This window comes from Amphibalanus amphitrite, unplaced genomic scaffold (genome assembly GCF_019059575.1).
Source record: "Amphibalanus amphitrite isolate SeventyFive unplaced genomic scaffold, NRLGWU_Aamphi_draft 000624F_arrow, whole genome shotgun sequence".
In the NCBI taxonomy this organism is placed as follows: Eukaryota; Metazoa; Arthropoda; class Thecostraca; order Balanomorpha; family Balanidae; genus Amphibalanus; species Amphibalanus amphitrite.
In genome coordinates this window covers 188476-412118 of record NW_024882118.1, presented here as the reverse complement: position 1 = coordinate 412118, position 223643 = coordinate 188476, and the positions used below count along the sequence as shown (strand labels likewise).

Sequence of the window (223643 nt, the reverse complement as noted above, 5' to 3'; positions counted from 1 at the left end):
GGTAAAGAAACCCATACGCCGGGATTAAGGTCAATGCTAAAAGTTTTCTTGTCGCTAAAAATTTGCAAAGTTGTGTATAGATATCTATACGGTGGTCGCTGGATTATATGTACAAATTCGAAAAATTATCGGTGCAGCGAAGAATAAAAGCTTCAAACGTTCTTCGCTCCGCGCTAACAATCTAATGCATATCATCATATTCACCCAGAGCAAGCTGTCGCCTAATCCCCAGGCACAGTTTGCAGCTCGACACGTCTGAATAATTGGCCACGCCTGTCTGACCAATCATAAAATCCTCACATTTGCACCGAGAAAGTGCCGGCATCTGGCAAGTTCATTTAAACGGTCCGGAGGCTTTCGTCGCGGCAAACTGCGGAGCTTTAAGGTCAACTTTAAAGGGACCCTCCCACCTTAACATTAGTTTTGAGTTGAGATAGCCAAGTTTGCGGCCAGGCTCAGAAACCACCATTTATCCTGGTCGCAACCCCCGCAGCTTTATGGTGTTCAAGAAATTTCTTCCCTTTACTTGCAGGGTGGGACCAGCGTGGTCCCTATCTCTTAACCATTACGGGAATCTGATGACGTCATCAGGCTTTCGAACGTCCGTTAAATGTTTGACTAAAACGTTTTGTAGCACGCGGTGGTATATGCTGCTTTGCGCGCAACAAATGCCGCACTTTCAAATAAAGTCGCTAGGAACAGCGGAGATCCCAAAAAGTAAACAAAAGTAAAAGTCTAATATCTTGAAAACCGATGAATATTTTTCGATGAAATTCGGTAGATATTCGTTTTTGCTCTTTCTGAACCGAGCGACATCACTTTCATGCCAATTCATTAACTTTTTTGAAGGTGGGAGGGTCCCTTTAAGCCGGGGCTTTGGGCGATTCCTGACGGGAAATACCGCTATACGGTGATTTACAGATATCCGGTCTTGGTGAAGACATGCAATGTGCTCGCCGGACTCACCGTGTGTGACCAGAGCCGCTCGCTGCAGAGCCGGGACAGTGTGGAGAGGTCGCTGTCGGGTTCCCCTTCCCCTCTCTCTCTCTCTCTCTCTCTCTCTCTCTCTCTCTCTCTCTCTCTCTCTCTCTGACTCTCTCTCTCTCTCTCTCTCTCTCTCTCTCTCTCTCTCTCTCTCTCTCCCGGAGATGGCTTCCCGTCAATACGTTCTTCCCTGCTAGAGCTGAGATTTGACAGCGGCGATATTTGATTGGATTGGAGGATGCGGTTTCCTCTCAGGTACGGAAGAACACTTGTATCTGGTATCCTTTTGTGTGATAGCAGTAGAATCTATGTTCAGTTACCTTCGCAGGATATTGGAATGGGCCGACGAATGCTTTGTACGTCGTCGATGCATATAGAAATCCATATATTTTACATTACCAAGTGTTTGTTCTTGCATGTCCCAGTCAAATTATGCAACAGGCTGAAACATTGTGTAAGGTGTAGTTAGTAATAGCTTCATATTTCTGTGTTAACTATGTTAGTTCAGCGAAAATGAAATGACAATGCGCTGGACGTGTAATCTGAGCTGTAAACCCGCCCGTTCAGCCCATTAACGTTCACCGCCAAGTACCAACTGAGAACTGCCATCTTTTCTGCGAGTTCCGCTGAGGCCAAGTAGGGACCGCGAGGCCTAAAACACTGCCGCCACGTCAGTCTAATTGGCTGCGCCGAGCCGGGAGGTCACAGAAAAATATCACACTTCAAAGGCGTCTCTCCGCTAATTTGAACCGGTAAGTGAGCAGGCGGCCACCCGGCACGGCATGAGCCCCCACCCCGCCCCCGTCCTCACGGGGGGGGGAGGGGGCAGGGACGGAAGCGGGCCGCATCCTCCGACCGCAGGCTCCCAGCGGACGGCCCGAGGCGGCGCCCGAGGCGCCAGCAGCCACCCACCCATCCGGCCCATGTATACGGTGGAGCGGGCGGGACGCACCGTGAGGTAGGCGCCGTATGAACCCCTCCCTCACCTTCTGGGTACACGATGTGGCAGTACGGCACACCAGTGATCATTGTTCGTGCGTCCTGCATGGAAGCCTATGCACGTTGGCTTTTTTATCATGTGTGAGTTATTTCTAAAGGACCGTAACAATCCACATTCAATGCTATTATTCACACATATTGTATCTCAGTCTATAAACGTCGTTCAAGCGTATGTCAGGTGTGTCCCTTACGGTCAACATTTGCCACTCCCCTTAGACACATTGGGCTGTTGTATGTACATACATACCTTGTTCAACCCACGTCACGGCCCATTCATGAGCTCACTATCTGACCGCCGTCATCGGCCAACTGATGTGATCTGCTGGTCAGGACGTTATGGGCCGCCGCCGGCGTCAGATCGAGTTCCTCGTCACACCCTCGGAGTCTACTTTACCACTGATCGTGTCACTGGTTGACTTAATTTCTCATTTTGATACGACCAATTTAGCCCGAAGACTTTTTTGCGCGCTGCTGCTGCTTACCTACGGATGAGATTTTTTCTTAGCTTCTTTCTGAAACATTTATAAATTTATGGGCAACCGCTGGATACCCCTTGAACATGTATATAGGTACCATTGAAGCTCTGATTGCTCTTTTTCTGATGGTTTATGATGCTTATAAGACCTCAAAAGCGGAACGGCGAAGAAGGCGGACACCTGAAGCGACGAAAAAAGATCGGTAGAACCCAACCTATGCTTTGCGCGGCTTCCTTCAAAATTGATTTACAGCGTTTAAGCTTTACGTTACAGATTCAGATTCAGATTCAGATATGTATTCATCGAGGGTCCACAGCAAAAAGTGGCTTTTCACCTGACACGTAAAGCAGATAAAACCGATAAAACATAGGGTAAGTAGACATGGTATGGCATCATCATAGCACACACAAATCACGCACACGACATTCACACCAATATCACCTCAGTGACGTCTGGTAAGAATCGCGTTTTTTGCCTCTCGACGGAACGATGGCAAACACGGATCCAAGTTCATGTCGTTGAACATCGAGAAATCCCAAGAAACGTCCCCGACAATTGAGCATGATTCTCCCGATCTTTTCTCTTCGCATCAGGTGTCCGGCTCGTTCGTTGTTCTGCTCAGCAGTCGTAAAACGCTCAAAATGACGCCGGATAACGATGCATTTGATTCATCTTACGACCGTTTGAAATCACTCAGGCGGCCAATTTTCCAACGAAAATTGGTCCGGCCATTGTTTACCGCGGAGCGCTGTGAGATAAAACCGGCGCAGATGCGGCGTTGGCGACGCAAATGACGCTGTACGCGCTGTAATGGTCGCAGTGCGCCGTATTTAGTCGGTGGCTGAGTGTCGGGCGGAGCGGGCCTGTCTCTGCCTACATTAATCACGTCATTATTACGTCACGCGGGTGTAACGGTCGGGCCCCCGACACCGGGTGTACCGGCCGACCGTGTCGTCACAGGACGCTGTCTGGCTCAGAGATGACTTCACTTCACAGTCCACAGTCACCAGGATCGCGTTAGACCGACTTACACAGAGCCCTATCAGACCCGGTCTGGGTCCCATCAGATCGGCTCGCAGCATACCAGACTGCCTTATAGGGGTCCCCTCAGGCCGACTTGGAGCCTAATAACGTAATAACTCTGAGCCCTATCACGGATCGATACTACAGTTCCATCACGGACAGCCCCTCTGTCGCCGACAAGTGCAGGGAAAGTGTCACGGCGTGCGGCGCATCGCCTTTGAACAGCTTTACGGCGCGTCAGGGTGACTGATATGGGCCGGCGAGGTCCTCAGTCTGGCCGGCCACGCGATCAAACCGATATCCGATGGCGGCGCTCAGCCCGACGCCGCGCCGACGTTAAGTATCTAAATTAGCCGGTGCAAATTTGCATAGTGTGCGATCATTGGCGCCCCGGCTCCGTGTCGTCGGCGACAGGAACCCGTGTCCGGGACGTCGGCCGTCGGCGGAGCGACACGTCGGCCGCCGGCGGAGCGACACGTCGGCCGAGCAGCCGCGGTCACCTCCGCCGCCCACGGCGACTGCCGGTGACATCAGGACACCGGTCCGCCAGCGCCGGCACCTCTGAGCAGCCACTGACGACCACGCTCGGACAAATTTACAACGGCAAACGGTCATAACATATGCTAATTTGGTTCGATACTTTTACGCCCAGGCAATAAAAAGTCGGTGGGCCGGTCGGCGCGTCGTCTCGAGCGGTATAACTGCCGCGCCAGGTAAAAAGGTGACGGCCCGGCCCAATGTCTCCGTGTTTGCAATCGCTTGGTGTAGGGTGGCGCCACAAAAACTCTCGCTGCTCTGCCACGGACAGCGCTGAGATGTGAGTGCACAGTGCAACTGCACGGCGTCGAGCACAGCCCTGTTTTCGGCCGTGCCGGTAGGGTGCCGAGACGGCCTGATGGCGTGCAGCGCGCACGTTCTCATGGAGCGGCGCCGGCCGCCGGGCCCGCAGAAGTCGGCACGGCCTGTCGGACGCACGGCACCGAACACAGCCTGGCCGGGGACAGCGGCGAAAGCAGGAACCGGCGGGCCCAGTTCCGTGTACGGCCCCACCGGCGGCTCCCGCACCGAGGCTCTAGGACATCAGTGGCACCGCCGGGCAGGCCACTAAAATGGAGCCGCTCACTGTGGCCGTCTGACATGGAAACTGTCGTGATCCAGGTGTAGTGAGCCGGAAAAGTTACTGCGAAATCCTAGCGGAGGCGTGAAGTTGTTTGTTGTCGGCAAGCTTAATCGATAAAACTATGCATTGTGACCACAAAAGGCAGTTGGAAAATGTGTGGACCACAAACGCAAGAGAAGGACGTCGCAAACCTGACAAAATCGCGCATCGTTTCACGCGACTTAATTTGCACCTTACCAGGCACTTCGTGAGAACGTCTGCGCCGCCGACTACCGCCTGTCCCTCGTGGGCTTCTCCCACGTCCGACAAATTTAATCCGGCCCCGTGCACCGCCTTCCGAAACTGTCTCGGCTGACTTTTTGTGGCGCCGTGCCTTAGTGTTTCCCAATCAGGTGGGTTATTGTGCCGGTACGCCGGCGGTTTTTCGGCCGTTTTTTTATGAGGCGCCTGTGACTGCCGTTGGCGGAGGAGGGTCGGCGGCGGCCGGCTGACGGACTGGGGCGCGGCTGCCCGACCGGTGAGGTGATGTATCATCATCGGAGCGGCGCTGACAGACCGCTGTGTGTTTTCTGAGCCGGCCGCTCCCGTTGCCAGAGCACCGCGCCAAAGCACCGACACCGACCGGGAAAACATTCCAATGTAAATCCGAGCAGTCGAGACGGTGGGAACCTCTTCAGTTTCACAGGGCTGGGTCCGCACCGATATCGGTCTTCGGCAGACGAGCCTCCCCGACAATACCACTGCGGTCTGAAGTGGTGTTCCGGGATGTAAGTGGTTGCTGGTTAGCGGTTATTTTGCGACCTGTTTTACGTTTTTATGTTAACTTTCACTACAGTATTTTAAACCTCAACATGTATGCATCACGTATTCGCTATTAACATTTTTCATTAAGGTTAAACCGGAACTGTTCAATTCCTTCCGCTTTATTCCTAAGTTGAAGTGAACGTTCGCCGGTGTCCGAGCTGTCCGTTTGTTCTCGCCTTACCGCGCGGCGCGGGCGCTCTTCCGGTGGTGTTGGGTTTCATTAGGGCGCCGCCACCGCTGCCTCGTGCAGCGGCGGGGCGGCGGTACCATGCGCCGCGCCATGAGCCGTCGGCAGTCGGTGGCACGCGCGCGGCCGGCGCTGAGTGACGGCCGACCCCGCCGGAGGAGGTCGGCAAACAGGCGCCCCGGGGGGCGGCCGGCCCGCCGCGCCCTCCGGGGCGCCCGCTGCAGGGGCGTCCGGCGCCCACCACCTCCGCGGGAGGCTAATGCATCGGAATGATAACGGGCTCTCTGGCCTGGCGCCGGCTATAGGCGGCACAGAAATCAATGCAACAGAGATCCCAGGATGACCCAGATTAGTCGTGTAGCGGCCATAAAACGGTATATGACTAGCGCAGCGCAAGACCATGAGTATTTCATTGCCTTGCGCGCATTGTATTGCGGGCGTTTGGTGTCCGAATTCAGCTCACATCGTCTATAAATTGTCAGCCGCTGCCGGTTATACCAGTCGCTCGGCCGGTCAGCAGCGACCGCCCATCCGGACACCCTTTTATTAGCCGGTGAAAAAGCGCATCAGTTTCAATTAATGCTCGAACGGCTGTGGGCGTCACCTCCCAAACGCCAGTGAGTAATATAGATTAGGTTTTGTTTTTGCTTCCAACTGTCATTCAGTTTGTTCAGCGCATCAAGGCAGCCAGGGCTCAGCGTGAAAAAAAAACAACAAATGAAGTCACTTGACCTACTCATTACCTATTGGCTCAGCTCAACGTTTGCTCTCCATAACTTCTATGGTCACTATATGCAATCATTTTAAAACTGCGACCAATATACCATAATGCTAAATGCGTTGAGCGTCTGCATCACTTGCATGATAGGATCGGACAAAGCAAGTGAAGTTAAGGGCTCACTGAAGCATATACAATGAGTTGCTTTTAACCGTCGTAGTTCATGCTTAATTAGCAGAATTGCATTCCGCTGATCAATTCAATTGAACTACTCAAATATTGATATCTATGAATATTGAGTACCTACTAGAGATGTCAATCGGATACCAACTTTTTGGTATACCGATACCAAACCGATACCAACTTGGTATTTGGTATTTCAATCGTAATGTGTTTGGTATTTTGTTGGTATCATAAACCCTCACTAGGGGAAAGTGGGGTAAGACGGGCACCTTAACTTTGGAGCCATTTTTCGGCCGGTTAGAAACATCATAGAAACGGGAAACTGGGTGAAAACCTTTTTCAGACATTTTACTTTCATTTGCCAGAAGATGAGACTTAGACCTGATTCAACAAATAAACTGCAGCTATTTTTGCAAAACCTTGCAAAAACCCGTCTTACCCCACCCCATGGGGTAAGACGGTCACATGGGTAGGGCAAGACGGCCAGCTTCTTTCACCGATCAGCGCAGCTCGCAACAAATGCCCGAGATTAGCCGCATTTATACAGTCGCTCGTTGGTCTCAAGTGCTTCGGAAATGGCAGTATACGAGATTCGTGCAGAAGGCGTATGCTCCTATATAGGCCCTAGTTCAGAAGCCATGTAGAACCGTTTTTCACATTCATTATTCGAGAATAAACTGTGCCGAAGGAATATTGCTAACATGTCTGTGAGTATCGGAATCGAACATATTCTTATTAGAAATGCTTCTTTTTTCCTACAGCAACAAAAATATTTTCACCATTACAGACCCATTGGGTTCATAGTTGCCCGTCTTACCCCAAACTCAATGTCAGAAGTTCAGCACGATTTTTCGCTGTGGACAATTTGATGCAGACAAAGCAAATCCGCCGTAAATGAACACTGTTGGCATATGAGTGTACCACAAGTGATTGCGAGTTTTTAACTCTATAGTGCTGTACACAAAAGCTTGCACAATACATTATGGATGTTTTCAATGAAATGAGTGTTTTAAAGAAATCAAAATAAAAGATTATCGACTGAACACAAATTCACCAGACTTGAATGGTGGTGTGTAGTGGGAAAGGCAATTCTGGTCCTAACTTTTCTTGCTCGTAGCGCTATTGGTTTGGTCTGCAGAAGGGGTGCCCGTCTTACCTACCCTGACCGTCTTACCCCACTTTCCCCTAATGTATAAGAGGCTAAGAAATCGGTAAAAATTTGGTATTTCCCTCATTTTCCCAAGTTGGTTTGGTTTCGGTATTTTCTCGTGGTTTTGGTTGGTATTTGGTTTGGTATCGGTATTCCGATTTTCCGTAATTGACATCACTAGTACCTACCTACATACCTACTTATAGGCATTAGATATGGCCCCATCAATCATCATGGATTTGCACTCACGCACTGCTGCACTACCGCGAACATAGGAATTTGATTTTACGGTAAATATATGCTTACCTATCCATGCAAAACTTTATGTGGGTACCTAATAATATATATAAATACTTTAAAGGTCAATTTTACTTACGTGCCTATGTTTTATTTTCTTTATACCTAGTTAAATTAACGCATCTCCTTTAGGACATGTCTCCTGAAGAATTGCTTGTTTATTTGATGGAAGCTAAGTTTAAATTTTGTTGTCGAGTTGTGATTTGGTTATGCACTACAAATCTTGCTACATATGTAGTTCCAACGTAACTACCTATTGCTCAGTCAATGGTCGCTCAGCTATTATAAGCTCTTCTTATAAGGTAGAATATTATTCGGACGGATCGCGAGAGACTGTGTTATCCGTGCTTGGAGGTAAACAAAGCATAATGTCTCAATGCTCATCTCGTAGTATTCGGAATCTCATTCACCACTCAGTAATCGATGCTACAGCCCAGTCCTAATTTAGCCGTGACCCAAATACGAGTCGTCCTATTGAAATTAGCGGCTCCTCCATAAGCGGTGGGTATAATTTTCAATCACCTGCCTGGGATAGTCGATGACCTTTTCATAGACCGGTTGCGTCACAGTTTCGGCGACTCCAACTAGGCTCGAGCCTCGATCGCCGGTGATCTAATGGCTCGTTAGTCCTCACCGTGGCCACGCCACACCGCACTGATCATGGCCAAATGTGAATATACCTACGTCAGTCTGAGATGACCACTGATGTCACAGAGTTTTGGGAAGATCTTAAAAGATATGGGACTCGGGATTGGCAAAAAAAACATATGTAAATTCAAAACACTGAAGGACCTGGGAATTTTGTGCTTCTGGTATGTCATGGCATGGGGATCTCAGATCTGACTTAATCGGTTTAAGTTGAGCCCAGATTTTGTATGCTTAGGTATGCTTCATGTCCGGGAGGAAAATATAAGATGAGCGAGAGAGAGAGAGAGGGGGGGAAGAGAGAAAGGGGAGAGGGAGAGCGACAGGAGAGAGTAGAGAAAGAGAGAAGAGGAGGCGCATCTGCGTTTGTATGTGTGTGTCCTACTAACCCGGAGGCGGTCGTTGGTTCGTGTTTCTCGCAGCGGGCCGTGGCCGGTATTAGAGAGGTCGGTTAACGAGCGAGCCGGAGGCCGACGGCCCGGCCCGACGGCGTCAATCGGCACTGATCTCCGACCGTTCCATCAGCGGCGCCGGACGGCAGCCTCCCGCCGCCACCGGCAGACAGAGCACTGCTCTGGAGCTGAAGACAGAGCCTGGAGACATTTACAGGAGACGGCAGCCTCCCACAGCCACCGGCAAACAGAGCACTGCTCTGGAGCTGAAGACAGAGCCTGGAGACATTTACAGGAGACGGCAGCCTCCCACAACCACCGGCAAACAGAGCACTGCTCTGGAGCTTGGAGACAGAGCTCCAGAACGATGTCCATGGAATGGTAGGTACTTACATGGTCCATGGAATGCTGGAGACGGAACGCTCTCCTGGAGCCAGGAGACAGAGCCGCCCGGGATGCCCGTGGAAGACGAAGCACTCCTACTCCTCTGGCGCCTGTAGAGAAAGAGCTTCCCGCAGGCTGCCACTGGACGACAGAACGCTACTCTGGAGCTCACTTTGTCTGGAATCTCGAGCAAGACAAAGCCTGGAGGCAGATGCTGGAGACGGATCTTACCGCCGCTATCGGAAGATGGAATACTTCTCTTGAGCTTCATTCTGAAGCCTGGAGCTGGAGGCATGCAACCAAATAGGTGCTCATTCCTTTCCTGCTGAACGCGAGGGCGCTTCCGCAATCACCGTCGTCCCCGGCTGGCGTCGTGTGAGGCTCATTCTGCAGTTCTGCACCCTTCACAATATCCCGAGAAATGAAGTACCGTTGAAAACCTCTTAGAGGCTTACAGGAACTAAATAGGATCACTTGGGATCTCGCATAATTAGGTGGGACCCATTATTACTTCCCGGGAGTAGGGGAGCATCAAAGACCTCATAAAACACCAGAATATTGTTGAGAATAGTCAGCATGAAGAGGTTATCTTACCAGCCATGCCACAGCACATCCTTGTCAAATAGTGCCTACTTCTACTGACCTGGTCGGTGACGGTGACTAGTGACCAGTCTGACAAGTGACAACACCCGTGCTGGAACGCCGTCACCCGCTCGGCGGCCGCTCTCCGTGGCTGGTCGGACGGCCGCCGAGTTGCCCACCACGCGGGCCGGGCCGGGCGGCGCAGGGGGCGCCACACGAGGGACGCCGCCGCCGGCCTGTCAGTCGGCCGCCAGAGTCGCCGCCGCCGCAGCGGCAGTCGCGCCGTGAGCCTTGTGACGGGTGGGTGCGAGCCCGGCGCTCTGCGGACCATGCACGGAGCGCGGTGATCGAGGAGGGATGATGCGCGTGTTGTGCGCGCTCGTGGTGCTGCTGACCGGCGCCGGTGCAGCGGCCGGAGTGTGCCGGGAGAGCGGTGATGACGGGCTGCGGTGTACGGTGGACAGACTGGACGGGGCGCGGGTCAACGCGACCCGGCCGGCCGCCGTGCGGACGTTGGAGCTCACGTGCAGTGATCGGCTCTACCTGCACCGGACGCTGGACCTGGAGTTTCTGCGCGGGTTCCGGGAGCTGAGCTCGCTCTCGATCGTGGGCTGTATACTGGAGAGTGTCGGCGTGGGCGCGTTCCGCCGGCTGCGGAGTCTGACGCGGCTGACGGTGAGGACGCTCAGCACCGACTGGACGGCCACCGAGCTGCGGCTCGAGCCGGGCTCGTTCAGCGGCGCCGAGCAGCTGGAGGCGCTCGACCTCTCCGACAACAACCTGCACTTCCTGGAGCGGGACGTGTTCGCGCGGCTGACCGAGCTGCGCAGTCTGAACCTCACCAACAACGGTCTGCGGGACGTATCGGACCTGCAGGTGGCCGGCATCACCGACGGCCTGCAGACGCTGGACGTCTCGGAGAACAGGCTGCTGGAGCTGCCGCCGGCCGCCCTCAGCTTCCTGCCCCAGCTGCGAGAGCTGCGGCTCCGCGCCAACGAGCTCTCCCTCATCCATGACGGCGCGCTGCGTGGTCTGCCGCAGCTCCGGCTGCTAGACGTGTCGGACAACCAGCTGGTGGCGCTGCCGGCCATGATGCTAAACGAAACGCGCGTGGTGAGTGACCTGCGCCTGCAGAACAACAGCATCCGCGTGCTGCCGCCGGGCCTGCTGGCCGACCTGCCGGAGCTGCTGGCCGTCAACCTGTCACTGAATGCCCTCAGCTCGCTGTGGGTGCGTGGCGACGCGTTCAGCGGCCTGCGCCGGCTGATCGTGCTCGACCTGGCCGGCAACCGGCTGGAGACGCTCAGCCGAGAAGTGTTCGCCGACCTCTCTAGCCTACAGGTGCTCGACCTGTCGCGCAACCAGCTGCAGTCGCTGCCTGGCGGCCTGTTCGGCGCGCTCAGCAACCTGCACTCGCTGGCGCTGGGCGGAAACATCATCGCCCGCCTGGAGCCCCGCTCGCTGGAGGGCCTGCACGTGCTCAGCCGGCTCGGACTCGGCGACAACCGTTTGACGCACGTGGACACGGCGGCGTTCGCCAACTCCAGCGGCCTACAGGAGCTGGAGCTGCAGGGGAACCAGCTGCTGGCCGTGCCCGAGGCGCTCGGTCGGCTGACGCTGCTGCGACGGCTCGACCTCGGCGACAACTTCCTGTCGGACGTGGCGCCGCAGTCGCTGGCCGAGCTGCGCCAGCTCAGCTACCTGCGGCTGGCCGGCAACCAGCTGCGCAACGTGTCCGCGCAGCTGCTGGCCGGCCAGGCGGCGCTCACCATGCTCGACCTGTCCCGGAACCAGATCGCCAGCATCGAGAGCGGCGCATTCGACGTGGCCAGCGGCCTGCGAGCCATCCGGCTGGACGCCAATCAGCTGCGGAACGTGAACGGGCTGCTGGCCAAGCTGCCCCAGCTGCTGTGGCTGAACGCCAGCGACAACCACATCGAGTTCTTCGACTACGCGCTGCTGCCGCTCGAGCTGCGCTGGCTCGACCTGCACCGCAATCATCTGAAGGAGATCGGCAACTTCTACAACATTGAGTCGAAAATAAAGCTGGAGACGCTTGATTTGAGCTTCAACCAGGTGACGCACATCAGCCGAGCATCGGTACCGGACAGTATCAAGTACTTCATTCTCGCCAGCAACCGGCTGACCACCGTCGAGCCGGGCACGTTCGAGTCAAAGCGGCAGCTGATTCGAGCCGACCTCTCCTCGAACCAGCTGGGTGAGCTGGATCTCAAGGCCGTGACACTGCCGGGCGGGGAGACTCCGTCACCAGTCGCCGAGGATGGGGAGCAGGAGGCCGAGCTGCTGCTCGCCGGCAACCCTTTCTTCTGCGACTGTGAGATGGACTGGCTCCACACCATCAACACAGTGCTGCCCCGGCGAAAGTATCCAAAGGTAAGGGCTGCTGCTGCGCCGACCTCCCGCTAATGAGATATTGTGCCCGGCGTCGGCCGTGACACAACACTATCGTCATCCGGCCCGCTGCTATGGGCGCCGCCAGATCGCACAGAGATGAAAACCTCCCACGTCACGCTCCTGCCATCCCGCGCCACAATGGCTTTCCTGACGAGCTTTGTCTTCAATTTGAAGCTGGTTATCGTGACTGCGCGGCGGTTGGGCGGCGGTAATGTCGCATTCAGGCCTGCCGGTTGCCGCAATATCCGGTTCTTGTGTCATCTCCCCCTAAGGCCTAAAGCTCCCCTTCCCTTGAGACTCTGTTGTCAAATTCCATTCTCGCTCTGAATCTCGAGTCTCGGAGACGGCGCTGAAAATTTCAGGATAGCTTCGGCTTTATTTTATTGCCCAACTAAAACAGAGATCTCATTCGTTATCCGACGATTCGAGATCTGAGAGCTTCAGTGGTGTAAGAGGTCGTGGATTTCACCAAACAATGAGCCCCTCGTGGCGCTCCAGTGCCCAATCTCCGTGGACTGTGGCCGGCGTCGCATCCTTTCGAAAGCTGGCAGTTATCGCGGTAGTGTTTATTTCCTAGCCTGATTTATTGTAATCAGCTCAAAATTACTGGCCAATGGCCGGCTTGTGAAACGGTACTTTAATAATCGGCCGCCATGCCGCTGTGGCTTTACAGAGCAGCTGACCGGCCGGCGCGGCGCTCCGGCCTGATGATAGCTGTAACGTTTCGGTGTGTTGGCATGCCTGTGGCCCCATGCTCCGAGAGCAGACCGGCCGGCCGACCGCGGCGCGCCGCTCGTTCGGCAGTGACCCAGAATTTCTCCGGTTCGCCTCGCGCATCCTCGCGGCTCCCAGGCTCGTTCAGCGCGCTATCGGCTGCCATTAATAACCGGCGATTAATAGCCGGAGATGAGGGCGTCCCGTCTCCTAACCTGTCGCGCCCGGCTGGGAGATGACGTGAGAGCCGCTCTCGTGCGTGGCCGCTCCGTTCCTGAGAAATTGCCCTATTACGACGGCTTTAACTGCACGCGCACAGTCGCCAGCGGCCTTCTGAAAGTACATCAAAATAATCTCCATCTATATATCTGGGCGCCACAGTCAGGCCAGAAGCTACGGTCATTCGCCGGCCATTCTCCTTTTTAACAGCCGTCGTTTCAAGGCTATGAGCTTGACAGCACCAAATTTCATGACGCAGAAATTACTGACCGTGGCTTATAGTCAGCCGGGGCCTTTAACCCTATTCCTGGCGGGGGGGGGCCTCAGGAGCCCCCCCCCCCTGAGGTTTTTTGGTTATTTCTCCCAAACGCGTTGAGCTAGGAAGCTGAAATTTTCTGACTTTTCCTAAAAGGCTTCTACGCAACTTGTCTGAAAATTTTGAGTTGATCTGACCTCAGGTCAGGTCACCAGAGGCGGTTTGGTGACCCTACCTCAGAAAAGTTTGCAATCACGCCAGAGCTAGAGTTTTTGACCGATCAATTTCTTCTCTTCAGGCTTTAGTTAGGGTACCAGTATGTGCAATTTGTATATCTCGGAATTTTGATATCGGTGACCTAAGGTCAGGTCAGTTTCGCGACCTCCCCATTATAAGTCAATGGGGGAAAAATCAACTCCCTGTTTTTACCACTAAAACGGGTCGGAATGGCCCCATATACCATACATGACTGCATATACGATCAACCTTCACTACCTTGAGGTCTGTTTTGCTGTTGGGCAGCTGTGAGGTCATGTGACGTCATCAAAGGTCACCAAAGGTTTTTGGCCAATAACTCCGTACAGGAACAAGATACAGACGCGTGGATGGTCTCATTGTGTTCAGCTCGTCAAGACGCATCGAATGATATACATGATGACCTCGAGGTCACGTGACCTGAGGTCAACCTTTGACCTTGACCTTGCGAGGTCAACATATATATCATTCGATGCGGATTGACGAGAGGATCACGATGATGCCCTTAGTTTGTTCCTATCTTGACTAATTCGAAAGTTATTCGAGAAAAACTCTCTCCATATCTAGCGCCGCCATTTTGACTTTTTCGACCCCTGTGACGTCATCTTTGACCTGACCTGAAAATGACCTTTGTAAAAAGTGTAGATCTTGACCGTGCGTATCCGATGCCGTTTACCGTTTGTCGCTATCTTGCTTCGTTCTCGAGATCTCAGGGGGGGGGGCCGAATCGGCCCCCCCCCCGCCAGTTTCTTGTCCCGGCGGAGCCCGCCAGGAATAGGGTTAACCCGCGCCCTGGTGGGGTCTGTTTATAACGCGACCTGGTGGGGGGGGGGCTATTTTTTGCCCCCCCCTCGTATCTCCGAAACTACTGGACGGATCCGCAAAATTCAAACGGCGTTCGAAAGGCCTGTCAAATTTGTAGAGGGAAACCAAATTTCATTGACCTCGGGGTCACCGATGACGTCACAGGTCAGGTCAAAGATGAAATGTTTCACCGTTCACGGGTCATCTAGGGAATGCGCTATAACACCGAAGAAAGCGCATTTTGTCGAGAATCAGCGATAGGGCGTCAGTTGCCTAGTACATATATTGCTATAAGAGGTCACTGACATTACCAGGTCACAGGTCAGGTCACCAAGGGTCACAGGTCAGGTCACATGAACCTAACTTTAGGTACTAAGGTTGTGCGATGCATGTTTTATGGCCAATTTTTCATTTCCAACTCAATGGTGTTGGTTATAAGACTATCAGGTACGGCTTAGGCCACTTTCTGGTGGAGGTCAGGTCAAGGTCAGGTCAAAAAAGGTCAAATTTCAAAGTTGATATTTTTGCATAAAATGGGTATTGATTCGATGCAGCTCGTCACGGGGAGTCTAATGGTGGTCTTTGTTTTGCGCTACGAGGTCTAGAATTGCAAAAAAATTGAGTTTGAAAATTTGACGTCATCAATTTTTGAACAGTTTTCTCGCTGTAACTTGGCCAAAAAAAAAGAGGTATCGATCTCAAATTTGGTATGTAGATAGAAGGCGGTAAGGAATATCACATATATTCCGGTTTTTTCGAAATTCAAAAAACTTTTTGGATTTTTCGGCTATTATAATCAAAAAATCTATTTTTTGATTTTTGGGGGTCAAAATCCAAAAATTTCAAAAATCCGAGATAGCAGTTTTGTAGCCCTGTCGATTCTACAGCTTTTATGTCTTTATCGTTTTTCTGTATTTGCAAAGCTATAGGCCTGACAGCTCTTCCCGCGAAACCCTTTTTTGGGTCGAAAACGGCAGAACATGACGTCACTCTGACGTCATTTCCGGCCAACCTATCATAGCCTTTGGATAAATTTTTGGTCACAATGTGTAAAATTGATGTCCGGGAGGGTACTGAAAGTTTGGTGACGATCGGCGCAGCGGTTCTGGAGATATATCGAAAAGTCTGGAGGGGGGGCAAAAAATAGCCCCCCCCCCCCCACCAGGGCGCGGGTTAAAGCGCTGTCGTTTCGGGCGCATTTTTTACCCTTTTGAATTCCATTTCAGCCGAGGTGGCTGACAAGGCTGACAGGTGCTATCTGAAGGAGGGCTTTTATTGGCAGAAATCGGAGTACGGACCGGCATTTTTGTGCTGTAAACCAGCTTCACTGACAGACGATAATTTAACGGCTATATTTTGTCTCCAACTCTATGTTTTACGGTTTTACGGCTAGAAATACTGCATTGAAATCAATCGAATCGCGATCCTTTGCTTCGCTTGGCACCAAGAAATAATAGCATGCTTACATCCGGTCGTACTTTTTATCTAAATAGAATAGAGATAAGTTAAGCCATTAATGTGCTTACATGCTCCTTTACATGATATTCGACTTAAAAGTGAAAAGGTATTTTCAGCGAAATGTGAAACAAATTAGGCATACCTAAAAATATGCAACACATGCTGACGATGCAGAAGTAGACAAATTTTCCCACCTATTTAGCCGAATCATTAGATATCATCGAACAGCTACGCTTTTAAACCCGCGTTGCTGTAAATAAACGTGCCTGCAATTCGGCGTGTTTGCTTGTGTTGATGATGCTTGTACGAGTGTACGTACTCTTGTACACTGCACGAGTGTATGCACTATGCATAAGGAATCAGTACCCAACCAATGCGCATCTGGTCACCTTGACTGACGTTGGGTCTCGCTCCGTTCGCAGGTTCTGGATTTGGACCGTGTCATGTGTCGTCTGTTGCACATGCCGAACAGCCTGACGCCGCTGCGGAACACCAAGCCGTCCGACTTCCTCTGCACCTACGAGCGCCACTGCTTCCCCATCTGCCACTGCTGCAACTACGTGGCCTGCGACTGCGAGATGAAGTGCCCCAGTGGGTGCACGTGCTACCACGACCACACGTGGAACACCAACATCGTGGACTGCAGTCGCAGGGAGCAGGTAACCATCTCCCGCGAGATCCCGATGGACGCCACGGCTGTCTTCGCTGACGGCAACAACATCCGCAGCCTCGACAGCCACACCTTCATCGGCAGAAAACGCATCAACGCTCTCTTCGTCAACGGATCCAACGTCGAAGAGATCCAGAACCGCAGCCTGAACGGCCTCTCTGCTCTTCAAGTCCTCCGTCTCGAAAACAACCTGATTTCCGAGCTTCACACGTATGAGTTTGAGAGTCTACATTCCCTGCGTGAGCTGTACCTTCACAACAACCGGCTGCGTACCATTCATCCAGCGGCGTTCTCCAAGCTGCGGTCCCTCGAGGTACTGACCCTGCGGGACAACCAGCTGGCGACCTTCGCCGTATGGCAGCTCGAGGCCAACCCCTACCTGGTGGAGCTCTCGCTGGCCGACAATCCGTGGTCGTGCGAGTGCACCTTCATGTCTCGGCTGAGCGCGTTTGTCAGCGACAACTCCGCCAAAGTGGAAGACGCCGATTCTGTGAGCTGCGCCGGCGACGACGCCAAGTCCGAATGCGCGCTCGAGCTGGCCACGGCGGCCGTGGCGCGCCGCGAGGGTCCTGAAGCGCTGCCGCTGGCGCTGTCGGTAGCTGGCGGGCTCGCGTTGGCCGCCCTGGCCGGCTGCCTCCTGCTGCGATATCGGGCCGTGCTTTGTGCCAGGAAGAGGGGCAGTGCCGAGTCGACTACGGGCGGCTCGTCGGCCTGCACAGAGACCACCGGTGTATCGGTGGTCACGCCCGAGGCAGACAAACTGTACGACGTGTTCGTCACGTACAGTGCTCAGGACACACGCTTCGTGAACGAGGTGCTGGCTCCGGTGCTGGAGCAGTCGACACCCTCGCTGCGGCTGTGTCTGCTGCGTCGTGACGCGCCCAACACCAGCTACCTGGGCGACGCTGTGCACCACTGTGTGCAAGCCTCACGCAAGACGCTGCTCGTCGTCTCGAGAAACTTCCTGGACAACGAGTGGTGTCGGTTCGACTTCAAGGCGTCGCACCTGGAGGCTCTGCGCGCGTGCCGCGGCGCTGTGGTCCTCCTCCACGGCGTGGATAGGAGCGCCGTCGAAGGAGAGCTGAAGACGCTGCTGAAGACAGCGCCCTCCGTCACCTATGGAGAACCGGACTTCTGGCGAGTCCTCCGGGGCCTACTGCCGGCCTGCCGCGGCTTCAAGAGCATCCCCCGAAGCGTTAGTGACCAATCCTACATGATGCGCGCCTTCTACGACAAGGGTCTGCTGCAGACGATGCTGCCGCGCGACTCGCCGACGCCCACATGCTCGACACTGGTCTCCGACTACCAGCACGGGACGGCGCCGGCGCACGTGCGGGCGGGCTCGGCGCGGGTGCTGGGCAGTGCCCCGGAGCGCGGCGCGCACAACACCAGCTACAGCAGTCTGCAGCCGAGCGAGCACACCTACATGACCATCGAGCAGTACGGCAGCTCGGCCAGCGGCCGGCTGGCCGGCTCCGGCGGCAGCGAGCTCTACTCCTCCCTGGAGCCGGAGCCGACGCCGCAGCTGCCGTCCGACTCGGCCCACCCAGCGAACCGAGACCGGCTGCGGGACCGGCGAGGTGAGCACCGCGACCGCGTCCAGGAGTACCGCGAGCGGCTCCAGGAGCACCGCGAGCGACTGCAGGAGCACCGGAACCGGGCTCAGGAGCACAGGGAACGGGCTCAGGAGCACAGAGACCGGGCTCAGGAGCACAGGGACCGGGCTCCGGAGAACAGAGACCGGCACCCGGACCACAGAGAAGTGCACCCGGACCAGAGAGAGGGGCACCGAGAGCACAGAGAGGGACAGAGAGCCCACAGAGAGGGGCACCGGGACCGTTTCTCGGAGCGGCGGTCGGAGCCGGACGGGCTACCGGACAGCCGGGACAATGGCGGGTTTGTGCCGGACGGCCGGGAGGAACAGCCGGACCAGGCCGAGCCCGGTGACCCGGCGGTCGAAGAACACTGCCATCAGAGGTCACTGTCACACTCACTCTGGGTGTAGCGGCAGTCACCGGCCGGTGTAGTGCAAAGGCTGTGCGTGTGTGTGAGGTGTAGAGCTCGGGGAGCTGGCAATAAGACAAACGGACGGTGTGGTGTATCGTGACCCGAGACCGTATGGTGCACTCTGGTGTGTTGTGAAATCCCGGAAGATGGTTCGTGACTCGGCTGGTTCTGGAGGTCGTAAAAGAAGCCGCGGGCGTTCACCATCACGGGCGGCGACGAGCCGTCACACAGACCGGCACGGCAAACGACGCACGCAGAAAAAGCCGCCGAGATCCAGGTTCGTATCTAATTCTGTGCTAGCAATCGTTTGCGTAGGGTTATGTTTAATAAATTATTGCGGCTATCGGCCTCGGATATTTTTTATATTGGTGTAGGTACTTAAAGCTGAATAAATTGCATTGGCCCTCAGCAGTGATTTTTCAAGCATTGTTGTGAAGTAAGGAATAAATGCGCGAACATTTCATGCATGGCCCTAAATTGTGTTTCAGAACTCGCTTTGGAGCCCTTCCTGCAGCTGTGTCGGTATAACGCCCGTGATGGCGTCATCTCATCACGCCATGCACTTCCGCCAATGACGAACACAGGTGAGCCCCAGTCGGGTCGGGTCGGCCATTGGTTCCGTCAACCGTTTGCCGTGCCGCTCCACTGCCTACCCCTCATTCCCCCTCCACTGTTCTCTCATTATGTTCCGTGCGCCGTGGCGGCCACGGTGTTAGCGGTAGACCGGTGTATGCGGCCTCACACCGCCGGCGGCCCCAGGCCGAGACTGAGAGGCCCGGGCTGTCGGCCGCCCCCGGCTACCGGGATACTGGTGTGGCCGGCACGCGGTCCGTCCGTGTAAGGGTGTGGTACGGTGGGGCATACCACAGGGACGCGCGGCAGACTCCGAGTCTGCTGCTGCCTGCTGCCGTGCCGTGCTGTGCCGTGTTGTGCCGTGTCTTGCCGTATCATGCCCATACAGGCCGTACCTACCTCCCGTGTTTTGCCGTTTCGTGTCGAAATATGGGCGCTCACATACCTTTCCGTACCATGAAGTCTCTGCTTATATCCACGTCGACTCGTGCCGTGTTCCGTGCCGTGCCGTGCCGTGCCGCCGGTGGGCTCTGTTCCTGGTGGCCGTAGGCTCGCCGCAACCCCTGTTCGGATCCGGTGGCTGTTCCCCGCAGTCCCTGTTCCGCCCGGTGGCTGTTCCCCGCAGCCCCTGTTCGGCCCGGTGGCTGTTTCCCGCAGTCCCTGTTCGGCCCGGTGGCTGTTCGCCGCAGCCCCTGTTCGGCCCGGTGGCTGTTCGCCGCAGTCCCTGTTCGGCCCGGTGGCTGTTTCCCGCAGCCCCTGTTCGGCCCGGTGGCTGTTTCCCGCAGCCCCTGTTCGGCCCGGTGGCTGTTTCCCGCAGTCCCTGTTCGGCCCGGTGGCTGTTCGCCGCAGCCCCTGTTCGGCCCGGTGGCTGTTCGCCGCAGTCCCTGTTCGGCCCGGTGGCTGTTCGCCGCAGTCCCTGTTCGGCCCGGTGGCTGTTCCCCGCATCGTCCCGGTGGCTGTTCCCCGCAGTCCCTGTTCGGCCCGGTGGCTGTTCCCCGCAGCCCCTGTTCGGCCCGGTGCTGTGCTGCCGTCCGTTACGAGAGGGGAGGGCCGCAGGTGCTGGCGGTGCGGGCCAGGAGGCCTTGGGCAGGGAGGGGAACGTCCGCACGCTACCGAACGAGCACCGACATGCTCCACAGTTCACAATGATTAATTTAATGGTTATTGACTCAAACACCGGAATAGATTAGACAGCTGTATTCAATTGCGTGCCGCTAAGGAGTGAGATCCGGTAAAGAAAACTCGACGGTACACAAAGTCATAGTTGAATATACCTATCCATAAATTTGTCATGATTTAGCGAGTTTAAACATGGTAGAACATGCTCGTATTTGTCATGCCCTTTCACTGTCTGATATTATTCAGCAGATTCGGCAACATACAATATTGATCCAATGTTCGTTGCTTTAGTCTGCAGATATCAGCAAGGTGTTTTCCTTTTCCAGACGGCCGGAGGTCCATCTGATCGGGAGGCCGCCTCCATCGCGGTGTCGTCGTCACCTTCCGGCAGACCCCGTCGGCCGTCCCCCGCCGGTGATGTTCCGTCGGCCGTCACACCGGCACGAGAAGGGCTCGGAGGCTGTACCTCTGCACACCGGGGTGACCGGGCCGCGTAGCAGTAAATTCGTCCATATCCTATCCAACGTGCACGTGTGATATATACTAATTACATCTGTGATGCTATTATAATCTAATAAATGTACAATGTCAATGTATCGGTCTCTGGCGGGGAAGTGACATTAGGTCTGATTTGAACAAGCAGGCAAAGTGACGCTCAATTAGATGTTACTGCTTTGTACAGAACATATGTATGTTTGTCGGCTACAGCACGGCGACAGAGCAGGACCTGTCCAACGTCCAACGCCACTCGATTTGAGGAAGATAAGGTGCATTATCGGTAGATAAGTAAAATCGTGATGAGGTCCAGTTTGAAGGAAATTAAAGTGGCAGGCTAAGTTTGAAATGTGTTAGTGAGCATTTCAATAGCGAGCCTAATTAAAATCTACTAACTTTTTTAAGCAGTATTATCCCACTAAACACGGAACACTCAGCGGCCATTTTTGTTTCATCACAACGCTCGTTCCCTTTATCAGCTTATCGGGAGGAAGGGTAGATAACGGTTGGCCGGCTCACAGTCTCTCGTCCCTGTCCCGTCTCCCCACCGGGGGTCGGCCCGGCGGGGGACCGGGGGTCTGATGACACGGTGGGCGGTGGCGGCTGATGACGGCGGCGGCGCCGGGCGGCTGACGCGACAGATTGTGATCGATGATGTGCTGGGAACACAGTCCCGCGCGACCCGAGCCGGCCCGGCCATTTGTACCGGACAAGGTGCGCCATGCGACGGCCGCCTAATGGAAATGTCGCGTACTGGCGCCGTATGGTCGTATGGTAATCGAGCAGGATGATTCCCGCTCAAACATACGTTCAAAAACACATCATTCGTCAGCATGTCAAAACCACTGTCGCCTTACCACCAAATTTAGCGAGTCACACCGGGCGGAAGCAGAGCAGTCAGCCCCGGATAACGAGACGAACTGCGACTGATATTGGGTGGTCTGCGTTTGGCCAGCTCCGCCTGCAGCGTATGCTGCGCCGCAGACATTCCTATGCTGGTGATACGCTTATAGCCGGCAGTGCAGTCGCTGAATATTCCAACAGCAGCGCTGGACGCGCACCGCGTGCCATGTCGCATCTGACGGAAGATGATGTGTGGTCCACCGCTGAATATTCAATGACGGGATTGACGGGGATTAGTATGAGTTCCTGAGAGGTTGAATCATACTTCCTGCATTCGTTACCCATATTTGATCCAGTCAAACGAGTAAGACAACGGGAGCACTTCCGTCGGCCGCTTATCGGTTCGGTTCCCGGATCCCACGTAGCCGGTAGTGATCGCTCTCTTGTCCCAGGAGACGCCGACTGCCACCGTGAACTCTTGACCATCCCCTTCCTCTATACTCACCTCGGACTTCATACAGTATGTCCACAGAGCGGTGTGTCAGAGGTGAGCCGCACCTTCGACTAGCTGACCGGTGCGGGCCTCTGACCGGTGACTGTGCGGCCCCACCCTGACTGGGGTCACCCGCAGCGTACCCCCGCCGGCGCCTGTCGGGGGACCCAGGCCGCCATCATGCAGTGTCATGTCAAACAGCACGCCAGCCCGTCTGACGCGGGCGACAGTAAAACCACGAGGCACGTAAAGCGGCGATTAAATGATCTGAGTCCGGAGATTGCTCGCATCACTGAACTGAGCGCATCAGACTAACTAGGCTGCTTAAATTTTACATCACAGTAACGGATTGAGGTAAGATGCTTGGTCTAAGGCAGCTTTAGGTATTTAGATATAAAGCCCTACTTAAAACTACATGCAAAACACCGAAAGTTAGCGGAACTCGAGTGTCGAAAATCAAATAGCTGCATCAAATCAAATAGTGTGAGAATGTAAACAATGTAAGCGACGAGCAACCTATTATTTTAGGTAAGTAACGCTGAAGTGGACATTTGACATGCAAATTCAATAAAGAATTACAAAAACGCAAATTACCATTATAGCTAAACCCGTCCGCGCACCACGTCTGAATATCCGTTAGGATATGCGTTAATGCATGCAAGCATAATTTTGCAAATGCTGTGCACACGGCGCAACCCGAGCGTCGACCGGTAAAAAGCCGTGGCTGAGTCTGAGTTGGCGTGCACCACCTGTCCCGCATGGAGCCAGCACGCGTCACCCATGGTCGGCCCACCAGAACCGGAGTGTCGAGACCGCTCCCTGGCACAGTGCGTCTGCCGAGCTGCGGCGTACCGTGGGAGTGGTGTACGGCGGGGAGCCGGACTGGTGTGTGGACTGTGAATGTAACGGTCTCACGGAGACTGGGGCGCCGATACGGGACACAATCGGAGACGGGTGGGGTGGGCGGAGACGCAAGGCAGGGACGGGATTGAACAGACGGAGACCCGACCGGGACGAGAGGATACAGGCAGAGACATGGCCGGAACGGCATGGGACAGGGAGAGACGTGGGCGGGCGCCGCTCCCGTCCGTCCCGACGCGACCCTCTGCCGTCCCTCCCTCCCTCCCTCCCTCCCGCCGCCAGATTGCCCTGCGTATCGGGTATCCAATCTCTGCGCCCCTCCCGGCGGCGGCGGCCGGCACGCTCGGCGCCCGGCAGCGACCGGCACGCTCCTCGCTGCGGGACGGGCGGCGGCGGGAGGGCCCTAATCCCGCCGCGCCGGTCCGGGCCGGTCCGGTCCGCCGCGGCTCACGGTCAGCAAATGGACCCGGCCGGTCCACCGTCCTTTATGATGCAAATGGCCCAGGTGAGCGGGAGGCCAGCGCGGCGTCTCGTACCGCCGGGAAGCCCGCCGGCCGCCCGGCTCAGGTCTAAAAGGTACAGCGGCCCTGTAGGTGGCCGCCAGAAAGCCGCCCGGATTATCCCGTCGAGCGGCCATTGAGCGGCGCGCCTGAACGAATCGTCACCTCCCACCAAGCACAGACCGAGTCAAAGGCGGCACATTGGCGGACACGACAACATGAGAGGCGGCTGGCGGCGGGCGGAGAGATACAAACAGTCGGCAGGTCGGAGCAGCTGTTTTCGAGCTCTGACGCCAGCACTCTGCACTAAGAACATGAGAACGGCGAGCATGCCCAAAGCCCATGCACCTATAACAAATTTTACTTCGATCTTCAAACAAATCTAATTGTTGCTTATAGTTACTGAGCAAATTTAATTGCTGATAGTCATTCAATGTGTCGGATGAAGGTGTCGTTGGCGGCATTACCCATGCATGACTGATGTCTTTTCGTCCAGGAACGGTTAGCAGGGCAAAAAAAAAATACAGCATGTCAAACGTGTCCTAGTAGCGGCATATGGTCGCAAACAGCGTAGCAAAGCCAGTCAGATGCGATCAGTGCAAACGAATCGACTGGAACTGATTGAATGAATTGACATTGCTGAGTGTTGACGTGTTTGTTCAGCCCCGCTGTTTGGGCCGTGACCCCGCCCCGTCAGTCCCCGGGCTCCTGTGACCCGACGGCGGGACTCCGGTAACGAATACGACCGCTAACCGTATTACAGCCGCGACCTTGGCCGACCCAGAAAAACACCTTTTTGCCGCGGGCTCCCAACCACAGGAGCCGACTGTAAGAACGCACATACCTCGGGTCAGGACGGGGCCTGACGGGGCCGCAGCTGTCGGAGAGGGGAGCCGGCCGCCCGGGGCTCGGCTCCCACTGAGTAGCAGGCAGTCCGTGTCGCGTGGCTCGGACGGCCCTGCCGTTTAATGACGTCATTAGGGGTACCGGACGGCTTCCGTCGGCGCCGCGGCAGAGGACGACCCGCCGCGCGGCGGCTGCTGCCCCGGGGAGGGCTGCCGCTCCACCCGTTGCAACACAGCTCACAGGGGAAAGTCGCCGCTTCCAGGCCCTGCCTGCCGATGATTTACAGCGCGGGGCAAGGCAAACAACGCCACTGCACGTAACGCGGGTAATGGTTATCGCCGTCCGTTACGGCACCGATCGGATAACGGCGCAATTAACGTCTCCGCGGCGTGCGGTAGCGTTCCATTCAATGGCCGGTAGTCAGCGCTTAGCAAGGGAGGCGGTGTTGTCTCGATAACGACCATATAGTAATTTGTACTTTTTAAAGCCTTTATCTAACTTACTTGACCCATATCTAGTAAACAGCACGTATGGGCTGAAATAATTGAACAGCTGCCGGTTATCAGTAAAATCGACTGCAGTCAATAGATGATCGAAGAGGCATGTTTAAATGTGGGGCTGCACGCCATGTGTCTTGCTAATGCTTTGCCCACTGATCGGTGATCACCATGTTGCATTCCTCGAGTGCTGCGTTCCGAGGTCAGCACAGTTCAGAAATGAATGCCGATGCATTGAATGGCACCGTTTCAGTCCTTCGGGTCAGTGCCATCTCCTTCCATCCTTTCCTTACTCCATTTCAGCCTTTCCTTTCATTTCTCCATTTCTTCCGCGTCCCGATCACCAAATCAACCAAGCTTTTTCCTAATATCCCTGCAGTCTATCCCTCCACCATCCCATCACCTACATCCCACTTTCCCCGCCACCACCAGCCCCGACCCGTGCCTCCCCTGCCTGGCCTCCCTCCCGATATCTCCATGTAATCACTAATGAATTGCCCGGCCGCGCGGCGCCTCCCCGCCAGCTCAGTGGATTATTGTATGGAAATCGAGCGCCCGTCCGACCCACAATCCGCCTAGCCGGAGCAGAAAACAATCAATAGATTACGGCGACCGGGAGCTGCTAGCACCCAGACAATAATGGCCAGGCCGATTCTTCCGTAAATTTATCGTTCTTCTCAGCAGAAACAGGTGCAAATTAATAGTGTTTCGCCTGAGGCGGGAGAAAACAAATGGTGTCGTGGCTCCTGGAGAGATGTTTTGACGTCTGGACATGTGTGCCGCTGTGGTGGCTTTGTTCTCCAGTCTTGGCTTGACGTTTGCGTTACGAACTAAAAACGCTTCCCGGCGGCGTCGAAAGTTGGTCTCGTGTGTCTCGTGTGTCCCCACGAGACGGACAGGCTGCCGAGCCATCATAACTTTTTAAGCTGAGATAAACTCCGAGGACTTACATAAAACCAGTTTGCAACAGTTTTTGACGTTGTGTCAAAATGGCTTGGAAGTCAGGCTCTTCAAGAATTATCCATCGAATCAATAATGAGGCACAAGTTAGAGGCGCAATACCTATACCTAGCAATAATATAGCACTTGCTGCGAATATATATTTGAATTTTGAGACAATATCTTACTGGTAATTAATCAGAGTTCTGTACCTCCGGCGGATCCAGGGGGAGGTATTTTGGGCAAATGTCCCCGCGGAGCCCGAGATCTTCAAAAATTTATTGTTTTTTTTTAGGATTAAAAGCAACTCTTATGCGGTAAAATTTGTTTTGAACTGCACAGCAGTGCGTGAGGAATCGAAGTCCGATGGGTTTTTGGATATTGGAGTAACTTTTTGGGGGTTAGGCATCCCCGCAGTGTCCAAGATCGCCTTTCTGGATCCGCCAGTAATCGCTGATGCTGTTTTATCTTCACAGGCTGACTGGTATTTGTTTTTATAAGCAAAATAGCTTAAAATGCATTTCAGGAAGAATAAGTAAGTGGCAGAACGATGAGCGATAGACTGGACACAGAAGACAAAAATAAATGTGAGCGTTGGTCTGCCTCGCTCCTTGTTGGTCATGGCAGTCAAACAAAGAGCCCTCGGCCCTATTTCGAACGCCGAGCAGGTACTAAAATCCATCAATTCTAGAGAGACGCGGTGGCAGCGTGGAATCCCTGATAGTGCGATAGTATTCACGGCCCTCCGGAGGCTGGGCGGTCAGCCCGGAGCCGGTCGGTGGGGTCGGACTGAGCGGACCAGCGCGGAGGCGACTGACGGCCGAGCTGACAGCAGCACCAAACAACACATCACACGGTAACCAATATAGGGCCGGAACGAGAGCAGACTCCTCGAACCAAATTACAATCTTTGTTGAAAACAATGCAGCGTGTTAGACGTTAGAAAGTCATACCGGGATCATTAATTTGCCAGCGACTTGGGCAAAAACAAAATGAGAATGGTTACGGATTGGGTTTCATGTGAAACCACGAGGTGGTCTATATAGTGAAATGGTGCTTGCTTGACCTCATTTATTAGGGCTGTCCGAGTCTCCTGTTTGACAAGCCTGATAGTTGATCTCGTTTTGAACAGCGTTTGAAGCATCATGGGTGCGACTCTTTTTAGGACTAACCGTGAGAATGTTTGCCGGTCTCATCTCATATCCTGCGTCGGTGTGAGGCAGCGTGGTGGTTTCAGATAAGTGCAGTCTCTGGACTTGTTTACATACAGCGCATTGTCAGGCGCCATTTGCAAATTGTGTGCGTTGGTGTGCGCTGCGCTTGGAGTTATATTGTTATAAGTAGAGACATTCTTTAGCCATATATAAAATATTGTGCATGATAACAGAGGAAACAACACACTTGCTCATCAGTCATGGTCAGAAATATTTTAATCTTTCGCTACAGTAAGGTTTCGTTGAAATCAAGATTGGAAGGGCAGATGTCATAGTGACTTCGGCTTCTGAAGAAGGTAACGATCTTCCCGACCTCTACAAATTGAAGAACCAAGAGACAGTGGCGGCCGAGGAATTTCGCTCTCTAGGAGAAGACGTTTCGCACAACCGCGCGTTCACCACGGTGTAGCGGCGGCCGGGGTGAGTGACGAGTGTTCTTTGGTTGGGGACTGCAGCGCGGCACGACGCGACTGCTTTCGCCGCGCCCATTGCTACTGCATGAACTAGCTTTGTGTTTGAGAGGGCTTGGGCCTTTTGTGACCGGGTCGGCAGCGCGTGGCACGACGGGACTGCCAATTGTCTCCGCATATATGCTACTGCACTGAAATTTGTGTTTGAGAGGGCCTGGGCCTGTGTTGACCGGGCCGGCAGCGCGCGGCACGACGCGACTAATACGAGACTAATACATTTTGAGAAGAAAACATGGTTGTATTTTGGGCGGCAATATGGCCGCGCGGCAGGGCGGGGCTGCGCGGCTACATTCGAGGGTCCAGAAAGAAGGCTCGTAACGAGAATGGCTTGAGTTCTTCTATGAGACCATTTTCTGGTCTAATCCAATGGTGGCTGATGTTGAGACAGTCCAGCGGTATTATCGTAAACCAGAACGTGATTTCATCCAGCTCAGAGTTTCAAAAGAGAACACACTTTGAGCATTTTGGAGACCAGTTTTGTTTCTCCGTGAGACCACTGAATGGTTTCGCGAGACCGGTTTCTAAGCTCTCTAAAAGGGTTTCAAAAAGACCGCGCAGAATGGCTCAAAAAGTGTGGTCTGATTTGAATAGGGGAAAAATGACCGCTTTCTGGTCTCTGAGACCAAAATTTGGCTGACTTTTTTTTCAGTGAATTGTTGGCTGTGACCACCTCACAAAGCACTGGTGGTCAGGCAGCAATCGCCGCTCAAAGCTGCCGACGATCGAACTGGTCATTAGACCTCAATTACACTAAACAACGTGCATACATGCATTGTTCTCCTGGTTATGTTATGCATTATTTTATTTGGCTTGAAGAAGAAAGGCACTGGTCCGTCCGTCACGTTGGTCAGTCTGTCCGTCGGTCCATCCACCCGTCTAACCGTGCATCGGTCGATCCGTCTGCCCGTCCACTCGTCCGTCCACCCTCCGTCCATTCATCTGTCCGTCCGTCCGTCCGTCCGTCTGTCTATCGGTCCGTCAGCCGTCCTCCCAGCAGCGGCCGACTGCCCTCCCCGTGCCGCGGCCGACAGCGCGGCAGTGCCCGCCCTCCGGGCCAGCAGCTGTTTACAGATGAACGACCCCGTGCACGCCGCACAATGTGCATTGTTGCACTGTGTGCAGTGCACCGCACACACCGACCCCCGGCGGCCTGGCCGCCGGCAGCCGCGCCAGCCGCCGCCGCTCGGCAGACGGAATGTTGACGCCTCGGCTCAGCCGCCAGTGGTCGGTGGCATTTTTCCTGCATGGAATTGCTGGCTGCAACAATGACAGCAGGAGAGCACTTCGACAGGCTCGCCTGCGGGTCCGCATGAAGTCGGCCCGCTGATAGACGTTAACTGCGCCGGTGCGGTCGTGCACGCCACAGTGCCGATCCTGGAGCACGCCGTGCCCTGCACGTGCACACTGCACTGTGCACATCCCGCGCTGTCCGTCCGCGGCGGAGGAGAGCTGGGGAAGCGAGGGTCCGAGTTTTTGTGGCGCCACCACACACCGGGTGATTGCAAACACGGAGACATCGGGCCGGGCCGTCACCTTTTTACCTGGCCCGGCAGTTATACCGCTCGAGACGACGCGCCGACCGGCCCACCGACTTTTTATTGCCTGGGCGTAAAAGTATCGAACCAAATTAGCATAAGATATGACCGTTTGACGCCGTAAATTTGTCCGAGCGCAGCTGACCGGGCCGATGGAGCATGCAGCTTACGGGACTTTGTTGGCCAGCCCCTGCCTCTGCAGCGCCTGAGTGCCAATTGCTCGCACGAAAAAAAAAACGTCCAGGAAATGCAGCAGCCCGTCACTTTACAAGTTATTTACGACCCATTGTGGGCTTGGCCAGGATTGTGGTTGACATATACACACCAATAACGGTTTTCGAGCTCCCGTAGATATGCGATCAATGACAGGGAGTGTGGGGACTGGAACGGCCTAAAATTTATCCGGTCTGTTCACTGCTGCTGCCTGTTGACTATGGTATTTGAACTGCAGATCCGGCAGCAGCCGTCACGAAACGAAAGTGTTCCCTCTTGTTAATGTTGCTAATTATTTAGTCCCATTGCATTGTTTTGCCCTACGTTTCACTGTTCTGTCTATCGAGTCATAGGTGTGTCTAGGTTGTCATTTTCCTAATCTGTATTTAACCTTTGGGCAATGGTCATGATGTGTTTAACTTCAATAATGTGTTTAATAAAACGTTGCAGTGAAAAGGAAAATCAAGCTCAAAAGGAAGACTCCTACCGGTATGTCAGACTCAAACAGTTCGCCAACAGGAAACATCCCAGGAAACGTTTACAAGACCGGTTGTAACTACTTCTCTGCCCTCGATGTCCTTTTCATTTGCATGTCCCCAATGATAGCACCAGTGAATAGACAATTACGTGGATTTATTGAGCGACAAAGATATTCCATATCTGTGACGAGGCGATGTAATAAACAACAAAATCACTTTATTGCCTTTTCGGCCGCCGCATGGGCCAATCGCTGCACGAAATCAGAATAAAGAGCGCGTGCACGGGTGCCGGCATTTCGAGGTCGCCGATAATGCAGTCGGTGCATCAGCGCCCGGCCGGGGGCTGAGTTACGGCCGCGCTCGGTTCTCACGGCTTCAGGTGAGCTCTCGCCATGCACCAAGCCGCCGGCCCGCTCCCCAGGGGCTCGGCGGGGATATAGGCAAGAGCAAACAATCCGCACCGAGCCCAACGACGCTTCTGGGAAAGCCAATACCGTCTTGCTCGGAAATGGCACATCAAAGTGCCGACAGTAATTGAAAGTCGTCGAATCATTAATAGAGTCGGTCGTCTCCGGTGGCGGTGGACGGGGGCGCCCCGACCCGACCCGACCCGGTGGTCCCTGCTACTCCGGGACGTCGGGGCCCGCGCCGCCCAGGGGGTGCCATTCACATGAAGCCATTATAACAACGGTGTGGGTTGGCGCTGAGTCGAAAACAAGTCACCCCTTTCGCCACTTGAGCTCACCTTAACGGAGAAAGGAAGGGTTTCACAAATATGTCGATTTATAAGTCAATCGAAAATATATCACCGCTTGTAAAAATGCATTGACAATTTTCATCTGTTATATAGGTATCAATAATTACACATGGACGCTGGTACAGGTTTTGTCAGTTTTATCTATATTTATAGTCGCTAAAACACAGTTTCCTTACAAGCAATCCAAACGTAAGGGAGCTGTTTTGTTGACTGTTCCTTTCCTTTACCGTATATTTATTGTTGTGAGGTCAGAGGTGTTGGTACCTATGCAAGTACATTGCAATTGCATGACACAGCTATAGAAGATTGGCGCTTCGACCTTTTACCTAAGAAAATAGGCGCTGTCGTTACAAATATACACTTCAATGCATGCATAGAGATAGGCAGGTATTGCTGAGCGGAGAGCGCCTGGTCAAGTCGAGCGCCTTTGACATCTTGTCAAGGGAAGCATACATCACTCTGTTCGGCGTGACCGTTTAATTTGACTGTGGACATAAATCCCGGGTTGACATTGATTAGAAAGCGGCATAAAGTTCTGTCCAGTTTACAGCTCTGTTCGTGCACTTTGCCTCAAAACATCTCGGAAATTCGTCTGCTTCCGACACATAGATTAAACTTTGTGACTGAGTGTGGCGAAGCTTGAAGCTTGCCAAGCCGCTGCCGGGCCGCTAGTGCTGTTCGTTCTGTCACTGCTGTCGCTGCTGCCACCTCGACCTCTATAATTTCTATGAGCGCTAGCCTAGCGCTTTCAAATGGTTATGAGGAATCAGTCTCCTTTCAGAAAAAGTAAGCATATCAAACCTTCATAAGCGATCAATTACCTCTTATAAAATACATGAACTTCTTTAACCCGCGCACCGACGCACTATGGTTGGAAACGGCCTCACGGATGGCCGTGGGCAATTTCGGAATATATGTATATTTGGGGTGTCATTCTGTTGGAAATTGATGAAATGTTTTGAATTGGGCAGAAAAAAATTATTTAGTTGCGCATTTAGTCTCCATTATTGTACGTGGAATCGGGAGTTTCTGATAGTGGCTTTTTTAGTGCGCCGTCAAAGGTTTTAACAACCGCGCTGGTGATAGCATGTGGAGTACCTCCATGACGTTGTAAAACTGGATTATTATATATCAAAATAATCCTTGTTATGTTGGCTATCGAGTGGAGTGACTCTTTTTCCCATGCGTGTTCAAAATCAGGAACGGCATTGCATTCTGTTTGCAGTGTCACCACAGCAATATTTGCAAAATTACGTTTATGTTTCATTGGACATACAAAAAGTTCTCCATCGACCTCCATTGAGCTTTTTGGCAGAATAAATCTCTGTTCAATTCTGCGTAAGGGGAACGTAAAAGCAGACTGCGCACTTGTGCGCAAAATCGTCCGTGAAGCTTCATCTCCCGAGGCGTACCTACCCGTCGCTTCGTTAGCACCAGGTCGGCTCGTCAGTCTTGCAATCGCTTATCCTTATAAATGATGGTAAGAAGCAGGGTTGCGGAGTCGTGGTGGCGCCAAATCCGACTACGACTACGACTCCGACTCCTGACTCGTTGCCATGACTCCGGCCGACTCTGTCTCCGACCCCGGACCCCTGCCAGTCTTTTGGAGTCGTGATGCGAGCTGTTCCGATTCGGACCGACTCCGACTTCCACTGCGGGCTCCTGACCGACCCCGACTCCGACTCCGACTCCTGGCTCGTTGCCACGACTCTGGGCGACTCTGACTGCGACTCCGACTCTGACTCCGACTCTGACTTCGACTCCGCACCCCTCGTAAGAAGTAACTGCTCGCCCCTGCACCTGGAGTATGGATATCGTGCAAACGTGTATGGATATCCTGGAATATGGATATGGATATCCACCGACAGAGCAGACATACAGACATGCTGTAAACGCCATTACACTGCCAATACCATGGCAAATCAAATGGCTATCTATGGTTTTTGATCATCGTTCTACATTTTCCAAAATCTTGAACTGAATGTTGGCAATTTCTCGTGACTACTTCACGACCATGATGCATGCATTTCTGAAATTGATCTTTTTCAACCAGCCACGTACTCGTATCATAAAATGAATGTCACCATCGTGTTCTACGCCCAAAAGTACCCATAAAATATGTGTCATGCATGGGCTGTGAATAGGTACCAGTTTTAATTTTCGTGGTTATGTGCTTACCTGATTGACTTGACTTTGACCCTGGCCAGTGGCCTATGTTTGACTGACCCCTACATTGATCTCACACTCTTTTAGCACTTATATGAAGGGTTGTGACAGTTGTGACAGTTGTGACAGATTGTTTAGGACCAACTGATGACTGAATTTATTTAGGACCAACTGATGACCTTATAATCGAAACGCGAAACGCGAGGCACCGATTGCGAGGTTCTAAAGTCCATGCTACTGAAAGCCCGATTTCAAGTGTTTGACCTGAACTTGACCCGACCTGTGACCTCGAAATTCAACCTTAAAGTATTCATGTGAATCGTCTCGTCGCGTTCTTCTTTCGTTTGCCGCGCCTCGTGCGTTTCGCTGCGCCTATTTGTTCGCGAGTTATCGGCTGGGGGCGTTGAACGCCCCCCCCCCCCCCGGCAAACGGCGGATGGGGAAATACCCTAGCAACTGCCGGGTTAATCTGACGCATGTTTTGTCATTTGATCGCCATTTTATTTCTTACTTTTTTGCCCAATCTAAAAAAAATCATAAATACTCTTTCTCCAAATTTTTGACCCTTTATGACCAATAGTAAGACACTGTGCGTCACTACGTTGATATTTCTCGCCCTAAAGCATAACAACAATATCCATTCAGTAATAGCAGTATTCAAAACATGTTCAAAATGCCTCGCGATATCGATAACATAACGAAAGACATAGGCGACTTATAAGATACTTGCAATGATGACGTCACACACGCGTGACGTGACGTGACCTCGTCATTTCTGAGTTACTGTATGATGCACGAAAGACACTGGTATACCTATGCAAAGTTTCATCGCAGTCGGTCTACGCATTAACAAGTTACGGGCAAAACATTTTTTCGCGTTGACCCCCGGCCATCCGTGAGGCCGTTTCCAACCATAGTGCGACGGGGGGGGCGGATATCCGCCCCCCCTGAGGTTTTTCGCGAATAGCGGGAAAACCGCGGCGCGTAGCGCCGCGAAATTTGGTATGACTATACCCTCATCAATTTTACACATGGTGTGCAAGTTTGAACCTCCTACCTTTTAAGGTCAGGTCACCAGGTCACTTTGAATGACCCAACCTCAAGTCACTTTTTTGCAACTTTGTCACCGTGCCAGAGCTACAGTAGATGTCGGAGACCTTTGAAAGTCGCAGGATGTTATTAGGTCATTAGTAGCTACAATTTGTATATCTCGGAATTTTGATATCGGTGACCTAAGGTCAGGTCAATTTCGCGACCTCCCCATTATAAGTCAATGGGGGAAAAATCAACTCCCTGTTTTTACCACTAAAACGGGTCGGAATGGCCCCATATACCATACATGACTTTATATACGATCAACCTTCACTACCTTGAGGTCTGTTTTGCTGTTGGGCAGCTGTGAGGTCATGTGACGTCATCAAAGGTCACCAAAGGTTTTTGGCCAATAACTCCGTACAGGAACAAGATACAGCCGCGTGGATGGTCTCATTGTGTTCAGCTCGTCAAGACGCATCGAATGATATACATGATGACCTCGAGGTCACGTGACCTGAGCTCAGGTAGGCATACTAAGTGGTAGGAGACAAAGAGAATCGTTGGATTCACACGAGTAAATGATGAAATTCGATATTGCATACCGTTACGCTGCACGCACAATATAAACGGTACCGATGCGTCAGAGTGCGGCGGTCGGCCTCGTATCGGCCTGCTGTAGCCCGACTCCTCGTTCTGTTTCCTTGCTGGCTGCTGCACCCTGCTCGTTGTGCGTGCGGCACCCCAGTGCAACGGCACCGTAGCAACCGATCGGGGTTCTATGGCACCACCACCATCGGTCGGCGACCGCGCTGAGAGGCCGGCGACAGGGCAGGCGCACCAGTCGTTAATCCCCGCGCCGCTCCATGGCCGCTGACGTTAACGGCCGCCCGTGTCAGCTGATTTACGCTCCGGGCACTATGGAGAGGTCACCGTCGGCGGGCGGGGAGGTCACCGGCTGACCCGACCGCGACCCCCGTCAGAACGACACTTCTGTAAGGGACTGTGGCTGAATAAATCACTCAGATTTACCAAAGAAGGCACAGGGACTGCTGGCAGACTAGTCTAGGCTAATCTATAAGCACTAAGCAGCTGAGTCAGGCTAGCCAAGTCAGTCTGTTATTCCATGACACAAGTCTGGCCGGTAACTCCATGATGACTCGTCTCACCGCCGACCCCGTCACAGACCGGTATATCGGCGGCAGATCCGTGACAGACCGGTATATCGGCGGCTGATCCGTGACAGACCAGTGTATCGGTGGCAGCTCCGTGATGCGACGATCGCGGGTCGGTGGCCGCGACAGGGCCGATTTCACGCCGTGCCGCGCGCCTCTGGCCGGAGCAGGGATCGGTAACTGCTCGTGCCGGCGGCCGGCTGACCGCGGCGCGCACGTGCTGACCGCTGCGCACGAGCGGCGGTTCGCGGTAACGATCAGCGGTACGGAGCGGTGATCACTGGGTCAGGCGGAGCCATGATACGGTGCCGGACGCTCCCAGTCATTGAGCATCTGGGCCACGGCGGGCTGCATTGTGCTGCAAATGCCTGCTGAAGAAAGGGACAAAAGAGTTCGTGTTATCCTGCTATCGCAGAGGTCATGCTTGATTATTTATCAGACGCAAAGACATGTTACCATGGCGAAAGCTGTTCCAGGCCATAAAAGCCAGAGATTTCAAACTTAGTATAAGAGAAACTATAGAGACAAGCATAAGCATTCGAGAGAGCAAGAGAGAGAGAGAGAGAGAGAGAGAGAGAGAGAGAGAGAGAGAGAGAGAGAGAGAGAGAGAGAGAGAGAGAGAGAGAGAGAGAGAGAGAGAGAGAGAGAGAGAGAGAGAGAGAGAGAGAGAGAGAGAGAGAGAGAGAGAGAGAGAGAGAGAGAGAGAGAGAGAGGCTCCTGAATATCCTTGAACTTATGCCATATTTCATTTAGTCCATGCTGTGAAGGCTTACAGAAGCAGCGGTTGAAGCAGCTGAAGCTGCTCCAGCGGTGGCGCACCGTGCCAGCCGCAGAAGCTGCTCCACTCTGGTCACAGCCCGGCCGGCTGCCTCAAAACAAGGCCGTGGTGCTGCTCTCCAACGGCCGCCGGCCTCCCTCCTCCCAGCAATTAGTGCAGAGGCCGACAGACGGCCGGTGCACCGGCACTGCCCGCGCTGCTGCTGCCGGGCCGGCCGGTCGGTCGGCTGCGCGTGCTGCATGGAACCCGGCACCGGCGGCGCCCCGGGCAGCGGCGGCAGGCGCAGCGCGCTCCGCGGAGCCGGGATGGAGGCGCCGGCGGCAGCGAGCGGCGATCGCGCCGGCACGGCGGTTATTTTCGCCGTATTACACCGCCAGAACGGCAGTGATTTGCTTATCGAGATGGCCGCGGGCCGGGCTTGTGTTCTCGGGTGTTTGGTGCGCCGGGCAGACGGGCTGGAACGGCCGGCCACGGGCCACCACGAGCGGGCCGCGGGCGGCGCCGGGCGCCGTTCCCGGAAAGACGCGGCGCTGACCCTTCCGTGGGTCAGTCAGCACTCAACAGTCAGCAGTCAGCACACCGCCCGGCGGGAGCGGCTGACCGGGCACGTGCTGTACGCGGTCGGCCCCGCCGCGGAAGTCGGACACCGCTGCCAGCAGGAGAGAACGCCGCCCGTCCGAGACGGAAAACAATTGAAAGCACTCGGCGTTCATGAATTCGGGTGAGCTTGAATGAATTCCCATAAGTTTAATCAGATTAGTGGAGTACTGGAACACGGACCAATATGTGAGTGCTCGTCAACAACGCTGCCAGTGCAGCTCCAATGAATATCTAAATGATAATCACCAGACATGTGCTTGGATCCGAGAGCTGGATCTATGATCTCAGTGGATCTCTCGACAAAATAGAGGGGTTGGATCTATGATCCGAGTGGATCTCTCGACAAAATTCAGGGGTTGGATCTATGATCTGAATGGATCTCTCGACAAAATTTAGGGGTCGGATCTATGATCTCTGTGGATCCAGCGGGCTAAAATTTGTGGAGGACCTATGATCTGTATGGATCTCACGACAACATGTAGCCAATGAAACCCTTATCCTACAGAATTGTACACCTTACAGTGCAATACAATTGAGAATTATCACTTGTGGACATGGTTATTGGTTAAGAGTTAAGACCACTTGTGATCATTAGGTATCATCATTAAATTTGAATTTAAATAAACAACATTTGTACTACATTTAAAATAAACCAAGGACATGCATATTGCTACTTTTTGTGACCAATTGTAACTTTTTCATGACAGCACTGATGACAATCTTATCAACAAGCTACAGCCACTTTAATTCAAAGAACAAACAGTACAGGCAGATGATGTGGCAGCAGGGCACTGCAGATTTTCATTTTGGTCCCATTCTTTCTGCAACGCCAGAAGGGCAAATGCTAAAATGCCAAACTCTATGGGGGGCACTGTACCCTGGTGCCACCCCCCCCCTGTTCTGCCGCCTATGGACAGATGTTAGGAAATCAAACCTGGAAGCCAAATAGGTCAATTTTGTTAAAAATAATCCAGCAATCCACTTCTGCCAGGTATGAAATCCCAATCCAGAATGTTCATATGAGAACACAATTTCGATTTAGTAAGAATAGCAACCAACCTCTAACACTTTCCTAATAAAATTACAAGTTCAAAAATGGCATCAACTTCTTCAGATTACCTACTTTTGGCCACTTTTGGCATCCTGCCAGCTGCCACGTGTGGTGCCATGCTGTGCTTTTGTTATGAGAAAGCCTCCCAAAAAAAGACAAACGAAATTCACAGCTCACGTTTTGGTAATATGGTTTTATTACGTCATTATCGTTTGACCAATGAAAAATCTTAATTTGACCAAGACCGTAATGATTCCAAAAGATTCCCCGTAATAGGCCCTCTAAACTAATGACGTAAGATATTGTTATTCTTTTGAAAAGTGAATAAAATTAAGATGCAAGGCGCACACCGCTCAGGGCCATATAATATCGTTTCAGCTTACGTTTACGTCATTAAATTCAACGCTACAAAGATGATATTCACAAACAATCGTATCGTAAAATCATGTGAGGCAGAAAAAATGAACATTCTTTAAAAAAAAAACTCCAGAATTTTGATTTTCCAGTTTGATTTTTCATTTATTTTCATTATACTCGAAGGTAGAACGCCTAGCTCATTTGTTATTTGAAATGACGTCACGAGTTCAATTTAGATACTGAATAACCATTTTACGGTAAATATCCAAAGCCATTTCAATTGATATTTCGCTTCCCATCGCTTCCGCAGGCTGTTGAATATTTTTATACTTTTGTTTATATCTCAGTTTATTTTATCAAATATTTCTTTCAATAGATTGAAATACCTTTACCTAACCAAGCCACATGTGTCATTATCATCTTTTATTGTTTATCAATCAATTGTGGTAGCTGGAAACTGGAAAGCCTCATGGTTGTCTAATGCAAGATCAATGAGATTGTCTTATCAATATCATTATGTAGATTCTAACATGAATTGTGATGTGGTAGGTACCTAGTTATGTATTGTTCATTAGTCATTACTTTGACTTACCTCTATGTTAATTGTTAATGCAAACTTTTCTGTTGGTATGTGAACTGTGAACAATCTTCATGTCACTCAATTCTCTCAAGTTGTGACCGTCATGAGCCTCCTTTATTTTGTATTCTGTATAATGTAACTGGATGCCTTTACTAATATGGTCTTTGTATAAGATTGTTTGTTTCTAACCATACTTTGGTATTCATAACTTCTTATGAAAGAAAGTTGTTAACATTTTGAGCAGTGAGCACCTATGTATGAGCTATGATCCCAATGGATCTCACGACAAAATTGGGGAGCCAGATCTATGATCCGAGTGGATCTAGCGACAAAATTGAAGGGTCAGATCTATGATCCCAGTAGATCTCTCGACAAAATTGAGGGGTTGGATCTATGATCTGAATGGATCTCGGATCGGGATCAATGGGATCGGATCTCAGATCCATTTTTCCGGATCCAAGCACATGTCTGATAATCACCATTCACCACTCAATGTGATACGCCTGTTAAATGCATCACGGTTGAGTTGATCGATGATCAATTCCCTAATTCATTGGATGCTGCCATCGTTTATCCTCGTTTTTAGAGTGTGTGTGTGTGTGTGAGAGAGAGAGAGAGAGAGAGAGAGAGAGAGAGAGAGAGAGAGAGAGAGAGAGAGAGAGAGAGAGGGTGAGAGAACCAGATGAAACATATTTCACATAGTAAAAAGGAATGCAGTACGAGAGCGAGGAACAGAAACAACAAAAAGTATAAACCTGCGGATATATTGCGATGGTGTTTGCAGGGGCGAGGAACAGCCTGAGCCAACGGGTGGAAGGACGGCTCTATACGGGTCGTAGCCGGCCTCCGGCGGTGCAGTATTGTGAACTCATCGCCGGCCCATTCGGGCCTGTGTTGATTAATTAACGGAGCGCCGGCTGCCGGCCGGCCGGTATCTTTCAATCGGGCCCGCGGCGGAGTCTGGTGCTCGCCCTGAGGGCGGAGTACGGACGGCTGACGGAGGTGCGCCACCCAGCAGCGCGAGCCAGTCCCTCCTGCACCGTACAGCTCTGCCCGCTCACACCACCCCATCAGCTGACCCGGCGCAGCCACTGCAGTTATAACAGAACCGGCGTTCACAACTATCCGGGACCCAGCCGAATGCAAGTGCAGAGAACAGCAGACAGAGCGGACACAGCGGACACATGACGCCAGAAGCGAGACTGTCGCCTGTAGGCCTGTCAGTAGCCGTATATCTGCTTTAGCTCTTGGATCTCTTGCAGCCATGTCGGATCTCTTACTTTACGTCCTTCAGCTGAAACCAGGCTCGAAACTCGGAACTCTCTGTTTTTGACATCACACCCGAAGCCCTGGGCACTTGGGCAGCTCATTTCCAGCGCTACCACCGCCGGGCTCGGAACGGAAGCCGCCCACTGCCCAGCCGATCGCCGTTTTTGTTCGTCTTTCTGACATTAATTAGGCGTGTTTGGGTGACCCCAGCACGCTGGCGAGTACAGCATGCAGTGCTCTCGCCATGGGACCGCCCAGGGACCAGCTGGAGCTGCGGGGAGGGACGGCGCCGTTCAAAGCAGGTCCGCGGAGAGGCCCGCCGCTCGCGTGCGTCCGACAGGCTCAGCGGCGGCCCCGTTTTTCATCTGTTTTTATGTGTCGGGGTGGGCCTTCGCATACAGAGCGGCGTCAGTCCCACAGAGTGACTAAATAAGTGTCATTTGCAGGCTGGTGCTGTTGATCTGGATGCAGCACGTCAGCTAAGGCTGAGTGCAGCGGCAAGAACAGGCGGGGAACAGCGCGGCATATAACGCCAACGCCAGCCAATATAGTCAGAGAGCGAGTCGCCGCGCGCGGACGGACAGTGGTGGTGCACTCACGCCGGTCAGCGATGTGAATTTGATACGCATCAGATCTCTACATACACTATATCGACTGCAACCTGCGGAGACGCAAATGGAAATGCTTTTGCATGCGATCGCATTGCAGCACTAAGTAAACATGAGCCGTCGCCGTATCCCAGGCAAAAATCTCAGATAACCGTCTTTGCTTTGTGTGGATATTTTCTGGTAAAAGTATTGCATTGTTTTGCTGTAAAAACAACCCGTTCATATAAATGACAAGATACTGAGCCCTTTCAGCATTAAAAATATAGCATTATTGCTTGTTATACAGCTATCCTGATCCACATATGGTGCAGTACATATGTCGTACATGTTGTTTTGCATACCAAAATACATTCTATTCGCTAAGCCTTGCGCTGTCACATACAAAAACAGGCCGTATTGTTTTCTGGAACGTCGGCATTCGTTCTTGATCGTTGTTTAAAAACCATATCACGGCTCCAGTCATGCGGCAGCGGCCGTCGTCCGACGCTTGCTACACCGAACAACACATTTGTGGAACGTATACGAGTATGATGGCTTCACTCCGCAGGATTCCTTGTATGGTGTACCTACGTTAGTTCCTACTTCGCGACTCGAGTATTTGTTAGCTGGGTTTCAAAGATTTGTATTGCCTTCTTTTTACGCACATACCTATGTGTGCGGGTCGTAAACATTTATGGTTAATGCAGAAAAGATGCCAATTGTCATCAACGTAAGTGTTACTTCTCTTGATCATAAGCCATACTTAAAAAAATATAAAACCAAGCAGTATTTAATATATGGACTATTCTGGTGGCGGTAGAACCGGAAGCTGCTGAAAGGAGAATTTATGACCTACTTTATGCAGCCCATAATGGCGTCCAAACCTGTAAATGTCCTGTCGCTCCAGCTACCGTCGCGTCACAGACGTTTGAACCCGTGTCAACAGCGCGGTCAGTGCTGCCTCACTGCTGGTCACTGATGGCCACTGTTGGACACTGCACAGTGGCCACTGAAAATTCATGAATCATGGCATGATCACTGATAGTCACTTCTGACCACTGGTGGTCACTGACGGTCACTTTTGGTCACTGACGTTCACTGGTGGGAAGGGTGACTGATGAATCACTGGAGCGAGCGATGCTCCCATCCCCCTCCCCCGATAGAGCTGCCCGGTCCCGGTCTCGGCTGACTCAGGTCGTCGTGTCAGGCCGATCACATGATCCTCCGCTGGTCAGGGGCCATTGTTGTAAGCTGCCGACTCCGCTGACGCGGCGGAGCAGGTCAGCCAGGCCACAGAGCACACGACTCATCGCCGTCCCAAAACTGATACCGCCGAGCAATGGCATTCCTCCGATACCCTCCGAAGCTGCAGTGTGAAGTCATCTGCTAGAAATACGGACCTGTCCTGATCCACAGCAACAAAGCATTAAGAAAATTTAGAGATGAGCAATGAGCGGCACTTCGACGGCACAACAATTTCTGCCAGAACCCTGCGAGATAATCAGTGCCAGCCTGAAAGGTGGAGATGCGTCATACGTAGACGTCATTAGCGGCAAACGTTAACGGTGTGGAAACCGATACAGTGGGCTTATCTTTCCCCACAATATTTCATATAAGTGAATGTCAGAGCAGCCACAATAATTGAACGATCGTGCATGGCTTCAATAACTAGTTTTGTCGTTGGTTCAGCTCAGCCGATTAGCGAAATATAGACGACTGCCTAACCGCCTATAGTCAACCCAGATTAGAGAGAGAGAGAGAGAGAGAGAGAGAGAGAGAGAGAGAGAGAGAGAGAGAGAGAGAGAGAGAGAGAGAGAGAGAGAGAGAGAGAGAGAGAAAGAGAGAGAGAGAAGACTAGAATGATGGGACCCTGAACTCCCATGGTGTCATGACCTGACCCAGACCGTGACCTGTCAGCGGGGAGCCGACCCAACCGTCCCAGCCTGATACTCTCATCGGTCAAGTGTCTGGCCGTGTGAATCCGTCAAATTGCATCATGTCGTCGTGAATCGCTACATGAGGTAGGCATGTGAGAGATCTTGAAATGGTCTTCTGGTGGAACAAAACGCTATAACAAAATCTCGTTTTAAGCTTCAGCAGCATGACATCAAGTACCTCCGGATGCTGAGGAAGCTTGTTACGTTAACACAGAATCACCATCGAATGCGAGCGGCTATTGCGAACACATCGAACCATGAAACCGACCGTGATAACAGCTATCTTCATATAAGTGGCGAGGACGATCCGTGGAAGAATGTCAGTTCTGGGCTCGCGGTGACGACACCGCGCGCGGCGGCGACTCGGCGATCACGGCATTTCCTAATTGACGGATCGCCTTTGGCTTGCCGCGGGCCGGTCGCGCTGTCAGCAAGGTCAGGGGAGTTGGGAAATGGACCGCGTGTCGCGCCCCGCCGGGATGAGCCAGAGCGTCTCACGGAGATGATGTGGGACAAACAGCCGGCGGCCGGTCCCCGGGCGACGGTCCGTGACACAATACCGAGACACTGACCTGATTAGCGGACGGGTCGGCTCCAATTACAGTGGTGCACCCATGCATCATGGACGCTCAGGAGGGCCAGCATGAGCCGTGAGCGCAGCACTCCACTCCACTTGAGAAGCAGTGCAGTTCTGTTTCGTAACTACTGCAGCCGGCTCACAGGAAGTCACTATTTGCGGTTGAAATTGCTGGTAATAATAGTGAGCTGTGGAGTCATGCATATACGATGTAACTGTTTGATGAGAGCATCTCGGCCCCCTTTATGGCTGAATGAACCATTTTTAGCACCGTTGTTCGTGGTTCTGGGGAAATGGCTACTGTCATCAAATAAGTGGATGATAAACGTAGTTGTACGCAAGTCCAAATATACCTCAATTTTCATCGTTCAATATTTTATTGCTGAAACTTATGAAATGGGTATTCAGTTTCATTAGGGATAATTGGTAAGAATTCAAAGGCACAGCTAACTTTAACGTTGTCATGAGTCGTAGGTACGTAGGTGATCAAAAATAGAAACATCTCGCTTTATAACCGACTCCTCACAGCAGCCATCGCGAATGTGGCTCATGTTATGGACGCGGCCCGAAACAGCGGCTGCAATTCACAGCTGTTGGTAAATGTCACATCGATCATCAAACACCCTTGCAATTCCTCGCCATTTATTCTACCGGGCTGATGTTTTGTTAACAGGGAAGTGATGGACGGTGTGAACCCGTCCAGAATTCTATTACACCGCAATGTTTACCATGGTAATCAGCGTCATACAAATCACGCGCTGTTCATTTCGCTCGACGTTTCGCGGCATGTTCTGAGAGAGTGGTGGCGGCACTTCGGCAGCCGCCGAACGACCGCTCCTATAAGCGCCCCTGCCGGCCCGCCATGGACCAAATGTTTAGGGTTGGCGGTGACGTAGAGCTACACCAGGTCTCTCTCTCTCTCTCTCTCTCTCTCTCTCTCTCTCTCTCTCTCTCTCTCTCTCTCTCTCTCTCTCTCTCTCTCTCTCTCTCTCTCTCTCTCTCTCTCTCTCTCTCTCTTCTCTCTCTCTCTTCTCTCTCTCTCTCTTCTCTCTCTCTCTCTTCTCTCTCTCTCTCTCAACGTCTGTCTTTCTCTCTTTCTTTCTATAAATTTCTTCCTCCCTCTCTCTCCCTCAATGCCACATACAGGCGAGCACACCTTTACTGAAGACTATCCACCTGTTCATTATGCGTAGATAGGCTGAGCACTTACAGGGTGGACCAAAAAGGATGGAAACATTTTGAACTCGCATAAAATATGTGTTATTGCATACAGGTGACTGAAAATGATACCAAACGAGAGAACATTTCGTGGAAATTCATAATGACATCTCTCTCATCTGCTTTCTCTCGTTTTCAGTCTCTAACAGCAAATGTTCGAAGAGGCCACCTTTGCGAGACAGGCAAAGAGCGTCAGCCTGCCGGCTGACGCGATAGCCCGATGACACATGTCCTCTGGTATGACTCGCACAGCCTTGGTGATCGCTCTCTTCAGTTCACAGAGGCCTACATAACCTTCCTTGTAGACCTGGCCCTTGAGATGACTCCACAGGAAAGGAATCCATAGGTCAGATGAGAAGACAGACAGACCAGTTCCACTTCGGTTCGAGGATGGGAGCGACAACACCGTGGCTGACGACCAAAAGCGCTACCAAGCGACGCTAAAGAAGTTGTTGAAGTGAGCCCAAACGAAGTATGGCAGTCTCATGGACCTCATGTGATTCCAGCCAGGCGGTGCGCCTCCTCACATCGCGAAAAAACGCTCAAGTGGAGCGAGAACCACTTTGGTGACCGGCTGATATCCCGCAGTGCGTGTCGGAACTGGCCTGTCTGATCACCTGACCTGACCCCGATGGATTTTTTCCTGTGGGGTCATCTCAAGGCCAGGTCTACAAGGAAGGTTCTAAAGGCATCTGTTACCTGAAGAGAGTGATCACCAAGGCTGTGCGAGCCAAACCAGCGGACATGTGTCATCGGGCTATCGCGTCAGCAGCCAGGCGGGCCGCTCTTTGCCTGTCTCGCAAAAGTGGCCTCTTCGAACATTTGCTGTGGGAGAATGAAAACGAGAGAAAGCAGATGAGAGGGATGTCATTATGAATTTCCACGAAATGTACTCTCGTTTGGTATCATTTTCAGTCACCTGCATGCAATAACACATATTTTATGCGAGTTCAAAATGTTTCCATCCTTTTTGGTCCACCCTGTAATTACAGTGGGGTGAGATCGCACAGTTGATTCGCTGTCTGAGCTGTCGTGACTGCGGCTAACCCCTCGCTGCTGACTGCGAGTGCTAATGTCTTCGAGACTGGAATCGGCTAGTTTCAGACCTTGACGTTCCAAGGAGGAAGGTGCACCATTGCAAACTTACCTGCGCGTTTAAAAATCAATTAAAATTGTTGTTCGATACCGTGCATCGATGGAATTTGTTTTCCACATTGCGTGTGAAATGACAAGGACAGCCTGAGCTGGCGGAAACAAGGACGAGAAGATGGTATGTCCCGTGCCGCCCGAGTCTGTAACAACATTGCCCGGTACGTCGCACGCACGCGGCGAATTCCTCCGGTCACCCGCTGGCCCTCTGTCTGCTGTGTGGCGCGTGCGACGCGCGTGACCAGGTCTCGGCGCACGCAGTGCCAGCGGGCAGCGCTCATTACCGAATTAACGGCACGGGACGGCTCGGTGCCTTCCTCCTCCGACAAACACCGAGCGGGTATAGCAGCCTCTGCCGCTCTCTGCCGCTGCTTAACTCATACCAATCCGTGCGGTTCAGCGCGCGGCAGCAGACGGCAGAACATGGCCTGGGGCCTGGGATACACGCCGGAGAGAAACTGGTCTGGAGGGGCAGCGTGCAGTTCAAACGGCCCAGATAGATGGGTTCGGCCCGTCTGCCGGCTTATTTCGACCGCAGGATTGTGCCTGGGAGGCGCTCTCCCGATATGAACTGGTGGAAGCGTGCAGCATTTCATGATGATCGGTTAGGAGAGCCTCAGATAGGTAAACACTGACTGTAAACAGCCAGCTACAAGGTTCCATTTCTGTCTGTGCCGCCGGCGTGGAGGCCGGTTAATGAATGCTGTGGACGCTCCACCGGCCTTGCTGCTCCGTACCAGTGTGCTAATTTGTCGGATAATGAGCAAATTAGCATGCGAAAACAGCGCCACGATGCCTCCGCTGATCAGCAGTTAACATGATTTAATGGTTGGGCTATATTGGATTCCTACACAAATGCAAATAAACCGACACGTGGGGGAAGTCGTCTTTCCACGCTGACGTGGATATAGTTATGAGTGGAGCATGTAACATTATTTATAACCCAACGCTCTTTTAGATACAGAGCACTACCTTGTGATACGGCTGGTTTTCATACATGTTGTAGAATGTCTCTAGTCTCTAGGTACCTACCATTATGACTTCAAAAGTTTTTGTATGAAAAATTCCTTTTTTTACTGCAAAGTTACGCCCTAAGGCTGGGGGGATCCATGTGATCGCAAGGCACCTCGCAGTTGCGATCAAACGTAAGTTGAATCGGAACAGATATTGGAGGGATCCATCACATCGTAGGCTAAGTAGATACGCAAGTTGTATCGCAAATGGTAAAGATACGAACTAACTTTACGAATCTTCTCGGTCGATCGGAAGGCCGATCGTAGCGAAGCTTTACCTCTTTCTCAAGAGAAAAATATAAGAAATTTTCAAAATTTTCACAAAACTGAAATATATGTTAAACAAATATGGTTGATGAACACGTGTGCAAAATTTGAAGTCGATTTCTTCAAAAATGGCTGCGCTAGAGCGTTTTAAATTTACACGTTGAAAACGGTCACTTTCACGTCATTTTTGTAATCACTTTTTCAATTTTGAAATTTAAAAAGTGTTTTGGGCAATTTTTCGCGTTAATTGCGAAAATCTGACCAAAACATGTATCGCACCATCAATGATCCGATACGCCATCAGAGGCCGCGCCGCGGACAGGTGGGCGCGGCGATACCTAGGCCGCGTGGGGGTTACACTGGTGTTCGGGAAGGGCTATGTCAACGCGAGGCAGGCCGCGGGGGAGCCGGTTGCGGCGCCGGTCCGTATTTGTCGGCGCCTAACAGTTCAGCGGTGCGTTTATGGCGGAGGGAGGGGAAGCGGTGTAGTGTCGGCAAGGCCGCACACAGGAGAGGGCACACGGGCCTCCCCCCATTCGAGTTGGGGCCCCTAATCTTTAGACCGCCGAAGACCATGTAAAATGAACTGAAATAATGATTGAAAAGACCGGGAGGGACCATCCCGTTCCCCAGCAGGCCCATACGAGTCCATAAATGCCCAGTAGCGCAGCCAGGGGTATTGTGGTGAAATTTCACTGGCCCTCAAAAGACCTCAAAGGGCCCACAGATGGGGTCACCGGGTCCTCAGATGGTCTGGAAGGGCCCTCGGTTAGCGTCAAATGGCCCTCATCTGGTGTCAAAGGGCCCTCAGATGGCCAAATGAAGGGCCACAAGATGGCCTCAAAGGGCCCTCAGATGGGTTCAAAGGGCTCTCAGCCAACGTTAAACCTACCTCAGAAGACCTTAAAGGGCGTCAAAGGGCCCTAAACCTGCGTCAGAGGGCCCTGAGCTCGCGTCAAACGACCCTCCGAAGGCCTTAAAGAGTCCTTAGCTTGTGTCAGAGGGCCCCCAGCTGGTGTCAGTGAGCCCTCCTCAGCTGGCGCCAAAAGTCCATCTGAAGGCCTCAAACGGTCGTCAGCTGGAGTACAACGGTCCTCAGATGCCGTCACGCGGCCCTCAAAAGCCTCAAGGAGCCCTTATAAGGTCTCAAAGGGCCCTCATTTGGCCTCAAAAGGCCCTCACCTAGCGTTAACCGGACTTCAGAAGGCCTTAAAGGGCCCTTATCTGGTGTCAGAGGGCCCCCAGCTAGTGTCAGAGGGCCCTCAGTTGGTGCAAAATGGCCATCAGAAGGCCTCAAACGGTCCGTAACTGGAGTCCAACCGCAACGGTCCTCAGGTGCCGTCAAGCGGCCCTCAAAAAGCTTCAAAGGCCGCTTAGAAGGCAGCAAAGGGCCCTCATATGACCCCAAAGGGTCCTCTGCTGGCGTCAAACGGACCTCAGAAGGTCTCAAAGGGCGTCAAAGGGCCCTGAGCTCGTGTCAAATATAAAAGCGCCCTTAGTTGGTGTCAGGAGGCCCCCAGTTGGTGTCAGCGTGCCCTCAGCTGGTGTCAGAGAGCCCTCAGTTGGCATCTACTGGCCATCAGAAGGCCCCAAACGGTCCTCAGATGGCGTCCAACGGTCCTCAGCTGACGTTAAGAGGCCCTCAAAAAGGCCTCAAAGACCCCTTGGCTGCTGAAGAGGCCCTTAGCCTCAAAGGAAACTCAAGAAACGTTAAACGGCCCTAAAAAGGCTTGAAAGGGCCCTCTGCTGGTGGCAAAGGGCTCGCATATGACATCAATAACAGCTTTGTCAAAAACGGACCTGAGAGACCTTGCCGGTCCCTGGTTATAAGGGACTCCTGTCTCTTGCAGTAACCTGAGTGGCCCACGTTTACTGAGGGGCCCCTGGTTATTGAAGGAGTCCCTGGTTATTGGAAGGACCCCTGGTTATCAGAGGGTTCCCTGGTCACCTGGTGGGTCCCTGATCAATTGAAACCTCCCGATCATCTGAGCGCCCCCTGATTGCCTTGGTCTTGGCGTTGGCGTACAGTTTAAAGTCGTCGGCACACTGCGGCCTCCTCTTTCTCAACAAGTCCCTGTATTTCTTCTGCAGCGAGGGCGATTTCGTCAAAATACTCCTCCATCGCGAAGCCTCGTGCGCAGACGCAGTCTTCGGGGCGCTCGCTGCGCCAACTCTCGACGACAACTGACGGGCTCCAAATGGAACAGATGGACTCCGAAACGAACGCGGGAATGCCGACACATGATCCCTCCAAATTTACAGAGGAGGAGATGTCCCTGACAGCCCCTTTGCAATAGGGGTCACTTTTACACTATAGACGTATGGGGAATTCGACCTTATCGACATGGTACTACGAGGTCAGCTGATCTGCTTGGCATTTAAATCGTAGTAAAACTGGCATTTAAACGCTGCGAAACAACTTACGTACAACGTAGCTCCGATTTGCCGCTCTTTCTTTTTCATCCCTCCGATTTTCTTCCGATCAAGAGAAGTTTCGTACCGAGAGAAGTTTCGCAGCCACGTCCGATATAACTTACGATAGCACGGATCCCCCCAGCCTAAGTTTCTTAGCTGCGATCGTCTTGAACAGAAATGTTGACCAGATGTTTTAATGAACGTCACCGAATCTTAACTGCACACTACCTGCATTTAAGTCACCAATAAGCAATAGAAGGTCAATAGAATAAAAAGTCATCGTTAATAGAATAATGAACTTCGAAGCAATAAGGAGAACATATGTGTTTGTGTGCCTACGAATATTACATGAAAACATTAAGGGGCGGAAAGGCATAACACTATCAATCGTCACAAAAATAGGTACCTATATCATAAGAGATCCTATATCTATGTAATGTAAAAGTAAGTATTCGTGTCAGAGGCTCAAATAACGTTCTGTCCGCCCGTCTCCAATTTCACTCGCTTCCGACCACAACGCGCGCTCGCCCCAACATCTGTTTCCGACCACGACAGTCATTAACCCGTCGCCGACCTTCGGCTTTAAACACCGCAGTCCCACGGGGCGTATCTCCGTGCGGGGGCGCCGGGGGCGCTCCACCCGTGCGGTACTGCGGACACGGGGCGCCGGGTGGGCGCCGCGGACCCGTCGGCGCCCCAGCGGCCGTGAGAGCAGACGCCGCCGTCGGTTCCGGCGGCCGATGACGCGCTTCCGGCGACTTCCGACGGCAGACGCGACCGGAAGGTGGCGGCGCTGCGCCGTTCCAGCCGAGAGCGCGACGACAGAGCAGCGAGGGACTGGGGCGGGGGTCACGGACAGCCGACAGGGGCGGGGGACGGAGGGACGGGAGGTATAAGGAATAAGGGACAGGGATCAGGAGCAATGTGCGAGACGCAGGCTCAGGGGTCGGAAAGCGAGGAGAGTGGGAATGTCAAAACTGCATGCAATGTACATGATAAATTGCGTAAGTAAAGCTACGTTTTCCCTACAGCACATGAACCAAACCGGCTTGCTCCCAAATTAGCTCTCATTTTCGACAATGGCGGCTATTTGCATGATTGTCGAGCCTGAAGTGAAATTGCCGGCCAGACTGTTGGACATCTGTAGCTGACAGAAGCCGTCGTAAATCAGCGGCCATTTATTCCGGCTAGCAGCGCACTGTACCGCGGCCGCGCTGCTGCAGTGCTGCAGGCCGCTGGTACTGTACGTATACGTACCTCAGAGACACCGCGCGTCACCCATCGGCACCGCGGACTGCGCGTCCGGCCCGTGTGCGCCCACCATCCATCTCCGTCCGTCCGCCGCGGTGGAGGCATCCACTGCTTATCCAGGTAGGCCCGATCATCGCTCAGTTGATCGGACGTCGCTGCCAGCTCGGCACGGATTAGCCGGTCAACAGTGCCGTGCAAGCCAACATTCCTAGAATACAAACGCGGAATGCCTGGGCTGTAGCGTGAGTGGAAGCGCCCAGAGCCCGCGGTCAGCTGCGTACAAAACTTAACGGGTAACTATGTATAGGCAATTCTGCAGCGTCCTACTCTGCTCATAATTGGGTCATGTGCATACACTTTTTGGCACTGGTGAGTGATGGATCGTGCCGACATGTGTTAAAAGGGTTATGAAAAAGATGCATCAAGGGGAAAATGTGTGAGAGACTTGCAATTTAAAAAGACACCTATCTATCTTGCGCTCATCTCACACTATTTTTCGACAATTATTTTGTGCTGTCTGACACGAGCCAATTATAGTTGGCCAACGAAAATTGCTTTTATACACCTAATTGCTCGCTATATGGCCAGCTCTGAAACGCACGGAGACATTGGTAATCTCACACCGAGACCAGAGAGGATTGCATAAGTTTGGAAACAAATGGCACTGGCTACATTAATGTGAATCATAGATCATATTTTAAACGTGGGGCCATCATAATTCCGCCATTTGTCAAACGGTAATCAGACCGGCTGGATTACATTGCGCCTGGGGCAGCTGCCGTGTAGCTGGCGCCCTGCACTGCACCGGCGCGGCCGAGCCGAGGCCGGGAAGGTCAGTTGGTGTGAACCTGTGGTATTCACCCTGCAGACTCAGACACAGGCATCGAAATCAGCAATAATTAAATCATTTTTTTTTTTTGACAGTAGCTTGGTATCGCTGAGGTGAACTAGTGCGTACCTACTATCCATGGTTACTGAATCCAGCTCACGGTAGTCTCTATAACTGAGTGGAGGAAATTGCTCTCACAACAGTAACAGTTCAGTTCTGTCTAGCTGTTTAGTAAAGTGCCTGTTGCTCAGCTCAACTAAATGTAGGTACACTCGGGGGCAGAATGATGTTCCACCACTCCCTACCCATCGGGCGATCCCATGGCTCAGCACTGGCTGCTGTCAGTGTTGCCTGCCCTCAGCACTGCTCAGCACTGCATGCCAGTGCCAGTGCTGCCAGTGCTGCCACTGGCAGCAGCCAGTGCTGAGCCATGGGAGCTCGATGGGTAGGGAGTCGTGGAACATCAATCTGCCCCCGAGTGTACCGTTCGTGAGCGCACTTTGCAGTCCGCGTCATGGAGATTGGACGGCGCCAAATATCAGTGGATAAATTCGACCAAAGGCAGTGTCATTGGCCTGTTGTCCAGCAATCAAATGGAAGCAAAAACCACTTAAAACTAATCAACCGTCTTTCCAATGAGACCTCCGTCCCAAACCGACAATCCAAATAGTCGCCATGTGAACAGGATTTATCCGCACGGCGGACGGTCGCGTATTTAATCTTGCAGCTGCAATTTTTCAATACTGCGTCGGGGCGGGCCGGCCCGGCAGTTGGCCGTAATTTATAGCCTTCTCTTCATTGGTCCCCGACTTTTACCCTGAAGCATTGGCCACTTTGGTAAAAATTGCGTCAACACGCTTAACGGTCTCTACCGGTCTTGAAATCCTGTTTTCAGGCAGGTATTTGGACGGTCAGAGTCGCTGCAATCGGCGGGAGCCAGGGAGCCTGCGTTAGAACTCCGTTTGGACGATATATGTTCTGTTTACATTTCCGAGAAGCCCGTACCTACTGGATAAAATCGCGCCTTATTTCCGGCAAATGTCCCTTGGGGTAGAGAACCAATAGATCGTGCTGTACGATCTGTCTCATGTGAAAGGGCGATAAAAAAAAAAAACATAGCGCCCATTGGTAGGTATTAATGCAATGCTGTTTCTCTTTAGTTCTCCTTGCAGCTTTGATGCTTCGATTCCTCATTGATGACCCAGTGCTGATCTTCAAATAAAATAGCGCGGTTCAGCGCAAAATAGATCTCATGATAGCACATTTAGGTATGTAGCTAATTAAGATAAGACGAGACCAAAGATTACATTTAATCTAACCATAATGACGGTATGCCTATTGCTTACTAGTTGCCCGCGTCTTATTCATTTGGCAGTATGCTCCTGTATGTACCTATGTCAAACATATTTTTGCCAAATAATTGCCGATTTGGTAGCATGGCTTCCAGCTAGTTGGCCCGCTTGCGTCGCACAATTTTACGATGATTCATCTCCCTACGTCCAACTCACATTCGCTCCGAGTCCTGAACGTTGATGCCCATCACGGCAGCACCTTCCTCGCGACACGGTCCTGCCCCATATCAGCTGACGGACACAGCCGTGCCCGGTGACCGGCGATAAATGCCGTCCTGCTCCGTATAGACGGTGAACGTTGGACACTGAACACAGCCCTGCCCTTGCCCTGCCCAGTGCCGGTGCCGTGCGCCGGCGGCCGGGCGTCGGTCTCACGCGGCGCGGCGGGGTCACTCATGCCGTCCGGCCCGCCGCGACTAGACTGCAACCACTAATCGGGTCAGGGTCCGGCTTAATTGGCCGCCATGCACCGAATGGGAGCTCGGTGCCTCCCAGATCCGGCACACCTCTCCCGCTCTGCACCGCGTGCCCGGCTCAAGGTCTGCTCTCCTCTCTCTCTCCCTCTATCCTCTTATCTTTCGCTCAGCTCGGCCCAGGGGCCGGTTTTAGCCGCGGTATATCCCGTCCATAGGGAATAAGGGCACGGTGGACCGTGATTGCGATTTTCCTGCCGCTATACCAAATCATGTGCCTCTTTGGTATTGCATTGGCCGAGTTATGCCTTGGAATGGCTACCGCGTGACGTGAACATGCTTCTTGAAATGTCACTTTCATCGGCAAACGGTTATCCCATTATGGGACTCCTGTTCAGGGTTCATCTGTGTTGTAACTAAAACCGTAGGCTTTATTTTTAACAGACAGTAAGGTAGTTGTTGCATAAAAGCATGGCACTCAGCTGACCCTCACTTCCACGTAAGTAAACATGCACAATGCACAATGCACATGCCCGATTAATTAACACCGAACACACCGTCAGGGGCAGGAATTTGCAGGAATGCAGAATTTAATGCCAATCTTTGAATGCATCCGTTATCAGTTTTTGTATTCATCCATCTTTTGCATGGATGATGGAGCCCTCATCATGAAGTGGCGATGCTCGCAAATCCTACATGAAGCTCTATTGCTAACTTCTGGCCATGTGAAGCCGAGCATATCCGCTTCGCTGCCAATCCCGCTGACCACGCGAGCTGAATCGCGTCACGATCCCGCCACGGTCATTTTCTGAGGGACTCAGCTCGGAAAATGAGGGTCGGGGATCATGACGGGTGGGCACTGGGCGGTATCGCACGGTATGAGTCGCAGATCGGAGCAGGAACAAATCATTGATGTCACCAAAATGGCCGGTGATGAAAAACGGTGTGATTTACAAATACGTTTCTAAATAGGTTAAATCTTAAGTCGCACATAAAAATGCATTCCGTTTGCAGTTAATAACTTTAGTTGCAGGTGTCCCCAATCCACAAGTGAAGCCTTTGGCCCGGGAATGTCACATCCATATAGCTCCCGGTACGTAGTAATTCACCGGAATCCATCGAGCCCATGGGTTTTATGCACAGGACATCTCGCTCGCTCATGCTCTTCTTTGTGGAATAAAGATTTACCAGCTTCTTAAAAGTCAGCTCACAGAACCGGTGGTTCCTACAGCTCATAAGCACTTGTCGCTTTTTATGGTCGAAAGTCGTATTCCTGGGTTATAGCCCTCAAAGAAAGTCATAGCCGTGCTCCATAACTGGGGGCCTTTGTCGGAGTCGTAGCTCCAGTTTTGCCGGTTCATGGGCCACAAACTGGGCTGCTGCGGCCGGCGGAGAGGTTAATTTCCGCCGGCTCTGGCGGTGGCCGCGCGCCGCCGCCGCCGCCGCGGTGGCGAGCTCTCTGCAGACGGAGGCCGACAGGGCATTCCGTCACGTCAGCGCGCGGCCTCCTCTCAATCCCATCGGCGGTTTGGCGGGATCCGACCGCCGCCACGAACCAACTCAGTCTCATGAACGGTATGTAAACAGTCCAGTGCCGGCCACTGCTCGGAAAACTGAGGCGACGTCAAGGACGGAACCACAAACTCCCCCAGCTCTGAACACGGATGCGGCGATCAGGCGCGAGCGGCCAGTTCAAAGCACGGGCCAATGGGTATCGTCACGGCGCATCAGGTGAGCCCTGGCCGTCGGCGGCGGCAGGGAGACAGGGCAGTCTGATGCAGTGAGCGGCCGGTCGCTCCGTGAACGGCGCCTAATCAATTTGCGGCCGGTGAGGCTATTAGTCGCCGGTGCTCGTTACCGCTCTCATAGCCGCGTAATGATTGCCTTTTGCCGCCCCGCGTGCATCAATTTGCATGCCATTATGTCTGCACGATCTGATATTCATGTGGTTTATTTTGCCGCTCGGCTGGACGATGCCCGAGGCGGTCGAGATTCGCGGCCATGTTTGTCTAGCTCGGCTACCGATTGGTTAATGGGTTCACCGATAATAGCCACCAACAGTGAAAACTAGTGTTCTGCCGAAGCAGTGCTATGATGCCCGACTTCATTGCAAGCATTCGTGCCTGAGGATTAGACAAAATACCTCGAGTGATTAGTGGTTGTCGGGCACGAGACAGCGAAATAATGCTGAACAAATACACATGTATGACTATGGTATGCACATTTGAAACTAAATACACACATTACTTCACCCTGCTGAAATATTACATGCTCCTACCCCTACCATATATGACGACCACTCATACACGCCAGGAATGTTACGGGTGAAATAAGTTGGTGTCCTATTCACGGCAGTAACAGCGAATGATGGGTTAATTATTTGGCCATTGTTAACCGAATACGTTCTACAAGGAGCCTCCATACAGGAGCGCGTCTCCGTTCCCTTCCCTTCAGGCGAGGGTTTGGCGCTGCTCTGGCCGTCTCAACTCGTGTAGGGGAGCTGGTGATGAAGCACACTCCACTTCCCGACGCAATATTCGCTCGATTTACGGTGACTCTAGCCGACCAAGGCCACCGCAGGCCCGATTAACAACGGTAAATCAACTGCTCAGCCCGCGGGTTCACCGTGGAAGGCGTGGCTGCAGTCGGCAGACAAGGAGATAAAGGGAAGAGGAGGAGACGCATCAGAGCAAAGAAGAAAAAGAGGGGCATGGAAGGCCTGATAGGGACGGGAAACGACGAGCGCGCAGGCAGAAGGTTCTCCTCCCGTCTCCCGATCGTCGACCCGTGGAGGCCTCCGACCAATGCCCCATGTCACGGAGGTGATCGTCCGACGCGATAGCACAATTGTGCCGACGATGGCGCTGCCTTCCGCCTCCAGCGAATACAGCTTCACTAGCCACGTCAAATCACGTCCAGAATGGGACGGCCCACTTAGCTTTTTGCCGGCTACCGCGCCGATTTCACAGAGTTTTTGTTACGAAATACAAAATCATTTTTGACTAATGGTCGGAGCCCTCAGATATGCCGCACCGCTTTGACCGGGAGTAAAACCACCTGCCCCGGCTGTGCGGCTGAATCCTAATTCGGCGTGGACAGGGTGTGTAGGCCACCGGATTTCTGAAAAAGCTGCGCCGGTATTCTGTCCAGTCACCGTGCGCCGAGGAGCAGCGGTCCGCCGGCGGACGGCCGACCATTTCACGGTGCGTGGCCGCCGCCGTGGCGACCCGTTTGCGGCCGTACGAGGCGTGCCCGCTCGGCCGCGCTCACCGCTGCGGTACGAACAGAGCGGAGCGGACAGACGCGACCAGCAGGCGTGGCCGCGCGCACGCACGTCAGCGGACTTTCTCGACGCTCTGCGACCGCGCTGGGCAGCCGAGCGAGCAGATCTCGGGCGGGGAAAACACCGCCCGGTCCCGACCTCTCATAGGGAGGTGATCAGCCGGCAAGCAGAGCTCAAATCTCATGGCCCAGACTGCACGCTGTGCCAGATTTGCCCCGTTTTGAGCGGCCCAGTCACGGAACACGGACACGAACTGTGGCGAGCCGTTACGGCGCCTATCGTGAGAAGGTTCTGCGGTCTGCGAGACGAGCGGTACGGTGGGAGCCGCCCACGGGCCCGTGCCCTCTCGGTGGAGCCTGCTGCTCAGTGGACCGGCCAAGAAAACGCTCACTGGGGCAATCCTGAGGAGTTCACCGGGCCAATCCGGTATTCACTGGGCCGGCTGGAACCGGAAGGAGTCGTTGGTGCATCACTATTCGCCGCGGTCACCGCCACCGCTCGCTGCCGCTGACTTTCACGGGACCGGCAGTGTCGTGCGTGGCTGTGTGAGCCGGCCAGGAAAGTCGGCTGATTTCTATGCATTACTGATTACGGGCCACCGTTGAGTTTCGGCCGGTCGACGGGGAGTGGGGGGGGGGGGAAGGGAGCTGGCGACCACGGTCGGGAAGCTGCGATGAACGCGGAGGACGGCCCGGCGGCTGCGGCGCGCCGGTGATATCCCTCTAACGAAGTGAAACCCCATTATTACCGGGCATAAATAGCCGTCGTCGTGCAGTCGGCGGACATGGGACCGGCCGACGGCCTGCACACCGGTCGTTAGCCCGCTGCAAATCAGCCACCTCCGAATCTATTAACCTCGCCGAGCTGTCCCATCGCTAGTTAGCAAACAATCATTTCCCGATCGAGCCGCGGGAGAGGCCGGCCGGCGACCGGCCGGCCCCGTGACCGTGACCTGCAGCCGCGCCGGTGTCGTGGCCATCGCGCTCGGGCCTCCAGTCGCACGGAGCCGGCGGCGGCGCCGCTGCCCAACTGCCTAATTATGTCACAATGACAGGCTGAGAAGGCGGCGTGATGTGCGGCGGCCGCCGGCCGCGCCGAAATTAGCGCCGCGTTATAGTGGCGCTCAACGAGCGGGGCCCACAGTTGGCGCGCATTATGCATACGGCCGCTCCGGCTGCATGAGAGCGTGCGCGTGTGGTGGCCGTAGCGCCGCGGACGCCGGGCCGGCTGCCGGCTGTCGGGGCTCCTCCGGGCACCGTCCTCCACAGCACCGGCCCGCTTCACAGCGTGGGAACACGGCGCTTATGTCGAGTTAGTGCAGCAATGAAAACCTGCTTAATTCATAACACTCGCATCCCCAGAAAAAAGCACCGGGTGACTCACTTTGAATTTTTAGATGAACATATCTGTTAGAATAATGCAAAAGTAAAGAACCTCCCTAGAAATAGCAAGTTAAGGCCTTCCCGGCTGGTTTTCCCTAACTAACTAAACTAGCAAGGAAACAAATCATGATGAGAAAAATAAGAATTGGCTTCCAGCTTCCATGAATGAAAAAAAAAATAACTGTGTAGTGTGCACTGCGCCTGTCTCACAGCAGTGTCCATTAGGAAATTTACTCATGCTTCCACAGTCAGGGACCTCCAGTAGCTTCCTGAGAGGTGCCGTTTCCGTCCCCGGAGGCTCGGCTGGTACGCGCCCGCCGCCCCTCCCAACCGTCCGACGGTGGCGGAGGCGGGCCATCACGGCACATTTGCCTGTCGGCGCCGGTCACCGGAACTGACGGATGGCACTGCTCGCTGACCGATCGCCCTGCGGACGGTGAGGAACCGTGGCGGAGCCCTGACGGGGACCGGAGGGACTCAGGGAGGATCCGTGGGTCCGGTGGAGGCGCCACACGGGCAGGTGGGAAGCGATCAAATATGCCCTTGACATCGCCACGGCACCAAATTCCTTTCGGTCAATTTACAAGCCACGCTTCATGAAAGGAATAATGCATGCCACAGTGCATATAGCATACTGCAAGTGCATGCCTCCAACCACCGAAAGGCCATACATCTCACGAGCAACTGGTTATCGAGAATGTAGCCCACTGATACCGGAACAAGGCCTCCGGAAAGTCGAGGCTCAAAGGCTCTTACATATCGCGGTCATGAGAACACTTCCGCAGTTCTCAGCTCTCGTCTATAAGTCACCGGACAATGCATATGTTTCAATCACGTTTGAGCCCATCGACTATTCATGTCGAGCTGGGAGTTCATGCAGCGCACTTCCGTGACATGCCTTTGCTGAGTGCATTGTTCGGCTATTGTCACGGGATAAACGTGCATGAAACTACGCAGAGTGTTGTAATAATATCGACCCTTGTTGAAAGGGTTGGCACAGGAACTACATACGAGTATAGGTATACCTAAGTGTATGTGTGGATTAAACGGCACGGCTACAAATGCATTCAGCCAATGTCAATGCCCGATCATAGACGTTAAGCACAATCACAGAAAATCATACGTCATTTGGTAGCAAACTCGCCTGTAATTCCTGGATTTTAAAGACATGATCGTATTTCTCTCCGGCCGGTTTCGACTACTGCAATGTCAGCCGAACAAGTCGACTCAAATCAGCTGCAAAACTACCGTAAATACAAAGTATTAGCCGGTTACTGACCTCATGTACCGACTTAGCAACGCGACTTTTGAGCAACGGGCACTGCCCAGTGGCACAAATACCTCGGCAGGGCACAGAGGGCACAGACGACACACGGCACGGCAGCCGCAGCTGCGCCTGTCGGCCACGGTAGGCCTGCGGTGTCGGCTGCCCGGCGAGGATAGAGCGGGCAGCATCAGTTGCGGTCGGTCAGTGTATCAAGTCAACACCGTGTGGAAGGAGCTGTCTGCAGCTGGGGCGGCCTGCAGGGTGAGACAGATTCTGCTTTCAGACCAAACAGCGCCCGTCGGCTGCTGGCAAAGAATTGTGTTGTGTTCCTGTCGAGTTGAAAATTGAGACGAGGAGCTATCGAGACATCGTTTGTTTGTAAATGTTCCAAACCAATAATAAATACGATCGGGGTCGTGTGCAAACAACTGTAACTAAATGCAATCAAATTAGTTTCGTGTCAACACCTGTAAATAAGCTAAACAGGAATTCAAACGACCCCGGCTTTCTGGCTGATCGACTGCAGCATAAACAGCGCTTTGTCCCGTCCGTCTGTCTGCCAGAGCTGTTGACTTGTTGAGGTATGGACATTGAAATGACCATAAACGGTGATTTAGTCCGTCCGTCTGTCAGAACTGGTTAAGTGTCGGGGGACCTCCAGTGGAGGACTCTGGCTCCTGCTGGGGGAGGGGCCACCGGGGACGGGTCCGGGAGCCCCAGGGGAGCTCCCGAGTAGAGGAGGGCTCTGATCAGCCGCCATCATCGACTGCTGGCCCGCCGCCACTGGGCGCTGTCAATCAATAGACGGACAGCGGTGGGGGGCGCGGACGGCAGAGCGGCGTCCGGCGCCACCGGACCGAGACCGACGGGGCGGGGCGGGGAGTTCCGCACACCCGCCACCAGTCGTGGGTGGTACCGGACGACCGACTGCTCCCCGTGCCACCGCACGGAGCCACCGCGACCTCACGGCCCAGCCCCGCCCGGCCCACCCCGGCCGCTAAGTGGTCGCCCCAGCACGGCTGCGGTCGTGCCGCCGGCCGCTGGGTACTGTGAGGTGGCGCGGAGCGTTACCGTTTGTCGCGGTCAGGTAATTGGCCCGGCGGTCTGGCGGCAGGTGGTTACACAGGATGGACCTCAGACAGGCGAGCCAACAGCGTTCGGGCTGCAGTGAGACGGGCAGGTGGGCGCAGCGGGCTTTTAACTGCGGTGACGGAGCGGGCGAAGCGCACCGCGTGCGTATTCTGATGGACGTTTCCATTTAGATTTGTGATATTTTGCGCGATATAATTCCATAGCTTTTGGCGAAATCTGCATAAGCAAATGAAGCTTTTGTCGATTTAACCGTTCCGTTCCACACCGCGCCGTTGAAAACAAGTCAACTAACGAAACTTTCGCAGAGACTTGTAGCTTATCAAGCATTTCTATTCGGTGCGTTCTTGAATCTCTATCAAACTTATTGTTTTAGCTATGGGAATTTATGATGCATGGCACAATGACCAGCCAGGTACAAGGATAGGTCGCATAGGTACCTAAATATGTTCATTCATAACAGTGTACCTACATATAGGCATCACTTACGCAAAACTGTTCGGGAAGTCAGGTAGGTATGCTTTCCAATAGCTAAACAAATTCTAAGAAATAGTTTTTAAACAGTACCGAACACAAAACCTTCGGTTACGTGCAGATGGCATCCAAAGGAATCTATCGAGCCGGAGCGTGCTCTCCAGAACGGTCTATAGTGTCATTGCCGCATAGGGCAAAACGTGCCAATTTAATTCAATTCCGCCTGACACCACTCTGTAACCCAGTCTTTTTGCTGTCGCTGGCCCAGTTCAGATCAGTAGACCCATTCTGTTGGTCGCCGCTCCTGCCGGGCGGGCGGCGGTGACCTGCGTCCATCTCCATTGGACCGGGCGGCCAGTCTGCAGGACGTAAATCAGCACGGCGAGCGGGCCGCGGCGCGGCCACGGCCAGTGGACACGGCCGTCCAATAGAGTCAGCACCGCCGCGTTCGGCACGATCGGCCGTAAATAATGGAAACGGAGCGTCTCGGCGGCGCAAACAAACACACGCCCGAACGGCGAACGGTGGCCCGCGGAAACGGAGAGATACCTACTGCACGACGGGACTGAAAATGAACGCCGCGCCCGCGGGTGGGCCCCATTTGCAGCGCAGAAACGGAAGTCGAACCGGAACAATTATGGTAATGGACACATTGTTGTAGGGTGAATAGGTCAAAAACGCCCCCATTAAGCGCGAAACCTTCTGACACTCAACCCAACCCAGATTACTCAAACCTTTGGGCACCATCATGTAGCTCATTCTTTTTACTACGCTTTGAGACCAAGAAAAGACACTTGCGTGTGTTATTTAACCCCCCAAAAAGGTTTCCGCATACCCTTACAAAAGGGCGTTTTGCCCCACACCCTGGGTAATACGCCCACACCCATGTGCAAAGCGCCCCCACCCCATCCATCAACAGAAAATGATGAACATGACAGAACTTGACGTCATTCTGACGTCATTTGTGGTCAACCTATCATAGCCTTTGGAATAAGATGTTGTTGCAATGTGTAAAATGGATGCCCGGAGCAGTCCTGAAAGTTTGGTGACGATATCTGCAGTCGTTTAGGATATATCAGCAAAAAAGGATAGGGAGAGGCCTTTTCGGCCCCGACCTACACGGCGCTACCCTGCACTCTCACCACCGTGCAAAACGCCCCCCTTTCAGAAAACTGGGGGCGTCTTGCCCCATGCATCGAGTAGGCGTCTTTCCCCATCCACTCCATTTCCCGTCAACAAAATATTGACAAAAAACGCGCCACTAACGCCGCAGCATAATAAATTCAACAGAATGACAATAAAACGCAGTTTTGAGTGATGTGCACAATAGCAAGTTTTGTGATATAAAGAGGGCATCAAAAGCTTAGGGATCTTCTGTAAAAACAACAAAAACAGCACCCAAAACCAACATCAGCACCTACCCACGCTGCTACTCAAGACGCAGAACCGGAAATAGAGAACTACGTAAACAAGCAGCTGACTGTTCTGAAAGCCAGGATAAAACACCTATCCGTCGATAAGATCGACGATTTTTTTAGGGGAGGCGTTTAACCCAGGGGTGCGTTTTCCCCACAGTTACCCTAAGTTCAAATGGCTCCCAGTGTTAGGGGGATTGTATCGCGGCGTTTAAACAGTGCCGCGGCTGATTGTGGAGGTCAGCGTGAATGCACGGTATATGTATAGTAGACCTAATTACCCACATTGTAATGGCACGGGCCACGGCTGTCAGGCACTGCCGCCACAAGGTCGGCCCGTGTGACATGCCACCTATACGAGTACTGCCACTGTTGAGTACCCGTGACTGTCGTTCATTGTGCCACTGTCGCTGCTGAGTGCTAAGTGTCGAGGAACGGAGTAGCCTCACAGCACTGTGGGCCAGTTGCTCATGGAAGAGCTGTTCCCCCAGCCGCCCCTCCAGCGGGCCACCCGGCCTTTGTTTCGGCGGGACGCCTCACCACCCCGCACCCTCCCCGACGTCGATAATTTAGCTGTTTTCCGCAGAAACAACTGTTGTTTCAGAAAAATATCGGATAATTGCGATAAGTGGTTGTTCGGCGCGGCTACCTCGCGTCGGTAGCCAGACAGGAGCCGAATGGCCAGTACGGCGAAACAGCTGAATTAGATGTTGTGTTGTCGACACGGCAGGCACGGTCACGACTTCATGACACTATTTTGGACAATGCCATTATTCGCTTATGCAATGCGTGCAATGTTGACGCTTTCGGAGATAATAATTTCCTTATTGATCTCGCACCCATTCCGTGCATTCGCAAGTAAGTACGAAGCTCACCGACGCAAGACGGTCCACGTTTTCTATGGCAGATCACTGATCAGGGACGAAGGGCCCTCGGGTCTTAGCGGCGCCGCCTGTCCCCCACTTCCCACCCGGACTTCTCGACTGCACGGTCCCACGGTGAACCCTCTGAAGACTCGCCGACGCTGATCGCCATCAGGTCATCATGTGCCGTCGGACCGTCTCATAACCGTCTCCAGACCGTCTCAGGACCGTCTTCGTACCGTCTCGCCAGTGTCTGTCTGAGGGCCCACTCGGCTGCCGGCGGCGCCGCGGACCTCCCAGAGGCTCTCGGCACCCGGGCGCCCACGGCCCGACTCCGACGGCGCCCGGGCGCAGGACGGCAGCGGCGCCCGAGTGTTTTCGTCCCTGGCCCTGGACGGCTCCCGGTAAACACCTCTCAGGAGAACGATAATGACGCCCACCGGGTCGCCTGTTGACCTGAAGAGGACCTGTCGTCTCGTCGTAAGTTATACGTAATACGCTGGGAGTGGCGGCAGTGGCGCCATGGCTCAACTGTTCCGCTACCAACGTGTGGAGTTTATGGTCGGCATGGCGGCTCTGACGAACCGAACTGGTTATAATTGAATGCATATATAAAACGTTCGTAAATGCATGAACGGTGATGACTGGCGCGCTTCCTATGACCGTGCTCTATTTGGTATTACATAGGTAAATAAATCCAGCCCATTGTTAATTGTACATATATGTCTTCATTCGTTCATGTTTTCTAATTTTCATCTTCCACAAAGGAAGTAGGTATAGGATAGAAGAAGGAACATAAGTAAAAGTGGAGTACCTGTAAAAATAAAGTGCCCAAATATATCTTTGATAAAGATGTAACACAAGAAAAATATGCAATCAAATGGTTAACTAAAATAAATGTGGTATAATAAACGGCTCCATTCCATAATAAGCGGAGCAGCCGTTCCGGTTCCTAAAGCAGTCTTGCATCAATAAGCATGTGGAGCCACAAGTAGCTGAGTTGTTAACTGGGAACAATGAATGGCGGCATTCCGGAGATGAAATGATTTATGACATAAGTTATGCTCTTTTAATTTCCAATATTTCATTCTGGATGCATGTTTATTGAAGTTTTGACGGCAGTCGTATAAAGACTGGCAAGTGCCGAAAAGTTCGGCGCTTTACTGCTCCATCTGGGTCGGTTGAGGACCAGAGACGGCTACTGGCCAGGTCGTATATCCTTGTTCCACTTGTCTTGAGGTCGGGCCGGCGGTGGTGCGCCGTCGTTCGGCGCTGCCGGCAGCGGCGATGGCGCCGGAAGCGGCGGTGCTACGGCCACTGGGGACCGGTCATGCTCTGTTACGACGTCGACTTATGTGGCGTTACTCTGGGCCGTAAAATCCGCCGACCGGGCCATCTCTGTTGTCAGAGAGCGCTGACGGCTCCGAGCGTCTCCGTGCCTGACAGCTGCTGCGCTTGCCACTGTTTCTTGGTTTTTGCGTCCCCTTCTGTCATCGTGGTCGCCTCCGCGGAGCCGTTTAGCTGCACTTCACGGTCACGCCTGCATGACTTCATTTTCGACTCAGACGAAGTGCTCCTCCCCTAACCGACCCACTCACTCCAGTCCCGCCTGCGTGCAATGTCTCCAGACACTAGTGCCTCCAAACGAGAGCCGGCCGGTCCACCTCGTTCTGCCTCCGTCATCGGCGCCCATTGAGACCCTGTCAGCTCCACGCCCAGCCAAATGTGAGGTCGGGGCGGGCCGTCACGGTACGGTGTGCCCCGGGACACGACCGGGCGCTAACAGAGCAGTCTCCGAACTCCCGCTGTCACGCCGCCTTCAGGACAGCTGTCTGTGCACAGTGCAAACAGCGGCAGACGTGCACACGCGCCGCTCTGCACCGACCGGAGAAGAGGGAGGAATGGCACGGCCGTGCAGGCGCGCGATAATCGAACAAAGAGGGAGGCATTCCAGTGCCGTGGGCGGGGATGCACTTGCCGAGTTCATTGTCACATTCCGGCCGAGCTTCCCTCGGGCTACCGTCTGTCCTCTGCGGCACGCTGAGCTTCGGCCTCGCTCGGCTCCATGAGATCAGAGATGCACGCTATTTGACTGAGACGTCATCACACAACCATGTCCGGTCAACCTCAGTGCACCGCACGAGAGGACGGTGGGTCACCTGGGCCGGCAGTCTCCGATGGAAAATGTAAGGTCTCAGCGTTGTCTCCATGAGGTCACGATGTATGTAACTCCTGATGACATCTGATTCTCAGGTCACAGTGTGTCACTTCATCAGGTGTCACGGCGTCGGTATCCTCAAAGGTCAATATAAAGTCGGTGTCGTCTGAGGTTATGGTGTTGGTGTCCTCTAAAGGTCACGGTGTCGGTATCGTCTGAGGTCACAATACTGGTATCCTCCGATATCGCGACGAGATGCCATTCCATCGGCACCTTCCCCGCTGCACGCTGCCTGTCAACATCGGCTGGGAGGGGACCGGGGACCGGCAGGAAGGGGTGCGAAGGTCGCCATCTGGTGCAGATCGGCGGAACGGACAGCGTGCTGACGGCGGGACGCGGCGCCGGCGGGTCCGCACGTCACCGGTCACCGCACGCCACGTCAGGGTGCAGCATACCGTGGAACAGCTGGAAACGGGGCGGAGACGGCGGCGATGAACAGGGAAACGAGACGGAGTCGGTTCAGCGGAGCAGGGAAGCATCATCCTTATTTACAACCTGTCCTACAAATGTTCCCAGCACTCAGCAGGCATATCTTACCAAACACATACTATGGACGTCAAAGGCCCCTTGAGACCCCACTTTTTTGCGATAATTTTTAAATGCGTCAACTCTCGTTGACAATATTCTGGCAATGTGTGTTTCGGAACCTGCCGAAACTTTTATTACTAAGGTATTTTGACGCCAAACGATTATTAAAGGTACTTCTCATTCACTCGTAATGTTAAATTTCACGGAACGAATCTGCTGTTTGGGTAGAGGCTACGCGCTCATGGGGCGGAGCCACGTAATAACGTCAGCGCTAAGCTCCGCCCTACCCCTCCGGCGCTCCTTCCCGGCGACCGGTCACTCGCGTCTCTCGCTCCATTCAGGCTTGATGGTGGGCGGTAACTGGTAGCGGTAGCGGGCGCTGGTAGATGGCATTTAGAGCAGATGGCGCTGGTGGCGGGGCTCGAGTGTGCACAGTGATGCAAATGGGGTTCACGAGTGGCCATAAATACCGAAAATTCAAGTTTACCAAATTGAGTTAATTGCGATATGGCCGAGTAGACAAATGTTTGGGGCATCTGAAATCACATGGTTTTCATGTTTTTGTCAAAACTGGCCTCCCGCCTCGTGTATAATCGTCAGAAGTCGTGACATTTTCTAGGTCGTAAAATGACGGTCAGACACTCGCAAGTTCAAACGCCGCTGGTTTGCGTTCATTTCGTACAAATTGAAAAAATTATGCATGAGAATGATCCCCAAAGCCTTCTGCTTCTAATGTCGGGTCAAAGAAAGCCGTATCTCATTCGCTTTGGCGGCAATCTGACTATTTATCATCATGTTGCAATCGCAGTTTTTTACTAAGAAAAAAAAAATGCTTTCGTTTCACCTACAGCACTTAACACAGTGTGTGCCCGTTAGTCCACCATACCATAGCCTTCCCTAATCATTTCTGAGTCGCATCGTGAAAGAATTAAGGCGCTAGCACAGGGCTGACCGGCGCTACAGAGGTTTTTGTCCGGGCGGTCGGGTGCCGCAGTGGGCGCGCAGTGGGCGGGTGGGTGCCGCCGCGCGGCGTCCGGGCGGCGCGGCGGCGCGGCGGCGCGGCCGCCCGGGCCGCCCGCTGCGCCGCGGAACCCGACCGTGCCGGACGAAAACTTCTGTAGCGCCGGTCAGCCCTGTGCTAGCGCCTTAATTCTTTCACGATGCGACTCAGAAATGATTAGGGAATGCTATGATATGGTGCACTAAGGGGCACACACTGTGTGAAGTGCTGTAGGTGAATTGAAAGCAAATATTTTTGGTAAAAAACTGCGGTTGCAACATGATTACAAATAGTTAGCTCACCGCCAAACCAAAATAGATACGGCTTTTTATGACGTGGCATTAGATGCAGCAGGTTTCGGGGATCATTTTCATGTATAATTTTTGCAGTTTGCATGGCATGCACGCACGCTAGCGGCACTTGAATTTCAAGTACCTGACAGTCATTTTTACGACATCGAAAATGTCTCGACTTCTGACAATCCTACACGAGGCCGGTTTTGACAAAAACATTAAAATCATACTTTTTCAGACACCCCAAACATTTGCCTGACTGACCATATTACGATTTATTCGATTAAGTGAACTTGAATTTTGGGCCTTTTTCGTATTTATGGCCACTCGTGAGCCCCATTTGCATCACTGTGGTGTGGCCGAGCGCAAGCCTCTGCCCGGGCCTGAATTGACCTTAACATTACGAGTGAATGAGAAGTACCTTCCATAATCGTTTGGCGTCAAAATACCTTAGTAATAAAAGTTTCGGCAGGTTCTGAAACATACATTGCCAGAATATTGTCAACGAAAGTTGACGCATTTAAAAATTATCGCAAAAAAGTGGAGTCTCAAGGGGTTTGACGTTCATAGTAGGATCGTTTATCCCATGCACTCTGATAAATACGCTACAAATGCGAATATTTTCAAAAAAGGGATAAATATCACCGACCGTGCATTTTTACTGCGAAAAACGAGCGCTGCTGATTCCGAGTTTCGACTGCCACACCTTGCGACAGTCGTCACGCGCGCCCCAAGGGGCACATTCCTTCCATTGTCGACACATCAACCGAGCAGACCGAAACGATTCTCCCAGATCCAGGGACCAAGGCTGGGTGACACCTCGGGTGATCCATGCGGCTCGACTGTCACCTTTTTAAGGAGATGTACCGAGCCATGACCGATGGCTGTGAGCGACACGGCGACGACCCCCGCTGAGAGTGAGGGTGTGTCCGCCGAGTGTCGGCCCGCCCGGAGCGACCGGCGTGACCTCTGGGGTGTGACAGGTCACCGAGTCGTTAGCCGCTCCGGTCACACAGAGGGTGGCTGTCGAACGGCGCCGGGGAGTTCAGGGACAGGAAGGTCACTCGAGTTCGGTCGTATACGCAGGGTGGTATCTGCTTTGAATGGGGTGGGGAGGTGTGCGGAAGAGAGAAAGAGAGAGAGAGAGAGAGAGAGAGAGAGAGAGAGAGAGAGAGAGAGAGAGAGAGAGAGAGAGAGAGAGAGAGAGGAGAAAGGGAGAGACTCCTTCCTGTCATCTACCGGCACCATAATTCACGTCTTGAAGTCTAAGAAGAGGAATGCCACGAAGTGCGACTGCACCAGAAATACCAGCCGTCAGTTGTCCCGTTCACAGGGCTCGGGCGCCGAGAGGTCTGTTCGTTCCAGCTGACTGCAGTTGGAGATCAAACAGCCTGCAGCATCTGACCACAGAGCTGTGCACACAAGAGACAGAGAGCGCACGGCACGACCAGGCAGCGCCGAACTGAGACAGCTCTGCAGACAGGCCGGCAGACAGACAGCCTGGGGAGACAGGCCGGCAGGCAGCCCGGGAGATATAGGCTGGCAGTCAGTGGAGTGGCAAACAGCGGAAAACAGACAGCGGACCGACAGATGCCGAAGCAGAGAGTGTACTGTCAGAAAGCCTTCAGTGTGACAGTCATTAGATACACCATGTCAACAATGGCGAGTCCTCGCAACGGCCCAAACTTGTGATCGGCAGCCAGATCAGCACGGTAAACGGCCGTCTATGATACCTATTACCTATCCTGGCTAACGAGGACGCAGGGCCACGTGTCGCTGGAAGGTCAGCGGGGGAGGGGAGGGGGGGCAGGGGGAGGGGCAAGGTGACGCTGGCGGTGACTTGGCAGAATGCAGACCTTGAACGCTAAATTCAGTTGATCTTGTCTTAGGCTTGGCGGCATTAGCAATTAGCTGCTAATTGTTAATGGATTTCTTCAAGCTTATCTTCTCCTTCACCTTGGGTAAACCTCCCACGTTATCTGATACAATTAACGATGTTTGAAGTCGGCCTTAACATGCATGTAGTTACAACCTATATTGTCTACCGAGGGCAATGAGAGATTTGCTCGTCACTATCACCAAATTACCGGGCTACACAAACATGATGGCAAATTTTCGCTGCCGTCGGTGGGACGGACGACGGTGAACGGAGCCAGGGGTAAATAAGAACTAAGACGGAGACATCGGATCGATGTAGCAGCTGCCAGTCGCCGAGGCTGAGCTCACCTCAGGCATATTTGGGCATGTCGGGTGACTGGTGGAAGCACATGTGCTGTCCCCCGCGCCGTCATCCGATCTGCGACGATGCCGGTGTACACACCATCAGTCACAGCAAGTTGTGCAACACTGCTCTCACGGCTCCGGTCATACCGTCCACTGGCGGCTCATGCTCCAACAAAATCAATCGGCAACTTGTGGCAGTCTGTCGCCCGTCCGCCCACCCAGCAGGCTGTCGGCGGCACCGCGACACTCCATGGCGCTAATTCGCCACTTTTTACCGCCCCCTCCCACCGCAGCTCGCAGCCATTAGATGTCCGGTCCGCTGGTAAAAACGCGTCCGGCCCGCCGCCGAGCTCGACAAACATGTGCTCGTCGCCCGCAGAGTGTCGAGGTGCGCCGCGTCCGTCACCGTACGCCGCATCTGTCGACACCTGGCTAATTCCGCGGGCGGAAGAGAGGAAGCCCAGGAAGGCGGATGCAACACCGATTCAGCTCCCGTTACTTGCGGAAGGATACACCTCCAGCTGTGGGCGGGAGTAGGTAGTTGACTGCCCGGCCCGTTCGCAGTCTCCCCCAGCAACATTCCGACCCGTGCCGAGACCCGGCGCACCGCCCTAGGGTCGGTGGCCGCGCCGGGCGGTTTTTGCTCCACTGCGCTGATGCCGTCAGCGTGCAGGCCAGCTCTCAGGTGGTTTCGGCGCCTCGCTCTGCCTCTGCTCTGCTCCTCTCTGGGTCAGACGACCCGGGGACGCAGACAGCCGTCGATCACTGGACTGTCCCGTGAGGTCACTACGAGGTCAGACAGTGTCCTAGCAGCACAACGGCTGGCTTGGAAGGTCACCAGTCACAGCGTTTTGACAGCTATTTTTAGCACATATTTCACGCAAGGCGGCAGCTAGTACAACCTAGGCGGTGGGCCTCAGGTTTTAAAGAGTAGAGGGTTCCCACTTCCCAGTGGAATATGTTCGGCGTAAAACGATTTATGACAAAAACTAGACCTGCTTGAGTCACAACGTAGCCACGTGGCTGGAACGGTTGCGCTGAATGCTGATGCTGGCCATTTGACGGAAGACTGAGGGATAATTAAATTATACCCTACTCGATCAGTACAAAAAAAGTCTGCGATGTAGTGCAAAAGTTATATGCGGAGGCAGCGAAGCGCTCAGAAGGTTTAGCACTATGATTATTAACACAAGACATTGTAATAAAACGGAGCTGAAAAATAATAAAAATCCCCCCGTAAGCCCCGGGTTGAAGAGCTCAAAATAGTAGCGCAGTTTGACCCTAGATGGCGTGCGACCTACAAAAAAAAAGACGAAGATGGCGCTACAGCGTCACTGAAATTGTTTATTTCACTGAAATCTGAGAAAGTAACTTAATCGTAGTTAAGAAGCGGTCACCGCTCAAAAAGAAAAGGAAGTAGATACTTAAGTGTATTCGTGAGCAAAATCTGCAAACTGGAACATTTCTCAGCATGGAGACATAACTAAATGGGAAGTGAGCGGGCTAGAAACGAATTCATAATTTCCAGCAGTAAATTGTGTACTGCTAATAAACGCAAAAACGGACTTCTGTGAAAGATAGGACTTGTACGAATATGTAAAACTACTGATTTGCACATAAGCGTGCAATGCAAATGACATGGAAAATATACAAGGAAACAGCAAAGCTGTAAATATGAATACGGAATAGGTACAATGTTAAAACTTTCTCAAGAGAACAATGGGCAGATCAGGTTCACTTTGAGATCATGGTCCCATGCATTATTGCTCCACAAGTTAGCATTATTGATGGAAAATACCTAAAACGCAAGCTCCTACCGCAACTACTTTGCATATCGTAAGGCAAGGTTAGGCAAGTTTACAAGCACCACCAATTTAATGTGACAAGCATTTATCAGCATCACAAAATTACCCGTTGAGCTACGAAACGGTGCATATTAGCGGCAGTGGCTTGGTGGCGATCGCTCGGCCCCGGAGCTGGCAGGCCGGGTGAGCGCTGACCGACCGGCCGCATGGTTAGGCACCTCTCACTGTTCAGGTCGGCGGCGGCCGGGCAGATCCTCTCAGTAGGCCGGACGGGACCTCTCGTCAGGCCACACTCGGTGGCTAGATGGCCAGCGCGGCCGTCAGTCGGCTCAGCTCCGACACCAGTTTGTGGCTGTCCCCGGCGGACAGCGGCGGTGCCGCGCTCACGGCCGCCGTCTGCGCATCGGCCACGGCGGCGGCGTGCTGCGCCACGCGCTCCGTCTGTCGGTACAGCTCCTCCGACTGGGCCAGAAGCTGACCGAGCCGGCCGTGCGGCGGCGGAGGCGCCGGGGCCGCCTCCAACCGCGGCCGCACGCCGTCCAGCTGCAGCCGCGTTTGCCGCAGCAGGCAGCACGTGCGGTCGCAGAGCTCGCGCAGCGCCGCCAGCTGCCGGTCGTCGGCGCGCGGCCGGTCCGCCTGCAGCCGCGACAGACGCTGGTTCAGCTCGTCGAGCTCGGTGGCGGCGCCGGCCGCCTGGCGCGCCAGCTGTGTCCGGTCGGCGGGCGGCTCCGTCTCGGCGCTGAGGTCCTGTCGGATGTCGGCGGCGATCAGGTCCGGCTGGGACCGCAGCGCCTCCTGGGTCTGCTCGGCGCAGCACAACTCCGAGAGCAGCGCCTGCTCGTCGGCCGGCGCCACCGTCACTGGGTGCTCGCGCTCCTCACGCAGCACGGCCGCCACGTTCAGCAGCGGCAACCAGAAGGCGGCCGCGCCGCCGGCCGTCTGCGGCTCGCTCAGCTCGGGTCCGCCGGCCGTGCGCAGGAAGCCGAGGCCGGCCAGCGCGCTGCGGACGGCCGCTGCATCAGCCGGGTCCGGGAGTCGGCCGGCCAGAGCCGGCTCAATCTGCAGACAGCACCAGTGCAGCAGGGAGGTGCGGTGCTCGCTGGGCTGCAGCAGCACCTGCCGCAGCCATGGCTCTGCTGCATCCTCCAGCAGCGGACACTGGAGTGAGCGCAGTGTGCGGCACACAGCCACCAGCGGATCAGCGGCTGCACACATCTGCCAGAAACAGTATTTCATTAGCTAATGGGTGACACTCGGAAAACACAGTTCTATGTTGATTGCCAAGATGCTTATTCAAAATTACCTTGCTGAACAGTGGCATCTCAATCTGAATCTGCTTCTTCTAGTGCACTAACATCTTCCTGCAAGAGCAGAAACCTAGGCATATGTGTAGATGAAGTATGAATGGTAGGTCTTAACCCTCGCCGGCCGAGGGGGGGGGGCGGGTGCCCCCCCCCCCATAGGGTTTTTTCGCGATAGCTCCGAACACGCTGGCGATAGAGAGCTGAAGCTTGGCATACCTGACCTTTGATCCAAGCCGGATCTTTTGACACCAACCGCATTTTTGGGTCAGGTCAGGTCACTGACCTATGACGTCATAAGTGAACCTCTGCACGGTCTTCAGATGTCGCAACTTCGCAACGCCCTCACTGCCAGAGGAGATGTCACAGGGAAATGAAACTTGCAGGATCTAGTATCCATTATGAGTCCCACAACTTGTATATCTCTGATTTTTCCTAAAGGTCATATGAGGTCAGGTCATTTTCATGACCTCACCATTTTAAGTCAATGGGGAAAAATGAAAACTGCTATTCTGGCGCCGGGAACGATCTCCAACTATCTCAAGCATACAGAATCGTGATTTGATGCACTCCTTGCAAGGTTAGATGCGTCACTTTTGCAATGTTGACCTTGCGTGACGTCATTTATGACGTCATCAAGGTCATATTAGTTTTTCGTCAATAACTCTTGATCAAATTGAGCTAGCGAGTCGGGAAAGCCACCAATGGACTCAGGAAGACCTGCCGAATCGAATGATATGCGACATGACCTCTTTTGACCAACTTCGTGACCTGGGGGGTGCTGACCTGACCTTGACCTGAGGTCAACACCCCAAGTTGACCTGACCCGGACAAAAAGTATATCATTCGACGCGCCTGAGCGAGACGATCACGATGCTGCCAAAATCGGCGCTCTGCGGCCGTTTTTTGCGAAGTTATTCACCAAAAACTGAACCGTACCTTGGGGCACTTGACCTGACCTCAGAGGTCACCGGTTGACCTAGGACCTTAAAATCGGGTGCCAATCTCTGCGTCTCGTAACGGCGCACACGCTCGTTTTTTCCGCGACGCGCTAGCTCCACCACGGGCGAAACGGCGAGGGGGGTCGTACCCGCCCCCCTCAGCCGGCGCGTATGTAGAAAACCGGGTAAATGTCAAGTTTAAGTCCTAAGAAGATTTCATTGATAAATTTTTCATATTTTCACATTATTTGACATCCTGAATCCAAAAATGATACTCATATGTCTCGCAAATAAAAGGAAAAAACATAATCAAACCTGACCTAACCTTACCTACTTACCTATAACCACTTTGAAACAAATCATGCTTCCAGATCCCATGACGGCTTCCAAATTAAAGGATTTTTCAGAGGTATTGCGATGCGAATATATACATACTATGTTGGAAGGTGGGAAAGATAAATCGTTTTGCTAAGGGCTACGGTATGTAAATATTTTCGATCTATGTGGTATTCACTTCTTTTTACCCGAAAACATGTGCGCCAGTGAGAAAATATTCATGGGTCACCTAACACCATATGATGTTTCATTCAAGTATTTTGGGGGGGGGGGGCCAAAAGCTATGTTGGCCCCCCCTCTCAGGCTTTTGGGGGGGGCCATGGCCCCCGTGGCCCCCCCTGGATCCGCCAGTGATAACCTACCAACCTACAACCTACAAACCTACCCTAACCTAACCTAACCTACAAACCTACCTACCTACAACCTAAAACCTACAAACCTACAACCTAACCTAACCTAAAACCTAAAATTTTTGCTGTTTCATATTTGTATCAACAGCGTCACAATTGTAGTTAGGACCTAAACTTGACATATACCGAAAACCAATAGGTCCGGCGAGGGTTAAGGTTGTAGGACTTGTAGCTTGGTAGGTTGTAGGTTGTAGATTTCAGGCTGGAAAGCTGTAAGTTGGTAGGTTGAAAGTTATATGAATGTTAGTAGGTAAGGCGCGTCAGGTTAGATTGCTTTTTTATCTTCGCTGTACTTCATCTACACTTTTACCAAAACCTACAATGCATATTTATAATTTGACAAGCATAAAAATGAAAGTGGTGATGCATAAACTGTGAAACAATTCGTGAATAATCTTCCGAATTCACAGGTGTTTAACCCTGATAAGATCAAGCTCAAGCTCAAAATGAAATCCAACATCAAGACCGCATTTGTTACAGATCACTACTCACACTTGCTGATTAACTATCGATGCGAATTGAAATTGTGGGAAGTATTTTCTATAAAACGAGGGATATCAACGCCTAAAACAATAAATTCACCTCCTATTTGAGCGCTGGGGCGTTGCCGTCTGTTACCGCCGAACGGCGAGGACGAGCATTCGTAAGCTATACCTCTGTTCGTACAACTCTACGCTTGCAGTATTAGCAAATGCTGTTGCATATCACATGCATATCACCGAAAATAATAGCTTTCAAACACAGTATTTATTTTTTATAAAATGTTAAGAAATAGAAACTCAAAGTAATAGAACCATCAATTTATTGAAAATCTTAAGAAATCATGTAAGCTTGGTGACAAAAGCGAGCCACCCACTTTGAGTGAACAGCAAAGTTGTTTGCGACATTTATACCGCACCTGCTACTATCAGGCATGCCAAAGTTTTGCTGGGTGCTGGACGTGCTGGAGTTCAATTTGGGTTGAATTGATTTGCATTTAATTACATTAAAATAACTACAAATAAAGCCTGAATCATCTGTATCGTTTACCCCTATTTACTGTTTGATGAAATAAATCAAAGTTTCGCGTAATGGCATCGTTGTGGCTGCCACGCGTAAGCAGGGCATGCAGTGCATTTTGCAGCAATAGTAAGTATATACCTACCTTGCTGTTTTTCTGAAATATTTGTCTAGGGATATTTAGCGCTGATTAGGAAACAGCATCCTGGGTGCCTGATTTGCATGCGATCACAATTTACATCATTGTAATATAATGCTATCATCATGGAAGAGAATTGCAAATTCCTGCTGCATTGGCATGTCAATGTGTCTTCAAAGACACATGTGTAATCGTAAACCCACTCATGGCTATGCCTCAACCTAACTTAAGATGTTCATTAGTGTAGCTTTGTAGCCCAACTTTCTTCTGAGATGGGCTTAGATGTGGCAGTTAATTAAATGTTGGCTGCGTCAGCCCCATTCATTCCATTCATTCCTTTGGCTGAGGTTCTCTTGCAGTTTGTAATGGCCTTATTTGACTGAATCAATATCAAATGCTTTATTTTTAGATATCCATTATGCTTGCAAATGCTTGAAATGCTTTATTTTTTCAACTGTTTGTCTAGGAAAATGAACAGTATAAAGAAAAGCTATTAAGAATGACAATGTCATTCAGAATTTGTCAGAGCTTATTGCTTTAACTGTATGGTTCAAATGATGAGTAAGTGGTGTATTTGTGGCCCTACTTCCAGCTTCTGTTCGCCTGCTGGCCTCCTCTGCCCTGGATGGAGCGGCATCACCAGCAGCACCAGCAGCAGCACAGACCAGTGATCAGGCCACTGCTGCGCCCGAGTCCAAGCAGGACCAGCGCACCTCCTCTCTACCAGAGTATAGGTACAAAGAGATATAAGCATTGTGTCCTTTGTTGTGTCTATATACCTACCCTACCTTACCAGAAGTATAAAAGCTATAAATATTTTTTTGCTGCAGGAAGATGATAAATGTGCCCAACTTTGATAAGCATTTTTCAAGTTTTTTATTACTCCATGCCAGACCCTGTAGGCTGTAGCATCAATGTCTTATGTAGCTGTGAAGGAGCTGCGAGTACAGTGGATGCGTTAGACCCGACGCCCTTCTGTGAGTGTATTCTGCTCCCCAGGTTTGTTTACCCCGAGTTTCTGCCGAACCCTGACCTGCGGCTGCGCCACCGGCTGGCCGAGCGCCTGGAGCGCGCCGACATGCTGCGCCGTCGGACACGCATCGAGATCCCCGAGTTTTACGTCGGTACGTTGGGCTCACGATCGCCGCGCATTGTCCTCTGAGTATCGTGCGTTGCGAATGACCATACGATGTCTATCATCACAGTGTTTCTTTATCACCCAAGTTTTTACTTTCTTGAACGATAAATGACCGTGTTGGGCTGTTGGAGAGCCGGTGGGAAGCCTTTCGCAATCGTTGGTCTGCCTTTTCTTGTTAACAACGGGCTCCGGCTGTCTTTCGCGGAACAATTCTGACTTGTCCGTGACCTCTGACCTGACGATCCGCTCTGACCCTCGGACAGGCAGTGTCCTGGCGGTGACAGTGTCGGACCCGCAGGCGCCCGGCAAGACGAGCCGCTTCGTCGGCATCTGCATCCTGCGTGAGGGCCACGGCCTGCGCGCTACCATGACGCTGAGGAACGCCATCGACCAGCAGGGTGAGCTGAGCGCCGCCCGACCGATCCCTGTATCGGCCCCCGCTGGGACGAAAGTAATAGAATGTATCATCCCGACGTGATGCGCTGATTCGGTTACCCCTGTTCTCACATTACAGATGATATGAAACTTCAGTATAAAATATCATTTGATAGGTACCCGGACGATTCGAGACATGATGCATGTATACTGGCCCCTGTCGTCTTTTTTCTGCATGGCCGGAGCCCTGACGCCTTCCCCTTCCTCACGGCAGGCGTGGAGATCTGCTACCCGCTGTACAACCCGACGCTGCAGAAGATCGAGGTTCTGCGGCTGGAGAAGCGGCTGGACGAGGACCTGCGCTACCTGCGCGACTGTCCGCTCGAGTACAGCACGTTCGCCTTCGACATGGAGCCCGAGCACGCCGCCGACTCCGGAGAAGTACCCGTCAATCCCGTCAAAGTGAGCGAGTCACAGCGCAGGGGGCGTCTGGAGGAACGGCCAAAGACCCTACAATGCCTAAAAATATTATACCACTACTTACTTATTCTGTAGATCACACAGCATTCGCTGATCAGCAGCGGCGTATCGCGTTTCAGCCAATTTAATTCAGTGTCTGCTGAGTTGTGCCCTGCCAGTGCAGTCTGGTTTGCGCCGACGAATCGTTTGTGCCGACTGCCGAGCCGATGTTTCATTCCAGCCAGTCAGCGTTGTTGCCCTATCCTGCTCCGTTGTGTTACGTTTTCCCCTCCCGGCAGGTGCCGCTGCGGCCGCGGCCCTGGACCTGGCGATGGGAACGCGCTGGTATGAAGGGTCTCATCGTGCCGGAGCTGCGCGAGGACTTCTATGAGCGCGCCAAGAAGGTGTCTGAACCGTGGCACAAGTACGACCTGATGCGCGAGTACCGGCGCTCCGTGCCCGTCGAGGACCAGCGCGAGATCTACGCCGAGGTGCACGAGCACGTGCAGTCGCTGGAGACGGACCAGCGCCGCGTGCGACGGCGGCGCGTGTTCGTCGCGCCCAAGAAGACCTCGTAGGGGGGGCTGAGAAGAGGCCAGAGTGTGACAGGGACTATAGGAGTGTGGTGAGCGATTGTAGATTGTGTTGTATCGTGAGAACGGCAGTGTAAGGTGGATGCAGATTCGATCAGGTGCCTGAAATATACAATTGAAGTTGACAATTTCGCAAGGTTCTCATTTATTTTTTTTTCGCAATGAGTGTTCCGATGTTCATTGACGGTGTCGACTGAACACCTTGAACCGATCATACATGTATTTTCACATCTGTGGTAACAAGTGAGCTCTGAATCACAGTCATTCCAACGAGCGGTAGGCACTGAACGATAACACCGCTCGTTGGGAAAGGGGCAGCTAACAACTGACCAGTGCAAACACCCCTACCAAACAAAACTAATGCGGTAGCTAAATCACTCAATCACATCACATTGATCCAAAACTAGATCATTACTGGCGTGCAATTAACAATCACCTGTGCCACATCGTTGATTATGCATCGAATGGCCGCCTAATGACCCCACAGAATACTCCCAGATTTAAAATTTATCTTATCGAGCCCAGTAATTGGTAGCCTCAATTCCGACCCTATTCACTAAGCGGCATATTCAAACAACACAATGGCACGAGTAATATTCGCAATAGTTGACACACAATATCAGATTCAGCAAGGCACATTCCAACAATAAAAACTATATTGCCCCAACAAATATCACTTGACTAAGACCCGCTCGACACATTCACGCAAACCACGCATCCAATGAGATATGGTGACTTCGTGCGTAGCTATATGTTTGGTTCAGAATTGTATCTGGCCGTGGAAAAGTGCCAACTGATATATTTTCGCAGTGGATGTGCTGTAACAGAAGAGCGTAGGGTAAGGGAAAGGCGAACCGTTCCCCGATACAGCGTCACTGCCTGCATTATCAGCCTTCGTGACGCCAGAGTCGCAGTAAATGGGAGTCCTGCCGGAGTCCTGCAGAGCCTTGCAGTGTGTGTGTGTGGGGGGGGGGGGGGGGCGAGTGCAGTCTGCGGTTCAATTTCCACCGGTACGTCGATGCAGGTCGCCATCGCGTCGAATCGATCGCTCACCGTGCGTACCGCCACCCATCGGGCCGTGGTGGGCGGTTTTGAGTCGCGCCAGGCCCTGGGTCAGCTCCTTGATGGAGGTGAGCGCCGGCTCCAGCTCGGCGGGGTGCAGCTGACGCGGCGGGTAGCCAGTCTTCATCAAAGTCACCTTGGCGGCCCGGTCGGCCGGCGGCGGCGGCGGGGGCGGCCGGGAGCGGCGGCAGGCGGCGCGGAGCGCGCGCAGCAGCTGCTCCAGCAGCAGGGCGGCGGCTGACACCAGCAGGCCAATCAGCAGCAGCAGGAACGCGCCGCGCATCTCTGTCAGTGAGAGGCCCGTCTGGCCGGCCGGCATCAGCCGCGCCTGGCCGCCCGGCTCCGGCAGACACTGGCTGGCGTTCGGCATAAACTGGCGCAGCCAGGCCTGGATGAGGCCAGACTCCCGCATCAGACGCAGGCTGCAGACACAGATACAATACAGCTGGGTCAGACAATACTGGGACAGCCAGGCCTGGACGAGGCCCGACTCCCGCATCAGACGCAGACTGCAAACACAGAAGACACAATACAACAGTGTGTCAGAGACCCGCGGACCAGACCACAAGGACCGAAAGACGGATCAACGCAGACCACAACAGCCGCTGGCTCAGGAGTCAACCGCTTAACAAAATATGGGGACATGTAAAATGTATCATGATGCCGCTCCAGTAGTGTGAGCTAGTCTGTTTCCCAATAACGCCCAAAATGCCAACAGCAAGAACATTTGCGGTAACGACCCTTACTCCAGCCACGGTTCGTACTCACTACTTGTCGAAGGCGGTCTTGTAGGGGCTGCGTTTCTGCAGTCCGAACACCACAGTGATCTCCATGAGGTGTACGGGAATTATGTCCAGCTGGCACGGGTCGCTGGCGTTGGGGTTCTGCGACAGCTCGCGGCGCATATCCTCGTCTGGAGGCAATCGGGTCATAAAGCAGGCCACACTCCAGCATGTCCTGTCTTGAGTCAAAGGTTAATGCAAGAAATATCGATACAACATCCGGCATATCTCCTCGTTTGGGATTAAGGGTCACAGATTCAGTTCACAATACACCCAATCTTCTCCCCTCCAATCTCGACAGGAACAGCGCCACCTACCGACGATGAAGCGGACGTCGAGCGAAGAGGCGATGTCCACCCAGCCGCCTCCTTTGACCTTGGCGAGGGCGTCCCCGACGTTAGCGTAGAACTGCCCGCGGCCCTCGCGGAACATCCGCTCCAGACCCTGGCTCACCACCGACACAGGGTTCTGAGGAAGCGGAAATAATCAGCGGATTATTAGAACGAAATATGTTAAAACAGGGTAAGGGGTACATTTGACAGGAGATATAAAATGCAGGCAAGTGCGCGCAAATTGGCAATTACACAACCAAACGGTTTTAGCGCTTCATTATCACCGTATTTTCGCCTTTCCTTACCACTCCAAAATAGAACTGCAGCCGAAGCTTAAGTTTTCCTTTCCCAGCGAAGTTAAAGTTTCCTTTCTCTAACATTAACTGCCACCGGTTGCTCAGTGCTCACCCGCCAAACCATCATACACAGCACCATCATACACAGCCCGCGTCCACGTCCATGCCACCCCACTGACCACTATGGCCTGCTGCAGGTCGGTGCCGGCCATGGTGAGCCAGCCCGTGTCGGCGCCAGAGATGAGATCGTCCACGTCTCGCACCACGGGCGCCACGCGCGGCACGGTCAGTGTGGCGATCAAGTTGCCCGAGTAGGTGGCCACGCAGATGAGCGTGAACAGCCAGTAGAAGCCGACCAGCAGCCGGCCGGAGAGCGCCGTGGGTAGGTGCTCACCGCCTGATGACGGAGACCATGTCAGACGAGTTAGAGCGCGGGCCGCACACAGACCAACGGCGAGCGGAGATTCAGTCAGAGTGACGGCTAGATACATCTGGCAGCGACTTAAATGCCCGAATCATCACGGATGACATTTACGACTCATTCAGCGTACTGCAGCTGCTCTCTATGAGAGTGACAATAAGTTTGCCGTTTGGATGTCGACATCCTAGACAAGATGTTAACAAAACTCAAGGAAAGTTGACTTAGCTGTTTGCCTGAAGGAGCACGGCATATAACATTATGATCAATTATGAGTTGCAGTAGTCCAAGCATGTGTCAGGTACCGATTTCATGAGCACTTAGCCAGTAAATCCCGCAATTTCCCGCACACAAACACAGCACCTCACCCACCCACTAGGTCCCAGTTCTGACTTCTGAGTCACATCCACATCCTCACCCTGGTTGATGGTGGCGCCGTACATGTACCAGAGACAGTTGGTGAAGCGGAACAGACCCTGGCGGCGGGCGCCGGCCGGCTGCGGTCCGTAGTGCGGCGAGGCGCGAGTCATGAGGTACAGCAGTAGCGACGTCACCACCATCGTCACAAAGATGCCCAGCCACACCTGCGCACAGGTGGAGACGCGCGACGAGTGAGAGGTCAGCTGGTAACAATTAACTGTAACTAAGTCACTCATGGTTACTGCAGGCAACACGGCACCTTCGCGTGGCTAACACTAGTGAATAAATATACGACGCAGAAAGCGATGATCGCTTGAATCTAGGTGTGCGTTTATATTGCGAACCCTATCAAAACAGCTACAAAAAAAAAAACACCCACCTTCAGCCAGTATCCCACTATCCCTCAAAGCCCGTTTTAATATGTTACCTCGTCAGTGAACGGGTCTTTGTAGATGAACAGTCCGTGGTCCAGTCTAGCCTTGGGCGCCAGCAGGTCATAGTAGTCGGTGTAGAACGACTGCGTGTTATCGATGACCGTCTGCCTGACGGGGTTCAGTGCCAGCGCGCCGGCCACGTCTGCCCGGCCGTCTATCAGCATCCGTACCAGGCCCGTCCACGAGCCGTTGGGCAGCCGCAGGCCCCACTGGCCGTCCGGCGGCTCCACGACAGTGTACCTGAGAGGGGGCAAATAGGGTTAAGCAGTGATTCATACAGACATGACCCAAAACAAGGGGAACTGTCACCACAGAGTAGACTTTCATACCGGCCCGTCCGACGGTTCCATTACGGGATGTGTCGTACAAGACATCAATGTCACGCATATGACAGCGTGACCGACCTCCTTCGTCAATAGCTAATCCACACCAGTAATATACAAAACTGAACATAATACGATCGGCAAACCGACCCATCCTCTCCATACGTCAGGCCTAGCTCCCATCCAGCACTCACAGCGGCCTTATCACTCACGTGAAGCCGAGCTCCTCGGCCAGTGTGTCCATGATGCGGAACCCCAGTCCGGTGCGGTTAACTAGTGCGCCGCTCCTCGGGTCCACGTCGTAGTCCATCATTCCGTGCCAGGGCAGCGTACACACTGCCAGTACGGGAAGCAATTATCGAGCTCAGCTCCAGCGCGGCACTAAATTCATTCACGAGCTGACGTAAAGAGCCCGACTCTGGATGCATCCAGCCCGACACAACATAGTATTGCAATCAAATAACCTAAAAATGCGCGACCTCCTAACTTTGTACTCGTTAGTCCACTGTTCAACGACCTCTGTTAGACACAGACAGAACAAAATTCAGTGGCTTATTAGACTGCTGCAATGAAACGCCTCACTTGAACATTCACCAAACAATAAGTATCAGCTATGCTCGTCTCCCGCTGTACCCAGAGGCCGCCCCGTCACTCACTGATGAGGTGCGCGTCTTTGAACAGGTCCGGAAAGGTGAAGTCCAGTCCCCAGGTGACGTTCCACAGTCCGGCCCGCAGCAGGCCGACGGCCACGCCGCTCTCCGGGCCGGCCTCGGTCGGCGCCGGACGGCCGTACTTGCTCGCCAGCAGCTCAAACTCGAGACAGGTGAGACAGACGCCCCAGTCGGTCAGACGGGCCTGCGGGGCGGAGGGACGGCATGGGGGTCAGACGGGTCAGACGGGCCGGCGGAGCTGAGGAAATGGTCAGAGCGGCGGAGGTATGGGAGAGGGAGTTGCGACCGTGAGACTGGTCGCTCGGATGAGTGTATGCGTTCAGACCCCTACTAGGGCGCTTGTTCATCCGACCCTGTCCGTGTGCGGTTTGACCCCGCCCGGCCCAATCCTGATTCTCTGACTCGTTGGGTCATTCCTGCGCCGGACCGCTCACCCGTATGGCGTTATTCAGCGCCGGCGCGGCGGCGGCTCGGGTCGGTGCCACTCTGCAGTCACTGTCCACAGCCGCACCCGTCTCAGGCAGCCAGCCGTCCGTCCAGCCGGCCTGCAGTGCCTCGGCCACGGCCAGCACAGCAGAGACAGCAAACGTCTCCTCAGAGTCCAGCTGTAAATGTAGAGACACAGCGCTGAGGCCGGTTCCCGAGTATACGCTCTGATCTGAAGCCATTCTCTATTGCAACGAACAGCGGCATGACTATCAATTCTGTCACCGTTTGAATCACAAGGTTTCAATTGCACAAATGAATCCACAGAACAACATCAGAACCTTCATATATTGATTCGAAAGACGTAAGCCGCTGCTATGCCAGAGCTCACAGTCACGTCTACACAGTTTGTAGATCAAAATAATGAATTCAGCAACACAATACCGGCGAAATATCTGTCGCCCCACCCCATCCGATCAGTGAGCTGCTTCACTCACCGCCTGTCGGCCCATCCGTCGAGCGATGGCGGCCAGCGGCGCCGTCAGCCGCCGGCCCAGCAGACGCCGCGCCACGGTGACGTTGGCGTCAGCGGGCAGCGTCAGTCGGGTGACGCCGCCGTCAGTCCAGCCGTCAGCCAGCACCAGCCAGGGCGAGGCGGCCGTCATCAGACCGGCCGCGTCCACCTGCAGAGAGTGAGGGGGATAGAGTGTTAGACCACCAAACATGGTGAGGCGGCCGTCATCAGACCGGCCGCGTCCACCTGCAGAGAGAGTTTACGTGAAGTGAGCGATGTGAAAATGGACAGAGGCGACTCAGCTCATGTGTACACAACTTAGCTAAACCTCGGCTACACGACTTCGCCACACCTTAATCAGGAACTGATGCAGATGAGCAGCCAAATCGACAAATGAATGAAAGTTGCTACACAGTCTTCCTCTCCCATCTAAAACACTTCGAACACCCCGCACTCACGAACTCTCACCTCGCCCAGGATCTGCGCCAGTCGCGGCGGCTCCGTCAGCAGCACAAACGCCCACATGGCTGGCAGAAAGTCAGCGTCCGGGCGGGGGGTGTTGAGTAGCCGCAGTAGCAGTCGGCGCACCTCACCGGCCGCCGGGCCGGGTCGGACCATCTCCTGGGACAGGTGCGAGAGACGCGCCGATAGCAGGAACGCGCGGTCCGGAGCTGCGGGGGGGGGACGTTGGTCAGGGTACCTATAAGAATCTTGGGTCAGGGTATGAAGCAGCGAATTGTTACGCTGGTTTGATGAAGGTGATGATATGGTCAAGATGAAACGTCAATAAGGTGGAGCATCCCAATTAATATGTTCGAGATTATCTATGTTTAAATGATCTTCACAAGAATAGCGAGCTGAGACTAAAAGCAGAAGGCACAAGAAAGTGCAGGTGAATGTGCAATACCCTTAGTCGATGTGAAATCGATAATCTTCCAACTGAGCACCGAATGATATTTATCATCTGAAGCCATTGATCCCCAGACTGTCCCACTGCCTGTGCGCGTGCACCTCCCACCGGTGACGTACGCTGTTCCCGGGTGGTGACGGCGGTGACGCCCTGTTTGTTCGTGGTCGTCATCCACTCGGTGACCAGGGACACCAGGTCCAGGTGCTCGGCCTTGGAGAGGAACACGCCATCGCCGTCGGCCGACGGCGGCAGACAGTAGAACCTGGCCGGTAGAGGCGGTGTTAGAGGAACAGTGAGAGACGACGGAGGACGGGGAGTGAGCAAATGTAAGCTCTGGGAGAGCCAAAAGGCAATAAACAAGAGTGAACACTGAACAGTAGCGAGCGAAGATACGTCATACGCCAGACATCCTGTTGGTTAATTGACATCCCTTGATCCGATTTTGCATCTCAAAACGGAGTGTGAGTGAGGTCAACTGCTGAACTTTGGTGCTCACCTGTTGACCACAAAGAAGGGCACGGCCAGCTCGCTCGTCAGGCGGCGCAGCTGCTGCACCACGCTGCACGAGTTGTCCAGAGAGATGAGAGCCACCACCGGGCCGCGCAGGAACCGGCATACTGGCGACAACAAAAGGTGACACAATGTTAGAGGCAGGCCCACACTGTCAGGAACCACTACGCCGTCGCAGACAAAAGAGAAACAGTTCACCAGCACACTGTCAGGGAGACACGTGGAACAGCCATGAACTGTTTTAGTAATACACGGAGACAAATGATTAAGGACAGTCAAGCACGTTACACTTCACAATATGAGGTCGATGTAAAAACTCACGGGCGCTACTCGGCCTTTACTTCTACATGACACAATAAGAAAAACCAGCCGCTAAAACCAAGGTCTAGCACAGCGCCGGCTCATTAAGAGCGTCTACCTACACTGATGCCGTAGAGTGGGCTGGCTGGCGGTGAGGTAGTCGAGCACGAGCCGCGTCTCCGGCAGCTGGCGGCCCTCTGCGTTCAGCCAGGAAACGGTCTGCTGGAGAGCGGCCTCGGCAGCACCGCCCGTCCGCTCCGGCAGCACCACACCTGGTGGGACAGACAGACGAGTACTGGGGCGTACTGCTCTGATACGCACAGGATGGCACAGGTATACCATGAATTAAAACACATCAGCATACGCAGTGTGACGCCAAATACAGGGTGTCCGGAAATTATTTGCCCCTCCCTCAACTCGCCGCCATAATTAATAAACAAAGAGCCCCCGGGTCATGGTTTATTTACCGATTTATCCCCTGACCTGCCCCACCCATTCCTTCATCCGCTTTGGCATTTCATAGATCAAGATGGCCAGTGTATCCGCGCTGATGTTCAGCCACACCCTTTACAGGTTCCTCTATAGTCCGTTTTCTGTGGGAGCTGGCTCAATCTTGCTAAGCTCCTCCTTCATGATTTCCCCATAGGTTTTCGATTGGCATTAGGACAGAAGATTCGATTTGACTTCCTACTTCATTCCAGTCTTCAACATAACTTCAGGCGCGATGACGCTTTGTCAAAGAGTTTCTTTTGTCAAAGTAGACACCACGTTCAGGTGCTAGTTACGCCTGCCAAACACTGGCCCTGGCGCCTCGCAATTGTCAAGGTCAGGTGACCGGGTTAGGTCATCTGGCTAACCGACATCTGTGGATAACCTGTGGCACGTTCTTAGCAAATTTTCAACAGTTCTTAAAGCGCATGGTGGGATTTAGCTGAATGAACAGGGGGCAAATAATTTCCGGACACCCTGTAATGTAACTACATAGGATGCAATATCGCTCTTTTGCGTGATTTTCATTTTGGCACGCTCGATCTCGTTCATTTAGGCCTGTTGTTATGGCATCGCATCTTGGACAAAATACTTTCGCATCTTAGGGCAATACAGCCAAATATTTATAAAATGCATACTCCGGCGCGACAACCGCGGTCCATCAGTCCACAAAGACGCCGTGTACCTCACAAGCCCTCAGTGACGTCACGCGCCTCAATAGCGCGGTAATGTCCAACGGTCATTCAGCCGCCAACAATAGCATGGTGTGACTAGGGGGCGTATCAGCACCTCGGGTACCCCTCCCCACCGTAACGATATGCGTGCCACGCGGGGGTTCCACGCTGTTCGTCGTGTCAGCCCTGGATGCCATGTCAGAGTGCCGCTGCCGATTCAGGCCCGGGTGTGTGTAAGCCCGATATAGCCTGGATAGGATGATAAAGCTTGTCGTACAAAGCCCCGGAGGTGGCAGCTAGGTCGATATGAGATACAAACTACGGACGGCAAATTGGAACATACCCTCCACGGACACTCCGCGGACCACGGACACTGTGCAAACCGTACCCACTTTCAAAGTGTCAGGGCTAAGTGAAAGCGTGCCACAAACAGCAACTCTGGGTAGTAACTGGCTTCCAAAACAAACACAATACCTATGTGACAGCCTTATTTTGTAAAAAAAAAAATCAACGACGAGAAAATACGGCGACAACGAGGATTCTGACAATTAATCGTTGTAGGAGTTTTTAGGCTTATTGTAAAAACTTTCAAGTAAAGAAGTTCGTAAGTCGCAGTGGAAGGGGGGGGGGGCGGATTTCGCCCACCCCTCCTGTTTTTCGCCAATAACTCGCGCCGCAAGCATAATATCAATGTGAAATTTCGGCTACCTGTCCAGAATTGAACTGCGGATCTTCTCGTGCAAGAAGTAAGAAAATCGGTTCACAACTTTTCTAGTAATAGCGGTGTAAAGTCAAACATCCTGCCGCCGCGGCGGCGCGGCGGCGCGGCGGCCGGCGCTAGCCGTTACGCGCCGCCTGAATTGTAGACTGTGCCGGGGCGGGACGGTTCCGTCTTTACATCGCGCTCCTTACCGCTGATTATATTAGATTCGCGTCAAATTCGGTGAGAAGACTGAGAAATGTACAGGCAATCATATGGTCAAAGAATTTTGAAAATCGGCCGGTAACAACTTGAGTTATGAGTGTGTAAACACAAAATTGTGATTGCCGCGTTTCCCGCGTCGGCCGATGCCGCTTCAGCCGGCGACATCTTACCCTTCGCAGGCTTCTAACTGCCATATTTATTGTTGGATTATCTAGAAATTCACCATACATACTCACAAATGTTTGCTCTTTCGTATAGTGAAAGATTTTAAAAAATCGGCCGGTAACTTTTTGAGTTATCGGCGTGTAAACGCAAAAAGTCGCTAATATGGCAAATTTGACCACATTTGACCTCATTTGACCTTGAAGATATTGACCTAGGGTCATGAAATTCACACACAACAGAGTTCCCCATGGCCCCCACCTACCCTCCAAATTTCGTCTTTCTAGCTCCAGTGGGAGCTGAGATCTTAGGGGGGGGGCGACATCCGCCCCCCCCCCCCTCCACTGGGCGTAGTACTCGCAACCCTTCCACTGCGCGTGTTAAGGCATTTCGAGTTCCGACCATATCGCTATCGGCCTAAAATGACAAAACAAAATCGCAGTCTTGTAAGTCAAATAACCAACGAGATAATTTTGGGAAAACTTTTTTCAATGCACATCTGAAAAAGTCTGAAAAAAGTCTTCAAAGGCATGTTCGTTCAATGGTCTTAAAAAAGCACTTCAGATTACTATCGAAAAGCCTATCAGATCTATGAAAATCATTCTATTTGGTGATCCACATCATTTGTAAAATTTAAGATTTGCGATTCATCTGCCAGAAACTATCACTTAAAAACGGCCACCAGACATTCAATAATAAAACTAATGATCTTCCCATGTGCTAACATTTGTTGACGAGTTATGTGATGCTGGGTGACTGGCCCGGCGCAGACTGCAGAGTCGTTAGTCCCAGAGAGCACAGCAGAGTTCAATGAGGCCGCGGGCAACACACCGCTTACACCCGATTGTCCCTGAGTGGGTTTATAGGATGATGAGCCACCAGTAAACTGGTATGTCATCAGTAAAATGGAACCCAGGACATGAGCTGCACTGATATGGCGACACAATGTGCCTGTGTCAACGATCGGGTACTTTCGCTCTACAGTGGATGAGTGCAAACGAAACAAGGCTGGATGCCACAGCAACGCGGGCGATAAACGCATCGAGTAAAATCAAAGTCCCCTATTGCAACTGGCCGACCAATAATACAAACTATCCCGCTTCTGAAGCTAATGCATGTGCGAACTCCAGATGTACCTAGGCACTTGCATGAGCTTATCAACCTTGCCTGTGTATAAAATGTAGAGAAATATGGATATGTTCGCTAGCTTTCTCTGCGTCCGCAGTCCGATTGCAAAGCAAAACTGAATGAAGATACAAAAGTAAAAAACGCATCAAGTTCGAAAGCCGAACTTCACTAATTAAGCCGAACCCTCTAATTAAGCCGAAAGCCGAACCCTCCACCCTCACTAGTTAGTGTGAAAGTCACGGAAGTCAGCGACTGCTTACCAATTGTGACGGAGTTTGGCGCCGCCTCTGAAGTCGGTATGATAATGATGGAAATGATGAGCACATTCACACGCTGACACACACCGCGTAGAGCCGGCATGGCGCGCCTGAAATAACGAGAAAGGGTCAGAACGGGCGGCCGCGCAAAACCAAGAGAGCTATCAATATAGGTCGCCGAAATGGCCTCAAAGAGTGTTGTGAGCCAGACGGTGTTGCGAGACGAAACAAATGGACGCTGGGAGAGAATCAGGAGAACGGACGGAGCGTGCCGCAAGTAAAAACGGGACCAGTCAGAGAGGGGCACAAAGTGGGCAGCGGGACCAGGGCCGACCACGGTAACTGGCACCGCGACAGTTATAGGAGGAAGCGGCCGATATCTGCTGCAATACTGAACCTGCTGAACCTACTGCACGCTGGGTAGCCTCGTGGTGTCAGCCTGGCACACCGCGTCCTACCCACGTCTGCTGTCCTACCATAGGTTCGGACTTCCCTTGTTCCGAAATTCCGAGGCATCCGGTTACCCACACACCCAGCCGGATTGGTTAGATCTAGGGATCCGTATGGCTATTGGTCAAGCTGTTTCAATATCACCATCACAATACACCTCGCACCGACGGGTGTCACTTACTATTGATTGTAATTAGGACAAACAACTGACGATGTTCACATGACGGGAATAAATTGGCTACCTCTTTAGCCGGGTGATACGAAGTGTGTCACCTGCAAAACTGAGCACAATGGTTGCCATAACGACAAGTACACAGGCCAAAACCAACAGACAAGAGAAGACGCCGGACATTGACATTTAATTAGCCAGAGTGGCGTAAAGACTCGCGGTAAACGGAAACCCGAGAAGAGGAGACACTACCACATGGCGAACGCGTGGTAAATGCTTCGGCAATTCGGCTATAGAAGCATCCGTCGGCGCTGTCCAACTGAGTTTGTGAACCTGCAAAGCGCATTAATTGCGCATGGTTAACTGCAATTGTTGTGGAATGGATATTTATGGATAAACGAAGCAATATATTTTAATGTCAATATTAGGCTAATGAAATACTTTCATTTTGTTGTGAAAATTGCATCTCATCAGTTAGGCGATCCAGCCAGGCCAGGTTACTCTCGGAAGTTTGGTACCACTCTCGCGAGATTAAGCGGTAGGTTTTGCACTTTTACATTTCCAGTTATATCTCAGAAACTAATCGATCTACGATGAAGTCATTTTACACGATCATGGCCGGCTTGTTGCCCAACAAGTTGATCGCATCTTCAACACTTAAAACGACGAAAATATAGCCTGAAGTACACTAATTTTTCTAGGTGCAAAACCTACCACTAAAACCGGCGAGACCTGTACGTTCAATTTCTTTTGAACGTTGTATAACTGTGCATTCTGCCTGAAATTCAGAAACATAAACTATCTACTGTGCGTCCATTTTTCTTAACGCTTTTAGCCTGCATCGACCAGGCCCTTTCACTAACGCTCACCTCATTCGGTGCTCACGCGAGCGAGGCAGGCCCGTTTGTCCTCATGGAGACAACACAACAACTCGTACTCAACCTCCGGTCGCCATTACACACACACACACACACACACACAACTCACACCTCCCCGGCAGGCACTATTCCCCGCTCCCGGTGTCCACAGCGGACCCAACGGTCACAAAACGGTCAGAGAACGGTCAGAGCTGACCGGCGCGGCGGCGGACCGGACCGACCGCCGCTACCCAACGGTCAGAGACGACTGAACCACCGAACGACGGCGGAACGACCGAAGGTCACTGACGGAGTGACCAGTGAGCAGCAACCTCCGACCGACTTGGCAATGGAGCGATGGCAGCAATGGCAGCGCCTGGTCACCCCAAACGCTGACCGAGGGGAGAGGAGGCGTAGGGGAACGGCGAGGGAGCGTAAGACTAACTTTATATATATCCAGTTCAAATTATGTGTGTACATTTCCGAACTCGTGGAAACATCGGTTCAATGAAAAACAAAACAGTAACATTAGGACCGAACAGAAGCCAGGCAGCGAAGTTCTAGCGTATGTGCGTACCTGGCTATCCGAACCAGTGGCTGCCCATACACTCCCGGGTCCACTCTGTCTGACACATCCAGCACCAGTGGAAGCCGCACTGCGTCCGCGGGCAGATCATGTGCATACAGCCGCCTGCAACAGGGACACAACGGTCAGTCACACCTCACATAGCCGCACTGTGTCCGCGGACAGATCATGTGCATACAGCCGCCTGTAATGAAAGGAACACACAGGTTGGCGCACTACTCAGTCGCACCCAACAATCGCACTGTGTCCGCGGACAGAGCATGTGCATACAGCCGCCTGTAACAGGAACACAACGGTCAGTCACACCTCACACAGCCGCCTGGAACGGAGGGGACACAAGGGTCAGCTGGTCACATCTGACCCATCCGGGACACATCATCATCTGTCGCCGGTCAGCAGCCGAAAATTAGAAGCCTCCGTGTGTTGTTAGTATTCCAATGAGATTAACCAGCGACCACCGAAAATGTCGACTTAGGTTCGGGATACTACGATGACTACTGTCAATAATGTCAAAGAGTCAATCAGCTAGTTTTAACCGCCATCGAGCGTCAACGGGTGACCATCTCCCTTCAGTTTAAGGCATTAAAAGGGTCATCAGCGGTCAGCGCACTGCTAGTTGCAGAGCTGCTGTAATGGGTTTCCATCCGGTGCCAAACAGTCACCGAGTCTACACCAAACCAAACTCATTCATCGGGTGGTCACAAGTCCGGGGCCAGGAGACGGATCGATGTAAGCAAAGGCCACCGGCCGATACATCATAACGGTAAATTAACACACCGGCAACTGGAAAACTTCGCTAGTGACCAGCTGAATAACAAACTTTTCCTTTAATTAATTCCGTCTATCTTATTCCCGGTGGGCGAGAGCGTCCGTTTGTTGCCATTACCGAATCCCTTGTGGTAGGTGACGGGTTACCAATAGTTCACACAGGAGGAGACCGGCGGTTACCAGTGGACCCCGCTGACAGTCATTGAGGCACAACTCCGCCGGTACAACACACCACGGCCGGCGTTCGGCCTTTACCGTGTAGCTCGACATACAAACCAGTTTGTCGCAACGATAGCAAAAACAGCGAGCAATTAACGTCGAACAACGAAGTCATAAACCTCTTGCCTAATCTCGGGCTATAATAAGTCAAACCCAACAGCAGAATGTCAACATCGGACCGATGCGGTCCTCGCGACCACCACCCTGCTCGCGCCCGTCCCACCGTGGCCAAGCACGGCGGTTGTAATACCCCGTGAGCGGTTCACAGCGCGCGCCGGGACGGGGTCACGGGTAAGCACCCATAAGCATCGCCGTTACAGAGTATGGCGCCGGCTCGAATCGATAGCGCTCGTCAGCGGGCTTTCAGTGGCAGGGCCGCATGGACCGCCCAGACTGAGTGGTAAACGGTCGGCGGCGAGTGGTGGCGGACGGCGTAGTCTTAGAGATTCGAGAACCATTTATAACAAGGGTTTTCAGTAGAACTTCTGGCTAGCACCATTCGACCTAGTGCTTTATATTGTCAAAGCTTTAGGATTTCCTCTTAATCAATGCCAGTTAGCGGAAATATTGATTAAGTTGAGCACAATGGCTGTCAAAACAAGAGGCTAAGAGGAGTCAACACTCGGCAAAACGGCACAAAGAGCGCGGACGGTGGAACAATAGTGACAAATGGAGCTTGCGACGAGTGACAGCCGAAGGTCGGAAAAACGGGCCGTAGTGTGTCCACTATCCATCCACGTCATGTGGGTGAAGGTGGTGCCTTACCAATACATATTTGTGACGTTCCACCGACGCCGAAATGCGAGTCAAATACTTCCCATTCAGCCACCACACAACGAAGGTTATCTTACAGAATTACTATAGTGCCTCTTTAGCTTCAAAATACGAAAACACGTTTTATTTACATAAAACTGCGCGATTCATCCGATCCAAAAATATCCCTGCAAGTGCAACACTCGATTGCGATTACCGAATCGAGTGTCTCTCGAATGAACTATGCGATCCCCGCGTGTGATTAGCACTTACGTTTTCGTTATCCTGCCGCCCTGGGACAGTTCGGCCATTTGTTTGTATTCAGCTCTGATACCTGTGCGACTAACTAATGTCCGTGTTCGGGCACACGTGTTGTGCGATCACCTGCCTGCTACCGGTGGTAGTTGGCGCTGGGTGGTGCTGTGAGCTATAACGGCGGGACGCATGAGTTCAATGCGACATTATTTGAAGGGTCATCAGTTGTGTTACTTTCCATTGCATGCATGTTTCGACGTAACGCAGATGCAGTGTCTACAGAAAACACTTACTTCTTTAATCAACGAAGAAAAAATAGCTAAAAATAATAACGCAACCTCTCAATTAACATTTAAAATACCAGAATAAAAACGTTCTGACCCGTCCCCGGCCTCCCCTCCTCCACAGTCCACAGTTGCTTACCGTCTCGTTCTGTGGGTGTGCGGCACTTGGGGCACGGCTTAGTGATGACCTGGATGGTGGAACGCGTGGCCTCCTCCCAGCGCGCCTGTGCCACCTCGTCCACACCGAACGCACGACCGCCACCTGGCGGACACGGGACGAACGTCAGCGGCGTCAGAAGAACATCAGAGGCGCAGAAACTTAGCGGCGCAGCGTCGGCAAGGAACTGTGAGAAACTACGCTGGTATGGAAACGCTGAGACGTCGAACGAAGAACGGTGCTTAAATTCGTGAGCAGCAGCTTTGAAAGTGATCAATGCCGTTTTAGGTGGATTGTTGCAACTTGCATTAAGTCTCTACATGACAATCCAGAAACGACATAGGGTGAAGTCGTATAAGAGTAAGCACTTAGTGGATTTCTTGCTCTCATTTGTTTGATATTTGAAAGAAAGAAATCGCAAATATGGAATATCAAAGGTCATTGAATTAGCCATCAACCCCTGAGGCAACGATCCTTCAGCGTAAATGGAAGTGGTCTAAAACTGACGTTTTCTGAACCGCTGCTGTTGCGTACTCTTACCACACGGGGTGTGTAAGAGTACGCACACCAGGCGGGCGGAGTACGCAAGCATATGAACACACACACCTATGCAGCTTGTACTGACCAAATGCTTAACATCAAACTCAGAAGACATTTAATTTAATTCTAGTATCCAAAAGAAAAACAAAATAAATCATGCAAATCTATAAATCAAGAAATAATCTTGTCATGTGGTTCTAAAAATGTACAATCAAAAGGGAGAATAACTCGTATTTAGAGGAATTTCGGGTACGCATCTGCCACACAGTGCTCCATTGATGATATACCTACAAAACAAACGTCATTGAGCAATATATAAATAATTTCATATTTCTGTATATTCGATATAATGTATAATTCTGCGTACTCTTACCCTCATGAACAGTGTGTCCTCTTACCCTACATGCGATTCGCGCACAAAACAACCCCGAAACATTGTGCAAAACTTCACAAACAGAATATTACACTGCACAGTGTTTCCCCAGAATGCCTCACAAGTTTCCCACAACAATCACGAAAATGTACCTTATCTCAACTGCAAAGTATCAAAATTATTGTACCATATCAAAATAATATCATAACGCTCGAAAATAATATTCATCGCCTTAAACTCAACAGCGTCGCCACACAACGCCCCAGGACATATTTTAAGGCACTTACTGCGTCCCATTTTGGGACACAGCCCCCTCGCCTTGGGTCGTAGCCCCTGCTGATTTGACCGACTGCGTCCCTGCCCTGTGCCCTGTCCGGTTCCCTGACCTGTGCCCTGCTCTCTGCCCTAACCTGTGCCCCGCTCTCTGTCCTGCCCTGTCCCCTACCCTGTGCCCTACTCTCTGCTCTCTGCCATGTACCCTTCCCTCTAAAATGTCCTGTGCCATGCCCTGTACCATGCCGTGTCCTGCTCTCTGCCCTCCTCAGCTCAGTGCCTTACCCTGTTCCTTGCCCTGTGCCCTTAGTCGTAACACGTGCCCTCTGCTCAACTTTGGGACGCAGTAAAAAATTGTTAAAATATGCCCTGCAACGCCCACGTTCCGTTGGTGACAAACACGCATTGGCGGCTTCATGTCACTTCATGAACTTCACAAACCCGCGTTGCTAAGCAGCCGAAACAGCTGATGCGTACTCTTATCGCCCGCGTCTTCTTACCCGCCCTTACCCTTCGTCACTGTTGACGGTACAGGGCATCACAAGACTTTGACACAGCAGCTAACTGTCTCTGCCAACCGTTGGAGACAAGCCATGACCAGAATACATCGAGTCATGATCGAAGGTTTCTGGGTGACTTTGAAAGAATCTCATATAGAGGGTCATGAACTGACCTGCAGTCGGGGCGCCGACACCGCCTCCCGGGTCACACTCGCCCAGGTGGTATCCCTGAAGACAATCCCGGCAGAACACGTACTGAAAAAAAGACGGATAATGGTAGTGAACTTCATATTACATGCAGACCGCAAGACACACCATTTAGTGAATGCGAGATTGAATCGGTGAATCGGTGAATTGATTACCAAAGCATCATTCAGACTTCAATCTTTCATAGACAATAGAAAGATAGGTACCTAGCACGAGCACTGAATTATCGAGCAACGAACTTATACATAACAAGTATCAATACCTACCGTCCACACTTGAACTTCAATGTACCTCTACGTCCGACCATCCGTCCGTGCGCTTGAGTGCTGCCTACCTCACAGCCCTGCTGGCACTGGACACGGCGACACTCGGGGTCGGGGATGAGGCCCATCCCGCAGCCGGGTCGGGGACAGAGCACACCTCCCGCCGCCAGCACACACTCCTCGGCGGCGAAGCGCTGGTAACGCTCATACTGTGAGAAGGGAGGGGAGGTTAGAAAATAGCCACTGGTAACCCTCATACTGCCAGACAGAGGAGGGTGGGGGGGGGGGGGAGCTCAGAGTATAGTCAGTAGTCACTGGTAACCTATAACTGTCAAAGGGAACGGACGTGGTGGTGCCATAATAACTGTTAAGTTACCGGTAGGGAGGACAGTAGATCGTGTTATTGGTGCAGCCATATGTTCCAGCGTTGACTTCACAATTTTCCGAGGGAATTTTAGGTCAGTGATGCCCTTCTTGCAACGCAATATGAATTGCTTGCACAACAAGAATATCAGACCGGTCAAACCTAACCGATCTCCCTAAGAGCAAAACAATCTTCCACAACATATTCTATGCCCAACCAAACGAAAACCCCCACCTCCGTCCATCCTCGGGCGCCGATCCACCTACGTCCCTCTCGCGAGCATCCACTTCTCCTCGTCCACCACCCACCTGTTCGTCTCCCATCAGCCGGAAGTGGTGCACCTCTCTGATGACCGACTGCGGACACCCGGCCGGACAGCCCAGCGTGAAGCCCACCTCGGGGTCGTTGAGCAGCTGGCGCTCGTCCAGCCGGCTGCGACAGTAGGTGACGAAACACTCCAGACAGGTGACGTGGCCGGCCGCGCACGGGTACGCCACCACCCGGTCACTGACGGACCAGTGGAACAGTCAGAATTACCGGAGGGACAGCACTGCAGAAGAGTACACTCGGCCGCGCACGGGTACGCCACCACCCGGTCACTGGCGGGCCAGTGGAACAGTCAGAATTACCGGAGCGTCGGATGGAGACAGTCTCCAAAGTCAAACCGGCAGTGACAACCGGATATTTAGTACGGGAGCTACCCTTCATTGGAGCTTTCATTTTATCAGCAAGATCGATTGGATTCCATGCCAAGGATATCATGTATCGACGAAAAAGCATAAGAGCAAACCCCTCGCTTCTCCACAAAAGCAAAGAGGTCAGTAGTGACTAGTGAGCCGTAAAATCAGCAGCAAATCCATCAAGCAACAACGGAACCTCGCCAACCCCATGACTTCAATCGACATCTTACATCAACTCCTTGCCAAAGCACACAGCATCTGTGGGTCCAGCGATGCAGACCACCTGGACTCAGTGTGGACTCACCAGACGTCGGTGCAGGCCAGACACGGTATGTGCCTCAGGTTGTTCCGTACTAGGTCCAGAGGCACCGCCTCGTCACCCTCGCCGAGACTGGCGTGCTCCGCGCACTTGAAGAAAAACTCGGCGAACTCTCCATCGCAGTCGGATGTGTCACAGGTACCTGGTCAAGCACATAGAGAGAAGGCGCATGATACAGGTGACACAAACAGCATCCCACTGTGGACTGGTCCAGGATCCTCAACACTCACAGTTTATACAGGATATTACAATTTATGAGGATAATTATAAGCCCTCCCGACTATTTAGCAAGGAACAAAGCCCCGCGCCGTCGTCCCCGCGTTGTCGATCACTCACCCGGCACCCGCCGCGGCCGCAATACGTCCTCCCAGGAGCACGGGTCGCGGCGCACCGTGAACGCCCCCTGGCGGCATGTGGCGCAGCGCACGCGCAGCTTGCCGCGCCGCAGCTCGCCGCACGGCTGCGAGCAGAACACGTAGAAGCTGGACTGGGTGGCTGATCCGCCATCTGCGCTGGCATCGCCTCCGCCGCCGCCACCCTCGGCACCTGAGGCAGAGAGTGTTTGTCACGAAAGAATAGCTAACCTGATCAGTCCGGGGAGGCTGGGGGAATGGGAGGGATAAGAGCCAGGGGGATCGGTTAGAGTTGAGAGGACAACCAGGGGCCAGAGAGAATTATGTCTGCCTTATGGGCACCTGGTCCATGACTAATGGTTAGAGATGGTGACACCTCACTTTGGGGCAGTTTAGGGAAAGTCTGTAGGGAGACAGGAAAATGTGAATAAGGCCATTTTCAGGGACTGGTACTGATAAGCCACTGAGGGTTTAGACTTTATTTAGAGTTGGTGCTGTTTTTATGTCCCATTTTAGCAAAAGAAACTACAAGCTGGCCCACCAGACCAGAGAGGTGCTCACCTGTGGCTGGCTCAGGCTCCTGACCATCCAGAATCTTGGTGATGGTCTTGTTGAGAGGCTCACTCTCTGAGGCTGTCCGCTCTGCTGGACCTCCAGAAACACGATGAACCAGCTGGACAGCATGCAGGACACTCTGCTGTCCCAGGTCACATTCCTGCAAACCACAATGTCACACGATCACATGAAGTCTTTCATTGGTATGACAATTTGGATTTATTATAGCTTATCCAGGTTTTTTCTCAAATGTATTTCAATTTATAGCCATTCAATCACCCTTTCAGGCTTAGAATCTAAAAATACAGCCATCAACTTTGCATTAAAAGCTTGCAATCATGTTCAATCAAGAAAATAGCCATGTAACTAAAACAACAATAATATGTTAATATACTACCTTGACTTGAATGTCATTTCTCAGCTCGTGGCCTGCAAAAATAATCTTCAAATCTTCTGCATTGACATTCAGCTTCTCCGCAATGGTCTCCTTGACTTTCTTGATTGACCACTCTGGCTGAACATTGATTGCTACATTATTGGCAGTCTTTGGTCCAACACCTTGTCGAGACACCATTTTAACAAATATCTTAAGTCCATTTCCATTGGTGTCTTCAATGCGACTCAAACCAAACAGCTCAGCGATGGCCAGCATGACAGATTTGATTAAATCAAAGAGGAAAAATCCCATTTAAGGGCAGGCTTTTTACTTCCTTTCCCTTAAATTCGTTTCAGGTGTTTTGATCCTGTAAAGTGTAACATAGGACATACCGTTGGAAAATCGTTAGCTTCAATTCAAGGCAGTATATGTTAGGTTCAGGTAAAACAAGCAAAGCCGAGCCGACAGGACTGGGACTCATTGTTCTACAACTAACAACTGCAAGCGATAAAGATTCCCTCACAAGATTAAAATCGAATAGACACATTAATATGCACATTATGCACATCACCTTCTTAAAATCCAAGGCACAAAATCAAGGGGCACCTATTAATAAGGTAATCTTGAGGGCACCAACGCACATTGATAATGCGGCCGATAGCCATATAAGGAGTGCGCTAGAAATGAAACAGATGCGCATATTTTTTAGCCATTTTCTGAAGAGATGAGACCACTATATAAAGCTGGACTATATTGAGCGATAAATACTCGCAAGATATTCGGCGCTACGCGCCCTAAACCACAACAACAGTTATATGAAGATATACAATGTAGCTCCAAAGCTCGGCAAAGTCGCGAACCGTGGTGCAACCAAGGCCTGACACAGTGAAGGCACGCAATGTCGAAAATGCTTAGCATTACAAGTTACAACTGATTCTTATCTCTGGCAGGCGATGAGCCTAATTGCCAGATAATTGCATATTGCAGACCGGTAATTGGCATTTGGGGCTCTGATGAACCATAATTTTTCGCAATTCTCCCAACATAACATCAAGCATGGCCATGCCTTAGCCGCACAAGTCCGATCAATAAATATATTAAAAATATGCAGAGCCACTCTGAAATTATTGACAGAAGTGTCGTGAGCAATGATAATTCAAACTTATAGTCTTCTAGTCTCATTCCATGAACGCGTTGGAATGCCTGTTTGGAACCACCGACTTACGTCCGAATTCGACCACCGCGCAGTACGTAACATCCGCATGTCAAAACATACTGTCGCATACATGAGAAAATATATTATCCCCAATATCACAAGAATGTCCTCTTGCACTCCATGCTTTGGATATATGATCATAGGCTCTATCATAAATACACACTATATACACGATGAATGCGGTCCCCGTACCGCCAGAATGACCGCTTGTTCTGTGGGCCCGCTCCGTCCCGACCTGCCGCCGTCAGTTCACAGTCAGAGGCCGTGCGACAAACAGCATAAGGACCCAACTCAGGACGGCGCACAGCCCGCGCAGCAGCAGCGAACGTGGAGAAGCAGTCACAGACTGCAGCATACGTAACATCACCGATATACGTCAGATACTACCGGGCGAGACCTGGCCTCGTGAAACTACACAAACGTAACGTGGCGGAAACCTCTCGGCAACAACAACAAGCGTGGAGGCCTGGTGCGACTAGAGTAACTACGCAGCATCAGCAGCGACCAGCTGCTATGATGAAACACCAAACAGGGGCCAACAAGGGCACGGCAGCGTACCCCGCCGCCGCGTCCGGAATCGGATACATCTGCTGGACAAACCATGCCCGCCGGACAAACCGTGCCCAAACTACAACCAGCCCCATATCACAATCACAATAGCAAGAAACCTTTGATATATGTATGTTAGCCCAGCAAACCCCGTTAGCACAAATAACAAACATTTAGACTGGCGACTAAGTACAACCGAGATTAAACAACAACGGAACATATTTTCTACTAGCGTACTTTGCATAAATCCCGCATCAATACGATTTTACCGATAAAGGTAGCACGCCTCCCGGTTTGGCCAAGAGCTGTCGAGCCCGACATGAAAATAGTCGCACAGAATACTTCTCGCGGTACAATTCCTCGTCATAAGATGTCATGTTGCCTTTGGCGACGACCCATTACACCATTCATTTCCCATGGTCAGAAAATAAGCACCCTGGAAGCTGGAGGCGCTCATAGCGCGGATGATCATGCATAGCATCACTGGGACTCGGCGAGCACACTGGAATGGCCGCCCGCCCGCTGCGGGCGCTGTGACTGGGCTGCGACACACAGCAGCTCAGAGAAGGACGGCTCCGAAACCCGACACAGGTACGGGAGCGGCAGGAGCGCCCACTCCACTGACTAGAGCGGCCAGCGGCTCAGGCTGTACCGATACAGACGACCGGACACACAGTCACACTCGGACCCGTCAGGACACACCCTCAGACACACTAGGACGCCAAGGCACAGACACACCAGAACGCCCAGGCACAGACACAGCAGACACAGCATCGAGGCATCCGCAAGCATACCCGGTGGGGGACAGGGCAGCCAACGGAGACAGGCAGAGGTCAGCACCTACTCGACCCCGGATGTCGCAACGATAAAACGAAGCCCTTTGGGCCTCACAAGCCATTGATTCTGGCAAGTGGGCAGTCATCACACATCGGGACATATTCGGAAGGATTAGGAGCGCATCTCACACATTCTAAACCCAGCTATCTACGGCACAGCTCAAACGGCCGCGGCGGATGTCGGGATATGACGGTGGTCCGGCAACCACCCAACTAACTACAACTACAATAGAAAATAAATATTATTGTACATCACGCGAAAATGAAATAAGGCGTGGAATTGGCTCAGCGTTCCCCAACGCTTCTCCAGTGATAGCGTTCTCCGAACGGAGACTTCTGATTGTCCCTTCGAGACTGAAGTACTCAGTGTTGCGGCTTGACAACGTTGCATACACGTCATTCTCTCCATCGTTCCCCTCATCATGCCACTCTCAACTACAATCTAACTCACGCTCATCAGTACCCTCTGGCAAGAGACGTGTGTCGGAGACCCCTCAGGGCGGCGGGTGTCCCATTGGCAGCTGCCCACCGTACAGGCCTGTCACAGCCGCTACCGCTGCTCTCCCAGAGGCTCCAGGAAGTCTCTGGCCAGGACAGCCTCCACGGCGGCCACAGTCTCCTGTTCGGCGGACGGCCGCGGCCCGCGGTCGGCCGGTGTCGCCGGCCTGGGGTCGCTGGAGCGCGGCCGGCCGCCGCCCAGAGCCACAAAGAACGGGTAGAGGTCGGCCGGCTGCCGGACCGAGGTGACGTGTAGCAGCGGCTGGTGCGGCGCGGCGCGTAGCGGCTCCGGCGGGGAGCCGCGGCACTGCCGGGCAGATGGACGGGGACAGACGGTCAGACAGGGAGTCCACCATCGCATATGAATCGTACAGGCGAGGAACGTTCGTGGCATTACACAAAGACCGCACAGAAAGGACGGGAAATGTCGTCAGACTGATCCAACGAGAGGTAGTAGCCAAATGTGATCAGAGGAAGGACAAAAACAAACCGGTGCACCAAATCACATTTAAACTGGTCGACCCACTTGATGCGAAATAAACGCTATTATTATTTATATTATTAAACTGACCAGTTGGAGGACCAGCTGCGTCAGCCGGGTGACGTGGGGCACAAAGTCGCGCGGCTGCAGCTGCTGTCCGCCGGCTGAGGTGTCCGGGACGGCGGCCGGTGACGACTCCTGGTCCCCGGAGCCGACAAACGCCCACCGGTACCTGACAACGGGGCAGCGGCGAGTGGGTTAGCAGAGAGCGAGATCGTGGCAGCAGGCCACAGTGCGGGTGGCATAGCAAAAGGTCAGCGGAGGAGCAGCAGCAGTTAAGGGAGAACGGGACAAAGGGAGCACAAAATTCAGGTATAATGAGGGAACAAGCATTATGCCACGAGAAAGGCGCCCTATCCTTCATTCCCCACCAAACGTTATGTAGTTACAGTTGACAAGGCTGTGACTCACATCTGGAACTGTGGCAGCCGGTGTGCGGGCAGCGTGAGGCACAGGTCGAGCAGTTTGCAGGCCTCCAGGTGGAGCTGCAGGGCTCCCGGGTGGCCGGTGGCCGACAGACCGTTACTGGAGCCCGACCACGAGCCGTCCAGCGCCGACAGCTTCTTCAGCTGCTGACTGTGGGAGGGAGTGAGATAGGGAGGTGTCAGAGCGGGGCCTGAGGAGGCCGGTACAACGACAGCTGGGACTCAGCGAAGCAAGGTAAAACATGATAGTAATGAAATATTTTATGCAAAGTTCTGGCAAAAACAAAGTTTACACTTGAAGGGATCTGCACCTGAATGATATGCATCATCTGGTAATGTGTGTAACCGGATAGCACAATGCGATCTCGTTTAATGCCGTCATCTTACAGTGCGGGTCATAAAGTCGTAGTCGTGACAGGTGATGTTCAAATCAATTAGGCACAGGAAATCTAAAATTGGATGACAAAAGAAGAGAATTAGGAGTGAATCATTAGGTGCTGGTTACGATATGGAAAGCAAAGCGTAGAGCAAAGATTGGCTACCTAAGTACCTACCTCTCCGTTCTGTTCGGGTTGCCGTAGTAAAAATAAACATAAGACGTGAACATTAATTATTTGGCCATATGTGCTCTATGAAATGGACATGAATCAGCTCCACATTGTAATATTGTGATATAACAGCGCTTATTTGGATCAAAACATTGTTGTCTTGATCACCAGACACCCAAATACATACAAACACTACCTTACCTTCACCATCTCTAACCACCGTGCCCATCGTGCCCCCCTCCCCCACCCACCCCTACCCGTCACCCTCTGTCCACCCACCTGAACTCGTCGCTCTGCATGCTGAGCTGGTGCTCCATCTGCAGCAGCACCTGAACCAGCTCGGTGATGATGGAGGGCCACAGGGATACCACGTGCCGGGACGACATGCGCAGCAGCAGCACTCGGAAACAGAGCAGCACGGCAGACTGGATGGACGGGGCCACCTGCGGCAGCCGCAGCGACTCGGCCAGCTTCTCTGAGGGACGGAGAGGCAGGGAAGGGTCACGGCCCGGACGGTATACACTATCGGGAAAGGAAGGTTAAAAACAATAAATCGTGAAAATAAGTACGAGAAATGCCATTCAGTTCATGGCTGATCTAAGAAAAACTTCATTTGAGCAAATGACGCCGCATGCAATCAATAAAATCAAATAAAACGGAAATGTCAAATACGTAGAAGTCTCATACTGAGATAGAATAGCACACAACTTCCACCTACTTCCACCTCAGCAATAAGTCGCAATGTACCCTTTTGTGGCATCATAGCCACCCACCCCACTCCGTCTCTCACCCTGGATCTCGGGCAGGTGCGGCTGGTACTGGTCCTCGTCCGAGCAGAACACCACAAACGCCAGCCGTTTGAGCAGCTGGGCGCGCAGCTCGTACTCAGCCTCCCGCGAGGAGAACAGGTTCAGCGTGCCCGGCTGCGAGACCACCACGCGCGCCAGCAGCTCCTTGAAGGTCGTCTTGTCGTGTGTCATCAGGTTGTCGATGGTAGTGCGCCAGAAAGGCAGACACTGCTCCTGCATGCTGAAGAAGGCCGGCTCGAGCAGCAGGTCGAACGCCTCGCGCCGCCACGCGCGCCGCGAGTACTGGTACTCGGAGAGCGAGGCCAGCAGCTGAGAGCACGCCAGGAACGAGGCCGTGTTCGCCGGACTGACGGACACAGAAAATAGCCAATGTCAGGGCGCGCCGATAGCGAGCAAATATGTGCTGAAAACAAAATATATCCACCGGTACAAGTGACAGTGATCATACTGGTCAGTGGTCACAAGCGATCATATTTCATTATCATGATGGTGGCTACAGAAACCCTCGAAAAGCCAAGTGACAACTGGCAATCGACTCACCTGTGCTCCTTCAGGTAGGGTGTGACGTGGCACATGACACCGGTAAGCAGCGGCAGCACTCGGTCCTTCTCGTCTGACTGGTACAGCACGTCCAGCAGCGGCGCCAGCAGCTCGGCCAGGATGCGCAGCGCCTGAACACTCCACTGGGCCGCCTCCGGGCTGTGGCCTGTCGACACGGAACAAGAGAGTGGGAGGGAGGGTTGGACGGTTATGAGGGGCTGATAGATAAAGCTGCAGTCAAGAGAACGGTTAGCGTCAGGTGGTGGATAGGATCAACTGATATACAAGAATTATCTGATACACGCGTGCCTAAAACCTTGACAAGCATTTACATCAGGTATTTATAGCTGAATATACCAGCATGGGCATTTCGATAATGAATTACATCAGGAATCAGCTGAATATCCCAACAGGAGCATTTTGATGATGAATCGGCAAAAGAATATCTGCCTGTAAAAGAAGTTAAAGATGAGGATCACAGGCTGGTATCCAAGGCGCCCGTCCAATAATCGCACTGACCGTTGCTGGTCGGCTTTCCCGGCTCGGGACTGGCCGTTTGGTCTCGCTCGGATGACCCGCCAGGCACCGCGCGCACTGCCAGGTTCCTCCGGAGCCAGGTGGTCTGCTCCAGACAGGCGCCGGCCACCGCGCTGCACGCCTCTACCAGCTGCACACGAGGGACAGGGTGACGGGGACGGTCAGTGAGCTGCACACAATGGCTGGTGAATGTAGAGGGGAGCGCACAGTGAACCCACGGCTTTAGGTAACTGGTAACCCGAGGGACTTTGGGAAACCGAAACGTAGATGTTCCATTAAATTAATCGAACCAAAGCTCTATCCCACTCTCTAGTCTCTACCTTCCTTTCCCTCGGCTCGATTCCTCACCTTGGCAGCCACATCCTGCAGGTCCCGCTGGTCCTTGCGCTCTGGCAGCGGCGGCGCGCGCTGCACGTACTCATTGAGCACTGCCAGCAGCAGAAACTGGGCCGGCGGCGTCAGCTGGCCAGCGTCGCGCAGCAGCACCAGCAGCGACGACCAGCACTCGGCCAGCGCCGGCGCCGGCACAGAGCGCAGGTGGCACAGCAGGAACTGCAGCGCCGCGCACGGCAGCTGGGAACGCTGGGCGTGGGGACAGAAAGGTTAGCGATAAGCTTGCGACATTCTGGACAACATCCATCGCAAACGAAACAGTAGCTGCAGGGATAAGGAGAGAGATGATCTTTTCTCGTCGTTTATTCTCATGATTCTCAATAGAACAGTCTCGGCGTCCTGCAACAACCCTTCCAATGACTGCCGTCCGATCCATCCAGCTCATTGACTAACTAGTCCCGGCGTTCTGAGAAGATCTGCATTCCCCACTCACGTTCAGGCCAATGTTGGGCGGCTGTTTCACCACGGAGCGGACCGTCTGTACCAGGTTATCGATGGGGATGACTCGGATAGACGAGACGAGATCCACCAGCACCAGCTGGTCGGCGCAAAACTCCGGGATGCTCTGCAATGCGGACAAACGGCGATATCATAAAGGAACTGAGATCACCAAGACGGAAACAAAACGGACCGTAACCGGCAGATTTATGGCAGCTACATTTCATGGTCCTAGTGAAGGAAGAGTTCAGTTGCACGACAAAACTAGCGTGTTTCTACGACATTAAATGATAAAATAATGCCAAATTTATTACGGCCAAATTATTGTATTTGACGCGGTATACACCATTGGCAAATGAAGTAACTAGGTGAAACAAAATCAGCGTTCCGTCTAAATCGGCCACTGTCAGTATGCACGCAATACCAACAGCAACACAGGACCCAATGATTCCACCGCCACCATCCGCACCTGTTTGGGCTGTCCGCGCAGGCGGCGCTCGTGCCAGGCGGCGGCCACGGCGGCCACAAAGTTGGCCGGGTGGTGGTGCGATATGGGCGACAGCAGCTCCAGCACCTGCTGCTTCACCATGCGCGGCACGCCCAGGATCCACGACGGAGACTCGCTGCAAAGTGGGGCGCAGATGGAAGGGAACCCGTCAACATATTGTGTAACTACAAGAAGATCATGGTTGGACGAGGCGAAACCAGGTTGGATACTCAAACAAGTAAGTGCAATGACAACTGGGTACATTGAAACATATCGACTACTGCAATGACAACGACAAGACACACATTACATCAAACGTTTTATCATCATTATTGCAATTCGCCATCCCGAATTCGTCCTTTCCCAGCGGAAAAACACACCATATTACCATTGTCGAGTATCGACTGACCTGGCGGTGCGCGCGGTGATGGCCTGCCAGAGAGCGGCCAGACCGACCACAATACGCGGCAGACTGTTGAGCAGCAGGCGGCGAGCGTTCAGCAGCGACTCAGTGCTCGCGTCTCGGCCACCGTCGTCCTGGATAACACAACACAGGCAGGCACACAGACTCAGACACAGACAGACACATAGCATCAGGGAGACCAAAAAAATTACCTGTCTGGCCATACAAATAACACAAATAAGCTAGTATATTGTGATCAGACCTTTGCGCTTTTTCTTACTCAAGCCCTAAAATTAACTGGCGCATAACATAAATCATGTTTCGTCCCAACAACGTCCAAGCCCAATTATGCTCCCAGTCAACCATGCCATCCAGTCATCAACCTTGCAGCTCCCGCCTCACGCTAGCTTCCTCCCTCCCTCCGGCAATTTCCGCTTTATCCCTCTGTCCCCGCCCCGCCCCCGCGATACCTTGAGCGGCGCCGCCGTGGTGAGGACGTGCAGCAGGTTACTGAGCACCTGTGGCGCTGACGAGCCCGGCGCGTATGTCTGCAGCAGCTCCGCAGACGACGACGACTGAACGCCAGAGCCCTGACGCGAGCGGTAGCAAAGCCCCAGGGAGGGACGGATCTGGGTCAAAGCGGGATCCGAGCGTGCAAAGACAGGGGTGGCTCGCGGCATGCAAGACAGCAGCTCGAGGTGATGATACTAAATTGATCTGATGTCCCGTTTTGGTTAGTTCGCAAACGCTTCCTCTGGTTCGATGGTGACAGAATCACTTCAACACCATCGACAGCGCTATAACTGTTCAATAACAGTATGCAGGTTGTGTTATTCGGCAGCACATGACAAAGCTCATTGAATCGCAACCTTCTTCAGCTTGGCCAAACGTTATTCCCCGCATCTTAAAAACATTATCATGACGGACACAATGTTTGGTTAGATGTAAAAGCAGCATGTCCAGCAGACAGCGGCGCAGCGAGCGTTCGTTCCCGCTGAAAGCCCCCGTCAGAGCGGTGACAGCTCGTACCTGCTGGCTGGAGTCGATCATACAGAAGTGGCAGATGACGGTCAGCGATTCCACCAGGTACACCATGTGGTCGGGCGGCACGCACGCGTCCTCGGCCAGCCTGAAAACGGAATACAGACGCACGCGTGAGTCATCTGAAGGACTCAGGTACACCATGTGGTCGGGCGGCACGCACGCGTCCTCGGCCCGCCTGACAGCACATCGATATACCCGTGAGGACTCTGAACAGTGCCAAGAAGCGAATCCTCTGACCCCGCACCCCGTCCTCTGACCTGCTCTCGGTGCCACGGTACATGGCCGCAAGCTGCTTGATGCTGTGGCAAACCCCGTGAACCGGCGCCCTGTCCTCTCTAGCTCGGTCCCATGTCTCCCTGTCCCTCTGACCCCTCTGACCTGCTCTCGGAGCGGTACATGGCGGCCAGCTGTTCGATGTTGTGACCGTGACCCCTGACCTGTACCTCTGACCCGGCACCCTCTCCCTCTGACCCTACTGACCTGCTCTCGGAGCGGTACATGGCGGCCAGCTGTTCGATGTTGTGACAGTGACCCCTGACCTGGTCCCTCTCCCTCTGACCACACTGACCTGCTCTCGGAGCGGTACATGGCGGCCAGCTGTTCGATGTTGTGCACTAGCTGTCTGTGTGACCCCCTCTTACCTGCTCTCGGAGCGGTACATGGCGGCCAGCTGTTCGATGTTGTGACAGTGACCCCTGACCTGTCCCTCTGACCCCTCTGACCTGCTCTCGGAGCGGTACATGGCGGCCAGCTGTTCGATGTTGTGACAGTGACCCCTGACCTGGTCCCCTGCCTCCACTGACCTGCTCTCGGAGCGGTACATGGCGGCCAGCTGCTCTATGTTGTGCACCAGCTGCGTCACCACTGACGTCACTATGTGCGGCAGCGGCCGGCGGATGAACGGCAGCGATGACGTCACCAGCGACAGCCAGTGGTGGTGCAGGTGACGACGGTGACTCTGGGGGGAGGGGGGGGGAGGCGCAGCTCAGTCAACAGTCACGGCAGTCGAGCACCAAACTGATAGATAAGGAACCAGGCACGGCGCAACAGGCAAGTAATACAAAATTAAACTGAACACTTATACATCATTGAATGTTGAAGTGGATAGTGTTAGTTATGCCTTCTCCAAAATGGCTTATTATTTCACCCCGAGGAGCACATTTGGAAAACAACCCCTGCCGTCTCGCCCAAGACCCCACCACTGCACCGGCGCCACTCCTTCCGTTCCCGCGCTCCGGACTGCCCTTTACCGGCACCTGAACCGGGTTTCCTCCACAGGCGTCGAACTGACCTGTTTGAGTGCACCAGTGATGGCGTTGAGCAGCATGGGCTGCGCCGGCACCGGGTGTCCCGGGTAGAACTTGGCCGCCTCGGAGGCGGAGGGCGTGCCGACGCGGCCGCCGGCGGAGGGAGCGCCGTCCATGTCCGACTTGAGCTGGTCCGTCTGGTCCTCCAGAATCAGCAGCGACAGCACCAGCCTGGGGTACGGAGAAAGGGATGTCACTTCGGCACCAGTGCGTGTGACATCTCCACCAGGTGCGTTGAACGGAGCGGAACGAAGCTGGTCAGTACCGGATCGCGGAGAAAGAAGGATAAGTCGATAACAGCGCCCATCGCGGAAACGAATTGGAATAAAACACTGTCGCGTCTTGATGCAGCAAGTTTAACCAGAAATTGTCCAAATCGTCCCCAAATCTTAATTCCTAGCAATCCATTGATGCAGCGATACTGCTGGTGCGTCATTGGTGACACAGGCAAGCCCCGTACCGCCATCATATTCATCACATCCGCCGCCGTACCGGCCGTATCCAATACCCACCGCTCACCTGATCAGCTGAATCTGCAGCGTCTCTGTGAAGCTGAGCAGGGGTGTGTGCGCCGAGCCGGCCACTCCTCCGCCGCCGCCGGCCGGGCCCGGCGGACACACCTCGTTAAACTCGATGATGTCCTCGGTGAGGGTAGTGTCAGTCCGAGGTCCGGCCCGCAGCGAGTGTACCGTGGACAGCAGGCAGTTCAGCAGCGTCTTCTGCACCTGTGGATACGAAGAAATGATCGCTAGGTTAGATGACTGCCAAATTATGGCACTGAGACAGGTAGCATGTCGTAGAGCTATCGGTAGTGGTACCAGAAACATTCCTGCGTATCCGGGTGGCTAATTATTCAACCACCAGGAGCTAGGTCCCAGCGAGTCGCATAGCGAATTCGGATACAGCTATGCTTTTCAACGATGTTTTGACCAGAGCCGTGTGGAAATTTTTCATACCCATCGAAATTCGCCGAAACGTCGAATTCGCGTGCTGTCAGTGTATAAAACAGCGTCGGCTGTCGATCAATGTTCGCGGTCGGTCGGATTGCTTACCCTGCATCTCTGCAGCACGTCAGCCAGGTAGGTTGCGAACCCGCGGCCGCTGGAGCGAACCACAGTCACCAGCTCCGAGAACATGGACGTCAGGATCTCGGCAGACACTATCTGGACCTGGCGGGAGAGCAGCGAATGTCAGACCAGCTGCAAAGAGTCTATCGCCACTGGGCGATCAATGAAACATTTAATGACTTATCAAATTTTACCGTTAACAAAAAACGTCACAGATCTTTTCGATCAGTCACGTTTTGTGTTTGAGTTCAAAGTATAGTTTCATTTCATACACAGACATTGCCTGGCCTCGTTTAATATTTGCAGTCTGTCCTGTGAACACCTCAGATGCTTCGTGTTTACCGTAAATGGGCATCATTAGCCCGTTATCTGTACCTGCCTCCAGTGTTTTAGCCCGCTCGTTGTTAGCGTTCCGTACCTGTCTGTTGGCGCGCAGCTGTTCGGCGGTGACCGAGGCCGGCTCCAGGGTCGGGTAGTAGCTGCGGATGAACTGGACGCACTGTGACAGCACCACCTCCAGCAGCATGGCGCTGCGGTAGGCGGTCAGCGCCTCGGCCTGCTGCTCGCCGCCGAACCGCCGGCCCTGCATCGACTGACGGTGGCACGCCAGCAGCACCTGGATCTGAGGAGAGCACAGGTAAAGGGCGGTCATTCACGCCGGTTAAAGAGACTGCAGCCGCAACATTCGACTGACAACAGGCAGCGGACAGTCGGCATTCGGCACATCGAAAAATAGTTCGCATGACATGGAAGGGGTAATGACAGTGAAGGGCTAATCTGATCAGACGGGAGGTGATCAGAATTCAGATCGAACGGACGGGATATCGTATGGGAGGAGCGAGAGATGATCAGACGGATACCGGCGTCCTGCCTAAGAATCTTGGTCTTGCAAGCCGGCGGTAGGACGTGGGTGACTGACCTGTTGACTTCGGTTTCCCAGTGACTGACCTGTTGACTCCGGTTTCCCGGCGACTGTCCGGAGGTGGAACAGACGCTGGTGGTGGCCATACTGCACAGGGTCAGACGGCAGTCGGTCTCCAACACAGCGCGGAGCGTCTGCAGCGCGTACAGGATCCGGCCAGAGTCGCACACCTGCAGAACAAACAGATATACCTACAGATATGGACGGATACAATAAGCAGACCGTGATAAACTGCGCCATGATTGGACATTGAATGATCAGTGTAAAGATTAAAGGCTAAAATAAAGTTATCGGATGAAACACTGCAGTGGGATTAATCAATAAAGCTCACCTGGCAGTAGAGCAGCATAAAGCTATGTAGCGGATGGATCAGCTTCTCTTGGCTCTGTTCAGGTTCCTTCTTGTCGACCCATTTTGATTCTTTGAGATTACATTTGTCGAGAGCCAAATCAACGATCTGAAAACAAAGTAGGAGAGAGTGGGGTAATTTGGCCGCTTTTTTTAGAAAACGATATAACTTAAAATTGACGACACATTTCTGCATTTTCTCAACGCTGGCAGGTGTCGCATTCATTTTACTTTACTGGACAGTGAACTTGAAATGATAGAGTAATTACTTATATTGTAATTGTGACGTATTACAAAGGTCTGCAAGGCGGCCAAATTGCCCCACTAGCAGAGTTATTTGGCCGGGGGTGTGGGGCAATTTGGCCGGTGCTAGTTTGCGGTCGGGATTTTCTGTTATATTGCGAGTCAGCTTCAGATTCAGCAATGACGTGTGTCCTATGACGCATTTGCCGCATTTTGGAGGTTGACTCAGGGGTCACAGGGGTCAAAATAGCCAAATTAGCGGCTCTAGATGCGATCACAGTTTTTTTTACGAATAACTTTTGAAGTAATCAAGCTAGGCTAAAACTTCGAGTACCATCGTAATTCTCTCGTCAGTCCGCATCGAAAGATATATGTGTTGACCTTGAAAAGTCAAGGTCAAAGGTTGACCTCAGGTCACGTTGCATCAGGTCGCTTGACCTCAAGGTTACGTGATTTCAAGGTCATCATGCATATCATTCGATGCGCCTTGGCGAGCTGAACAGAATGAGACCATTTGTGCGGCTGTACCATTTTTATGTAAGGATTTATTAGCAAAAAACGTTTGGTAACCTTTGATGACGTCACATGCTCTTACAGCTGACCAATCGAAAGTAAGGCATCGAAGTAGTCAAAGTTGGTCATGAATCATGTCATTTAAGGTACAATTGACCATGAAAACTCGGCCGTCCCAGCATAGTGACCATGAGCGCACCGGCCAAGTTGCCCCGCTAGTCCCGGCCAAATTACCCCATATTGCCATTCTGAAAATTTTTGTCTATAAAGTCATCACGGCTATACGGAATTAGATAAAATTGCTCTTGGAACCGCTGAACACCCCCAAGAATGGCGCTATAATGTCTGAATTCGTTTTTAGCCCAAACACTACATGTTATACAACTTTCTAAACAGAAGTAAAAGTTGCCATTTTCTAATGAAATTAACGTTTTATTAATTTTGAATAAAACTACGAGGGGCAAAGTTTTGACATTTGTCCTCCAGTTATTTTTACCCATGACAAAGGAATAGAGACTAGAGTTATTTCATTCACTTTTATCAGACATCGTACAGGTGGGGGCGGCCAATTTACACCACCGGCCAAATTACCCCACTCTCCCCTAGCACAGGGGATTTGTCCCATCAACGGTGCGAAGCGGCACAGCAATGACAAAACATTTGTAAAATAACCAGTACTTGCAGTAAGACGTGAACCCTCGTCGTTCCCTTCATCCCTGCTAGCTATCCAACCAGACAAACTGTCCTTCCCATTGCCATCACTCTATCCCTAACCTAACACTCCATCTGTCTTCTTCCCGTCCACCGCCCACCACGCTGATGATACTGGTGGCCAGTGTCATGCTCATTTGTCGTTCCCTCAGCGCCTTACCTCATTAACTATGCTGGTGGCCAGTGAGACGCTCTCCTCCGCGCCGTCAAACAGCCGCGACAGGCCGTCGAACGGAGTCTGCGAGCCGGCCCTCTCGGCGCCGTCTGTTGCTGTTCGGCCCGCCGCCGGCTGGTCGGGACTGAACCGGCGCACACCGGACAGGTCCAGGCGACGCGCGCCGAGAGAGACCGGAGGGTCGGCGTCCGACTCATCCGCGTCCACGGCGCCCACTGCGTGCAGATATACATACATATCTCATACGAGTATAGGTATGTGTTGAATAGATAAATTACTCAGATCATGACTGATAAGAAAAATAAGCTTAGCATAAAAATACAAAATGCCAGCGTTGACTAAGCAAGTTAATAGAGCGAGAAGTTTGTGCAAGAAAAGCAATACAAAGGTTTGATAAACTTAAACGATCCAATGGATCTAAAAGATTTAAGATTGGTGAATACTGGACACTGTCTCGACTCTACCTGGACTCTCCGTCAATAACCGGGGGAGCAGCTGGGACGGAGCGTCTCACCAGTGATGGGGTTGACGAACACAGAGATGGGCTGCAGCAGCGCCGAGCTGAGCTGGTGCGGCCCCGGCAGACGGACAGTGCCGGCGCGGGTCTGCGGCGCCCCACCCGGACCGGCTACCGACGTCAGAGTCATCAGCTTCCGGGCGGCCGAGGCGCGGCGCGCGGCCGCCGCCGGCGCGCCAGCCTCCTCCGACACGTGGTAGATGACGTTACCTGTCCGCACACAGCGGTAGATGAGAGGTGGGTGAGACGGGAGCGACGCGGCGGGAGACGGGGCGGGATTATCGGGGGCTATGGGTGTCGAGTGATGAGCGCATACTCATTTGTGCATGGGACGGATTATATAGGTACCTACTTTGGGTTATACCTTTTGAATTCCATGACCTCAGTATTACCGCAAGTTACTTGCTCTTTCAAGTTTCAACTTCTGTGCAAAAGGCTGTTAAATTAAACAACCCGAGTACACAGCCATGACATAACGGGATGTCAACAGCACATTGAATTAGCACTGCATTCTGACCGTGGTGTAAAACCAAGACCACTTGACCACAAAGCACACACCAACGCCCATCGCCCATCGCCTACGGTGGCAACGGTAAACAGCAGGGCAGCAGGTTGTTATGCAAACAGGAAACAATGACGGCACGGCGGCTACTTGAATGTGAAGCCGACCAATGTATGGATCGATGGCCATGCAGTGAAACTAACGAGAGCGATATGGAAGCGGGCACGAAGCTTCTCACACTACAGTGCAGCCCATCCCACCTGACCCGCACGTCCCAGTGCTAGGCAGGCTGTTATGCTCATTCCACCCATCCATCCTGTCCAGTCCTTGCCACCTGTCCCAACCGGCTCGGTTCCGTACCTTCCACAAAGCTGATAGCGTAAACCCGACCCAGCTCGTCGCACCCAGCCCAACTGACATACAGATTACACTTGACCCGTCCATCACCAGTCCCTGCCCGTACCTTCCACAGAGCTGATGGCGTACACCCGTCCCAGCTCGTCCCACCCAGCTCAGCTGTCACAGCCACCCAGTCCACCAGACTGGCACATACCTTCCACAGCGCTGATGGCGTACACCCGTCCCAGCTCGTCGCACCCATCCCAGCTGTCACAGGCTCACAGCTAGCCCGTCCCACTGCCGTCTCAGTTCCGTACCTTCCACAGAGCTGATGGCGTACACCCGTCCCAGCTCGTCGCTCTCTTTGGCGTCAGATTCGGTGGCGCGCACGTTGATGTGCTGTACGCTGACCCGCGCCGTGCTCGGTGTCAGCAGGAGTAGCAGTAGCGGCTCCATGATCCTGATGAAATGAGAGCGGAGTCACACGACCGACAGGGTCGCGGGGAAAGCTTCGTGCCGCAGTGTACGTTCACGCATTCACTAACTACCTATTAGAAGGAGTGTTCCCCCCCCCCCCCAGACCTAGTATCCCATGGCTGACACAAGCACACGACAGGAATGCTTCCACCCAAATGTCTTTCCTAACAAGGGTTTGAAAATGTGTCTTCATGTCCAACACATCGAAAGTAACGCCATCGACAGACGCGCCTCCGTCACAACCCGGACAGTCAATAACCCCCTCTCCACTGACTCCAACCAGTCGACCTGATTATCCTCACGCACCTGGTAACGTCACCCCGCTGCAGTGTGTGCGTCAGCCAGGTGCGGGCCACGGCGTGTAGCGGTCCGCTGGGGTCGCGCAGACAGTCGAGCATCAGGAGTAAACACCGGTCGAACGAGCGGCTGATGTGGCGGCGCGCCGAGACCTCGCGACTCAAGTGCCACAACACGGCGAACCGGCTGAACGCCTCCGTCCTGCGCAGCATAGAGGGATGATAGTGTTACACTTACAACCATCGTGATTAATACAGTCATTACTCAGTGCAACGCCTAGCACGGCGAATACGCACATATAACTTTAAGGTCTATGCCACAACAATCCAAAAAAGTGTCGCCCATGGCCCAAACATTTGGCGTTACGCTCCACTGCAGATGTGGCTACCGATCGGGATACAGCTGAACAAATATTTTCCATTAGTCTAGCCACACCCTATTAAACCCTGTCCCTTCAGTACACATCCCCGGCCCCGTCGCGACGGGGCCGACGCGTCGTCTCCACCGGGAGCTCACCTGACGGCCAGGTCGGGGTGCGTCATGTCCGCCGCCAGCTGGTTCTCCACCAGCTGCGGCGGCATCAGGCTCAGCATCAGCTGCAGCAGGTCCACGCAGGGCAGGTGGAGGGCCGCCCGCTCCGGCGACAGCAGCCGCCACAGGCGCCGCGTCAGCAGCTGAGGATCAGGGAGCACACAGGGTCAGGTCACCAGCTGATAGGAGAGAAAGTGCTACAAAAGTGAAGATAAATTAGCGTTCATGCCATCCGGTTCCATAACAATACATTTGACATATAGTCCACATACCAGCCTGGTTAACAGCACCCACACTAGTTTCACATCACTCTTCGCCCTAATCTGACCTAACAACATACACAAACTCTAGCCCGAAACACAAATCCGCTCCGTTAGGAGTGCAGTCCGCCCTGCACACCGCCCTTCCCACCACTGACCTGAGTGACCACCGTGTCGTCCACGATGGCGCGGTGCTGGTCGGGCGTCAGCAGCGGCTGAACGGCCGCCCGCTGACTGCCCGCCGCGCCCACCGAGGTCACCAGAGCCACCAGGTCCAGGAGAGTGGAGACAGCAGAGAACGGGAGTCCGGTCGGCCCGCCGGCCGTCAGTGGCGCGAAACACGCCACTGTTAGCAGCGCAGACAGCCACGGAGGCAGGTCCAGCGCGCCAGGAACCGCTGGTGGAGGGGAGGGGAGGGTCAGCGGGGAGCAGCAGACAACAACGGAGGCAGGTCCAGCGCGCCAGGTCCAGCTGGTGAAGAAGAAGATAGTGTCAGTGGAAGAGGAATGGAGAAAACCGAGTCGTCTGCGTCCGGTTAACCAGTATACGTGTAATTCGTTCGTTCGTTCATTGGGGTTTACGGGCGCGTCGACGTGTAAATCTAGGGCGAAAGTTTGACGTACCGCAGCAGTCTGGTAACAACACCCGGGAAGGTGGGGTATCATAGGATCCTCTCTCGCCTGGTGCCAACCGGCTCAATACAACTACGCAGACCACGCAGCTTACTACGTTTCAGTCTCAAACATCCCCTACCGTTTTACGAGACAAGTGTCTTCTTCACGGTGTGACACGGTGTGACTTCACGGTGTCGGTAACGATGTCGGTTTCGGTATTTGACACCTACCTGACGGCGGCGGTGACTCCTCCCGGTCCTCGGTGGCGGGGAACGAGGAGAGTACCACCAGCAGCTGGCACGCGCTGCGGAACGCCTCGGCGTACTGTCCGGCCTCCGGCGAGAGCGGGACATGGTGCGCCTCGGCGACACGCAGCGCCGCTTCCACCTGCTCCTGTAGGGGAGGGGGGTTCGTCCAACAGTGATATTACGAGCTTAGTGCATTTCGGACGTGTTACGGATATAATCCTCCAAGCACATGCCTAACAGCACGCTTGGAATCTGTTATGATGGTAAAATAAGGAATATCTGTGAGCTAATCGGCAAATGTGTCACATTTTCCAATTCCAGAAAACACATCAAGCAGTAAGTGTACATTTAGGTGACCAGTGGGATACATTTCCCTAGCTCTTCGCTCCCCAGTCTAGCCCCGCTATACGCACCTGTCTGGAGGCGGCGGGAGGCGGCTGCGGCGCCGGCCGGCCCGGCCCGCCGCTGGCCTCCACCCGCTGTAGCAGCAGCTGCCGCAGGCCGGCGTCCCGCTCCTCGGCCCTGGAGCGGCCGCCCAGCGCCAGCCGCCGGCAGCTGTCGGCTACATGGACACCGTGCGCCAGCAGCCGCGCCTCCACCAGACTGGCGAACAGCGCCGCGAACAGTCGGCTGGCGTCGCGTACCGAGCCGGGCGGCGGCGCCGGCGGCGCGGCCGGCGGGCTGCGCGAGCGCCGCGTGCCCGGCTGCGCCTTGTTCAGCACGGTGCGGCAGATGTCGAGCGAGCAGCACAGGTCGGCGGGCCGCAGCCGGCCGACGCCCTCTGTGAGCGTGACGCCCAGACTCTGCAGCACGCCGCACACCAGGTCGGGAAGGTGCTCCGTCTGCACCTCAACACTCGTCTCGGTCGAGATCACGTCCAGCAGGAAGACGATGAGCGCGCAGCACTCGGCCACGTCCGGGTCGCCACCGCCGACCGGCTGCACGGCTGCGTGTGGCTCCGGGTCGGCCGCCGGCCCCGACGGGTCGCAGGCCGACACCACGCGGCGACACGCCTCTCCGTACTTCACCTGTGGGGAGAGACGAATTCAGTGAGGGTACGTCCGCGGTACAACCATCACCTGCTGCTGTCTACAGGCCGCACAACTATCGAATTGAGTTGCGAACTTTTCACTGGAGTTACTTTTCTGGCATCGAGCTTACTGATGTTCATGTAAAGTCAGTCGGTGCTAATAGCGATCGATGAACCGTAAGGAGTCTCGGGGAGAAGCCTCTGTTTCATTAGCCCAGCCTGTCCCGGTTTCACAAAGAGGGTGGGGTGAAGGTATGTTGTTTCCGGCCGCCAGTAGCATGACGAAAATCAAACTCGAAGCTTTGTTCATCGAAACTGACCAGCCGAGGGCGTGGGCTCTAACTACTTCAAGAATCTACCCACCGCACAGCATTTGGCGGTGCTATTGACATAATTGCACCGTCGTGAGGTAATGGAGGCGAGGACACCCTACGGGGCTGAAACGAGGCGCGGGCCAGAGGAGCGTTCTCTCAACCTGTGTGCCCAATCAATCCCCGGAACCGACAGGGCGCCGCCCGGCCCCGGCACGCCTACCACCTCTCGCCGGAACTGTAATTGCGGCGCCCCAGCTCGCCTCTTTGGACGCCAGGAGAGCGACCATCCATGACATCACAACACAGCCGCCGGCTGTGAGACGCTGCTGAATGCAGAATGAGCGCTACCACAGGACGTAGTGTCAACACGCAGAGACCGGTCTTGGTGGCGACTATGAGCGGCGCTACTCCCCAGCCCCCCGATCAACGCTGGCTGCGGTTCTGTGCCACCTTTGCTGCCGCCGACCGCCGCTCGGCGATAAAAAGGGCGTCAAAGGGTGACCACCGACCGCAGCCTCGTCAACAAAGCACCCGCAGTAGTTACGCTCAGCTAACCTAATGACGCTTTGATGGTCACGTCCCATTAAGTCGCACTAGCAGAGGTAGCACCAAGGTGTGGAAGATTTATGGTGAAGTCACGCCTCCAACCCAAATATAACGATAAAGCGCAGTTCTCAGTTTCAATATCAGACGCAGAGTTCATCGTAGTAGAAAATCGAAGATTCTAGAGAATGCACAACTGAACAATAAAATGATACAGAGCTGAAAGATGTAAGCGGTGAACAAGAAATAATAAAATTTGACCAACGGATCAACCTTGATCTAAATTGGCATAGGTATCGGGACCTGCCACTGACTTTGCCATTGGCAATGACCCTCCATGACCTTCATGACCTTCTGACTACTGACCTTCATGTATTCCCAGACGTAGTGCGGTTCGAGCGCTCCGAACAGCAGGTTGGCAGTCTTGACGAGGTCCTGCTGCTGCTTGGTGCCGTCCGTGGCGCCGGTGGAGTTTTGTCGCGAGGGTCGCCGGTCGGAGGGGGAGGTCGCCGCGCCGCCTCCCGCCGACTGGTAGTTCTGGTACAGCGCCCTGGGGGAACGAGGAGGATTGGGTGTTAGGGCGAGACGGCAGTGACAGGACAGGCGCGGGCCTCCCGGCGGCTGCTAGTTCTAGCACAGTGCCCTGTACACAAATGGTAAAGACGCGATGTTCGAGCAAGACGTTGGTGGACAGAGAGTAGAATTGGGTACAACGTTTGGCGGTGACAAGTGTGGAGCTGGAAGGGGCGAAAGCTGGAAGATGGCGAAAATGAGTTGGGTCGCAGTTACTGATGATGCAGCGGCGAGACTGTGAGATAGAATACGGTGGTGGGACGAAAAAAAAAACCTTCCTGGGAATTCGGCGGAATGTCGGCACGTTTGACGGTGGGTCTTCCATGCAAAGTTCTCCCTTCTCCCGATCACTCCCACTGCCGGCAGGGAGAGACGGTTAGGCGGGCCCCTGAACGGGTGCAGTGTTTGCACACGGTAACCTAAAGACAAACACGCCAACTGACGAATAGCCAGAGTGAACGGACCATGAGTCATTAGCTGTGAAATGTGATAAAAGGCGTCCAGTCAAGGAGGGTGTAACCCGAGAAGCACTGGCTTTAAGAAATTTCTACTGAAGAGCAATGCTCTCACAAAACACGTCTCATTCATACGCCACCTTCGCTGTACGAGAGAAGATGACCGCCGGTGCCGCGCGTTCCAAGGTTACTACTACAACTGCCACCCTCCCTCCCCCAGGGACGCGTCCGTGAGTGGCCCGGGAGCGCAGACAGCCGGTCTACGAGTCACGTCGAGTCGCGGTGTGAGTCACGGCGTACCGTGACACGCGCCGGCCGTGCCGAGGCGGCCGTCACGGAGCTCCCGTCACGGCCGGTTCGATGGACGGCAGAGGTTACGAGACATCACTGGGTAACACCGACCGTCCCCGTGGAGTCACGAGAGCTCAGCGCACGTGCGATTATGACATGAGTCAGATGGTTTGGATGCCGGAATAAGTAACCAGTTTACTAGGCTGAGTTTCCACATTTAATAAATACCAGATATCATTGCCGGTCACGATTCTTTGCAGCATGACTCAGCAAATAAAGTGATAATAGTCAGATAAGCCACTAGCCAAGTATAAGTGTTGAAAAGCTTCACATTTTGTAGGTAGGTATTACCTACCGAACAATGATTACACCAACACGTGACTCACATTGATTCAGGGTAATTCTAAACCACTCTAGCCAAGGGCAACTAGGTTCAAATGAACACTTAAATGCTGATGTCAATATTGGTTCCAATACTGCTCTCCCATGTTTCACACATGTAACGGATAAAATCATACGCGCTGATAAAAAACTCGTCATATTTGCCCACGCTTGACTGATAAGCCCTTAGCCGAAAATCATTACTTTGGAGGAATTCCTTTACGCCTCATTATCGCATAATCTCCATAACGAAAAATTTAAACGGTCGCATGAGGAGAAGATGAAAAAAGCTCATCAATTCTTGCCGTTGGCTTCCCCTGCTCAATTTGGCGATGACAAATTAAAAGAAATCATGTCTAAAACAAAAAGGCCATTTTCATTGCCCGTAAAACAGATCTATGAAAAACAAGTAAAGAAGATCAGTCTGAGTTTGTAGATCAAAGAAGGAAAAAAGACAAGATTAGCATGCCGTTGACATTGGACAGTTAAATAAATTATTTGACATATGTAATACACATTCCGATCATTATCGAGCCAGTCCGTTCCTTTAAATGGAGAAGCCAATTTTAAATGGCTCCATTTAAATGGAAATGGAACATTTCATTTTTATCCATACAAGAAAGCAGGGTTGTGCTTGACTCATGAGTCGAGTCAGAAATTTGACTCAACTCTGACTCAAATGAGTCAGATTTGAGTCGAGTCGGATAAAATTTTGAGCTGTTGAGTTGAGTCAGAGTTGAGTCGCACAAAAATAATGAGGCATTGAGTTGAGTCAGAGTTGAGTCAGTAAAATAACTTTTGACATTAAGTTGAGTCAAACAATTAGGAACATGAGTCAGCTGGCTCAACTTTCTAGAAACAAGCTTTTCATCCCCCCCCCCCGCTTAACAGCTTCGCCCTGGCCCTGCTGCCGGATTTTTTTTTTCACCTCCACCCCCGCTCAACAACTTTTTTATCTGAGTCAATTTTGAGTCAACTCACTTGACTCAGTAAAAAATTGAGTCAAGTTTGAGTCGACTCATATTTTCATTGAGCCGCTTGAGTCATGAGTCGAGTCAAGGGGAAAAATCAGCTTCTTGTTTGAGTCAGAGTTGAGTCAGGGCTTTCTGAAGTTGAATAATGAGTCGAGTCGGCAAATTTTTTTGAGTCGAGCACAACCCTGCAAGAAAGGAAGTCAAATTGATTCAACGATACGGGATGATTACGGAGCGAGCGAAGCGAGCGTAGTCTTTCCTTAGATTAACAGAAATTTCTGAGTATGAGCGGCCGGCCGGCCGGCCGGCCGGCCGTGCGGACGCTTTTGCGAGGCTTATATCTCAGCAACCACTTGACCGATTTACATGCGGTAATTTTTGTAGGGTAGCTTCATTCCTTCTACCAAGTATTGGACTATTCCCGATGCATTTGGGTGACCCCTTATGCACGTGCCACGTGCAAAACGAAGAGGTGTCAGTTTTGTAATTGTTGCAATATTTCGGTAACTACTGGGCCGATTGCGCTGAAAGTTGGCATGTAGGTAGGCACCCACTAGGCACTGCATATCCATGTGCCAGAGTTGGGGTGCTGCTGCACGTGCGCACATGCAGGGGTCGTTTCCCAGATCTTGAGAACGGCTCGACCGATTGCGCTCAAATTTGGTACACAGCTGGGGACCGGTTAGTAGGGTGCCGTGCACAAGTCAGTTGGGACCCATTTTGCACGTGCGCACGTGCAGGGTGCCGCTTCCAGATCTCGAAAACGGCTGGGCCGATTGTGCCCAAATTTGGCACATCACTAGAGACCGGTTAGTAGGGTGCCGTGCACAAGTCAGTTGGAGGTACACCCTCGCAATTTCGCACGTGCAAGGCCCACCCTCTCGCTCGCTCCGTTAGTCGCCCCAAAAGGCGTTATACTGGTAGTTAACCCGCGCCCCACTGGGGGGGGCTATTTATAGCCCCCCCTCCCGTTTTTCTGCAATAACTTCCAAACCGCTTGACGGATCGATGCCAAACTTTCAGTACCTTTGGCTGCATCAATTTGACACCTTGTGTCAAAATTTGAACTTCGTAGCTACCATAGGTCGGCCGGAAATGACGTCAGAGTGACGTCATGTTCGTCCGATTTCGACGCAAAACATTGAACCACGGCAATCGCTCCCAAGAGCTCAGTTTTTAAGCTAGATCCAATTTCTTTGCATGAAAGGACTCAGAATTGACCGCGCTATCAAACTGCTATCTCGGATTTTCAAAATTATGAAAATTTCGAAAATTTTATATAATAATAATCAAAATTTATATTTTTATATTTTTTTCAAAAAGTTTTTGACTTTTCGAAAAAACCGGAATATATGTGACAGAACGCATGATTTTGACTAACTCTAGCAAGTTTTAGCTAAATATCTTCAAAAATGGCCAAGTTATACGCATTATTGCAAAAAATTCACAATTATTAATTTTTCAAATCAATTTTTCAGTACGTATTTGACATCGTACACCAATATAAATGGCACCATCGTGTTCCTGAGCTCAAACTGCATCCCATAGACACCTTTTTTGTTGAAAAATGTAAACTTCAAAATTTGACCTTTTTTGACCTGAAAGTGACCTGACCTAAGCTAAATTCGACTCCAAATGACCTCGAATGACACAGACGACATCAAATTCGAAATCTATGGCCTAAATGGACCATAAAATATGTGTCACGTGACCGACGGATGATATAATATTTTCGTGACCTGTGATGACCTGACCCTGACCTGATAATCAAAGTACAAGTTTGGTACCCTCAAAGTATCTAGAGCATCTGTTCACGAGTGTGTAAACCAAAAATGAGCCTGATCTGACTTGTAAGTCGGCGGCCAGAGCCCAAAATGTGAACAAGCCAAAATGCTAATAATTTTTACTTTGACCTGACCTGTGACGTCATCGGTGACCTCGAGGTCAATGAAATTAGGTTTCGCTCGACAGTTTTTCCGGGGCTATCAGACACCGTTTGAATTTTGACGATCGGCCCAGTAGTTTCGGAGTTAGGAGGGGGGCTATGAATAGCCCCCCCCCCCCCCCCCCAGTAGGGCGTGTTATACACAGACCCCAGTGGGGCGCGGGTTAAAGCGAAAAGAGAGGGGAGAGGCATCGCTACATTCCGCTATGCCTATTTTAAGTACATTACGGTTCGGTGTACACCTCATTCGGCTATATGGCGATGACGCGCCCATCTAACAATGTGTGAAGTGAGAACCAACACCAATAGTCAACCCTAATCAAGCATATCCGATTGCTGCCGTGATGAAAACGGAAGCCCGCACCCGTCGGAGGCGGCGGCCGGCCCAGTTCAATCGGAATGCGCCGGTGGTTTCCCGGAGGCTGGCCGAGCTGCTATAACGACGGCCGCCGGCCGCTGCGCAGCACACCTCTCCGCCTGTTGACGCTGGAGGCAGCTGAGCCGACCGCGGGCGGCGGCGGGAGCAGCGGCGGGCCACAGTCACTCCACCAGAGGCCGGCGGGGAGCTATGACGGCCGCCCGCTCTGGGTACGACCTGCCCGTGTACGGCCTGGACAGCGGCGCGTTCCCCTACATCCACGCGGCGGCGCTGAGCTGCATCACGTGCAGTCTGTTGTGCGCGCTGGCCACTATCGGCTGGTCGTGGCGCGCCAACCGCGGCCGATTCGCCGACTGGTCGCCCGGCGACCGGATGGTCGTCTACCTGGCGCTCTGCGACCTGCTCTTCAACGTATCGCACTCGCTGGACCACGCGCAGTACGCGGCCACCGGCGACCATGTGCGGCCGCCGCTGCTCTGCGCCGTCTACGGGTTCAGCCTGGCCGAGTTTATTGCCGCGCAGAACCTGCTGGTGACGGCCGTGGCCGTGAACGCGTGTCTGCTGGTGTACCGCGGCCGGCCGGTGCCGTTCGGCCGCGGCGACTGGCGCCTGCTGCTCGTCACCTTCGGAGTGCCGTTCGTCTTCTGCACGGCCGTGTTCTCACGCGGCGGCTTCGGGCCCAACGGCGTGTTCTGCTACTTCGACGGCGTCAACGGCCAGGTGGCCAAGGTGTTTTTCACCACGGCTCCGCTGGTGGGCGCCATCGTGTTCAACGGCGCGCTGTACGCGCTCACGTGGCGCCGGCTGCGCCGCCAGGCCGGCCGCAACTGCCGCGTGCTGGGCCGGTCGCGGCTGACACGGGCCGCCGCGCGCACGGCGCGCACCAGCCTGCTGTTTGTGGCGGCGTTTTTCGTGCAGTGGTGGGCGATGGCTGTGTTCGGCGTGTGGGACCTGATCGCAGCGCCGCCCGAGTGGTTCTTCCAGGCGGTGACCACGTTCTCCAACCTGGGCGGCGTGCTCAACGGCTGCGTGTTCGTCATCATCCGGCGGCGGCGCGCCGGCGCGCTCAGCCTCAGCGTCAGCTCGCGCACCCTGCCCGGCAGCGTGCAGAGCGTGGCCGGAGCGCTGGCCGAGCGGGACAGGGAGAGCGGCGGCCCGCGCCGCCCGCCGCCGCCCAGAGGGGTCTGATCGCCGTCCAACAGGGGAACGGTGGAGAGGACGGTACGTCGGGACGGAGACCGACGGCGGCGGGCGGAGGAACGGACACGCTGCGGCGGACCGAACTCAGAGTGAGCGACGCCTCTGGCACCAGGTGGGACCGGAGCCGAGCCCCACCGATAGGGGCTGGCCCTCTGAGCACGACGTCTCCCCATAGGCCGCACAGTGTGAGAACTGTGATAGGCGGCCCGAAACCTCGCTTCCATCGGTGATTAGTATCCCGCAAGCGAGCGGAACAGAGTCTCTTCAGACCTGGGAGCTAGTATATAATGACGGGTTGTGATGAATGGCGTTCTTGTGATATAAGCGACAAGGTCAGTTACGTACCGCATTCACAATGAATGACCCGTGTTCCAAGAACATTATTTCGCTTTCGATTGTTCATATTGCATGCATATGTATTTATTTCAACAATACATCTATCACAAGCAAAGGAACACCATGAACACGTATAAAAAGCATGTGCACAGCATGTCTATGATGCATGTTTTCGTAGACGTGCCAGCTGAGGAGGCCTCCACACCCATAGCAGCGTGCCTAAACAATGTAAACAATGATTTTGGTGCAGCATAGCATAGCATAGGGACAATTTCAATGCCAATTTGGATGCTTTATTTCAATGCTCCCTTATCTGTCTGTTACAGACATGAATTTCGACCAAACCTTCTTCTATCGACACGGTTGATTTTTTTCTATAGGCTCTGCCTAACCAATTTAAGCCAGGAAAGGCTAAATGAGAAGACCAAACTTCGGGCTAATTGTGTTGGAAAAAGAAAACAGCTGACATCTATCGCATGACTTGATACGCTGAGCTAACAGCAAACACAATTCCGCACGTTTCAATGGTTAATTTTTTTAGTGTGTGGAACTTCATGTAGCGATTCTTTTAACTTTTTGTTCGAGGCTTCTATCTGTTTGGAAAGAGTGGTCGCAGCATGTCGCACGGTAGCCTACCGCCCAGTGTGACACGGTCCTTAGTCTTACACATTGTAATTGTTTACAGCTGATTTCGCAAATGAATGCAACAGTGCATTCAAATCAATCCAATATTGCTCCAACAAATCTCATATCATGATGACCTGCACCATTTGGGGCGTTTCTCCTCCACCGGTATTCCAAATGACTCAGACACACCTAAACCCGAACGTGACTGGGCTGACCGCGGCACGGAGAGCTGACCATTCTGGATTACCGCGATGTTACACAGCCACGACTCGATGGTCCTCCACGGTCTCTGAAAGTCCGGCCCGGGCAGTGGCGGAGCCGGGGCCTTCCCCGGCAGTCCCCAGCTCCCTAGTGGTCGTCTGGTCACCGGCTCTCTTTGGGTGCCGCTCCAGCCCACACCTTTACAGCTGGCAGCCTTTAGCCGCTCGCACAGATACAGGCACTGTCACAGCAGTGCTAAACCGCTCAGATTCACGACGGAACGCCACATGCCTGTGTACTTGAGTGAGCTCGCGTAACACGTCAAAAGACGGCTAATCCCCCTGATAAGAAAACTCGCCTTTTCCCGACCACAAACAGCAGAGTTCAACTCTGAATGAAGCATCACCTGTGGCACGATTCAGCCCTGTAAGCCTATCACCTAGCTCTCTCAGTGCGTCTTATGCCGCCTAGTGCTACTCGCGGCCCAATAAATCGGTTCACTCAGCCAACAGGACGAGCAAGGTCGCCTGGAACGAGGTCGGCGGAAATGTCACGAGCCGTGGCCACTATACGTGAAGGCCACTATACGTGTAAACGGAATACGAGGTGACTCGGCAGTGGCCGGACCAGTTTTCAAACAGGGGGAGTCGGTACGATGAACACACGATGCTGTGGCTTAGTGGTATGATGTGAGAGAAAGGTTAAGTGACTTCGCTGTATCATCCCCCAGTGCGGTTTTAGCATGGTTTGGTCACGAGACTGGCGTAGCACCACGTCACCCTGCCCGCGGCACTGGATATTGAGTCTGGTGCTGGTCGAGACGATAGAGTGACTAGGTAGATCGTAAGGGAACAAACCACCATTCACCGGCTGGTGACTCAACCGCCAGATTTGTATTTGTATTTGTATTTGACAATAGCAGACACTCTACAGCAACGCGTAGCTTTTACGTGTCCTTAGTCAGAGATGAATAAAAGAGCAAGGCAATGATGTCGCATAAACACACACACAATGACACACACGCACACACAGTACACACAGTCACGCATACAAGTCATCGCCGAGTAAAAATACGTTTCACAGCTCGTTTAAATGCCGCGGGGTCTAGATTTCTCGCGTCTCCCGGCATGGAGTTGAGGAGACTAGCAGCGCGGTACTGAAAACAGCGCTGCCCCGTCGCTGTGCGCACGGCTGAGAGGCGCAAACAGTTGTCCTGTCTAGTCGAACGCTCATCATTCCTAGTGTCAGCATGGGTATGTAAAAGCATGGCAAGCTCGGCGGGTTCTTGATATAAAATGGCTTTGTGAGCAGCAATCGCTGTCTGCATATCACACATTTGCCGAGGCGTGTGCAAGTGCAGGTCATCCCGCGCGCGAGACACATGGTCGAACTTCTTTAGCCCCGTTACCACTCTCGCGGCAAAATTGACTACTTTAAGCAGTCTAGTATCGTTTTTAGACGAGCCGTTGCCATACACCGAGATACAATATCTCACGCGCGAGATGACCAGCCCCTGCACAATGGTTAACATCACATGCCGCGGGAGGAAGTGTCTCAGGTGGCGGAGACCTATCAGGAGGCCGACGCACTTTTGAACCACGTCACTGACGTGAACGTCCCAGCTGAGGTGACGGTCAAACGTCACACCGAGGTTTTTAACGCTAGGGCTCTCTTGAATGGTCTCGCCACCGACCCGTACGCTGACAGGTGGTAGGTTACGGGTGTTCTGGCGGGTGCCAAGGAGAAGGATTTCCGTTTTGGATTCGTTGAGCTTAAGGCCGTGGGCATGGAACCACGATGCTAAAGAAGACAGGGTGGACTCCATGCGCAGGATGAGATCAGGAAGGTTGCGTTTGACATCGGATAGGAGGATTTGGGTGTCGTCAGCGTACTGGGTCACATGAGCGTCCGGCGCGTGCAAGCTGAGATCATTGGAGAAGATTGTGAACAACAAAGGACCAAGGGCGGATCCCTGGAAGACTCCCATGGTGTTGGGAAGAGGCTTGGAAACTACTCTGTCACCGGTAGAGGAAGAGATGCAGACAGACTGAGTATGACCACTGAGATAAGATGAAAACCATGAAGGATCGATACCATAAAGCTGAAGTTTGGTTAGGAGTTGGTCGTGAGGGATAACATCGAAACATTTACTGAGGTCGAGGAGGCACAACAGTGAGACATGACCGTGGTCCATGTTCGAAAAGATACGGTTCGTGACGGAAAGGAGTGCGGTTTCAGTGGAATGGTGGCGGCGGAAACCATGCTGGGACGGGGAGAGGAGATGGTTATCGGACATGAAGGCAAACAGCTGCCGCTGTACCAGCCGTTCAACTGTTTTTGCCATGATGGGAACAATGGATATAGGACGGTAGTTTGAGACAAGGGTAGGATCACCGGATTTGTAGATAGGATGAACCAGGGAGTGCTTCCAGGAATCGGGAAAGTCACAGGAGGTAAGGCAGGTATTGACAATATGGAGTAGGATGGGACCTATGGCATCAAAACAAAGGAGAAGGATGCGAATACATATACCATCAGGCCCGCACGCACCAGAACGCTTCATGGAGAACACTACCTCCCGCAGCTCGGCCAGCGTGACAGCAGCGACACGAAAGCCGCAGGCACCAACTCGCGGTAGGCGACAAGGTACATCGGGAGGCACCCCGCGGCTAGAAAGATCGGCAGCAACACGGGGCCCCACATTCACAAAATGCGAGTTCAGTTCATCTGGTGTAGCAGTCGGCAGAGCGGCAGTGCTGCTCCGTTTACTGGCGATCAGCGGGCGGACGGTACGGTACAGAGCGCTGCTCCCCTGCTCTCGCAGTCTCTCCTCGATGTCCGTTCGGCTGTCACGTCTGATCGCCGACCTGACGCGCCGGTCAAGCTCTCGGAAAGCCGATGACCTCCCCTCACGGCGCAGCACGCCCCTCCGCTGGGCCATCAGGTCAAGGGTCGCCGGGGTGACAGGTGGCGCGCGCGGGTTCATGATCGATACCGTTTTCAACGGGGCAAACCTATCGAGTACCGGTAAAAGACGCTGAGTTACGTAAAACCACTTGTCAGAAACAGATGCACAGCTAAAAACACCCGACCAGTCAACAAGGCGCAAAGCATGATGAAAACTTCGACCATTGATGCGTTTCAGAACACGCGTTTGAATGCGTATTGGCCGTTTACGGGGTTTCGGTAAATGTAAAAGTATCCGGACAAAGTAATGAGGGCTAAAAGTACACTTAAAAGCGTGAACACGTTTTACGACGTCACTAGAGTTACAAATCACCACATCTAAAAGCGAGCCTGAGGAAAAAGTAGGTTGCGTCACAAACTGCGATAAAGAGAACGACTGAAACATTTCTAAAAGACGGTCTTTTCCGGCATTGCTCGTTGTGTCAAGTAAATTACAGTTTAAGTCCCCCATTATAAATACAGGTCCGGAGTGTCGCAGCAAAACCCGCTGGAACTGCATCTCGAGCTCCTGGATATCCGCGTTCACTGCAGACACCGAACGCCTCGGAGGCCGGTACACAACGCCAACACAGAAGTGCCGGCCGGAGTCGGGCTTCACGCGCACCCACAGCGATTCCAGTCGACAGTCGTCACAATCTGAGGCCGGCTGAGAGATGACAGACGCCGTGATATGGTCGCGTATCAGTAAGGCCACCCCGCCATGACCCGCGCCGCCGGGCCGGTCGGCACGGTACAGCGCGTACCCGGGGAAGGTGACTAGCCGGGACGCAGTGGCGGGCCGAAGCCATGTCTCCGTAATGGCGCAAACGTCGTAATCGAGCCTGTTGAGGTGGTCGTGCTGCAGCGATACGGTCTTGGGAAGTAGGGACTGTATGTTGATGAGTCCCATAAGTAGGCTCCGCTGGCGACCACCGGGGCCTGAGCGCCGCCACGCGCCGCCCCCTCTGCACCCCCGGCGCCTGGCGCTGGCGCCGCGCCTGCCGCGCCGGGTCACGTGACCGCCCGGGTGCCGGTCAAGGCCGCGGCCGCCATAGCCAGTCTGCGGCGGCGGGGGCGGTGGCGGGGGCGGACGTTGCGCAGCACAGCGACAGGCCCATCGATCAGCGACGTCGTGACGGTGGAGCAGTGGTGGCGGCGGAGCCGCCCAGCGGCGACCGAGCGAAGCAGACCCGGCAGCCGACACCAGCAGGCAAGTCAACGCCAGGAACACCAAGTGACGGGCGAGGTCACGGTGCATGACGACGACGACTCGGCACAAAAGTGACGGGAGCCACTCGTAGTCGCAGTCAGGAAACCACTCATGCAATTAATCACCACTCAATCAATCAATCACTCACTCAAAACACTCGCTCGTGGAGGCAGGACGAGGCCCAGAGCGGCAAGGGAGGGAGGGAGCGGAGCTCCCGGCGCCGCAGCCAACCAGGGGCGCGGCGCGCAGAGAACTGAGTACATAGTAAGGTCACGGAAACGGCTACTTACTCAGCTGGCATGCCACTAACCGGGAAATCGAAACACGTTTGGTAAAAACCTGCTATGCCAATCGTTCCTTTTTCAGTTGTGAGTCTCAAAAGTAGTAGAATAAGTCGCAGTGTTATGTCGTTGAACGGGCGATGAGGCGCGTTTCAATCTCAATGTGCGTCTCTCTGAGCGCGCGCCGGTCGGAGCGACACTCACCTGAGCACCTCGATCATGATGTAGTCGAGGATGGGCGGGCCGATCTCGGGTTTGTCCAGCAGCGAGATGATGAGCCGGTAGGGCCGGACGTCCGGGCTGGTCGACACGGAGCTGGCGCTCAGGCAGTTCTGGGGGCGCCGACCGGGCCATACCGTCGTCATATTATGGTCACACAGCAGTCACACGGTATCAACTATACCACACAAAGGTCTAGGTCATTGACCGTATCTACGGCAGTCCCGAAAGTCATACAGTAGCCAAAGGGCGTTAGAGGCAACACACGACGGTCAGACTAGAACTTCTTGAGTAAGGAAGTTTGGGATCCCATACTTATAAGAATGATATCTGATAAGGCATTAATCGCGAAACAACACGTATGCCATGCAAACCAGGCAGCTATATAGCTATCTAGGCCTAGCCAGCACACTGTCCCTTGGGTGTATTTACCGTGATGGCGTCGATGGTCAGCGGCCGCGAGTAGGCGTCGAAGTAGGCGGTGCTCTGGTCGCAGGAGGTGTTTGATGTGACGCTCTCCGTACGTTTCACCACGGGGTTCTCCGAGGGCAGTACGCTGACATCCACCTCCGAGCCCAGCAGCCACGAGTACAGACGCCTGACGACGAGGGGGCGAAATGGTTAACACTGGGGCGAGGGCAGAGAAAGGATAAAGAGAAGAGGGGGACCAACCGGAGTAGGCTCTCCGAGTAAGAACTGAAACCCGAGCAGCAAGGAGAGCGAAACTGAGAGAATATTTTAGAATGAAGTCGAGCCTGCAATTACAAAGCAACAGTTGCCAAATCTGGATGAAATTTATTATGCTCTTCGACTGATAACGAAATACATCGCCCCGCTGCGCCACACGCCATGTCGCACTTTCCCTTCTGAAGTCACGTCTAGTGACTGCCCCACCTATTGAGGGACATATCTAGTCGCAGAAGAACGATCACGGCCTCAGTTCCTAACTCACCTGCTCAGTCCCACTCACCTATTGAGGGACATGTCCCGCCGCAGCAGCACAGTCACAGCCTCAGTCCCACTCACCTATTGAGGGACATGTCCCGTCGCAGCAGCACAGTCACAGCCGCCGTCACCAGACGCACCAGGTCCGAGCGCATCAACTGGCTGTTGTGCATGGGAAAGGCGGCCAGTAGCAGATCGAGGGTGAACCGCTGCACCAGCACGCTCGAGTCCTGAACGGCGGCACACAGCGCGCCCACCTGCGGTAGCACATAGAAGGTGGGGCGTGAGCCGGGCCCGTGATAGCTCGGTGTGGTCAAACAGATGTCGGTAACTAGGGCCGGACTGAGAGACAGCGACTGAGTGGTTGCAGATCTTTTCAATCTTTTCCAGCAGTACACATGCTGTAATCGATAAAACCAATAGCCCATAAAAACGGCATCATACATTAGCCAGACATAACGACAGCATTTTGACATGATATCACATATGGTCTGATAGTAGGCTTACATTATATGCCGCATATGATATGGTTACATGATATTGGGCGAGGTCAACCAATAGTAACTCGAATAAGCTACAAGATACTGGTTCGGTGGGTGTAACTCCACAGTATCATTGGATCGGACCAAATTTGCCCGGCTTTGACAGGGCTGGACCGAAAGTCCGAACGAGACCCACGCCTTTCCTGCGACATAACGCCTGTTTTCACCGTGACGTGACGGTGAGTGACTGACCGTGACGTCCAGGTCGGTGCCCATGATGAACAGCTGATCCTCCATGCTGACTTTCTTGTTGAACTTCATCAGCGTGAAGGTGATGGCCGGCAGCCGGATGGCCGGGTTACAGAGCACGCAGTCCCACAGGCAGCCGAAGAAGTAGTCCGTTTCCACGCCCTCAGCTATCCGCTGGATCAGTGTCGCCGTCCTGCAGAGCCAGAGAGGTGAAATCAGGCATGCGTTCAAAATGATCGCGGACGATGACTGATGGCCAATCATTTGATGTTAAGAAACGAGCGCATCTAAAAACAAAAATTATCGCGAATCATAAACCTTGAGTTTAGCAATGTTTGCGAGCCAACGCAGCCAACATAGTGCAGTTCACTTCAGCAAATATTTGCAAGCTGCAGTCAAAGTTTCGATAAGATAAGACAGAGTCCCGCCGACCTGTCGAAGTAGTCGGATCCCTCGTCGAGGCCGGGCAGTATGCCGCTGAGGAAGCCGCGCAGCCCGGGCCGCAGCCGCCGGCCCAGCGGCACAAAGTGGGTCTCGTAGATGGTCAGCAGCGCCGGCCGAACGTTCATCGCCGCGTGACCGAACAATGGGAACAGACCTGAAATGGGTCGGAATGGTACGTTGAACAGGCGTGGAATAACAAACCGGACAACGTGAAAAGTACTGGCACGGCAGGCAGCACACGACGAACAGAGCTTCAAGTCCCTCTATACAGAATTATCTCTACACGCTGAGCCCATTTCCCCTGTCGAGCTCACCTGCGCTGTAGATGAACAGCTCCTGGCTGAGCCGGTTGGTGCCCATGCACTTGAACATGATGTCGTAGCACTCCAGCGCCTTGAGGTGCACTCCGCTGGGCAGTGCCGGGTGCATGCACTGCGCCAGCCGCTTACTGATGACGATCCGACTCGGGATCACCGGGTACTTGATATTAGACACCAGCACCTGTCACACACGCGCACAGGGGCGACATTTAGGGCACAGCTCCAGTGGATGGAGGGGCGCCGCTTCAGGGTGCGATACTACATACTCTGAACCAAACGCTACGGCATCGCAAGGGACGCATTAAAATTAAATGAATTAAGAAACGCTAATAAACCCACACTTGTAGGTATCTAAAGGCGGTATTCCCATTCCACTACACATACGCACACATACCTCAAATTCGCTCCGATAATGCCGACCACAATAAGACCGATCTGGTCCCCCGGTAGCGGTACCCACCTTGTTGAGTTTGCCGAGCGCCGAGATGAGGTCGGCCCACTCGCTGGTGTACTCGAAGCTCTTGAGCGCCTTGTCCACGGTGGCCGTGTACTGGCGGTACTTGGAGTCGGCGCGCAGCTCGTGCTCCTCCAGAGTCAGCGAGGCCATGGTGGAGCTGCCGCTGCTGCCGCCGCCCGGCCCGCCGCCGCGCCAGCGCCAGTTTCCGACGACAAATTCACAGTCTCAGTTCGGCTTCAGCACCCTCAGCTGCGGACAGAGCAATACATTAAAAAAAAAAAACAGAACGGATTACACTGGTTCGTACTAGTACGCAGTAATGGGACGGGGCATCGCAGTGCACTCTGCAACGCTCCCGGCCGTGCACAAACATCCTGTTGCATTGATAGCCGCCCCCGCAAAGTGACAGCCGCATGGCGAGACAAATAAGCACGAGACCGGCGTCCTCGTATAGGTACCGATGGCGGTGTCTGTCGCTGTTCGACCGCGCCAAGGCGTATCACCGCATCGCGCCGTGTGTGAGCGGACCGCCGTGAAAAGGCGCCAACCACTCACGGTTTTATCGCGCGTAAATGGCGCGTTGTGCAAACATTGTAACAACGCACTGTGGAAGATGTCCACCACGTCACACCCGGAGACTTTCTACGCCGCCGTATGGCGTGAAGAAATCTGACACCGACGTGGTGGTGGATCAATAGTTAGTAAAATTCAGTAAATCATTGAAAACGGTCACTAAAAAGACAAGGCCAATAAAATATGGACTGGGTTATACCCAGGGTTACATGATAAGTGTCGCAACGAGGGTACAACATCAATTAATCACAATCTCATAAATGATTCGGCACTAGTTCGGCTTGTCAGTAGCAAAGGGTGAACGATTCCTAGCAAGCCGAGCGCCCGAGAACAATAACGCCACGAGCGATCAACACTCAAGATGGCATTGGACGTAAAGTTCCGACGCGATAAAAATAAGCGCATTATTGCTTTGCTTCCGTTGAACACCGCAAACACACCTGGAGCCGACGGACGTTACGATTCACGACACGGACCTATGTCACACACCCGCCAGGCGCCCAGCACTCGACTGCCGTGTCTCTCTCACACACGCACTCACAGTTCACACGCACGTGTCCACGCGCTGGCACAGCACAGAGTCTGTCGACCAGTTAACGGCGGTCACAGAGAGCCGACCGGACGGAGCGTCAGCCGAGGGCGAGAGCCACTACAGCCGAGACGCCGCCGCCAATTGACGGTCAAATGTCGGTCAGCCCCCCCCCCCCTCTCCGTCCGGCGGCGGCGGCGGGGCACGATGACATAAACCAGACGTCCCTCCCCAACGCTACCACGTGCGGCAGTCAGCTGGCTGGTGAGCACGTGAGGCAGCGGCGTGAGGCAGCGGATGACGGTCTCCACCCAGCGGACGGTCATGGTACCCTCCCCCCACCCCCTCCCTCACATGTCCGCACGGGTGTGGGGTGGGGAGACGATAGTACGTCCGTTTGTTTACGGTAGTCACAGAACACATCGGAATGATTTCGACGCTGTCATAAACCACAGCATGCCGTAGAAAGATGCGTAAGTGTGGGAACGAGAAAAGACGCTTCTACAGGGCAATATACAGACAAGCAAAATGTAAAAGAAAGAGCAACTAGGGGGAGAGCACAGACAGTGCGAGTACAACAGACGCATGGCGGCATGGGTGCGCCCCCGGCTGGCCGGTGGCAGCTGTGAGTGCCCCGCGTGGCACGTGTCCCGCGCACCCGCCCGGCGCAGCTGTGACAGCCGAGTGGCGCGCCGATACGCCGGCTCGCAACAACAGCAAACACCGTCCCACGGCCCACCTGTCCCTAAACGGCGGCCGTGACCGCGCCCGCGGCGAGCCCGTGAATGACGACCGGCAAATTGGGATTTACGACAAGGCACGAGCTAATACCTGGCACATTATTATATCATCGAGTAACTCATCTCTTAGCTAAACGGTGAATGGAAATCGAGTTCTCGGAGAGACGTGCTCTGGTAACGATCCTGGCAATAAATGCGGCAAACTGTCCACCATTACGGTCCATGCTAGCGAGAACTCCCTCGCAACAAAGATAAAATACAACACAATCACCGATTATACCTGAATGACTCATATAGGTAGTCAATACTATTGTGAATAATATCGCCCACAGTTACCACACTTTGGCGGCAAGTTTCGAGCTTCGATCATCCGGAGTTGTGGGCTTTCTGTGGACAGTCAAGGTCTATGCGGTGTCGCGACTCCTCTGTGGTTAGCCGTCTTTCTGGCAGTCAGTCATACCCCCCCCCCCCCATCCCCTCCCAAAAGCAAAATGGACTTCTAGGCCATACACCTCATAGAGTGCAGTTGTGAGGGCATTATGTGCAGATGTGACCTCGTGTGGGCCAGTCGTGACCTCTGAATGATTATTTGCGACATCGTAGAACTCAGTGACCATTTGTTCTTTTGAGAAACCGTCCATGACCTCCAATACTCAGTGTCCAGTTATCGTCCCCTGAGCCTGCTGTGATCTTATGATGGTCAGTTGTGACCTGTTGGGGTCCATTTACAGCCTGATGACCACTTTCGATTAATATTCATATTTATGTCACTCAACCTTACCCAAAGTCAGGGAACCACCCAATGCTCAGTTTAGTCAGCTCAGCTCCCTTGCCTTTTAGATCAGCTCAGCCATCTCTCAGCTCCCCTCCACTAACAGGCCATCACAGGTTCAGCTGTGAGCTGATGGGTAGAGCAATCAAACACCAGCCAATATGAGCAGTGGCTGTGGGAGCCAAAAGCCAGGAGTGCTCTATTTCAATGTATGACAAGAGGGATAAATGTATTTGGCATTTGACTGTATAATGGGATTGGACTGACTTCTTTTGAGAATGAAACCAATCTTGGGGCTTACTGATGAGCCTGACATCAGTAGTACACACTATGTCATTTGGAGTTGAAAGTCACACCCTCCAACTCTTCATCAGGGGATCCTAGGATCCAAATATCTCTGACCTCTAGCTCCTCATCAGTAGATCCTGAGATATTTGATTAATGAGTTGAACCTTTAATGAGTCAACAACATTGGACATTGTTTACCAGCTACCTACCTCAATCAATGACTATATCTGGCCAGTAAAACCATCACTTATGTGTCACTCACTAGAGTATAGCATATTCTCATTGACATTGAAAAAGACAGGTTCCTTGACAAGTAAAACTGGGATCTGCTTGGCGCTTCCAGTCCAGGTCACCAGTCAGACAAGTAATTGTGCATAACTGTTTCAATTTGATGACAGCCATAAGTTTGCTTCCTACAACTGTAGCTCAGTTATCATCCCTCCTTGGCCTGAAATATGGCCACACTTATTTCCTTGCACCACTGCTGTGGCTGTCTATTCATCTTGTGCATATATGACAGTCAAAATAACAAGCTGGAGTTCTTTACAAAGATAAGTCTTAATCAATGATTCAGAACTTATTATTTTGTTAGGAGTGCATAGGTACCAACAAACTTTGAAGCTTAGTGTAAGCTTGGTGTAGGTACCCATTTTCTATCCTTTTGGTAAGACTTAATCACACTTAGTTTTAGGGCTCATTAAATTCATTACACCAGAAATAGCACAGAAATAACTTACTAAACCCATTTTCCAAAAAAAAAAACTTGATCCCTGGGTGGCCAGTGCTTAGATCAAGAAGGCTGTTGTTGTTGTTGAAGAGTTAGGGCGCGCAGCAGCTTGGCTCAAGCGGATCAAGAAGGCAAATACATAATAAATAATAAATGTAAATCAAGACAAGACATCAAACAGCAACCAGTTAGACAAGACTAATCAAAGTTAAGTTGAGCTGGCTTGAAATAATAGTTTATCTTAAAAGAATATCGGCACAGACTTCAATCAACATCTACTTCTTCAGTCCTTAATAACCCTGCTTGTTGATTAAGTCCTTCATTGAGTTAGTTGCTTCAAGACTAAAGATACTATTACCCTCCTCTTCAATCCATGAATAATCCTCTATCAGCTATATATCTAAAGAAACAATGCCTACACTGTGTTGCAAAATGTGTAAAAGAATTATAATTATCATTCCCTACCTTACACCAATATCAAATGACACACCAAACACTTTTTCATTTTTGGGGTTCACCATGTCTATTGTCGAGAAAAGGAGAAATAGGCATCTACCCAAACCATACAAACTACTATTGCTTGTGCTGTGAAAATAAATGCTCGTGTAGGCACAAATCAATCGACCAACCAATCAATCTGCATCAAACAATATAAATTTGGCCAACACACCATTGAGGGGCAAATGCTAGCCAAATTGAAATTGAAAGCTGAAACACTTGGACTTAAACTTACTCTTCAGCTTCAGCCGTTCCTCCTCCCAGCCCTTGTCCCAGCCTGAGCCAGCCCAGTCACGACTTGCTGGCCCTGCTGAGTGCTGAGCAGATATAATTAGATGCACCTCGTTGGCTACTAAATAGTCAGGATTCTCAATAACTATTACCTGACAAAATGTTCAGCATACGGATGAAAATAACAAACCACTTTGACTTTAGCAGCACTCTATCTATTAGCATTAGCAATTGACGACGCAGTGTGTTGGTGTGTTGATTCAATATTATCAAGGTTGGCATATTGCAGAAGTAAATTGACCCTAAAACGCTGCAAAAATCTGAGCTTAAAAACTGGCGCCCCAAGCTTTTCCCGATTTCTCGTCATTCAGAGCCTGCTCAAATGCCAGCGGTGATAAAAAAATAATAGCAAAACTAGAAAAGAAAAAATAATAGAACTAGGGGAAGAATTTCCCACAAAACGTTTTCAGCAATTACGAGAAAGTGGAAAGGTTGTCCAAAGTAGCAGAAGCATCCACATTTCCGCAACATTGTTCAAATGTTCATGTTGCAAGCACTTTACAAACCTACCGGATATGCACTTCAATGCCTATGCATATTACTCAGCATATGCCATGCTTGCCGACTGCGAGCGCCTTCTCTACCAGGCAAACAATGGAGTTAGAAGCATGTAGATCATATTTAGCACACCCACACACACAACAAACGACAGCACTGCTACGTAAAAAGCAACGACGCAGAGATATTATAAACGTATGCCGGCAAACGATCGTGGATGACTAGAAATGGTGGAAACGGCACACGATTCTGATGGCTGTCGATTCAGAATTGACGCAAACAAGACACAGGCAAATGAGAGCCACCGATATCAGTGCCATAGGCCGAGCTTTGATGTGCCTAGCCAAATCATCAGGCAAAGTCCGAATTTATCACGTTCTGCATAATCGTAAATTACTTTTGAGAACAGAAAAGCGAAGTTCACCACAGAGCAGCAGGGGATGTAAAGAACACCCTAATATAGAAACTCACAATGATGCACACTGCACAGTTTTCATAGATAACTGTATGGAATGCCGCAATGGTCTAGTGTTCCCTATCCTATTCCCAAACAGAGCACTCTCAACGACCAGCAAACCCCGTAACAAACATTGAGCAAACCTGAGCGGCGAGCACCGAAACGCTCTCCGGCTGTCCCCCACCATCAGCACAGCACAGCAAACCACAGCACCGGTCACACGGGAGCACACAGGATGCCATTAACGCAGGGATCACAGCGTGCACGCCACCGACGCCCAGTCTCGCAGGGATTCGCCCCGCCAGCAGCATACTCAAACGACAAATCGCAAACACAGGAGCGTCCAGAGGTCGGCGTGGACCTTGGTTGCTCCGTCAGGGAATGTTGAAAACCGACGCATGTCGCACGGCCGGAGCAGCTACCAGGAAAAGACGGAAAACGGGGACAGCATCCACTTTACGTCAGAGGTGCAGGAGAATCTCAACAAGGTGAACATGGGAGAAAGACAGGCGTAGCAGCTAACAGCAAATCGTCCGGTGCGTAGAACTGATACACTCGGATAAGTACTAAGTAGGGAGCACAACATTCTAGAGAGCGCATAACGAATTTTTTACACGGCATTTGTTGATTTGAATGTAATCTGTGACGTCGCCCAAGCAGGATGAAGTTGTGTGAAATGTTGAAAACATGCCTAAATCTACTTAATTTATAGGAAGTCATTTCCCGTTGTAAAACAGTTAGGATAGATACAAACCGTTTAAATAACTAATGCGGCACCCAGCTGGATAAATTCATAAATGCAATTACCTAAGAACTACCACGCTCAGACTGAGATCTTCAGCTATGGAACGTTGAATACTTGATGCTCGAATAAATTCTGCTTTCACTGAGAAGTTGACTAGGGGGTAGAAGGCACGCCTTCCGCAGTAGGCAATGGCTGGTACACCGAATATAAATAAAGGGATTAAGACCTTACTTCGGAGCTCGAAGAACGAAATTCTCCAACTTTCTGGCTGTACGAGACCCCAGCTGAACACCGACGTATACCGTCGGGCTTCCTACACAACCATCATGGAAGTGGTAGGCCAACGGTCTTCAGCCGACGGTCGGCGGTCGGGGTCCTCCATAAGCCGGCCGGTGGCGGTCCTCCATAAGCCGGCCGGCGGTCCATCAGACTGCAGTCAGCGGTCTCTCAGACGCCGGTCGGCGGCGGTGTACTCTCCGAGAGCAGGTGCTCAGCCTCCTCGCCGTCGATGCCACCGTGGCCCACAGCAGCGCTCACCCGGTCAGTACGACTGTGTACACGGTGAACGGGCGAGTACCTACGGACGGGGGGTCACTGGGGTCAGCGCCGAGCATGTACGGTATACTACACATCCCTCATATATAGAATACGGCACATAGATACAGAGATCCCGCGGATAGCTTGGGAGCGTTCAGTGAATTGCAGCTAGTATCTCACGGCTCACCTACATACTAATGGGAATGTAAAAACCATCCATGCATTTATTGTTTTAGGTGTCAAATAATTCGCGAAATAAGCAGAGGCCGAATTCAAGCGTAAACGCAACAACAGCTGTCCTGCTGTCATACCTCTGGGCTCACATTCTGCACTTTCCCAGCGCGACGTCCGCCTGCCCTCACCTGAACATGTATCCGTTGATGAGGGAGGAGTTGACGGACTGCCTTCTCACACTGCGTTTGATAACGGCGATCACGAGCGCCACTACACAGGACCCGAATACCACAGACAGCACCACTGGAACATAGCAAATCGTAACGTGTAAGGATTATTTCTTAGCGTAGACTAGGAACATTGCATTTGCACGGCGAAAATAAAGCAAATTCAAGTTTCAAACCATATATGCACAGCCAATTTCTCATTATTATTCCTACTTAGTGTTATCTGATATGTACGACGCCCAAGATCCATTCAACTCCCCCCCCCCCCCCCTCCCATTCCACTGCGCCCCACCTGCGGTCCAGAAGCCGGCGCCGGCGCCGCCCGCCCAGAAGGCGGCGCTGTCGGGCGCCAGCAGCGGCTGCACGCGCAGTCGGCTGCCGTTCAGGGCGTCGTCGGCCAGCGGCAGGCGCAGCACCAGCGCCGCCAGCCAGGCCACGTCCACGTTCTCCATTCGGGTGGTGTGCACAAACTGCCGCCGGAAGGCGGGCCCGCGCGCCAGCAGTGGGTGGTCCATCAGCGGCGAGGCCGGGTCGTAGCCGTGGTCACCGTACGGGCCTGCCGCGGCGGTGGGGAGCGGTCAGCTGAGGTCATGCAGACTCAGAGATACATTCCGTGCCCTTTTGTTAGTGCACAACATCGATGAACAGTGAATACTGACTTCGCTGCGAGTTACTGTTTTCTGACGGCCCCGTACAGCGACTGTGGACCCAGTTTACACATACCTGCAGTCCCAAAGAATATTGAATCACGACGATCCGTCACAGCCTTGTCCAGCGTTCCTGAAGCGGCGCTAACCGCCCTGACCGCCCACGGCGCCCACCTGTGCCGTTGCGTCCCATCTGTCGGTAGTACTCGAGCGTGCGGTTAAAGGAAGCCGTGGTGAACATGTAGCCCAGGTCAGCCACCAGCAGGATGTCGGTGACGCGCGGGTTGTTGCCGTAGTGCCACCGCTCCGGGATCTTTTCCTTCAGGTAGACGGTGTAGTTGAGACCGAGCTTCTCCGAGCCGTCCCGCAGCAGGCCGTACACGGCCAGACTCTTACCTGGCCGGAGGGTACAGTGGGGTCAGAGGAGTCAGCGCAGCGGACACAGCCGGTCAGGCGGGTCACAACAGCAGGCCGTACACGGCCAGACTCTTACCTGGCCAGAGGGCGCAGAGGGGTCAGGCAGGTCACCACAGCAGATATTGATTTCACCAAGCCAAACGGGTCACCGTGGCAGGTACAATGGTCATGAGTTCAAAGGAGTCAGGGGCCCAACAAATGTAAACAGACTAGCCAGAAGGGATGAGGATGACCCAGTCACAGCCCGGGCAGTCACAGCAGTATTCAACACGCTCCGACACGAGCGGTCCGCCCATTCCGCGGCGCCACTGACCTGTCACGGGCAGCACGCGGAGCACGGGGTCCGGCCCGAGCGTGGTGTACCACTCAGGACTGACCACCGCGTCCAGGTTGATGAGGTGGTCGGCCGGCACGGGCGCCATGCCGTGGTCCGACGTCACCACCAGGTTGACGCGCTGCTCCAGCTCGAACAGACGCAGCGTATGGCCGATGTAGCCCAGCAGGCGGTCGGCGCGCCGCAGCTGGGCTGAAACCTGCGCAGACCGGACGGCCGGCGAGGTCAGTGAGACAGGTCTGAATATAAAAGACGGCAGGAGCGAGCACTACGCTACCAGACGACGCCTGAGTCGGGTATCCGGGGATAAGCCGGGAGAAAGTGTGCAACGAGCCATGAGAGGACAAAGCAATTAAACGTACTGCTCTCGGGCCCCCAGATTGGCCTCCTGTGTATTCTGCGGGAACTGGGAGTGGTCTGACGAGTGACGTGGGTCCGATGCAGCTGCTCTAACGGTAACTGACCTGCGGCGAGTCCGGTCCGTACTCGTGTCCGGCCGAGTCGGGCTGGTCCAGGTACCAGAAGACCAGGTTGGCCGGCCGCTCGGTGTCCCGCAGCCAGTCAAACACCATGCTCACCTGGTCCTCCCACGCGATCGAGCTGCCGGACACACACGGGGTCGGTCATATGGGGTGAGGGTGACCGGTCCGGATTCGGGGCTGCACTGATTACCGATACAGTGAGGCCGGTGGAAGTCGTTAGGACTGCATTCCCTTGAAATAGCAATGCAGATCATAAATGGTAGGCATACAGAGACGCTCATTGTTCACCGGGTAGGTATATTTCCACGTCTGTGCTGGTAAGTGCAGCCACTCGTTTAGGTCAACTGCGGCAAAAGTTCGACTTTGAACGAGGACGATATAAAATATAAATTTTACATTGTCCCAACCCGTGCTTAGATAACCGGCACTACAAGTTAATCGGCCTCACTGATTACGTGACAAAATATCTTAATACAAAAGATCGTATGGAAAAAGGTCTTTGGAAAATGATCGTAAGATAAAGATCGTATGTTGTAAAAGATCGTACGACAAAAGATCGTAAGCAAAAGATCGTAAGCAAAAGATCGTAAAACAAATGATCGTATGAAAAATATCGTAGTAAAATGATCGTAAGATAAATATCGTATGTCGCAAAATATCGTACGACCAAAGATCGTAAGTAAAGGATCGTAAAGCAAAGCAATGGATCGTATGAAAAAGCTCGTAGGAAAATGATCGTAAGATAAAGATCGTATGTTGTAAAAGATCGTACGACAAAAGATCGTAACGTTAAATTCGTAAAGTAACTAATCGTATAGAATAGTGTTTTAGGTAAATGATTGTAGCATAAAGCCCGTTAGTCACAAAATATTCTACGAAAAACCGTCACGTGCGTGTGCTGCTGTGACCTGTGGGGTGCCCCTGTTGGGGTGCTCCAAGTCTTATTGTGGGTGCTCAATCCAGCATTTGGCCGGGTGCTGAAGCACCCCCAATAATTTACAAGTTCACCCATGCTCAGGTCACCTAATATAAAAAACCGAGGTAAAGAAACTACGAATATTTATGACCTCATGTTATCCACCGCCTATCAGATGCACCACGTGCCAGTCGGGGGCACTTCAGGCTTGTCACGGGCACCACAGTCCCGTCAGAGCCCAAGTGCACCAGCGGCCTAGAAGCCCACCACAGGCCCGCGCGAACACAGAAATTAATCAGCTTTGTATGCGCTGGAGTTTGGCTGCACCATGTGAATACCAAATTTTGACTGTACGATCTTTATCTCATACGATCATTTGGCGTACGATTATTTACCTCGACGATCTTTTGCGAATACGATCTTTTGTCCATACGAGCATTATGGCGCACGATCTTTATCTATTACTACTTTTTGTCATGCGATCATTTTCCTTGACGATCGTTAATTCGTTAGCGAATACGATCTTTTGTCCATACGAGTATCATGTCGTACGATCTTTATCCATTTAGATCTTTTGCATACGATCAACTTCCTACGATTTTCTGCCATACGATCTTTTGCTTTACTATCTTTTGTCCGGTTACCGCCTCACTTGTGTCTAAGACTGTTAGTTTTCCGAGAACGACCGGGTGTTTGAATTATGTAAAACACCTATCCGTGCTTCTATCCTCAGGATACTGAAATCCTTCTCCTCCACGCCGCAACCCCCCTCCGGGCTGGACAGGCAACTTTATCTCATGCGGGCCGCTCCCTTGGAGCGGCACCGCTGCTCCTGAGGGAGCGCACCCCGTAGCCGGGTGCAGTGAGTGCCTTGGGGCTGGGTGGCCTGTCCTCTGGACGGGCTCAGCCCCGGCGACTCACTAGGGTGCCTGCCCAGACCAATGTCTCCCCCTAATTCCTATCATCCTTCCGGCTCTGCAATGGTCTTGTCGACCGAAAGGGCCTAACCCAACAAAAAAAAAAATTATGTAAATAGATGGCGCTGGCAGTAAGCGCCTGAAGGGTTAGGCTGACCCGCAAGGTCCAGCTCACGGTTTTTGGCGAAGGCAGCCGTTGATAAAACTACAAATATATGAACTGTCCTTGCTTAGACTGACGGCTTGCAACCGCTGTATTTACGGTACACAATATACTGCTTATCGAGCGGTAGGTACTGCAATGCCATTGGAAATCGAGCGAACGGAGCCGTGCAGCGAGATTGCCGAAGTACTGGGGGCGCCGGATACGCACCTGTTGTAGGTCTGTACGTAGGTGGGCGGCTTCAGAAAGGAGCAGCCGGGCCACATCATACAGCCGCTGAACCGGTCCGGAGATGCAGCCTCGTTCAGAGCCTGGCGAGGCACCGGACAGACGGTCTTATCGTAGGGAACGGGTACAAATAAAAATTATAGGTACAACAGACCAATAGTCCGCCATCTACTTGGAAACGTCAATAAGAGATAACGCAATACATTACCCAGATAAAATCGACGATAATCGAAATTAACAACGCTAGTCGCTAGGCATCAATACTCGTAAATATCCGCCGATGTCGATAACACATGACCTAACTGCATCGATAACGCATGACCAAATTGCATGACCCGGCCCAGCTGCTGTCGATCGCTATTTTTTTTTTCTAACTAATAGTCCGTAACCCATGATCAGGCAACCAGGAGTGCCTCCACCCTCAGTCCCAGCGACGTACAGAACCCTTACGTTAACACCAAAATCAATATCGAAGTTGAAAAAGTCGCGGCACTCCCTGCTAAGAAGAGGAAAAAACATAAAAGAAGCCGAAATTGACTATGTATGATGTCACCTAACTTGGTTAGTAGATACAGAAAGCAATAGTAGTCAATGCCAAATCCAGCATAAACTGCCCGCTAATTCAGGGTTCATTAGTACATTGTTAGTGAGGAACACGCACACACTCTCTTGGAAGGGGACATTAGTGGGGTAAATCAGGCCTGGTCTAATTCTTGCATATTGTCTTGCCACCCCTCTCTTATTTTATTTCCCTAAGCTCTCCAGTTCTGTCCATACATACAACGGCAAATGAGTTAGGAGCGCACTCCATCCCCGTCCCCGTTGGCACCCACCCAGATGGGCTGCACGGCGTCGCTGTAGTTCCAGAACTCGGTCTCGTTGTGGTCCACCAAGCGGCCCGTCTCCGGCTCGACAAAGGGCCCGATGACGCCGTGCGACTCCGAGTAGAGCCCGGTGGCGATGGAAATGTGGTTCGGGTATGTTTTGGACGGGAACACCGGCTGCACGTGCGGCACGAACGTCCACTGGGCTCGCAGCTGGTCAAAGTGCGTCAGATTGGCACGTGACAAGTAGTCATAACGGAAACCATCCAGGGACAGGACCAGTAGGATTGGCTGCTGTGAGAGGCCGCCGGCCCGGAGACTGCATCCAGCCAGCAGCAGAAGCAGCAGCTGAAACCGCAGCTGTCTGCTGCCCATTGCGGCCAGGCCAGCAGCGCAGCACACGACAGAGATCACAGAGCAGCCTGGTCACTCAGCCTGCGACACTGCAACACAGAGGAGTTATATGATCACATGCCTGTTACCTGATCACCAACGGGAACAGAAATAAATGCCTCACAGTCACATCAATAGCACTAAGAATACCTACATAATAATGGTGGTAAAGCAGAAGAAAACATTGGTCTTTGTTAACTGCATCCCAATTTGAAGAGCTTAATATAGATTAAGAATGAAGTGCATGGCGAGAGCAAGCACCCCGGTTAAAATAGTCGGGGTCCAAAGCACAACGGGCACTTGATCTTCATGAGCCTCCTGATAGGTATGGTTGTGGTTAGTGGCAAGCCATGAGCCAGGTGAGGTCAGTGAGGGGACCGGCCAGCCCATCCTCGAATATGTGTGCACATTAAACTTTCAATTCTGACTGCAACTTCTGCCAGAGATCAGGAATAGCATAAGAGGGTAGAGGGCGCAACAAACTCTGCTCAGCATTGGCTCTGGTAATCCTTGTGAATCTTTCCATCCAAAAGGTTCTGACTAGATTTATCAAAAATATGTTTAAGTGCATGCCTTTTGTCTAAATAACTATCAGAACCCACTGGCAAATCCAGAAAGGCAGTTTTGAATGCTGCGGGTGGGGGGCATACAATTAAAAGTTTCTCCGAATTAAAAAAAAGCATCTACTAACATCCCAGAAACCGCAAGTTCCCCCCTCCCTGGATCTGGCAGTGTCAAAGTCACTATATTAGCTAGCACGAGTTCCAACAAGCCTATGCAGCTTTTTTTTTATAAAGTTAACCCTCGCCCGTATTGGTGTTTTTCCAGCCGCGAACGTATAAGGGGGGGGGGTCCGTTGGACCCCCCCCCCTTGCCGTTTCGCCCCTGATCGAGCTAGAGCTTCGCGGAAAAAACGAGCGTGTTGCCCGTGACGAGAGGAAGCCGATGATACCTAATTTTAAGGTCCTAGGTCATTGGTTGACCTTGCAGGTCAGGTCAATGACCCAAAAGTCGGGAAGATCGGGACCTGTTAGAACGTCGTAAAGTGTGGCTGCTATGGGGTTTTTCGGGGCGCTGATCACGAATATCATGTTAGTTTTGATCACAGATGATGTCTTTATGCATTTAGTCCAGGTCGGGTCAGGAGGTCAGGTCAACCAGTAGGGGTCCTGCCGGGTATTCCAAATAGGTGTCAACCGCCTCTGACAGCTTCGTAACATGTTACGAAGGCACCAAAACTACTTCGTAAATGTTCATATGGTTGCTAAATTCGAATTCAGCTCCAAAAACTGGCCTAGAAACATGTAAAACTCGAAAAAGTGAACCGAGGTCACGAAAGGTCAATGACCTGACCTGACCTTCAGGTGACCTTGACATCCACCCTAATGCATGGGGGCAACATCATATCACATGTTTGAACGCTTGAAACCACGAAAAGACTGCAAACGCGCGGCCAATGCGAGCCGACATACGCCAAATCGCGATTCCGGCCAAACATGGTCTCGAAAACTAGGTCACAGGTCAAAGGTCATTAGGGTCAGGGTCACGAAAATTTCAGGGTAGGTGTAAAATTGATTAACGCGAGGGTACTGAAAGTTTCGTCGCAATCGGCCGCTTTTTACGCGAGTTATTCGCGAAAAACCATGGAGGGGGTCCGTTCGACCCCCCCCCCCCCCTATACGGGCGAGGGTTAAGCCATGAAGCCATGAATTACCATGTTAAACCACTAAGCCATGAATTAAGCGTTCCTGGACCTGGACTGGAAACTCCACCGATTTTCCGACCACGCAATAGCAACCAACTATGAGAAAGGACTAGAAATATGTTGAAAGTATCTTAAATTGTGTCTTCCCAGCTAAAACTCACTAATTTTGTCCTATGCTCCTGCATCTACAGCAGTGGTCGGCAGGTCCCCCAAGGTAGGTTAGCCCGCGCCCCGCTGGGCTATTCAGCCATACGCGCCCTGCTGGGGGGGGGGGGGGGGCAGATTCTGCTCCCTGTCTCACTTCCGAACCGATGATCGTAAAAAGACCGGCAATCGATCGGCAAACGGCAATCGAAAGCTCTCAACAAGGCGGATCTTAAGAGCCCATTTTTTTTTTTTTTGCTTAAGTAGGTCAGAGGTCAGGTCATGAGGTCAGGTCAAAGGTACAAAATGCAAGTTTCTACAGCTACAGGCCTTGCACCGTAGTTGCCGAAGAATGGACTGAGACTGATTGCCCAAAACATTTTCTTAGGCTACCAAGACAATATTCGTTGCATACAATATCATGCAAATGTCAAGATCAAGGTCAGGTCAGGTCACCAACCAGACTGGAAAACATCCATACACTACGTCGGACGCCCGTGAGACCCTCTTGCGCCGAAATTCGGCGCAAGCGATTTTACGCTGAAATTTCTGTGTGATTTGCGCCAAAAATTAGGTGCCTATTTGTGCTAAAATTAAGCCCTTTTTATATAAAGCACATGTGCACATCTACCGATCTATATGAACTATATGAACCAGACAGAGTGTTCCGGGGCCTTGTATGCTCTCCCATGTTTGAGCGTCCGAAAGAGTTTTAGTTCCACGGAAACCCAATACCTCAATACTCAATAGTCTTAGCGCACTCTAGCTTCATGCCGTGAAACAAAGCTGGAGCCGTGAGTTCCGGGGCCACAAATTTGTGCCGATGTTAATCGGCGGAGCAGTGTGTTCGAGGCTGGTGGGAGTGGCAGCGAGGGCCGGGCAGCGGAGCAGCATGTGCTCCGGCACATCACCCTCTTCTCGGCACACGGCGCAGAGCGCCGCGGGGCACCGCTTGTCTGGGCACTGCTGCCACGCCGCGGAGTGGAGACAGCCGATTCGGGGCCGTATTGGAGCGAGCGGCCCCCCCCCCCCCCCCCCCCCAGTGGCCCGCCCTTATCTGGTGCACCGAAACGGCATCCTCTCGGTCCGCTCCGGGGATAGGGAGCGGCGACGTGCTCCCGAGGAGTGGCTTGAATAGTGATTCTGAGCAGTTGTCGCGCCATTGATGCGAGGCCGCACAGTGAACCGCCCTGGTCAGCGAGTGGGCGTTTGAGGGCAAGGCGGCCGCCTGTTTTGCTAAGTCGTCCGCGCTCTCATTCCCCTCGATACCGCAGTGGGCAGGAACCCACTGCAGTATTGCCTAACGACGCTTGGTGATGCTCAACAAGGTCTTCCATACCTATCTCCACGCCGAAGGTTGAGGCCTCACCTGGGCAGCTGCTTCTCCGCTGAGTTCGAGCGGCTCACCAGTTCGAGCACGCGACGACCGGGGCGGGGAGGTCGGTCTCGTCCCGAAACCTCTCGAGCCGCCCGCGGGGCGAATCTGCTGCTAGATTGACCAGCATACCGCATAAATTCGGTGACCGTCTTTCGCCAAAAAATTATGCGACCGCCCTGTACCAAAAAATTCGTCCGCCGCCATGCGCTGAATTCGGCGCACGCGAAGTTACGCCAGACGTGCGCTAAAATTTTCGACGCAATCCCGCCACTATGCCGGACATATTCGGCATAACGTGTATTATTTCCAGTCTGGGTCACCAAAAATGACATATAGAAAAGGGCATGCGCGACATATGTTTTAACGGTAATTTTATTCATATAATTCAATAGGGACACTCAAAAAGTGATATGGACCACATCTGGATGGATTTCAGGCCAAGATCAGGTCGAGGTCAGGTCAAGTGAGGTCAAATTTTGAAGTTGGTTGCTAAAAAGTTTTACGTGCGCACATAGCCGCACACAGCCGGGACCAGTCCCCTTATTGACTTCCCCTGGCTGCGGCCTGCAACCAACTGCAAGCATACCTGTCAGGAGGCCCATAAATGTCAAGCGCCCGTCGCGCTTCGAACCCCGGCTGTTATAACATACCCTGGTTATAACTTGGTTATAAGTTATAACCAAGTTATAACCGGGAACGCGAGCAATCACCACGCGGAGTCCAACGCTCTACCAACTGAGCTACGGGACCAGCTTTGGTGACAGAATATCAACAGCTAATTATCGCTCAAAAAAGATAACAATGCAAGAAATTATATAAAATGGAAATGAATGAAGAGGTCATCGCTTACCCAACGGCCAGCATGGGTCTCTCCAAGGCTATATAAACCGGTCTCTCTCCCGAAAGCAATCCCGAAAGTAAAGACATTGTTGTTGTCGCATGATGCCGCCTGCAGCGTCATATTTGTCTCAGCAGTCAGCACCGGTTTGTTTACATGACGATTGCAATAAGAGTATTTCACTGCCACTTTTTTGCGGCAAAACCTCTGCATCAACAGCCGGTAAAACAAACCAAAGCTATAAAAAACGGAATTATCGTGAACCATTTACAAAGAATTTTCGAAGGTTTCCAAGCAAACAGTCCTACCTGTAGTCAATTATGCAGGACATAAGACAGGCGACACTACGTATCTCAATCTGTAAGAATCTTGGGTAGCGGCAAAATCCATGCACCAGAATTTCTAGTGTTGTGTTACGACTTCTATGCCTGTATCATTAGCGGCGGAACACCTTCAATTAAGGGGGGGGGGGGGCACTGACGACTTTTGGTCCCATTCTTTCCATCCAACGCCCATAGGGCTAATGTTGAAATGCCAAAATCAACGGGGGACACGGTGCGTAGGTGCCCTCCCCGTTCCGCCGCCTACGAGTATGGCCTGTATGATGTATCACCTATGGTCAGGGTTTAAATGCTTTCCTGCTTCACCCCTAATCTATCCACCTGGTGAGGCATCAAACGGCTCTCAGCCTTTCTGATTTCGATTAAGGATCTGTAGAATACTGCAAACATACGATAGGACATCGACTGTATTTATAAGCTCCAATGATAGGACAAATAAAAATAACAGAATTCGGTTGAGCACATCAAATTCTCTGCAATGGTGCCAAACACAAAACTTTTAGAAAATTAATGAATGACAATGCGTACGTGTATCAACATTTATCACGTTACATTGAAACGCTTATTACATCGACCATTCAAATATACCTATTCGATTTCACCATAAATATTCTTCAGCGGGCACGAGTAACAATGACCGTATCGACCGTATATCCTTTTTATTAGCTGCATACAATTGCTGAAATAGGTACTACGACAATTATGCGGATGTATATATGATAAATAAACGGTACATACAGTAATCTATGGCAGCTAGAAGACATAAAATAGATGCAGTCTGGCTGTGTGTTCGCAAGACTGACTCGCCTCCAGGCTCCAACTGCTAGTGCTACCCTAAAGCCTATACCTACATATATCGGTATGTACGAGTAGCTTCTTCTCTGAAAGTCACACGGTCAAAACAACACAACATTGGGCTGATTCGGCCGGGAGAGCGGTAAAAATTGGAAGAGCGGCGGGTAAGGGGAACTGGGGAAGGGAGCTCAAACAAACTTGTATAGGAGCAAGGGTTCGTTTCAAATAATACACTATTAAAGACCGATGTTGTAAGGACTGGATATGCCGTATGCGATCAATATAACATCAAGGTGCATCTTGGGGAACATCAATGTCTTTGAAACACAGCAATTTGGGGAGTAGTGGACAGAATTATGCGAAGCGAGTAAAATGGTCCCATAAGCCGTCATTGAGCTTGTTGTAATACAAAGCAACGATGTTGAAAGGAAGGAGAAAAGTGAAAACACTTGCACAATCCCCGCAACACCGTAATAGCAACTGTTTTCGACATTTTTAGCGACATCGATAGTAAGCTCCGCACACCGGTGGACAGAAAGAAGCCACCAGCTCGTGTTCACCATCCAGCGCCGGCGGCGACAGCATCGGAAGTGGGGAAAAGAGGACAGCGACTGGGGGAGATCCCCGGCCACACAAACTGGCCAATCCTATCAGACCCAGTCAGCAGCCAGCGGCCGGCGGGAGGCTGGACCCGCCCGTACTCTGCCCGGGTGGTGGGTTGCCGGGATCCCGTCAGAACCCTGCTGCGCGGTCGGGCGTCTCAAAGCCGGACGGCGGTCAGTGCCAGGGTGCCCAGCGTGGCGGCCAGGAGGGCGGCGACCGGCGGCCGGCCGGCGGTGCGGCCGCCGGCGCCCGTGTGACCGTGGTGGTGGCTCAGGCCGTGCTGCATCATCTCGCGCCGGCGGCCCATGGTCGAGTCGCCGCGCAGGCTGTCCAGATCGTGCGTGATGCTGTAGAGGTCGGCCGGCAGGCGGCGGTCGGGACTGTTGAAGTGCTCGGCCACCGCCGGGTCGGCCAGGTATTTGACGGACCAGGCGATCGGGTGGGTGCCGTCGCACATAGCCGGCTGATAGGTCAGCGCGCCCAGCGAGCCGACCACCTCGAAAAACTCAAGGCAACGACAGCCCATCCTGCACAACGGAACAAAGATCAAATCATTGAAACTGATCAAAACAACTCCCCATGAGGTACCAAATCATGATCTAAAGGAAGCAACGATACAACGGAATTAGCCCATTACGTTATCAAGCGCAGTTAGGTCTCCAGACCGAGCAATGGGCATACCGTCCAAGGGCGCTGTAGTGTGCCTTCCTCTTGCTGCAGAACTCCTGACAGGAGAGCTCGGACTGGTTGCGACTTGCCTCGGCCGGGTGCTGGACGAAAAAGTCGGAGCGCACTTCATAGCAGAGCGCAGTGGTCGCGACTGAAACGTGGTACAAAGTGCCGTCAGCGGCAGAGGAAACGCGACTCTGAAGGAACAGTTCGCTTTTCAAAAGAAAAAAAAAATGTCTGATGAGCTCCAAGGGTAGGGAATCATGGCTAAGACACTGAAATCGAATAGCTTGACAACGAAACTTTTTTAGGTTTGTGGTAATGAACATTTGATAAGCCAGCGACAATGTCCCAAAATTTGTCTATTTGGGTGGGAAACGACATCCAAATGAAATTCATTTTCCACTCTCACCACCATTTTTAAGAACAATTTTCCACTCCCAAGTCCCAACCAAGAAAACATAGATTTTTTACCTATAGAAAGACAGTTGTGTGGATGCCCAGTTAGCATCTAACATTCTACACCCTAGAATAAAATGCATGCTTTTTGTCATTTCTCACTCCTTTTTGATCTAATCGAATCAGCAGTTTTCCACTCTCTCCCCTCTTTTTGGTGGGTACTTTTCCCCTCTGACACCCAAGACAAAACTCAATTTTGGGACACTGGCCAGCGACATTCGAAGTGTTCGCTCGCGTTTTTTTGGCCAGTTTGGAAAGAAATACAAACAAAGAAACAAGCAAACAGAAACATTCCCACCATCTCTGGCAGCATCAAAAAGGTGACCAGCGCCTGGTGACAACATTCACACGAAAGTCCGTGATGGGCGGCCATGCGCCTGTGCAGCTCTCACCGGTGCACTTTTGTTTGTCGTCCTCGAGCCGCCAGCCGGGCAGGCAGGAGCAGGTGGCCGCGTTGCCGGTGCCCGAACAGATCTGGCTGCAGCGCAGGTCGGTGGTGCCGCACTTCTTACCGCGCACACCTGGCGATGTGAGGGGAAAGCTTGGTGGTTAACGGAGCAGCCCGTGGCGTACAGACGACAGTATACGAGGGAGTGAGTAGTGACACGGTTTTGAAGCCTCGACGGCATTTAGATTTAAGTGCAGCTCGTTCAACCTTTCAGTCGGTTTAAGTAGGTACTAATCTTATCCCTATCAATATTAATTAGCGTGAACATAATCTGTGTTCCGGGGTTCCGGCAAAGGTTCCGGTTTTCCGCGCCCTGCTGAGAGTGTATCACCTTTTATTTCAATATACGTCTATTTCGGTTAAATAGCCCACGAAGTGGCAACAGGGGCTGAAGACCTCGGTTTCTGGATGGGTTGAGGTTTCCTCTTTTTATCATCGGAGGAAGGCGGCTCACAAGCCGCCTGAAATCTCCTGCTTGAACCTGAAGCATTGCAATGCATCGCTCGTTTAAACGGCTCCAAATACACCAAATTCCGACAGGAACGTCCAGGAAGCGCTCGTCCCGACAGGAGCGTCCAGGACAGGGCGCTCCCCAGAATTCCATCAGCTGACGTGAAAACGGTAATTGATATTAGATGAGCGCTTCATTAGTTTGTCGATTGATATGAAGGCAGACTGGGGAGCAACCCTAATCTCGGGTGAAGCCGATATTGACCGGCGTCTCGACCGCAGGCAATCTCGTACCGCTCCAGGATCTCTGATGAAGCCAAGGCTGTATGATGGAGCCATCGCAAGGCATGGCCTACGGAGGTCCTGGTCCATGGGGACGTAGCGTAGGTGATCTAATATTTCGTGCTCCCTAAACGGGAATACTTCATTTAAAGTTAATATCTTGGAAAATAGGCTTAGAAGAGCTAACGAATGTTTTCTTCCCAGATGTTATAAATTGCTTTCGCTGAATAGCTTTGTTGTAGAGGAGTATGAAGAAAGGGTCCCGCCCTGAGTTTGTAATTCCGACCCTAACAGGAATTAGAATTACAAAGACCGCGAAAATAGGAAATCGAAACAATACCCACTACCCAGTCAGACGAACTACGGACGAGGAACGAAAGAGTGCAATTGTGAGCTCTGGCAGTGGCACACCACTCTCGGAACGTTGAACGTACCCCCTCTCCCCCTCCCCTTCCCCAGAGCAAGGACCCGGTGGGTGCCCGCCGGTAAGTCAAATTTCAGTGTGACTGACCTTATAAATACATTGTTATACCAAGCGGAACCGCTTTGATGCCCCTGGTTTTGCACATGACACAAGCCACATAAGTTGCCAAGTAGCATAAGACTATGAATCATTCAAGAGCAGTCAACATAAGAGCAGCAAGGATTCGAGGAGACTGTCCAACAGAGAAAAACGTTTTTTTTTCAAACGGATGTACGGTTTAAGACGAAGCAGTCAAAGTTGCTTACGGCAGATTACCTCCGTGGACCTAGGCTCACCTCACACACACACATACAATATTTCTCCGTAATATAGCACTCGCGTACACCATGCGATGTGCAATGTGCATTGAGGTCAAGGACGATACCTTCGGAACTGAGATAAAAAATAAACGTACCGGAAGTTCATCAACGCAAAAAAAAAATGTGAACTATTGGCGACTATTCAGCTCTAGAATGACTAAGTCATAATGTTATGAAGTGAGATGGGGGACGGGATTACCTATGTCAAGATAAAATGAGATGATGATAATACAAAGTCAAGTGACCGACAGGGGACGTGCAGAAGACCGCTGTCGCCGGCGCTGCGGCTGGCCACCCACCTGCCACCAGCAGCGCGAGCAGCAGGACGAGCAGCGGCAGCAGCAGCGGCCCCGGCGCCCCCTGCATCTCTCTCCGTCCGTCGGCCGGTGTGGGGCGCGCCGCTCGGGCCGACAGTCGGTCCCTGTCTGACGGCCCCCGGGCGGGCGCACCCGGTCCCCGGGGCGGGCGGCGCACCACCACCGAGCAACCGACCACACGCAAACGCAGGTAAACTGTCCAACACACGACCTGTGACGTGCAGAGGCACGGTGAGAGATCAGAACGCGCTAACAATGCAGACGAGTAAAAACAGTGAGTGTGCAAAGCGTCATTGATACTAGAATTAGCCAAAACATAAAAGAAGCATCGCATAACATCTTACTTTTCGCCGTCACTCACCTCCAAATCATGTCTCGTAATGGCACGGCGTCTTGCATAACTGACTCCGATGATTGAAGCAAGACGACGAGACGATGGGGACGTCACCCTGGGGAGTGCGTGGAGCTGATGGGGTCGGTAGGAGAGACGATAGAGCTGTGAACCGCCTCCATCCAGTCCCAGTATCCGAATAACTTGGCGACCGTTGCAATCACGAACTGGACCAAATGGCAGCGTCACGCAGACCTCAGCGATGCTGTGGCTAAGCTACACAGAGCTGCAATAACCATTTGCGCTGTTCGTTGAATGTGACTTACTGCACGCCAGCTATGATGCCCCTGATGCGCCCGGTGTCCCTCTTCCTTGCTTGACATGCAGTGATTAATTGTCTTATGAACACGCGTAGCAACTATTCGTCTCGTTCGTGTTCGTCTACGTACCATCATCTCGTAAGATATTTGCGGCATTTGCTTACCGGAACCAGTTTCTGCCACTTATCCAGGAGCTCATCCGGATGCCCGCAGGCGGAGTCTGTAAAGAGTTGGCCAAACGTAACTGCTGAATGTTTTGTCTACCTGTACGAGGAGAGTAAGATCTATTGGGTATTGTAGGTAGTAAAACAGCACAAAGTGTGTCGTGGCGGCAGCCGGCAGCGCTTAGAGAGACGTCCCTATGCTACCTTGCATCTAGCCAGCTTTCCGTTCTATGGCACAAGCGACCACTACACTTGACATGAAACTCACACTGGCAATAAAAAAACAGCATATTCAAAACCAGGTACCAACGTTACGCCCGCACTCCGCACCTCACAGCTAACACTTTGCATGACACAAGGCTTCGCAAAATATCACTACGATTTCAAAGCACAACAGAGGAGTATCACTTTCGCTTAATTAACTGAAGTCGGAATGGAGCCATCAATGATGGCGGCGTGACAGACGTAGCGAAATTCGCTGTTCAGCTCGCGCATCAGCCAACCTCCGCAAGCTGTGCGTGCCGGCAGCTGATGCACATTTGCCAGACGCCAGGCCTGTCGGCCCCGGTCGGTTCACATGCCCTCAGTGTTCATGAGCAGCACGATCGGGCAGTGGTCACTGCCCATCACCTCCTTCCGTATCAGAGAGTCGCACACTCGAGGCATCAGGCGCTTCGAGACGACAAAGTAGTCCAGACGCCTGCAAAGTGCAAAGTGTGGCACGTGTGAAGGAAGACGTGTCTCGATTCCAGGGCACTACTCGATTCAATGCACTTATAATTCAACCACGAACTAATATCAGTCAATAGTCACAAAGTACCTATGCAGTTAACTTCCCAGCAAAGCAATTATAAAAACGGCAAATGTTTTATCAAACAACGCAGTGTTATCTATTTGAAATATCAGGCCGTAACCTCGAAAGGAATAACATCCATTCATGAAACGAACGAATGAAGTTCGAATCAGTCAATGTTCTTGCGCATATACGCAACAAGGGAGCATTAGATACGTACCATCCAACGTCTTTCGCCCTAGCGTTTCCCATGAATGTCCAGAAGGTGTATGCATCCTTTTTGTCCGGGTAGAAGTGTCGGAATGTGTCGACCAGACCATCCTGGCCAGCAGTAAGAAGGTCCGTGAAGCCGTCGCGCTCCTCCTGCGTAAAACCAGCGTTCTTCTTGTTGGTCGCTGGGTTCTTCAAGTCTGAAATAAGATCACTTCAGGATAAAATATTAATACAGACATCGTCAATCATGAAGCTTGGTCATTGAAAGCAAGCAATTGCCAGTAAATATGTTGAGGTTTACATGAAATATTATCGCAGGGATAGCCAATAAGAGCACATACCGATTTCTTTGTGGGAGACGTTGAGATCCCCGCAGTAGATAACAGGCTTCTTTTCATCCAGCTTCTGGAGATGCTCTTTTAGAAGCTTGTCCCATGCCATCCGTTTGGGGAGGGTCACCAGTTTTCTCCCGGAGTTTGGAACGTCTGGCAAATAGTACTTGTTGTCATTGTTCATTCAAGGTCTGGCGACTGACGGGCCAAATTTGCGCGAGTCCTATGCATAAAATTGAGCATAAACGTGCGTATTGGGGACGAAAGTCCGTAACACCGCAGCACACCAAAGAAAGGAAAAAATTATCCCGTACCTATCATGAGCCCCACTTCATGCGCACACGAGAAAAGAAACAGAAATGGAAGCTTATTCAGCCGGAAAACTACACCCTTTTTCCTTTAGTTTGAAAACTTTGAGTTCATTTTGAAAAGATGCACTTCATTTTGAAAGAGATGTCATTCACTTAAATTACGTCTTATTCCAATTGAAGTGAATCTTCTTCAAATTGAGCTAAAACTATTCCAAACTGAAGGAAAAGAGGTGAAGTTGATGAGTATGTTTATGAAAAGCGCAATTTTACAATAGAGACTCACATGATGTTACGAGATAGAAGTTGTCATATTCCGCGGTGATCAGTCTGGCTTCCTCGTCCTGTGTTTTGTCTCCGATTCCGTATGTGACATTGAGCGGCTTCTTCTTGCTATACAGACCCACACCGCAGTATCCTTCGTCTTTTCCTGAAAGAAGCGCACGGTAATTTGAAGCTATATACAGTTTTAAAACAACAGAGACCGTCGAACGTTACCACATAACAGTATGGTGCCAGAAAGACAGGGCTTCTCTGTCACAAAACAGCATCGCTTTACCTGATAGCCAGTAAGGGTGATAGTCCTTGAGCTCTGCTTCGATGGGTAGCTTGGCTTTAGTACATTTAGTTTCTTGGAGGCACATAATGTCGGGATCCTCCTTGACGATATATTTGAACCCATCTTTCTGAAAAAAAAAGAAAACCATAAAAAAACGACAAGATAGACTGCAGTAGAAAAGACACCATTTGTTTTCAGAGAACTATACATTTGCGCAGGCTAGTTCTCTGCCATTCAAAGTACCTATATTCGTATAACAGCAACACAATCCATTCGCTGATACCTACGTACCTTCGCGCAGGCTCGCAAGCCAGCCACATTCCAAGACGCTATTTTAAAATTCCAAGCGGTTCCCGTAGAGTCCTTTGCGTCACTCACAAACGCCTCCTTCGCCGACTCAGTCGCGGCCTTCTTTGACTGGCGTTCCCCTGACCCTCCTTCCTGAAACAGTGAGATTCCATTAGCACTGAGCAGTGATTGCAATGACATCATTACATTTTATGAGGGGCTGGATAATATATGATTGCAACCAAAACAAGCACAGCACATTCCCGTTGGATGCAGCTTAAAACGCCACCCTATGACATACCATGAAGGCGGAAGCAAGAAGGCATGCTGCCCACCACAGTCGGACAGGCTACGGAGTACGGAGTATGGCGGAACGCCGGTGCTGGTGCCCTTACTTACCTCTGATTTCCTCTTGTAATTTGGTGCCATTCTGAGTTGTTTCATTTCCCTAAATATCGATATCTGAAAAGACAGTAAATGCTAAGTTTAACCCAAAAATGACGCCAAATGACTGTTTTCCCAACACTTTGACCTAAATAAATACTTTGTACGAGTTCAAAACTTTCGGAATAGTTTCAGTACCTACCCTTTTGTTCGTAAGTAAGCCGGGGCAGTAATCGCCACGCCATGTGTGGATCGCCCACGATCGTAAATACATACCTACATCCATACATACATACATACAAAGGTACATACAAAACTGGGCTCGACAATGCGTTCGCTAGAGCCCTACACGTGAGTATGCTCAATTTTGACCGTTGACATAACCCTGACCAGTCACGTGGCCTCAGATTCGAAATTTTAGGATTGTTTCAGAGGTTTCAGATGGCGCGTCTCGGTGAAACCTTTCCAACACCGCCTCGCCGCGTCTCACTGTAAGCAAACGCATAGTTACGAAGATAATTGGGGGATGGGAAGACGTTCAACGTCCTCCTCCCCTCCCCCCCCCCCCACCTGCTGGCAAATGACGTTCGGCTGGAGACTCAGTCCAAACAGCCGGCGTGGGTAGCGGGTGCAATCGCTTTTTTCGCAGTTGCTCAGAATGCATTGGCGATCAGCGACGTATCCAAGGGAGGGCCACGGGGGCCATGGCCACTCCTGAGTCCTGAGCAGTGAGCACCAAATGTGCAAGGGGACCCCTTAGCTCCAGGGATAACTCAGGGGGCCTAGCACGCAGAAGGCGTGCTGGGTTCCCACTTCCCATTGCCTTAATTTCAATAATAGATTAAATGTCTTTTACCCAGAATAAAAATATATCAAAGAGTGATATCTTTCACAGTGAAGAACCCAGAGGCCCCTAACTATAGTCTGGTAAATAAAAGAAAGAATGGATTTTAAGTGATGTGGCCGTTGATGCATGTGAAATGTGAATTAATATTGTGAGAGTATATTTTCTCTAACAACTTTTCACACAAATTTTCAAAACCATACATTTCAAGTGATCAAAACACGTGCAAAGTGATTCAGGCGCTTTAACTCCATTCTTTCTTTATGGTTTTAAGGGGTTTTCAAAAGGAGTCATTCAAATGGGGTTTTATTGGGGTTTTAAGACATCCCAATCTTAAATTTCAACAAATCAAAACGGTCCTGGTTAGTGTGACGTGACCTTACTTACTTACTAATAAGTAAGTAAATCAAAACGGTCCTGGTTAGTGTGACGTGACCTTGAAGGTTCTTTTCTTTGTAACTTTCAGCGTGAGAATTCACGAGCTTAGTCCGCAGAATAATTGGATTTTCGTAGGTAGGTACTAGGTAGGTAGGTATTTCGGTATTTCTGCTTACGGGCCACCACAGTTTCCAATTCCGGCATCGGCATCCCCAACAAAAATTTTGATTTTATCCGCTCCCACAGACCCCGCTCTCCCCTTGCGACACGTGCGACACGGCTTGGCGCGCGCGCGATCGACCTGACAATAAGCTCAAAACACTTTAAAAGATAAATCTTATCTTGATGACGTAGTCATTCCTATTTATTCGACTAATTGCATTTCGCTGTGATTCATTCTGCATTCGCTAGGAGAGCAGCCCATTGCTTTTTCTGATGAATTTGTGACGTCATCAAAAAGTTTTGAAGGGAAATTTATGATAAGCCTATTTGGCGCAGCTGCTTCGATGAGTGGCGCTGCTAATGGCGCTCGCGCTGCTCTCTCCCTAAAATAATAAGTGCGTTGTTTTCTGATTAATTTTTGCCCGTGCTGAAGCAGGCTAGGGTTAGGTCAGGGTATATTGAGAAGTACGTAGCCTTTTGAAAGTTAACCAATCCTCATCGGCTGCTTGATCACACAGAGGTTGAGGTAAGTTGTGATTTACTAACTCTTCAAGTCAAATTATGACATCACATTAAAGGAAATAGTGCACTTTTAACATGGGGGTTTTAACTGGACTAGCAGTTTTGTAGGTAGCTTGAGATGAGACACAAATCAGAAGGTTTTACGGCCCAACGATCACCCTAGACAAAGATATATTCCATTTCTTGTTCCGAGAAGAGTGCCTTACAAGTCAAAGTCAAAGTTGCAGAGGACTGAGGAATGTCTGCATTGCTGAGGATTACAGCCATGACGTCGTCAGTCAATCAGCATGCTGCATACAGCCAATGGGTTTGTACTATGCATACTGGATATGTGCTTTAAATTTTCATGTGTTTTATGTGTGCATTTTAACTCATTGTTGTATCGTCGGCTTCGGCTTCCCTTTCCGTACAATCAATCTCCGCTTCCACTTGCTTTATTCCCAATCCAACACGTGGCACACTCATCCAAGGTTCGGCCTTCACTTTTCCACACTACCCACAATGCATCACCGGACACTACCCATAATGCATCACCGGACACTACCCATAATGCATCACCGGACACTGCCCATAATGCATCACCGGACACAACATAGTTCCCCCTCTCATAACGTAACGAGTACATAATACAATGCTTCAGTCATGCCTAACATAATCACGAAAATGTGCCGGCGGGCGGCGTTCGTCAGCAGACCTAAGCCTGCGACCTGGGGCCTGCGACACTGACACCTGAGGATCGGTCCGACGCGGAGAGCTGCGTGGCGGCTGTGGCTCCGCAGCCGGGACCTCCGACTGACGCTCCGACACAGCTCGTTCAGGTTCCGGCGCAGGTAGTGACGGCTCGAGTGGCGGGACAGCGATGTCCAGCGGTTCAGCAGCTCGACAGAGGCGTGACGCGTTCCACACCTTCCCATCAGACAGCAGGAATGTCCACTTCCCACGCTGTTTCAGCACCTGCAGTGGACCGTGCCAGCCACCGACTCGACGAGCTCTCACCCAATCGCCGACAGTGATCCTTGCCGGACGACTACGACGACGTCCATCTGTGTAGATCTTCATTTTCTCCTGGGCCCTTTGGACCCTTGTACGTACGTCCGAGTCCTCTACTGTTGTATGTCTTGGCGGCAGTGCATTCAGCTTGGTGACCATCAGTCTTCCGTGAAGCAACTGCGACGGAGACACTCTAGTCGCCGTGTGTGGCGTAGCTCTGTACTGTAGTAGGAATTCTGTGACAGCTTCCTTCCACGGCTTGTTCACCAACTTCGCTGACCGCAGAGTGCTTTTCAGCACTTGATTAAACCTCTCAACTTCTCCGTTGGCCTGAGGATGATAGTTGGAGCTTCGCAGGTGTCGAATCCCCTTGTTTTTCAAGTAGTCCTCGAACTCAGCGGATACAAACTGGGTGCCGTTATCCGTGACGAGCTCCCGGACGTATAGTCGGTCAAATATGTATCTTTCCCGGCCGCCAAGTGGCGCTACGGTCTGGATTCGGTAGTTGGCTGAGCCCACACCCCAGCTGCCCTGGCGGCTCTGGCGGCCCTGTGACGTCACGCGCGGGGGGCGGAGCTACACAGCGGCCGGCTGGAGAGTGACCGCAGACCAGCACTGGACGGCCTCGCCGCCGGGTGCTCCGGCGGGTCTGGCCGGGAGAGGCGAGCAAGCGGATGCGTTAGGAATCTAACGAATGTGAGGGCAGCGCGATGGTCTAATGATGGCTGTGCTTTCATGCGCCGTGTAAATTGTAGACTGAGTGCTATGAGCTATCAAAGGATTATCTGGTGTTTCAACAGGGGTCGCTGACCTAAAAATTAAGATGGTTGCTCTTGATACGATCGAATGCTTGGTGATATGATGATTAGCGCAAGAGAAATATTTAATCGAATTATGACCGGTTATTTTTTGATAAAGCAAAAACTTTTTTCATTTTCTTTTGGCATTAACGGGAAAGCGTTAAGCCATATCTACTGAAAATCTTAACCTACGCCGGGCCGGGGGGGGGGGCGATTAGCGCCCCCCCCAGGTTTTTCGCAGATAGCCGAAAAACGGCGGCGTGCAGCGCCACCAAATTTTGCATACCTGTTTTTCCATCTATTGCGCATACTGTGTGCGAATTTTGACCTTATATGACTTAAGGTCAGGTCAACAGGTCGGGTTGAGTGACCTAACGTCACAAAAAGTTTGAACTTGCACCAAAGCTACTACTGTTGACCGATCGATATGAAACTTTCAGGAGTTAGTAAGGGTGACAATATCCACAAAATGTATGTCTCGGATTTTTTTATCTATGACCTGAGGTCAGGTCAATCTCACAACCTCCCCATTATAAGTCAATGGGATAAATTTCAACTTCATCTGAATGCCACCCGATCCACACAATATATTCAGGATCATGGTGTTGCAGGTCCCTGGTCCCGGCATCTCAAACCTAGAGCGACTACACTCAAGTTCAAGCTAACGGTCTCCACTCTCCAATTCAGATACCTATCGAAACCTTTCCGCGACCCGGTGCTGTGGCTCAATCAGTGGGCCAGCTGGCCGCAGACCATACCCGCAGGGCATGAACCTTTGACCATATTAGGTCAACACGCCGTGGCCCCAGCCCGCTCGCCAGGTCCGCGCTCATTGGCCGACGCGGCAACCGCACAACCTGTCCCCTCCCCTCCGTAGTACTCGCAGCGGCCGGCGGATTCAGCCAAGTTACCGACCTGCCCAGCGAGGTGAGGGCCGGCCGGGAAAGATACATATTTGACCGACTATACCCTTCCCTGGCGAATACCGAGTTCAGGAAGGAGATGACTCCTGCGGAGGTTATATCTTCTGTGAATCCCACCTCCGGCCACTTGCTATGATAGTCCATTAGCACAATGGCGTAGCGACACTGACGCGGGCCTGGCAGTGGTCCTACAATGTCTACTCCAGCTTTATACCATGGGCCTGGAGGGAACTCGACCGGCTGAAGCGGGGTAGGAGTGCACTTCAGCGTCTTCTCGTTCTCTTGGCAGACAGGACACTGTCGAACCGCTTCTTCGACTTGCGCGTCCAGACCAGGCCACCAGTAGGTCTGCCGGATGAGTCGCTTCGAACGCACCATGCCCTGATGCTGCTCATGAGCGAGTGAGACGATTCTTGCTTGTAGAGACTGAGGAACCACCAGTCGTTCTCCACGGTACAGAAGATCGTCCATCACACACAGCTCGTGTTTGATCGTGTGGTATGGTCGTAGGTTGGCAGGCAGCTGGTTCAGTCGTGGCCAGACAGCCTGGAGCAGCTTCCGAAGCGCGACTAGCGTCTGATCTTTGCCGCATTCCTCCCTGAAGGAGGGTTCGGTGACAGCCGGTAGGCTTACTGCAGCCACCACGAAGCTGTCTTCATCTGTCTGGCCGTCTGTAGCTTCGCTGTGATGTAGGCGACTCAGACAGTCTGTGAAAATGTTTTCCGCTCCCTTGATGTACTTTACGTCAAACTGGTACACCATCAGTCGCGCTGCCCATCTGGCGATGCGCATGCCTGCACGGCCATGCGCCTGAGGAGACAGCAGCGTCTCCAGCGCCTGGTGATCAGTACGCAGTGTGAAGGGATGTCCCCACAGGAACGTCCTCCACTTCTCGACTGCCCACACGCAGGCGAGTGCTTCACGTTCCGTGACTGCGTAGTTTCTTTCAGCTGTAGACAGGCTGCGGGAAGCGAACGCTACAACCCTTTCCTGCGTCCCGTGTAGCTGGGAAAGTGTAGCTCCGAGTCCAACCCCGGACGCGTCTGTGGTCACGAACGTAGGTAGGTTGGGGTCGAACGGAGTCAGAGGGCCGCTCTCGACGATGCGCCGCTTCACTTCAGCGAAGGCGTTGCTGGCGTCATCAGTCCACTGGAACGGTTGGCAGCCGCGCAGTAGTTGACGCAGCGGCTCCACCACTGTCGCGAAGTCCGCCACGAACTTGGCGTAGTAGCCAGCCACGCCGAGAAACGATTGTAGTTCTTCTCGGCTGGTGGGGGTGACGGCTTCGGCGACAGACTTGATCCGCTCAGGATCGACCTTCAGTCCTTCCTTGCTGACAAGCATGCCCAGGTAGGCGACTGAAGTCTGTCGTAGCTTGCATTTGTCCATGTTCAGCTGAATGTTGTACTCCTTCAGCTTCTGTAGCACTGTAGCTAGTGCCTGGTCATGTTCCTGCGCTGTCGCTCCGAACACAATCAGATCGTCCAGGTAGCTTTGTACCCCTGACACTCCTTTCAGCACAGTGGTCATCACGCGTTGAAACGCGCCTGGAATGGATGACATGCCCAGAGGACACCTCTTGAATCTGTAGACAGCATCATGAGTGGCGAAGGCAGTCATGTTCCTCGCCTCAGGGTGTAGTTCCAGTTGATGGTAGGCCTTGGTGAGGTCCAGTGTAGAGTAGATTTCTGCTCCACGTAGCTTGTGGAACATGTCCTCCATGTAGGGCAGAGGGAAGGCGTCTTGTATGATCGCCTTATTGGGACCACGAAGATCCACACAGATGCGTATTTGTCCATTCCTTCTTCGAGTGACTACCAGTGGTGATAGCCACTCTGGTGCCTCGGCTTCCTCTATGATGTCAGCTTTCATCATCTTCTTGAGCTCCAAGTCCACTTCATCCCTGATGCTGAATGGCAGACGTCTGGTTTTACACCTTTTTGGAGGCACCTGTGGATTCACTCTTGGCTTGTGAATGAACCCAGAGATCATGGGCAGCTGCTCTCCCACGACCTCGACTGCAGAGACAGGTTCAAGTGCACCTGGCGACAGAGTCAAAGCCAGAGCTGACATGACGTTGAGACCCAAGATCGGTTTCACATCCTTGACCACATAGAACATAGCAGTGGTACTCTTGTTCCTCTCCGGAACAGTCACTTGCAGGTCAATACACCCTTGCACTGGAAGAGGATGACCCAACACAGACATCAACTGGTGAGACGCAGCCTTGAGTGGGACAGCAGAAAACCTGTTGCTGTACAGTGCATCTGGAATCAGTGACACCTGTGAACCTGTGTCAATGAGCATCTCACAGTCTGCAGAAGCATCATCAGCTGTAAGTACCACTTTTTGAAGCAACAGGTTGCCGACAGCACCAGCATCCACAGTCATGACATCCACATTGCACACTTTCTTCTTTGAATGAGTGGGACGTGCACTTGACTCAGCCTTGGATGCATGCACATTTGTTTCACTTTTACTCATGCAGCATTTAGTGAAGTGGCCTGTCTTTCCACATTGAGTACATTTGGCCTTCCATCCTGCACATCCTGGATATGATGCAAGGTGTTTGCTAGAGCCACATCTGTAACAGCACTTGCCCACCTGAGTAGAACTCTTCACAGGTTTAGACCTGGAGACAACACTTACTTGAGCACTGGCTTCCATCTCCCTCGCTTGTAGGGTTGCCGCCTCCGACTGTGCAGCAAGCTGTAGCGTCTTCTCAAGCGTCAGCTCAGCCTCAATCAGTAGCCTCTCCCTCAGTCGTGGCATCCGAGTCTTCTCGATGATCTGATCACGCACCATTTCCTCCATCAGATCGCCAAACCTGCAACGACTGGCTAGACCTCTCAGCACATTAGCATACTCTTCTGTCGTCTCAGTAGGCAGCTGACAACGTTGTCGAAACTTGTAACGTTCTGACACAACGTTTACTTTTGGAGTGAAATGAGCCTCCAGAGCCACCATGGCCGACTTGTAATTGTCACCAGTATCTTTGAGATTTTGAAAGACATTTTGACCTTCACATCCCAGGCAGTGCAGTAGTACAGCCCGCTTACGTATATCAGGCAAATCATCAGCCCCTGAAGCCAGTAAATACACTTCAAAAGCTTTGCGCCATTGCTCCCACGGCAAAACTGGCGCACCAGGTGTAGGCAAGAAAGCGGGAGGCGCCGATAGGGAACGAAAATCCGCCATGCTTCCGTCAATGAAATACTCTCTCGTCGCCAAATGTTGTATCGTCGGCTTCGGCTTCCCTTTCCGTACAATCAATCTCCGCTTCCACTTGCTTTATTCCCAATCCAACACGTGGCACACTCATCCAAGGTTCGGCCTTCACTTTTCCACACTACCCACAATGCATCACCGGACACTACCCATAATGCATCACCGGACACTGCCCATAATGCATCACCGGACACAACACTCATCAGTGCAAGGGTAGGTATTAGTAAGCCTGGCGTCACACTAAGATGCCAAATGTCAACGGTTGAGAAATTCCCTAGACATCTAGATATATTCCTCGGAGCGCTGTGTACGCTAAAGTCTCCAACCGATTACCAAAGTTAAGGTCTCAAACGATTCCCCGATTCACGGACTACCTTCGCCAAGGTTCGTGACCTCCAAGGTCATGACCTTCCAGGTCAATATCAAGGTCAAACGACGGAAACCGCTCTGCACGCTGAAGCTAGCAACCGATTTCCAAAGTTAAGGTGTCAAATGATTCCCCGATTCACGGACTACATTCACCGAGGTTTATGACCCTCAAGGTCATGACCTTCCAGGTCAACACCAAGGTCAAATCACAGAAAGCGCCCTACACGCCAAAGTTACCGACCGATTACCAAAGTTAAGGTCTCAAACGGTCTCAAACGATTCCCCAATTCACGGACTACATTCACCGAGGTTTATGACCCTCAAGGTCATGTTTATGACCCTCAAGGTCATGACCTTCCAGGTTAACACCAAGGTCGAATCACAGAAGCGCCCTGCACGCCAAAGTTACTTACCGATTACCAAAGTTAAGGTCTCAAACGATTCCTCTATTCACAGACTACCTCCTTTGAGCAACACGACCTTCAAGGTCATGACCTTCCAGGTTAACAACAAGGTCAAACAACAGAAACTGCTCTGTACGCTAGTTACCGACCACTTACCAAAGTTAGGTCTCAAACGATTCCCCGATTCACGGACTACCTTCGCCGAGGTTCGTGACCTCCAAGGTCATGACCTTCCAGGTCAACATCAAGGTCAAACGACGGAAACCGCTCTGCACGCCGAAGTTAGCGACCAATTACCAAAGTTAAAGTCTCAAACGGTCTCAAACGATTCCCCAATTCACGGACGACTTTCAACGAGGTTTATGACCCTCAAGGTCATGACCTTCCAGGTCAACACCAAGGTCAAATAACAGAAAGCGCCCTACACCCGAAAGTTACCGACCGATTATCAAAGTTAAGGTCTCAAACGATTCCTCTATTCACAGAACACCTCCTGTGAGGAACACGAACTTCAAGCTCATGACCTTCCAGGTCCAGGTCAGTTGGAGCTGAATTCGAACTAAGCAGCAATTTGAACATTTACGAAGCAGTTCTGGAGCTTTCGTAACATGTTACGAAGCTGTCAGAGGCGGTTGACACGTACTACGAATACCCGTCACAACCCCTACCGGTTGATCTGACCTGACCTGACCCGACCTGGTCTAAATGCTCAAAGACATCATCTGTGATCAAAACTAACACGATATTCGTGATCAGCACCCCGGAAACCCCCATAGCAGCCACAGTTAACGACTTTCTGACAGGTCCCGATTTTCCCGACCTTTGGGTCATTGACCTGACCTGGAAGGTCAACCGATGACCTAGGACCTTAAAATGGGGTATCATCGGCTTCCTCTCGTGACGGGCAACACGCTCGTTTTTTCCGCGAAGCTCTAGCTCGATCAGGGGCGCCAAACGCGAGGGGGGTCGTACAACCCCCCCCCCCCTCCTGTGCCGTCGAAGGACGCGAAATGGAGACCTTAACTTTGATAATCGGTCGGTAGCTTTGGGGTGTAGGGCGCTTTCTGTGATTTGACCTTGGTGTTGACCAGGAAGGTTATGACCTTGGAGGTCATGAACGCTGGAGAAGGTAGTTCGTGAACTGTGGAATCGTTTGAGACCTTAACTTTGGTAATCGGTCGCTAACTTTGCCGTGCAGAGCGGTTTCCTTCGTTTGACCTTAATATTGACGTGGAAGGTCATGACCTGGAGGTCACATACCTCGGTTAAGGTAGTCCGTGAATCGGGGAATCGTTTCAGACACAAACTTTGGTAAGCGGTCGGTAACTGCGGCGTGCAGAGCGCGTTCCGTCGTTTGACCTTTATGTTGACCTGGAAGGTCATGACCTTGGAGGTCACGAACCTCGCCGAAGGTAGTCCGTGAATTGGGGAATCGTTGGAGACCTTAACTTTGGAAATCGGTTGCTGACTGGCGTGCAGAGCGGTTTCCGTCGTTTTTACCTGGCAGGTCATGACCTTAGAGGTCACGATTCTCGGTGAAGGTAGTCCGTGAATCGGGGAATCGTTTGAGACCGTTTGAGACCTTAGGTAATCGGTCGGTAACTTTGGCGTGTAGGGCGCTTTCTGTGATTTGACCTTGGTGTTGACCTGGAAGGTCATGACCTTGGAGGTCATGTCATGAACCTCAGTGAAGGTAGTCCGTGAATTGGGGAATCGTTTGAGACCCTAACTTTGGTAATCTGTCGGTAACTTTGACGTACACAGCGTTTCGAGAAATATATCTAGATAATCTAGGGAATTTCTCAACCGTCGACATCTGGCATCTTCGTGTGACGCCAGGCTTACTAATACCAGTAAAACGCCTTTTGGGCGAAGAACGAGCGAGCGAGATAGTGAGCCCTGCACGTGAGGAAGGGCGAGAGGGTATTTCCAGCGGGCTTGCGCAAAGCACCCTTCTAACCGGTCGCTAGCGGTGTACCAAATTTGAACGCAATCGGCCCAGCCGTTCCTGAGATCTGGGAGCGGCATTCTGCACGTGCGCACGTGCAAACGGGGTCCAAACTGACGTTTGCACGGCATTCTACTAACTGGTCCCCAACCGTGTACCAAATTTGAGCGCAATCGGCCCAGCCGTTCTCGAGATCTGGAAGCGCCCCCTGCACGTGCGCACGTGCAGTAGCGCCTTAACCGCAACACATGGGAATGCATTGCCTGGTGGGTGCCTACCTGTATGCCAAGTTTCAGCGAAATCGCCCCAGTAGTTACCGAGTTATTAAAATGGGAACAAATTTGACACCTCTTATTGTTATATTTTGCACGTGCACTGGGGCTGACCCACATGCATCGAGAGCATCCTATTTTTGGTAGAAGGGATGCTGCTACCCTACAAAAATCACCGCAAGTCAATCGCCCAAGCGGCTGCTGAGATACGAGCCTCTCAAAATCGCTACTTTTGCAAAACAGCTTGAACACCCTTGACTTTTCACGTGGCACGTGCCACGACGGTCACTGAGGTGTATCAAAAGAAGTCAATTACGGGGTAGAAGGGATGGGGCTACCCAGCAAAAAAGACCGCAGGCCAATCGGTCCAGCGGTTGCTGAGATATAAGCCTCTCAAAAGCGTTACAGGCCGGGCCGGGCCGGGCCGGGCCGCTCATACTGAGATTTTTCCCTTATATTGAAAAGACTCGCTTCGCTCGCTGCGCTCGCTCGCTCGTAACCAAACTGCAATGCATCATGTTTCTTTTTCATCTTTTTCTTTTTTAATCGGTGTCTCATTTATGTATTTTGACTCAGGCATGACATTAACCCACCACGTGGAATGGCCTGTAAATCAAAATGTACCTACTGTACTACGATGCAATATGCTTGGTCAACGTGTAAGAAGCGTCCGCATCAAACAATATTTTTTATAGAATATAGTTCCTCCTATGTTAAAATATAAAGAATATAAAAAGGTTTTGTTTTCTTGCTGATCATCATGAGCATAAAAAATCATAAATCCATTGCAAAAACTATTCTACTACGCGCACCGACTTACAACCGACGGGGGGCGGATGACCGCCCCCCCCCCCTGAGATCTCGAGAACAAAGCAAGATAGCGACAAGCGGTAAACAGCGTGGGGTACGCACGGACAAGGTCTACAATTTTTACCTACTTCATTTTCAGGTCAGGTCAACGGTGACGTCACAGGGGTCAAAAAGACAAAATGGCAGCGCTAGATATGGAGTTTTTCTCGAATAACGTTCGACTTAGTCAAGCTAGGAACAAACTTAGGGCATCATCGTAATCCTCTCGTCAATCCGCATCGAATCATATACAGGGTGTCTCAAAAAAGTGTCACGGTTTTGAACATCTCCCATTTCGTAACCATAAGGCCTACATCATTCAAATGTTCCAGATCTAGTGGCAATGTTTTGACATTTTATGTGGTAAAATTACGAGTTCCTTGGCAGAATGGTTTTTACACTAGAACAAAAAATAAAAAAAAAACTCAATTTTCGTGCTGTAGGAGATGGTAGGTACGTACGTCACGGCCTGCCGCCGATCCTGAAGAGTCTTGGCCCCTTTCGCCTGATGAATCCAGAAATAAGCTCATCAATGCGTTTTTGAAACCTTTATAGGTAAGAACACCGTGTACTTACAACTGCCATCTGGAGCACAGCAGCAAGCTGAAACACAGCCACAAACATGGGCAACGATCAACACTGATTGATTTTCAGACGACGCGAGTTTCCATGCTTCGACAGTCGACGGCATCTTTGATGGCAAAATCCTCTACTCGGTTTTGTTCCAAAACACATAAAGAGAAGAAAGGATAGCTGATGGACAGTTTTGAAGTTCCTACTCAAACATGCAGAACTTCTGGGTGTGCGCAATGTGCAGTGTGTCACAAGTCCTTTGCACGGTGTCAGCGACTGCAGCTCTTGACGGAAGAGTCAGGCATGGCAACCGCGCTGTCCTGAGACTAATGGGTGATTGCGATTCCATTGTCTGTTTTGCATGGCGTTTTTTGGTTTCTTATAGTTGTAGATAATTACTGACGAGCACGTTGCTGTGTGCAACAAGCAAAAGCCGAAGTCTTGCCGAAATCGTCGGCAGACAGTGACGTTTACCATCTTCTATACTCTATAGCACCCAAAATTGAGATTTTTTGATTTTTTGTTCCGGTGCAAAAATCATTTTCCCTAAGAACTTGAAATTCTGCCACACAAAATGTCATACTATTGCCACTAATTCAGGAAAATTTGAACGATGTAGGTCATGTAGTTGGGAAATGGGAGATGTTCAAAACCGTGACACTTTTTCTGAGACACCCTGTATATATATATACATATATATATATATATATATATATATATATATATATATATATATATATATATATATATATATATATATATATATATATATGTTACAGGCAAAGTGAAAACTCGGGCATTTTGCAAAATGCCTAGGCAATTTGCAAAATGCCTGACCGGCTGGGCATTTTGCAAAATGCCTGACCGGCCAGGCATTTTGCAAAATGCCTAGGCAGTTTGCAAACTGCCTGGCCCACCAGGCATTTTGCAAACTGCCTGAAATTATTTTCTCAGGCAGTTTGCAAAATGCCCGACATCGAACTCACACCAGCGACGATGCGTAAGCATTATTGTAAGTGCCGCTTACAGGGGTTAATCACAAGCGATACGCACCAAGTGGGAGGACACACAGTGAGACATTCTCCGGGTAGCGCTGCCGAGTTCAGGGTCACTGAGCCCCAGGCAGCGGCCCGACCGCCGCGCCGGCTGCCGGGCGCCCGGCGCGGTTTTATCGGTAAACACGCGTTAAACATGGTAATGTTTCTAAGAGCCTTGATGACTCTAGAAATACTTTGGGTAGATCTGATCAGAAAAGAATGCTCTTTCGATGTATGGTAGTTTGATTGGCGGGCCACACGCCTACATTATCAATGCATTGTGACTGTGTAAAGATGAACATGTCCGTTGAATGTAAAACTTGTTATTTCTAAGCGTCTTTTTACGGAGCGAGCGAAGCGAGCGTAGTCTTTCCTTAGATTAACGGAAATTTCTGAGTATGAGCGGCCGGCCGGCCGGCCGGCCGGCCGTGGTCACGCTTTTGCGAGGCTTATATCTTAGGAACCACTTGACCGATTTACACGCGGTAATTTTTGTAGGGTAGCTTAATTCCTTCTACCAAGTATTGGACTATTCCCGATGCATGTGGGTGACCCCTTATGCACGTGCCACGTGCAAAACGAAGAGGTGTCACTTTTGTAATTGTTGCAATATCTCAGTAACTACTTGGCCGATTGCGCTGAAAGTTGGCATGTAGGTAGGCACCCACTAGGCACTGCATATACATGTGCCAGAGTTGGGGTGCTGCTGCACGTGCGCACGTGCAGGGGTCGTTTCCAGATCTCGGGAACGGCTGGACCGATTGCGCTCAAATTTGGTACACGGTTAGCATTGGGACCCATTTTGCACGTGCGCACGTGCAGGGTGCCGCTTCCAGATCTCGAGAACGACTGGGCCGATTGTGCCCAAATTTGGCACATCGCTAGAGACCGGTTAGTAGGGTGCCGCCTGCACAAGTCAGTTGGAGGTACCCCCTCGCAATTTCGCACGTGCAAGGCCCACCCTCTCTCTCGCTCGCTCCGTTAGTCGCCCCAAAAGGCGTTATACTGGTTATTATAAAGGTGTGCACGTGGGTCGTGGATGACCAAAAACTTGCTTTTCTGGAAAAGCCACATGTTCTTTTAGTCTATGGAATGTATCTCATCGCATTCCAATGCATTGTTTATAAATGCTGTTTTTCCTGAAATGTACCAAAAATGGCTGATTTCTCAAGATATAGACTATTTCTTTCCACGTGACACGTGATTAACAAAAATGCTTATTGGATACGATGTCTCTGTTCTATCGATCGAGCTGGCAACCCCGTGTCACTGCGGCCCTCTGTTGCCGTGATGTAAGTAAGCACGGGAAGCGAAGAATGTCGGGTCAATATTCGGCCGGTCGCCGCGTTTTTCCGCGCCCATGTTTTTTTTCTGTGCCCTGCTCCGCGCCCCATCACAGCATTCGTACACACGCACGGCTACAACTCCGTATACGAAAAGTATAGGGAGACGTTGGCTCAATCTACACAGTCCATTCAGTAGTGGCTCCATCTCGACGGAAGTGGCGGAAGACGTGGGTATATTCGTAAATATTGAATGTGCTTGGGGCTCAGGCACATGGGAACGACGTGGTCAACGCCTGTGGTAAACAAAAACGGTAAAATAAATAAATCAATCACAACTCAGGCATTTTGCAAAATGCCTGACCCGCCAGGCATTTTGTAAACTGCCTAGGCAGTTTGCAAAATGCCTGGTGGGTCAGGCAGTTTGCAAATTGCCTAGGCATTTCGCAAAATACCTGGCCGGTCGGCGGTCAGGCATTTTGCAAATTGCCTGGGCATTTTGCAAAATGCCTAGCCGGTCAGGCATTTTGCAAATTGCCTAGGCATTTTGCAAAATGCCCGAGTTTTCACTTTGCCTGTAACATATATATAATATATATATATATATATATATATATATATATATATATATATATATATATATATATATATATATATATATATATATATATATATATATATATATATATAAGGTCAAAGGCTGACCTCAGGTCACGTGACCTCGAGGTCATCATGTATAATTGTATATCAATCGATGCGCCTTGACGAGCTGAACACAATGAGACCATCCGCGCGGCTGTATCTCGTTCCTGTAAGGAGTTATTGGCAAACAACCGTTGGTGACCTTTGATGACCTCACATGACCTTACAACTGGCCAACAGCAAAACAGACCTCAAGGTAGTGAAGCTTGACCGCATATGAAGTCATGTATGGTATATGGGGCCATTCCGAAGCGTTTTAGTGAGAAAAAAACGGAGTTGATTTTTCCCCCATTCACTTATAATGGGGAGGTCGAGGAATTGAATTTGATATCCATGACCTTAGGTCATGGATATCAAAATTCCGAGATATACAAATTATAGCTACCAATGACCTAATAACATCCTGCGACTTTCAAAGGCCTCCGTCATCTACTGTAGCTCTGACACGGTGACAAAGTTGCAAAAAAGTGACGAGGTTGGGTCATTCAAAGTGACCTGGTGACCTGACCTTAAGCGTTAGGAGGTTCACACTTGCACACCATGTGTAAAATTGATGAGAGAATAGTCAAAGCAAATTTGGCGGCGCTACGTGCCGCGGTTTTCCCGCTATTAACGAAAAACCTCAGGGGGGGCGGTTATCACCGACGCGCATCGACGCGTCGGTGCGCGGGTTAACTCTCGCCCGCACATGCCATTTTCCCATCCTAGAACGCACATGGTGGGGTGGTTGCCACCCCCCCCCCCCGCGCCATTTCGTTCCTGTTTGAGATAGAGCTTCGCGGTAAAGACGAAAAAGATTCTTTGGGAAGAGACGAATCCAATGATACCCAGTTTTCTTGTTGAAGCACTTGCTGTATGTAAGGCATAGGTATAAGTTCTATGAGAAAAAAAAAAACACTTTTAAATGGCTTCCTTACAATAAAATACCGAAAGATGAAATAATGAAATAATTATTGATGATTTCGACCACAGGTCATTATCAAAATAACCCAGACAGAACAGTTCTGTCTGGCTTATTTTGATTATGACCTGTGGTCGAAATCATCAATAATTATTTCATTATTTGATCTTTCGGTATTTTATTGTAAGGAGGCCATTTAAAAGTGTTTTTTCTCATAGAACTGATACCCAGTTTTACCTTCTCAGGTCAGGCATTGACATTCCAGGTCAGGTCAAACAAAAAAATGTTGCTGTTTTGGGTCACCGTTGGATATCAAGTGCGCTGCTCATCATATACCGATGATGATGCCGTTTTGTGGTGCCAAGCCAGCTAGAACCTCTTTGTCACATATCCGACCAGGTTTTTGCTGCTGGGGTCATTTCAGGTCAAGTTAGGTCAAGGTCAATGATATGTGTTTGTATGTCTGTGTGTCTGTGTGTATACTGATGTGTGCACCGATTGCTTATGTGTCCATATTACATAAGATCATGAAATGAGAAGGTTTTACCAAAAATACAGTCAAAGAAACTTCACAAAAAACTACCTGGGGGAGGGGTGGCAACCTCTCTCCCCCCATGTGCGGGCGAGGGTTAACATAAACATTGGTCAATCTCAATGTCAAGTCATAGGTCAAGTCAAATTAAACTAACTTCAAAGCTTTTGACTGAAGTTGGGAATTTTTGTAGGTCACTTTGCTTGCAGTCAAGTCTTTTTTAGCTTGAGGTTTCTGAGTTTCAATCAATCGTGGCTTTTCTGGTCTTAAATAGGCATGATTCATTGGCACCCACTTGGCTCATGCTCAGCAGTCAGCATCCTACCCCCAACCCTTATCTTACTTGCTTCCTGGGCAGCACAGTGATGTGTGGTAAGCGAAGTAGCATCAAAAATCATATTAGTGGAATGCAGGCAATGTAGACCTTGCAAAATTAACCTGACCTTTGGTCACTGATATTGAAAATCTGGGATCGGTGTGAGTTTTGTACATTGTGTCACTTATCAATCACTAAAAGTTGCAAAGCAGTCAGCCAGTCAGAGACCAGATTAGCTCTGATGGCCCTAAAAACCCTTTGAGGCTCTAAGTCACTTGACATAACTTGGTGGGTTACCTGGCTTTGAGGATATGAGTCTGAACTTTAACTTGTGCAGAAATGGCGTATCAAAAGGCATGCCGAAAACGGTTGCGTGGAGATACTGTACAATTTTATCGTAGTACAAACGGATCTAAATGATAAGCATATTAGAAAATGTTAACCCTCGCACGACCAGGCCATTTCTCATAACACGAACGACCAGGTTGTTACGACCCCCCCCCCCTGGCGTTTCGAAACGGAAGGTCGTAGAGCTTAGCGGAAAAAACCAACGGATTGCTCTCAACGAGATCTCGCGATTGGTGGTATATTTTTTGGTCCTAGGTCAACATTTGACCTACTTTTGACCGGTCAAAGGTCAAATTTTCGGAAAAATAGACTTTTTTCAACTTTCCGCGGCGATTGCGGCAAAACGGTGAGAGATATCGACTTGAAACCTTCACTATCGTGTTCCTTGATCAATTCTCTATCGTTTGGTATGTATTTCGTTTCCCTAGCTCTAAAAATGGCGCGTTGGGAGCGCCGGAAGTCGGCAAGGTCACAGTCGGCGGCAGAAATTCGAAAAATCAAAATTTAAATTTTTGAAATCTGAATATTTGTATGTTGGTGACCTTAAGCCCTAGTGTAAAGACAAAGAAACCAGACTGACCTCCAGATGATGTTGAAGATGATGCTGTAGTCGACGATGATGAGGAGAAGACGACGAAGAGAAGTGTGCACAAATTTTCGGCCCTAGGCCATCCTCAGGTGATGAGAGGTGAGGTAGAGGTAAGGAGGGGGAGGAAGACCACCTCCGACGGTCGCCGCGGCGAGGCACCAACTAACGCCCGACGGAGGTTTGAAAAGACACCAGTTGGCGCGCGAGGTGACCTGCAGCGCCACCTGTCTCGGTACGCCATCTGTCGGTCACCGTTCGGACTGGCGACTCCTTCAGCCGCCGGTTATAATATCGGCCATGATGTGGTTTGGGTGTTCAGCGATGGTCTGCGGTCTCGAATAAATAGCGATTCTGCGATTTTTCTGTTTGGGCCGTCTTTGCATACCGTCAAGATGTTGATGCGGAAGCAGTTGTTGATGTCTGTTTGTTCGTTTGGGTGGCAGGTAGTCATGTGGTCGCCGAGGGGAGTGTCCTGGTTTCTGTGCCGCGCGTCTCGGAGGTGCTCGTTAAATCTCAGTCGCACGCTTCGTCTTGTCTCTCCGATATAAATATTCCGCGTCTTTACCTTTTCACACAGCTCACAGGCTATCTCATAGACCACATTTTTTGTGTGACACCTGCCACCCAGACCGCTCAAACAAGTCGCGCATTTGCGACCCCCTCCAGGGCAGGGGGGCGGTTCCAGAGCGGAGCGCACTAGGCTCTTTTTGAGGCTATTGTCGTTTTTCCACGCCACTTGGAATGCCAGCCCTGACGCCCGGACTGTGCCCTGGATTTTGTGAGCGAGCGAGTCATCGATGAATGGCAGTGAGATGAATGTTCGGTCATCTTGGCGCCGCCGCGCCCGGCTCTGTTCGGTCTGCCTTTCCCGAGGTATCGACATCACCTGGGCCGTAGAGGAACGAACCAGACGCGGCGGGTAACCGTTTGAGATGAACAGATCTGTCACCTTGGCGACACTCCGGTCCCTTGCGGCGGGGTCAGATGACAAACGCACCGCTCGTTTCAGCTGTGTCTTCAGCACAGACTTTTTCATCTGAGCGGGATGAGCAGAGTCATATGGCATAATGATTGGGGCTGCCATGGGTTTGTAGTACTACTACAAACCCATGGCAGCCCCAATCATTATGCCATATGACTCTGCTCATCCCGCTCAGATGAAAAAGTCTGTGCTGAAGACACAGCTGAAACGAGCGGTGCGTTTGTCATCTGACCCCGCCGCAAGGGACCGGAGTGTCGCCAAGGTGACAGATCTGTTCATCTCAAACGGTTACCCGCCGCGTCTGGTTCGTTCCTCTACGGCCCAGGTGATGTCGATACCTCGGGAAAGGCAGACCGAACAGAGCCGGGCGCGGCGGCGCCAAGATGACCGAACATTCATCTCACTGCCATTCATCGATGACTCGCTCGCTCACAAAATCCAGGGCACAGTCCGGGCGTCAGGGCTGGCATTCCAAGTGGCGTGGAAAAACGACAATAGCCTCAAAAAGAGCCTAGTGCGCTCCGCTCTGGAACCGCCCCCCTGCCCTGGAGGGGGTCGCAAATGCGCGACTTGTTTGAGCGGTCTGGGTGGCAGGTGTCACACAAAAAATGTGGTCTATGAGATAGCCTGTGAGCTGTGTGAAAAGGTAAAGACGCGGAATATTTATATCGGAGAGACAAGACGAAGCGTGCGACTGAGATTTAACGAGCACCTCCGAGACGCGCGGCACAGAAACCAGGACACTCCCCTCGGCGACCACATGACTACCTGCCACCCAAACGAACAAACAGACATCAACAACTGCTTCCGCATCAACATCTTGACGGTATGCAAAGACGGCCCAAACAGGAAAATCGCAGAATCGCTATTTATTCGAGACCGCAGACCATCGCTGAACACCCAAACCACATCATGGCCGATATTATAACCGGCGGCTGAAGGAGTCGCCAGTCCGAACGGTGACCGACAGATGGCGTACCGAGACAGGTGGCGCTGCAGGTCACCTCGCGCGCCAACTGGTGTCTTTTCAAACCTCCGTCGGGCGTTAGTTGGTGCCTCGCCGCGGCGACCGTCGGAGGTGGTGGTCTTCCTCCCCCTCCTTACCTCTACCTCACCTCTCATCACCTGAGGATGGCCTAGGGCCGAAAATTTGTGCACACTTCTCTTCGTCGTCTTCTCCTCATCATCGTCGACTACAGCATCGTCTTCAACATCATCTGGAGGTCAGTCTGGTTTCTTTGTCTTTACACTAGGGCTTAAGGTCACCAACATACAAATATTCAAGTAGAAACAATGCCCTACATCCAAGAGGCGTTCCGACAATTAAACAAGATCACAAACTTAAATTTTTGAAATCTGATTGTATTTTCGGATTTGGGAGGTCCATTTGCTCCCTATAGAAGCTAATATTGCTGCATATTCCCATTGAGGTGACAAGAATTAGCAAAATAGTGGTTCGGGCGCTTTTCAAAAATAGTACCGGACGCTGTTCCTCTTATGACGTCATAACTCCGTGACCTAACCTGACCCGGTCAATTTTCTTGCACCACACGATAGCCAATGCTTGCCCCAACATGCATGGGAAGTTTCATCATGATCCATCAAACAATGTGGGTATCACCAGCAGAAAACCTAGGGATTCGGCAAGATTACTTTACTACTCGGATTCGGCGCACACGTTTGGTAACTGTCGGCCAGAGGCTGTACCTCTTATGACGTCATAACTCCGTGACCTGACATGACCCGATCAATTTTTTTTCGGCAAAAGATGCGCAAAGGTTGCCCCAGAGGGCATTGAAAATTTCAGCCCGCTACGACAAGCCGTTTAGCGTGCACTTCGAAAAAACCTCAGGGGGGGGGGTTGATACAACCCCCCCCTAGGCGTTCTAGGGTTAACAATGTGTAATTAGTTGCTCAAGCTCAAAATCTTCCCGTGGGTGCGAGCAGTGGTTTGTTTCTGTGCTTGGGTAGTTTGTTGATCGTGCATTGTTGTGAAGGGCAAAATTAGTTATCTAAGCGCTGCTGGTGTCTCTTTCAGTGCCGAGCTAATGGCGTCGTCGGACCTCGCCAGTGTCCCTCCGGTAGAAATCGACCCAAACGGAAGATTCAAGTATGTTCTAGCCAAAGTGTACACGTCTCCAGACGCTGGCGACAATGAGTTCAAGTACTTTGTGCGCGGCTTTCAGTGGGGTGCCTTTCACGCGGACATTTTTGAAAAGTTTGAGGCGCAGATCGCGGCGCTGGGTCTGAGTGCCGAGTGTGTGGGAGGTGGTCGGATCATGCACCACGCCGACGCCAAGAAGCTGGAGGTGTTTGGCTACTCGCAGGGCTACGGTCGCGCCGACCACTCCATCACCGCTGGCCTTCTGAAGGACAAGTACCCAGACTATGAGATTACCACATCGGATGAAGGGTACTAGGTCCGGCTCCGGTAATCGGAAATGGTGGCTCCTGCTAGCCGCAGTGATAACTTCAGTTCGGCTTGGTGATAACGGTTTTTGAGCGACTTGTTGCCGCCTAATTGTGTGGTAACCCCCCCCCCCCTCCCCCCAACATGCAAACTGCTATGTGTTGACAATTTGTCGATCTGGATTGTTGGTCTTTGTCGTATTGCTTTGAGCAATAAAGACTGTATCCACTTGTGCGCAGTTAGTTCGCTGTTTCTTATCCTTCTTGGCAGTATTTAAGTAAGTTCATGATTGGATTGTTTCCTTTTTTATTTATGTATCCATTTTTAATTTTATTTAATTGAAGTGGTTATCGAGTGCCTAGTAGACTGTTTCCAGCCGTGAAACGTCATTCATAAATACGTTAATCAGACATTTTTGCAGAGAGCGAAAACGCGGAACAACGTGAGGATCGTTATTGAGCCATATTTTGAGCCAGTTACCTACCTATGTGACCGCAGATGGAGATTCGTCATGTATTCAATCGAATATGGCAGTTGCTCCCAGCCAAAAGTTAGTACAAAACAACTTTTTAAACTGTTAACCCGCACACCGACGGGGGGCGGATATCCGCCCCCCCCCCCTGAGGTGCGAAATTTGGTACGACTATTCTCTCATCAATTTTACACATGTTGTGCAAGTTTGAACCTCCTAACTTTTAAGGTGAGGTCACCAGGTCACTTTGATTGACCTAACCTCAAGTCACCTTTTTGCAACTTTGTCACCGTGCCAGAGCTACAGTAGATGTCGGAGGCCTTTAAAAGTCGCAGGATTTTATAAGGTCATTAGTAGCTACAATTTGTATATCTCGGAATTTCGATATCGATGACCTAAGGTCAGGTCAATTTCTCGACCTCCCTATTAGGTATAAGTCAATGGGGGAAAAGCAATCCCCTGTTTTTACCACTAAAACGGGTCGGAATGGCCCCATAAACCATACATGACTTCATATACGATCAACCTTCACTACCTTGAGGTCTGTTTTGCTGTTGGGCAGCTGTACTAAGGTCATGTGACGTCATCAAAGTTCACCAAAGGTTTTTTTTGCCAATAACTCCGTACAGGAACAAGATACAGCCGTGCGGATGGTCTTATTGTGTTCAGCTCGTCAAGGTGCATCGAATGATACACATGATGACCTCGAGGTCACATGACCTTAGGTCAACCTTTGACCTTTTAACCTTTCGAGGTCAACATATATATGGTTCGATGCGGATTGACGAGCGGATCACGATGATGCCCTTAGTTTGTTCCTACCTTGACTAGTTCGAAAGTTATTCGAGAAAAATCCTCTCCATAAATAGCGCCGCCATTTTACTTTTTTGACCCCTGTGACGTCATCTTTGACCTAACCTGAAAGTGACCTGAGTAAAAATTGTAGAACTTGTCCGTGCGTATCCCATGCCGTTTACTGCTTGTCGCTATCTTGCTTCGTTCTCGAGATCTCAGGGGGGGGGGTGGTCATCCGCCCCCCCCCCCCCCGTCGGTTCTAAGTTGTCGCAGACCCCCGTCGGTGCGCGGGTTAACTTCGATGGTTTTTGCCGTATGAAGGCTAAGCCGTTGAAGTTGGGTCAGAATTCAGATTTGGTACATTCCCTTGACCCAACCGAAAAAAAAAAATGACTGGAATGTTCTGAAGTGATTTGTGATATTCCGTCTTTCGACGTCCGTCCCAGCCTACACTGACATCAACTGGCTGCTTCCACTGTTGTTTTATATACCCTGGCTTCCACTAACCGCAGATCATCCACGTCAGGCCCGTCAGGGTGACTCACCACTAGGGGTCCGATGTTCTACTAACTGGGTGACGGAAAGGTTCATGACTCTTCACATCAACCGAGCGCATTTCTGGCATTTCTGCTGTAGGTACGACGTTCCTGACTAGAGGTGCCCTCTTTCGACCCACCAGCCCGCAATGAGTGGGTAGACAAAACCCGCATGGGTTTAAGCGGGTTGTATCACCAGGAAATACCCTGGTGCGGGTTTATGCGGGCATAAAAAATATCAGAAACTTCTTAGCTAAAACAAAATAAGATTTCCCCTTGAAAATGGAAAATGAATATGCTGCAGGAAGGCCTAGAATACACATACGCAGTAAGATGCCCTGGAAAAATATGACTAGAAAGTGGAAAAGCTTTTTGGCTGCTATGCGGGTTGTTGCGGGCTGCTACCAATGAAGTTCCCCATGCGGATAGTTGTGGGTATCTGGAGAAGGGTTGAGGGACTTGGATTACCAGGGATCCCCGAAAAGGGCACCTCTATTCCTGACCATGAACTTACCCATCCAGCCATAAAATGGCACTGTTGACTGTTCGGACTGTCAAAGATCAAATTTTCGTAGTTTAGGCGTTCTATTTAAGTGGGCTTGCATGCATAAAAGGGGTGCCAGCTCCTTTACGGCTTCTAATTGCTGGCATAGGCGGCGGAACGGGGAGGAACCGTGCCCCCTTGGCATTTTAACATTAGCCCTATGGGCTATGTTAAAATGGAAAGAATGGGACCAAAAGTCGGCATTTCCCCCCGCCCTCCCCCCTTTTCCCCTTAACTGATGGTATTCCGCCGCTACTGTTTGCTGGCACGCAATACATGAATTATTAGGTACATACACTGAATTTAGTGGTCGTATCTCTACTATAGTCGTGCCGTAATATGGCGCGCCGCGCCGCAAATGGATCTAAATGTTGTTGATGTTTCTCGGGTGGTGATGAGTGGAACGGATAGGTTGGGATAGGTTTGGGATAGGTGTCCTTTGGACTGGAATGCTTACTGAAATCATTAACTAAATGATGCTAACCTGCCAGTTTTCCTAAGACAGGACTCACAATTTTTTTCGGTACTGTGAAGTGTGAAGGTACGGAGAGTGAGATTGAAGAAGGGACCTTCTCTGTTTTTGCTGCTGGTGGCGAAGCGGCTCAGGTTGAGGTTATGGCTCAGTGATCAGCAGTGTTGCTTATATCAATATGTTGTTTCCAGTTGCTTTGCTTCACAGGATTTCTTAGTTGTGGATCATTTTTCTATTTTTGATGTGAATCGCCTCTCTGTGTTTTACTGGTTTATTCCAAGATGCCCAAAGTTGTGGTGTTACCTGAACAGGTGTTCAGGTCAGTAGGTGGAACTATGGTCATGAGTACCCAAATATAGGAACGTTCCCATTTTTGGGAACGGAGTTCCCAAATATGGGAACGGGCGTTCCCATTTACGGGAACGGAAGGTAATTTTTCGGCCGTTCGCCCACTAAAACTCATTAGTGCATCACGTCTCAAAAAAGTGCACGCTAATTTAAGTATCTACCGAATCTCTATAAAATTATCTTTAATCTGACCGTTGAACAAGGAAATTGACCGTCGAATGATATTTTTAATGATTTTTTTGAAATGACGGAATGGTGAAAACATGGGTTATACTACATTTAACATGCAATTTAAAGGAAAACGAAGCGTTTTTTACATTTTGAGGTCAAGTATAATAATTTTCGCCTGGTTATGAAGTTTCATACTAGCGACACCAGATGCTGACATATGCAAGCGAACACGCGGACAGTCCCGAGGTAATATTGTTGACTTTTGGTCTCGGGGCGCACGACCGCGTGGAACGTCAGTGATTTTACCGAACTACTGTTGTAAACTCAGTTTCAGTGGTTTAAAATTATTCAGCTGTATTTTATCAACCCGGAAAGACATATTTTATTTGGATGCTAGCTGTTTAGCATTGTTTTATAAGGAGCGTCATGAGCGTGGTTTTTGTCTTCCGTGTTTCTAAGCATGATCGTTTTGGGGGAATTTCTCTTATATAGGTCGCTCTGTGTGGCTTATTTATAATTTTTATGCTGATTTCGATCATTCCTCGTGCCCATCCTACCAGGCATTTTGCCACTTACACTCATTAAGAAAGGAAAAAACTAGATTTTCCATGGGACTAGGTGTTTTGAGGGTGTAACATATTCAGCGTTCCCATTTTTGGATACTTCCTTGTGCTCGTCATCTATCGGTGATAATCAGACAGGTGCTTGACATGTCTCCACCCTCGGCGCGGACGGTGGATATAGGTATGGAAGACCTTGTTGAACATCGCTGAGCGTTGTGAATTACGTAATCCTGCAGAGGGGGGCGTGCCCGCTGCGAGATCGACGGGAATAAAAGCGCAGAAGACCGGGCGAAACATGCGACGGTCTTGCCGGAAAGGTCATCTGATGATTGTTGCTTAACAATAATTTGCGGCGTTGGACATGATGCTTGTTAATGAAAAGAGCCCCTGAAAGGCGTCGGTGAAATCGTTCCCAATTTTGGGTACGCCGTTCCCATAATAAGGAACGCTTGCAGCGCCAGTGTACGAGAGCGTTCCCAAATTTGGGTTCGCGGCCCGGATGATGGACTGCTTTAGAAATAGGGAAACGATTTGAAACTACGATGGGCCTTACAATATCAAACTCTTTCCCAACAATATTGAGACAAATATCAGGCGGTTCACGATCGTTTTATATTTTTTGGACGTCATTTAACGGTTCTTTTTCTTGTTTTAAATAATTCCTACATGGCGTTCCCATATTTGGGTTTATCGTTCCCAAACATGGGAACGAAAATGCGTTCCCGAAAATGGGTACGCTTGACCATAGTTCCGCCTACTGAGGTGTTATGCATGGTGGGGTCATTGTAGGCCAATCACAGTCAAGGCCTGTCACATTTCAGTGTTCATGCTGTGTGTATAGCTGTTATAAGCTAAATGCTCTGTATGATAAAGCATGTGAAAAACAGCAGCCTTCCATGTATTTGGCTTTAATGCGGGAACAAATGTCGGTAAAAGTATACGTTAGGTCCGAGTGCCTGTTAAAAGATAAAGTTTTCACATTCTTACATTATTTGACATCCTGAATCCAAAAATGATACTTACATGTACTGGAAACGTGGAAAAAAACACCAAATCACCAACCCATTTCACTACAATACCACCCGGCGGCATTAACACGCGACAAATGAAAAACGTGGGCGTTGTAGCGCTGCCATATGTGGATTGCTGCCATTTCAGGGGAAATTTTAGGAACAGGGGTTTTGGGTGGGGAAAAAGAAAACGATACGAATGGTGTGATGAAAGTGACGTCATAATTACAAAAAAGGAACCTAACCTAACCTAACCTACTGATGTTTGCCTACCGGGGATAAGGAAAAAGTTACTTGCAGGAATAGATTGCAGGCAAGAGTAAATCAAATATTTTTAGGTTAAGTGGTCATGCATCAGGCTTCAGGCCGAAGGCCTGAAGCCAGATAGGTACATAACCACTTAACCTAAAAATATTTGATTTAATCTTGCCTGTAATCTCTCCTAAGGCATTGCCTTCGGCACTGCGCTGCTTCGCCGCGAGAAGTATTATGGCGTCATTATTCACAGTTGAATAGCAACTGTTAGATATCATCCTTGATTTACTTGACCTTGGCCAGCTTTGCGCAAGTAATTGCCGCCCGGCACATTGCGCTGGTGTGTGGAGTGCGGTAGCGATTTGCGGTAACTGTAAGTATTTCATAGGTGCTTTGATACTTGGTTCCAGAAGGAATAACTATCAGATATGAAATGAGGAGGTCAAAATACATCGTATAGTATGCTTTTGATAATCGGTTCGCCACTCGGACCTTATATATACTAATACCTAAATGTCAAACAACAAACATGAGTACAATCATAACTGAGTAGGAGTTGTAAAATGCCCTGATGATGAACCACCTGTTTTCTGTCTTGTGTTTACTCATGAAATTTCTCTTTCATTTCCTAGCTATATGGGTTGAGCAAGCCAGGTTGTGGAACAGCGGCCATGAAGCTGACGGAAGACATGGTGGTAGCAAGGAGTCGTGGAGCTGAGCTCAACAGCATCAGGAAGCTCAACTGCTGGTCAGTTTATCAACTCAAAAGCAAATGAGAGCTGCCTAAACAGGCAGGATCTTTTGGTCAATGCTGACCAAGAGATCCTGAATCATAACATTGAACTCCAGCTTCCAATGTGAAATAAGCTGTGAATTGAAAGTTTGCAATTTATAATCTAATAACAGGGCAATATTTGCTGCCTTTCTGGCTAAGAGCAGTTAACAATCAATCACTTTGAATATTGCTTTTATAAGTTTCTTTTTAGTGTATTTTCCCATAAGGTGCTGGTTATGGCAACTGGCAAGTTTTGTTGTGATATGTAAGCCATAAAACTCACTTGTGTTTCATATCTAGCTGTTTGGTCTAAGCAATCACATGACTTGGTGTACCATAGCTTGAGCACTGGTCACAATCACCTTTTATTTGTGCACCAAGAATCTTGAGCTATGTATGCCACTGATGGCAAGTTGGGTGACATGACATTTTGCCACTGACTTTGTCTCAAGGCTAGTGGTTTTGTGAGTGACCCCATTTGGTTATGTTCACAGGGGCAGCGAGATATCAGATGTTGCAGTTGTTAGGAAGCTCCCAAATATTGAAGTTCTAGCCCTCAGGTGGGTTCACTGTTCTGTGTAGGCATTTGTCTAGAATCACTGACATGTCTTTTTATTTGGACAGGAGATGATAGTAGCGAGCTAGCACATACTTAAAACATTGCTTAGCTATTTAAGCAGTAAAATGGTGCAATAAAAGCAGTTATTTTTTATTTAAAGGTTGTGTTTCATAGATGCAGTAAATTTTTCTGCCAGCAATATACAATGTTTTGGACTTGAATATTTGAATGCTAGTGCTAGAATGTTTTGTTGCTGTCTCATTTGTTCCTTGCATTTTTACAGTGTAAACAACATCAGCACATTGGCTGACTTTCAGCATTGCCAGAACCTATCAGAGCTCTACATTCGACAGAACAACATTCAGGACCTTAATGAGGTAATTAATTGTGTAAACACATATTGTGTGCTGTTTGCCCAGTAGATATGAGCAACAAAGCTGTTTTTCAGAATTATACCTTTCCCTTCCCACCCTCATGAAAAGTCAATGTCCATCAATTATAGTCAGAGACCCTATGTCTGTGGAGTGCAGAGGTATGTTGTAGTTTAAGAATAAGTTGTTAATTTTTACCTTTTGAACTGTCAAGGTTGATTTAAAATTTGTATCCATAGATGAAGACCTTGGCACTGCATTATGGTTATGGTGCCTACACTGGCTAAGAAGCTTAATTGTTAACTCTGTCTGCCCAGGTTGTCTACCTGAAGGAGCTCCCCAAGCTGAAGGCGCTCTGGCTGGCGGACAACCCGTGCGCCAAGCGCGAGGGCTACCGTCTGGCGATCCTGCGCGCGCTGCCGCACCTGCAGAAGCTGGACAACGCGCCTGTCGAGAGTGAGGAGGTGCACCAGGCCATGATCCACGGCGAGGACCTGGTCCACCCGCAGGATGCTATGGAGGTGAGCACCCCACCTCCGGGTCGGGACTGGTCCCTGGATAACCAGCGTGAAAGGTACCGTCTTCGTGAAAACGGCGAGTTTAGCTGGCCGGCCGACCGATCCACGGCCAGCCTGTTGCAGGTGTTGGCACTTTTTGTTAGATCATTGCACATGGGAGCTAAGTGGTGTGAATTGTGCTCCACCGAATTATGTGGTTTTTACCTATTGATGTTCAGCGCTGCCTCTCTTAATTTGTAACTAAGATGGTACGATCAGACCATCTGGGATCCCCAATAGTGGTCTATGTAGCTCCGGCCGTGGGCTCGCCCTCTCCGGTCTCCCGTACGATAGGGGTCGCTCCCGTAGAGGTGCTGTATCGCCGGCCGGCGGCCCCGGTGCCTGGACAGATGCAGCGTCAGCGGCAGCAGCAGCAGTACCGTCGCCAGGAGTCGGATTCGCGCCGCTCCAGCCACGCCAGCAGCTACGGATACCAGCAGGTACCGGCCCGGCAGCGGCCGCCCCAGTCTGTGCTCGCCGGCCGGGGTCTCGGCCCGCGGCCGTCAGGCTGTACTAACGCTACCAGCCCTGAACCCACTAACATGTGAATGGTGCGCGAGTGTGTGGGTATGCGGACTGTGCTAACTACCCCGGCCGCCCTGCCCGTCTGATATGCCTCGAGGTGGACGAACCCAGCGAAAGTCGAGGGTGGCGCCCTCTACAACGTCTTCTGTGCACTAAGTGAACGTGAAATGTTCCGTATAAACAATTTGTGTATTGAAACCGGGTATCTGGTTTTTAGCCTAGTGTCTAATTACATCCCCCCTCCCACCGTGATTCCCGAATGAGAGTGACCGTGGCTGTAACCCACGCTTGTCATCCACTTAGCGCGCTTTCCCACATCATTCCAGACAAATGTCTGCTCTGCATTATCAGTTCATAAGTATTTTGTCTTGCGTTCTAATTTCTAACCTGCTTCTAAGTTTCTACCTTTATTACCCTGTCTTGCATTTGCTGCCTGCTTTTGCCCAGCTGACTTATCCTGGACCGGCTTTGTTACCTGCTTTCAGCTTCTATTTGTGTCTCCGAGTGTTTGTCTAGGGTGTTTATTCTCGTTTCATTAATTCAGGTTTCGGTATGTTCAAAACGCGTTTCTAGTTGCTAATGATGTGTTCGCATATTTGAGTTCGCGCTCATTGGTAAACAAAATTAGCTTAAAAGCTTATGGCAGGCACAGGCGATCCCTTATTCTTTGGCACGGAAACAGATCATCCTGGCGTTAGTGTGTGAATCCTCCCGCCATTATTCCATCCTGCCGCCCCGCCCGCAGCCTACTCCAGCGCAGTACCCTTCTAAACCCCTCCCGGTTCCCAACCCCAGCCTACTGTACGTTTAATACCCGGCCTGACTGCTCTGACGCCCGTGCCCGGCAGCAGCAGCAGCCGTCCAAGAGTTACAGCGACGACCCGGAGCCGCCGCCGGTTCAGCAGAGAGCCCGCTCGCCCGACTACTACCCTCCGCAGCAGCAGTCGCAGCAGCAGCACAGCTACTCGCAGCAGGCGAGTGAAAGGCTAGGACTTCACCATTCATCGCAGAGGGTTTATCGACGAATCGTTGATTGAAGCTCAGAGGATTCAGGATTAGCAATTGTGTTATCGGCAAAAGTTTGATGTTCCGGGTTCGCAAGGAGCTCAAATCAGAACCATTGTTCAATTATAACATCACTTTTATCTGTAGGGTTACCTATGCTCCTACCATAACACGCCTTGCAATCATGAAGACCATGCCAGGAGCAACGATAGCAGCCTGTCTGGCCCGCCGCCGTGTTCTGACCTCCCACCTCCGTGTTACAGCCGCCGTACCGGGAGAGTTCGCCGCCGTACTACGAGGCGTCGCCGTCGTCGGGCTCGGCACCGGCGCCGTCCCAGTACTACGAGGACAGGTACAAGGCCGCCACCTGTCCAGTACAGTACGTCACCGTCCGGCCGCGTGTACCGCCGCGTACCACCGCACCGCACGCCGACACACGGGCGCGGGCTGCATGGGCCGCTGAGGTCGCCCTGTAGATGGCAGGGGTAATGGAACGGAGGACTGGTGGTCCAGTGTAGGTGGCAGACGGGTGGAAGACGGGAGAGCGGGGATGCCGGACGGGGGGGGGGGGCAGGTATCCCTGTGGTTGGTAGAGATGACGAATGGGAAGGACGGTCAACTGATGGTGTTAGGCCCGAGTTGTGGACGGATGGGCTGGTAAGTGACAGGTGGTAACCCTGTAGATGGGAGAAATGGGAACTGGGAAGGGCAGCAGGACGTGGCCCTGCCGTTAGTCGTTTGACATTTTCTGAATCTGATCCACCAACAGTTCGTACTTCGTAGTCAGGCTTCCAATCAGCTGGTCAAGATAGCCAGGTCTTATGAGAGTTCACCAACTCCGCACCCTCTCACACACTCGGCACTACATGTGCGTGGCGACGCGGTCTCAGTTTTAGAGCCTTGGTCACAATCCGGAGTCAGCAGACTTACCTGCCAGTCGAAAGTGGCCATCGTCCCCTGGACATATGTATCCTAAATTGCAAGCGACTGCCCGCTGTCTGTGTTTGTATTGACCTGCGAATGGGTGTATGCGGTCGTACTAAGTGTTGGTGTGGAGTGGAATGCATGTACTGAATGTGTGCTTGTGTATCTATGCGCATACTGCATTGAGCTTGCGCTTGAGCATGTGCTCTTATTGTGGAACTTGCGCTGTTTTCTTTAACGATAGGCTGTTGGCCTGTTGGGACATATGAAGCTTTATTGAGGCTTTCAACCACCAATTCACGGTGACTGAGTTAATTATTAAGTGGTTGCCGCTTGACCATTGCTGCGTGAAAATGGCTTGTAATGCATATTGCAAATCCCTGCCTGGGGCGGCTAAAATGCATTGTTTATGTTTTAGTGCAAATCGTGGTATCCATTATATTGATTCGTTTTGTGCGGACGATCCCTCGCAAGGCATCATCATATCGCTCGCAGCTGCTCTTTTGTTTCCCTATTTCCATGCAAAATTTCGTTAAGTTTCAGCTTATGATTCTAAAACGCGCACGTATAAAGCAGGGATGCGGAGCCGGAGCCGGAGCCGCCGGAGCCGGCATATTTTGCCCGGAGCCGGAGCCGGAGCCGTAAAACAATATAGCCCGGAGCCGGAGCCGGAGCCGGAGCCGCCAAAAAAGGGGCGACTCCGGCTCCTTTTCTTAAGAGGAAACAATTATTTACCTAGTTCGGTTTGACAGTACAAGGCGTAAAACAATGTGGTATTCAATATAGCCTTGTTATACAAATACAGAAGCAGCGTGTACCAATCCCATCGCCTTTTTTCTTCACCCGTATTTAATTGATCGCATAGGGGATGTACTGAGTAGAAGCCGGAGCCGGAGCCGCCGGAGCCGGATCATTTTACTCGGAGCCGGAGCCGGAGCCGGAACCGATTTTTTTCTCCGGAGCCGGAGCCAGAGCCGTCTGAAATTTCCACGGCTCCGCATCCCTGGTATAAAGGTTTTCTTGTGCTTTTTCTGTTTCACACTCTGCTGACTCAAAGTGCTTTGTGCTATCGCCAAACCTAATCAGACAGGGACAGGCCCCGTGTTCACGTGTGCGGTCGTCTGCTGTTGACAGCCGGTCGCCGAGCGATGCTCCGTCGCAGCGTAACAGCTTCAGCAGCTACCGCGAGCCGCCGAGCGGCTACCGGGAGAGCGGCTACCGGGAGGAGGCGCCGCCGCCGCGCGCGCGCCGCTCTGTCGTCAGTCCAGAGAGACAGTACGTGGGGACGGGCGACGCAGGAGGGTGTGTCCCGCGGGAGAGAAAGGCGGGGGCCGCAAGAGAGAGCAGGGTGGGGTGCTGGAGGAGGGAGAGGGGGTATCGCAGTAGCAGGAAAGGGTGCGGGGTGACCGCTACATAGGACAGTTTGTCACTGGCTGTTAGAAAGTACATCGTTTGGATTGTGCTGATATTGAAACATTGCTTAAAATGACGCATTGATGCGTGAATGAAAGTACTAGGCAGCTCCAAATTAGTTTTTTGGGTGCTTCAAGTCGATAGCAGTCGAGAGGAACAGTACCGCCCATCTGAACGTTATATTCTCCGTGTTAGGTAGTAGGTCCACCCCTGCCAGTGACGGAGACGGGTACCGAGGCCGTCCTATTCTCTGATCCGCCCTTCTTCCCTGTGACAGGTACACCCCTGCCAGTGACGGAGACGGGTACCGAGGCCGTCCTATTCTCTGATCCGCCCTTCTTCCCTGTGACAGGTACACCCCTGCCAGTGACGGAGACGGGTACCGAGGCCGTCTTATTCTCTGATCCGCCCCTCTTCGCTGTCAGGTACACCCCTGCCAGTGACGGAGACGGGTACCGGGGCGGCGCCGACCCGCCGGCGTCCAGCCGCTCCGAGGCATACAGCGAACACAGCCACAGCTCGCTGAGGCAGTACGAGGCTGCCCGGCCCAAACGCAAGGTAGGCCCCCACTCTCACCGGCAGTATATCACTGCAAAGTGACACAGCGCGGAAGCAGACAGCCATTCAGCGCGACCTAACGGCGGTCCTGGCAGTGGGCGTGTTCGGACCATCATTGGAACTCATCTCCGGTGCTGTTTTAGAATTGGCGCGGTTGTGGCGGTGTTTCTCGATTCTTCTGACCAGGATGTGAATGCCTTGTGGAGAGAATTGAGCAATGTTCACGGAACTTCACTGCTGTTTGATAACACATCATTTAGATGACCCTTCGTCATTCAAGTTCCGCTTTATTGATCCGTTTGGAAATAGTTGTGATGACACGCAATAGTGCAATGCGTCGGCACTGCTGGATTGCGCTGTCTAAGCGCGCACAGGTACGTCGCAGCCAACGTGCGAACCCTTCCTTCCCATTGTGTAACTGCCGTTTGCGCCATCGCTGGGTGGTGCTGCTCTGTCAGTCGGGACGGCGCGGCGGGCTGTCCGCGCTCCGCCACTGACCGGCGCCCCCTGGCCGGCCTGCTTTCAGAGTCCGAACGTGCTGTCGGCGGTGCTGTGTCTGATCAAGGAACTGGACCTGCACGGCCTGGAGGTGGTGGATACGGCCGTCCGCTGCCGCATCCAGGAGCTCGAGGACTGAGCGGGGCCGTCCGCTGACGGAGCTGGCACCGTCTCGGTCTCCACCTGCCTGCACAGCAGCCACAGTAGCGCGCGGTAACCTGTAACCTGCTGTCACCCTTCCTAGTCACCCTGCACTTCCTTATCAGCGCGGATCGTGCACAAAACTCAACACCCCTGTCTGTGGACGTTCGGTCTGTCTGTCTGTCTGGTCTGCCCTCAGTCCTGACCTCGCCATCGCCAGCTGTATCCTCGCCATCCCCAACTGTGCCCTCTCCCCGGTCCAACTGCAGCTGCCGTCTGTACTGCACAATTGTCTCTTCCGGCCGGCCCCGCTACTTAGCCAGTCAATGGCCCCTGTCAGGCGCACGTACTTGAGAGCGATGTCGGCCCGTGGCCCCGTATCCGCTCCGTTTACTGCCCGCGCACGGACGGACTGTGTGCTGTTCGGCCGGCCCCCGCGGCCATCAGCAGATGGGCCCTGTCCGGCACCGCCCGACCCATGGCGGCTCCGTGGATTTCCTGTGTTACGGCCGATGTTTGTCCCCTGTGACACAGGGTCGTAGCCGCGTCTCAGGCCCGGAACGTCCCTGATGCCCCCCAGTGATCAGGTCGCGGGGTTCGAGCGGGACGTCGAAGTCACTTCGAAGCTGATTTGATCACAGATCTGTTTGCGCCGTCCAGCTAAAGACACGCGTTTCTCATAGGCACCGTGCGGGGTAAAGACGATGGCCAGGCCAAGCCGCTTTGCAATTGGTTGCTTTTGGAGTTTGAATGGCAATCGGAGTGCAGTATTTCCAGATAGGAGAACGACCGTGATTTCCAAGATGATTTGGAACATGAGATTATTGAAGAAGTGGCATGGGAAGCCTGGACAGTATTTGTTACGACCAACGGTCTGTATCGTTGAAGGATGGATAGATTTATGAGGGTAAGGAGTAAGGAGCATCGCTAGCAACATTAGCACCCTTCACCGAACTGATATTTAATTGTAGCGCGGTCGTCCGATGGACGGGTACGACGGGTGGGCGGCGGCACTAAGACTACTATAATTCAGGTGGCCGGAGGCCGGCAGTGTCCGGCGCCAATATCCGGTTACCTGGGGCGCACACAGACGGATGGCCGTCTATCCGCGGGGCGCGGCAATCGGCCCCGTCCAGCTGCGCCGCCGTCCGTCTCCGTCACCAATCTGACGCGGCAGTCGGCCGGCGGCAGCGCGCCGCATCTGTACACGTAACGAGAGCTCACGAATCGCACCGCACACCGTCGGCGCGCTCTAACCAACGGCGCTCACAACACACGCTGGGTCCAAGGCTTTAGTAAGATACGTTGTTTTAGATTTGTGGTAAGTATAGGATTTCTGGGAAATCCGTTCGTCTATAAGTTGCGTCAGCATAATAGAGAGATCGGTTTAACGTTGACCGTCGCGGGTAACTGCGGATATGATGGCCCAATTGTAACGCTTGAGACTCAAAACAACGCTCAAACGGTTGCGGCCGCGGCCGAGCACATGCTACTGGACTGGTTCTTTGTGCGGGTTTTGTCGGAGCGATTCACGACGGATAATGTGATTTCACCAGTCCTGCGTGGCTGCCTGTGCGTCTGTTATTGTAGCACTGCCCGAGAATCTCTTGTTCTCAATGTAATGTGTTATGCGCTCTGTTCGCTTCATCTGTGTCAGATCTGAAGTATTTTGTCGCTCATCACATCCTGTGTCCCATATCGGCTTCAAGGCGTTTGGCTGAACGCTTGGTTTCGGCCTACTTTGACGCCCATCTAAGAATAGGGTGTCCGGACGTGATCGTACCGAGATGAAGATGAGGTTTTCGTGTAACGAAATCTCTCGGCCTGCGAGAACCATGTACTCATGTGAGCAGCCCGGCCCGCCCAGCCCGCTGTTGTGTTGTAACACCGGCTGGGGTCGGCGGCGGCAGCGGCGCGGTCCGGCCGGCCAGCGCCAGGCGCCGCGCCGCCCGCCTCGTATGTGATAAGATGCTGGCGTAATTCACACTTGTTTTAGTTTTCTAATAAATCTACTTGTCGGAGGCCGTGTGTTCGTTGACCACTCTTCATTAGCCGTGGGACGAGTGTCTGGGCTAATTGGACGAGGCGCCCATGGGCCGTCTCCGAGTGGGCAGCCGCCGCGCGCCGGGCCGGCCGGCGCTCAATATCACTAATGCAGCCGTCGGCGGGCCGCCGCCTGTTGCAGCGTTCTCCGCGCCGGCGACACGTCGCCGCCATCAGCAGATGACGGTCTCTGTTCGTGACGTCACCCGCACGGACGGACGGACGGACAGCGCGCCGGTCAGCGGGCACACGTGCCGGGGAGGGGGGCACACGCACTGAGCTGGCTGAGGTTGGGGACTGGCGCCCTCATACCGGGCACGCGCCGCGCAGCTGGATGGGTGGTCTGCCGCATCAACACTGGATGTGTGCCTGGTCTGCCCCAGTGGCTGGTGCCGGAGCAGACCAGGGATGGCCCTGATGCGCAGGTGTTTGTACTGGATGATGACTTTCAGCTGCGAGAGCTGCAATGCAATGAATGTATAACGTAACCGCACTTAGCAAGCTGCGAAATTGCTTTCCAAATTTCCCACATTCCATTTTGGTATCCCTGCGTCAAGTGAACTCCGAGCGGGGCTCTGCCAATGCGATGCGCGTCTCGACTGTTGATTGCATCCACTGTGTCCGTGTCAGGCCATGCATCTGGCGTCAGCGCGTGGGTTTGTTACGTGATGTCGGCGATTGGTGTTGCAGCGCGGCTCGAGCAGGATGCTCCCGGCAGATGATCTCAAATACCGACACGCATGCCCGAGCACATTACACATGTGCAATCACGTGATGGGAAATATCCAGCAGTGCGCAGTGGTGTGCGACGAAGGAGCACTTCTCATGCGGTCATGGCGCCTGCCCGGAGCGGCGTCTCTGTAATACCGACTCCCACCACCGCAATCGGACTAGGAATCTACCAGATTGGTTCGGAGAATACACATTGCACATCGCAATTTTTAATCCAGAGCGTATCAAACTTGCTCTTGCGTACCACTCCAGCCGCTGCGTTCGGTTGGCACCCGGGAACAGTGCTCGGAACGGACGACGCTGTGTCATAAAGACGCCCACCGTTGAAATTTCGGCGACGATTGTCGCCCGGGCCGCACGGCCAGCCTACGCGTCTGCCGGCGGCCCCGACTGTGTCGCGCCCAGTTAGGTTTGTCTGTAGACGTGAGTGTCGGCCGGCGGCACCATAATCGGACGGCCGACAGGGCGCTCGGCCCCCGCGGCCGGACAGCCAGCGGAGGCACCGGACACCCGCGCTACCCCGGCGGCAGATTGGAGAGTACGGCTTCCTCACGAGCCTCGGGGCGCGGCTGTGACTGTCCTCTCGTCGTAGGCTCGGCGGCTCAAACAATCCAGCTTCCGTCATTTCAGCAACCCGAGGTCCCGGCCTCGGACTGGCCCTTCTGAGCATTGGATGTCTGCTGGACCGCCAGAACGGCGGATGGCCCACTACAGGGTGGGGCAGCATAATCGGGAATGCTTTTTGGGCTCTGGTCATGAGTAGGCATGGCATTATTTTGATAAATTATATCATGGCAACGAAACGCCCAAAAGTTGTGCATCATCTGACATGAATACATCCATGAGCATGCAACCTCCTGGAAAAGAGCAGCAAAATAGTTCGACGGTGCTCCAAGTGCTTTGCGCGCGCCCATAGACACTAATGTTAAACGAGTAAAACAAGAACATTTTGTTTAAAACAATGCCATTCCACGTAAAGGTTGCTGGACAGGTCAACGTGTTATCACGGACGATAAGGATTGTGTGGGGATACTTAGGACAAAAAGTTAACGTAATCGTCGTAAAATAACTCTTAGCAGAGGACATACAAGATGACTCACTTGAATATAAGGAAGAAGCTCTTGAGCATATTAAAAAGAAACAATGTTCAAAACTTCAGCGACCAAAAATCTTATCACCGACTAGAATACGATAAAAAAGAATGGCATGCCATATAGGGGATTGTATCGAGAATATTGCAGCGGTCATGCAAAGTAAACATCCTGTTGAGGTGATGGACCTATGGGTGGTCTTCAAGGGAGGTGCACGTGGTGCACCCTACTTCATCGAGCCCGGATAAAACGAGCACCTCTGGTAAATACATCCACACTCTGGCAGACTCACGTGGAGTCGTCGGAAGAGAGGATCACTGACGGTCCAGATCACGTCTTACGAGGACTCTGTCCGTGCTGGTACTGCAGTGAGGACGACATGTTATTGTGTAGGGCACCTCCACCTGAGATGAACCAAAAACTTCTGGTCCTTCAACTCCGCCGATTTAAATCCGACCAAATTCTTTATATGGAGCGTTTTTTGGTAGAAGTTTAATGAACAACTTATCATCAGTAAAAACGGTCTTCAGTGCAAGGTACGAAGCTGATGGGCGATCATGGACAAGCAGGAGGTTGCACGTGCATGCGCGTGCTTTTGGACCCGCCTTGAGAAGGTCATCGACGCGAAGGGCGGTCAAATAGGATGAGGGATAGGTAAAAGGTGACCGATTGATGGGATGTTGTTAAAATAGTGCTTGGAGCTATATTTTTAAATTCATGACCAAATAATCCCGTTTGATATTTATTCCCGATTATGCTGCCCCACCCTGTAGACCGACCGGGCGGGGATGTCTGCTGGGCCGTCCGGGCGTTGGGTGTTCACAGTCCGCCCGGACGGCGCTCTGAGGGCTGCTGGCGTCATATCCGGCGTCGGGCGCCATGCAGGGGCGTTCACACGGCAAAAACGACCGCTCGGCCCGCTGGGCTGATGCAATAGTTCATCCCCCTTACTGCCCGGAGAGCCTTGCAACCATCAGTCTACTTCAGCATAGCAGCCCGCCCCGGTACAACCCAACAGCTCGCCTCGAGCTCTACATACAGTGCCGACCCCTTTGCGATACTTTGGGTCTCGTCCCTGGCGCCTGTTGATGTTGAACTACATAGTGCCTTTTAAAAGTGGTTACCAAGCCAACCTCTTTATCTTCCATATGCCTTAATTAGCGTCTCAATGTGCGAGTTTTGAGGTCTAGCCCAAGCCATTTTTGAATGTGATGGCAACTCATCGCAAATTTCGTTTCAACGCTACGAGTACTTGTCTCCAGCAGCTCTGGCTCCCAACACTGACATCTCGGGTCCCTTCCCGACCTCCGACCTCTGATCTCGGGTCCCGTCCCGACTCTCCCTATCTCCCAAATCGTCGTCCCGGCCGTAATGGGACAGCCACTTTGTTTGGTGCTCCGGACCGCGGCGGGCGGCCGCCGCCCACGCTGCCGCCCCCGCCCCCGCCCCCGCCCTCACCGCCCACCCGACCGCTGCCGCCCGCCCCATAAAGTCGGTCCGCATCCGCCCCGAGCCGTTCCCAGTGAAAAACTGCCCGGCGGCAGTATATTACGGCGCGCGACCACCATCTCAAATGCCAACAAACACATCGCGTCGGCCGATACGCGGACAGTTCCATTGTCTAGTCTGCAGGGTTCATCTGAGAGGCCGGCCGCCCGACCGACCCGGAGAGGACTCGCCGAATGAGCACCATCCAGTCGACGACAGATGAACACGCCTCTCACAAAGACCAGGCATCTGCAGTGTTCCCTGTGAGGCGAGCAAGCCTCTGCCGTCCACCATGGCTTGGGGTTAACTCACCAAGCCGTCCTGTGTCCGTGCTGGGGATGCAGTCGGTCGAAGTCGCCGCCCTATCCCAGTGAGGTGGCACTGCCGCGGCCCTTGCTGAACTCCTCGTACCTCCGGAGCATCTCCTGGCTGACCGAGGGGCCCGTGGTGCGCAGGGCACCCAGGAAATCCGAGAGCTGCAAGTCGCGCGCCACCACCTGTCAAACAAATACGGAGTGAGCGAGGACTGTGATGGACTAGGGTCTAGGAAATACACAAACGGAGTCGCATCATTGAAAATGTGCGTTGGTAAACCAGGTATCAACGAGACAGTCATTTGATCACATCTGATTTGGTCAATTATCAGCGGGGGATTCATGTATAACGAGCCTCCCAAATGACCCCGTTCCAGCAATGCAACAATACGTTCCCAAATCCATTGCAATGTAGTTATCGGTAAAGCATTGTCGTCGATAACTTTCGGGTCGCCATTTCACTGAAGAGTTCCGAATTTCTCAGCCCCCAATGGAACTTGGCTCGGCCGCTCAGACAGTTCTATATAGCATTCGCTAGAATCCAGACAATGCGCAAATGGTTGTGACCTGAATTTCCCTGCAGTACGCCGGTCGGTATGATGCACCAGGCAATGACACATTGACACGGTCTATGGCGTGCGGCGAACACAACGAGTGACGGGCCGATTGATATGTTTGTAATCTTATGTTCGCATCAGACATCGGATAGCGAGTATACTAGTCTATGTAACTTGGATTGAATGTTTGCACCCATGTAAATCGTAGGTCCATGCAAGAGATAATCAGTGATCACGTTATGGGCAGATCATGGCTACCGAGTCGGCTGCTGAGTTGAACTTAATTAGAATTCGAAGCAGTCTACAAAGAATAGCTCATTTACGTGCATTTGGAGATATCTAGCTATGCAAAGACGCATCGAACCGGTTCACCAGTTTGCACCAGCTCACCAGTCTATAGGTAAGTATTGTTAGTTCGTATTAGTTCAGCATTTCGTAATATTTCAACGAACATCAAACGCAGGGGCGTAGGTAGCTGTGTACATAAATCACATCGTTTTCCTAAAGACTTAATTAGATTGGTTAGTGTTAGTGTAGGGCCGGAAGCAGCTATTTGCAAAAGCTTCAGATATGTACTGGTATGCCGTATGAGTCACGACTAACGCTTCAGCCAGGCAGGTTCGGTCTCAAAGCTTACAAGTCCTGCCCCTAGATGGCACGAGTGGTTTACCCCTGACGTTATGCTGCGCCGCATAGCTCGAAAACGACAGCGCCCCCACCCCCTTGCTCGCGCTGCACTGTTCTCTCACTGGCTTGACCACGGTCAGGGTTGGCTTTTTGACCATGAAAATGACTGATGTAACATGTCAGAGCTTCTGTGTAGTACATGAAAGAATAAAAATCGACGCCACACCAACGTTCCAGCGCTTCTTTTACAGAGAAAGGTCATTTCGACATACGACGTTCTAAAACTTGATGTCAGTCATGACAGCCCATATTCAGCCCAGTTGCGCCTTTTTCGGTGAGTCGTCATAGCTCCCAATGACTCTTTTCTAAAAAAAAAAAGTTCACATCGTTTTCAAAAGGGTCGTAAGTTACATAAAGCCTGTGAATATAGAAAGAATATGCTAACCTTATCACAATGTGCCTGGCTCGGGTGAGCACATTGCAGTGTTCCCCGGGTAAACCGAATTTGTAGAAAGCCTTTGGCGGCAGCAAACACACCCGTTTAGCGCTGCGTCTCATTTCCCGTAGCGCGTCTCCCGGTGTCTCACACACTGCCATCAGAGGCTCTCCTGTCGCTGAGCCTCATACATACGCGGCATTCAGCGGTTATGCAATGTGCGTCTGGCCAGCTCTGTGGGACGGCAGACACGGCTGTACCGGGATCCGGGAGAGACGATACCCACAGTGTCGGGTGTCACCGCCCCTGGCTACAGCCGACGGATCAGCGGACTCGATAAGTACGCGCTATCATGACAGTTTACCTACTAATAGACTAAATAGCATGAACAATATCCGACCTGAATACGTACCAAATATAGTTGCGAAAGATCAGTTAGTTACCGGTAAATGTATGCTGCTTCCGGTGTTTAAATAGCATTTAAGTTGATTGAGTTCCGTCACCAATCACTGGGCGATCGCACGTCCCCTGTGGTCCCGCCAGAGACCCCTTGGGTCGAGTATAAGGGGTCCCCATCTCGTGCGGCACCACCAGGGACTCATGAAGGGCTCGTTCCCGAGTCCCAGGCCCAAGCCCCATGTTCTATCCCCGGTCAGGAAGAGCCAGCTGACACCCGGAGACACGGACCATCAGTGATGATCGTCCCAGAAGGTTATCGATATATACGAGCGAGTCAATGAGACGAGGGCTCTCAATGGAACCGTCCCGATCGGGGCCACTCTAAGATTGACATGACCGACCGTGAATGCACGCGGCAACGGCCCGACCACGCGGACGTTTCGGGTTTGATGATACCAATAAGACCACATAAACCAGCTTTACGGCACGGCGACAGTGACAATCGCTCGTATTTGCATAGGCCGTCAGCGGCCTTTGCAACATTCAACCACCTATTCAGACGGCATTAGGAAGCGTCGGTCGGGCCGGGCTGGGATGTAAGTACATGTATGCATAGGTATAAGTGCATTATAAAAATATTTAGGAACACAAATATGCCTTGTTCATGCAATTATACACAGCATTAACGCGTACTCACCGCGTGGAAGGGTATGTCGGACACAGAGCAGGTGAACGCGTCCGGGTGACTCGGCTCGCACACCATAAACTGGCCTGTAACGCACGCAAAGGCAGCAGCATTCAGCATCGGTGATTCAGCTCATTGGCTAGTCGTTATACCAGAAAAATGCACAGAAGGGGATATCCACTATCCAGCAATTGCTGTCCAGCGGTTTCGATGCAGTTAAGTGTGGTATATCCATCTCTGGTTATCTATAACAACCCTTCCCAGTGGGCACTGCGAAATCGGACGTCGGACATAGGCCCTGTCCGTTTATTCAGAAGCAATTTTCGAATTAGGCCAGATAGCGGCGCAATCGTTTGCGGGAGAGATGGCAGTCGGTGGCCCCCGCGGGAGCAAGGGACGGAGATGTCGCCGGCGACCCAGCCGCCCCGGCGCGGCTGTCGCACTGGACAGCTGAAATCGTCCCGACCAGTCAACGCCAATGGCATTTTACGAGATTGGTCCGCGAGGGCAGACCTATTCCCAGATAAACATGTTTTATGACAGGGCGGTGAGCAGAATGTTGACATGTCATTTCATGATTCAATCACCATGTGCCGAACAAACACTTTTACCAAACAAATTGTTTGTTGCATCACCCGAACCTCTCCGACATAGAGTGGTTCCGTTTTATTTGGAGCACCCGTCTCACGGCCGGCGGCGCGGGCCCGTTTCAGAGTGGGTCGCGTCTCCTCTCTAATGGCACCGCTCCTCCGTCAGTGAGAGCTCGGCCCGTCTGCAGGGCCGGCTCACGGCTCAGAGAAGGGCCGCAGACTGGAGCGGGTGGCTATAACTGATGGTGTGAGTGTCCCGTGTCGTTAGAGGAGCGGCCGGGGGCGTCAGCACGGCCATTAGCGCCGTCACCCCCGGAAACTGAGACGGACGCACCGCCCGCTCCTCCGGCCGACGACAGCCGGCCAAGAACCAGACAACAGAAGGAGAACAATATTTGTAATGGATACCTGGATAACAGCTGGACCACAGCTATCACTCCAACATCAGCATGGGAGAACAATCACGGAGAATAATCGTAGGAATGTCACTCAACAGCCGCCACCAGCTCCGGACAACCGACAAATCGCAACAGAAAGCCGTGGCTTCTTCAAAGAAATCTACATGAGTAACATTGAATAGCAGTGTGTCCGACAGTGTGTCCCTGTGCTGCTCAGCATATACATTAAATACGCACGGATGGCAGGCTCCGATAAAGATAGTTCGCCCGCCCTTAGGAGTGTCTGTTCAAACTTAATGCGCGCTATTTATGGTGAAACGGAACATTAGCAGAGGAAGGTTTTAAGCCTGTAACTGTGAAGCGTGCCGTTGTTCATCTTACAGCGACCATGATAAATCGGTGAATGAAACATACCATTATAAGTCTTCTGCGCTGTGCTTTAAAGCGGAAGCTGAAGTAGATCTCCGGACGTTCCAACCATTCACCGACTCTGATATGTAATACGGCGAGCGAATAATTTACAGAGAGGTCATGGTCAAGGTCATTAACCAGCTAGAAACGCTGGAAAGCTGAATGTCACTTTTTCATCAGTGTATGTAGCCGGCCATTGTGTTTTGTACGCCTTTGTGCTAGCCATTCAAATCGGCGGTCGTTACTCTTGCTCTTCCCTCGGGTGGGGGCATCTTACATTACCGATTCTAGCATTACCGTTAGTCCGGTTACACATTGGGACAGACCCGGACTAACGCTGACTGCAGCGGGTCGGTATGAGTCAGCCCTTAGGCTCGATCGAGCCACATCACCGGCAGTTCCCCAGGCCCGACTCTGATATCAGCTGACCGGGGTGGGGACCGAAACTGGGCGTCTAAGACGTGTGTTCATACTCACGGCGCAGTAAGAACATCTGTCGGCGCGGTATGTCTGTAGCCGACTGAAAGGGATGCAGACAGTCGTTATGTCCATTCAGATGAATAATCATTCTGCTGATGCCTCCATCATTTGCTTTCGCTATCATTCGACAAATGGTATCTGCAACTGGTCGAAACTAACAAATGTTTTCCAAACTGCGTCGGATGGTTGCAATTCAATTCATTCAGTCAGCGGCATTAAAACCATAAGTCAGCATTTAACATTTTCAGCCCATTATCAAGCATGAAAATCTGATAGCCATCAATAAATGGAAGATGATCGTGCCTGCCTACCGTCGAGACGATTCCATATTACACGGTTGGCAAACTGACCCATCGCTGACCTCATGACTTATGAATGGTACTGACCCATTACGGCCATCACTATTCGCGTGATCAGATTATCCTTAGTCTCATGAAAGAGCTAGTCGAACCATCTCTGACGCCATTTGGCGGCGTTTTGTCCACCCGATTAGCTACCCAGCAGTCAGTCGATCACGTACTGCGGCTAACAAGCATGTCACTTACCGGATCCGTTAGCACCTCCCATAGGCAAGAGGAGCAGCTTTAACGATTTCATCTTTGAATATTGTGCGTATGCACGTGTCGTGGAACAAAGCTGGATGAAACTCTGCATACAAACTCTGTAGCTATAGGTACAAATGTGGGAAGTGGTATTGGAAAATGAAAGGCGTGGAAGCCGCTGGTCGGACGCACCGTCTCCGAGTCGTCGCCAGCTGGTGGCCGTCTCGAGCTCGCGCAGCGGCTGGTAGAGCGCGTGCTGGGTGAGCTCTGCCAGGTCGGAGCCGGAGAGGCCGTCGGTGCCGGCCAGCAGCTGCTGCCAGTCGAGCTCCGAGAGACTGGTGGCCGTGCCGCCCAGGTGCAGCTCGATCAGACGCCGCTGCGCCGCCCTGGCGACACACGCACGGTGCATACGAGTATTGCACATCAGTGACATCAGCCGTACTCATAAACAGATGGACACACCGGCCTAATAGGTACGGTATGCATTTACTACAGTCTAGTCTGACTACATATAGTGTGACTCATGCCAAATGAACGCATCCAGCCAGGAGAATGACGATGAAAGCGGCGCGTGTGCAAAGGAGGGAAGGGGACTGATTAACATTCGTAAGGCTGTTGAATTGATATGAAGAACTTGTATGATTTCTTCGACAACAGAATGGATTACTTATTTATTTGAAATTATCCCTTGTATTTAGACAATGCTCGTGGGCGAAAACAAAAATATGCCCACCCTGTCGTCTTTTAGCCCCCAGATCGTGATTCACTATAAAAGTGAGCTTCCGTTGTCGGGTACAGGTTACGTCAGGCACCAGATTCCCTGACAAAACCCAAAAGGCCCTCGTTCAGACATGTTATCTACTCGCCACACTCGCGCCCACCAGTTCCGTGGACTGAAATTTGCACCACTGAAATGTGCACCACCAACGACCAGTAACTAGAAACAATACCCGTCCCACTCCCGGCGACATAACGACGCACAACGATCTCTGCGAGCATGTTGCATAAGGGAAATGTCGCGACGTCCGATGAAATTCAGTCCGGCAATGCTAACAGGACACGCCATTGGGCTCAACTAGAACAGAAGCCCGGCAGCCCCGGCCGACCACGCGTCTCGTCATGGAGCACGCGGCAACTTGGCTGGCTGGCACGGACCAGTGGCGATTCGGAGTTCAGTGAAAAGTTGGCGTCGACGTCACCGCTGGTGACGCCAGTGCAGGGGACGGGCGTCTGCGTCACAGACGCGCGCCGTCGCGCCGCTGTGTCGCCACTCTGTCGAACTGAACTGACTGGGTTCGGTTCCGGCGCCGGCGACGACGGTATGTGGCCGCCACCAGCGCTATGGGAGGAACGACCGGACAGGACCGGCAGTAAAATGGGCAGAAGGTGCTGGGATAGGCACTGCTAAAATGCATTAGAAAATAAATTCCTACATCCGCGGCAGCATATACGCAGCTGTAACATGTACAGGACACACAGGACATGAGCAGGACCCCCTGCAGGTCAGCTAGCACTACGACTAACCTGTCGGGCAGCGGCACGTAGACGCGCCTCTGGAAGCGGCGCAGGAAGGCCGGGTCCAGGTCCCAGGGGCAGTTGGTGGCCGCCAACAGGAAGGTGGTGGCCGCCGCGCCTCCGCCGCCTCCGCCGGACAGCAGGCCGTCCATCAGCTGCAGCAGGTGCGTCTTCAGCCGGCGGGTGTGCTCCTCCTCGCGGCCCGAGCGGACGCGACACAGGCCGTCCAGTTCGTCGACGAACAGAACGGCCCGGCCTGCCGGCTGGCGAGAGGCGGCGCGGGCAAACAGGTCCGACATGGCCCTGCACGAGACGGGCGGGCGGGGTGAGACGGTGAGGGGGGGAATGGGAATTGTGGGGAGCGATATTGAACAAGACTGCGAGCATGCTGAAGACACTGAAGATCACCACCTCGATTTCGTATCAAGAAGCGAACACTTATTGGTTTCTTCTAAGAAGGAAAAATAAATTTTACCTTTACCTAATATCCAGAAAATTAGAGCATACATTCGGGAAGCCAGTCAGAGTTAGGTAATATTCGCCTGTGATGTAACAAACGAGTATGGCAGATCACTATGACCTGATGCCTACCGCTGCGCCGATTGATAATATAGGTATTATGCAATGTTATAAATGGGTAAAATCGCAATGGTGACAGGCGCTCGTGCTGGAAACCGTGAGTTAATTCTGCTGCGTGTTCGTTTCGTTTTACTTTAAAATATTTCAAAATTACGTTCCTTCGCAATAAGTTTGTTTCATTAAGATGATAATAGTCACCATTGGTATCGGTAATGTTGAGGCTAATTTGTCAAATTAATCAAAGGCACGCCTGTTTCAGTTTCCTCATGAGCGCAGTCCGAAGCTATCGCTCTGAAATGTCTGCGGCTGGGGTGATTTGTTAGACGAGGTGGCGTACCGGATTGCATTTTTATTGCTTCATTGGTTTCTCCGATTCCCTGCCGGTATGAAATCCCACACCCTCAATCGTGCGCGCCCATCGCACGTGCTCGTGCGGAGCGAACCTTAAACTTCAATTTACGGGTCCAATCACCAACAGAATGCCATGACCCACTTCGGTAATACCTATTCCTCATCGCAGGGCGGGCCGGAGTCAGCCTTCGCCATTCGACATGCAGTGGCCGCGCGGAAGTGTGTGGGACCCAACGATTAAGGCTTTGGTTTCCAAAGGATGCTAGAGCTTATGTTATGGTCCGGTTCACTGAGGTGCAAATCCTAGCCTAGGACATTTTATACGAACAGAGCTGAGCAGCAACGCGAATAATGATTAGGGATCTCTCGACATATTTATCATATCTCCGTAGGTATATCAATTATCTAAGATAGGACGGCGTGTATCTCTCGGGTCTCATACGAATACGGCGTCGTCGGCACCAGCTCCTGCCCTCCCGACCGTTCTGGATGACAGCGATGGGGAGTAGCCCCGCGAACTCACTTTTCAGTCTCGCCGACATAGGACGAGAGCAGGTCGGCGGCGGACACGGGGAACAGCTCGGCGCCCGCCTCGCCGGCCACGGCCGCCGCCAGGCGCGACTTGCCGGTGCCGGGCGGCCCGTAGAGCAACACCCGGGTCCACGGCCGGCGGCCACCTGTAATACACGGTGACGGCCCGCATAGTAACACACAGCAACACCCGGGTCCACGGCCGGTGGCCACCTGTAATACACGGTGACGGTACGGTACATACGGTACGAGCGGTACGGCACACGGAACGATCCGTGCAGACAAAGCAAGACTCCCGGGTCCACGGCCCTCGGTACCCTACGGTACAAGACACGATACTGTCTAGTGTTAACTGGACTAACTCAGTGCACACACCACAGAACGAAGGTATACGGTATACGGAACGGCCTGTACAACTGCACAAACACAGCAGCATCCGAGTCCACGGCCGACGCCCCCCGCCCCCTCCCCCTGCTAATATATGGTACAGTCCGTACAAATTTGCACACAGAGGCGTACCCTGGTCCACGAGGACGCTCCCCCCCCCCCCCCCCCCCTCCGTGCATGACACGGTATCTTCTGCACACATAACAGAACGATGGTATGCAGTACAAGGCACGGTCAGAATAAGCAGCAGTGCCCAAAGTCTTTGGACCATGCAACACATCTGACCAGACACCTCGGCAATAGCAACTGGAATATTGTCAAATTCAACTTTTCGGTATGAAATTCGGTCCGATTTTTTTTTTTTACAAAATGGAAACGCGTTCAAAGTAAAAAAAATAACACTGTAAAGTGTAATGTTAATTTCATAATACAGGACCTCGGACAAACATTATATCAAATCGATACCATTACAAGGCATACTTTTTACAGGCCAAATGAGTTGATAACAGGGACCATTATAAATGATGAGGATCGAATTTTTCGTCAACGACATCGGATGACTGATTGCGCCATTTCCTCTGGACATGGACAGCAGTCACCCACTATATGTTTTGTTGCTGCATCATTATCAGCTGAGGCTGATGCAATCTATTCGTCTGGGATGTTTACTGACACAAAAACGGTCCATTTGTGGCCAAAGCTGTGTGGCAGGCCGGTGATGAAGCTCCACGAGGACGGAGTTTGTCGGCCGGAGCCATTACAGGACAGATGATTGATGGAGGGACCAAAGATAGGCCGACCATTAAATTAATGCATCTTTGCTGTACGCATCTGAATACATCCGCAAGCGGCCGCAACCAACAACAAGTGCGTTCAAAACTCCCACGCGACTTTCATTATTAACCACGACTTTCATCATTAATATCAACGCAACATAAAAGTATAAGGGAGTAACGATCGCGGATTTTTTTATCTAATAAGCACAAGCTGCCACCGAAGTGCATCTCCATTAACAATTATGCTTAAGTGAAAAACTGAAAGTTCCGTGATATGAGATAGTCAAAATCAATGAACTTAGGCGGTAGGTACCGAAAAGCAGACGCTTGTAAAGTTACTTCAGCAAGAGACAACGAAAAACGTTCAGACCATTTCATTCGTTCTTCCCCGTCCCGTGGCCCAGTTAATGAAAACAGGAACACAAAATCATGACACAAAATTTATACCAAACATCCATTACTGGTTTTGGAAATGCTCACGCAGTTTGACGGAAGTAATCACACTGAGTTTGAATAAAAGTAACTGACACACTGTGGCAGCGATGACACTTATCTTACAGTGTCACAATTTTAGTTTAACAAGTTTTAGTTAAAGGGACCCTCCCACCTTAACATTAGATTTGAGTTGAGATAGCCAAAATGGGGTCCCTGGCTCACAATTACCGGTTTCGGCACTCACAACATCGAGAAATGCCTTAAATCGGAAATATTGAATTTCAAAATTGCAGCATTTTGATTCAGAGGGGCTAATGCTTAGGAATACCCCTCTGAATGTGTGACGTCAGCGCAAATATCTAACGATTTTTGAATGTTTGACTAAAACGTTTTGTAGCACGCGGTGGTATATGCTATTTGCGCGCAACATCTGCCGCAAACGCCGCACTTCTAAAATAAAGTCGCTAGAAACAGCGGAGATCCCAAAAAAGTAAACAAAAGTAAAAGTCTAATATTTTGAAAACCGGTGAATATTTTTCGGTGAAATTTGGTAGATATTCGTTTTCGCTCTTTCTGAACCGAGCGACATCACTTTCATGCCAATTCATAAACTTTTTTGAAGGTGGGAGGGTCCCTTTAACAAGTAATTTTAGTTTTAGTTAACAAGTTTAACAGTGTCAAAATTTATCGCCCAAACCAAAAGTGGGCCTTACTTCTGCCTTCAGTGACGCTGTCGGGTACACATGACGCAAATGGGCCTTACATGGGCGCGGCGGACAGAAAAGTTTGCCGTCTATTTCGGGCGGGACTGGGCCGAACCGCGACGGAGCGGCCGTCGCCCGGGCCACGGTAAAAACCGGGCCAGACAGAGGAGGCTGGGCGCCGGCCGGGCGCCAGACCCTCCCCCCGTCCCTGCAGGCTGCGGCCACGGTCAGCACTCCGGAAACCCGCAGCCGCAACTTTTCGGGCGTCTGGTGGTGGTCGCTTTGTCACCAAGTTGTCCCTCATGCACCAGTCTTCATTGCCGTGACGTCAGTTAGGGGACGTAGTTATTTGGGAAAGTCTAGTTTGTCACGATAGACGTGGCCTACGTTAAATATGAAAACATTTGTAGGCATATGAGCAGCAATTATACTGTCAATACAGTCCCCGTGAGTACTACGCAGTGAGGCCAAGTAGTAGGACAATACGGCACAAGGCAATGCATGCGACAAGTGACGTAAGCGGGCCACCTTACGACCACGAGTGACGTTGACGTTTTACTACGCGCGTGGTCCGACACGGGTGGAGCAAATTGTGCGTAGTTTTGTCGCCGTAGCAGTCTGCGACGCTGTCCCCGGCACGCGATAGAGCAGTGTCTGATATCCGATCCTGCCCCCCCCCCCCCCTCTCGACCGACAGTCAGCGTCTGAGTTCCTACCGACACGACACCCGGCCCGCCCGCCGCCGACGTCTCGTCACCCGCGCGGCTGTCACGGTATCGGATGTCTCCCACCTGTGAATAGATGCGGGAACTGGACGGGCATGATGACCGCCTCTGCCAGCGACGCCTTGGCCTCTTCCAGACCGGCCACGTCGGAGAAGCGGAGCCGGGAGCGGTGGGGCGCCGTCAGCGGCCGCCGGTCGCCGCCGCCGTCCCGCACCGCCGCGTCTGCCGGACGGGAGGGGACATGGGGATGTGGAGTCAGCGGGACACGGGACAGACGGGTCAGCGGGACAGTGGACAGTTCAGCTGGACAGAGTAGTGAGACTTTTGGCACGTTTAGAACGAGAACGAGCCACAGAACGAGAACTAATTCGAATAGAACGAGAACTAATTCGAGGTGTGGACTCGTCTAAACCACATTCTGCGACACAAAATAACATTCAAACTATATTTGCAACACTAAACTCGCTTTTTCGTCTTGGCGCGCCATGAATCTGAATGATTTCTAACCAAATATTTCCGCCAGAAATCACAGCAAACTCGGGAAATCTGTGTTTTTGAACTGCTATGAATGGCTGCCATTGTAATTGAAAACACCATTCAATGGCAGATTGGCCCTATAAAACTTGTTTTATAGACAAACATGGTCAGACTTGGTAGACGGAGATCTGATGTAATGTGACAAACTTCTGGCCCATAATTCGAACAGGCCACCCAAGACCCACGAAATGTATTGCAAAGTCAACAGTAAACTGAACTTTAAATGTGATGCAATTCTATAAGTGATAGCCGATGTATCGATGCCTGACATTTTTTATAGTTTCAACGAATAACAACTCACAAAACTTTGTGTTACCTGATCAGACAAAAACAGCCTAAGTCAAGACGGTAATTGAAACATCGCATTTCTACTACTGCACAGTTCAACAAATAGTTTCGCTTTAGGCGAATGAACGAAGGAAAGAAATCCTCGTCAAAACTCAAAACGTGTCATGACGCTTTATGTGTCATGACGCTTTATGTGTCATGTGTGTATCTGAGAGCGAAGCTCCGCGATCGGGTTGTTTCAGACCCATGTCGGTTCGTAACGAACACCCCGCACGTGATTCTGTCAGCTAGGCACTCACCGACTGCCGACGGGACGGGTGGGGTGCGGCTCGCTGTCTCCGGAAGGCTGGCCTCTGTAACAACGGCCAGGACACGTCAGAGACGCGTTCTGGGTAACAGTAGGTAGCATGCCTTCGAAGTGAGGTCACACTCACACATGTTTGAAAGGTGTTCTGCGTGTTCGTGCGTGGTCACGTCGTCTCGTCTATCCCTAAATGATGAAATATTAACCTTCGCCCCAGTGGGGGGCGAATGTTATATGTTACCATATATGTTATATGCATATGTTACCACCCTGTCGCGTTTTTAGCGTATAAATAAAAAACCGCGGCGGCGGCCGCCTGGCATAGCTTTTTGTACATCAATTTTGGACAATGTGTGAAATTTTTGACCCCAGGTCATGTCAGGTCATTTCACCAGGTCAAGTTAACTGACCAGGCATAAAAAAGTTTGCAATCATGTCCAGCCTGCAGTGTTTGTCAGAGAGGTTTTAAACTTGGTGGATTGCATGATGTTATGGGCGCCTACAATTTGTATATCCCGGATTTTTTATATGATCCGTGACCTAAGGTCAGGTCAGTGGCGTGACCTTACCATTATAAGTCAACGGAGAAAAATGAAAATGCCTCTAGATCCGTGTGTACGCATAGGAAAAGTCCAAATATTTCAGAATCACAATGATTTGGATCACCCGTGACGACCAAGGTGTCTTTTTTGCTGATAGCCTCTAGAAAGGTCATCCAAGATCATTTGAGACTACAAACAGCTTTTTGCCAATAACTTTCGATTGGAAAGAGATAGGACGCTGGGGATGGCTTCATTGTGTTTGTCTTGTTGAGACGCATCGAATGATATGCACCATGACCTTTTCCGGTCAGGCCATGACCTTGACCTGAGGTCAAATTTTCAAGTTGACCTTTCAAGGTCAAATTATAGTTCATTCGACGCGTTTCGTCGAGAGGAACACGATTCTGGCAATATAAATGTCGTGGCTTTTTCTAGACAAAAGTTATTGTCGAAAAACACTTTGCGAAAAAAAACAGCTATTTTTGGAGTTTTTGCCCTCTGGAGGCTAAACCGTTGACCTGAGGTCAATTTTGATGATGACCTTATCGAAAGAAGAGTTCACAAGCTATCGATTGCTTTTCCATGCGTTTTTCTAGCTATCATAGTTCCTGAGATAAAAGCATGTTTTCTGAAAAATATAATGACATTTGGCAAATTTTGACCTTTGATGACCTCCAGTGACCCCAATATTGCTCCAAGATGAAAAATGACTGGAATAGTTTCAAACGTACGCATTTAGAGCTATCGACTGCTTTTTACCGCGTCTTTCTAGCCCCCTCTTAGTTTTTGAGTTAGAGGTGGGTGGTAACATATGCCCCCACCCCCACCCCCACTAGGGCGAAGTTGGCTGAGACCGCCACCGGGGCGCGGGTTAATTGATAAGTTGCTCACTTCGATGGTGCCGCGACTCTTAGTACCAAAAGCATAATTCAAACAATAAAAAACAGCTATGCAACATTAACAAAATAACACACTTTAACGCATAATTACAGCAATCACAGCTCGTACACCCATGACCCAAGCCTCAGCAATTGAAGTGTAAAATGACTGTCAAATATCGTTCGGAAAAGCTCAGCACTGTGACCATCCAACCACCAGGGCCGTGTCACCGACTTCTCGGGGTGTTTCCCCGCGGCGCCCGCCCGCAGTGAGTCGTCATTAACCCGCCCTGACAGCCCGCGGCCGCTGCGGCCGCTCATGCCACCCAGTTGTCGCAGTCGGTTCGAATAGAGTCACGGGTGGCCACCGCCCAATAGCATGCCGTGACCGGTTCCATGAAGCCCGGGGGAGCACCCAGCCGCAGCGGACGCCACTGACCGGCCCCAGCCGGCGTGATTTGACGGCTCCGGCACCCCAGGACCGCCGCCCGCGGCCAACAGTAACACGATATATAGGCCCACATACGTCAGAGGCGCGTCGCAGATCGGCCGCAACTTGGACATCGCTGGGGAGGATCACACTTTGACACCGAGTTCGGAAAACTGTCACAACTAGTGCTGTATGAACCACTGATTCCCAGCTGAAAATACAAATATCACTCCAATGGAATTAGCGTCAGGAGAATATTTTGGCGACGAACAAAACAACTTTTCGCGTGAAATGATGGCAGATACTTCTGCTCGAGTGTTGGTTGAGAGCAGGTATTCGCATCCTTTTATTATCTATTAGGACCGTAGACCGGCGCTCGACGCTCCTGGCACAAATTGCAACCCGCTAAACGTATTTCATATTAATACCAATCTTATGAATCGTTGACATAAAAACAAATATACGGCACATTTAATGAAAAAATGTTTGAATGTAAGAACAATCTTACCAAAACTGCACTCAATGGCATCATCACAGATTGCCACAAACTTTCAAAAGTAAAATATCAGAAAAGACCACCTTACTAACATCTGAGAGCGTTCCTGATTAGGCTAACACCACCAGTGTCGAATGACTTAAATGACTAATGAAGTGCATACCGTTTGACGCTTGTAGCCCCACGCCACGACACACATTCACTGGCTTCATCAATCACTCTACATGTAATATACCTGGGTAACACATCTCGCCAATAAATTAGCACCAATTAGGTCAGGATACAAACTTACCTCTAATTGCCCAAATCAGCATGAGCCTGCCTTATTACAGCCCACCTACATACCTACACCTGAAATTAGTAATAACAGTGCAGTTAGGCCCAGACGACCAGCACGCCCACGCTGCGCCTACTGTTATTTCGACCTGAGTGTGTAATCGCTGTTTGGCCAAAATAGCTTGTTTGATTGGTCATACTAATCAGAGCACCTATATAATAATAATCAAACGGAGGCTCATAGGAGGCAGCGTGAGATCTAATTCGAAGCCAACACTACACACAAAGTGCGTGCCCAGAGTCATGGTGCCCGACACTTACCTTTTCTGGCGGCGCTGGCGGCCTTGGCGGGCGGCGGCCTCCTGCAGATGCGCAGGATCTTGGCCTGCTGGTGCTGACACTCGTCCAACAGCGCCTGCAGGCTCTCCTGCCACCGAGCGACGGCGGCATCAGCGCAAACGACAAACTGACCAGACCCGTCGACACAACACATATGTACACGTTGGCACAGTGACAATAACGTAATGACACGATACACTGATACGGTAACAATCGCTCCTTTTTCCGTAAAGGATTAGATGTCCTACCTTCGTCTTCCAAAAATTGCTTGAATTTTTAGAGATTTGGTGGCTCATCATATGGAACAGCCACGGGCCCACCTACGCCTGTATCCCATAGGGATGTGCGTGCATCAGGCGAAAGACACCGGGGACTCCTATGGACAGGTGATAACGGGACCCGCACCATGATGGGATCCTGTTTGATTCATGCTTTAAAAGGCGATCAGTGTTAGAATAAAGAATCTGCGCAAAAAAAAACATGACAGAAAAAGAGAGAAGAAAATTACAGAACGCGAAGCACATCAGCCTCTCGGCGCCGAGCCGCTCCCGCCGGTTGCCGCGTGTACCGGAGCCGACGGTCGGCCGCTGCGCCGGTCTGTCGCTCCACCGGGAGCGGCAGGTGTCGCTGTCGGCCGCCGGTCAGCTCGGAGCGCAGAGAGACCGTGCCACAGCCTCACACGCAGTCTCCGCCCGGCATTGTCCCACTGTGATTAGAAACCTCCAGAGTTCGCTTAGATCTGGGACTGCTTTTAATCAGTCTCGCGCCTCTGCGCTGCGCGGCTGTCAGTCATTCCACAAGTGAGGCATGCTCTCCGGGGCCCGTTGGATTGTATTCACCGCCTCATCCCAAATCTGGCCGTTTCGTTTCGGGGTTCTTTGAACTATCTCATCTCAGTTCACCCTGAGTTGCAGTTTCGGCGGTCGCAGCTCTCTGAGCTGTCCCATGCTGAAAGAGAGAAGGAGTGCCGCTGGGAGCTCTGCACCGACTCACCCTGAACGGAGGATGCTGTTCGGCGGCCCTCAGCCGGGCCAGGTTGGTGGTCAGCCGCTCATAGAATGACGTCATCAGCAATGGGTCGAGGCGGGCCACGTCTGAACCGTCCCCGACCAGCTGCTGGATACACTCCAGGCTGCAGAGCGCAGGCGCACACAAAATGAAAACATTCGGTACGGGCGTGTAGGTGTGCACTGAACAGTACAGGCTCACTCTCCATGTTTGACGTGGTAGGGGGGCTTTGACATAGATCCATTAATCCACAAATTAAACACGAGAGGCTGAAGAAAAACGCTAAAAGAAAATCGTCGCAATCAATGCTGAAAGGTAAACCGGCTGCTCCAGTGGGAACTGTCTCAATAGACTTAAACCAGCGGCTGCGCCACTTGTTTCGCGACGTGGTCATAAAATGCGGCACCAGCCAATTTTCTTTCGAATGCTGTTCGATTCATATCGATGTGTCGTCTAGAAACAGAGATATTAGCGGAAATGTGAAGAGGAGAAATTTTGAGCTTGAGGACTGCTCTGAGGGCTTTGATGGGTAAAATTTAGGTGATACGGGGTCAAGTCGGGTCAAGGGGCTCATTTTTGGACACCATGACTCAGGTCAGGTCACCTTCGGTCAGGCCAGGTCACATAGGTCACCTTCTGTCACATTGGATCAGCCTGTGCCACACTTCTACCACTACCACTACCAATGCCACTACCCCCTACCCCTACCCCTATTTCGACAATTCACCATAGGCACTAGGCAGACTATGCCGTACTGTCGAAAGCACCTGCACTATTGCTGAAATGTGTGCACTGCCGCCTAAATTGGGTGTAAAAAGGTGTAAGAAGTGTACAGATCGGCGCGGTGGAAAATTTGAGTGTTTGTATGGATGGGAGGTTTTGGAAGGTCGATAGGCCGGGACCGAATGACAATCGTAGGGACCAATGGCTGCGATGTGAAGCGCTCGAAGTTGAAGTGGTCGCGCCACACCCGCCGCCGGACTCACCAGGCCAGCGCCTCTGAAAAAAGACAAGAAACGAAATGTGACAAAGGCACCGAGGAGGCAGTAGTCTTTTACAATTTACGTACGCTTGCGGATCTGCCAAAACATCACTAAGAGTATCTAAAACATAAAATCGTAAGCATGGGCCATTCAAACACTGGACTGCAGCTTCGAGCCAGCACAGGTAGATAGCCAATATTAGGTATTGCATGAGCCCACTTTTGAATTAAAACCCACCTTGGTAATCGTACTCAGATCTTGAGCGATCCTTTTCAGCCATTAAATTCAACTATTATTCGGTAAAAAATGCATTTAGCTGGAATATTTGCAACACAGCAGCGCTGCAGCAGCAAGCCGCGAGCCTACGTGGCCTTGAACCAGTAACAAAAACAACAGTTTATTGAATGAAGCAGAAAATTGTTGTTTATTTTTGAAAGTTAATATGCATATAAATAGCTTTAAAATGAAACTAAAATATGTTTTATTTTTCCAAAAATTATAATTTATTGATAAATACCAGCTTAAAACAGTAATAAGTTTTTTAAACATTACTCGATTATTAAAAGCCATGGGTTTTATTCGTCGTCAATAAGGAGCCTCAAATTGTATCGCACATTGAATATGCTCAACATTGTGGGCGGCGAAATACAGGGCCTACCCCTTTTTACATAACATAGGCTTGGCCTACCACAATGTTATCGTGTTAGTGTAAGTCAGAGTAAGCACATCAGTGTAATTACTATGCATTTCAGACCCCATGAGACCCTAATTTTTGGCGATAATTTGTTCAATATTTGTCCAATTTGCTTCAAATTTTCACAATGCACATTTCAGCTCAAGCGCCAATTTTCGCCAATATGGTCTCTTAACAAAATATCAAATTTTAGGGTACTTGTCGTTGCCTCGTAATGTTAAAATCGGCTCCGTAAATCCGTCAGTGGAGTAGAGGCTATCCGTGCGTAGGTGTGACGTCACAAACACGTGACGTCCGCCCTCCCGGCGGACGGGGTAGTGACCTTGGCCGGTCAGTCGACTGCGTGGAGCGGGCGGGGCAGTAGCTGTCGCACCGGGGCGGCTCGCATGGACCGTAGCTGCCGTGCAGTTGGCGTTGCAGCCGTAATTTCATCGAATGAGCTAAATAGCGCGCATAAGTAACGCACCAGCTGAAGCCCTCGACTAATTGTATCTATCACAAATGTACGTACACCTTGTTCAGTCACAAAAAAATATATTTCCACACAAGATTCGGGGCTTGTGAAAAACGCGTATAAAAGACGCTGTTGATTTCAAATGATTGCGTAAGATGATGTACCTATCGCGTCAGACTACGTCAAAATTGCAAAACAGAATCACCATTAACATGATGCAATTTATGTGTTTGATATATGAAATTTGATTAGGAATGTATGCCGGCGTGATCGATTTATATCATCCCGGTGCAACTAAGCATTGAACACCTTCAGGACTAATCCATTTGATCATCGACTTAGGTTGAGGAGGTCGCCAGACTAACTTTGCCCCCAGAGCTTGTGTGTTGAAATGCAAACATGAAATGTAAAAGCCTAGAGATAGTTTACTCACCATTGAGGACATACCTACTGTTACTTAAGTTTTACAAAAAAGATACGAGTTTATTGATGATCGTTCTCGTGTAGTGCCCAATGTCCGCCTGCCACATTGCTATTTCTTTTTGTGCACGTCTTAACAATATAACACACACATGATACCGCGATAAAGGCCATTTCTACCATACGACACATTACGCTTCTGCCCCACCCGGCACCCCGCACCGCTTCACGAATCACGAATACGGTCGTTTCGCTGGAGCAATGCCCCAGGCAATCGGCCGTGCCCGAGACTCTTCATCCTACTATGTTGCTTTCTGCGCCTTCCTCAGAAACATTTATTGGCACTGCCAAATATATCAATATTTTTGGGTTAAGCACAGGCTTACACATGATCTTATAGGTAATCGGGTAGTGACCTGACCCAACCTGACGATGAGATAGGTGCAACTCCGGCTTAAATAAATGTTCAGAGTCCAAGAGTCTATCCCTCTTTCCTTCATAGGGCCGGTTCCGTTCCAATAGATCCTACCTTGATTTTGATCATTCTGAATATCCTGAGCTGGTTCGATGTTTAAATACCAAAATAAGGTGAAGAGGATACCAAATGCCCTCAAACAGATAATTTTTTTGGCTTTCGTCCCGAAACAACTTTGCCAGCTTCCACTTGTCTCCAGTATGTGGTCCCGCTCCGACCTCTCCGCGGTGCTGACACCGACTGAAGCGGCATAGACCCATCCCGGTCACGGCCAGTGGGCGGAGTTTAGTTGGGCCCGGCGCAACGTGATTGGCCAGCGCTCCTATCCAATCCGGTGCGGTAGCGAGCGAGCCTCTATCCGGGTGCAAAAACTGATTAGCATTACGAGCCAACGACAAGTGCTCTAAATTTTGATATTTTGTTAAGAGACCATATTGACAAAAATTGGCGCTTGAGCTGAAATATCGTTTGCCAAAATTTCAAGCTAATTGGACAAAAATTGAAGAAATTATCGCCGAAAAGTAGGGTCTCATGGGGTCTGAAATGCATAGTAGGTGGTACGATCAGGTACAATATAGAGGAGAGTGAGGTAAGACGCCCCCTTAAGAAGTCTTGCAAAAGGGTGCCTTGCCCCACGGGGTGGGTAAGACGCCCATGGGTGTAGTTTTCCAAAAATCATTGGGGGTGCTCAATAGCTTTCAGAAAGGCATGCCATAGTTTTTGTAGTTTTTTTAGCTGTTCTTTTTTACTGTAGCCATCAGGCATCATGCAAGAAATGATGTTAAATCGGTTCGAGAGCTTGTTTTAATAGCGCCACTGTAAAACAATTTTGGCTCACCCAATGCATTAACCCGCGCGGGGCTGGGGTCTCCAGCCGAACGCGTGGGGCTGGGGGGGGATAAATTTTACCCCCTGTTATCTCCCGAACTAATGGTCCGATTTGGAAAATTCAAACGCCAATCGAAAGATCTTATCACGAATAAGTAAAAACATGTACTTAATTTAAAGTTTGAGGTCAAGGTCAAGGTCTTAGGTCAGATCAAGGGTGCAAATTGCAAGTTTCTACAGTATCGGCCTTGCACCGTATAGTTGTCGAAGAATGGAGTCATGGACTGAGACTGATTGCCCAAAACGTGTTTGGGCCTGACCTTGGCCATAAGTTTGGCAGGCAGGATTTTGTACTAGACCATTTTGAGTCAACTTTGAGAAATACATAACGTACAACGGTGGTGAAATCGTTGCTATAGGTATAACAGTATAACACAGTTTACCCGCTCCGGGTGTGAGGGAGGGATGTGGGGCAATGAGTGCACTGACGTGGCGCCCTCGGAGGGCCGGTATGGGATTAAAGCTCAGCTACACTAAGGGCTTGTGTGGTGCCTTCAGTTATCGGTGGCACCCTCAGAATAACTGGCGTAGGGCCCTCAGAGCCGCCGGTAAGGGAGGCACCGGTGTGGGGCCGCCATGCAGGTGCCGGTGTGGGCGATCAGAGGTGCTAGTGTGATTCTCTCAGAGGCGCCGATGAGGGTCCTTACAGGCGTTGCTCCGGGCCCTCATAGACGCTGGTGTAGAGCCGTTACAGACGGGTGTGGGGCCTTTAGAGCTGCTGACGCGAACTCTCTACAAGTCGGCAGGGGGGTCTCAGTGACCGGCAAGGGGTCCTTAGGGCTTAGGCCGGCAGAAGAAGTCCTGCGGGGTCCTAAGAGACCGGCATGGTACTGTCAGACGCCTGTAGGGCCCTCAGGGTCACCGTTGTGGGGCCCTCAAGTCATCAGTGGGTGGCCTTTAGATGCACAGGTGTTGGGTGGGTCCTCAGAGCCGCCGATATAGGGCTTTAATAGGCACTGGTGTAGGCACTCGGAGTTGGGGGTGTGAAACCCTCAGAGACACCGGTGTGGGCCCTCATAGGCGCCGACGAGGGCCCCACAGTTGCCGTTATGGGGCCCTCAGAAAAATAAGTGTGGGACTATCACAGGTGGGAAATGCCCCTAGAACTGTCCCCTCTAGGCCGGTAAGACCTCTCAGAGGCCAGTAAAGGCTGAAGCAGACTCTTTCTGCGTTCAGGAAATCGCATGCGAGAGCCTATTCAAATACATTGTAATTCCTCTCGCATCAACCGCTCGCGGGAGGTGCGTGCGATTGATGCGAGCGTGCTTCCATGTATTTGAATAGGCTCTCGCATGCGATTTCCTGACTGCGGAAAGAGTCTGTTTCAGGCTTAACGGGCCTTTGGAGACCACCGAGGTGTCCTTAAAAGCCGCGAGAGGCCCTCAGAAGTCGGCGTGGGGCCCTTATGGAGACCTTAGTATGGCTATTTAGGGCCCATGAGGTGCTCTAACGAGCCCCACGGGGCCCTTCTGAGTAGAAATATAGCCATCGTTAACCATCAGCGGTCAAATGGCGCCGCAGGGCCTCTCGGACCCGAGGCTCCCTTTGAACTCGATGGGGGGGGAGGGGGTACGTGTCCCCTTAGACCCCTAGCTATGCCACTGTTTCATATGCATCATGTCAGGTATTTTAGGCTCGCCCCCCCCCCCCCCCCAACTTGAAAATCGTTCCCGGGCCCCTGATAATATCAGATGTAATGTTAACACAAATGTCATGCATCTTAATTTGTGGTGATTTATTCAATGTATATTCTCTTAGTCACTGAATTGAGTAAGCATAGTATTTGCATGATTCACTGGGCTCATTACGGTACTAGGAAGTAGGAGATGGACATTCTGATTATTGAGGGCCTTGAGTCAGCTGGGAATGTTTTGAGGAGGCTGGGGGTGCTTTAAGAAGGCAGGGGGTGCTGAGCTCAGGATTGGGGGTGCTTGAGCACCCACAAAGAGATATAAAGTTACGCTTATGAAGACGCCCCGGGGACGGGCGTCGGGCATCTTACCTTATACCTACATTACTATGGACGTCAAACCCCTTGAGACCCCACTTTTTTGCGATAATTTTTAAATGCGTTAACTCTCGTTGACAATATTCTGGCAATGTGTGTTTTAGAACCTGCCGAAACTTTTATTACTAAGGTATTTTGACGCCAAACGATTATGAAAGGTACTTCTCATTCACTGGTAATGTTAAATTTCACGGAGCGAATCTGCTCTTTGGGTAGAGGCTACGCGCTCATGGGGCGGAGCCACGCAATGACGTCAGCGCTAAGCTCCGCCCTACCCCTCCGGCGCTCCTTGCCCGGCGACCGGTCACTCGCGTCTCTCGCTCCATTCAGGGCCCTGTTTCACCGGTGATAGCAGCACGCTGCTATCACGTTTCGCGAGCTGACGTCATGTCATGACGCCATACTGTTGACGTGATGGGCAGTTCCGGCGCACGATTGCCGCGACCTTGGCCGCGGCATTAAGTGACGTATGAGCCTTTAAAAGTAAGAGTTTATGCAGTCATGATAGTATATTTATTTTCAATATATATTTTTTTAATATGATGTATGTAAAAAAAGTTGGTATTAAGGAAAATTTGGACGTAAACTTCGAACATTTAGTTGATGACGTAAAACAATATTGCGGCAATCGTGCGCCAGAATTATCCCTTACGTCAGCAGTATGACGTCATCACATTACGTCAGCTCGCGCAATTTGATAGTGGCGTGCTGCTATCACCGGTGAAACAGGGCCCTGGCTTGATGGTGGATTTTAGGACTAAAGTACGTATCGCTAAAGTACGTAGGACAAAAGTACGTATGCAAATGTTCGTACGCAAATATACGTAGGCGATAAAGTTCGTATGCCAAAAGTACGTACGCAAATGTTCGTACGCAAAAGTACGTATGCAAAAGTACGTAGTGCATAAAGTACGTATGTCAAAAGTACGTACGCAAATGTTCGTACGCAAAAGTACGTATGAAAAAGTACGTAGTGCATAAAGTACGTATGCCAAAAGTACGTACGCAAATGTTCGTACGCAAAAATACGTATGCAAAAGTACGTAGTGTAAAATGTACGTATGCCAAAAGTACGTACGCAAATGTTCGTACGCAAAAGTTCGTATGCAAAAGTACGTAGTGTATAAAGTACGTATGCCAAAAGTACGTACGCAAATGTTCGTATGCAAAAGTACGTATGCAAAAGTACGTAGTGTATAAAGTACGTATGCCAAAAGTACGTACGCAAATGTTCGTACGCAAAAATTTGTATGCAAAAGTACGTATTTAGTGTAAAAAGTACGTATGCCAAAAGTACGTACGGTTCGTATGCCAAAGTACGTAGTGTATAAAGTACGTATGCTAGAAGTAGGGTATAGTAGTGTAAGTTGAGCCACTTTTTCTTTATTGCTGTTCTGTTGCCATACTACAGGGAACTCATGATAAATTCATACATATACCAAATAATATAGCTTTGTCCATTTTGCCCATTTACTCATCGAGAAATTTTGCTTTGCCTTGTAGCAAATGCTCATTAAATAAAGAATAAGAAAGGTATTACACATTGATCAACTTAACCCAAGGGTGGGGTACGTACTTAATACCCTACGTACATTTGCTATACGTACTTTTGTCCGTGACGTAGGCACTTTTGTCCACACGTAGGGTAGACCGGGGCAAGTCGCCCCGCCGAGGTAAAACGCCTCACCGATGTTTCTCGGAACTGGCAGGGTTCTGGGGAAAGATCCTCTCTTCTGGTAACCCGGCCGGGCCCGGGGGGTAATTCCAACCACCGCAGCCCGGGGAGGGGCGTTTTCGCCCCCCCCCCCCCTATCTAACTCCGTAAATAAGGGAGCTACGCAAACAAAAGCAATACCAAACGAAAGGTCCTTACGAGACGATTCTAAAGCACCCAAAATTTTTTTACCTCAGGTCAATTTCCAAGGTCAGAGGTCAAGGTCAAAGGCAAAAACCGGCCACATGTGTAGTGATCTCAAAGTGAGCGTTCTAGAGGACGGCAGGATGCAAGGATGCATAAAACCGGCAAAATTGGGTGTCAAACGAAAGAAGAGAATCTGAGAACTCCGAAAATGTGCTCAACATCAAAGGTCAAGGTCAAGGTCATGCTCAAAATTGACCTCAAACTTTGCACTTTTTCGTACATCTTGCGTGTCAACTTCCAAGATGTTTTGAAATGTTTTGAGGCTTATCAGGTCCCTATTTGTGGTTCATCTTACGATACAAGGCTGCTCCAAGGTCAAGGTCACAGAAGAGAGTCCTTGCTAGAGGCTATTTCACTGATTTAAGGTAGTAATAATAAATAAGACAATTTTGCCATCCGGGGGCTCTAAATAAAGGCTTAGAGGAAAATAGATGCCAGATTCGTGATCAGCGGGTACGAATCCATCATAAACGACTTTTGATGTGTCAAGGTCAACCAAAGGTCATTCGAGGTCACATGAGGTCAACATAAAACTTGCCCTTTTCCAAACAAAATATATATCGTTCGACGCGGCTTGACAAGGCAAATGCGATGGTACCACTGCCGTAGCTCGTAGCTACGTAGCTCTAGGACCATTTTTGTCGAAGTTATTTGCGAAAAACTAAAACCACAGCTTGGGGTCGTTGACCTGACCTCTGAGTTCTGACCTCAGGTCACTAAAACTAATTTTGTATTTTTCTCTAGGTCAAACGCTACACAACCGTGCTCGTAATTTGTCTTTATCTCTAAAACTATTTTTAGCAGCTATTTGAAGTTCGCGTCTGTGACACCGAAGTTTGCCGTGCAGGGGTCTAGAAAAATCGACTTTGTGACGTCATCAATGTGGCTAGGTCCAATTTCTTTTTCTTCAGAAGATGTCAAATTGATGGGAGAAAAGGTACTGAAAGTTTCGCTTTCCTGTCCTATCCCTAAGCGTTCGGGAGCTATCGCAAATATTTGCCGGGGGGGGGGGGCGAAAAACGCCCCCCGGGCCCGCGAGGGTCTAGTGTATGGGGCCTCTTGCCTCAGGCCGTGGGGCGTTTTGCCCTGGGGTTGGGGGAAAATGCCCCATTTGCAGTTGCTTCATAAAGCACTTCCTAGCTGGGAGTCCGATCATAAGTGAATGAATTTGAAGGGTGGAATTTAAAGTAAAATGTCCAAAGAACACATTGAGCACAAATTTGGCCTTCCAGGTGATGTGAGACCAAAGTAGGTACCTATGTAGCAAAATAAATTATCTGGGGCGTCTTGCCCAAGGCTTTATACCCTACGTACATTTGCTAAGCGTAGGCTTTTGTACGTGACGTACTTTTGCCCATTCGTACTTTATACCCTACGTACTTCTGCGATACGTACTTTTGTCCGTGACGTACTTTTGTCCGTGACGTACTTTTGTCCATACGTACTTTTTACCCTACGTACATTAGCTATACGTACTTTTGTCCGTGACGTACTTTTGTCCATACGTACTTTATGCCCTACGTACTTCTGCGATACGTACTTTTGTCCCTGACGTACTTTTGTCCATACGTACTTTATACAGTACGTACTTCTGCGATACGTACTTTTGTCCCTGACGTACTTTTGTCCATACGTACTTTATACTGGACGTACTTCTGCGATACGTACTTTTGTCCTTGACGCACTTTTGTCCATACGTACTTTATATTGTACGTACTTCTGCGATACGTACTTTTGTCCCTGACGTACTTTTGTCCATACGTACTTTATGCTGTACGTACTTTTGCGATACGTACTTTAATCCTACGTACTTTTGCTTACGTACTTTTGTCCTACGTACTTTAGCGATACGTACTTTTGTCCGTAACCCTTGATGGTGGGCGGTAGCTGGTAGCGTTAGCGGGCGCTGGTAGATGGCATTTAGAGCAGATGGCGCTGGTGGCGGGGCTCGAGTGTGGCCGGTTCTTTCATCCATGGCCGAGCGCAAGCCTCTGCCCGGGCCTGAATTGACCTTAGCATTACGAGTGAATGAGAAGTACCTTCCATAATCGTTTGGCGTCAAAATACCTTAGTAATAAAAGTTTCGGCAGGTTCTGAAACATACATTGCCAGAATATTGTCAACGAAAGTTGACGCATTTAAAAATTATCGCAAAAAAGTGGGGTCTCAAGGGGTTT

General features: G+C 51.7%; 11 protein-coding genes across 52 annotated transcripts; 4 read left to right on the top strand and 7 right to left on the bottom strand.

Annotated features, from left to right (window-relative positions):
* The first annotated feature begins 10216 nt into the window (after positions 1-10216).
* Positions 10217-21028, top strand: LOC122363511 (toll-like receptor 6). 2 transcript variants are annotated; one of them, XM_043332893.1, is made up of 5 exons: positions 10227-12338; positions 16488-18401; positions 18444-19019; positions 19231-19326; positions 20761-21028. In XM_043332893.1, exons 1-3 carry the CDS (start codon positions 10302-10304, stop codon positions 18738-18740), a joined length of 4248 nt encoding a protein of 1415 aa, XP_043188828.1. In that variant the 5' UTR covers positions 10227-10301; the 3' UTR covers positions 18741-19019; positions 19231-19326; positions 20761-21028. The 2 variants fall into 2 exon arrangements, with proteins under 2 accessions (XP_043188827.1, XP_043188828.1); XM_043332892.1 differs by having other exon boundaries at positions 10217-12338; positions 16488-19019.
* A 49016-nt stretch (positions 21029-70044) lies between these two features.
* LOC122363510 lies at positions 70045-74066 on the bottom strand. Of its 3 annotated transcripts, XM_043332890.1 has the most exons (3): positions 74003-74030; positions 72020-72081; positions 70045-71647 (listed from the first exon to the last, which is right to left on the bottom strand). In XM_043332890.1, the coding sequence occupies exon 3, from the start codon at positions 71645-71647 to the stop codon at positions 70733-70735; it is 915 nt and encodes a 304-aa protein (XP_043188825.1). In that variant the 5' UTR covers positions 72020-72081; positions 74003-74030; the 3' UTR covers positions 70045-70732. The 3 variants fall into 3 exon arrangements, with proteins under 3 accessions (XP_043188825.1, XP_043188826.1, XP_043188824.1); XM_043332891.1 differs by lacking the exon at positions 72020-72081 and having other exon boundaries at positions 74003-74066; XM_043332889.1 differs by lacking the exon at positions 72020-72081 and having other exon boundaries at positions 73913-74014.
* A 254-nt stretch (positions 74067-74320) lies between these two features.
* LOC122363509 (39S ribosomal protein L19, mitochondrial-like) lies at positions 74321-77255 on the top strand. Its single transcript, XM_043332888.1, has 6 exons — positions 74321-74548; positions 75151-75292; positions 75558-75682; positions 75960-76094; positions 76346-76533; positions 76830-77255. The coding sequence occupies exons 1-6, from the start codon at positions 74491-74493 to the stop codon at positions 77106-77108; spliced, it is 927 nt and encodes a 308-aa protein (XP_043188823.1). The 5' UTR covers positions 74321-74490; the 3' UTR covers positions 77109-77255.
* Positions 77256-77329: 74 nt separating this feature from the next.
* On the bottom strand, positions 77330-98107 carry LOC122363508. The gene is made up of 25 exons (XM_043332887.1): positions 98029-98107; positions 97479-97824; positions 97088-97241; positions 96510-96719; positions 96159-96315; positions 95483-95681; positions 94882-95019; positions 94514-94595; positions 92637-92759; positions 90210-90323; positions 88160-88266; positions 84644-84793; positions 84208-84328; positions 83831-83973; positions 83270-83472; positions 82785-82970; positions 82296-82466; positions 81847-82045; positions 81403-81526; positions 80861-81107; positions 80432-80597; positions 79775-79992; positions 79285-79435; positions 78954-79098; positions 77330-78607 (listed from the first exon to the last, which is right to left on the bottom strand). The coding sequence occupies exons 11-25, from the start codon at positions 88257-88259 to the stop codon at positions 78121-78123; spliced, it is 2811 nt and encodes a 936-aa protein (XP_043188822.1). The 5' UTR covers positions 88260-88266; positions 90210-90323; positions 92637-92759; positions 94514-94595; positions 94882-95019; positions 95483-95681; positions 96159-96315; positions 96510-96719; positions 97088-97241; positions 97479-97824; positions 98029-98107; the 3' UTR covers positions 77330-78120.
* On the bottom strand, positions 90214-99599 carry LOC122363493 (E3 ubiquitin-protein ligase parkin-like). The gene is made up of 10 exons (XM_043332801.1): positions 99558-99599; positions 97088-97241; positions 96510-96719; positions 96159-96315; positions 95483-95681; positions 94882-95019; positions 94514-94595; positions 92637-92759; positions 90489-90494; positions 90214-90323 (listed from the first exon to the last, which is right to left on the bottom strand). The coding sequence occupies exons 1-10, from the start codon at positions 99597-99599 to the stop codon at positions 90214-90216; spliced, it is 1221 nt and encodes a 406-aa protein (XP_043188736.1).
* LOC122363492 (protein dopey-1-like) lies at positions 98736-137153 on the bottom strand. The gene is made up of 37 exons (XM_043332799.1): positions 136957-137153; positions 132598-132843; positions 132132-132318; positions 131806-131971; positions 131377-131566; positions 130724-130899; positions 130130-130295; positions 129683-129810; positions 118046-118229; positions 116206-116820; positions 115775-115937; positions 115089-115327; positions 114656-114813; positions 114149-114340; positions 113683-113825; positions 112522-112734; positions 111993-112222; positions 110349-110474; positions 110044-110187; positions 109514-109717; positions 109081-109197; positions 108548-108753; positions 108013-108199; positions 107525-107679; positions 106707-106806; positions 106148-106267; positions 105684-105811; positions 105257-105410; positions 104783-104914; positions 104305-104538; positions 103939-104086; positions 103420-103585; positions 102861-103225; positions 102350-102545; positions 101509-101673; positions 101128-101269; positions 98736-100863 (listed from the first exon to the last, which is right to left on the bottom strand). Exons 2-37 carry the CDS (start codon positions 132742-132744, stop codon positions 100609-100611), a joined length of 6741 nt encoding a protein of 2246 aa, XP_043188734.1. The 5' UTR covers positions 132745-132843; positions 136957-137153; the 3' UTR covers positions 98736-100608.
* Positions 137154-138129: 976 nt separating this feature from the next.
* Positions 138130-149352, bottom strand: LOC122363507 (bis(5'-adenosyl)-triphosphatase ENPP4-like). The gene is made up of 9 exons (XM_043332886.1): positions 149049-149352; positions 144588-145021; positions 143737-143837; positions 141513-141648; positions 141028-141247; positions 140472-140693; positions 139943-140206; positions 139612-139726; positions 138130-139289 (listed from the first exon to the last, which is right to left on the bottom strand). Exons 2-9 carry the CDS (start codon positions 144951-144953, stop codon positions 139160-139162), a joined length of 1554 nt encoding a protein of 517 aa, XP_043188821.1. The 5' UTR covers positions 144954-145021; positions 149049-149352; the 3' UTR covers positions 138130-139159.
* Positions 149353-149771: 419 nt separating this feature from the next.
* Positions 149772-184401, bottom strand: LOC122363504 (DNA-(apurinic or apyrimidinic site) endonuclease-like). 11 transcript variants are annotated; one of them, XM_043332883.1, is made up of 12 exons: positions 184162-184401; positions 157891-157953; positions 157495-157644; positions 157204-157330; positions 156931-157074; positions 156346-156489; positions 156012-156201; positions 154545-155698; positions 154166-154394; positions 152296-152424; positions 151457-151595; positions 149772-151302 (listed from the first exon to the last, which is right to left on the bottom strand). In XM_043332883.1, exons 9-12 carry the CDS (start codon positions 154230-154232, stop codon positions 150933-150935), a joined length of 705 nt encoding a protein of 234 aa, XP_043188818.1. In that variant the 5' UTR covers positions 154233-154394; positions 154545-155698; positions 156012-156201; positions 156346-156489; positions 156931-157074; positions 157204-157330; positions 157495-157644; positions 157891-157953; positions 184162-184401; the 3' UTR covers positions 149772-150932. The 11 variants fall into 11 exon arrangements, with proteins under 11 accessions (XP_043188818.1, XP_043188810.1, XP_043188811.1 ...); XM_043332875.1 differs by having other exon boundaries at positions 154166-155698; XM_043332876.1 differs by lacking the exon at positions 184162-184401 and adding an exon at positions 159346-159406 and having other exon boundaries at positions 154166-155698.
* Positions 159597-193750, top strand: LOC122363502 (cilia- and flagella-associated protein 410-like). 29 transcript variants are annotated; one of them, XM_043332858.1, is made up of 11 exons: positions 159599-159785; positions 185036-185151; positions 185673-185738; positions 186021-186114; positions 186426-186629; positions 187016-187105; positions 188042-188164; positions 188459-188547; positions 190254-190394; positions 190958-191090; positions 191617-193750. In XM_043332858.1, the coding sequence occupies exons 2-11, from the start codon at positions 185075-185077 to the stop codon at positions 191725-191727; spliced, it is 1128 nt and encodes a 375-aa protein (XP_043188793.1). In that variant the 5' UTR covers positions 159599-159785; positions 185036-185074; the 3' UTR covers positions 191728-193750. The 29 variants fall into 29 exon arrangements, with proteins under 29 accessions (XP_043188805.1, XP_043188793.1, XP_043188780.1 ...); XM_043332845.1 differs by having other exon boundaries at positions 159610-159785; positions 188039-188164; positions 188459-188574; XM_043332852.1 differs by having other exon boundaries at positions 159618-159785; positions 188039-188164.
* Positions 177895-179479, top strand: LOC122363506 (14 kDa phosphohistidine phosphatase-like). The gene is made up of 2 exons (XM_043332885.1): positions 177895-178050; positions 178866-179479. Exon 2 carries the CDS (start codon positions 178876-178878, stop codon positions 179245-179247), a length of 372 nt encoding a protein of 123 aa, XP_043188820.1. The 5' UTR covers positions 177895-178050; positions 178866-178875; the 3' UTR covers positions 179248-179479.
* Positions 193751-197091: 3341 nt separating the features above from the next.
* On the bottom strand, positions 197092-214974 carry LOC122363501 (vacuolar protein sorting-associated protein 4-like). Its single transcript, XM_043332840.1, has 11 exons — positions 214844-214974; positions 214610-214622; positions 213609-213747; positions 212598-212703; positions 209650-209703; positions 208592-208747; positions 205491-205644; positions 204047-204340; positions 202715-202908; positions 200114-200187; positions 197092-197580 (listed from the first exon to the last, which is right to left on the bottom strand). Exons 1-11 carry the CDS (start codon positions 214884-214886, stop codon positions 197446-197448), a joined length of 1362 nt encoding a protein of 453 aa, XP_043188775.1. The 5' UTR covers positions 214887-214974; the 3' UTR covers positions 197092-197445.
* Positions 214975-223643: the final 8669 nt, after the last annotated feature.

Coding starts and splice junctions, on each gene's coding strand:
- LOC122363510 (XM_043332891.1), bottom strand. CDS start 71,647: ATGTGTGCAGCCGCTGATCCGCTGGTGGCTGTGTGCCGCACACTGCGC.
- LOC122363493 (XM_043332801.1), bottom strand. CDS start 99,599: ATGACATCTTATGACGAGGAATTGTACCGCGAGAAGTATTCT. Junction 95,682..96,158: donor CTGGCCTGCACCGACGTCTG/GTGAGTCCACAC, acceptor CTGGTCCGTCAG/TGACCGGGTGGTGGCGTACC. Junction 94,596..94,881: donor AGTGCCAGCAGGGCTGTGAG/GTAGGCAGCACT, acceptor TCTTTTTTTCAG/TACGTGTTCTGCCGGGATTG.
- LOC122363502 (XM_043332845.1), top strand. CDS start 185,075: ATGAAGCTGACGGAAGACATGGTGGTAGCAAGGAGTCGTGGAGCTGAG. Junction 187,106..188,038: donor GCAGCTACGGATACCAGCAG/GTACCGGCCCGG, acceptor CGTGCCCGGCAG/CAGCAGCAGCCGTCCAAGAG. Junction 191,091..191,616: donor CTGCCCGGCCCAAACGCAAG/GTAGGCCCCCAC, acceptor GCCTGCTTTCAG/AGTCCGAACGTGCTGTCGGC.
- LOC122363511 (XM_043332892.1), top strand. CDS start 10,302: ATGATGCGCGTGTTGTGCGCGCTCGTGGTGCTGCTGACCGGCGCCGGT. Junction 12,339..16,487: donor CCCGGCGAAAGTATCCAAAG/GTAAGGGCTGCT, acceptor CTCCGTTCGCAG/GTTCTGGATTTGGACCGTGT.
- LOC122363507 (XM_043332886.1), bottom strand. CDS start 144,953: ATGGGCAGCAGACAGCTGCGGTTTCAGCTGCTGCTTCTGCTGCTGGCT. Junction 141,248..141,512: donor ACGGACCGGACTCGCCGCAG/GTCAGTTACCGT, acceptor CGGTCTGCGCAG/GTTTCAGCCCAGCTGCGGCG. Junction 140,694..141,027: donor CCGCGTGCTGCCCGTGACAG/GTCAGTGGCGCC, acceptor CCCTCCGGCCAG/GTAAGAGTCTGGCCGTGTAC.
- LOC122363504 (XM_043332874.1), bottom strand. CDS start 184,230: ATGCCGCCGGGTGGTATTGTAGTGAAATGGGTTGGTGATTTGGTGTTT. Junction 157,075..157,203: donor TCACCCTTACTGGCTATCAG/GTAAAGCGATGC, acceptor CGCTTCTTTCAG/GAAAAGACGAAGGATACTGC. Junction 155,699..156,011: donor AGGGCGAAAGACGTTGGATG/GTACGTATCTAA, acceptor TGCACTTTGCAG/GCGTCTGGACTACTTTGTCG.
- LOC122363506 (XM_043332885.1), top strand. CDS start 178,876: ATGGCGTCGTCGGACCTCGCCAGTGTCCCTCCGGTAGAAATCGACCCA.
- LOC122363492 (XM_043332799.1), bottom strand. CDS start 132,744: ATGGCCTCGCTGACTCTGGAGGAGCACGAGCTGCGCGCCGACTCCAAG. Junction 116,821..118,045: donor ACGTCTGGGAATACATGAAG/GTCAGTAGTCAG, acceptor CTCTCCCCACAG/GTGAAGTACGGAGAGGCGTG. Junction 108,200..108,547: donor CTGCAGATTCAGCTGATCAG/GTGAGCGGTGGG, acceptor TCCGTACCCCAG/GCTGGTGCTGTCGCTGCTGA.
- LOC122363509 (XM_043332888.1), top strand. CDS start 74,491: ATGGCATCGTTGTGGCTGCCACGCGTAAGCAGGGCATGCAGTGCATTT. Junction 75,683..75,959: donor GATCCCCGAGTTTTACGTCG/GTACGTTGGGCT, acceptor ACCCTCGGACAG/GCAGTGTCCTGGCGGTGACA. Junction 76,095..76,345: donor GAACGCCATCGACCAGCAGG/GTGAGCTGAGCG, acceptor TCCTCACGGCAG/GCGTGGAGATCTGCTACCCG.
- LOC122363501 (XM_043332840.1), bottom strand. CDS start 214,886: ATGGCTGAAAAGGATCGCTCAAGATCTGAGTACGATTACCAAG. Junction 204,341..205,490: donor TATGTCGGCGAGACTGAAAA/GTGAGTTCGCGG, acceptor CGTCTCGTGCAG/GGCCATGTCGGACCTGTTTG. Junction 202,909..204,046: donor TACGTGCCGCTGCCCGACAG/GTTAGTCGTAGT, acceptor GTGTGTCGCCAG/GGCGGCGCAGCGGCGTCTGA.
- LOC122363508 (XM_043332887.1), bottom strand. CDS start 88,259: ATGCCGGCTCTACGCGGTGTGTGTCAGCGTGTGAATGTGCTCATCATT. Junction 84,794..88,159: donor GCCAAACTCCGTCACAATTG/GTAAGCAGTCGC, acceptor CTGTCCCACCAG/GTGTGGTGCTGCCGGAGCGG. Junction 79,099..79,284: donor CGACGTCCGCTTCATCGTCG/GTAGGTGGCGCT, acceptor GATTGCCTCCAG/ACGAGGATATGCGCCGCGAG.